General features: G+C 34.9%; 3 protein-coding genes across 16 annotated transcripts; all 3 read right to left on the bottom strand.

Annotated features, from left to right (window-relative positions):
- Positions 1 to 29,915: 29,915 nt before the first annotated feature.
- Positions 29,916 to 114,732, bottom strand: LOC123540990 (uncharacterized). 4 transcript variants are annotated; one of them, XM_053527245.1, is made up of 18 exons: positions 114,644 to 114,732; positions 97,188 to 97,265; positions 95,414 to 95,528; positions 93,368 to 93,552; positions 91,067 to 91,209; positions 87,422 to 87,482; positions 84,319 to 84,444; positions 77,684 to 77,792; positions 76,791 to 76,954; positions 65,432 to 65,569; positions 61,105 to 61,233; positions 50,700 to 50,882; positions 46,024 to 46,182; positions 45,438 to 45,611; positions 44,129 to 44,353; positions 40,384 to 40,518; positions 39,181 to 39,259; positions 29,916 to 38,375 (listed from the first exon to the last, which is right to left on the bottom strand). In XM_053527245.1, exons 2-18 carry the CDS (start codon positions 97,255 to 97,257, stop codon positions 38,174 to 38,176), a joined length of 2,397 nt encoding a protein of 798 aa, XP_053383220.1. In that variant the 5' UTR covers positions 97,258 to 97,265; positions 114,644 to 114,732; the 3' UTR covers positions 29,916 to 38,173. The 4 variants fall into 4 exon arrangements, with proteins under 4 accessions (XP_053383220.1, XP_053383221.1, XP_053383222.1 ...); XM_053527246.1 differs by lacking the exon at positions 114,644 to 114,732 and adding an exon at positions 114,262 to 114,459; XM_053527247.1 differs by lacking the exon at positions 114,644 to 114,732 and adding an exon at positions 105,097 to 105,230.
- A 24,938-nt stretch (positions 114,733 to 139,670) lies between these two features.
- Positions 139,671 to 146,262, bottom strand: LOC123540538 (uncharacterized). Of its 2 annotated transcripts, none has more exons than XM_045325630.2 (2): positions 146,142 to 146,262; positions 139,671 to 140,793 (listed from the first exon to the last, which is right to left on the bottom strand). In XM_045325630.2, the coding sequence occupies exon 2, from the start codon at positions 140,790 to 140,792 to the stop codon at positions 139,671 to 139,673; it is 1,122 nt and encodes a 373-aa protein (XP_045181565.2). In that variant the 5' UTR covers position 140,793; positions 146,142 to 146,262. The 2 variants fall into 2 exon arrangements, with proteins under 2 accessions (XP_045181565.2, XP_045181566.2); XM_045325631.2 differs by having other exon boundaries at positions 146,132 to 146,225.
- Positions 146,263 to 149,773: 3,511 nt separating this feature from the next.
- On the bottom strand, positions 149,774 to 252,812 carry LOC123540352 (uncharacterized). 10 transcript variants are annotated; one of them, XM_053527242.1, is made up of 41 exons: positions 252,346 to 252,812; positions 199,165 to 199,639; positions 198,131 to 198,160; positions 196,712 to 196,821; positions 192,657 to 192,724; positions 191,821 to 191,981; positions 186,877 to 188,916; positions 185,378 to 186,052; positions 184,145 to 184,429; positions 183,577 to 183,621; positions 182,323 to 182,565; positions 181,300 to 181,422; positions 180,630 to 180,860; positions 180,106 to 180,198; positions 179,251 to 179,271; positions 176,740 to 176,850; positions 176,254 to 176,361; positions 175,362 to 175,472; positions 172,918 to 173,040; positions 171,250 to 171,367; positions 168,863 to 168,964; positions 168,346 to 168,395; positions 167,847 to 168,015; positions 167,062 to 167,336; positions 166,643 to 166,785; positions 165,252 to 165,408; positions 164,005 to 164,109; positions 162,975 to 163,142; positions 161,961 to 162,114; positions 161,213 to 161,397; positions 160,529 to 160,657; positions 159,957 to 160,118; positions 159,457 to 159,599; positions 158,752 to 158,959; positions 158,288 to 158,398; positions 157,535 to 157,645; positions 157,059 to 157,214; positions 156,375 to 156,529; positions 154,222 to 154,432; positions 153,564 to 153,617; positions 149,774 to 152,719 (listed from the first exon to the last, which is right to left on the bottom strand). In XM_053527242.1, exons 1-41 carry the CDS (start codon positions 252,445 to 252,447, stop codon positions 152,604 to 152,606), a joined length of 8,337 nt encoding a protein of 2,778 aa, XP_053383217.1. In that variant the 5' UTR covers positions 252,448 to 252,812; the 3' UTR covers positions 149,774 to 152,603. The 10 variants fall into 10 exon arrangements, with proteins under 10 accessions (XP_053383217.1, XP_045181241.2, XP_053383216.1 ...); XM_045325306.2 differs by lacking the exons at positions 165,252 to 165,408; positions 252,346 to 252,812 and adding exons at positions 165,714 to 165,870; positions 234,090 to 234,478; XM_053527241.1 differs by lacking the exon at positions 252,346 to 252,812 and adding an exon at positions 234,090 to 234,478.
- Between the last annotated feature and the right edge of the window lie 16,779 nt (positions 252,813 to 269,591).

Below are 269,591 nucleotides of genomic sequence, written 5' to 3'. Positions count from 1 at the left end.
GCGGGACACGGGTCATCTAGGGCTGGATCGGGCCTGCCCCTCGCGCCCCCCCCCCCCCCCCCCCAAAAAAAAACCTCCCCTACGTTAACTCTCTAGAAAATGAAATGAATATTTGTGTTTACTCAGCCCAATATGACAATAGGTTGGGTGGGGTCAATAACGTTTGTTTACATTTGAAATTGACTGAATTATAACAGCTAAAAGTGTACTCATTTTTCTCAAAATGCCGAATATAGTGTCTTAAAGGTGTAGTCCAACTAATTTGACGCGGTCCTAGGAAATATTGTGATATTTTTTCATATGGACAATATCCCCCACTTGTCCGTCACAAAGGGTGTGTTCGATTCGGGTAGAGTCGAGTAGATTTTTCACACTACCGCCAATCGAACGCGAGTAGTTCAACGCTAGTGTCGAGGTCACAGATCAAGAACATGCTCTTCCCGCAATGGGGAGTGAAGTCGAGCAAATGTGCGTATTGACTAGATACAAAATGGCGGCATAGCAACGGAAAACGAAAGGTTAGCACCGGTTGTACCGATTGTAAATAAAGCTTAACATTTGCATCGAAGCTGATGTTGATAAATAATGCAAATTCGTCGAATTAATTTACATGCGTCCTTTTGATTAAAATCCTTTTGATTGATCATATTTAAGCTCAACTCGCCCTTACTCCAGCCTGATCGATTCGACAATAAACTGCGCGTGCGCAAGTGTAACACTAGTGTGCTCCCGCCTGACTGAATCGAACGCACTCAAATATTAAACAAGTCGAAAGATTTCCTGCGGCCAGAAGTTAAACAGACCAGAAATTGTTATTGATGTTTGTGTGACCACCGTCTAAAAAGTAATTTATGGGTGAAAAGCGAGCTTGTTTTTTTTTATCGTACCATTACGCTTTAATGTACATGATGTAGGAAATATTACTCCATTCTACCTGTTTCACGTAAGTAGATCTATGAACTATACATTTCCAAATAAGTATGAAATACACAGAATCGCAACAGGAGATAATCTATTTTTAATCTAATCTAAATTTATTTTTATAGCTCTTTGGTATTTCTTAATTCTGAAAGTCACTGTTTTGAGCAAAATAACTATATTTCCCTTTTATGTATAACATAGCTTTTATCTCAACTGGTCACATTCCTTGACTATTGAAACATTTTATTAGAGCTGTCACAAATGTGATTCATGCCTTCACCTGGACGTCGTTGACATATAAAGTAAAACAACACAGAACCAGGAAATTAAAGAGCATTTAAAAATCTCTTATGTACAACTAAGTATCAATATTGATCATTGCTGAAAGTTTGAATAAATCATATGAAATAATGAATGAGGAATTCAGATCACAAGCATTTCTCTATATATCATATAGCTCGCCAGCTATATTGCGAAAACGGCATTCCATAAATGCGATAAACCAATCACATATCGGTAAAAAAAATCACGTGATATCACCCATTCCGCATGTGCTACACTACTTGTTGTATTCCAATATACCTGCCGCAGGTAACAATCCGTGAACGTCGAGTTATTTTGACTAGTGACATGTGTTGGACATGCTGTTCCGTATGTTATTTATAGCACGCTATTTACATCCGATTAAAGGTAGAGTCTCGAAAAATATACTCATTTCACTTGGATTCAGATAGGAATATAATGGTGTTTACACTCTCGGTACAGTTCGTGTGTTTCCGAACAAAGGGGTTATCTCCACCTGAACAAGAATATGAGAATGCACTGAAATTAATTCATAACCCAGCTCCTTGCAATCACACAGTTATTAAGGAACCGCTTAAGTAATTTTCATCAAGAAGTATACACCATGGACGCTCCAAGAAGGCAAGATGAAAGTAACAACTAGTTAAGTATGATGTCAGATTACAGCATGTCCGTAAGCCAGATGTTATTTTCATCAGTAAGTATACACCATTGACGGTCCAAGAAGGCACGATGTACGGAACCACTAGTTAGTCAATATGATGAAGTAGTATATCAGACTACAGCATGTCCGAAAGCGAGACGAATGTATATGAAGCAAGCAAGATTACCAAATAAAGGCATGTACATGTAAGAATGCAAGATGGTTTTCAGAATGGCAAAATCAATCAGTCAACTTTTCAGACAGTGTGTGTGTGTGTGTGTGTGTGTGTGTGTGTGTGTCGGGTTTAACATCTTTTTCAACAATATTTCAGTCATATAAAGACGATGTCTACTTGTAGCAGTGAGCACATTGCCCAACTTTATAGTGCTGCCTCACTGGAATACTAAGTATCACGCCGTAGACACGTGGCATGATACCCCACCCAGTCACATTATACTGACACCGGGCTGACCAGTCCTAGCACTATCCCCTTAATGCTGAGCGCCAAGCGAGGAAGCTGGTAGTACCATTTTTTACGTCTGTGGTATGACGCGGCCGGGGATCGAACCCACGACCTCCCGCACTCGAAGCGGACGCTCTAACACTAGGCTACCGGGGCGATTAATTTTTCATACAGAAACATGCGTACGCAACAAGGTAATATGCAAATTTTGCCTCAATATTCTACCACTAGGCTACCGAGGCGGTTAACTTTTCAGACAGAGACATGCGTACGCAACTAGGCAATATGCAAATTTTGCCTCCATATTGTTCCATAATTTTGTACATGCCTTTATTATATTCAGTGTTTGAAATTAGTTGCAGTATATTTCAAATTTTTGGGGAAATTATTTTAGTAACATTAACTTGCAGTCGTTTATTAATCAGGTTAGTCATGTGTATAGCTTAAACACTATAACCTATACTAAATTTATAAATATATCTATAAACTAGCCATGATGGTTTGTTTTTATTTTCTTTCTTTATTGCTTCATAATTAATTAACAAACAAAAGAATATCCTTATTCATATTTTGTGTGCAATAAATCTGGAAAACTGTTTAATGGATTTACTAAATTATAAAAGCAGCACTTTTGATAAGCCATACTCTTAACAAATTACTTTGGCAGGTGTCCTTGAAAGCTTGGTTGATTGGTAAGAAGTCGGTTTCAGCCATGATAGTACGATAGTATGAAGTATACTAATGGACGAAAATAAGGATAACGTGTGATTTATTATTGATGCAGTATGTTATCACAGAATGATGTCAGAGTAAAATTACAAAGTATGTAAAATCTCTTCATATATACATTGTACATGTAGATAACTTGTTATCTGTAGAAAAAAATTCGCATTCCAAATGATTGGCCATTTGGCATTCCATTGGCCATTAAGATACAGACATTGCTAAGATAGTTTCAAATGATGGAAAAACAAAATGATCGGTGTTATAAAAATATAATACATTTCGGGGTGTAACAGTTTAAACAAAAATAAATAATATGACTAATAATAAAATCTGCAACAAATACAGATTAGACTTTTAATGAGTATTATGACTAGTTTATCTCGGGAAATAAGATACTAAGATATTTTACAACATGCGATGCCTCAAGTACCAATATGTGATTTAAAAGTTCCTTGTTCCGTTCAAGGGAAAACAATCATTTCCATTGACCTTAAATGATACTTAAGATTTAGTATAAACAATATACAAATAAGTTAATCATATATCGAGAACAATCCATTAAATTCGGATTTCTTCTTTCGAAAAATTCGTGATGATTAACTGGAAGTAACGGCTTTTAAACACAATGCATCTCAAGTGCTGGTGTCTCATCCCTATATCAAATGTCCGTATGGACTAATTGTCTTAAACAATGACAAATAGTACAACAAGTCAAATGGTTTATCGCGGCCAGAAATTTGTACAAACCGGACAGAAGTTGCGAAATTGTCATTTGTGCAGGAAAGAAGCGTTTACCATAATGTCCAGTACTGGACAGGTATAGTGACATACGTTTAAGATATCATGCTTTCTGTTTGTGCAGGTAAACTTGTGTTTGGTTAAATTTCAACAGAGCACAATTGTCTGAACAGTGTACAAACTCATTACTGTTTTTTTCAGGCAAGGGTGGAAAAAAAGTGGTAGACGATGAAAGCAGTAACATTTTTATTAAAAAAAAAATAAACAATGAGACAAACATTTCCAACATCTTTGGACGGTTCAAAAATCCCATGTTAAACATAAGATAAAGCCCGAAACGCGTGAAAATGTTCCGAATGTAAATCGGGTGAAGTAGGCGCTCTATGTATAGAGTTATGTTCAGGATCCTGTGACCTTGACCTTCAACAGAGTGACCCCAAAATCAATAGGGCAAGTTTGATTAAAGTTGATTACAAAATGTTGTTTCTATCGTGTTTACAAGCCAATAATAAGCAAATTTTGGACCTTTAAGGGGCCATAACTCTGCAACCTATGATGGGGTCTGGTCAGCGTTTCTGGCCGATTTTGAATATTACATTAACATCCTTTCGTTTTCTTATATAAATAATACCCAGTAACATTTGTAACAAGTTTGGTGCTTTTCCCACAAATGGCACGATTTTATTAAGTAAAGTCACCATATGGCTGCACTAAATGGATTGGAGAATATAATAAAAATGGTTCTCCTGCTTAACTTTTTTAAATAAAGAAATAAAACTAAAGCTGCTCACAGAGAGCAAATATGCCATAGTATTTTTATGTAAAAATTGGTCACAATATTGAAAATAGAAATCTCACAAAATCCTCTTGAATTACAACTACCGACACAAGTTTCGATATTAAACAAATCAAATAATATCATAAAAATTACACACCTTCTCTTTTCTAAATTTCACTTCTGTTCCTTTTATGCTTCTTTTAAATTATACTGATGACACAAGCTTGTTTACAAACCACACACACACACACACACACACACACACACACACACACCGAGTTTTAACCCACTTTCCTTTTTAGAATCGCACAATACTCAGCTTTCATGTTGAATATTTTGGCAAAAGTAACTATAGGATGTCCAAAAAGAAAGGTAACACTTTAACATTTTCATAACTTTGCTTAATCCTGGGCTATTTTTATCAAATTTATATCAATTTAAAGGTCTTAAATGGAAGTTTTTGCTGCTTGTTAAAATGACGCGCCAAAAATACAGACGTTTTGATGTCATGGTGTCATCCAAATATACATTATTTTCAAGATGGCGCGATTGACGTCAGATCAACGTTTTTTTATCGTCAAGTATTATTATGAAACAAAATATGTAACGTACGTTCAGCGAAGGTTTAAATACCATTTTAAGAATACAAATGTAAGCAGGAAACATGTCTAATAGGTCCTACATAAATCTGAGAGACATGGGTCAGTAGCGGATGCTCCAAAATGAGGACGGCCGAGTTCCAGTAAGAGCGACGAAAACGTGAGTTCGCTTCGGGGAATGCTCTTGAATAGCCCAGAAAAGTCGGTGAGACGTTCTTCCTCAGAAACCAGAATTCCTAAAACTTGTGTTCATGACATAATAAGGCAGGACCTTAAACGTTTTCCTTATAAAATCTATCTATCTATCTTCCGATTAGTCAAACCCCTGCTGGGGACCTAGACTTGACGCACGTCCACCGACAAGAAATTAGTAAGATAAGAAATAAACGATGATAAAAGATTGAAGGAAGGTTGGTTAAAAGCAGGTTTAAAAAACAGAGCAGGTATATTATAGAGAGATATGTTCAATCTCGCTTATGACCAGACTGAACTCTGGGCCAGACAAGGTGACAATGTCCGGCGGCAATGCATTCCAGTGAACAACGGTTCTAGAGAAAAATGAGAATTTATGATAATCTGTTTTGGTCCGGATATATTGGAATGTTAAGGAATGACATGAACGTGAAGATCTAGAGACATGGTAGTCTGGAAGAGGGATGGCAACCTGGTTGTTTAGGGTGTATGGAACATGCCAGGCGTCGATCAGTTCTGCGAAAGTCAAGGAGTCTCCACTGAAGGGAAGCTAACATGTCTGTAACACTTGACATTCGGCCATTTGACCCAGCGGGCAGCTCTGCACTGTACGGCCTCCAGTTGGTCTATGAGAGTTCCAGAGTATGGGGCCCAGACTGAGAAGCAGTACTCCATTTAAGGTCTTCCAAGTGTCCTGTATGCTGCTGACTTTAGCCCTTCTGTGTGCACTTTGATGTTTCGTCTTAAGAAACCTAGTGTTTGATTTGCTTTTTTTTTTTGATATTTTCTATGTGATTTTTTTGTCATGTTAGATCATTTGAAAGAGTGATGCCAAGATACTTTGCTTATGAAACTGTTTCGAGGGTTGTGTTGTGCATGACGTATTTTGTGGGGATTACTGTTTTTCCGTTTTGTGATTTGGATTACTTGGCATTTGGATGGATTGAATTTCATGTCCCATTTGGATTCCCATTGTTCCAGTTGGTGCAGGTCGTTTTGCATAAGGCTAGAATGAGAGGCTACTGTCAGAGAGAGATAGATAGCTGTGTCGTCGGCAAAGAGTCGGAAGAACGAACACGGTCAGGAAGATCGTTTATATAGATAAGAAATAGGAGAGGTCTTAGGACCGAACCCTGTGGAACTCCAGAGGAAACTGGGATTTTACTGGACTTGGACCAGTTTACAACTACGGACTGTGACCTGTTGTCTAGAAAACTTTTGATCCATTTCAGAGTTTGGCCCCTTATACCATAGAAATGCAGCTTATAGAGTAGTTTTTCATGGCTGACCATATCGAACGCCTTGGAGAAGTCAAGTAATATGAGGTCGACTTGGCTTCTCTGGTTCAAAGGCTGCAGGATATCATCTACAAACATAAGAAGCTGGGTTTGACATGACCTCTTTTCTCGGAAACCATGCTGCAAATCATAGAACATATTTGACTGAGTAAATGTTTTGCTATACTGGATGAGACAATGTGTTCCAGGGTTTTGCACAAGATACAGGTAAGAGAGATTGGGCGGTAATTGGCTGGATCAGACCTGGAACCTTTTTTAAAAACTGGAGCTATATTTGCCATTTTCCAAATATCTGGAATTGTAGAGGTGCAGTGACTTTCTGTATAATTGAGAGAAGATGGGGGCAATTTCTTTAGAGGTACTTTTCAGTACTATTGGCTATATTTGCTCTGGACCTGCAGCCTCAAGTTCAAGGTCTTTAAGGAGTTTTTCTACACCATTTGTAGAGATATCAATCTCAGGCATTGAATTATGGGGACTACACGGTGGCTGCGGAATCTCTTTACTGTATCTGCAAGATCCTGTACCTTCATTTCAGCCGGAGACTTAAGAGAGAGTGGAGATTTAGAGGTATAGACAGACTGAAATTATTCATTGAGTTCTGTGGCTTTGTCAGTGTCTGCAGTGTGTAATTTGTTGTGTTATTTTGAGTGAGTCAATACCAAAGGTGTCTTGTTTTGAATGCTTGAGGAGGGAATACAGCGTTTTGGTGTTAGGTTTTGTGAGTTCTTGTACTTCGTGATCGCCAGTGTTCACTTCCAGTACAGCATCGTGATCACTGATACCAGGTATCACACTACTTCTTCTAATAATGGAGGGGTTACTTGTTAAAAACAGGTCGAGAATATGGTTTTCACGAGTGGGTTCCTGGACTATTTGGGTCAGGTTGTTATTATAGAGAATCTTTATTAAATCTGTATAATATGACTGTAATTTACAATCGCTGGTTGGAGTAATGTTTGTCCAGTCCATTTTTGGCATGTTGAAATCACCACAACCCATACTGTTGATTTTGTGCATATAGCCTTGAGAAGGGACTTGCTGAAATTCTTCTAGATTATGTGGGTCATGTTCTTTTGGTTTGTAATAGCATCCTATAAGGAGTGGCTTGGTACCTTGTAATTCTACTTTTACCCAAAGGTTTTCGAATTCAGTATGGAGATGGCTTGCTTCCTGTGCTATAAGGCAGTTTTTGACCGCATTAAATACTCCTCCACCTACCTGCTTCTGCCTATCTCTTCTGAATGGGGTATAGTCCAGGTCGGGATTAAAGATTTCATTATTGTAGTGTTTTGGTTTGAGCCGGGATTCAGTACCGATAATAATATCAGGAATTGTTGACTTAACCAGGTTTTCATATTCTAATATTTTGTCAACAATGGATCTACAGTTTATGATCAATACTTTCAGTGAGCTGACCAATACCAAAATTCAGATTATGCAGAGTTTAAATATCACAGATCAGGTTCAAAAGCTTGATTTCTGTCGCTGGGCAGTTGTCGTTGCCGACAATTACGCTGACGCATTTCATGATTTTTGGTTTACCGACGAGTCGCATTTTCTTCTGTCTGGTCATGTATGCAAACAAAACATGAGATTCTGGGCAAATGTACAGCCTCATTGTTTTATAGACAGACCATTGCATAATGAGAAATTAACGGTTTGGTGTGCTATGTCGTCGCACGAAGTGCTCGGTCCATATGTGTTTAAGGACACTGTGAATTCACAACGGTACCTGTCGCTTTTGAAAAACTAGTTTGTTCTAGCGCTTCGAAAGCGAACGGAAAATATGCAAAATGTAGGATGGTGTGATGGCACATACATCTAATATTGTATTAGATTATCTTCGTGAATCCTTCGGCGATAAGATGATTTCCCGACGATACCCTGAAGTGAAGGATTGTGGACAATCTTGGTCCGCACACAGTCCTGATTTGAACTCGTGCGATTACTTTCTCTGGGGCAACCTGAAGTCGTCTGTTGACAGACCAAAACCCGTGGGCACGGATATGCTGTTAAAATAACATCAAACGGGAAGTGAAGATCAGTGAAGAAATGTGTAGAAATGTTATTAACAGTTTCATAGTGCCAGTTAAACAGGGAAAGCTGACGAAGGCCGTCATCTTGAGAACGTCATTAATTATTAAAATGACACATTTGACACAAAAGGTACTTTGTATTAAAAAATTGTAAAAATGATATTGTTTGACATATTTACTCCACTGTTTTACCGGAAAAAAGACAACAAAAAAACTTTTGTCTTCGTTTTATATGTGTGTGTATTTTGATGCAAATTCTCCAACATTAATTCAAAATTCTGAAAGTATGAAAGTGGTACCTTTCTTTTCGGACACCCTGCGTGTTATTTGATATCCATTGAATATTGTAATTCAGATGTATAAGGCGACGTAATAAAAGCAAAATTATTTTTGAATTAAGTTAGGTTCAAAGTCTGCACAAACACAGACATTTACAAACACAGCAAAGTGACACTCAATCCAGAGTTGAATGACTTGTTTTTGAATAGCAGGGTATAAAGGTGCATTTACACTGCTATGCTAATTTTGAGCTAACATTTGCAGCAATGTTGTAGTGACAGAGTTACCGCCTTTCCAGGCTTGATTCCCAGTCAAGACAGAAAATACTAAAGAGTACTTTAGGAGTACATGTTTGACCAGGATTGACTGTAAAAATGACTGAATCAGTGAAAAAAAAGAAAAGAAATAGAAGCTCTTTGGACTCAGTAACTTTAGCATAATCATGATCACTTTTTTCTTAAGTACATTGGCTCTATGTAACAGACTTCAATCCTGACTGGGAATCAAACCCGGAACCTCTCAAACCTAATGAATGATTTTAGTTTGGATCATGCAGTTTTTATTTATATTCGTAAACATTCGATTTGGGACATGGCAAATAACGAATACAATTCGGACAAAATTTGTATTCAACTAAAGCTAATATTCGAATGTATAGTTACAGCGTTAGTATTATTGCAGTTTCACCAAGGATTATATGGGGATTTTGCCCTGCTGCAGTGGTATGAAGCCCTGGCTACCTTTTCCTCTAGCAAATATAGTGTTCTAAACAAGAGGAATCTCAGACCTCACTACTTATATACTTCAGACTTTCCTCCCTCTGCTTCAGAAATTAATGAAATCCCTGGTATTATATCATGCCTATATGTGTTCCTTAGTCGTTTGATAGAACTGTATAAAACTGTGGCAGAGTACATCTCCACAGAATTTGAGGATGTTTTAAAGGACTGATTTGTGTGCAGTGATGTGACATTAATAAACCATAAAACCTAAAACCTAGGAAAGAATTAAAACACGTGAAAAAAGTGTATGAATAGCTGCCTTAAGGTGTTTTTGTTATTCCTGGTATTTATAAAATAATAACATTAATGTAGTAAAAACAATTAAAAATAAAATTTAAAGAAAGTGTATGTTTTCGTCTGTATGATAATTTTGCATATTACAGTTATACAACAAATACATGTTAAGTTATCATATCAAGTATTAAACAGCTATATGTGGCATATGTTAGTTATTATATAAGAAAAACTGAAAATGATAAGCAAAACATTAACAACAACAACAACAACAACAACAAAAAAACATGTCATTTATTATTCTGAAGACTGAATATAATTTCTCTTTTTGTAAAGTAACCATAAAAATATCATAGTCTTAGAGGCTTACATTTTAGTCAAATTTTCTTTTCCAACAAAGTACACCAGCGGTTGCAATTCCCAATACATATTTTTGGAAAAAAGAATAATAGGGTAGTCATACCAATTGTCTTAACTTGCCTAGCTTGTCCCAAAGCATACATGGACATGAAGAATGGTAGAACCAGCCCTTGGCGTAAAATCAATACAAGGAAAATCTGATTTCCCTATCATTTGCTATATCTTACATCCAAACTAAAGAGCTATCTTAAGAGCACACTTTCTATTGTTTGCAACAGAACAAATATATGAAGTCACACAAAGGTGTTGATTTATATTACAAACAGATGCTTCAATAAACCCAAAAATCTTCCCTTTCCTTTAGTTCTGAGATTTTTGCTTGAAATACAATGAAAGTGCATATTCCATATCTACAACAAAATTATTGTATCAAGTGTGCCCCAAAAAACACAAAATTTACTTCCTTTTTTCAGAGATGGCTCTGTCATGTGATAATACAAGTCTACTACCAGTAAATGAAACTTTTTTAAAAATCAGGAGTTAGTATACAAATACTGCAAACAGACAATACTTCTTATAATTGTAGAAGTACTTGTGACATTCCTTGGTAAATAATAAATATGCCGAGCACTGGAATATGCAGAGTACTAGAAATTTCACCATACTTTTGCATATACCATTGTAAGGGTAAGAAACAGCTCATGATAGAAAATGGACAAGTTAGTCAAAAAAGATTTCAACACCTCTTGACAACATTCAGCTTCTGTAAAATACCACTCCCCTGCTCAGATTGGCAAGTTAAATTCAGGACAGGATAAGTGGTCCTCTCTGTGTATACTCGACCGACTGGGTACACAGTGGGGTTAGTGTTTTTTACGTCATAAGTTACCCCAATTAAAACTGTGCTGAAGTACCCCACGAAAAACACAAAGTCTTTGTGTCGGTAGACACTTTAAAATTCAATCACACAAGGATAAAGATTAACAGCACGCTAGACTCTGATTCATTATTATCATTGATGAAGTTATTACAATAAAAACATGTACCGTAAAGAGAAAAGGTATTTTATCTAAGTTAATGTTATCATCACCACCGTTTATTTTACAGTATTTTGTCAAAGCATGGCTTCAACGTCCATAAAACAATTCAGAGTTTCCGCTGCTATTCACTAATTCCTTTTTTGGTGAAAAACAATTTCCACAGTTAAGAATTTTAAATTGGCGTAAAAAAATCATCCGATATAAATCTGTATAGCAGTCTGTTTTACTGCCGGATATCATACCAAACAATACTGTTACAATAGAAGTGTGTCGACTATCATCGATCAATAGACATTTGCGAATTAAGTCTACGTGGACTGTGAACACCTAAGACGATCGATTTTTCAAGGGGACCGTCTCAACATGATTATTTTAATTTATGTGTGGTAGGAAAACATTCCTATAATGATGGTAAGGTCTGGCTTAACCGCACAGGATAAGATTTGGATTTGTCTGTCCATCCGTCTGTTCGCCAGAGAAATGTTTTGTTATACATATCGCAAAAAGTATTTGATCTAGCGTCATAACACTTTCCTAAAATGTTCTTCAATATTATAAGTTGCGCATCTGCGACAAAGTTGAAAAGATGAGCTAGTCTGATCGCAATGTATCCGTACTCCATCGTCGTCGTCGTCCGACATGAAAAAAAACTAAACTGGGTCAGCTGGGATCAAAATGTAGGACAGGAGGTAAAACATAGTGAAAACTATAGAAAACGTAATATCTTGCGTCTCCATTCCTTTGTTGTTATTATACGCCCGAAGGGACGTATTTTGTTATACCCCAGGTGTTCATCTGCCCGTCTGTCTGTCTGTGTGTCCGTCTGTCCGTTAGCAATTTCGTGTCGGCTCCGCTCTGTAACTCGTGAACCCCTTGAAGGATTTCAAACAAACTTGATACAAATGTTCTCCACATCAAGACGACGTGCAGAGCGCCTGTATCAGGTGGCTCGCTTTAAGGTCATGGTCACACTAAGGGGTCAAGTTCATATGACTTTGTTTCGTGTCCGCTCTATAACTCTTGATCTGTTTAAAGGATTTTAAAGAAACATTGCACAAATGTCCACCACATCGAGACGACGTGCAGAGTGCATGTTTTGGATGGCTAGCTACAAGGTCAATGTCACTCTTAGGTGTCAAAGGTCATATAACTTTGTTTCGAGTGCGATGTGTAACTCTTGAACTGCTTGAAGGATTTTAAAGAACATCTGCACACATGTTCACCACACGACGTGTAGAGCGCATGGCTCGCTTCAAGGTCAAGGTCACATTTAGGGGTCAAAGGTCATATGATTATGTTTTGTGTTTATGTTGCTTTGCATTGCAGTGCTCCTGTTTTTATTTGGCAGATCCCTTTTTTATTCATTTACAATATATTTTTTTATTGAATTTCACCTTTTATGTTACTATAAATAGGTTATCTTGTAATTTTTTTTATCATTGGCCATAGGGAAAAACCGAGACTACTTTTCTGTGGTACAACATGGATGGTACCTGCAATGTTAAGGTGTATTTTGACATACCTGTACCTGGTAATGATTTTTAGTGGGAATTTTCGGGGAATTTCTTCCCTATGTTGTCCTTTTCCTTTGGGCTTCAACAGTAAAGTTCTTTAAATTTTGCTCCCATCCTCTGATATAACCCTTCGGGCGTATACTGCCCTGCTTGGCGGAGCACTTGTTATTTCTGTAACAGCCGCGTTAAAGACTTTGTATTCGTATAACTTTATTGTTTTAATTTGTAAGTAGTGGACAAAGAGATGGACAGAATTTTTGCTAGATAAATGAACGGAAGATAGGTAAAACCAAAATAAAAGATCTTCCCATTTATATGGCATAAACATGAATGAAATGAAATCCATTTCTTGTTGATAGTTTTCAGTTTATACAATCAATCTGATATGTTTTCTTCTACACATAAGCATGTCATAAATTCCAAGTTAATACTACCACTTTATACAAAAAGGCATCTGCAAAAATGAACAACAACAAGAGCACCGCAATGCAAAGCAAAATAAACACAAAACAAAGTCATGTGACCTTTGACCCCTAAGTGTGACCTTGACCTTGAAGCGAGCCATGCGTTCTGCACGTCGTCTCAATGTGGTGAACATTTGTTCCGAGTTTCTTTAAAATCCTTACAGCAGTTTAAAGTTACACATCGCACCTGAAACAAAGTTACATGACCTTTGACCCCTAAGTGTGACATTGACCTTGTAGCCAGTCATCCAAAACATGCACTCTGCATGTCCTCTCAATGTGGTGGACATTTGTGCAATGTTTCTTTAAAATCCTTCAAACAGATCAAGAGTTATAGAGCGGACACGAAACAAAGTTATATGAACTTGACCCCTAAGTGTGACCTTGACCTTAAAGCGAGCCATCTGATACAGGCGCTCTGCACGTCGTCTTGATGTGGAGAACATTTGTATCAAGTTTGTCTGAAATCCTTCAAAGGGTTCACGAGTTTCAGAGCGGAGTCGACAGGAAATTGCTAACGGACAGACGGACACACAGACAGACAGACGGGCAGATGAACACCTGGGGTATAACAAAATACGTCCCTTCGGGCGTATAAAAACAACAAAGGAATGGAGACGCAAGATATTACGTTTTCTACAGTTTTCGCAATGTTTTACCTCCTGACCTACATTTTGATCCCAGCTGACCCAGTTTAGATTTTTTTCATGTCGGACGACGACGACGATGGAGTACGGATACATTGCGATCAGACTACCTAATCTTTTCAACTTTGTCGCAAATGCGTAACTTATAATATTGAAGAACATTTCAGGAAAGTGTTATGACGCTAGATCAAATACTTTTTGCGATATGTATAACAAAACATTTCTCTGGCGAACAGACGGACGGACAGACAAATCCAAATCTTATCCTGTGCGGTTAAGCCGGACCTTACCATCATTATAGGAATGTTTTCCTACCACACATAAATTAAAATAATCATGTTGAGACGGTCCCCTTGAAAAATCGATCGTCTTAGGTGTTCACAATCCACGTAGACTTAATTCGCAAATGTGTAGTAGCGTGTCACCTCGGCTGACGCCAAAATGGGTACAGGGGTATTTATTTGTAGCACCACATCAAAGCAGACTGATTAAAATGTGGCTTAGTGATACTTCTTTCAAAGAAAAATAATCTTTATCATGACTAATTATCAATCTAATTTACAAGATTCTGGCCAATTAGATAATTCTGCGATGTACTTGGTCATTCTGTCATTCACTCTCAAAAGTTAATTTACAAAAAACAAAAATAATTGTCTTCGGTGCAAGAAACACCAATAATTTTAACTTTACACTCGGAACACAGCAAGTTAAATTTTTCGAATAAATACTTTATCTGGGTTTTTTTTACCCTTTTCAAGTAATGGTTCGTTCCTGAACCCAAAACATTAGTCCACAAGCAAACAAAGCTACTTCCTTTTTTTTCAAGGGGCAAATAATGCTGATCCCCCCGTCGACTCTTTTAAAACTTTTCGCCCATACATTTTACCAATACTACATAGGGATCGGAAAATTTTTGGGTTTTCAAAAATTTTGATTGCTTAAAAGATCAAATATTTCTTCGAAGATAACAAATGCACGCAAAATACCCCAAATTAATCCTTGGCAAAGGGTAAACCCAAATACTATAATGTTAAATCAAAAAATCTCTTTTTGGCTTAACGTTACTAGCAAAATACAAAATTGCTTCTAAATTTACAAATTTTGGGACCAGGCCATTTTGACATAAATGGAAAAGAAAAATCAAGAAATTTTTAATTCTTTAAAAACCCGATCTATTGTTATACTAAATATTTTCTGTTACAAAACACTGCATAAGCAAAAAAAAAAAAAAAAAAACAAACACTCATTGACCTTTTTTTAAACAAAATCCCACCCCCAATCAACAGCTAAAAAGGGAATGATAATTAATATTTTAAAGATAATTTAGAGTAAAAATTATTTCCGAATTCTTCAGAAGAACATTACCTACCCTTTTTCAAATTCCACATTAACACAGACTGCCGGTTTGAAACCGGGGTAAGGGCACACAGTTTTTTCTGGATCGAACATGTTCAAAAGCAATAGCGGGGCGGGGGCCGAGCGCACTATTTTGCTAAAATGTAGCCAAATTTTTTCTGAGCAACAACAAAAACCATTTTTTAGCGAATATTTAATCTATTCTAAAACGAACGTTGCTTTTCGAAATTACTTAACTCAAAATCATCGTACATTTTGTTAAAAACTGCAAAATAAAAGACAAAATAAACATTCTAAGTAATTAATTATCTGCTTTTACCCTTTGTTTATAATCCCCCACCATTTTTCTCCATATGAATGAATAAAATTTTCTGATATATAATTATTAAACCGCACTACAAATAAAACTTTGTCGCAAAAAATGGCGTGTAGCAGCTATTATTTGAAAAAACCCACGTTAAGGAGCGTTGGGATTTCCACCACAATTCGAATTGGCCCGGGGCAAAATCGTCATTAGGATAAAACCTTGAAGTAAGGGTGTTTTTTGTTTTAAATATTTTTTGATTAGTTTGTGATTAACAATTTAAGAATGGAAAATTTTGGAAACGGCAATACAATTTAAACTTTATGGCTCCCTTTTCATATAAAATGCTTGAAAAGCAAGTACCATATCACATTGACGTCCGTGAACGTCAAATGTCATATAGGCCCCACATTGAAAATAGTGAAAAAAATATCGGGAACAGTATTTTTGTCCAGCTCCCCAAATAATACTTTAAACTGATACAGAATCAATGGCCATTTTTGGGTCTACATTCCCCAACAATTTAAGGGCCCTTGGGGATATTGCTAATTTGGCTGAAATTTTATGTATTTTCGCGGGCTGAAATTTTTCTTTCAGGTGGGTTTTGGTTTAAAAATCAAACTTGTAGAATTTTCTATGTTTTTTATTTCTTCTTTAATAAGATGTAAACCGGATCTTTTTATTTCAGGGCTGCTTTGTAAATCGGAACCTCTGACTGGGCCCCACGCTCGGGAAATCCGAAGTACTAAAAAAACCGCCATCCTACCTTTGACTTGTGAATTTTTTTAAGTACTATTTTATCTTTTTTTTTGTGTTTTTTCAAGCCTCCCGATGTTTTATTTAAAAACCGAGCTGAAAATTTATACATAGACAATTTTTTTGAAAGGAAATTAAGGGGGGGTAACCGATTTTACCGGGAAGTAAAAACTATTTTTTTTGTAGTGTGGGGTTTTTTTAAAATTTCTGCGGGGAAAAACATTTCTTTTGTAGTTTATACAAATTTAAAGAAGAAGGGCTATTTTAAAAAAAGTATATCAACTTTTTTGGGAATTTTAAAAACATGCGTTTCACAAGGCCCCGGGAAATGGGTTTTTTGGTGAAATTCTTTCGAAGAATTTCCAGTGGGGGTAAATTTTAGTTCTAAAATTTCTATTGTGGGTTTTTCGGGTCAGGACATGACACAGAAAAAAGGTAGAGAGTGGATACATCTTGGGGGGGATTTTAAAGGTCCGGAGTGAGGAACATTTGCAGATTTTGTTTTTTAAATTTAAAAAAAATGGTTTCCGGAGATTACTGGGGGATTGCCGAAATTTGTTAAAAAAGGGAAGTTTGGCAACAAAAAAACAAAAACAACAAAACAACAAAAGTGCATTGTAAAATTTATTTAAAGCTATTTTATACTTACTGTAAAAGGGGAATATAAAAAGTATTGTAAACAGGGGGGGCCCTTTTTTTTCCTTTCGGACTTGAAAATACAGTTAGTCTTGGTAAGTAAGCTGTCTGCTTTTAATTCGTTCCTCAAATATGCAGGGGTGTGCCAATGCTAATACGACATTATGGGCCCTCATTAATAGTAGGGAATCTTTTTTTAATTCAAAAGATAGAGCAGTAAGAAAATGTTGTAAAAAGGGGGCCAAAAACCACAAAATTGTAGACATGTTTGGACAGTCAATTTGCAAAAACAAAGCATTTTTAAAATTGGTAAATTTTATTTGCATGATCATTTCTTTAAACAGGGGCCGACACCAGGGGGATCATGCCTTTGGGGCCTTAAGGGAGCGTTGTTTTCCAGCCACAATTCGAATTGGGGCCCGGGGCAAAAACGTCATTAGAGATAAAACCTTAAAAGGGAAGGTGTTTTGATGTTTAAAAAATTTGTTGATGTGATTTTTGATTAACAATTTAAGAAGTATTTGCAAAATTCTGGGAATACAATGTAAGCTTGATGCATCATTTTCATATAACTGCTTGAAATGCTATGTAACCCCTATCACATTAGCGCTCGGGGAACTGTCAAAGTCATATAGGCCTCCACATGAAAAAGGGAAAACAGTAATCGGGAAACAGTATTTTTTTTCCCTCCAATAATATTTAAACGAGTAAGAATGCAATGGCCATTTGGGTCTATCATTTCCCCCAAAATTTTTAAGGGCCGTTGAGATATTTCTAATTTTGGGGTGAAATTCAGTATTTCGCGGCTGAAAATTTCTTTTTGTGGGTTGTGGATTTAAAAATCTTCTTTTTTAGAATTTTCTATTTTTTATTTTTTCTTCAAGTAAGATTAAACCGGATCTTTTTAATTTTTAGGGCTGCATCTGTAAATATCGGAAGCCCTCGACTTGGGCCCCATCGCTCGGGAAATCCGAAGTACAAAAAAACCGCCACTCACCTAAGACTTTGTGAATTTTTTGTAAATACTATTTCAGCTTTCCCTTTTTTGTTGTTTTAACCCCGTATTTTTTTTAAAATCCAGCTGAATGGATTCATAACAAGAAGAGTTTTTTGAAAAGGGGAAAATTTAAGGGAGGGAACTCTGATTTTACCGGGGAAGTAAATCTTATTTTGTTTGTATGAAAGGGTTTTCTTTAAAAATTTCTAGCGGGGAAAAACTTTTTTTTGTAGTTTAATCAAATTTTTAAAGGGAAAAAGGCTATTTAAAGGGAATAATGTGCAAATTTTTTCATTTTGAATACATGGGTGTTTTCACAAGGGTCGGGAAATGGATTTGGGGGGATATTTCTTTCGAAATATTTCTCGAGGGAGGGATGATTTTAGTTCTTTAAAATTTTTTATTTGGCTTTATCGATGTCAGGGCATGACGAAGAAGAAAAATTAGAGAGTGGTACTCTTGGGGACTTTAAGGCCTGGGGTGAGGGAACATTGCAAATATTGTTTTTTAATTAAAGAAGATATGTTTCTCGGGGAGAAATGGGGAATTGCTCGAAATTTGTTAAAATATAAGTTGCAAATCAACAAAAACAAAAACAACAAAAACAACAACAAAAGTGCATTTTAAAATAATTATTTTAAAACTATTTTATACTTACTGATTAAGGGAATATAAAAAGATTTTTGGGGGGGAAACAGGGGGGGCTTTTCCTGACTTGCGGGCTTGAAGAAGTTTTTGTCTTGGTAAGTAAACTGTGCTGCTTTTAATTCGTTCCTCAAGTATTCAGCTTTCCAAACTAAACAGTCATTTAGGCCATATGAATAGTAGGTAATCCTTTTTTTTAAATTTAAAAGATAGACATGAAATATGTTGTAAAAAGGGGCCCAAAACCCAATATTGACTTTTTGGACAGTGCAATTTGCAAGAAAAAAAAAGCATTGTTTTAAAAATTGGTAAGATTTTATTTGTCATAGATCATTTTCTTAGAATCAGTCCAACAGTCCATGAGATGCATGCCTTGGCCTTTAAAGGGACATTGGTATTTCCAGCCACAGATTCGAATTTTGGGCCCGGGGCAAAAACGTCATTAGAGAAAAACCTGAAGTGAAGGCTGTTTTTTAAAGTTTTGAAATAAATTTTTTGAGTAGTTGTATTAACAAATTTAAAAAGGTATGTTTCAGAAAATTTTGAGTACAAAAGTAAGCTGATGGCATCATTTTCTATAACTGCTTAAATGCATTTGTACCCCAAACAGCATTGAGCGTCCTGAACTGTCAAATGCATATAGCCCACACATTAAAATAGTAAAACATAATCGAGACGGATTTTTTTCCAGCTCTGCAAGTAATACTTGAAACGATACAGAATGCAATGGGCCCTTTGGCTCTATCTTCCCCTAACATTTTTAAAGGGCCCGTTGGAGATATTCTAATTTTGGGGAAAAAAAATTTTATTTCGCGGGCTGAAATTATCTTTCAGGTGGCTTGGGATTTAAAAAACTATGCTTTTAAAAGTTTTCTATGTATTTTATTTCTTCTTCAAATAAGATGTAAACCGTACTTTTATTTTCAGGGCTCTCTCGTAAAATCGGAAGCCTCGACTTTGGCCCCCCTCGCTCGGAAGCCGAAGTACTAGAAAAAAACCCCCACTGCACCTTAAGACATTTTTTGAATTTTTGTAAGTACTATTTATGCTTTTTTGTGTTTTCAAGCCTCCATATTGTTATTTAAAAAAACCGGCTGAAAGGATTCATAACAAACAGAGTTTTTGATATGGTAAAGTTAAGGGGAGGTAAAATCGATTTTACCGGGTAATAAATCTTTTTTTTGTTTGTAGGTAGGTTTTCTTAAAATTTTTAGCGGAAACACATTTTTTTTGTTTTTCAAATTAAAGGGAAAAGGACTATTAAAGAAGTATAGTCAAATTTTTTCATTTTTAAATCATGGGGTTTCACAAGCTCGGAACTGGGGTTTTTTGGGGGATACTTTCGAAGAAATTTTTTTCGATGGCGGGAGATTTCATTCTTAGAAATTTCTATTGTGGCTTTATCGGTGCGGACAGAGACAGAAGAAAAGTGAAAGGGTGGGTACATCTTGGGTGCAATTTAAGGGCCGGATGAGGTAACATTTTCAGAAATTGTTTTTAATTAAAGAAGATATGGTTTTTTCGAATGTACTGGGGGATTGCCGAATTTGTTAAAAAAGGTAAGTTTGGGAACATCAAACAACAACAAAAACAAAAAAACAACAAAAGGCATTGTGAAATATTTATTTTAAGCTATTTTTATACTTTTTGTTGTAAGGTAATATGAAAAAGTACTTGTAAAAAAGGGGCTTTTCCTGAGCTTGCGACTTGAAGACAGTTAGTCTGGTAAGTAACTGTGCGCTTTTAATTCTGTTCCTCAAGTAGCAGGGCTGTGCAAATGCTAATACAGTACATTTATGGGGCCCTCATGTAAAAGTAGGGAAGTCTTTTTTTTAAAGTCAGAAAGATAGATCAGTAAGAAAAGGTGTAAAATGGGGGCCCAAAACCCCAATATTGTAGACATTGTTTGGACATGTTCAATTTTCAAAAACAAAGCATTGTTTAAAATATTGGAAATTTTAATTGTCATGAATTTTTCTAGAATCAGGGCCAACATCCATGGGGATGCATGCCTTGTCCTTAAAGGGAAAGATTTTTAGTTTCCAGCCACAGATTTGAATTGGGCCGGGTCAAAAACTTCATTAGAGATAAACCTTTAAGTGAAGGTTTTTATGTTTGAAAATTGTTATGTGAGTTTGGATTAACAATTTTAAAAATGGTATTTCAAAATTCGGCAGAACAATGTAACTTGAGGCATCATTTTCATATAACTGCTTTAAATGCAATGTCCACTATCACATTGACGCCGTAACTTCAAAAGCATATAGGCCCACACATTGAAAATATGAAAAATAATCGTAACAGTATTTTTGTCCAGCTCTCAAGTAATAATTAAACTGAGTACAGAATCAGTGGGCCCTTTGGGGTCTATCATTTCCCCTAACAATTTTAAAACCAGTTGAGATATTTCTAATTTGGGGTAAATGCTGTATTTTCGCGGGGTGAAATTAACTTTCATGGCTTTTGGATTTAAAAATCTAGCTTGTATGAAGTTTTTCTATGTATTTTTATTTCTTTTTCAAGTAAGGTAAACCGGGATCTTTTATTTTTAGGTCTGCATCTCGTAAATATCGGAACCGTCGACTTGGCCCATCGCCGGGAAATCCAAGTACAAAAAAAACCGCCATCGCTACCTTAAGAATTTGTGAATTTTTGTAAATATATTTTATCTTTCTTTTTTTTGTTCAACTCTCCGTATGTGTTATTTAAAAAACCGAGCTGAAGGGTTCATAACATAGACAGATTTGTTTGATATGGGGGGAAAGTTAAAAGGGGGGTAACTCGATTTTTTCCGGGGAAGAAAATTTTTTTTTGTTTGTATTAGGGTTTTTTTAAAATTTCTAGCGGGAACACATTTTTTTTGTAGTTATATCAAATTTTAAAGGGAAAAGGACTATTAAAGGGAAAATATGTGCAACTTTTTGGGATTTTTTTAAATACATGGGTGTTTCACAACTCGGAACTGGGGTTTTGGGTATATTTTTTTCGAAATATTTCTCAGTGCAGGAGATTTTGTTCTTTGAAATTTCATTGTGGCTTTATCGGGGTTTAGGACATACGAAAGAAGAAAAGTGAGAGAGTGGGTACATCTTGGGTGCATTTAAGGTCCGGAGTGAGAAATTTTTCAGATATTTTTGTTTTTAAATTAAGAGAAAATGGGTTTCCGGAGAAGTACGGGATTGCCGAATTTTGTTTTAAAAAAGGGAAATTTGGCAACACAACAACAACAACAACACAACAAAAAAACAAAAGTCATTTTGGAAAAATTTTTTTTAAGCTATTTTTTCTTACTGTATTTTTTTTGGGAAAATTAAAAAGACTTTAAACGGGGGGGCTTTTCCTGACTGCGGACTTTAAGTACAGTTATCTTGGGGAAGAAAAATGGCTGCTTTTAATTTGTTCCCAAGTTGCGGGGGTGTGCACAATGCAATACAGTACTTTTTGGGCCCCATGTAATGTAGGTAAATCTTTTTTTAATGTCAAAAAAGATGCATAAAAATTTTTGTAAAAGGGGCCAAAAACCAAATATTTTTGACAAGTTTGGACATGTGCAATTTGCAAGAAGAACAAAGCTTGTTTTAATATTGGGAAGATTTTATTTGTCAAGAAACATTTTCTAGAATCAGGGGCCAGACATCCATGGAGATGCATGCCTTGGGCCTTAAAGGGGCAGTTGGGATTTTCCAGCCACAGATTTTAATTGGCCAGGTCAAAACTTCATTAAGATAAAACCCCTTTAAGTGAAGGGGTTTTTAGTTTTTAAAAATTTTTTTAGTAGTTTGTGATTAAAAATTTAAAAATGTAGTTGCGAAAATTTTGGGAGATACGAAGAAGCTTGATGGCACATTTTCATATAACTGCGAAAAGCATATTACCACATCAATTTAGCGTTCGTGAACTGTCAAATGTCATTAGGCCTCACACAGTTGAAAAAAGTGAAAAAAGTAACGGGAACAGGATTTTTGTCCAGCCTGCAAGTAATACTTGAAACGAGACGAATCAAGTGCCATTTGGGTCATCATTCCCCCAACATTTAAGGGCCCGTTTAGAATTGCTAATTTGGGGTAAATGTCAGTTTTTTCGCGGGGTGAAATTTTCTTGGGGGCTTGTGGTTTAAAAAACATCTTTTTAAGAAAATTTTTCTATGTATTTTTTTTCTTCTTCAAGTAAAATGTAAAACCCTATCTTTTATTTTTTAGGCTGCAACTCGTAAGATATCGAAGCCGTCTGACTTGGGCCCCATCGCTCGGAATCCGAATACTAGAAAAAAACCGCCATTCTACCCTTTAAAAATATTTTTAATTTTTGAAGTTATTCAGCTTTCTTTTGTGTTGTTTCAAGCTCTCCATATTTTTTATTTAAAAATCCGAGCTGAATGGTTCATAAAATAGACAATGTTTTTTGATTGTAGAAGTTTAAGGGGGGGTAACCTGATTTTACCGGGGAATAAATCTTTTTTTGTTTGAGTGTAGGGTTTTCTTAAAAAATTTTTAGCGGGGGAAAACATTTCTTTTGTATTTATATCAAATTAAAGAAGAAGACTTTAAAGGAAATATATTGGGGAACTTTTTGCATTTTGTAAATATGGCTTTTCACAGGCTCGGAACTGGGTTTTTTGGTGATATTTTTTTTCGAAATATTTCTCGAGTGGCAGGGTTATTTCAGTTCTTGAAATTTCTATTGTGGCTTTATCGGTTCGGACAGAACAGAAGAAAATGTAGAAGTGGATAAATCTGGGGGCATTTAAAGGCCTGGAGTGAGGTAACATTGCAGATATTTTTTTTAATTAAGAGAAAATGGGTTTCTCGAGATGTACTGGGGGATTGCTCGAATTGTTTAAAAAAGGGAAGTTTTGGCAAAACAACAACACCAACAACAACAACAACAACAAAAAGGCATTTTGAAATATTTTTTTAACATTTTTTAAATACGTATGTAAAATATAAAAAGTACTTTTAAAACGGCGGCTTTTCCTGACTGCGACTTGAAGTACAGTTACTTGGGGGAATAAGCTGTGCTGCTTTTAATTCTGTTCCTCAAGTATGCAGGGCTGTGCACAATGCTAATACAGTACATTTATGGCCATCATGTAATAGTAGGTAAGTCTTTTTTTAATGTCAGAAAGATAGATGCAGTAAGAAATATGTGTGTAAAATGGGGCCAAATCCACAATATTGTAGACATTGTTTGGACATGTGCAATTTGCAAGAAGAACAAAGCATTGTTTAAATATTGGTAAGATTTTATTTGTCATAGATCATTTTCTTAGAATCAGGTGCCAGACAGTCCATGGAGATGCATGCCTTGGTCCTTAAGGTAGCAGTTGGTAGTTTCCAGCCACAGATTCGAATTGGCCAGGGTCAAAATCTGTCATTAGAGATAAAACCTTGAAGTGAAGGCTGTTTTGATGTTTGAAATATTTGTTGATGTGAGTTTGTGATTAACAAGTTTAAGAATGGTATGTTGCAGAAATTCTGGCAGATACGAATGTAAGCTTGATGGCATCATTTTCATATAACTGCTTGAAATGCATATGTACCACTATCAGCATTGAGCGTCTCGTGAACTGTCAAATGTCATATAGGCCTCACACAGTTGAAAATAGTGAAAAAAGTAATCGGTAGACAGGTATTTTTGTCCAGCTCTGCAAGTAATACTTGAAACTGAGTACAGAATGCAAGTGGCCATTTGGCTCTATCATTTCCCCTAACATTTTAAGGCCAGTTGGAGATATTGCTAATTTGGGCTGAAATGTCATGTATTTTCGCGGGCTGAAATTATCTTTCAGGTGGCTTGTGGATTTAAAAATCTATGCTTTGTATGAAGTTTACTATGTATTTTATTTCTTCTTCAAGTAAGATGTAAACCGGTATCTTTTTATTTTCAGGTCTGCATCTCGTAAGATATCGGAAGCCGTCTGACTTGGCCACATCGCTCGGAAGTCCGAAGTACTAGAAAAAACCGCCATCTGCTACCTAAGTGACTCACCTTTGACCACATTACCCAAACAGAACTGGAAACGTCCGCATGATATTCATGACGACCTTTTTCTTGTTGATTCGTTTGTTAATAACTACATTACTTGCTAGGATTCTTCCTAATTTTTGTCTACAATTTAAATTAATGTTTGTAAATTATAAATACAACTTGTAGTCTCTGTAATTTTTGAAATACTGATTTCTACTTGATGTATAAAATTTCTAATACATTCATGATTTCGCCCAACAAAATAGTATTTGCCTGTCGGAAGTTCATGTAAACATGTTATTATGTACTGGCATTATGTTTAATCCCCATATTGTAAAATTACTTGGCTGTAATAAAGATCATGTTCTGTTCTGTTCTGTTCCGTACAGAAAAATTCAATTAATTGTTGTCCAAAATGGGTCGTATATATAGATTTTCATTTATGCTTTGATTAGAAACAAACTTGCACAGAATGATTATATTGATGATCTTTAAGGATTGGATTGAAACTGGGTCATGTTGGGTCAAAAACTAAGTCCGGAGGTCAAATCAAAGGAAAAACTTGTTAACACTCTAGAGGCAAAATTTATGACACTATCTTCATGAAACTTGGAAAGAATGTTTATCTTGTTGATTTCGAAACTGGGTCATATGGAATCAAAAGCTAGGTCACCTGTTCACATCAAAGGGAAAGCTTGGGTGATGTCACTTTTTGAATTTCCGGTGAATAACAAAAAACCAAAGAATATTCAGTTCTTTACAAAAACCGTTATATTATGATTCAGCCAAATAGTTTCCTTTGTCTACCAGAACGGAACAATTCTTATATCTTAATATTGAGATTTGGTACCTTTATAACAGACAATAAACTAAAACAACGGACATTCATATGTGACGTCGGTGAGTTCAACAAAGCAATTTCAAGCACAAATATTAATGTAGAATGTAAAGTAAGTTACACACTACAATATCTGCCCAAGATGCTTTCAAAAACAATGCATTTGCAGAATAGAGAGATAAAAATAATTTTGACAGCTCGTGAAAACTAATGACAAATTTTGACAGGTGTATGATGAATCATGACCTAATTATTTTTTTTCTGTTATTTCTAACTTCAAGTTTGATTTTCATAAAATGGGTATTCTTTATTGTAGCTTACAACTCGTACATTAAAACAATAAAAGAATATATTGTTACCTCACTGTCGTTTTGTCTATCCATCTCTCATACGAATTCCTATTGTTTCAGTCATTTGTCAGTAATTAGAGCAACTCACAGTGTTGCAATCATACAAAACACATCCCTTATTTTCACATAGATTTTGAGGATTTATCTAATGAGCACATGAATTGGAAACACAATTTCAGTACTGACTGTGTATTGTAATAATGCTAAACTATCTCAGCCGTGATGTGTCCTTAACATTCTTGAGTCACATTTATGACCCTATCTGCATGAAACTTCAGAATGTTTATCTTGATGATTCCTGGGTTAAGTTTGAAACTGGGGTCAAATCCTAGGCCACCCGGTCAAATCAAAGGAAAAGCTTAGCTTGGTAACACTTGTTCATTCAATGTGCATTTAACACTTGTTCATTCAATGTGCATAAAACTTTGTCAGAATGTTTGTCTGTATGAAATATCATATGAACTTTTATACGAGTCATGTAGGGTAAAACAACTATTTCCCTTAAACAATACTTAGAAACCATTCTCAAGATCACAACATCTGACTGGCTTTTTCTAAGCATAGTTTTCAAATTGACCAATAGCATGGTTCCTTTCTTAGACTGGTATTAAATAAGAGCATTATATGAGGAAGTTGTAAACCAGTTCATGAGCATCAAATGTCATGGTGTAAGGAAAAACATGAAAATATTTATCAATTTTGTTAAAGACAATGAGACTGATACCTAGGTGTAGCAGACCAGTTAGGTATATTAGTGTACAGCTTAATGAGGCGGGGTCTATTCTCACTGTATTGTTTTATCTTGTGTTTGTTGTGTTATTTTCTGCTATGTTTTTAGGCTCAAATATGCAATATATAAGGTTAGGACAACTTTTCTACGCATCCCCTACGTCTACAGCAAGTGTTCTTTTGTTGCTGTTGCATTTTTTATACAGTGTTTGAATTTACTCTGCATCAGCTTCAAAAATGTTTTCATCATCATCACCCATGTCAAACATGACAAGGTCCATAATTTGGGTACCATTTCTCACCGCTGCATTTTCATGATTGAAAAATCATAAATATTGAGACACGTTCTTCACTTATAAATAGAATATCCATGCAGAAGGTTATTTTTGTCATAATTCATGCAGCCAGCATTGGTTTGTAGTAAATATTTGATAAAACTAATATGTTAAGATAAGATAGGATAAAATAAGATTTATTTAAAGTTGGCAAAATGATAAGCAAGTACAACATATGCTCATGTGAGCTTTTGAACCGACTACGGTTGATTCCAAAGGTCACTGTCAGTGAATTGAAAGGGGTGAACAATACACTAAGAAGTGAAAAAGGAAGTGTCTGTAAACTTTTTTTAAAGTACTCCTTGCTTGGATAGTATTTTTCAATTGAAAAGTTGAAGTTGACATAAAAATTGTGTTATGATGTACATGTATGTATTGCTGTCGCAGCATTTTCATGTCACATTGTCTTGAGCATTTGCTTACAAAATTCTGCAGACATTTCTTGTTAATCATAATAATTTCTATCACATTCATTACTTACATACATTGACCCACCGTACATGTATTGAGTATGTTAACATACCTGATTAAAGGGGCATGATGCTAGATTTATGTCGCTCTTTTGTTTTCATGTCCTGCTTTCTTTTTTTTTTAATTAATTTTGAAATGTTTGATATTCGCCTGGAAGCTTGCCCCTGTCTTATTTAGAAGCTGTTGTAAGATGTAAGAGAAAAATGGTATAGATTTATTTTGGAACTTGTCTACATAGTCAGTATAAATATGTCAGTACAAGTTTCAAATGTTCAAATCGCACAATATTTTTGTACCTAAACAGTGCTTACTGTATACTGTTAGAGAGTTCTTTGTTATATGAGTTTGTGTTTGTAAGATAAAACTTTATAAAATCAAAGAAGTGTTTGTTGTTTATGCCAGTGTATTATCCTTGTAGCTAACAACCACTCAACAACCACGCAAGAGGTCACATGTTCAGTCCGAGTTTAGAAATATTTGATGTCACTGACCATAAGTCTGTCCTGAAATATATAGGTGGTCTCTGACCTGAAATGAAACTAAGAAAATGTTGGTACTTTGCTTGAAATATTTTGTAGTGACTGACCTATATAAATATTTTATCTAAAAGGGTGATTGAAGAAATATCTGTTTCTTGTTCCGCTACCTACCAACAAAATCTGCACCATACTTTTTGCCACAAATACGTAAGCGTTTATTTTTAGGATGTGATGTTTTTGTTTTTTTATTGGGTTAAACATCATACAACTGTTACAAGCGATGGTCTTTCTCCAGATTTTGATAGTGGAGGAAGATGCTAGTCGCTCCAGAAAGTATTGTTTAGAGTGGACATCTGGGTAGAAGCTCCTACCTACAGCAAGCCAGCTGTATGTCTTCCGCATTAATTTTGCTATTAGTTGATAAATTTTTACCAATATTGATTTTATTTTCGAAGAAAAAAAGCAAAAAACTAGTGCTTGAAAATTAAAATTCCTTTTATTACATTATATGAATTAGGAGGTAGGTTACTAAAATCTTTTTAATCTAGGTTTAGATATCAGCAAATAATTATACTTGCTATAGATCAAATAGCAATTCTATGATGGTCTGTCAAAATCCCTAGTTGGTGAGGGGTGAATGATTTCATGAAATAACTGCATGACAAACACTTCACTACAGGTTGGGTTTTCTGTTAAGCAAGTAATTGGTAAAATCACCATGCTTGCTGTGGCATGTAATAACTTAAGTTTCCAAATCTTGCAACTGTTATTTAAACTTTCTGAGTTTTGTTTTGTATCTCGTATAAATTTGTTATAATGATATAAACTGACAAATTTAAAAGCAGACTTCAGCAACATTTAGGCCATGATTTGAAAGAATTATGTTCAGGACCATCACTCCTTGAACACAAATATTTGAAAAACAACTTCTAAAGCAGGAGGGCAATGAAAGGCTAAAGTCGCTTTACTGACTTTTGACCTAGCTCATGAAGATGCATCAAGCGGTTGATTTGTTAAATAAGCTTTTGCAATTTTAAGCTCTGGCGGTTCTTACACTAAACCAAACAAAAGTCTCAACAACAAGGCTGACAGCAGTCGATGTCAGGATGCAACAGACATACTACAGTGCACTTTTAACTACTCCTAACTTAACCTACCATAGAGGCCACATGTATCAAAACTTCACAAGATGGACTTTTTGTATGAATTTCAATTAGTCTTATGTAGCCACCTGCTTTAAGCTGTCAGACTGTGTCACTCCTTTGATTGGCTGCCTAACAGAGGTCTGACTAGTTTCAATGCACGATAATTGGTTATCCAGCTGGAATAGGTCCAGGAAAGCTAAAATGTTTTGTTGGATGGTTTGTGAGTTACATTGCAAACAATTCAGATCATACTGCAATTTTCCCAGCTTTTCATGATGGATGAAGACTGCACTGCCCCTCTAGGCACTGTTCCAAGGACGGCCACCTGGCACTGTTCCAAGGGCGGTCACCTGGCACTACCCCTCTAGGCACTGTTCCAAGGGCGGCCACCTTGAACTGCCCCTCTAGGCACTGTTCCAAGGGCGGCCACCTGGCACTGCCCCTCTAGGCACTGTTCCAAGGGCGGTCACCTGGAACTGCCCCTCTAGGCACTGTTCCAAGGGCGGTCACCTGGCACTGCCCCTCTAGGCACCGTTTCAAGGGCGGCCACCTGGCACTGTCCCTCTAGGCACTGTTCCAAAGGCGGTCACCTGGCACTGCCCCTCTAGGCACTGTTTCAAGGGTGGTCACCTGGGTAAAACCACCGACTTTCCATAAGCCAGCTGGATGGTTAAATCACATGAAGAATTCTATACTCCATGACAGACTTCAAACATACATCAATGAGGGGCCAGTGATTTGGCAGGATAAAATGTTAGAAGAAACTATTTTGTGGGAAAGAGCATGTAAACCTCCACAAGTATTTGTGCATCAGAAGATTTTATATCAACATCTTTGCATTCATATATATTTCTATAGACTTTAAGTGAACCAAAAACATAAAACTATTTTTTTTTGAAGCAATCTTTATTCAATCAAACTATATGGCATTCTCTACAGTTTAAAAAGGGACATTGTCATAATCAATAACAGAAACATCAACGTATCATCAGAGAGATGAAATTTACAATGTTTTTGAACCATTTCTTCCCAACATTAGTTCAAATATTTTAAAACAGTGTAACAATTAGATTCCTACATTTCTATGTGTTTTTCTCTAAGATTTCATTTGCATAGATGTAATAAGTAACAAAGGAAAAGTGTAATATGTTGAATTACTACCTTTCAGACTGTTTACAAAGATGACAAAGGGCAAACTGTGTAAAAATATAGTTCTCTATGTGAAATATTTCCCAGTCTATCTCTGAGCAAATCATCTGACTTACATACATCAAGAAGTGTTCACTTTTAATACTTCTTAACTGTTGAGGATAAAAAACCCTTTCAAATCATGACAATATTATATCAGTAATGTAAGGTCATTAAACAAAAAGAAATTAGACAAAAATAAGTATTAACTGTTTCTTTTTTCCAAATTAAAAAACAGCTACTGGAACTCATACACTGAAATTATCACATAATTTATGTGCCCTTTTTACCCACAGAAATGTTCATCTACAATAACTGGAGTGATCAGTTCAGAGATAGATAACAACAACTTTAGTATTAGAACATGCTCTAGCAAAAAAATAATTTCTTCAATAAAAGAAATAGCTCTATAATAAAAATACACCTCTTTAAGAAGCTTTCACTAACCAAGGATCATTAAATAGTTAAACTATGTGGACATTTTAGAAAAAAATATTATCCAATATAACAACCTTTCTAAGGTAAAGTTGGCGTCACAACATCTAGTAATACACAGCAACATCTTGGGGACAGTACAGCTTTCTAAACAAATATAGCAACACAGAAATGTTACAATACTCTATACAGTAATAGTGACTCTAGTCACCATATGATGGCAAAAAAATGACTAGGCAACAAAAATAGCAATTTATAATATGTCACACAAAGAACTTCGAACACTGATACCACTTAATAAAAATGTCAGAATTTGCGTATTTTCATATGTCATACAAGAAAAACTCTTCTTATCTATTCTGTAAAAAATCACAACTAGTACATTTTGACACCTCTAAAAACATGAAGAAAAACGAGACAAGGAATGGCACTTTTTGAAAAAAAATCAAACAAACTCTTTGTTAACATAATATATATGCTTGTAATACAGTAGTTCTATACTGGACAAACACAGGAGTAAATGTCAATATTACTAAAGTGTACCTTCTTTCCCCACCCAGAACATTATTCAAGTAGGACATTCTTGGAATTTTAATTTGTAAAATGTAAACAACACTTTAACATTTAGCTAAGTTATGACTAGTTCCTGTAACTAAATTCATTCACTGGTATTCTTGTTCAAATGCATTTCAGACATTTTTTCAACATTTTGCATTTAAACTTTATCAGACAAACTTTAATATGCAAGACTTGAAGAAAAAACAAGAGCTGTCGGAGGACAGCAACGCTCGGCTATTCAACAGCCTTGTCAATTGAATGAATACAAAAGTTGAAAAAGGGGCATAATTTTGTAAAATGCAAAGTAGAGGTATTGAACCTCTGTACTGCATGTCATATCATGACAGTGAACAAGTGTGTGAAGTTTCAATCCTTTCCAATTTGTGGATACTGAGATACCAGCTTACATACAAAAACTTAACAAAAAACTGCTAAGTCAAAGGGGCATAATTTTGTAAAAATGCCAAGTAGAGTTATGGGACCTTCACAGTGCATGTTAGATCATGACAGTGAACAAGTGTGTTAAGTTTCAATCCATTCCAATTAGTGGGTACTGAGATATCAGATTACATACAAAAATTTAACCAAAAACTGCTAAGTCGAAAAAGGGACATAATTTTGAAAAAAAAGAGAGTAGAGTTATGGGACTTGCTTAGTGCATGTCAGATCATGATAGTGAACAAGTATGTGAAGTTTCAATCCATTCCCATTAGTAAGTACTGAGATACCAGCTTACATACAAAACCTTAACCAAAAATTTCTAAGTCGAAAAAGGGGCATAATTTTGTAAAAAAGCAAAATAGAGTTATGGAACCTGTGCAATGTAGATCAGTTCATCACAGTGAATAAGTGTGTGAAGTTTCAATCCATTCCCAAAAGTGGTTACTGAGTTACCAGCTTACATACAAAACCTTAACCAAAAATTTCTAAGTCGAAAAAGGGGCATAATTTTGTAAAAAAGCAAAATAGAGTTATGGAACCTGTGCAATGTAAGTCAGTTTGTCACAGTGAATAAGTGTGTGAAGTTTCAATCCATTCCCACAAGTGGTTACTGAGATACCAGCTTACATACAAAACCTTAACCAAAATCGGGACGCGGACGCCGACACCGACGCGGACGCCGACGCATGGGCGAGTGCAATAGCTCACTATTCTATGAATAGTCGAGCTAAAAATCAATTTATCACTGTGTTATTAACACATTCAGTCTGAAAACCTTTACATAGAATATTCAATAAAAAGAGCATATTGAACAGATATTTAAAATGAAAGAAAAGGGAAGTATGAACAGTCAATTTACAACAAAAAATGTCTCTGATACAAAAATATGACGAGTCTGTATATTGAGATTTTGACCATGTCCCATTTTCACATTCCTATACATCAACTCCTGGAACAAAGACGCTTCTTCTTTTTCATACAAAATAAACACTGGTCAAAAATCAACCAGGTTAAATCACCTTTCGCAAGTGTACAATTTTAAAATAAATAAAATCTTTGAAATACACTGAGGGCATAACATTAACCTGGCAATAAATCGACAACCACATGTAACCATGGCAATATGTGTAACCATGGTGACACAACTACGACATACAAAATCTTGCATACATATACATGAGATGATTAAGCTAAAATATATTACAGCGTAAAACAAAAATTGCGTATATTAATGTTATGAGCATGATTAGTGCTATATAAGTTGCATCACTAGGATACCCTGATCTTTTTTTGTCTCTTTATAAGGTATGTGTGACACATCAAGGTAAAAGGGGCCATCTCTAAGACAGTCAATTTGTTGACTAAAGACATACGAACTTAATTACTGTAATCTTTGTCCAAAATTAGAAATTATAGGACAGTTTCCTTCATTTACTCCAAGAATAACCTTAAAAATAATGATGCAATAGTTTAAGACATATACTCTTCATAAAGACGAGAATGCAAATGAGCATATCTCACAGAAGAGTGTGATTTCTATCAAGTATACATAATAGTAATACCCTTTTATATTTTCATTTTTGAAAAATAAATGTAAAGCTGGCAAACTGGTGGTCCCTTTTATCAAGAGAAGTCACTCATTTATATAATCTGATGCAAACACATTTAATGTAGAGACATTTCAACTTACTGCTAACAGGGTAATATATTAACAGGCAATGCTTTATTTAGGATCCTACTGTCAAAAATAAATACTGATTATGCAATGAAAATTTTGCTCCATAAACCTGAGAAAGTACTTAAAAATTCAAATCTAATATGTCGGACAGTAGGACAGGCGAATGCACTCATATTCACTATACAAATGTTTTAGTAAAAAAAAAAAAAAATGCTAGACAGGCTAAACACAGAGAATCGCATAATTCTACAAAAAGAAAAACAGACAGCGTAAATATGGCAGAGAGCTCAAGGCAATGAGATATTCTAACACAGAAAAGTTATGCAATACAAACTATATATAAGGTATTAACAGCACATTGTAACATGATACAGCAGTATAAAATATTATTATCTCCTAAATTGAAGAGTAAATCATTATTCTCTCCTACAATGAAGAGTAACTGATAGGTATATAAATCTGATGCTTTTTTGTAACATTTTTAGCCTAAACAACTGCACAATGCTGAAAAAAGAAGACAAAAATGTTGTTTTATAGTGTAAGTTGGAAAAAATCTTCCAATTAAATGTTTACTGAATGAAACTATGGTATCCAGTATGCATTATAAATCTAGTATACTAGGATAATCTTCCTAGTTGCTTTGGAAAACCTCTGCTAAGTATATATGCAAGAAGAATCTGCATGATAGATAGATAGACTAGAGACTTTTCAGTCAGCTGTTCAAAATCTTCTTCAATATATGCATTTCTGTTTGCAGTAAAAATCTGAGGCCCTATTCAAGAACCTGTTTACCATATATACCTTACAATACTGTCAAAATGGTGGGGAATATAACACTGCAAAAATTAAACAGTACATGTATAAATGCATGAAAATAACAAATGTTGCATAACTTTAACAAGTTGAAATATTACATGAAAACATTAGTCAGTATAAAAGATATATTCAATTCTTAGTAAATATTCAAACTTTCACTTATTAGAAAACTATACATATATAATCACACTTAATTCCTACATTAAATCTATTACAATCACTACATACAAGATATCTGTACAAATGTGATCAGAATTCTGAAATATGATGGCATAATTTTACCACTTCTTGCATATTTTAAATACGAGTGTCCAGGCTCTCTGCACTTGCTGACTGACTCTATGTACTTTCCCAACCAATCTTACAGCTTGATAATTTATTCTGCATTAAATTCTTAAAACCTCTCTGTGCTCTCTCCCTTCAATTGTTAAAGCTACACATGACAACAATAACCAATCCATTCTTCCTTCAAATTTGTTAATTTCATGTTTGCTTATTTCATTCCATTCACTTTCTGAAAAATATGAAAAACAAGGGCAAACCTTAAGTCCCCATTCCCCTTCCCACTCCAAAAAAAACTTTGGGTAGCATAAAAAAGGAAACAAGAGGAACCAGAATGGCTTCCATAAACATTAACAAAGAGCCCTGTTTGATATGAAAGAAGTGGTATTTCAAATAATGCAAAGTTTCCTACATGAAACTATTGTCCTGCACCAAGAAAGTTTAACATATAGAAGCATACACCTTAAATATATATCTAGAGGTGATTAAGAGCAGCTAAATGTATATGACCATGATCCAACCATACAGAGGCTGAGGTTTCAAGTCTTGTATGTGTGCACCTATGTATATAAAATCCCTGAAACATAGCTTAGCCTGCTGAAAACTGTCCCAAAGAAATATTTAATGGAGTTATTTGCTACGTATAAGTCTACTCGTTTGTAAATTCACTTTTAGGGTTTACAAGTACATTTTGAATGTGTACGGCTAAACTGTATAAACTTAGGCGTTCTGAAAATTGACAAAAATAAAACAGAATGATTTCCCATATGTGTACACCCAGACAAGCAAGAAACCTCAACCTCTATTGTATAGCTTAATTACACTTGTAGCTTGGAATGCAAAAACTAAATCCTAGCCTAGAAAGAAGCTTATGAGAAAACCAAATTTTAGACGAAACTCAATACAGCGTAACCATCAGTACATAAAAATGTGATATCCAATAAGCACAACACATGGAAAATAACAAGATGAAAAATAATGAAAATACATTAACAATTTCCAATGATAAAGCAATGTTAATAAGAATAATTAGGAATGTTTACATCATTAAAATACACTGAGTTATCAAAATAAACATTTGGAATCTTGTCAGGATATGAAAAAAAAATAATATGATTATGTGTGTTAAAATTATTAATTGGCACACTGTCTCACACATAAATGATTTGCTATAAAAGTTAACGACACTAATTGGACCAGGAAATAACAAAATCTACGACTTGTCAGTTACCGAAAACTTTCAAGAAACATCAATCAAATGACTGACACATCATGTAGACAAAATCATAGTGCAGTGGATAACTAGCCTAAAACAATCACAAAATTATCTGCGTTTCATAAACACACAAACATACGATAAAAGTCGCTTTTTTTGGTTTCAAGTATTGGAGTGAAACTCGGAAAATTTGACAAAGTTGTGGATTATTTCCTACACTAGCCCAGTATTTCTTTTTTCTATCCCCCATTAACATTTTATTTTTTAAAATGGAAAGAAACAATCAAAATTTACACTGTAACAATAACTGTGCCTAATTGTGAAAATAAAAATTTCTATTTTAAAAACCAAAGATAATATTAAACTAAACATGAACTATCTAATAAAGAACTGATCATTATTCAACTTTTAGCCTGCTGGCAGCAAGTGATTTTGCCTTCGCGACAAGTGCAGACTATTTGCTATTCAGTCAGTAAAGTTTCAGTGAACACCCCTTTGAATAAAAATTGGTGCTGTCCAAATTGAATGATGGACAAAGTCTATTTTAGAAATTTAGCAGGGAAAAGGTTACAATTCAGGACAGGACGGAGACAATGAATGAGAAAAAATAGTTCTATAACACGCCACAACACTAGAGAAATGCATTCACAAACTTGCCAGGTCTGTTATTTACGTAGTGAAAAATATGATTGCACTATGTTGCTGTAAAAAGTACACTTTTTAAACAATACATTACATATTTTTTGTAAATAAAAATTATGTATATTACTGACATACAATAAACATAAGCATAAGCCCTAAGATTCTGTAGAGAATTTAATAATACTTTTTTTCTAACAATACTACTAAACTAAAAATATATTTCACTTAAACTGTAAATCTAACCAGAGAACATAATGTTTCCCAGTCATCCACCTGGGTAATTCCCAAGACATAAAACCTTGGTAATTTCCAAGACAATCACCTATGTAATTTCCCAGACAATCACCTAAATAATTTCCCAGACATTCACCTGGGAAATTCACAGAAACTCTTGAAAATTATTGAAACTGAACTAGAAGCTAAATACAACAAAAATAAAAATATTTCATGTGGACCAATTTTTTGCTAATATGGCATCTTTAACTGATTTTTTTTCACAAATATCTGCATGAAATGAATGAAACTTTCTGATGATCATGAATTACAACAACACAGGTTCCAAGGTTGGAAAAACTAGACAGAACCAATTCTAAACTAAAAAAATATTCCACTGCAGAAAGTATAATCTTTTTTCTATGGTCTGACCATGTGATCAATTTTTATATATCCAATATAGTTGGGTCACCTTCATCTCTCACACAAAAATTTAAGCAAGGTGGTTTGCAACAAATTTGAACAGAACAAAAATTTGAAGTGAAAACTTAAAAAACGGACAGACAAATCAAAATTAAACTCGCTGTTATCATCCCTGGCACAGGCTATTAAGTATAAACCTTACATCACATTTTTACTTCTTTGTGTTCAGATTGTGTTCTAACAGAATTTACCAAAAATGACTGACAACAGTTACACAGCCTTACAGGTACAGCTTATCACACAAATATAAACTATATGCCATTTGACTTGATGAACTGTTTGCTATGCTAAACAACATCATTTCTGGTCAAGAATTAAAGTGTACATGTCCATCTGAATAAGGAAGCTTGTTCACGAAAGTCTTAACAAATCTGGGTCCAAAATAATATATAAAAAAAAATTACTGCCATTTTCTGTCGTTTTTTCTTTTAAATAAAACTCACATCAAGACATGTTTTAAAATAAAACTTAGTTTGGCAAGACTCGAATAAAAATGTGTGTTTTTGTTTGTTTTTAAAATCAAAACAAGGCCCATTCTGTTTGGTCATCAAAAAGGAAACAAGCTACTACCCATATGCATGTGTTGATTATAAAGTGTACCGTTGGGCTGTTAACATCTGCTTTTGTTAAAAAAGAAGAAGTTTCCTTTCACCTCAAATACTTATCAGTCAAGAGCAGTAACACAACATAAAGAATGATAATGACAAAAAAAATTCAAACATTGCTATGACCATATTTAGTATCGTTTCTTACTAAACCAACCAAACAAAAACAAAACATGGAGCCAAATTACAGTATGTGTATCGAAGAAAGGAATATTATACTACGTAGCAATCCACATGATGTCAGCTGTATACAGCTGCTGGAATGGTTAACTCACGCTGCATCATTATCTAGCCAAATCTATTTCATCAGCTCCATGAAGATTTTTCACATTTTTTAGTTTTTCCTACTACTGAACGATTGCAAAATCTTCAACTGTAAAAATTCTACCATGTATTTTAAAAAGTACCTTCAAACTATATTTGTTTGTTTTGAATTAATAAACATCACAATACACATCTTATTTCCAAGCCTATTAGTACTATTTCAATGATATTATTTTTTTGTACACACTGTTAAAAATAGTAACGTATTAAAAAAGATAAAATGTAACTATAAGGCAGGTTTGATGATTTTATCACGCGATTTCACTATACAGTTGCTTCTTTCGTTGAATATTTACTTTTCTTGTCCCCATATAAACCGATAAAAGAACCATCCTCATTAAACTTGCTAACATCAAAGTCGCCGCCATATTCCTCTGTTGGGTCGTCATCCGATTCGTACGGTTTCACACTTTCCGACAACGATGCTTCATCAGCACGGGGCTTATCATCATCATAGTCATCATCACTGAAAAAAAAAAAAAAAAAATCCAGTCATATAGTTGTAAACACTTTTATCCTGAAGACCTTTTCACTAGTGACTAACAAGATTGTTTTAGCATGATTTAACAAACAAAATGGACCCACGTTCCTCACCTAAAGAGAAATTTGATATTTTGACCTTGCTTCTGACAAGAGTTTGGTGGATAATGAAATAAAAACTTTTTCTATTTTTAGCTCTGGCAGCTCTTACATGCCCAAGTAGTACAATTTGAACTACCTGAAGGAGGACTTTACAACAATGTTACAGACACAGTTTTATGAAGATCCATCATCTGCTTAGTGAACAATTTGTATCAGAATTTATGTTGAAAACTGACTGATGTTTCACTGTATTTTAAGTCAAATGGACACAACTCTTCAGCTATACAGGTGAAGGAAGATCCACAAGTGCCCTCCCCATCACTCTTTCTGGCATGGGCTAACACCAGGGAGGTACCCTGACAGGGCCGGCACCAATGAGATACCCTGACAGGGCCGGCACCTGGGAGGTACCCTGACAGGGCCGGCACCAGGGAGATACCTTGACAGGGCCAGCACCAGGGAGGTACCCTGACAGGGCCAGCACCAGGGAGATACCCTGACAGGGCAGGCACCTGGGCGGAACCATCAATGTTCTGTAAGTCAGAATGACAACTTCAGAACATCATAAAATTTTACATCATGACCAGAGTTCTAAGACCACAGCAGCGATGTACAAGTTAATAAAAATATATGTCTTTAACTGCATGGTGAAGAGCCCCCACAATGAAATATGAGACAATAAAACTTACATTCTGCCGACATCATGTAAGCCACTATCCTTTAACTCCTGTGCAGGATCATGTCCTGCTTGATGTTCCTTCTTGTCCACTGCAAATTAAATATTACAACATTTAAACCAGTGCCAATACAGAAGAAGCCCTATGTTTCTATAGCTAAGTATTTAAAGTTTCAGATATACAGCACTAATAAAGTAATAATAATGTTAAAACCAAAAAAGAATAGAACCTACAGGAAAGCTTAAAAGGTAAACTGCCAATAAAAACGACAAGGATTTTATATACTGATAAAAAGTCAAAAATATTTCTTAACAATAAAAATATCCGGGACTAGTTTTCATGGGTTTTTGTGGTCGAGTCAATTCATGAAATCTAGTCCCAACAAACATGAAAGTTTTAACAAGGGGATTTATAACATCAACAGATCTCCCTGAAATTACTGTGGCATAAGGGGATTGTGTAATGAAAATGTGGTCAGCAAGAGTTGCGGTTCTTTAACACTGCACCTCTATGAATATGAAGTCAATAGCTTATGTAGAATTCAGACGTTTTTTTTTTAAAAAACGGAGACAATTAAAAAATGGGACCACCTAGAATTATGGATTCTTTTCATTGCACTCCCTCTCACTGATCTCTATCAATACGTAAAGTATGAAGTCAATATCTTACATAGTACTGAGTTATATCCAGACAAGGTTATCAAAATAAAGGGGAGATATTCAAAAATGGGACCACATGAAGTTATGGTTCCTTGCCTCTACACTCCCTATCGATATGTACAGTATGAAGTCATTACCGTACATAGTATTCCAGTTAAGCCCCAGACAAGGTTTGACCTAATGACTTGGTATCTTCAATACTTTCTGAGTTATCCACCAGACAAGAAGTTACGGACAGACAGACAAGGTGGCGATTATCTGCTTCCCCTTTTGGTTTTTTGTTTTTGTTGGGTTCAATGTAACACAGGCACAATTTAGGTCATATGGCCACTTTCCAACTTTGATGGTGGAGGAAGACCCCATGTGCCCCTAAGAGCAGTATTTCATCACCTTGGGAGAAGCACAGAACTTCCAAAAGCCAGCTGGACGGCTTCTTCAAATGAATTCAATGCCCCAAGTGGGAGCATAAAAATGAAATCTCCATGGAAATGTCATTTTGACTAAATCCACAGAATTTTGCAGCAATCAATTTAATTTTACAGTAAACGAAACTTACATGGATAGGTTCCACCTCTATTCCTATACATATAGCACACAATGAGCGCCACAACAATGAACAAGATGAGTATGGCGAGGATAAGAGCTATAAACCAGAGATTTGTTGCTGCGGCTTCTACCACTGGTGCTCCAGCTACAATAAGAACAATACTTGTGAATATCAAGGCTGTAAACTATTAACAAGAGGGTCACGATGACCCTGAATCACTCATCTGAGTAATATGAGCAACATGTTTCAAATGGCAAACTGATGCTAAAATATTAGAAAGCAGGTCAAATTCATGGTCACTGAATGTCAGTTTTAAGATCAATATGCAAAACTGTACATGTCATCCAAATTTCAAGGCTGTATCTTAAAAAACAAGAAAGTAGGTCAATAGGTCAAGGTCAAAGTAAGGTGACCTGTAAACACTTGGATACATCAGGTAAATATAATTAAACAGTGTAGGAAATATGATCTGATTTTGAAGTATTTTTTCCTATATAACTAATATAACAAGTGACCCCCAGGGTGGGCCCTCTTTTTACCCCCAGGGGCATAATTTGAACAATTCTGTTAGAGGTCCACTAGGCAATGCTACATACCAAATATCAAAAGCCTAGGCCTTTCAGTTTCAGACAAGAAGATTTTTAAAGTTTTCTCCTATATAAGTCTATGTAAAACTTGGGACCCCTGGGGCGGGGCCTCTTTTCACCCCAGGGGCACAATCTAAACAATCTTCATATAGGACTACATGGCAATGCTACATACAAAATATCAAAGGCCTAGGTCTTGTAGTTTCAGACAAGAAGATCTTTAAAGTTTTTTCCTAGATATGTCTATGTAAAACTTGGGACCCCCAGGGCAGGGCCTCTTTTCATCCCAGGGGCACAATTGAACAATCTTCACAGAGGACAACTAGATGATGTCACATGCAAAATATCAAGGCTCTATGCCTTGCAGTTTTGGACTAGAAGATTTTTAAATTTTTCCTTTTGGTTGCCATGGCAACCAGAGTTCTGCATGGAATGAAATTCTTTGAAAAATTTTGAAAGGGGACCACCCAAGGATCATTCCTGTGAAGTTTGGTGTAATTCTGCCCAGTGGTTTTCAAGAAGATTTTTTAAGAAAATGTTGATGGACTCACGACGGACGACTGACACCGCACGACGGACATTGACCGGTCACAAAAGCTGACCATGAACCTTTGGTTCAGGTGACCTAAAAATGGTAAGTATCAAGATGAATATGATAGAATCTTTTATAGCATCCTAGTTTTCTTACACATGTAAATTTGTTTTAAAGGGCATGCCTCCAAATGATTAATATTTCATATATCCTAGCTGCCCCTTTAAAATCAATCTTGGTTCACCTAACCAAACTACAGAATACCTACATAACCAATTTGTGTAATCTTATTAATACCAGTTAAGTTTTGGAACAGTCCATGGAATACAGATTATCAGCTAACCATGAATGTATACAAAATGATAGACAGTCAAAGAAAAAAGAGGCACCATACGTTACACTAATTTGCTTTTACCTTCACTCTCGAAGCGAGTGGTGACCTAATGGACGTCTTGTCAGCCTCATTATCTCCTAGGTTCAAACACTGCTGCAGGGAAGATTATACATTCTCAAATACGCAACTAACTAGAGATGCTTTTGAGAAAAGCACATGTCTCCCACAACTGCCCCTATGAAAAATGTTAGTTTCTCTAGATTTTTTAGACGAGTGGATCCAATTAGATGGTCTGGATGAGTGGATCCAATCAGTAATTCAAGGGCCATAAATCAAAAGTGCCTGGGCGGATTTGGCTAGTTATCGAACTTGGGTAAGGTCTTATGGCCAAACACATTTTGTTCAAGTTTGGTGAAGATCGGATTAGAAATGTTCGACTTAGAGAGCGGACAAGAGTAAACAGACAAATTTTTTCGGTAATTCAAGGGTCGTAACTCTAAAATGCCTGGACCGATTTGGCTAGTTATCGAACTTGGCTGAGGTCTCATGGTCAAACACACTTTGTTCAAGTTTGAAGATCGGATGAGAAATGTTTGATTAAGAGTGCGGACATGAGTAAAAAGGCCAATTTTTTGAAAATTCAAGGGCCGTAACTCCAAAATGCCTGGACTGATTTGGCTAGTTATCGAACTTGGCCGAGTTCTCATGGTCAAACACATTTTGTTTAAGTTTGGTGAAGATTGGATGAGAAATATTCGAATTAGAGTGCGGACAAGAGTAAAAAGACCGATTTTTGGTAATTCAAGGGCCATAACTCCAAGATGCCTGGACCGATTTGGCTAGTTATCGAACTTGGCCGAGGTCTTATGGTCAAACACATTTTGTTCAAGTTTGGTGAAAATCGGATGAGAAATGTTCGACTTAGAGTGCGGACAAGCTTTGTGACAGACACACAGACAGACAGACAGACAGACACACACACACACAGACTGGAGTAAATCAATATGTCTCCCACACCACTGTGTGGTGGGAGACATAATAATGGCTTTCCTCATCCAGTGTGACATAATTCCAAACTATTACTATTATCATAACTTAATAAATGTAACAGTGAACAGCAAATATGTGCTTTATACGTATAACCAGAAGAACAAGAGCTGTCCATAAGACAGCCAAGCTCGACTATTCGAAATATTGTCACAGAAGCTGGAAATTATTACCCAAAATGTTAAATATCAAAAGAGTTTTAAGTTCAAAAGGGGACATATCAGAGTTATGGGACTTGATGCTATCAACTAGTTTTATAACCCCGAAGAAACATGTTAAGTTTCAATTCAATATCTGCATTAGTTTTGGGGATAGTAACTTGCATGTAAAACTTTAACCAGAATTTTGTAAGTCCAAAAGGGGGCATAATTTGCTCAAAATACATGTTAAGAGTTATGGAACTTGACCCAGTGAGGTAGGTAATTGATCTAGAAAAAGAATAAATAAGTTCCAAATCTATATGCCTTTTAGTAATAGCTGTATGTACTTGCACGCAAAACTTTAACCAGAATTTTCTAAGTCCAAAAGGGGGCATAATTTGGCCAAAATACATGCCAGAGTTATGGGACTTGACCCAGTGAGGTAGGTAATTGATCTAGAAAAAGAAAAAATAAGTTTCAAATCTATATGCCTTTTAGTAATAGCTGTATGTACTTGCACGCAAAACTTTAACCAGAATTTTCTAAGTCCAAAAGGGGGCATAATTTGGCCAAAATACATGCCAGAGTTATGGGACTTGACCCAGTGAGGTAGGTAATTGATCTAGAAAAAGAAAAAATAAGTTTCAAATCTATATGCCTTTTAGTAATAGCTGTATGTACTTGCACGCAAAACTTTAACCAGAATTTTCTAAGTCCAAAAGGGGGCATAATTTGGCCAAAATGAAGGTCAGAGTTATGGGACTTGGTGCTATCAACTAGTTTTATAACCCCGAAGACACATGTGAAGTTTCAATTCAATATCTGCATTAGTTTTGGAGATAGTAACTTGCATGTAAAACTTCAACCAGAATTTTCTAAGTCCAAAAGGGGGCATAATTTGCTCAAAATACATGTTAGAGTTATGGAACTTGACCCAGTGAGGTTGGTAATTGACCTAGAAAAAGAATAAATAAGTTTCAAAGCTATATGCCTTTAAATGATAGCTGTATGTACTTGCATGCAAAAACTTAACCAAGGTGTGACGCCGACGCCGACGCCAGGGTGAGTAGAATAGCTAGACTATTCTTCGAATAGTCGAGCTAAAAACACTTACTTGGTTTAACAATCTCTACACCATTAATGGTAAAGTTGACTTCAATTTGATCATAGTCGTGTTTAATGATAAGTGTATATACTCTGTCTTTAAGCGCATAGTAGACATTGTACATGGCCTGGTCGTCCTCCCTTACTTCTGGAAAATTGATCACCATACTTTTGCCATTTTGAGATATACGGAAGTAAGTCCCAAATGGTTCTTTTGGTGGTAGTGTTACTGCTCCTGTAACATAGATAAAGTCAATATGGTCCGTTAAGTTGATAGCTAAGATTCTTTAAACTTTAAATATATACAGTCAAACTTCAATCCCTCAAACTCCCAATAATTCATACACCACCCTTGGCTGAAACTCATTGTAAGGTCCAGGCAAAATTTCTATACAATGTATATTTTTCGATGGCTTGAACTCCATTTTGCTTGTCCTGTTGAATTCAAGCGAACATTAGTTCGACATCATCATTTAATCCAATACTACATGACATAAAACACACAGTTCAAGCTGTCTGAAAAGCAGTTAAAAACTGACAATTAACCCTGCCAGGTAACTGCATATATAGTACAGAATTATTCTCTCATAACAACATAGATACAAACAGTCCAAGTTGAAAATCTGTGTTTCTTTAATTTTAACCCTTATCATGCTGGACACGATTGATTCTGCTTTTGTGACCAGTGTAGACCTGCACTGTTCACTATTCAGCTAGTATCTTTTTGGTAAGTACCCCTTTTAATAGTTAATGGTACTGTCCAAATTGGAAGATTTATATTCATATATTTTTCATTACAGAAATTTAGCATGGTAAGGGCTCTACCTTTAGCTGGTAGGCTTCTACATATTGGCAGACCAAGAAAAACTCTATCCACAGTGGTAAGGGGTTTAAATCACTCAAAGTAAGCCAACTTGGCCATCAGCCACAAAGGCCCTTAGGAAAAAAAATCTGTACCTTTCAATTGTTGAACAGGTGCCTAGATTGAACTGATTGGCACTTTCACAAAAGTTAGATGAACAAAGGCTAGAATGTTGATCCCAAAACTTCAACAATGTCCATTCCATTATCTTATGACACGCCACCTCAATTACTCGAATATTTTGGCAAATTATACAGCACAGACAAGAGCTGACATCACCTCTAACCCCTTACACTGACCTTAACCTTTAAGATACTGACTTCTGTTCTGTTGCAAAACTAATTCTGCCCAATAAAAAAGATTGCTCAATGCATGTCAAAATTATGGTGTGAAAAATGCAGTGATGTTCGGAAACCCTGAAACCAACTATTTCTGCAGCACATTTAGCATTACTTACTTGTTGTAGTTTGACCAGTTTTCTGATCAACTGGCCCTTCCTCATACCACTGCCATATATACACCATCTGTTTCTGCCACTGTTTATCAGTGGTTGCCTCGGCATAGATATCCAGTACCATTCCTGGTGCAACATCGTACGTCGAATTTGGACCCCTCAGTAATACAATCTTGTCTACAAACAGAGTGAAGGCCATTAGCAGCAGTTGTAATAGCAACGTTATATATATGTGAAGTAAAATTTCTTCACCTAAAAAAACGACCCTGACAAAAAAACGTCCCCCATAAAAGACGCACTATAAAGCCTTCGAGAAGTGTTATGAAATATTTAAGTATTTTCTTACCACAGCAACCTTATTCTTAGATTCAGTAACAGAATAAAATTTCTGTTTTCTACAAGTAACTGCAAACTTCTCAACATGAATCAGATGTGGAGGACAAATTATTTCAGGCATAATGTCTTTTATCAATTGTCATGGAGAATATATACCCTCTAAGTGGATCAACTCGGAGCCCAGCAATCCACAGATATACGCTCTCCCTATTGAAAAACACTTTGAGAAACCTGGTCAAATATATAAATTTACCTATGATAGTGAGACAAGCATCTGCTATAGATGAACCATACTCATTTCTGACAAGACACTGAAGGCATGCAGAATCCTCAAGTTTTACATTTCTCAGCGTGAGCTGGGTTCTTTCAGAGTTGAGTTCGAATCGAGACCTCTGGATCATATCCCCGCCAGCTGCAACAAAAGAAGTACCTTTAATAACTCTTCCAAAAATTACTCTTATCAGTATTTAAGCTAGGCATAGGTAATTATCAACTGTAAAGGTTATGTGATGAAATTTGTATGTAACATAATTTGTATATTGAATTTTAAAAGCTTGACATATCATTTAGAAATCATACGAAATATGTTACATTAAATTACGTTCAATGCTTTTAGAGTCACTTTATTTAGTATTAAAATTATGAACTAGATGTGTGTCCATAGAACACAGGTGCCCCACACTCCTGCCACTGTAACATGGTTTAATGACTCAGGTTAAACAATTTTTAAGATGTTTGCAACACAAACTTTTAAGAACCTTATGTGTATTTTTCACTTAGTTGGCCATAACTCTGGCCTAGCTGAGTAAAATCCAAAAGAGAACACTTCATAGGCTATAAAACAATCCTCTCATGTTTTATGATTCTAGGTCAAGTACATTTTAACATACATGTTTCACAAACTTTTTTTTTTTGAGTAAGTCTGGACAATAAGTCTGGTCTTGTGTAGTGAAATAATGACTGTAGGTAAAATATTTTCGGAGCTACACACGACAAAACATTAAAATGAAAATTTTTTCCTAGGTCAGGGGCATAACTCCTAAAATACTGAATGAATCTGGACGCGAAACCCCAGGTGCACAACTGCACATGCTGACCAACATTCCTGTAAACTTTGGTGACTCTAGGTCAAATACTTTTGGAGCTACGCGCGACACAATATTAAAATGACCAATTTTTCACTAAGTCAGGGGCCATAACTCCTACACGACTGAATGAATCCGGACGCGAAACCCCAGGTGCACAACTACACATGCTGACCAACATTCCTGTAAAGTTTTGTGACTCTACATCAAATACTTTTGGAGCTAAGCGTGACACAACACTAAAATGACCAATTTTTACAAAGTCAGGGGCCGTAACTCCTATACGACTGAATGAATCCGGACGCAAAACCCATGTGCACAACTACACATGCTGACCAACATTCCTGTAAAGTTTTGTGATTCTACGTCAAATACTTTTGGAGCTAGGCGCGACACAACATTCTCGGACGGAAGGACGGACGGATAAGAGCAAATCTATATGCCCCCACCACTCATGGGGGGGCACAAAAATTATGGGGAAAACAGTGAAAACTATATGACAATTTATCTCACATGACTTACTTCTTACTTCATCAATCTTGACAGTGTCTAAAGATCGGCTATACAGTATGGGTCGATTATACAAAGTACAAATTACAAAACTGTACAGTCTAACCAGATGTGTGTCCATAGGAAACTGCTGCCCCTACTTCCTGACACTGTACATGGTTTTATGACTCTAGGTGAAATATTTTTAAGATATACATAACATAACCTTTTAAGCACTTTGTGTAATTTTTACTAAGACAAGGGCCATAACTCTGGTCTTGTTGAGTGAAATCCCAAACAGAACACTAGCTGTGCAACTTCACATGCTATATAATAATCCTCTAATATTTATGATTCTACCTCAAAATACATGCAACACAAACTAGTGTGCACTAAATGCATCTTTTTGACAATCATGGGCCATAACTCTGGTCTGGCTGTGTGAAATGTTTAACAAAACCCAAGGCGCACAACCTCACATGCTGAATAATTATTCCTGTAAAGTTTTCGTAATCCTAGGTCAAATACTTTTTGAGTTATGGTTATTATGCATAGCACTTCCTGCCACTACAATCTATCAAGTTGTATTGAATTCCATTTAGTGGTGTCAAAGTCATCATTTTAAATGTTTCAGGATGGATGGCAAGTGTAAATGATTGCAATATAGCCCCAAAAAACTCATTTTAAGAAGGCAAAATATCAGCAATCACAGTTTGAAAGCTGTATCTATCATAATACAGGCCAATCATTATTTGAGGAAAAGAGTGGCAAAATACACTGCCAAAACATAACTAACATGTCCAGCATTTATTTGTAAATATTGCATATAAAGCCAAAAAACAGTTGAGGCTTCAAGGTATCATAAAACAAGAGGGCCAAGATGGCCCTAGGTCGCTCACCTGAGTAACACACCGTAACAGTGTAAACATGTTTTACCTAGTGATTTCATGGAGACAAATATTCTGACCAATTTTCATCAAGATTGGACCAAAAATGTGGCCTCCTGAATGTAAACAAGCATTTTCTTTGATTTGACTGTGAGCTAATTTTTTATCCCACATGACTCAGATTCGAACTTATCCAAAATTTCATGAAAACAAACATTCCGACCAAGTTTCAGGATGATTGGAGCAAAACAGTGGCCTCTAGAGTGTATACAAGATTTTCCTTTGATTTGACCTAGTGACCTAGCTTTTGACCCTACATGACCCAGATTTGAAATCATCCAAGACTTAATGATAACAAACATTCTGACAAAGTTTTATGAGGATAGAAACAAAAACGTTCCCCCTAGAGTGTAAACAAGTTTATTATTTGATATCAAATCAAAGCATAAATGAAACCTCTGTATGGCTGATAGAAAATTTTTCCCCTTCTAGGGGCAGTAACTCTAAAACCCAGGACTGGATCTGCTGAATTCATCATGGAATCCAAGATCTGTTGATGTTAAAGATATTTTGCAAGTTTGTATCAAATCAAACTATAAATGAAGTCTATTTATGGCTCAAAATGCCAAAATAGCAATTCCATAACTCTAGAACCCATGATTGGATCTGGCCAGTTTTCAAAAGGAACCGAGATATTATGCCAATACAAGTTGTGAGCAAGTTTCATTCAAAATCAATTGCAAAATGTGGTCTCTATCGTGTTCACAAGCTAAAAACAGCAAATTTTGGCCCTTTAAGAGGCTATAACTCTAGAACCCATGATGGAATCTGACCAGTTTTCGAAAGGAACAAAGATATTATGCCAATACAAGTTGTGTGCAAGTTTCATTAAAATCAATTGTAAAATGTGATCTCTATCGTGTTCACAAGCCAAAAATAGCAGATGTTGGCCCTTTAAGGGGCTATAACTCTAGAACCCATGATGGAATCTGACCAGTTTTCGAAAGGAACAAAGATATTATGCCAATACAAGTTGTGTGCAAGTTTCATTAAAATCAATTGCAAAATGTGGTCTCTATCGTGTTCACAAGCCAAAAATAGCAAATTTTGGCCCTTTAAGAGGCTATAACTCTAGAACCCATGATGGAATCTGACCAGTTTTCGAAAGGAACAAAGATATTATGCCAATACAAGTTGTGTGCAAGTTTCATTAAAATCAATTGCAAAATGTGGTCTCTATCGTGTTCACAAGCCAAAAATAGCAAATTTTGGCCCTTTAAGGTCCATAACTCTAGAACCCATGATGGGATCTGGCCAGTTTTCGAAAGGAACCGAGATATTATGCCAATACAAGTTGTGTGCAACTTTCATTAAAATCAATTGCAAAATGTGGTTTCTATCGTGTTCACAAGCCAAAAATAGCAAATTTTGGCCCTTTAAGAGGCTATAACTCTAGAACCAATGATGGAATCTGACCAGTTTTCGAAAGGAACTGAGATATTATGCCAATACAAGTTGTGTGCAAGTTTCATTAAAATCAATTGCAAAATGTGGTCTCTATCGTGTTCACAAGCCAAAAATAGCAAATTTTGGCCCTTTAAGGGGCTATATCTCTAGAACCCATAATGGAATCTGACCAGTTTTCGAAAGGAACAAAGATATGCCAATACAAAATGTGTGCAAGTTTAATTAAAATCAATTGCAAAATGTGGTCTCTATCGTGTTCACAAGCCAAAAATAGCAAATTTTGGTCCTTTAAGGGGCCGTAACTCTAGAATCCATGATGTGATCTGGCCAGTTTTCGAAAGGAACAAAGATATTATGCAAATACAAGTTGTGTGCAAGTTTTATTAAAATCAATTGCAGAATGAGGTCTTTATCGTGTTCACAAGCCAAAAATAGCAAATTTTGGCCCTTTAAGGCGCCATAACTCTTAAACCCTTGATGGAATCTGGCCAGTTTTCAAAAGGAACAAAGATATTATGCCAATACAAGTTGTGTGCAAGTTTTATTAAAATCAATTGCAAAATGTGGTCTCTATCAAGTTCACAAGCCAAAAATAGCAAATTTTGGCCATTTAAGGGGCTATAACTCTAGAACCCATAATGGAATCTGACCAGTTTTTGAAAGGAACAAAGTTATTATGCTAATTCAAGTTGTGTGCAAGTTTAATTAAAATCAATTGCAAAATGAGGTCTTTATCGTGTTCACAAGCCAAAAATAGCAAATGTTGGCCCTTTAAGGCGCCATAACTCTTAAACCCTTGATGGAATCTGGCCAGTTTTCGAAAGGAACAAAGATATTATGCTAATACAAGTTGTGTGCAAGTTTCATTAAAATCAATTGCAAAATGTGGTCTCTCGTGTTCACAAACCAAAAACAGCAAATTTTGGCCCTTTAAGGGGCCAAAACTCTGAATAGCAAAATGGTGAGGTGATGATTATAATCTGTAACAAGAATGTACATACGGCAACCAATCTCGTCCGATTTATCAGGGCAATCATCTTCTCCATTACATTTCTTCTCAGCAGGAAAACAATATTTCTTGTCATTACACGCAAACCCTGGGAAGTCACATATAAGTTCGTTGCAGGGACTGGTTTTAGGTATACAGTTTCCATTACACCACGTCTGATCTTCTGAACAGGAGCCTGAAATATTTCAATTACTTTTAACGTTTTAAATAGTTCAAGATGTGTAGTACTATTTTTACACCTTTAAATATCGGGGGTATAGGAAACGGTTGTGCAATGGAAGCAACAAATTGGTGGAGATGAAGGTGTCCACCTACTGATATACTCTCTGCTGTACTGTAAGGGAAATATTTTGACTTAAATATGATCATCTATCAGCAATATTTTTCAGCAGTCGGTTATCAGCAACTCTCAAAGGCAGTTAACTTTAATTTTTGCTAAGTGTCTGAAAAGATCAAACATATTACTGAGTATCTATGGTCTGAAATTCTTATTTCTTTTTTCAATCTTATGAAAATTAATTACAGTCAAATCTACCTGTAAAGACAAATCTTTGGAAATGAAAATAAATTTTGTTGACATGTGGTCTCACAACAAATTAAGGTAAATTCACACTATTTTATGATTAAATGAGAATAAACAGTAGTGACCTTAATAAGACAATATAGTAATGGCCTTTATTTGGAGGTGGACTTCAGCATACGTTGGACTGTTTAGTGCATCTAAGGTTTAAAAAAACTTCATTTTTTGTGCAATGACTTTGAAATTATTCATGGAGCCCCCAATTCCACAACATCATAATAATGTGTTATGGCCCAAGCTCCTATACCCTTGAATATGTTGGACTGTCAGAGCTTATGACATACTGATGTACTGACAATACGGCCACAACAGTACACATCACTATAAAATTTTTGAATATCCAATGATATGCAAAACTAACCATGGTACTTAGCATTTCTACAAAGTTAGGTTGAAATCCCACCAGTAGTTTCAGAAGAGTACCATAGATACCCATGTATAATGTGCATCCTCATTTTTAGCCAAAAATCCTGGGAAAAACATTTTTTGATCAATTCTGGAGTAGACTGAAAATGAAAGTTGAGCAGACATTGACATCGGTAATAAATTTTACCTCCACAGCCAACAACAATCAGTCCTGCTTAACTATCAATTTTTGTTTTCTTGAAATTAAAACCGATAAAATAGCATTTTATTTGTGTGTTTTTTTATTTCAATGACACAAGCTTCTCAATTCGAACTGATAACTGAAGATGTGATTGTCTTTTGTTACGATCTGTTGAGAAACAAACCGCTGGTATTTATTGGCAATTTGTGTGATGCCTCGTGGCAGGTTAGATCTTGGTTAAAGATTATATTGATCTTTAATTAGTATCACAATAATATTTATGATTCTTCAAATTCTACTGAATTCGTATAAAGTCATTTTGTTTTAAAATCAAACCTTGTCTATTATGAAATGTAATAGCAAGCTTAGATTTTAGCCTAGACAGCACAAAGAGTAGTCTCCCTTTATTGGAATGGTAAAAGCCTAACAAACTTGCTTTGATGTTGGAAAATCATCTATACCTGTGTATAACACAAACATGATTCGGGGCTGTCCCTGTGATAAGAAAACTGAACATTATACACAAGTGTCTACAGTAATCTACAAATGTGGAGAACTAAACACATTACCTACTGTAACAAGCTGTCAATGAAAATCACAAGTGTTCAATTTGAAGCTAAAATTTTACCAAACATGCTTAAAAGGCTTAAATAAAGTAAGAAAGCGAATCTTAATATAATTTTCTTATCAGTTATTACAATATAGATCTGTTATTTTTGGCATAATGATAAGGAATGCTATTATTTATTTTCCTATAATAAAAGTGTTGATAACTATCACCTGTTTGGGGTCTTAAGCATGGGCACACAACCTTGTTATCGTTAATATTTGTGTTTAATTATCTGAATATCCATGCATACATAAAATCTTTACATATAAATCTCCTTCCATAATCTCATACCTATATCTCCCTTGATAATTTGAAAATGTCTTCGAGATAGCCGGAGATTTGAGATAAGCCAACTTGAGATATCAAGTTTCAAATGTATTTGCAAATAATGCAGCTCATGAATTCAAAATATTCTTCAATATTAATCTTCACCATGTCGTATAATACCAACACTCACATTTTGTGATTTCTTAACAATGCCAATGCAGCTGCTAACCAACGAATTGCTAAATAAAGCCTATGCAAAAATAAGACAGTACACAGCATGCAAGTATCAGATACAACAGGTCTATTATAACAGTATCTTGATTCACCTTGAAAGAATTTTGTCGGACCTGGATCCCAAGAGGTACTTACAGATCCAGCCTCGAAATATCCACGACAGCATCATTGCACATTAAGGAATCATTTTGAAGAACATCTTTTTATATACATACATGTATACCCATTTCTGGAGTTATATCAGTCAAAATTGACTATTATTTTAAGCAAATACTGAATACTCATTTCAATGGCAATTCTTTTGATGCATGGAACATAGAGACGTCATTTTCGACTGAATATTTTTCCGTATCTGATAGGAATTGAATACAGTACTTTGTATTCATCAGTGAAATACAGGCTATATTTGAGACTGAAAATTCGTAAGTATAGAATACAATAGGGTTATTATAGTAGTAGGTCAATCTGGGATGCTGTATTCAGCTCAGGTGGATTTTGCCAGATCAGATCTCACAAGGCGTGCAAGCGCAGTGTGATCCATCCTTACAAAATCCACGAGAGCCAAATACAAAATCCCAGATCCAGCTACTGTTGTAATGACTCTTTTATTATATACCTCCACATGTTTTTTATTTGTTGTTCTGTTATCGGACGAAATCTTAAATGTTTGTTGGTGTTAAAATAAAAATGAGTGAAGTTTTTGTGTGCGCTATTTATAGAAATGTGTCAGGTCATGCATATTATATGAAAGTAGTCCGTCAACATACAATACAAAAGGTACAATACAGAATTTTTGCTGCCTATTCAAAATTTATATAGGTACATAATAAAAATGTTTATGATATTGATATAGAGATAGTACCTAAGTTTTTTAAATCATAGGTATGAGGTTAAAAAGCTTTGAAATGAAGACAAATGTCCATATATTTCTTAAAAATAGATATTCTGGCAATATTTTAACCAGAAACGTAGAGTTATGAGCATTTAATATTTTTCATGTAAAAGAAAATTTTGTGATCATGGAAATGTAACTCTTCTTGAACCTGGAGCGCAGAAACATCAAAGGGACATAATATAGCGAATATTTTCTTCTTGGGTGCATTTGATTTAACATTCAGCTGTGACCTGGATTTCTAAATAATGATCCACGATACTGTGTGCTAAAAATATAGAACAACTGGAACAGTCCTTTAACAGCAAAAATAGCAGAATGAAAATTGTTAAGCTGTAACTGGGACTCGAACCAAGGACCTCTCACACCAGAGGCAGACACTATACCACTTCCCTATAACAGCAGTAGCTATAGCCAGGCAGTTTAAGTGCATCGATTACATTACGTAAACTGGAACAGTTTTGTGACAATAACACATAATCGGCCTACTCCAGATTATCGGCATATTCACTTTGTTACCTAACGGCAATTTTCGTGTAAAGAAAAATATAATCTAATGCTGTAAACGTTTTAATCGGTCAAAACTGCCCAAATTTCTCTGACGTGTTTTTTAGAGTATGAACTTAATAACTGGTAGTACCAGTGAAATATAACTTACACTGAATCTTATATGTGTCGCGCCATGAGATTTTTGGCCCAAATGCGGCGTTACGTCATTCGAGAAAAACCCGATTAAAGTTACGTCACAAAAATGTGTGGAGTTCAACACGTTTTCGTGTCAATTAATGCATTTTATCAATTAACACTATATTATTGGGACAATAAACGAATGAAGAGACAAACGTCATTTATCAAGCATATATTGTAACATTTCCGTGTTTTGCCATTCCGTATTATCAAATAACTGACAATTTATCGCCCTTTGTATCAACACGCCATTTGTAAACATGAAAGGTCGTGAGAAAGGAAACTTTTAAATCGTAATTTGACGATTAATTTAAAAGGGATAATGAATGGTATGGCGCGATTTACAGGTAAGTAGTAATATTTACACAATATGTAGTTTTAAAATATTAATTAAATTCATATCGACCGTTTTGTCCGTGTTTATCAAGGAACTATTTAAAATTGGATTTAACAACTGTGTTGCCATGGAAACGATTTTAGGGGAAAATAATTTGTGCTAATATGAAAGAAAGAAACAGAAAAAAATAAATTTAATAAACTGCATGCTGTGTTTGATATTTCGTTATGCATTTTCTTTTCATATTATTTTAAGAAGGAGTTTGCATTAAGATATTCTGCCTCTATTTTGATTCAGTTAGACGAAAATATGATGTCCGAAAAGCAGTAATTTCTCCATAACAATGGCTGATTTCTATTGTCAAATTGCAAATTTTTACTTTGAACATGACAATGTGTCAGATTAGCTGAAAACCCCATTTTCGACCAAAATCGCATTTGGGCCAAAAATCTCATGTCCTGACACATATATTTGCCTTTTTAGCAGCTGGCAGATGGTAAAGACAGTGGGCTTTGTCCAAATATAAGCAATTACTTTACCAGTTTCGAGAGGATATCAATTGATAGGAAATTACAGTTTCAAACTAAATACCTTTCTGCAACACAAGGAGTCATTGGCATTCACTGTCAATCAATATTATGACTGAGATCGACGATCATTCATTCATTCAAATAATTTATAGACAGAGTCCGTTGTTTACATTTTTAATCGCAACCGGTGCTCTTGTAAAAACCACTTTTTTTGAAAAATCGAAGAATGCGAAGAGCTATGGTACAGCCTCTAATTGATAACATAAATAACTGGTGTTTACTACTGAACTGTAAGCTAAGCGTTAGGACAATACATAATGCTAATAGAACAGAAATGGGACTCCGAACCTGGGCTATAGATACAGCAGGTACAGTTAGCAAACATGCTGAGCTGCAAAAATTATCAGATATTTTAGGCCTAAAAAATTTGTTTGTTTCCAATAACATGCTCAAAACAATTAGGGTAGGTAAGTCGGAATTTTTTTTGAGGGGGTGGGGGGGAGTGTTTTTTTTTTTTATTAAGTGAGACTTTTCGGAAAATACTTTTGTGTGTCAAAAAAACAAAACAAATAAGAGGGTAATGCCTTTTGAGCATCATTGACCATGTTTACAGCATATAAAAAGTGCAGTTTTGCAACTTTTTTTAAAAAGTTGAAAAAAATGTTCTCCAAGGCCATAAAAACATTTAGGGTCGGGCCAAAACTTGAGTGTAGGTTGGGATACCGGAAACAAACAACTTTTTTTATGCCTTACATATTCAAAATAGCATGTACAAATACATTTGTTAAATGTGCTCTTATAGAACATACCTGTTCCTGTTTGACCAAAGAAATGAACAAAACAAAATGTTGTGTATTCAAAGGCATGCTACCTCCACACTTAACAGTCTAATGTGTTTTATATCCAGATGGTATCTACATATATCAATCAATACCAGCCGACAGATGTGTCTGTCTACAAAGACGACCTTTTACCATTAATGATCAAAGTGTTTTAAAGTATTTTTAGAACATGTCATGACTGAATGCAAACTTAAATACAACTAGAGCTATCACTAAATGTGAGTTAAACCACCACCAAAAAACTTGTTTGAAAAAGGTTATAATAGATATAAATAATACACAATCATAGACTGTGAAACAAGAGCTGTCTGATGACAGCGTGCTCGACTATTCGAAGGATTGATTGAATAACGGGGTCAAAATATTAACATAGATATTCAGAAAAAGAAAAAAATAGATTAGACAATGTTCCAGTATTTGTGGATTCCGATAAGTCTTGCACTAAATGGCAATGTGTGAACCAATTTCAAAGTCCAAAAAGGGCCATAATTCAGCCAAAATAGTTGTCAGAGTTATGTACTCTTGCCTACAGATGGAAATCATAATAATAAACAAGTGTTCAAAGTTTAAAAGCTATATGTCAAATAGTTTTGACAAAACATAGACTTGTATGAAAACAGAACAGATTTCCAAGTCCAAAAAGGGCTGTTATTCAACCAAAATAGATGATAGAGTTATGTACTCTTTCCTACAGATATAGACTATTATACTGAATAAGTGATAAAAGTTTCAAAGCCATATGTCAAACACTTTACACAAAATATGAACTGGTATGAAAAACTTAACCAAGATTTCTAAGTAGAAAGGGGCCATAATTCAGCCAAAATCCTTGATGGAGTTATGTACATTTGCCTATAACTGGTCATGGTGATAGTAAACAAGCGTTGAAAGTTTCAAAGCTTTATCTCAAAAGACTTTGCCAAAATATGAACTGGTATGAAAAGCTTAACCAAGATTTCTAAGTCAAAAAGGGCAATAATTCAGCCAAAATTCTTGATGGAGTTATGTGCTCTTGCCTATAACTGGACATGGTGATGGTAAACAAGTGTTGAAAGTTTCAAAGCTTTATCTCAAAAGACTTTGTCAAAATATGAACTGGTACGAAAAACTTAACCAAGATTTCAAAGTCAAAAGGGGCCATAATTCAGCCAAAATCCTTGATGGAGTTATGTACTCTTGCCTATAACTAGACACGGTGATGCTTAACAAGTGTTGAAAGTTTCAAAGCTTTATCTCAAAAGACTTTGCCAAAATATGAACTGGTACGAAAAACTTAACCATGATTTCTAACTCAAAAGGGGCCATAATTCAGCCAAAATCCTTGATAGAGTTATGTGCTCTTGCCTATAACTGGCCATGGTGATGGTAAACAAGACTTAGTGTTGAAAGTTTCGAAGCTTCATCTCAAAAGACTTTGTCAAAAAGTGGACTGGTACGAAAAACTTAACCAAGGTGTGACACCCGACGCCGTGGTGAGTAGGATAGCTCTACTTATTCTTCGAATAGTCGAGCTAAAAAGTGCAGAATGCTTTTCATACAATAACAATTCATGAGAGTATGGTTCTACTGTTATTCCTCATACTTCATTATCATCTACCCCTGTGTAAAGTCACATTAAAGTCCCTTTAGTTGGGTCAAAGTTATAGCCTTGTAATTACTGAAAAGTACAAAATACACTGATTCTGGTGTCCCACTGGTTCAGGTAACTAGAAAACACCTGATTTTTTATGAAATCTAGTCAATCAAAACAGCTCAGCCTGTGCTCAGATGGGCAACAACAGCTGTCACAGGAGACAACTTGCTTGATTATTTCCATAATGAATAGTGAAATAGGACACATTCAAGGAAGTTTGAGTCAAATATATCTTAAGTAATGACAGAGACAGGGTGGAAGTGTATCAAAACAATAACTAAGTATAAAGAGGGTATAATTAATAGATTATTTCTGTAATAGAAATGTGTCACATCATGTGGCTAATAATATGGAACAACTGTTTTAAGTTGGAGACAAAACAATTAAGTAATAACTAAGATACACAATTTTATTCTGAAATTCTAAATAAAAAGGGGGCATAATTGATAAAAACAAGGAGCTGCGTTCAATAAACGCTTGATGCCCCCGGTGGCATCCTTGTCGATACAAAGCAACCCAAGTCCAAAACGAGGTCAAGGTCAAACTGAGGTCAGGTGATGATTGATGATGAGGAATGGTCACAGGTTACATCTGTATTAGTATCAATTCATTCCTGTAAGCGGTATTGATGCTAGACGAAACGGTCCCATTTGGTTAACCAAGAGATGGCCCATATAAAGCAACCTAAGATGAGGAATGGTCACAGGTTACATCTGCATTAGTATCAAGTCATTCTAGTAAGGGGTATTGATGCTAGACGAAACGGTCACATTTGGTTAACCTCGTACGGACGGACGGACGAATGGACAGACAGGACAATCACTATATGCCTCCCGCATCAGTAGATGCCGGGGGCATAAAAATTTGGTGACAGGGTTAAGGACCTTGTGTCATATGATGTAAGTAATGATATGGAACAACCACATTTCTAGTTTGAATCCAATCCATTCAGACACATCAGAGACATGGTGATAAAGCATCAAAATTAAACTGAAACTAGAAAATGCTTTTGTAAAAAAGCGCATGTCTCCCCTAATGCAAAGTCCTATAGGCAAGAAGTCAATAGGGGTCAGGAGCAAAAATCAAAGAGACACTGATGGTTGGCTGCAATAGGGATCATCTACTTGGCATGTCCAGTCATCCCACTAAATTTCAACACTCTTGGCCTAGTGGTTCTCAAGTCACTGTTCAGGCTCCTGTGACCTTGACCTTTGATCAAGTGACCTCAAAATAAATAGGGGTCATCTACTCTGCATGTCCAATCATCCTATTAAGTTTCAACATTGTAGGTCAAGTGGTTCTCAAGTTATTTCCAGAAAATGATTTTACATGAACAGGCCACTGTAACCTTGACCTTTAACAGACTGACCCCAACATCAATAGGGGTCATCTACTCTGCATGTTCAATCATCCTATGAAGTTTCAACATTCTGGGTCAAGTGGTTCTCAAGTTATTGATCAGAACTGGTTATCAATGTTCAGGCCCCTGTGACCTTGACCTTTAACGGAGTGGCCCCAAAAACAATAGGGGTCATTTACTTTGCATGAACAATCATCCTATGAAGTTTCAACATTCTGGGTCGAGAGGTTCTCAAGTTATTGATTGGAAATGGTTTTCCATGTTCAGGCCCCTGTGGCCTTGACCTTTAATGGAGTGACCCTGAAATCGTTAGGGGTCATCTACTCTGCATGACCAATCATCCTATGAAGTTTCATCATTCTGGGTCAAGTGGTTCTCAAGTTATTGACCGGAAATGGTTTTCAATGTTCGGGCCCCTGTGACCTTGACCTTTCACAGAGTGACCCCATAATCGTTAGGGGTCATCTACTCTGCATGACCAATCATCCTATTAAGTTTCAACATTCTGGGTCAAGAGATTCTCAAGTTATTGACCGGAAATGGTTTTCAATGTTCAGGCCCCTGTGACCTTGACCTTTAATTGAGTGACCCCAAAATCGATAGGGGTCATCAACTTTGTATGTACAATCATCCTATGAAGTTTCAACATTCTGGGTCAAGTGGTTCTCTAGTTATTGATCGGAAATGGTTTTCCATGTTCAGGCCCCTGTGACCTTGACCTTTGACGGAGTGACCCCAAAATCAATAGGGGTCATCTATTCTTCATGATCAATCATCCTATGAAGTTTCAACATTCTGGGTCAAGTGGTTCTCTAGTTATTGATCGGAAATGGTTTTCCATGTTCAGGTCCCTGTGACCTTGACCTTCGATGGAGTGACCCCAAAATCAATAGGGGTCATCTACTCTTCATGACCAATCATCCTATGAAGTTTCAACATTCTGGGTCAAGTGGTTCTCTAGTTATTGATCGGAAATGGTTTTCAATGTTCAGGCCCCTGTGACCTTGACCTTTGACGGAGTGACCCCAAAAACGATAGGGGTCGTCTACTCCAGCAGCCCTACAACCCTATGAAGTTTGAAGGTTCTAGGTCAAATGGTTCTCCAGTTATTGCTCGGAAATGAAGTGTGACGTACAGACGGACGGACGGACGGACAGACGGACGGACGGACAGGGCAAAAACAATATGTCTCCTGGGGGAGACATTATTCTGTGTAAAAGAGGTTCATAATTTAGAAAATATTTGTGCAAGAGTTATGGGCCTTGTGTCATATAACGACAATTACATGGAAGAGATTCAAATCCATTTTGTAACTAGAGCTGCTTTTGAGAAAAGCGCATGTCTCCCACAACTACCTAATCAACTCCAAAGTGCCTGGGCCGATTTGGCTAGTTATCGAACTTGGCCAAGGACTTACAATCAAACACATTTTGTTCAAGTTTGGTGAAGATCGGATGAGAAATGTTCCGACTTTGTGTGCGGACAAGATTTGTGACAGACAGACAGACAGACTGGAGTAAATCAATATGTCTCCCACACCACTGTGTGGTGGGAGACATAATAACAAAGTTATAGCAGAACTGTATCAAAATCAACCTGAAATTCGAGGTAACAAGGAGGCACAATTCAAGAAATACTGGTGCAAGTTATGGCCCTTGTGTCATATGATGTAGGTGAAGATGAGGAATAACAATTTTAAATTTAAAGCAAATTCATTAAGTAATAAAAGAGATATTGTGAAAGTGCATCAAAACATTTAACAAAAGTGTGGATGCAGATATGGACAAAAGTAGGATAGTTCTTCATACACTTTAATATGTAATTGTTCTAAAAATCATACACCTTACAAAGTATATGAAGGACTCAAGGTTTACCTACCAGGACAGAATTGCTCATCACTGTCATCTTGACAATCGGGTAAGCCATCACATACTTTTTTCTCATGAACACACTCAGAGAAACCACTGGGCTTCGGTTTTTTACATTCAAAATGGCGATCAGGGCAGCCTGAAATACCAAGTAAAAACAATTTTTCTTTCCTTTTCTGTATCAGTCTGTTTATAGACAAGTACAGCTTTCAGTGCTTAAAATCTTTTAATATGTCAACTGACAAATATCAGTATATCAAACAGACAAATATCAATCCTTCAACTCACAAATACCAATTTGTAAAACTGACAAATATCAATCCATCAACTAACAAATATAAACTGACAAATATCAATCTGTCAACTGACAAATATCAATATGTGAGCTGACAAATATAAATCTGTCAGCTGACAAATATCAATATGTCAAATCTGTAAAAGTAGCATTATATAATATACTTTACTTTGAAGCATATCAAACTTGTTTTCCATCCACTGACACAAAAGTAGGCAACACTTATTTTATATTCGTTACTTGGTATTTTGACTTATGCAACACATCAAAATAACGTTCTGACATACATGATGGTATAATTGGTGACATAAAAACTAAATGCCACCACTGCTCTATGCCTACTGCAGCAGAACACAATCGTCTTCAAACTTAAAAGAAACATTTTTTGCATTTATATTGTGGTACTATATTGTGGTACTCACATAAAACTAACAAGTACTGGGACTAATACTGAATTTGTTTTAGCAAAATAGGTATTTAGTACTCACAATTATCAAATTGTCCAGTACTTGTGTCGTACTTGAGAACATACAACCAGTACTCAACTCAACCCACAGCAGTGAGGGTAAAATGAATCTATCTGCCAATTTAATCACTTGGCCAGTGAGAATGGTGAGAAACATAACTATCAGTGGTACAACATTCAGGAACCAGACTGGGACTTACTTTTAAATCCTTTTGATCTACAATTGATACAGCATTCAGGAACCAGACTGGGACTTACCTTTGAGTGGTGCAGCAATCAGGAACCAGACTGAGGCTTACCTACGAATGGTGCAGCAATCAGGAACCAGACTGGGGCTTCCCTATAATTGATGCAGCATTCAGGAACCAGACTGGGGCTTACCTTTGAATGGTGCAGCAATCAGGAACCAGACTGGGGCTTACTTTTAAATCCTTTTGATCTATAATTGATACAGTATTCAGGAACCAGACTGGGACTTACCTTTGAGTGGTGCAGCAATCAGGAACCAGACTGGGGCTTACCTATGAATGGTGCAGCTATCAGGAACCAGAATGGGGCTTCCCTATAATTGATGCAGCATTCAGGAACCAGACTGGGGCTTACCTTTGAATGGTGCAGCAATCAGGAACCAGACTGGGGCTTCCCTTTGAATGGTGCAGCAATCAGGAACCAGACTGGGGCTTACCTACGAATGGTGCAGCAATCAGGAACCAGAATGGGGCTTCCCTATAATTGACCTTACGCCAGATAGCCTGTAGCCACGCCTACCAGTTTTCAGGGGGAACAATTCATGCTAGGCCCGACAAACAAAGGAATCAAATGGCAACGGCAGAAATATTTTGCCGGACATTCTAGTTGATTTCGGCGTACGCTACCTCAATTCACATGTATTTCTAAAGTGAAAAGACAAAACACAATCGTTAATAAGCGGATGTTCTGTAGTGAAACATAAATTCTACAAAAAACAAGGATACGTTGTTGTTAAAAGCCGGGAACTGCACCAAAGTATGAGGAAAACTAAACAAGGAAGGGGGCCGAGCGGAAAACACGTAAAAAAGACGGAAATCTCTGAAACCATTATAGCTGATTTTGTGGGGGGGTTTTTTAATTGTCCGTTTCTTTTTCATTATAGAAACGTCAAATTTCGATCTCCCGGAAATCTACATATGTAGGGTATGACTATATTAAGCAGACTAGAACATTGATTTTTATTAATTAAGGTTGAAATCAGACTGTGGATTCTGAATCCTATTTCAAAATAATTAGATAAATTAAATAAGGTAATTTACATGTAAAAATTGTCACTTGTGTCATTTAAGAAACGTCGGATTTCGAAATACCGGAACTCATTTAAGATGCTCATATCATTGTTCAACATTATTCAGATACATAGCATTTAATGTCTAATACTTAGACATGATGTGTTTTAAGTATAAGTAACGAAAGTTCCCTTATTAGAATTAAAACGTGTAAATGATAAAAAAATAAGATATAGTCCAAGGCGATGATATAGTCCATACTCATATTTCAAGACATATACCGGCGCATCGCAGCTTAAAACAATGTTTGAGCCTACCAAATTTCTTTATAAGTATACAGAATGAATGTATAATTTTTTGTTTAAGAACATATCTTCTTTATACGAAATATGCTATTTTTTCTGGAATTTTAGACGAAGTTAACGCTGTCTATTAAAATGAAATTTAGAACGAAAGCACACGCCGAGTGCTAAGTTAAAACTTTGAGCGCCTGGAAAATTGTTGATTAGACTCATTAAAAAAATCTTAGTCATAGTTTTTTATCATGTTTATTATTTGTTGTATTATCACCCAGGTATGACTTAACATACACCAGTGGGAGATTGATGTAAACCTTAAAAAATGCATAAATCCTGTTTCCGGTACATTAAGGCATAATATTTACACGTTACCATTCAATAATATAGAACATCAAATACTTGTGTTTTATCAGTACATACCAGTTACTCTGGTAACTGATGGAATATTTTTACTATTGAATAAAGAATACTAGGCACTTTTGTTAAATAAGAAAGTTAATTTTCATAGAATTTTACACTGATTTAAATGAAATAATTAAAACGTTATAACACAATGAGTGCTAAGTCGAATTGCTTTGCTTTTAAACACTCTTATAAGATTTTTAAGATCAACTATTCTTGAGGACGTCCACAGAGCCTGATACATCGTTGACAATATTCGAGGTCTGAGAGTGGATTTGGAAAAGGGAAGCGCTCTAATATTACACTCTCTTCCCTGTGTCTGATGTAAAGGTGTCGTAACGTCACCTTTTTACCATTTTGGACGATTTTTCGGTGGTATTTATATTCTTTGACTGGCGAGTCCGGCACTAAGTTTGACGGACAAAATGGCGGCTAACAACAAGGCTTATCAGTTCTGTTATCTGATTGGTCAGTTGGAACCTGTCAATCAACACTGGCGTAAGGTCAATTGATGCAGCGTTCAGGAACCAGACTGGGGCTTACTTTTGAATGGTGCAGCAATCAGGAACCAGATTTGGGCTTACCTTTGAATGGAACCAGACTGGGGCTTACCTACGAATGGTGCAGCAATCAGGAACCAGACTGGGGCTTACTTTTAAATCTTTTTGATCTACAATTGATACAGCATTCAGGAACCAGACTGGGACTTATCTTTGAGTGGTGCAGCAATCAGGAACCAGACTGAGGCTTACCTACGAATGGTGCAGCATTCAGGAACCAGACTGGGGCTTACCTTTGAATGGTGCAGCAATCAGGAACCAGACTGGGGCTTACCTTTGAGTGGTGCAGCATTCAGGAACCAGACTGGGGCTTACCTTTGAATGGTGCAGCAATCAGGAACCAGACTGGGGCTTACCTACGAATGGTGCAGCAATCAGGAACCAGACTGGGACTTCCCTATAATTGATACAGCATTCAGGAATCAGACTGGGACTTACCTATGAGTGGTACAGCATTCAGAAACCAGACTAGGACTTACCTATGAATGGTACAGCATTCAGGAATCAGACTAGGACTTACCTATGAATGGTACAGCATTCAGGAATCAGACTGGGACTTCCCTATAACTGATACTAGGGCTGTCATTGATTTGGTCTTTGTCATATTGACGATACCGATATATCGGAAGACAGATATCGACGATACATCGATTATTAAGTTAGAGTAAAAACTTATTTGTTCATGTACATGCTATATACTGGAATCAGACTGTTATTATTAGTTTAATTGCCTGCTTTTCATGTGTTGTATTTGTATTTATGTATTTCCCCATACAGGTAGTGCCGACTAGTTGGAAAAGACTGCTACAGTACAAGTTTAGACATGACCTTTATTGACAACTTCCGTTACTTAGGGCGCATTTTTGCAGGCAGAAAAGTTGTTTTAGAGGGTCTGAGTGTTTATCTGGAGAGCATTTTTTCTCTGTGTAAAATATTAATTTTTAAAAATGGGAATCGATAATCGATCGACCAAAAAATATTGTTGATACATCGATATCGTTTCTATCGATGACAGCCCTAACTGATACAGCATTCAGGAATCTGACTGGGGCTTACCTATGAGTGGTACAGCATTCAGGAACCAGACTGGGGGTTGAGTATATGAATTATGTGAAGTCGTGTTGCACTGCAATACAGCATCACTTCCTACTGGTACATCCTTTGAGAGTGGTTCAACAACAAATTTTGGTGGTGCTAAAATAAAATGAGTACATGTCTTGTGATTCCAGTTCTTTGGCAAAACTGGGTGTACTAAAAGCGCTTAATGGAATAATATGAGATAAATTTCTATATACAGGGTGGCTCAAAATATATGTCCACTTAACAAATGTTAATAACTTTGTCAAAAATGCTTCACTATTGACAAATTTGGTCTCAAATGAAAGGTAACGGAATGAATTTTCCTCATTACCAGAATGGCGTCGTGCGACGTCCAGCGTTCAACACTAACGTTTTTGCCAGGTATCCCGAAGGAATACCTGCTGGGAAATTTAGGAATCCCTGCTGAAAATTAGGAGTCCCTGATAACAAAATGTGGTAAGAACATGAAAAAACTACAAGAGATCACAGAGTGATCTTGGCGCCCACCAATGTGCCATTTTTGAGTGTTCCAAATTTCAAGACTTATTGACAAGCCCAAGGTCAAATTTCATTTCCGTACACAACACTGTGTATGTGGTTCAAATTCGAAAGCTGTAGCTTGAGAAATGTGAAAGTAGGTCACTAGATCAATTTCAAGGTCAAAGTTCTTTGTACACAAAACTATGCATGTGCATCAAGTTTGAAGGCTGTAGCTTGAGAAATTTGAAAGTAGGTCACTAGGTCAATCTTAAGGTCAAAGTTTAATTTGGTACACAAAACTATGCAAGTGGTGCAAATTTGAAGCCTGTACCTTCAAAAATGTGAAAGTAGGTCACTAGGTGAATGTCAAGGTCAAAGTTTGTTTCGGTACACGATCCTATGCATGTGGTCTAAATTTGAAGCCTGTATCTACAGAAATGTGAAAGTAGGTCACTAGGTCAATCTTAAGGTCAAAGTTCATTTCAGTACACAAAACTATGCATGTGGTCCAAATTTGAAGGCTGTAGCTTGAGAAATGTGAAAGTAGGTCACTAGGTCAAAATCAAGGTCAAGTTTTATTTCAGAATACAGAACTATGCATGAGGTCCAAATTTGAAGCTTGTACCTTCAAAAATGTGAAAGTAGGTCACTAGGTCAATGTAAAGGTCAAAGTTTGTTTCGGTACATAAAACCATGCATGTGGTCCAAATTTGAAGGCTGTAGCTTGAGAAATGTGAAAGTAGGTCACTTGGTCAAAATCAAGGTCAAATTTCATTTTGGAACACAAAACTATGCATGTGGTCCAAATTTGAAGCCTGTACCTTCAAAAATGTGAAAGTAGGTCACTAGGTCAATGTCAAGGTCAAAGTTTTTTCAATACACAAAACTATGCATGTGGTCAAAATTTGAAGGCTGTAGCTTGAGAAATGTGAAGTAGGTCACTAGGTCAAAATCTAGGTCAAATTTCATTTCCGAACACGAAACTATGCATGTGGTCTGAATTTGAAGCCTGTACCTACAAAAAATGTGAAAGTAGGTCACTTGGTCAATGTCAAGGTCAAAGTGTTTTCTGGTGCACAAAACTATGCATGTGGTCCAAATTCGAAGGCTGTATAGCTTGAGAAAATGTGAAAGTAGATTCACTAGGTCAAAATCAAGGTCAAATTCCATTTTGAAACCAAAATTATGCATGTGGTCTAAATTTGAAGACTGTACCTTCAAAAATGTGAAAGTAGGTCACCAGGTCAATGTCAAGGTCAAAGTTTTTTTCGGTACACAAAACTATGCAGGTGGTCCAAATTTGAAGGCTGTAGCTTGAGAAATGTGAAAGTAGGTCACTAGTTCAAAATCAATGTCAAATTTCATTTTGAAACACAGAACTATGCATATGGTCCAAATTTGACGCCTGTACCTTCAAAAATGTGAAAGTAGGTCACTAGGTCAAAATCAAGGTCAAAGCTTTTTCTGGTGCACAAAACTATGCATGTGGTCCAAATTTGAAGGCTGTAGCTACAGAAATGTGAAAGTAGGTCACTAGGTCAAAATTAAGGTCAACTCATGTCAAGGTTCATCTGCCACTCAAAAATATACATGTGGTCCAAGTTTGAATGTTGTAGTTATTGACAAGAAGATTTTAAAAGCTTTTCCCTATATAAGTCTATATGAAGCATGTGACCCCAGGGCGGGGCCATATTTGACCCTAGGGGGATAATTTGAACAAACTTGGTAGAGAACCACTAGATGATGCTACATTACATATATCAAAGCCCTAGGCTTTGTGGTTTGGACAAGAAGATTTTCAAAGTTTTTCCCTATATTAGTCTATGTAAACCATATGACCCCCTGGGCGGGGCCATATTTGACCCTAGGGGTATAATTTGAACAATCTTAGTCAAAGACCACTAGATGATGTCACATACAAAATATCAAAGCCCTAGGCCCTGTGGTTCTGGACAAGAGGTTTTTCAAAGTTTTCCCTATGTAAGTCTATATAAACCATGTGACCCCCAGGGCGGGGCCATATTTGACCCCAGAGAAATAATTTGAATCATCTTGGTAGAGGACCACTAGATGATGCTTCATACCAAATATCAAAGCCCTAGGCCCTGTGGTTTTGGACAAGAAGGTTTTCAAAGTTTTTCCCTATATAAATCTATGTAAATTATAGAAATAAACAAAGGGCCATAACTCACTCATAAATTGTTGAACCAGACTGATTTTCAGGGGGACACAACTAGGGTACCAATACATCATTCTGACAAAGTTTGGTCAAAATCCCCCCAGTAGTTTCTGAGGAGATGCGATAACGAGAAATTGTTAACGGACGGACGGACGGACGGACGGAATGACGGACGGACGGACCACGGACGCAGAGTGATTTTAATAGCCCACCATCTGATGATGGTGGGCTAAAAATCTAACAAACACAACTGTTTACAGTACTACATGTATTTTATTTCCACTTTATTTCCATTTTTCATCAATGACAACAATAGCTTGTATGACTTTTGCTGTAAAAGAATAATGTCATTTCTGTCCAAGTCCTCTTCCCCCTCATCTTCACTACCATCGCACTCCTCTGCCATTTGTTGTAGTTCGTCTAAATGTATGCCGCCTAGTTCATTCCCCCTTATAACCCCCTTATTTGTAATCATTTTTTTGACATAAAAAAAAAAATTCCGAATAGTCTCTCTTAAATAAAAAAAAAAAACAAAAAAAAAAATGTTTCCGACCTACCTACCCTAATTTTTTGAGCATGTTACCAGATACAAAGATTTTTTAGGTCTTATTAATGCAACTCCCAAAGACTTTATCTAAAACTAGTACATTGGTCATAACAGATTTTCTTAAACATTTCATATTTTAGTTGTTTTATTTTGCACATTGCCTAAAAGTGGGTGGGGTTAAGTGTTTGCATGCTTTTATTATCAGCAAATTCTTCTAAATAAGAGCTGCTTTGGCAACAGTGATCATATTTTTCGTAAATGCAGATGTTTTATTGGCTTTTTATTTTAGTTTGTACTAGAAAAATCTTGTAAGAAATGATAAAAATGTTCGAAAATGTTGGTCTAGAAAACGAGTGACAAATACGAAAAACAAAAGTAACAGTTAAAGTTCTTGAAAAGATAACTGTTTTAACTTTATTTTCTCATCATACCATGTATAATTTCTGCTTATTTAATTTGTTTTGCCCAAACAAAGCCTCGGGTTGATAATAAATTTGTTATAGACCGTAACGGCCGACTGGCTCATGTAATCGTATCGAGCACACAAAATAATGGTACAAACACAATAATCTAAGGCTGCATTGTTTATCAATTAACTTGTAAACATTCATCAATAAACACCTTTGATAATGACAAGGCATATTGTTCTAAATACAAACCGCGAGATAAGCATGTGTCATTTGGCGCGTGGCGTGACTGACATCTGTCGGTAGCTAATTAACATACGAAGCTCCGCCTACTGCCATATTTCCGCTTGTGCCGGCTAACAATATTGAAATTCACTGGGATTTTGATTGACAGGGGGCAGAACTATCGAACTTGGAACCCATCTAATTAAATTTCCGCGAGTCAAGCCGACGCACGTGCCGTAATTTATGCGGGTAAAATACGAGTTTTTCTCGATTTTCGCGGGTCAAAACCCGAGACCTTGGGTCAACTGAACGCCCTGGCAAAAAGACCGATGTTTGAGCGAACAAGACTGGGGAATTTCATTTTTTTAGAATCATATTTTATCTGAAAATCAAGAGTCCCGACGGAACACCGAAATTGTGAACTTTAGGATCCCTTGCGGATTTTTCGGTGTCCTCGGGATCCCGGGACACCGTTAGTGTCGAACGCTGACGTCACAGTAACGTCTTATGACATCATTAATCAGGGTTGTCAACAGGTTTTTGTTGAACAGGCTGAAATAGAAATTTAGGCTGCCAGCTAGGGGGGTACGGGGGCATGCTCCCCCGGAAAATTTTGAAATTCAACGCTTCATTTCCTGCAATCTAGGGCATTTTGAAAGCATTTAAGAACATCTTTTCCACTGCATTTTTAAATACAATATACCCTTATTTTCACATTTTTATGAGCTCACCTGGTTAATTTGGAGATAATTATAAGTGAGTTTACATGTTCATGAATGCATTTTTCAAGTCTTGAAATGCTAATATCTAACTTGTCACCACACTTCAACTCTTTGTTGTACTTCTTTGCAAAATCAAATAGTTATTGCACTCCTGTATATCTAAATTCAAAATTCTACTGAGACTTAAACCTGTACTCATATTTCTTTTGTGGGGAACAAGATTCCCCAGATCAATTTTTACAATTTGGCATGACAAAAAAATGTCACTGTTAGAACCATCATTGAAACAAAATGTACAGAGTCAGAAATAATACAAGTTTAGGCATAGAAAATTAACTGTTTGATTCTCATCCTCACCTATCCGTATCCAAAACCTTGATTTTTTATTGATCAAAATCCAGATATCCAAAATTGTATGTCCAGATACTTTCGTAGACATTGACCAAATCTCCACTTTAAAGGATGTGTTGGACAAATTATGATGGTGCAAAGACAGTTTAACAGCATTTGACAGTATCTGATAAAAAAAATTACCTTGACATTTCCTCTAATTAAAATGATTTAAGAGAAATATTTATCCAAAATCGGCCGGCTGATACTGCAACAATTACTGTACTTTGATTTCAAAAACTTACAGAAAAAGGTGAAAGCCAATATATTTTCTGATCTAAATTTGATTGTGATAAATAATTTTTTATAGAAATTTTCAAAAATATCTGTCTCAGTTGTCACACATTAAAATCAACACCTGGCTTTGTTATAAACAGCACTCCACAGGGGTAAATAGGTGTGAATTAGTTATAAGCGATGTTGGATTATTAAATATAAAGGAGCTTGTGCATAATTTCTTTGTTTTGTTTTCTGTTGTCTTTTCTTTTAAATCGGGACCGTCATTCATGATTTCAAAATTCTTGGAAATTATCGGGGATATCCCATCACTCTTTCTTCCGAAGTTTTTACTACAAAAGATAACTGATGAATATTTTTTCATGTATATCTCTAATATTAATTCAGTCCGTGAAACATGATTTTCATCGCTTTGAGGTTAGCTTGGATTTCGTCAGTTATGACGTACGTATATCATCATTTGTAAAGGCGGAGCTTAAATAGTTTTGCCGATAAAATACGTCATGCGTTCTACATCCAAAGCTGTCATTGGTTTATCGCATGTTTTAACTCGAGTCAAAGATCGACAGGCACTAGCAGTGTACGAAATACACCTCGGCAATTAAGATTCAATGAACATCGCCCGTGATGACACGCTGTGTATTAAAGGTGGATAATCAGATTTTGGCCATGTAACGGATTTGTTCGAAACTTTAGCATCTGATCATTTACACTCATTTATGTTCACTTAACACTTAATACAAATTAGATTTTCACTGGAGGTATTTTTAAAGTTTCATTTTCCTATCCTGGTTGCCCAACCAAGATAGTTATTTTATCGTAAGTATAAATTTGATAAACATACTTTGCCTAAGGAAATGTATAAATATTAGACATATTGTAATATATTTGTAAAATATTTGCATTAAAAATTATGTATTTAGATGGAATTCATAAGAAACGCAAGTTTGAAAAATTATTATTATCATTATTACCTCCCTTTGCCTATCTTGGTTGCGCAACCAAGATAGATTGGAAATAAATAATTTCAGAAGCTACACACAGCTTTTAAACTTGCATTTTGGTTCAGATTGTTCAATAGTTGATATGTCTATCAAATGCAAATGTAAAACTAGACATTGTATCGAAATAAAAAGAAATACCCAGCTTTTTATATACTTTCATATTAAAGGGGAGTAATTACAAAATTTTATAAAAATAATAAAATATAAATTTCAAATAGGAATCTAACTCTATGTAATCGGTCTTTTTGTTCCTTAAATAATTCTCTACCAGAATATACAAAAAGTAAAAAATGTCATTAAATGTTGTTTAAATGTGATGACCACCTTTAATTATGAACGGAAACGACCTCAGGTAATATCGATTTTAGACTGGATGGAGAGTTCTTTATACAAATTATATTTTCGTGACAGAATCGTGAAAAAAAAACTTTAAAAATACTATGGTCGGTGGGTTAAGGTTTTTAGGCCCGATTTTTTTTTTTTTTTTTTTTTTTTTTTTTTGTTGCGAATTTGAACCGGCCCAAATGCCATTTGAACCGTCCATTTCGGCCGGCGGCCAGTTCTTATTGACAACCCTGATTAATGATGTCATTCATATTTAGGCTTCCAAGATGGCAGACAGTACTGAAACTGTTAGGCTCTACTACGAAAATAGCAAATTTCCATCTATTGTGCGAAGAGAGTTTATTGAAATGCATCCTTTAATAAAGGCACCTTCCAATAAAAAAATCAATCAAGTGGTTCAAAAATTTGAGCAGCATGGAACAGTTTTAGATCGCAGGAAAGATAATACCGGGAGACCGAGAAGTGCCCGTTCTGAAGAAATGATTCAAGCAGTGTCTGAAGTTGTAGGAGAAACTCCCACAACATCTGTAAGAAAGGTACTGAGTGACATTACAAACAGATCTACAAGTAAATCTACAGTGCATCGAATTTTAAAATATTACTTTTAGCTAACAGCTTATCAAATTTCAATGATGCAGCACTTAAAAGACAATGACATTTCAGCAAGGATTGCATTTGCAGAGTGGATGCAGTCACATGAAGAATTAACAGGCAGTATTTGGTTTAGCGATGAATCACATTTTCATCTTGATGGCTATGTCAATAAGCAAAACATCAGGTTCTGGGCATCCATCAAACCTGACTTTCATGACGAGAAGCCACTGCATAGTCAGAAAGTTACCGTCTGGGCTGCCATGAGTGCACCCAGGACAATCAGGCCATTCTTTTACGGGGAGAACGGCGAGTGTAGTACCGTGACTGCTAAATGATACTTGAAAATTCTGCAGAATTCTGCAGAATAAGTTCATTCCAGTACTGATAAGAAAGGGAACAATGACTGAAAGTTGTTGGTATCAACAAGACGGGGCGATCCCCCCACACTGCAAATGATGGTTAGGCCAAAAAAAAAAATATGTATGTTTCCTGTGACATGCCAGAAAAAAATAGGGTAGGTAGGTCGATTTTTTTTTTTTTTAGATTACACATCTTTACAGTAGAGGAATTCCCTTGTCTTTGCTTTTGCCTATTGTCTTACCAATACATATAATTATGTCTTTACTAGATGGCAGATGCTATACGCTTTAAATACACTGCTTTTTATATACCCTTTGGCTTTTAGTCAAATTTTTAAATACATGCCGTCAGAATATTTCAACAGATGCACCTTTGGGTTTCCATTGGTTCAAGCCTAGCTTAAATTCATGATTTTTTATGTCAAGGCAGGGGTGTATTTTTTTTCCACACCACCTGCCCTGCAGGACTACTAACCACTAAAATCTGCTTGCCCTTAGTGAACAGTCACTTGCCCTTATAATTGACATGTTTAATATTGTCACTTTTATGAAAGGAGTATTATACAATAAGTAATTTTCAAATGTAACACTCAGTAGACAAATACTATTCTCTTGTACCCTACATTTCCTTTTTAAGGTGGCATATTTGTTCTTCTTAAATTTCCTTTTTACAGCAGACATTTTTATTTTTCTTTCCTGTCAGCAGTACCAGCCAGTTGCTCTCCAAAATAAATGCAGCGATAGTAATAATAATTAAAGTCTATCCCCTCCCGTATTTTCCTAACCTATTAGGACAGCATAAAATATTTAGTTATTTTCATTTTCTCAAGACTTATTTCCCGAAAATAATTATTTTGAAAAGTGTCCCCAAAATATGGACATAATTATCATCATCCACACACCCTTTGTGAAAGCGGGAAAAAAACAATTATCGGAAATTATTCAGTTTATAAGCTAAGTAACTGGCCTTGTTTTCATCATTAATTAACACCGGCCAAAGAGCTAACAGAGGTGTGTTGGTATCATGGCATCTGAAGAGAAGATCAAAGCGGTATAGTTGCCCGAGATTGTCATGGCATTACATCATGTTTCCGCGCCATGTGAAACATCACTGTTTGATCGACCGCCTCGCTTCTTTAAATTGTTGAGAAGAAAACAATAAAAAAGTTTCTTCTTTATTTTTTTTAAAAGCGAATGTACAACATCACGAATGACCTCTGTGACCTGTTTGCCCTCAAAGAATTTACATTATTGTTAGAGAAGAATATCTTACAAAGTGTCGTGTCAAAAATAATACTTGTACTAAAAGATTCATTTAAGGTAGTAGATGTGTAATAGAGTACCTCCTTTTTGAAGAGTATCCAATTCCTACCATAAACCCACATTTACTGCAATTCTCAGGGGGGCGTAGGTTCAAGCCCTACTGGGACCAAATTTTTTTTCCCCTTATTTTCGATTTTTTCTAGTAAGTTTTTACTTCTTTCAAGACTTATGATAGATTTATTGTACAAAAATGAAAAAAAAAACATTTGCTAAGCGATTTCTTGCTGTTCAAAGTGAATTTACTACTTAAACAGAAGGGGTAGAGTTACACATCTGTAAAAATATTGAGTTACATGTGGTAAAAGTTCTCTATTTTGCTTCCATTCTTTAGATTACATATTGTGGAAGAAATTTAGGTAGGATTTACATCTGTCCCAAGGTAATTTTTGAATGAAGTAAGCAAAATTCAAAACAGAAACAAGGATTCGACATTATTTTTTCAACGTTGAAATAAGAATTCTGTATCATTAAATCCGTTTACTTGAGGAACACTATATAAAATGATATCCACATTTTTATTTTGTGTTTAATAATTGTTTAACTATAGTTTGATGATTCTTTTATTAAAATTAATGGTAAAATGAGTTCTCTGCAAACATTTTATATAGCGTCCATCACTTTGAAATTTTTCTCTACTTGAGCTAGAGGAGATACCACAAGTTATACAAAATTTAGAAAAAACGGCATGGTAAAAGTTGTTTAAAATTTGCAATGCAGTGCAAAACACGGTCATCTTTAAGAATATACCATGCAAATGCCATTTTGTAAACATTGCTATTACACCTCTACTACCTTAAAACTTAATTAAAAACCACAACAACATCATACTGCGTTATTCTAAAGCCACATTTCTATTTACATTCACGAGGTCACGTAACCTATTCTGCCGCGCTAACAGAAATCTGTTTGCGAAAAATCGTTTTACTCCATGTATTTAAATTGCTGCCGCTTTTTCATTATTTAAGATTTTTTAATTCTGTTTTTTTATACTTTCTGTTCAAAAGTCTGAATTCTATGACCATATTATGTATCATTTATTTACTTTAAGAAAGAAATAAATAATTAAGATCGCGCTGTTTGAAATGTTACAAGTGATTACATGAAAATTCGGCCGTTTTTATATAGAATTTTGCCTACATTTTTGTCAATGTCTTATTAAAATTATTATAGAATTTAAACTGTATTACTTCTTAAGCAGTGTTGAAAATTTGAAGCGATTATATCAAAAAATGAATGCACCACGCGCGTTTTTTGTGTTCGTGTCGATAAACAAAAGTAACGGCGAGATTAGATATTACGATAGGTCGCACATGCTCGTGGAATGGAAAATTACCGGCATGACGTTTTGATATCCTTATGATTCGCGGGTTAATTCCAGTCAATCCAGGTATTTTTTCGTGATATAATTTCTGAATTTGGTAAAGTTACGACGTTAAAACCACTCGCCCGATCGGTCGAGTATACAGCGAAGTCCACTCGTCCAAAGAGCTATAAAAATAAATATTCTTTGACTCGTCCTGTCCAGAATTTAACTCGTCAATGTACGATGGAGGTGAATATAGAACTGTCAGATCCTTCACAAGAAACTGCCTGTCGGCGGGTGGACTTGTTCAAAAAGCCCGGTGAATGTACATCGATCCGATGTTCCTAAATGAGAGCATATAATTTTTTTCGTACCCGCAAATTTTCGTCCGAAAAAAAGTTTAGGGTCTGGGGCTAAAATTAGGGTCGGTCGGGTCACCGGAAACATACATATTTTTTTTTTACGCCTTAGAGCAAACATTTGGCACCCGCATGATTTCTTTGAAAACCAACAAAGTTTGGCCTCCGTATTCACCAGATCTCAGCCCCCTGGACTTTCATTTATGGGGGGATACTTGAAGGACAATGTTTATTATCCCAAACCAACATCCATTAGAGTTAAAAGCCACTATTAATTTATTTGAGTCACACTGACACAATTCAGGTCATATGGTCACTTTCTCAGCTTTTGAACATGGAGGAAGACCTGAAGTGCCCTCTAGGCACAGTTTTAGGCACTGGTGTCTCCGGACATGGGATTTCTGAAACCCTGTGTAAAAGTACAAGGGGTGTTCAATAAATACCCGTAAAAGTGCTGTCATTTCTTCATGCATCTTCAAAAATCAATGAAACTGTTACATAATGTAGATACAGGAATATTTATTTGATATATCAAAATCATATTTTCTGTGGACAATTATTAAGTAAATGCTAGTCCCCATGGCAAAGTCATGTGATGTCATCTGGCCCTATTTTATGTCTTTTTTTTATTGCATTAGCTAAAACATTACTTGCTATTTATACCTATTTTTCAAGCTATCAAATCTTAAGTCAGGTAAATATTAATGTGGAATGTAGTCATTTATTATACAAGTGACATAATTGAAATGTTTGGCAGGCATATTTTGTTGGTCATTGCTTGAAATCAGTGTTGAATGGATACATGATGTAACAACTCAACACCCAATCTTTTCAGGGAAAGTAAAAATACTATCTACTCACCAACAACTTTGAGAGATACAAAATTAGACTGTGTCTCCTTCCCGCCAAGTTCTGCTTTACAAATATACTGTCCATCATGACTCTGATCAACTTTATTCAATACTAGTTTGTGACCTTCGCCCACCAATTTTCCAAACCTATACCATTCAACTGTCATTCTCTCTCTATAAGAAAATGAAAGCCATTATTTCTATTATTTCAGGTAACTAGTATATTTCGACTTATGTACCACTTTATTTGAGACCCTGTAACATATTTATCAGTGTTAGATTATAACATTTGCATTTGTGTAGTTTATAACAAAATATTTCCAGACATTTTACACCCTTAATTTTGATTAGAGAAAATGTTAACTGTCCATGGTTCATACAGAACTCTCAAAACAAAATTCAAGTACTTTTCAAGGACTTTTTCCCCATTTTCAAGGACTACAAAATCGCATTTGTTGCATTTATTTCTTTTACTCATGACGAATTCTGTCAATTTTCTACAAAATAAACACCGTGACAATAACCCTGTTTGCTATTCAGTCAGTAAACTTTCAGTGAACACCCCTTCAAAAGATAGATGGTACTGCCCAAACTGAAAGACAAACCAGTCCATTTTAAGAAATTTAGCAGGGCTGAATACCATATGTTTATAGTCTGCACAATTTTCAAAATTGATAAAGAGTAAGAACTATCTCACTTGAAAAGTATGTTCTCTTCTGATCAAAGACACAGTCAATCGTTTTATTACACATATCAATTCAATCATTGAGGTCACATATTGAGACAATGTAACAATCACCATTTAGATGTTGAAACATGTTACTGTTGAGATTATTACAGATGGCAAACAGTACGCCAAACACTGTTGAAACCATTTACAGATAATTTTGAAAGGAAACCTACCTTGCACTGGAGAAGTATGTAAAAATGCACATGAGCTCTGCATCTTCACCCTCATACACCTGAACATTCTCTGAGTACATCAACTCTGGTGTTCGGTCAAGTTGATCTCCTGTAACACATTCCAAATCAAATCTTCTAACTTACTGTAAAACACACAATCGCTCAAGGTCTCGAAGAGATTGGCAGTAAATATAAGACTAGAATGTTGAAGCCAAAAGGGCAACAATGCTGAGCCCATTATTTGTTGACACACTGCCTGAATGACTCAACCATTCAAGTTACATTTCAATATCTTGACCCAAACTAAAGTTATTTAATAGAAATGATCATCCACACAAAAAAAAATAACTGCAAGTCCAAAAAAGAATCTTTACCAGGTAGAGATAGGGCAAAATACACCTATAAAATTTGATGTATCATCCACGTTGTACCACAGAAGAATGGTGTTGGTTTTTCCATATGGCCAATAATAAAAAGTTACAAAATTTATAGGAACAACAAAGCGAAGTAATTCTTAAACTAGAATGTGTCTGTAGGACACAGGGTGTGCCCCCCCCCCCACTTCCCCACACTGGTACATTTGTCACAAATAAGGGGAAATAGTTCAAATGTTTGCAGTCTTGATGGGATATAGCCTCAAAACAATTATGAAAAGGATTCATTATTCTATACAGTACCACTTAATTGCATATCAGTTAATCGCATATCCTGGATATTCGCATACGAACTTGAAGCACCGATTGATCCCTATATAATTACCTTTAAAGTTTTTCGCAAAATTGCATTGATTTTTTAATCCGTCCCGCTTAATTGCATAAAACATTTGGCTAAAAGTCCACTAATTTGGCCGCAAACAGCGATAAAAATGATCAAAAGATGCCGAAAATTTACTGTGAATTACTCTAGCCGATCAGCTGTTTCACGTCGCCTAGGTGACAATCGGTGCGTGACATTAAAAGTGGAGATCAAAGCTGTATAGTTTCCCCGAGATTTTCGTGGCATTACGTCATGTTTTCGCGTTTGATCGTACCGCCTCGGTTCTTAAGTGCTGAGAAGTAGATCTAGTGTTGTAACAATCAATAACAAACAAATTCTTTTTAATTTGTTAAAGCGAATGTGCAATATCCCATATAAACTGACAGGTAAACGTGTCAAACTATAATAGTGGATTTCTTACCCCTGTGACCTATTTGCCCTCAAGGAAATTACAAAATGGTTTGAAAAGAATATCTTATTATTAAGTGTCGTGTCAAAAAATATATGTACAAAGATTCAATCAAAAGTTATTAACAAGAGCTGTCTCCATAGGATGACACATGCCCCCGATGGCACTTTGAATGAATAGTTATGGCCGATGTTTGAGTTTAGGACCTTTGACCTACGGACCTGGGTCTTGCACGCGACACGTCGTCTTACTGTGGTACACATTCATGCCAAGTTATTTGAAAATCCATCCATGGATGACAAAGATATGGACCGGACACACCCATCAATGCACTATCCTTTAACGTCTAAGTGTGACCTTGACCTCTGAGCTACGGACCTGGGTCTTGCACGAGACACGTCGTCTTACTGTGGTACACATTCATGCCAAGTTATTTGAAAATCCATCCATGGATGACAAAGATATGGACCGGACACGCCCATCAATGCACTATCCTTTAACGTCTAAGGTCTTACTGTGGTACACATTCATACCAAGTTATTTGAAAATCCATCCATGGATGACAAAGATATGGACCGGACATGCCCATCAATGTACTATCCTTTAACGTCTTAGTGAGACCTTGACCTTTGAGCTACGGACCTGGGTCTTGCGCACTGCACGTCGTCTTACTGTGGTACACATTCATGCCAAGTTATTTGAAAATCCATCCATCGATGACAAAGATATGGACCGGACATGAAAATTGCGAACAGACTGACAGACCGACAGACGGTTCAAAAACTATATGCCTCCCTTCGGGGGCATAAAAATACGCAACAACATTATTGTTTTTGTTTTTTAACCGCATTTTCTATGTACATACACCAGGTCGTGTAACAGGAATCTGTGCAAAAATCGTTTTACTTCATATTTTTAAATTGCTGCTGCCTTTTCATTATTTAAGATTTTTCTATTCTGTTTTTAGTACTTTCTGGTCAAAAGTCTGAATTTTTTGCCCATAGTTTGTATCATCTATTTACTTTTAGAAAGTAATAAGTATTTAGGATCGCGCTGTTTGAAATTTTGCAAGTAATTTTATGAAAATTCGACCGTTTTTATTGAATTTTGCCAACATTTCTGTTAAAACCTTTTTTAAATCATTATAGAATTCAAACTATATTACTTCTCAATCGGTGTTGAAAATCTGAAGCGATAAAATAAAAAAATGAATGCGTCACGTGATGCGCATTTTTTGTATACGTGTCGATAAACAAAAGTAACGGCGTTGTAAGTTAGGCATTACGATAGGTCGCACGTGCTCGTGGAATGGAAAATTACTGGCATGGTGTTTTGATATCTGTACGATTCGCGGGTAAATTCCAGTCAGTGGTAAATAAAAAATATTGTCGTTTACAACTTTATTTGTTTAAAACATAGTTACACAGGTATGATTAATCACTCCATTAGTGACACATTTTCCAATTAATGTTGGGTACGCAAATAAGCGGACTCCACTGTACCATAAACTTTTTGAGCTATGAGCATCATAAACAAAAATCCACTATTTTGGCTATTTCAAGGGCCATAACTCTGTAATAAACACTAAAATTCTTAAGAAGAATGCCAAGTGTGCAAGGTCACATTATGATAAAGACTCAAGCAAGGTTTCATGAATTTACATTAAATACTTTCTGAGTGAGGCACATAATTAGGTGAAAATATGCATTTTTTTACTATTTCAGGGGCCATAACTCTGGAAAAAGGGGCAGACCCAGATGAAAAATAGTAGGTGCGCAAGTTCATATCATGATAAAGACTCATGCAAGGTTTCATCAATTTATATCAAATACTTTTTAAGCTAGGCATATCACAAGGTGCATATGTGCATTTTTGACCATTTCAGGAGCCATAACTCAAGAAATAGGGCACAGACCCAGATTAACAAGAGCACCGCCTTGCGGGTGCTGACGCTCATCTGATTTTTTTTGTATAATAGAAATATTGTCCTACGCATGATTTTCTAAGTCTAAAAAGGGCCATCATTCTTGCAAAAAGCAGGATAGAGTTATGTTTCTTGATGTACAGTATCCACTTATGATGGTGAAAAACTGTTGCAAGTTTTAAAGCAATAGCTTTGATAGTTTATGAGAAAAGTATACTTAAACATAATACTCAACCAAGAAAATGATTTTCTAAGTCCAAAAGGGGCAATAATTATTGCAAAAAGGCAGGATGGAGTTATGTTGCTTGCTGTACAGGGTCAGCTTATGATGGTGAACAAGTGTTGCAAGTTTCAAAGCAATAGCTTTCTTTGATGGTTTAAGAGAAAAAGTTCACCTAAACATAAAACTTAACCAAGAAATCTGATATTTTCTAAGTCCAAAAGGGGCCATAAATCTTGCAAAAAGCAGGATGGAGTTATGTTTCTTGATGTACAGGGTCAGCTAATGATGGTGAACAAGTGTTGCAAGTTTTAAAGCAAAAGCTTTGATAGTTTAGGATAAAAGCTGACCTAAACATAAAACTTAACCAAGAAAACTGATTTTCTAAGTCCATAAGAGGCAATAATTCTTGCAAAAAGCAAGATGGAGTTATGTTTCTTGATGTACATGGTCTGCTTATGATGGTAAACAAGTATTCCAAGTTTCAAAGCAATAGCTTTGATAGTTTAGGAGAAAAGTTGACCTAAACATAAAACTTAACCAAGAAATCTGATATTTTCTAAGTACAAAAGGGGCCATAAATCTTGCAAAAAGCAAGATGGAGTTATGTTTCTTGCTATACAGGGTCAGCTTATGATGGTGAACAAGTATTCCAAGTTTCAAAGCAATAGCTTTGATAGTTTAGGAGAAAAGCTGACCTAAACATAAAACTTAACCAGGCAACGCCGACGCCGACAACCGCTCAAGTGATGACAATAACTCATCATTTTTTTTCAAAAAATCAGATGAGCTAAAAATACGAGATGCGCAAGTTCATATCATGATTAAGACTCATGCAAGGTTTCATGAATCTATATCAAATACTTTTTGAGCTAGGCATGTCACAAGGTGAAAATGTGCATTTTTGGCCATTTCTGGGGCCATAACTCTTAAAAATAGGGAGCAGAGCCAGACGAAAAATAGGAGGTGCATAAGTTCATATCATGATAAAGACTCACGCAAGGTTTCATTAATTTACATCAAGCACTTTTTGAGCTAGGTGTGTCACAAGGTGAAAATGTGCATTTTTGACTATTTCAGGGGCCATAACTCTAGAAATACGGGGCGGACCCAGATGAAAAATAGGTGCGCAAGTTCATATCATGATTAAGACACATGCAAGGTTTCATGTATCTATATCAAATACTTTTTGAGCTAGGCGTGTCACAAGGTGAAAATGTGCATTTTTGACTATTTCAGGGTCCATAACTCTAAAATTAGGGGTTGGAGCCAGACAAAAAATAGAAGGTGCGCAAGTTCATATCATGATAAAGACTCATGCAAGGTTTCATCAATTTATATCAAATACTTTTTGAGCTAGGCGCGTCACGAACTTCGGACGGACGGACGGACTGACAAGAGCAAATCTATATGCCCCCACCACTAATGGGATATATGATATGTCAAAATACATGAAAACATTTGAAGTATCATCCATGTTGTACCACAGTAAAATGGTCTCACTTTTTCCCTACGGCCAATAATAAGTTATTTATATTAACAAGAAAGGGAAGTAATTCTATGAAAGAAAAAAGTAAGTCCATAAAAAGGGGATCTGGCAAATAAAAACAAGGCAGTCTGAAAGACAGCTAAATCCCCCGCCACTGCTATGGATAGTGAAAGGGTAAACCTTTGATTTTAGCTGTGACCTTGACCTTGAACTGACATGGCTGACTCATGAATTCTGCACAACGTCTTGATGAGGTGATCATTTGACCCAAGTTTCATGAAAATCTTTCAAGGGGTTTAGGAGATACAGAGCTGAAACCTTTGACCTTCAGTTGTGACCTTGACCTTGAGTTGACATGGCTGACTCATGAGTTCTTGATGAGGTGATCATTTGACCCAAGTTTGATGAAAATCCTTCAAGGGGTTTAGGAGATACAGAGTGGACACAAAATGGAAGGCTCAAACCTTCGACCCTTAGTTGTGACCTTGACCTTGAGCTGGCATGGTTGACTCATAATTTCTGCACATCGTTTTGATGAGGTAATCATTTTACCCAAGCTTTATAAAATTCCTTTAAGGGGTTTAGGAGATATAGAGCGGACACGAAATGGAAGGCTCAAACCTTTGACCCTAAGTTGTGACCTTGACCTTGAGCCGGCATGACTGACTCATGGGTTCTGCACATCGTCTAGATGAGGTGATCATTTGACCCAAGTTTGATAAAATTCCTTCAAGGGGTTTAAAAGATATAGAGCGGACACAAAATGGAAGGCTTAAACCTTTGACCTTGAGCTGTGACCTTGAACTTGAGCCGACAAGGCTGACCCATGGGCTCTGCACATCGTCTTGATGAGGTGATCATTTGACCCAAGTTTCATGAAAATCCTTCAAGGAGTTTAGAAGATATAGAGCGGACACAAAATGGAACGCTCAAAACCTTTGACCCTAAGTTGTGACCTTGACCTTGAGCCGGCATGGCTAACTCATGGGTTCTGCACATCGTCTTGATGAGGTGATCATTTGACCCAAGTTTTATAAAATTCCTTCAAGGGGTTTATGAGATATAGAGCGGACACAAAATGGCAGGCTCAAACCTTTGACCTGGAGTTGTGACCTTGACCTTGAACGGACAAGACTGACTCATGGGTTCTGCACATCGTCTTGATGAGGTGATCATTTGACCCAAGTTTCATGAAAATCCTTTAAGGGGTTTAGGAGATATGGACCGGACACGATTTTGTTATGGACGGAAGGACGGACGGACGGAAGGACGGACGGAGGCAGACCATTCCTATAATCCCTCCGCCACGGCGGGGGATAAACAAGAGCACCACAATGTGGAGCAATATACGCCCAAACGTATGACCTTTGCCCTAAGTGTGACCTTGACCTTGAAGCCAGCCATCAGATACATACACTCTGCAAGTTGTCTCAAGGTGGTGAATATTTGTGCCAAGTTTCTTTATAATCCTTCAAGCAGTTCAAGAGTTATAGAGCAGACACAAAACAAAGTCATATGACCTTTGCCCCTAAGTGTGACCTTGACCTTGAAGTGAGCCATCCAAAACATGCGCTCAGCATGTCTTCTTGATGTGGTGAACATTGTGTCAAGTTTCTTTGAAATCTTCAAGGGGTTCAAGAGTTACAGAGCGGACATGAAATTGCTAATGAACGGACCCACAGACAGACAGTGTGAATTTAATAGCCCATTTGGAGAAAAAGTGTGGACATACACTGGCCAGAGGATAAGTGGTAACAACAGCTTACTCCACCATTTTGAGCAAGTAGAGAGACAGCAAATAGATCAATTTTAATGGTGCATCAAAAGAAACACTTACCACGTTCTACTGTAAGACTGATAGTCTCTGTATTTCTGACTCTAATAAGCAGTATATCATTCCATGTAGAGCATGCGTAGATAAAGTTACTATCTGACATCTCAGTCCAAAGAAAGTGTAGAAAACCTGAAATACAAACAAGATTCATATATCTTAAAGTCCCATTAGGCTTTTATAACAAGAAAATATTTGGTAAAACCAATGGATGCTCCCCAAAATTTTCATATTAAAAGAACACATGTGGAATTGACTGAATGGGCACATACTGTTTAATTATGTTGAATAATCAAAATATGCCCCACCTCCTCTCACGAGTCAATCATCCTATGATTTTTTGCTGAATCCAAGGCAGTGGTTGCTGAAAAATACTCCTGAATATGACGGCACTATAGTTTTCTGATGTTGACTGTTTGTTATGTAATAGCGGGCAGTTAACCTAACCAGTGTTCCTGGATTCTGTACCAGTACAAACCTATTCTCCTCAAGTAACTGCCAACTTCCCCACATGTATGAATCAGAGGTGGAGGATGAATGATTTCAGACACAATGTCTTTTAATTTATCGTCATGGAGAAACATACTCCACACCTGGGAATCAAACTCACGACCCGGGAATCCATAAATCTGCACTCTACCTTCTGAGCAAAGCCGGCAGGCTTAATTTTTTTTTGAATAAATAAGAAACTCAGTAGAAATCATCCAACCCGAACATGAAACAAGAGGGTCATGATGACCCTGGATCGCTCACCTGAGTAATATGAGCTACATGCTTCAAATGTCAAACTGATGATTTTTAGAATTTTTTTGCAAGATTTTCCTATGTACTATCATTTAAACCCTGGGGCGGGGCAAAGTTTAACCTGGGGGTCATGATTTGAACAATGTTTGTAGAAGTCTACTAGACAATGTTACATATCAAATATCTAAGATCTAGGCCTTCTGGTTTATTTTTAGCAAATTTATGAAGATTTCCCTATGTACAGAACAAAGCGTGTAGAGGTCCACTAGGCAATGCTACATGTCAAATATCTAAGCTCTAGGCCTTCTGGTTTATTTTCAGAAAATTTTGAAGATTTTTCTATGTACAATCAAGTAACCCTATGGGGCGGGGTCAATTTGACCCTGGGGGTCATGATTTGAACAAATTTTATAGAAGTCTACTAGGCAATGCTACAAGTCAAATATCTAAGATCTAGGCCTTCTGGTTTATTTTATGAAAATTTTTGAAGATTTTCCTATGTAAAATCAAGTGACCCCTGGGGCAGGGTAAATTTTGACCCCGGGGGTCATGATTTGAATAAATTTTGTAGAGGTCCACTAGGCAATGCTACATGTCAAATATCTAAGCTCTAGGCCTTCTGGTTTATTCTTAGAAAATTTTTGAAGATTTTCCTATGTAATATCAAGTGACCCCTGGGGCGGGGCCAATATATCCTGGGGGTCATGATTTGAACAAATTTTGTAGAGGTCCACTAGGCAATGCTACATGTCAAATATCTAAGCTCTAGGCCTTCTGGTTTATTTTTTTAAAACATTTGAAGATTTTCCTATAGAAATCAATTTTGACCCCGGGGTCATAATTTGAACAACTTTAGTAGAGGTTCACTAGGCAATAGTGATGGGCAAATCGGTTAGATTTGCCAACCGATTAATGGACATAATCGGACAGGCCAACCGATTTGATTAATTGGATATAATCGGATAACCAGTTACTCTAGTTGCATATCTATAAGTTCACCTCACAATGTATGTTTTATGTTATTACTTAAGAAATGAACCTCACAGACATCAAATATCCTATTTCTTTTGTATCCCTTCGTAAATATGAGTAAGTTAACAGCATAAAAGTAAAATATTTGTGAAGATAGTAACCTTCAAATCAGGTACTGTCTTAATTTCACCAGAGACTTACCCAGTGCTATTATGTTATTAAATTAAAATTATTTAGAGGAGAAAAAGTATTAACGATCTATTAATTCTTAGTTAACGACTACAATGATTTCAATCCCACAAAATTAAAAATTGAAAATACTTTTGCAAATATGCTTGTGTAAGTCTTACGTTATGCTATGCATACTGCCATACTAATGTCAAGAGTTTAGGCTGATGGTTTTCCCGGCTTAATTTTGCAAAAGCCATATATCTTCCAAAATCTGGATGATCACAGATGACATCAATTTCTTCTGACACTTTGGAGGAAGCCATTTTTACGTAGAGTAGTTTCCCTTGGCGTAAATGCCCCAAAACACCGTAAATACCAGAAAGAAAAAGGTCAGAAAAAAAAAACTAAATTATCCGTTAGGGTGACAAGTAATCTTAAAATTGGTCAGGGAAAAGTGAAGTCGGCGATCGCGCTCATGAATGCAACGCCGACGATTATTCCATTGTCGCCGATTGTCGGCCCATCACTACTAGGCAATGCTATATGTCAAATATCTAAGCTCTAGGGCTTCTGGTTTTTGAGAAGATTTTCCTATGTAAAATCAAGTGACCCCTGGGGCTGGGTCAATTTTGATCCTGGGGGTCACGATTTGAACAAACTTGGTAGAGGTCCACTAGGCAATGCTTCACACCAAATATCTAAGCTCTAGGGCTTCTGGTTTTTGAGAAGAAGATTTTTAAAGTTTTTCCTTTCGGTTGCCATGGCAACCAGATTTCTGCATGGAATTCAATTCTTTGAATAATTTTGTAGAGCTTCACCCAAGGAACATTCCTGTGAAGTTTGGATGAAATTGGCCTAGCGGTTTATGAGGAGATGCCGTTTAAAGTAAAGTTTACGGACGGCGGACGTTGACGCTGAGTGAAAACAATAGCTCACCCTGAGCCTTTGGCTCAGGTGAACTAAAAAGCCAGTATGCCCATCTCCTATGATTGAAGCTTCCCATAAAGCAGCTTCAGTAGAGAAGATAGACACGTGTCCGGTGTCTTGCTGGATGTTATATCAGGCACGGGCAGGCATGTGAATGACATGAATCCTCTACAAGCCAGTCACATGGCAACCCACATAATGCTCAAACCAGCATCACTATGGGGCATTTGGTTCAAAAACAGCAAACACCAACTCAGCTGGAGAGATCTATTGCATGTAATTAAGCCTAACCTACCTTGCTGATCAATAATCAACCTCTCATTGTCCTCTATAGGGCCAGAAGTTAACTTGCCATCCTACAAAATATCAAAGAGAAAAGAGCTAGACAACAAATATAAAGGGAACTATACAATCTGCAGACACACACTAAGTTTTTTTTTATGAATTTTTTTGCCACAATCATTACTTCTGCACGTTAGTTTCATTTTTGTAACCCAGCACAGGCTTAATCACCTCTGTATATCATTCTGCAGTCAACATCATTTCCATGAGTGAATTTTGTTCAAATATCACAAACATAACATCATTTTTTGTATAAGAAACAAAAATCCTGAAGGGAGTTTGAATGAAAGACTTTGAAAAAAGATTTCAGTAACAGTGTCTTTTATACAATTGTTATGGAAAACATACGCATTGCCCAGTGATAAAACTCTAATGACACTGTGATACGTAGATGTGCTCTCCCTATCCAGCTAAGCACGCAGGTCTAATAATATTTGATATTATCATCCGGCCGGAACAGGAAGATAATATGCGTATCTCAATAGTGACCTTGACCTTTGATCCCCAGGCACGGGTCAGGTATGTGACATATTGTCTGAGCATGAACATTTCCTTGTTGTAGTAAGAAAATCCTTCAATGCATATAAAAGTTATGGAGTTGAAACTAACTTTTACTTGACCTAAACAGTGACCTTGACCTTTTCAACTGACAAGCATAGATCATGTGTTGACACACTGTCTCATTATGAGGAGCATTTGTGTGTAGCACTAATATAACCAATCAATGCATATAAAAGTTATAGAGCAGAAACAGGTTTAATTTGACCTTCAATAGTGACCTTGACCTGTACGCACAAGTTATATGCCTCTACATATTGCCTTCATTCACATACCAAATTTTATGAGCCTAGCTTGAATACTTATTGAGTTATTATAGGATCCAGATTTGCAGAAAGACAGACAAACGGATGGTGGGTATTTCTATAGTTCTCTCAGGTGTTCCACCAGAAGGGGACTAAAAAGGGGCATGATTTTGACAAAATAAAAGCTCAAGTTATGTAACTTGTCCTGGGAGGTTATCTCATGATGCCAAGACATGTGTGAAGTTTGAAAACATTTGGCCTAGCAGTTTCTGAGAATCTGCATACATGCAAAACTTTTACCTTTTGTGACATGGGCGCAGACAAAAAGGTGATTAAAGAAGCTCTACAATTTGAAAAATCTCAAATAGTCGAGCTAAAAATTATTCTTCCACTTTCAGGCATGACAGCCTTATCTTTTTTGATAGAAGTCAAGCTGCTAAATTCTTTCAGTAATATAAATTGTTGAGTGAAGGTTTTCATATAACCTCAAATTATGTTTAAACTTTTCTTCTACTTTACCCACAAACACAAAGCTTCAGTGGTGAATTTTAGGACCTTGGATTCAGATTAAACCCCAAATCCTGTAGTTTTCCTAAAAAATGCGATACTGTTCCACAGTAAAATTCTGGCAGTACGTAGCCTGAAATCAGGACAAGTCCTAAAACCTCCCATGTATGATTATATCTCCAGCATATTTGAAGCTGCTAACATGAAGTTTTCATTCAGTCTCAAAATATATAAAAGCTAGAACTGTATCCATAGAACATGGCTGCCCTAATATACTGAGGCCAAAATTAAAATTAGGTTGTTTGATGTCTCCCGACCGACCCGCACAAAAAACACTGCGCTCCGAATTTTTTTATTGGCCCACTGAGCAGAATACTTTTTTTTTGTAACTTCCGATCAGCTGCTGAACATTAACCCAAAGTGCATTCACGTAACACAGCAGCACTTTCAATTAACCCCCGAACGTCTATCACTTTCAATTAACCTCCGAATTTCTATCACTAGCCAATAATTACATCAGCCAGTGTGTTTGCATCACAATGTGTGAAAAATATTTTAGATGACTGATGATTGCTGCATTGACAAGCTTACAAAATTAGTTTCATGTTGCCGACGAGTGCAAAAATCGAATTTTCAAATCGCGATATACCATACTTACGTCAGACTGTTATAATATTTTTCTAGATGTAAAATGTTATTTTTGCTCATACATTTCAATAATTATGTTGCAAATAAGAACCAATCTTTTATAGGAAACGTCGTAAAAAGAAACAACTATTCACGTGCACATAGTCGTCTGCTGCAATATTGCTGTCCAGTCTAAAGAAAAAAAAAAAGGTATTAAACCACAAAAAAACTATATACAAAACTGTAAGAACCTCTTGTTTAACATCTTAGGATATTTTCAGTAAATTAAAATGAGATCGATTGTGCATACTTGCGAAAATAATTACGTTGTGGGTACATAATTATAATTTTGGCGGGAAAGAAGCACGTATTTGCGGAATGGCTACTAAAGTTCCTTTTTCAGGTCAATATAAATAAAGAGTATTTACAGCCGGAACTATTATTTCCTGTCCATTTCTGGTCCTGAGAAGGGTAACCTGTCTTATTCATTCAATACACCTCACCCGACTAAACTCGCAGGCGCTGCCACCGAAAACATTACGGATGCCGCCATCTTTATTCGATTTCGCTGCACAATTCATCAATTTATCGGATGTTGATATGAAAAATGCTCAGAAACTCACTTGAAAGAAATACAGACGGTAAACAAAAAATCCTGAACTCTGAGCGCTAAAAATGAATGAATTGCTGATGCACTCTGTATATTTCGGCGGGAAAACAATATAAGTTTGTTTCATGTCGTAAGTTTTCTGTTTATTAAATGTGTGCATATTTTCCTCGTAACATTATGCAAATAGATTTCAACATTTAGAGGCTTATCTAAATTACTTTTAGTTTCAGAAAAGTAGATTGTCTCAGCACACAGTATTTACGGAAGGAAATTTTTTAGATCGACGTACGGAGATTTGGGTGAATCCTTTTAAACTAAATTACCATGGATCTGTAGCCTCATCAGATATCACTCTCTCTCCCCCTATATTAAGTTTGTCTGTTAAAAACAAACATGAACAAAATTAAATTATCAAATTTTTTTTACTAAACCCTACGAAATGAAATACGTTTTACACAACCACACATCCTACTCAGACTGAGATCCACCTCTCCCACATAAAATGAAAACAACAATTTAGAATTTTAGTAATTGTTGTAGAAGAGCAGAGAGAAGTTTAATTGCATCATTTAAAATTTAGATTTTTTTCAAATATAATCGCAATTATTTGCCAAAAGTATCAACAAATCGGATATAAAATGACATAAGATATCTTTTCATATTTTATTCATTTATCTTCATGAGAAATATAAAATAATTAGTTATAAGTAGCACTGGAATAATAAAAAAAAAATTGCCTAACTACCTACCCAACTTCACAGAGTAGGCTCGGGAAACAAAGACTTTTTTAAATGTGGCCTGAGCCATTCTCTATGTAGCAAAAACTATCAAAGGGCCATAACTGCAGATAAAATGTTTACAGAAAAAATCTTTCCTTTATTGTCATCTGCACAACTAGCTTGTTCATCTGTGGAAGTCTAAGACAAATCAGGCTAATAGTGTAGGAGGAGTTGGACACACAAGATTTCGGGACATACGAACAGCAGCAATGCTATATGCCCCCACATAAATGTGTGGGGGCATAAAAAACATAAATGTAAAATATGTATACTTTGAAAGTTCCTTTTTCCCAAATGAAATTCCACTGTGGAACACTAAGAGGTACATCCTTGCATTCCATCTTAAAGTACTTTGATGCATGAGTCTTCACGTTCTTTGGTGTATCATCATCTCCGCCTTTAAATGCTAGGGCAACTGAAACAAATACCATTTTTTAAAATTATTATTGATTCACTATATCCTGTTATTAAATAATTCCTTATATAAATTTCCTATCTACAGTTTGTTCTATATGATTAATCTATACTCAACACATTTGTTGGGCTAAAATGAAAATTTGCGAAAAAAAAAAGCTGTTGGACAGCAATGCTCGACTATTCAACAGTCTTGTAAAGGTAATTCTGCACGTTTGAAAAACCGGAAGTGATGGCGTAACGTCATTTATCCGGAAAACGTAGAATAAAGCCTGGATTCGGCGTACGTAAATGAAAATCAATTTATGAATTAATCGAAACCTGTGGGTAAATTTGTTATAATGGCACTGTTGCTATATTTCTAAAGTCAAAATATGATATTAAAACATACGGCACGTTAAAAATATCAAAATAATTTCTTAAAATTAACTTGAAATGCCCGGTTCCCTTTAATCTTGGTAAAATATCTCAAAAGTAAGCACACGGACCTATATATTTTATTTCACCAAATTATAGGCCATGTGTTTATTTGCAATTGTGAGAAGTTTCATCAAAATCTACATTGTAGAAAAAAATCTATTCGCGAAAATGTTATGAAAGATATGATTTTCCCATAGACTCCCATTATGAAATATTGCGTGAGGTCCAATTTTTCAAACCAGCCTAGCAAAAAATCAAGCACACGACCCTATCTTTTTTATTTGCTGAATTGTCTAGGTATATGTTGAAGTTTTGAAAAAATGGAGTTTAATCAAATTCTACATTGTAGAAAAAAAAAGATCCAAACGTGCAGAACTACCTTAACTGAATAAGTAAAAATGCAAAGTAGTGTTATGAAATCTGTATACTACATGTCAGATCATCACAGTGAGCATGGGTGTGAAGTTTCAATCTATTCCCATTAATGGGTACTGAGCCTACATACGAAATCTTACCCAAAAACTAGAGCTGCTTTTGAGAAAAACGCATGTCTCCTGCAACTGCCTAATCATCTGAATAGAAGTATATGAGTCAGCCATGCACCAAGACCTCAACTGCCTTATCAGACTTTAAGTGCATTGATTATCAAAAGACCATAATTCCGAAGTGCCTGGGCCGATTTTGCTAGTTATCGAACTTGGCCGAGGACTTATTGGCAAAAACATTTTGTTCAAGTTTAGTGAAGAACGGATGAGAAATATCTGACTTAGAGAGTGGACAAGATTTGTGACAGACACACACAGACAAAAGTAAATCAATATGTCTCAATAAAATCAGAGATTGTCATCTATGCAAACAAGCAAACAATCACATGTAATTGCATAGATCATACACATGCCGTCTAGTACAAATGGGCAACGCTGATTGGCTATACGTGGCTATCAATGACAAGTAGGTAACTCCGCCAACTAATCTAGAATTTACAGAGAGTCGAACCTTGTGTATTCGCAGGTGTTTTTAAGCAACTAATTATGGAGTTGAAACTTGCATCCCACTGCAAAAACTTGTGTCCGAGGACTCCCTAGCTTCTCTAAACACTCCTATAACGGGACCAAATACGCGTACATGGATGCCAATTTCAGCGATTCCGAAAACCCTGCTATTCTTCGAACAGTTGAGCAATATTTATTTCTGATGTCATGTGAATATTTTTTCCTGACATGTATTAAAACATTTATTAATTTGCCTGCCAGTCATTAGTTAAACAAATGCTTTTGGAAAATTGAATTTATGATGAAATTTTTGCGAAATGAAATTTTTCCAACAATGTATATTAATGACTATTCGCAGTTGCAAATAAACACTGTGCATGAAATGGTCAAATAAAATATATAGGTCAGTGCAGTATTTTGGAGATATTTGCCTATAATTTATCAGGTCTGCAAATAACATGCAGATCTGAAGGCATTATTTGGATTTATTTCATATGCTAAAATGTTAACTTTTTCTTATATTTTTTTATCTTAAGAAAGAAAGTAATGCTGTCATTTTTATAAATATACACACAAGATGATATTTAATTCTAGGATGTTCTTCTTTCCATGCCTGGTCAAAGCTTTATTCTATGTTACCTGGATAAAGAGCATTAGGCCATGATTTCCAGTTTATCAAATGTGCAAAATCTGTAAAATAAAATAGTTTATATAACACAGGAAAAATATACCAATAACTCAACTTACTTGTTCCTAGAATTTGGATTATTGGTGTAAAAGTGGTGCCATAAGCATTTTCAGCAAAACATTGATAATCTCCCGAGTTTGCCAGTCCAAATAACGGACCCGTTCTAAGTGTTCCATTGCTCCCAAAAACAGTTGTTACCCCCGTTACATTCTCAACAGCTGTGCCATTGAAAGTCCATCTATACCTGAAACAATACAGCAATTATAACAGGTATACTGATTAATTATAGCACTGACAAATAATAAAATACAGTAAATGATCCATGATGTGATAACCAACAAAATTTCTCCTGACAAATTTTGTAGTCCTAGTCATGATTTCGGGACGTGATTAAATAATAACTGAACATTTCACTTTTAAGAATTGGAGCGTTTGTTTGACAATATACAATGGTCCTAAAAATTATTATATCATTATTATTATTATACCAGATTTATATAGCACCCTTTTCATGATCAATTTCACGTTCAAAGACGCTTTACATAGTTCAAATGCAGCCACACAGGGCGCATAATACATCCTCTACTAGTACAGACACAGAGCGATCTGACCAGAGGGACAGAGTGAGACAAAGCCCCCACGACAGACAGATCAGAAATCAGATACAGGCTTGTCCAGCTAACTTAGCCTAGCTCGTTGCGAATAGAGAGCCTGGTTCTTTAACGTGCCCAGTGTATAGCACTGATACACGCAAGGATTGCCTGGGTTCCTGACCAGTACACCTCTAGTTGGGTGGGAAACACTGAAAAGCGTTTCTGAAAATTCCCGAGTAGCTGCCGGGGATCAAACCCCCGACCTCAGGATTGGAAGGCAGTGCAAACCACTGAGCTATCCGTCCACCCAAAAAATTATACAGTGTATCCAGCTTCCTCAAAGAAAGAGGACAAAGTTGTAACACTGTCCCACTACGAAACCAGGGATCGTAAGTTCAAGACGCGTTCCTCAAACTACAATAACTAACACTGGAATAAGAATCCAGTGTACAGGACCTGGTGTTTTACACCTAGCATACTAAGGAATAAGGGAAGCTTCTGGAATAGGAGCGTCATCTGTACTTTGCACTATCAAAGTACTATTCTTCCACTTACACATGTCTAACTGTCTTCTGGGGGAGTCCCATACATGTGTAAGCTGTTGGCGACTATAAATCAGCTTACACAGAAGCTTCCCAGTGATTTTTTTCTCAAAATTGTGAACGGGTCCGGTACCAGAAAATTTTTGAAAATTAGCATTGTTTTTCTCAACATTGTGAATTTTTTCCTCTGTGATTTTTTTTTTTTTTACTTTGTGAATCAAAATGTTTAATGATTGAATATGAATATATGGGTGTAAAAAGATAAGTATCTAAAACTTATATTCATATATTTATTCCATAACAAATGAGGACACCATTTAAATGATTTGTACCCGATCTGTACCCAAATGCACAATGAATTAACGTTCAAGGGTCGATATTAATAGGGTGACAAACATAAATCTTGATTTCCTCACAAAAGTTGGTAACAAACTTCTTCAACTGTAACCGTGCTATAGAAGGAACAATCCGCCTTCCAGATTTTAGCCTTATCTCGCAAGTGGCATAAAATTACGCCCTCTTGGGTACCCCATTACATCATATTCTAATCTTAGTAACAGTTTCCTAATGCACATGCGTGGTACAATTACTACCAGTAGACATTGCAAACATGGCAGCCTACATGAAATAATGCTTTTTAAAAAAAAATTCTGCTATTTTAGAGGTTTTCACACCAATTGTGAATGGGTCCAGTGGACCCAATCTGAAAATTGTGAAAGACCGTTTGCAATGCTAAACGGGTCCGATATTCGGTACCACTTATATAAGGAAAAAAATCGCTTCTTCCTTAGGTTACTCTCGACTGTCACTCAAGAGGTCCGGGTTTAAACCTGGGGATTAATATTATCAGAATTTTTGTATAGCGACATACTTTAATACGGCAACCAAATAAATTTTTCTGGTCTTTGAAAAAAATATTTTTTTGGGACATAAAATCAATTTTGTATGATATATTATAAAATCTACTCACTTGGCTGGTGTTTTTGCTTGACAACTGAATGATTGAGGATCAGCGTTCCTCACATACACCTTGGAGTTTGGCCATTTGTTGCTCTGAGGAATGGAGATAGTTGGTAATTTCCCACCTGTAAGCAATCAAATCATTTTAAGCTACTTATCAAAAATTAACAGGAGCTAGGTTGGGCATGGCCATCCTGCAACCCTGCCCTTTCTAAGCATGTTTTAAGTAAAAGATGGCCACAAGAAGAAATATTTCATAATATAGTATTTTGGATAATTTTTGGATTCTATGTGTAATTACCAATCATCTTCCTTTTCAACGTAAAAGGGTAAATCATGATGAAGGGCATTTTGCCCAATGCTTATTCCATTTACTATTTGAAGCAACAAAATAAAGCACTTTGTGAATAATATTCTTTACAGTTTCTACTGAAAATAAATAAACAGAATACCTTCCTTTCAGAAGTCTCTCTGAAAGCCTTTGAATTCTTTGATTATATTAGCCTTTTCTGTCTTCTGTCCAAATTTTTTTAACAACAACCTGACTTGACTTTGCTCAGCAATATACATGTATGAGGACAAATGGTCTAACTAGATGTACGTTTACACGACATTGGTGCCCCCACTTCTATCACTGTATATGTTTTTGACTAAGTAAAGGGCCATAACTCTTATCTAGCTGTGTGAAATCCCAATTAAAACACGCGATGCACTACCTCACATGCTGAATAACGATCCTGTAAGGTTTGAGGACACTAGGCAAAATATTTTTTCAGACAAGGCCCTCAAGTGCCTCAGCAATTTTTCTATTAGACGTGCATTTTAAGAAGCTTTGAGGAAAATAATGGATCTTAATGCTGCTGTTTCGGGTCGGTTCAGTGATCACTGTGACGTCTACCACAAGAAACATTTGCAACAATATCATGGAAGTGGCTCAAACTTTCTTCATGCAGTTCCTTTAATGAGGCTATTTTATCAATAATGTTCTCTAAAATTCTAATAATGTTACTTTTCCACTGAAATTGAAAAGATGATTTGAGCCGTGCCATGAGAAAACCAACATAGTGGGTTTGCGACCTGCATGGATCCAGACCAGCCTGCGCATCCGCGCAGTCTGGTCAGGATCCATGCTGTTCGCTAATAGTTTCTCCAATTCCAATAGGCTTTAAAAGCGAACAGCATGGAGCCTGACCAGACTGCGCGGATGCGCAGGCTGGTCTGGATCCATGCTGGTCGCATACCCACTATGTTGGTTTTCTCATGGTACGGCTCATTTTCTTATCCCGGATTCACAACCAATTCAGTTACTGTTATTTTACCAAAAGTTTGATAAACATACTTTGCCTCGGGAATGATATACATTTAAGATCTATTGTATTATTTGATAAATATTTGGACAGTATACAGGACTTATTAGCAGTGAAGGTTTAACTTGGGAAAATTGTAGATACATCCCTTCACTTATCATGATTGGAAATAAATGAATCTGGAAGGCACATGTGGTTTTCAAACTTCAGTTTTGGTTCAGTTTGTTAAAATATCACTAAATCTATCAACTGCAAATCATGGCACATAACTCCACTGAAAATCAATGAACCAGAACATGTTGATGGTATGCATTACTATAGCTTGGCAAAGATCAATATGGTGAAGTTTAGTGTAGATCGGCAGTGCCATGTCAGAGGAGTTGTGGGAAAAATATTTGTGAAATACGGACAGACTGACATCATTAAATCATAATAAAACACCCACTGACTGGGATATATAATAAATGAAACACTTACGAGCATGAACTACCACTGCACAAGTCAAGCAGAAAACTGCTATCAGCTCTTTCATTTTCAATTTTACCATCAACAATTCTGAAAATACACACACACAAAAATTAACAGCTTTGATAAAATATAAATGCCAAGATACAATATTAAAATGTCTATTGTTATTACATAGCTCATAGATCATTCTGCAGGTAAAAAAACTCAAATCCTCTGCAACTTTTTCTAAGCTCTGATTACTGGCAACTGTAACATATGATACAGACATTATAAACTTCACTTGCAGGCAAAATAATAAGCACATTATACTAAGGCAGGGCTTTTTTTTTCACTGTAATTACTTACATGCAATAAACCTTTTAAAGCTAATTTCCATTACAAAGTTAATGCTGAGCAAAAATGACTTTTCCTGTGCACTGGCATTCAACAAATGGGTGGTTTTCAAAATAATGAAGCTTTTTCTTCTCTCTCACCTTACTTTAATTCAGTTCAGTTTTAGAATGTGTTTTGGAGCAAAATATATCCAAATCAATGTACTCAATAAATGTGTGCAATTTTATCTTGATGGCTCAAGCAGTTTTAAAGTTATATTAAATTATATAGCTAATTTTGTCCCCTGTGCACCCAAAAAAGTGTGACATTTTACATGAAGTATAGTTTTCAACTGAGGTTTACTTTTTAAAACCATGATTTATTGTTACAGCTTTGGCTTTTTAATGTAACTTAAACTCTGCACATTTAAATAAAATACTTCTTTTCATTACCTACATCTTATTGTTACCAATATTTCACATCTTGTGATGGCACCCTTTTCACGAAAAATAGTGAAAAAAATACTAAATTTAAATGTTGAACACTACAATTTCATAACCCTATTACTTTTCTAAAGTCTTAATGTTTTTCTAAGATCTTTATCCTTTCAGCTGTGAAGACACAGTATGATTTTTTTCTTTAATAAATCGACTTTCTCAGATACTTGATGAATGTCTATACACCTAAAAATGTCCCCTGTGCACCTTTTCAGTTGTTAAGTGTCAGATTTCTTTTATTCTTTAAATAAAATGGGATTTTACTTTATTTTCCTTGAAAGGGAGTTACAACAGATACAAAAGCAGCCTTCAACTTCACATATTACTGACTGTTAAACATTCACAAGGCCAAAAGTGATGTCCCCTGTGCACCCTTTTTTTTGACATATATCAATTATCATAGCAGTACTGTAACTTGTGGTGGCATTTCTATATTCTTAGCAGTGTGTATGCAAAATTTAGGCATTACTTGATAATTTAGCATTATATAAGAAACCCTGGACAATTAAAAATTCATTGTTTGCATTTTTTACCGAAGTTGCCAATTTTCAAGTTTAAAAGTGGAAATATCAATTTTATTGCTTCTTAAGCTCTTAAGTTTACCTAAATATGTAAATGTTCACTAGTAAATATTATGTAGTTAAAAGAATTTTACTTACCATAAACATATTCTATGAATAAATATTTTGATACAATTTGTCCCCTGTGCACCCTTTTTAGTAACATTATAAAGTATGTATGAATTTTACTATTCCATTTTATCATGCATGGTATTTTGTCATTTTTCTAATATGAATAAGCAGTTCATGTAAATTAAATGATTTCAATTTGTTAGTTATGTATAAAGTCACTTATTTTTCATTTAAAGCATTACATTTTGTTGAATTTTCATGTTTTTGAAGTGAAAATTTTCAATTTTGTAGTTATTTTGTGGAATAAACTATTTTTTGATAGTATTTGTCTAAAGTTTATTACCAGTAGTCTTTTTATGAATAGAAAACTAATAATGGGTGAATATTACTCTGATCTTCAGTATGTGTCCCCTGTGCATCTTTAAAATAACTCAATTTTGAGTAGACAATTCTAGAAATTAGAATTACTGGACATTCTTGAAATTTGGCATGTGGTTTATAAACATGCAACATGTCAGAAAAAAGTTGGTTTTATAATTATATGATAGTTATTTTGCATTCAGCAACAACTTTTCTAGGTAAAGTTTTATTTTCATGTCAAATTTGTGCAGAAAGGGTGATTTTAAAAACCAATGTCCACAAACATATGATTAAATAAGTTTCAAACCATACACATACACCCATTACTTATCATTTATGTTGAAAAAATTACTGTTATACATATTTCCTCGTCATAAAACCATGCAACATTTATCACCCACCTTACTGGAAATTCACTGAACTTTCGAATTAAAGGCTGAAATATTTTCTGATTGGCATTTCTCAACACTTCCCCAAAGATATTTCCTTCAAATTTGAAGTATTTGCTATAATAAAAAATAGGTGACCACCATAAGAAATAAGTTTGAATTTTTAACCCCTATGTCACACTTTTGCTTCATTATTTTGAAAACCACCCAAATGCATTCAATGATTCCATCTCCTGTGCTGTATAAGCATTGCAATTCTACAGACAGAATTTCTAACACCATAAATCATTATTTCCAATTACCACTTATACATGTGAATCAGCATATATACTCTCACAGGAAAACAAAACTTTCTGTAGAAATTATGAATTTCCGTATTTCCATACTAGGCCATTCTTACAATGGCTTAACTTCCATATTTGGAAGGATCCATCACTTGCATGACAGTTTCTAATCAACACTGACTCAGCAAGGAAACGAGTCTGTCCAACTTTGACTTCTTTAAAATGATGAATACATTCTATATAAACCAGGAAAGAAATATATCAGTGGATGTAAGGAAAGAACAATGATAAAGGAAGAGCTCCCAGTCATAAGTGTATATATGAAACCTGAACAATTGGAAAAATAAAAATTTAGCTGACTCAGCAAAAAAATATTGCAGCTGTTTTGTTTGTTTCTTGGTTTTCAGTTGAATGCAGTTTTTAAACAATATTTCAGTTTATGTAATCATGATTCAGACAACTATATTCTATGGTAAAGGGCTGATCTATACTGCGCAAAACTGACAACTTTCCCATTTGAATCAGAAGCGGAAGTCAAAGGACTGGTCTTTTACAAAATTTCATGAACAAAATATTCATCTGACGAAGTGATCAAACTCATGATCTCTAGACCGACAGTCATGCTTATCGAAACTGAGCTAAATGGGTAGGAAATTGAAGAAGTACAAACTACAGCATCTAGCTATAAGTTGTACAGAATGTTGAAGGTATCTTAAGAAAAATTTCTAGCATCCAAAATTAACAAGTGATGGTTAAGAGATAAAATTTCAAGGATTCAAATTTAAGGTTAAACTCTTTCTGTCTATCATTTGGTGATATTTCAAATATCTGCCTAATTGTTAAAACAACTCTTTCCACTTTGATTAAATAACAAGAGGTATTCCATTGTACATGGTACATATATAGCACTCGCCGGTAATCTGCTGAAGCAATATCTTTTATTGAAAACGCGTAAATATTGACATAACTGAAATGAGATCTCTGTGCTATTTTAGCACAAGAAAACCAAAATACCCAGAGTTTATATTTACCTGGTATGTATCAAAACAAGTGTATGGGTGTGGGACTGATAAAAAATCTTTATATTTTTTGTTTGGGTTAATTGCTTTTTTTCCACCTTTACTTTGTCCACCAAAACTACTTTGTATTATTAACTAGATGTATATACTAATAAGCTTTGATAATGTGGCAGTTGAGTCCAATAAGTCCAGGGGTGTTCAAAGATAATCCATCACAGATCTATTGTAAAGCAATTATTGGATTTACCTGTAATGGAAAATAAACAGTGTCGATTGTATTGAGATCAACTGACACATTATCAAGGTTTATTAGTATGATATCTAATTATTGATACTCAATTATTTTTCTATTGTTTTGCAATTAATCAACTGACTATTCCAAAATTTAAGACTTTATGAAACATGATAATAATTATTAAAACTTAAGTAGTTTATACTTCATATTTTTACATACAAAATACCAGAGCAAGTATAAAGTGTCATTTTTAAAGCTTTCGGACAATCTTTGATACTGTTCAACTCATGTAGACAATTTCAGTAAAGTGTATAAATTACATGTATTTTCCATTCTGGACATAAAGAGAATATCAACTTAAATTATATCTAATGTTAAGCAAAAAGTAAATTGTGTGTTTAAAGACATAATTTTGCATTAGATACTACAACATTCCCATGACAACTGAGTTGTGTTAAGGGACTAAAATGTCATTCATCACACTTTATCTACATTGTACATGCAAAAGCTAACAAACAGATGGTTTTTGAGGTCAATAAAGTGACAAAAACAGTAAAATAAAATAGACGGTATTGTAACACTATAGTATAAGTTATTACTATACATTGTAACCGTGCTTGAAGTCCATTATGCAAAAGCAATTTTCTGTTGTTTTTTTTTTCAAGAAAATACCTGTGTTTTGGGGTATTATCTTGATTTGTGTTAACATTTTTTTTATCAAAACTTACCTGAACCAAAATTATCACTTTAGACTTTTGTAAATAAAGGGACAGGTGGAAATGGCAAGTATAAGAATAAAAGGCAACCTATGTCAAAGAGCTGAATTTTATGAATCATACACTCACTATGCAAGTCATCGGGGCCATAGCATGCTGGACTACAGGGCTAGCAGTTTGGGTTTGATTCCCAGTAAGAACTGATGTCCTGACTAGTGTTAAGAACTGGGCCACAATACATAAGATTAATCTGCCTGTACAGAAGGTCTCTGGTAGTATTTTTGACATTAGCATTGTTTTGTTGCAGAGAATGGATGCTGGAGAAGTAAATAAGAAACATGCTGTTGGCTCAACAGAAAGCAAGCTGTTCAGCCCATTCCAGGTGGGGTCTTTCATGCATTACCCACTTTAAATAATCAGGGTTTTTCCCCTATAAACCTACTGCTGCTAAAAAGAAGCATTCACAAAGCAAAAATGTTGGGTTTTTAACCAAATAAATTTAAGAGACAAAATTCCTAAAACTTAATGATTGTTAACATTCATGTTTTTTGTTGATTAATAATAGTTTTGCTATTTTTTTATGTATTAATTTATTTATTTTGCTGGGTTTAACATATCGCCCACACAATTATAGGTCATATGGCGACCTTGTTTATGTATTAAGGTTAAGTAAACAACAGTTATACAGTTGAAAGATTATTAAAAATGCCATCCCACATTTGCAAATATAATAAAAAAATCATATCTTTCATACGTAGGTATATTATTTACATTTCAATTTTCTCCAGTTTACAGAACTTTAGAAGACATTTTTCCAATTCCATCAATGTAAGTGGCATTTCCAAAATGATGGGAAAAAAAGGCCTGAATAAGAAACCAAGCATTGTATTCAAGACAAAGTAATTGCAGAGTGATTGTGGGGAACAACTGGAGCAGAGATATTGTAAGTGATAGAAGAAGATAACACCTTGAAACAATAAAGAAACTGTCATCTATCAACAATGATAAAGTGGCCAATTCACATAAATACCTTAATTACTTATCTTTCAAGATAAGACTCGACTTATATCACCAAACCCACCTATACTATCTTATTGCTTTTGTCTAAACACAATTATATATATAGCTGTCAGTTTCTGGCTTACAAGAACAAAAGAATATCTTCCCAGTGGCACCACCAAAAAGAAACATCCATAAATTTTAGCTATATATCCCAAAATGTAAAAAGAACTGAGAGAGAGATAGAGAGAGAGAGAGAGAAAAAGTCATTTCCAGGAAAAAAGTTCTGTAATCATCACCACTATTAATTATTTGTCAATTGCATGGAGTATTCAGGCAGCATTAAAGCAAAATGTTCCTCTGGGAGATGTGATAGAAATCAAAGAATGCCTGCTGTATGAATGATTAATAACACCATGTGCTTTTATGTACATATTTGCTGATTGGATTCATAATGCTGATATATAATGAAATATTTCATTGTTACCCAGACCAGGGGTTTTTTTTACGACTGGGGGAAGAGGCCCCAGCCTGTCATTGGGGGAAGAAAATAGCCCGCGACGAGCAGTTTTGGGGGATTTTTTCACTCAGGGGGGAATTTACAATTATGCGTAATAAACACTTTAAACTATGTTTTTATTACATATTCTTGCAACTTTTAGCAACTATACACACTGTCACTTAGCAATAGATGGACTTGCACTAATGTTCACTTATCATTGTAACAAGGTGGGTGGGGAGAGTTGAAATGCTCAAATCATTGAATATTTAAAGGTCACATGCTTTTATTCACAAAAAAATGCTTTAAAATAAGAGTTGCTTTTGCAAGAGTCATCATATTATTATTAAATGCATACTTTTGTTGGCTTTTTATTTCAATTGTACTAGAAAATCTTGTAAGAAAGGATAAGAAAGTGCGAAAATCACGATCGCGAAAACGTGTGACAAATATGAAAAAAACGAAAGCAAACATGAAAAATTCTTGATAAAATTTCATCTTTTCACCAGAACTATTCCATACTTATAATATCTGATTACTTAAAACATTTATATTTTATTTTGCTCTAGCAAAATACCTCGGCAAAGATAATAAATTTGCGTAACGGCCGACCAGCTTATTTAATCGAATCAAGCACATAAAATAATTACTTTAAATTAACAACACATATTACACAATACAGCATAAGCTGTTACCGCTAATTAACAAGAGGTACAAACACGATAATCTGACGCTGCATTGTTCATCAATCATCTATATTACAATCTGATGATAACCACGTGTCACTCGGCGCGTGGCGTGATTGACATCTGTCAGTAGCTAATTAACATACGACGCTCCGCCTACTGTCATACTTACGCTGGTGTCGACAAACAGTATGAAGTTCACTGGGATTTTGATTGACAAGGGGCAGAGCTTTCGAACTCGTTACGCATCAAGGAGTATTACCGCGAGACAAGCAGACGCCCACGGCATATTATGTCCGGGTCAGATACGAGTTTTTATCGATTTTCGCTGGTCAAAACCGGAACCTCGGGTCCACTGAACGCTCTTCTAACATGTTTCTACTATTTCTAAAGGTTTTCACACCCATTGAAAATTGTGAAAGACCGTCTGCAAGTGTGAACGGGTCCGATATTCGGTCGGGAAAATCGCTGGGAGTAATCTCCATTGCTTTGTTTACGATTTTGGAGGGGGGGGGGATTTCGGACGTAGGGGAATTTCGACTGCGGTAGGGGAAATCCTTGGCTGTGGGGGAAATCCTCGGCTGGGGGACGAGGCCGATATTCGGCCTCTGCTATAGAATAAAAAAAACCCCTGGCTCCTGCTTAAATATTCTATTATTAAAAATTTAAAATATAACTCATAGCAGTCACACACCTATATAATTTATTTAACAGAATGAACAATGATAAATTAAATATGTAAATTTTAAAACATGTGAATATATAACAGTTGCATTAAAATCTATACTTAAACTATGTTAATAAAAAAAAATGTAATTAACAATACAGCAAAACAAGTCAGTTTAATTCATCTAATAATTACCTACTTTTCATCTTTACAAAGACCTTTATCAGAACATACTTGAATTTTTTCTGTGTGCATCAATGTCATCAAAATTGTGATTTTGCAACAGTGCTATTTTTCATGCAAGTCTCAGAGTGGCCAGCTTAGCTGGTCAATGAATGAATGGTCCATTTTATTGTAATGCTCATTAAAACCAAGTAAACCTTAATTTTTCTAGTGGAACCCTATGGATTGGCCAACATAATACAAATGGGCATCCTGTTTAACTCGATTTTTTTAAATAAAGAAATAAAACTAAAACTGCTAACAGACAGCAAATATGATTTAGTAGTCTTATAAAACAAAATAGTCCCCATATTAAACATAGAAATGTACTCACAAAATCCTCATAAATTGCAACTACCGTCACAACTTTGATATTAAATAATATCAAAAAAATTACACACCTTCTCTTTCCTAAAAATCACTTCTGTTCCTTTTGTGCTTCTTTTAAATTATCCTGATGACACAAGCTTGTTTACAAACCACACATTTCACACACACTGAGTTTTAACCCACTTTCCTTTTGAGAAACGCACGCTACTCAGCTTTCATGCTGAATTTTTTGGCAAAAGTAACTATGCAATTTGATATCCATTGAATAGTGCAATTCAGGTGTATAAGACAACGTAATAAAAGCAAAATATTTTCTGATTAAGTTAGGTTCAAAGTCTGCACAAACACAGACATTTACAAACACAGCACAGTGACACTAAATCCAGAGTTGAATGACTTGTTTTTGATAAGGGTGCATTAAATTTTATGCTGCCTTGCAATATGAGCTTACTTTTGTAGCAATGTCACTTTTTTTTTATGTGGTATTTTTCGCAGGTAAGATTTTATGGTCCAATTAATTAAATGAGAGTAATTTTTGGTCATTTTCAATCTAGATTTTAACTAAGTAGCATCGTAATACTGTCTCAAGAATTGTGTAATGTCGTCGTCTTCTTGGTAACAGTGGGGAATTTTTTTAACCCCCTCTAAAAACTGTTGCATTGAAGACTGAAACTCCTAAGAAAAAGTTTAGAAAACTTAATACTTAAAATTTTGGTTTGTTGTTCCATGAAATACACTAAACATTGATTTGATATTTATTATAATCATGCTTTGAAGTTATTTATTTATTAAACATTTATCATTATGTGTACCTATTTAGTTATTAACCTTTTAAAACATATCTTGGTTATGTACATGTAATATGAAATATATATGCGCTAAACGAGAACTACTCTTGCCGAAACTTCTTAAATTCCTCCACTTCTTCCTAAATTCTGTGGAGGGAGAAGTCAGTTCTCCCTAAAATTAGAACCTAGGATGATCCCTGTCAACGATCAAAATAAGCCAGAAGTGCACCTCTGAAGTATGTTGAACCTCTCATGGCTGAATGTATACATGTATGTAAATTAATATTCAGCTCCTCTGAACATTTTTTATATTAAATCTTTACTAATATAAATTCAGGGCAGGTGTACTGACTGCCAAATTTCACATTTTGCCTATTCCAAAAAGTTTTTTCCATGGTATTTCTCCCTGTTATTCAATGAATATTTATAGCTGACCTGTACTGAATGTTATTACAATGGTGTAGCAACTGTGCCCACAAGAGCAACAGTCGCAGTCTCAATTGTTTCAGCTAGCTGTAATACTAATAGTGGGGCCTCAGATTTGCCACTGTTGCTGACAATGGCAAGAGTTCATTTCTAGACACAGAGCTTACGATAATTGATATTGAATATGTGTGTTAATTCTAAATCACTATAAGATAAACGGCCATATTAAAATGGTACATCACTTTTAACAACTAAGACAGTATATTACAGTCTCGCAGTTTCATTAAGGGTTAGATGGGGATTTACCCCTGCTGAAGTGGTCTGAAGCCCTGGCTACTTTTCCTGCAGCAAATAATTATAGTGTTCTAAATGAGAGGGCTACCTGGCACAGCCTGTCTACTCTGGAACTTCAACCTTCGAACTGCTTCAAAAATTAATGAAATATATCATGCCTATAAGTGTTTCATAGTCTTTTGATAGAACTCTATAAAAGAGAGGCAGAGTACATCTCGACAGAATTTATGGAAGTTTTAAAGTACTGATTTGTGTGCACTAATGTGACATTAATAATTTATTTACTTATTTTGTTGGGTTTAACATCGCACCGACACAATTATAGGTCATATGGCAACTTTGCAGCTTTTATGGTGGAGGAAGACCCCAGGTGCCCCTCTGTGCATTATTTCATCACGAGCGGGCACCTGGGTAGAACCACCAACCTTCCGTAAGCCAGCTGGATGGCTACCTCACATGGAGAATTCAATGCCTCGAGTGAGGCTCAAACCCACATCGATGAGGGGCAAGTGATTTAAAGTCAGTGACCTTAACCAATCGGCCACAGAGGCCCTGTGACATTAATAAATCATTAAACCTAAAACCTAGGAAAGAAGCAGAACTCATCAACATTAATACTAATAATAGGTGAAAAATGTGTATGACTGGCTGCCTTGAAACCCATTAATTAAAAGTATTTTTGTTAGCTCTGATATTTATAAATCAAATAATATTAATATTGTAAAAACAATTAAAAGCAAAATTAAAGAAAGTGTATGTTTTAGTGTCAGCGTGTTAACTTTGCACATTACATTTATAATTTATATACATATAAAGTTACCATATCAGGTATTACAGATCTATTTGTGACATTATGTTAGTGAACACATGTTGTATATGAGAAAAAAACAGAAAATGAGGAGCAAAACATAAAGAAAAAAACATGCCATGATTTACGATTCTGAAGTCTAAGTATAATTTCTCTTTCTGTAAAGTAACGTCAAAAACTGCTACTCATAGTCTTACATTTTAGTCAAAATTTTCTATTCCAACAAAGTACACAAGCGGATGCAATTCCCAATATATATTTTTGAAAAATGAATAATAGGGTAGTCATATCAATTGTCTTAACTTGCCTAGCTTGTCCCAGAGCCTATATATGGACTAGCAGAATAGTAGAACCAGTACTCAGCATAAAATCAATACAAAGAAAATCTGATGATCCTATCATAAAATTTGCTATTTTACATCTGAACTAAACAGCTATCTTAAAACTCCCTATGTACTGTTTTCAAAAGAAGAAATATTTGAAGTCACACAAAGGATGGGCGTTTTTAATATTGTGCAATACGGATACATCCTGCTTAGAAGAGTATAGATGCTTGTTTATCACAAGTAAAACAACACTTCCAACTTTGAATATAGTGGAAAATGATTATGAATCTGTTGATTCTTCATAAACACATATTTCTGTTACTTCTTTTTTTAATATTAAAGACTAAATTCATCTAGGGTTGAACCGTGTCAAAACACTGTAAAAAGTGTGTGGTGAACATTCAACTGATTTGTATTACAAAAACAAAAAAAATCTCCCTTTTTCTTTAGTTCTGACCATTTTGCTTGAAACTGCTTATTCCATATCTACAACAAAATTAATGTATCAATTGTGCCCCCAAAAAACCCCACGAAATTTACTTTCCCTTTCAGAGATCACTCTGTCATGTGACGATACCAGTCTACTACCAGAAAATGAAACTTTTTTAAATAATCAGGAGTTAGTATTCAAATACTGCAAAGAGAAATAACTCTTATAATTGTAGGAAGTATTTGTGATGTTTCTTGACAAACATAAATATGCAAAGCACTGGAATATGCAGAGTACTAGAATTTTACCATATTTTAATATAATTATACCACTGTAAAGGCAAGAAACAGCTCTTAGTAGAAAATGGACAGGTTAGTCAAAATAAGATTTCAACTTCCTTTGAGACAACATTCAACTTCTTCCTGTGCCCCTTAGGGGTGTAAAATTCCACTCCCCCGCTCACATTGGCAAGTTAAATTCAGGATAGGATGAGTGGACCTTGCTGTATACTTGACCGCCTGGGTGGTTGTTTTTTACGTCAAAACTTACCCCAATTAAACTAAAACTGTGTTGAATTACCCTGCGAAAAACACTGTGTCTTTGTGTCAGTAGACACTTTAAAATTCAATCACACAAGGATAAAGACTAACAGTGCACTAGACTGTGATTCATTATTATCATCGATGAAGTTATTACAATAAAAACATGTACCATAAAGAGAAAAGGTATTTTATCTAAGTTAATGTTATCATCATCACCATTCATTTTCCAGTAGTCTGTCAAAGCATGGCTTCAACGTCCATACAAACTGACATCCGTAGTGGGTGGCCAAGACGAAGAAAAACGGTAGAAAAAAGAGAAATGTCTTCAAAAAAATATAAGCAAACCGAATATGATTAAACAACAAGAGGACCATGATGGTCCTGAATCGCTCACCTGTCCCCACATGACCCAGTTTTGAACTGAGTATGACGTCGTTTTATCTATTATTTGACACAGTGACCTAGTTTTTCAGCTCATGTGACCCAGTTTTGAACTTGACCTTGATATCATCAAGATAAAAATTCTGACCAATTTTCATAAAGATCCATTGAAAAATATGGCCTCTAGAGAGGTCACAAGGTTTTTCTATTATTTGACCTAATGACCTAGTCTTTGAAGGCACGTGACCCAGTTTCGAACTTGACCTAGATATCATCAAAGTGAACATTCTCACCAATTTTCATGAAGATCTCATGAAAAATATGGCCTCTAGAGAGGTCACAAGGTCTTTCTATTTTTAGACATACTGACCTAGTTTTTGACCGCATGTGACCCAGTTTCGAACTTGACCTAGATATCATCAAGATGAACATTCTGACCAATTTTCATGAAGATCCATTGAAAGATATGGCCTCTAGGGAGGTCAGAAGGATTTTTTATTTTTAGACCTACTGACCTAGTTTTGGACCGCAGTTGACCCAGTTTCGAACTTGACCTAGATATCATCAAGGTGAACATTCTCACCATTTTCATGAAGATCTCATGAAAAATATGGCCTCTGGAGAGGTCACAAGGTTATTCTATTTTTAGATATACCGACCTAGTTTTTGACCGCACGTGATCCAGTTTCGAACTTGACCTAGATATCATCAAGGTGAACATTCTGACCAATTTTCATGAAGATCCATTGAAAAGTATGGTCTCTAGACAGGTCACAAGGTTTCTCTATTTTTAGACCTACAGACCTAGTTTTGGATCGCACGTGAACCAGTTTCGCACTTGACCTAGATATCATCAAGATGAACATTCTGATCAATTTTCATAAAGATCTTATGAAAAATGTGACCTCTAGAGTGGTCACAAGCAAAAGTTTACGCACGGATGCACGCACGGATGACAGACGCCGCGCGATCACAAAAGCTCACCTTATCACTTTGTGAAAGGTGAGCTAAAAAGTAAACTAAGTATACAAGAAAATATTGTTTGTCTAAGAGTTGTATTCCAATTTGTAAACAGTTCATAATACTTCTTTCACAGTATTATCAATATTTTAAAGAAGTCGCATTAAGATAGTTAAATATGTGATTTTATTGAGGTGAGAGACTGTCCACCAAGGGCGAGTAGACATACCTGTCAAGTTTCCAAAATATGAAAGAGTGAGATTTGTGCGAGTCCCGAAGTGACAAGTGGGATGGGTGTAGAAGGGTTGAGGAATCCCCCCAGAAATATTTTTCTGAGACCATTAATATGAATTTGAGGTCCACCTTTTTTTTGCCTTGTTTTAACACGTTCTATATGGAAAATGCATGATTTTTTTGTTTAATTCTATTTCATGATACAAGAAAATTTAGTTTTCTAAACAAGAGCTGTCTCCATAGGATGACACATGCCCCCGATGGCACTTTGAATGAATACTTATGCAGTGTCCGACAAATTTATAATCTTACTGGTAGCCCAGCATTTTTTTGTAGTTGCCGAAAAATTTAAACCCCGAAAGTATAAAATTGCTCTATCCGAAACCGACTTACTGAGATGTGAGAATCAAAGGGGTCTGAAACAATGTTTGGTTAAAAATTTAAAAACATCAAAATAAACCTGTTTGTTTGTTTCCAGTTCCGCAGACACATTCCTGTCATATTAGTCTAGGTTTTTTTGGAAAAGGGCTCCTGGTCAATTTTAGAACTTTTTCACATGGTGAATTGTCAAAATTAATCATATTAGTTTAAAACTTTATTTTCAAGTTTTATGGTAAGCATTCAGATGCATTAACAAATCTTAAGTATCCCGAGGTGAAATTTAGAGAATTTTTTTTCCAAGTTGCTGGTTCTAGACAGACCTTGCAAAAAATAACTACTACTTTGTCCTGTTCAAACTTTTGTTTACACTCAGTAAGTTTCCACGCCAATAACAACTTCATTTTCCAAACAGTAGAGTGACTGTGTGCACTGAATGGGAAAAATCGGGTCGCCAAAATATGTAACATTTGATTTTAATGGTGTAAGAACTATCTGTCAACACGCTTTCGTTGCTTTATTCAATAAATGGTAATGTATTTATGTGTTCTGAGATGTTTTTACGTACAAAACATACAGTTTTCTGGCAGAATCATGTATTTAATTTTTGCCGAGGTGCAGACTGTAATGTCGCTAAAAACAGAAACGAGTTGGTTTTTCCAGTATTTTTTGGATTTCATTAGCGAACAAAACAATCAAAATTGGATATAAGTTGGGATTTATGGCCAGTTGTTGTTTATTGCAAGCTATAATCGAGGAAACAACCAGATGTTGATTTTGTAAAATATACAATGACTGGGCTACTAAAGCTTTAAATTTCTGGTTGCCCGGCGGGCTTACGTCGGGATTTTTTTGGTAGCCCGATGAAAATTTCTGGTAGCCCGCGGGCTCCAGGCAATGGATTTGTCGGACACTGTTATGGCCGATGTTAGAGTGTAGGACCTTTGACCTACGGATCTGGGTATTGCGCGCAACACGTCGTCTTACTGTGCCACACATTCATGCGTAGTTATTTTAAAATCCATGCATGAATGACAAAGATATGGACCGGACATGCCCATCATTGCACTATCATGAAATATGACCTTTAACGTCTAAGTGTGACCTTGACTTTTGAGCTACGGACCTGGGTCTTACGCGCGACACGTCGTCTTACTGTGGTACACATTCATGCCCAATAATTTTAAAATCCATGCATGAATGACAAAGATATGGACCGGACATGCCCATCAAAGCACTATCATGAAATATGACCTTTAACGTCTAAGTGTGACCTTGACCTTTGAGCTACAGAACTGGGTCTTGCGCGTGACACGTCGTGTTACTGTGCTACACATTAATGCGTAGTTACTTGAAAATCCATCCATGGATGACAAAGATATGGACCGGACACGCCCATCAATGCACTATCATGAAAAATGACCTTTAACGTCTAAGTGTGACCTTGACCTTTGAGCTACGGACCTGGGTCTTGCGCGCGACACGTCGTCTTACTGTGGTACACATTCATGCCAAGTTATTTGAAAATCCATCCATGGATGACAAAGACATGGACCGGACACGAAAATTGCGGACAGACCAACATACGGTTCAAAAACTATATGCCTCCCTTCGGGGGCATAAAAAAACAAATAAAATAAATAATGCAAATTTTATAACGGATTTTGTCAGTAAAACTGTTTAGAGTTTTTTATTACAGCCGTGATATAAAATGTTTCTAAGAACTTAAATGTTTAATACTCACTGATCTAAATATTCTACTTTCGATTTGAACCTGCACCGGAAAAACGGTTGTGCATACAACTTACTTCCTACATAGCTTGCAGAAAGCAAAAATAGGTCCACTGTCTGCTTTTCTAAGCCAAGGAAATTCCAGTTCCCACGCGTTGTTAAATTTTGACAAATAATTCTTTTATTCTGGCATCTTCAGTTTTTTAGTGTCGGTCAAGGTCAAGTGCGCAAATGGACCATTTGAAATGGTTCTAATACTTTTCCGACAACGCAACGTTCACGAATAGCATAAATAGTAACCAGTCAGTCAATATCGATGATCGTAGTCATACGGATATTAACGCATCAGTTTGATTGGTACAATCTCTTTCTGGAAGCTTCGGTAAAAGCAAAAATTGTCAGAACCAGTTTCGGCAGGTCTGTTAGTTTAGTTTATACTAATTTGTTTTAGCTCGATTGTGATGAAAGCTTCAAGCTTATTGAAACCACTCTCGAGTCCGCTTCCTGGAAAAACCAGTAGTGTACTTGTGTCAAATGAGAAGTCATGGTCGTGATCCCAGTGGGGCTCGAACCCACGACCCCTGGATTGAGCGGCCGACACCTTATCCACTAGACCACCGCTCTGCATGGCAGGTCTGTTACATAATCAGTACATTGAAAATGACACTGACATGTGTTTTCTGTTTACTGTTGTCTCATCCCGTCTTGAAATGATGATGCCAGATGGCAAATTAGAGAAAATATGTGGTCCACAATTTAAATTGGTCCGTTTTTTAGAAAGCGTGAGAAAATGCTCCAAATGCGTTAAGTCGTGATCAAACCTTGAATTCGTGAGAATCACGATTAACGCGTCAGACTTAACAAGTATGAGTAGATTTTACTGGCTACTAGTCCTGCAGGGCGAGTGGTGGGAAAATAGTATTATAGGCCACTTCCAACAGCCTTCAGCGATGTAGTTATGAGTGTCTGCCTATGGATCCAGAGGTCTGGGGATACAGCCCCTGTATGGACATTGGTATCTTTTTTTTCTCCACCAGGTTCAGAAGTGTTTGATGTACTCATGCAGTGGGCATGAAAGGTAATTCTGGAGAGGAGGGATATAAACTAGCTATTTTTATTAGGGGCCCAGACTGTAAAAAGTAAATGTTTAACATTAGGTATATGGGCATTTTTTCCAACAATTTTGGGGCCCAGCCCAAAATCTAGGGGCCATGGACTACTAGGCCCCTGCCAATTTATATCCCTGGAGAGCTCTGAAAAAAGTAAAGGGGGAGAAGTGTAGTTACAGTAGGTATATAGGCCACTTCCAACAGCCTTCCTATTACGTTAACCCTTCAACAACGTGGCCAGGTTCCGCCTACAGATCAAGGCGTCTTGGGTTCCAGCCCCTGTAGGGACCTTGGTATTTTTTCCACCTGACCTACTTCAATTATAAAGATGAAAACAGCTGTACTTTTATTAAAGTTTGCTCAAGTTTACAAATACAATCTGAAAAAAACCTACTGAAGATTACATATATTACACTGAATTGGTACATAAAATTTGTAACATTAATATCATCGGCTTTTATGGAATTCAGTTCAATTTAAGGATTACAAGATACAAGATACAAGAAACTTTATTTTACGTCGGATATGAAATTAATTGTTCTAAAAGTTCACGGTTCTACTGCAGTTATTTATATTATAAATCAAGTACATTGTATTCAAACGTTAAAAATGTAAATGACAGAAATACAAAACATCAAAATACTGTCCTGGATCCACAAGAACTAAAACCGAAACAAATTTAGATAATTTTAAAAACAGGATTGTCTAGACACCAATTTTATTCAATGTGATAAATTAACCCTACACCTAATGTGATAAATTTACACTACACCTAATGTGATAGATTTAACCTACACCTAACTAAGCCATAAAATTGTACACTTCTTACCTGACTGGAATACAAAATCCACACAACAAAATTATAAAATTTTTTAGTCAACAAAGAATCTGTAGCTTTTTAAACTATGATATCGATTTATTTTAACACTGTAATAAAGATACACATATAATGTTATACGGCGCCTATTATACAAACAAGTACAGCAAAAGGTAAGTCGACGCTTTATTTGATTATGGTCTATCCCGGAATGAATAATTTCCGACAGGTGAGTCACTCGGTACAGTTTAAATTTTTGACCGGTCGACGCGAAAACTTATGTCATGTTTGGCAAATTTTTTGAGTGTTACCCCAATTTTAAAAGGTATTAAACATACATAACCAAATCATTGCCAACTTCCGAATTACTGCATTTAATATTTGCACCACTTACCAGAGAATAAGCATTAAATTTCTATTGGAATGTGGCTGTCAATAGATAAAATACCCGGAGGTCAATTCGCCGCGCACCTGACATCCGGGCACTTGCAAGCTAAATTTAAAAACGCGAAAATTAGCGAAATAGAACATTAAACACGAAACGGAATTCGTAGTAATCCCATTAGGTGAACTATTCGCTTCAAAGTGTCAAAGTTTATTTGAAATTCAAAGCCCATTAGGGTATCTGACATACAAGACAATAAAAACAATAACACAGATACAAAAATGGCAATACATAGTATACTGCAATGTATCTAACATGTGGAGAATGAAAAAAAATGCATGATGAATGAGATAATACATACTACATACATTCTAACATTATGTTTGACAGCTTCATCAGCATGTCCTTACTATCACTATTCATTAGCATAGAAAACTTGATAGAATTTAGATGCTGAAAATAAAACTTGTCCAAATATTTTCTTCTCAAGTCAATTAAGTGTGTGTAGTTAAATAGATCTAATGGAATTCATCACCCAAAAGATTTGCTGACAGTGACTTAATTCTCTGGGAATATCAATAAAAGTGCCTTTTTCAATAGGTAACTTATGGTTAGTACATCTAAATTTAAGAAATACAATGGCAAGATCAGTAGGAAGAATTCTGAAGTAATTTTCAAATGAAAAAAAAAGAAGAAAAAAAGGGAAAAAATATCAAACAGAGAATGCCATGTTCCAAACAGGCAGCCTCCCTAAAACGAAACCCACAGCACGCAGTCTTGTTTATTATTATTATTATTATTATTATTATACCAGATTTATATTACATTTATTTATACATTCTATAGTTTAGATATTTACTAGAGTTTTCAACAACATTACTCCAAAGTTGAAAAAACTGACCCTTTAACCTATTGCTAACAATACTCTTAAACATACTAATAGCAGAAACACCTTGATTCAACCGATAATAAGACAAACCAAGACTATTAAAACTACATAGTCTACCCAATGAGGGACTTTGGTGAGTTTCAAATTGTCTCCCTTATTGGATTATGTCCAAGATAATAAAATTGTAAGTAGGTCCCATCATTTGGAATTCTCTGACTTTATCGCTGTGTTGCCTATGAGATATCTTAGTTCTAAGGTATGAGAAATCTTGCATTTTTGTTAAATTGAATGTCTGGAATGTTAAAATTAGACACTTGAGTGTTTACAGAAGATGTAGTTGAAGGCATTTTTAAATCGACAGTCATGATGTTCAATAACTTAGCTTCATTTACATCATATTGTTACAAATAACTTAGCGATAACAACAGAGTAATCCAAATGAAAGGCCCTACTTACGTTAATAGAGTATGAAATGGAGATAACTGACCAAAGTCTCCCATTTGGTTTAATGTTACGCAGTGTTGAAAGTAGATAATGATGTCATATACAACATAATACAGATTTTGCCTTCCTTAGAACTCACTAGTTTATCCCCGAAATAAAGAACTCGACCTTTAAGACTGGTAAAACTCCTAAATCACCATAAACCATACAAATTGGAGTACTCTGTTTCAGGTTCTAAAAATTAACAATATAAAACCTGAAAGGAAAAATGATACAACTGTGTACATTTAAGAAATGTATTAAAACATCAATTATTACCCCAAATCAAATTTGAGGTATTAGCACAACTTTCCCAAGGGATCAATCAGAGTTATTCCAGTAACTTACGTTAAAATCATCACAAAGACATAAAATGATATTTTAATATAGATTACATAATAAAAGTAATTGCAAACATACATACATGTACTCCTCAACCGCATCACAAATACATATCACACACTTATGACGCACATATAGAGCTATCAAGCACATATATGTAGAATGTACTAATGTAGCACATATATAGCAATCAAGCACAGATATCTAATACATATAAAGCACCAGATTGCAGCAAACATAAAGGACTAAAACTCAGATACGTATTACTGTTAAATCACTTAAATGAAGCAAACATATAAGCAATCAAAAACAAATAGGTGGTGCATATAAAGCAACAAACCATAAACTGATGCTAGCTTACACAGTAGCATCAATTTGAAAGCACGCACACTAAGAGGGGTCAGATCAAAACGTAAAAGTACATCCCTACCAACTTCAAGAGTTTAGCAGACTCTTAAATTTGTTGAAATTACTTTCTTCTCTAAAATGTCGTGAGTTCAGTAGCATATGAGCGGAAAGAGTTGACGCCATATCTTGAGGTTCTTACCTGTGGTTTATCGGCTGCTCCAGTGTATATAAAAGAATTAGTTATTCAATATTGATAAGATCATGTAGATAAGTTGATCCTCCTAAAGACGTCAAGAGATATGGCCCTCATTCATCTGAGTTTTAAGGAGGGCATTTTAGATTTAGAAACAATGTATTATCACTAGAAGTGCTGTAAATAAAACGAAATGCCCTTTCCTGAATCTTTTCAATCTTCTTGGTGTTGACCTCCCCACAAATGTGCCAAATAAGGGTGCAATAGTTAAAATTTTATAAAATGAATGAGTGATTAATGCTTAATTTCGCCAGTCCGCACAACTTTACAATTCTTTTTCAGACATTTAGCTGCATCGAAACCTCTTTAATATGTTTGAAACATATGCATCAAATTTAAGCTTAAAATCAATAGTTACACCTAAAAGTACCACATTATCTTCACACTGAATACTGATATTATCAAGATTAAAACTAAACTTTTCTTTTGTTTTGTTACCAATAGTAATGGCTTGCAATTTATCTAGGCTGGCTTTCATTTGATAATTTGTGAACCATTTAACAAAAGATATACTATCACTATCTGATACCAGACTTCTTACTACATTTGAAATATCATGGTCTGCATGCGACTGCATAATTATATAAGTTACTTTTTTTCAACAAAACAAAAAATATCATAAATGCATCTATTAAAAAGGTCGGGGACATGGTTTTAGAGAGAGACGTGTTCCTCAGCTGGTGTTCCTGCGGAATCCAGCTGATTGGGAGACATACGCAGATGTGTTCATACAACGGTGTACATTGAATCATCAATAATATTCAGAATGCATTCCATGGAATAGTGGCGTATGGTCCCAAGTTAAGATAATGGACTTGCCCTTAACCAGAAAACAATGGACAGAATTAAACAAAGTGGAATATAGAGTGTGTGTATGTGTGTGTGTGTTCGTGTTTAACGTCTTTCTCAACATTTTTTCAGTCATAAGAATATAGAGAGGGCATGTGATGTGGAATATAGAGAGGGCATGTAATGTTATGGATCCTGAATACCACAGAAACTGCCGAAAGACAAAATTAAAAAGCAGGTAGCATATCAATCGGTGATTAAACAATGCCCAAATCTATGAGAGCGGGAGTATTTGAATCATCAAATCCGAAATGTTCAAGCTGAAAAGCTAAACAGAAGCATTCGATAAGATAAATCATCTGAGACTACGTCACACTGTGCAAGAATACGGCGTCTTTCCTCATATCTCCTTCCTGATCGGCAGAAGCCAGACCTGGATTGAGATTGTTCTACAGAAGTCATTTGGTCACTTCCGGAGTCCCCAAAAGCTCTATTCTAGGACCCTCTGCTTTCTTGTTTATATTACTCAGCTTCCTTTCTCTTTCTCTAAATCCCAAGTTCAACTTTTTGCCAATGATACTGCAATCTACCGTACTATTCGCTCACTCTCGGACCCCCTTCCTGCAGCAAAGCCTTGACAAGATGCAGCTGGACACTGAATTCAACCTCTTGAATACCAACAGTTACATATCACTAAAATATTAAAGGTTCTAAAAATAAATACGTATCTTCATAACCAAATCTTAGAGTCTAGCAAATATCTTGGATTAGATCTTTCTTCAGATATAAACTACAATTATCATAGTTTAAGAATAAAACAAATAATCTAATGCCAGTAAATTCCTAGACTCATTAAGAACTTTACTAAAAACCACGTAAAAGTAAAAGAACTGGCATACACGGCCTTAGTTCGGCCCCAGCTGAAATATGCTTCTACCATCTGGAGCCTTTTACCAAGACAAACACTAACACAACTGAAAAGGTAAAAAAAATGCCATACGCTGGGTGAAGCGTGTTATTCCCCTCTTTCGAGTGTTACAGGCATGCAAGAAGATCTGATTTGCGGTCTATAAAATACCGGAGATAAGACTTCATACTCATTATGTTTTACAAAATCTACCACAATATTGTGGCAATCAGCCTTCCATCTTACATACAAACACCTATCAAACTAACGAGGCATATGCTTCCATTATCATCTCGACTTCCTCTGATTATCAAGGCACACAGTATCACCCTTTGGAATCAATCCCTAGTAACATCACTTCAAGCAAGCTGTGGCAAACATTAAATATAAGTCTTCGATGTTCGATGTTTTTCGGCGATGCCGTCTAAATTCGTTTTCGTTACCTATGCCACGTGACTTCAGTTTGCAAATCAAACTACTTGATAACGCATTATAGATAATTTATCAAAATGGAAGATTTATGCAACACTCTGCCTGATTGGATGAGAGTTTCAATTTCTTTCACTCTGTTGATTGTGCTACGCTGAGTGAAATGTAGACAAAGCGTTTATCCTAAACGACGCTGTTCACAGTTTTAAAGCTAACTTTTGTTCAGTATATTTAGCAAGAATATTGATATATCTCAAAATGATAAGTAAGTTTAATAAATATGATAAAAACCTGTTCAAATACCAACATATTTCAAATTAAAGAAAGAGCTGAATACGGTCTGCGTATCACATGAATAAGGTGTGATGAGAGTCTTTTATGTAGAGAAGTGCTTTTTAAAAGATTTTCCTTGTTACAATTGTCGTCTGTATATGAAAAGGTTTCTTGCTTTTGTGACTTATTCAGATTGCATATTAAAATGAGTACTTGTTTGCTTTGATATATTTGTTATAAATTATTTAACTGATTTATTATATAAGAATATTTTTCTTTAGTATAGTATGCAAATATTGAACACAGTTGAAATCTGTTTCATTATATATATGCTATATAATGACTGAATCTCATTACACTGAAATGAAGGTACGCTGCATACAGTTTATCTATGTGATATGACTACGGTCAAACTTTGCTTATGAAACAGAAATATTGAAATAATTACAATTGTATGTTTTGCTTAACCTTCACTTTTTTATAGGTGTGACGTCATTGTCCAAAGATTCATGAATAGCGAATATGCATTTGTTAAAGCGGGATCAGTTGGCCTATTTTAGAAATAAATAAAAATAATAAATAAAAATCCTTTAATTGATTTTTTCTCATGTATTCTAATCAAACTTGATTTGTAGCATCTTTATTAGGCCCGCAGCCAACTTTGTTCAGCTGGGACATTTGACCCCTTTTATGGGCTGCTAGAGCTAAAACTAGAAATGCCTTTATACAGCGTCTCATGAACAGCTTGATGGATCTTTGTCATACTTGGTCTGGAGCATCATTATAAGGTCCTCTTCCAAATTTATTTATATAGGAACTTGGGCCCTATTAGGGACCACTGTAGCTAAAAGTAGATATGCCTTTCTTCGCATTAACCACTAAAATGTAATCGATTTTTATCAAACTCGATATGTAACAATATCGTAAGGTCTCCTGCTATTTTGTTACAAATGGGGATAGGGACCAATTTAGCTAAAAATATAAACACGTTTAATGACCTCTTCTCATGAACCGCTTCATGAATCTTCATCAGACTACTGCTGTAATTATTCGTCTAAGGATAAACGAAACAAAATTGCAACCCTACGAAACCTTTGCGAAAAATTAAAAGAGAACCATTTAAACTGTTAAAGTGCGGTGTTTAGTTTTGCAATTTGAAAAATATTAGATGAAAGATGATTGTTAGATGAAAAATTCATAAACTTCTTTCCTTATTACAATTCGCCGACCATCATTTTTAAAGATATTTCTTGTTTCCTTTTACTTTTTACTCCGTTCTCATTTATAACCTTATATTTTAACAACTGACTAGAATACCTACATTCAAGTCTCACTATACCGGACAATATTCATTGCCAGATTCGTTCTGTTACTCTTTATGGTAACATGTCCTTTAGACTAGAATGTAAATTTTCCTTTTTCAGAGGAAAAGTATGTTGATTTGAACTAAAGCAAAAGCTTTTGGGTCCGTTCTCTCAATCGCAGATATTTCACTACGATCGAACTGTATAACAATAGTAAAAATCGACAATATTTAAATTGAAGAATTACGAACGTAGCAATTCTTTCCGAGTTAATCTCTCAAAATCACGGCCTGTAAACACTGGCTCCTACTCGTTTGACTTGAATAAAAGGTGTTAATGTTACTTCCAAAGTATGTGGCGCTAATTTCCGGAGCTTTAGTTCTAAATGTAAGCAAAGAAAGAGGGTGAGTCATATTACTCTTTCATTAATATGGCTTCATGTGTTACATATGCTATCAAATGTGCTCAACAAAATCAAACCTGAAGAGACATTATCACAACCAGCATAATGTATACATCAAATATCCATACTGATTTCAAGTTCTTAGATAAGCTGAAGCCGCCCTGCTCGTTCGTCTATTCAATTTCATACACTTCAATTTAGCAGCGTAATTACATTGTATTATTATGTTACTCTTACCGGAGTGGAGTGTCAAACATCTTTTTGATTATGTTGTTCTTTGGCTCACTATTTTCATGAATAAATTTAGTTAATAAATGTATGTTTCCATTGGAAATTGATGAAAACAAACATAGAAGAAAAATCCGAAGTTCCTGTGTTACTGCATTTTGTAGTCGCTGATCATGTAGCTCCTGCGTTACCGATCAGTTCGGTCATGAATCGCTTTATACAGGTCTTCCAAGAAGCCTAATCCTTTATTTATGACAAAAACATGTTACAGGAATGTGTCGGTGATATCATGGAAGCGGTTATGTAGTAATTTTGCCACAGAACGTACTAGAAATAATGCTTTTTCTGAGTCATGGCATTGTTTACATTCTATTTCCGTATGGTTTTCCAAAATAATTGAGAAAAAGTGTTCAGATATGCTGGAAAACGAATAGCAATGAGTATTCCACAATGTTCGGAGCACATCTTGCGCTTGATACCGTCCTTGACAAAATTTCTAAATAACAGAAAAATACAATTTTCTTACCCAAAATCACCAAAACCGCTCCATTTGATCCGAGATCATGCGTTACTGATCCGGTTTTCAAAGTTACGACTGGACGCTGAGATATTGCTTAAAGTTTGAATATAATGATATTTAAAGGCATACAAAGGTAAAATTGTGAACAAAAATAAAATCCTTTAAAATATGGTTGAAACGATATTTTCCATATTTCACTGACATGCTTAAATAAAATTAGACAGAATTTTTAGACCCCTCCCCCCAGTACTCATTTAATCACTGTCATAATTTAGAATATTAAACCATAATCAGTTAAACAAACTTTAACTATCATACATTTAGGATTTCTCAAAGCTTAAAGGTCCATTACTAAAACCCGAACGAGTATTATATGAAAACCAGAGTTTGTAGCTGAGACTTCCTATTTACTGAAAATATGGCCCACTGCATCGGTTCTGACCAAATAGTCATGAATATGTTCAAGAATAACTAACAAATAAACAAAAACTGTTGCCTATGTCAAACCGAAAGTATGCTTTCCGACTGCTTACGAACCCGTCGAGCATCTTCGGACTTTTGCGGAAGAACCCTCCGAAACGAGGCTATAATTTATAAATAGATGCAAAATATATCATATGCCCAAACGATAACGTGATTTTTACAAACTTAGCACATGGAATTCAACAATTTTGTAACTCACAAAAACTTCATGAAAATCATTCTTATAATACAGGTAATATACAGCTATACTACACGTTTTCATAAGGACAATTCAGGCCCTTCCCGAATAAAAGTGTTTTTACAACTTCGTCTGTAAACCTTTTCAGTTAATCTCTTCTCAGTATAATTTTAAGAATATAAATGAGTAACTATCTTACACTGCAGAAACAAAGTATGATTGAAATTTACCTAAATACACTTATTTAAGGACACATGGCTACATTAATTAATAAGATTTTAGACATTAAGCACATTGTCTTGGCCTAATATATATGTCACTGTCAATTTTAAATTTAAATTTTGTACATCTCATATTTTTCGTGCAAGTCGTGCATAATTACCATCATGAAAACAGTTATTTTGTTGCTCGTCTTAAATGGATATTCGTTTGAAACAATTTTAAAATCACGTGATCCCGAAGAATTTCCGACCGATTACGGAAAAGCGATAAACACGAAAGTAGGACAAAATGACCTCCCATGTCAGTCTAAGAAAATACAGAAACAATCATTTGTTTCTCTGTACATGTGTTGATTTCAAGGGAATATTGCACGGCTATCGTAATGTTTAGTACTATATTTCAAAATGTGTAGTCTTTTTTTAAGATTTATGTCTATTCATTTGTCTTTATTTTGCACCTTTAAACACGCCAATATTCCCATGAACTACCTTACATAATTGAGAATGAGCAAACACTTTGTGAAGAATTATTGCAAAGAAAACATATTAAAATTTTATCACCTTGTGGGTACGTTTTGATTTTATTATTTACGGTATATTTTAGTTTAGGAACGTGTTTGACTATAATTCCACGAAAGGTCCTTGTAAAGGATTTGACAATAATGGAAGATAAATATCGCTGGCGGTAAGATGATGACGAATAATTATTTTCCTATGCTTGTGAGCCATTAATGGCTAATGCCCGTTAATCATCTCCTTTGCTAAAGAAAGATTTTCGTTGTGCATGTAGGAGCCATAGATAATTATAACAGCAATGAAAACATTATCAATTTTAATGCAGGTCTTTTAAATCATTACGCGTAGGCACTGTGGAATGCCCAACTGTTTCCTCAAACAACATTGGATAACACTTAAAGTGAAACGTTGATCATGTGGGAAGAAAAGAACCTTTTACAGATATTGAAGAACTAGGGACATCCAACACTTCAAAGAATTTAAATGAAGCAAATAGGCTTGCAACCGCTATATCAGTCATAGCGTTTCCAGCGAGAGGAAACCTAACGAGAAGTAGAGATCAGGAAAATAAGGCTTCCAATTTAGAAACCAATTAACAAGACTTTCGAGGGCCTAGAGAGAAACTGGTCTATCTGTATATAGAAATAGAAGCAGATAGATCAGTTTCGCTCTAAGCCCTCGTTAGTGTATTCACCAAGGAAGACCACGCTACCATGTCATTAGTGGCCGGGAAACAACTCCCTTCTTGAACATTTTTTGCTAGTACATGCAATGTTGGAGAACTGAAATGGTTAAATATCTAAACCCTCATAAAGCACAAGGAACAGATTGCCTTAAGGGATTTACCCGGCGTTGATAACTTTTATTAGTCCCCTACTGGTTGAAAACCAGTTTCGGGGACTATAGGAATGCACTTTTCCGTCTGTCCGTCCGTCCGTCCGTCTGTCCGTCCGTCCGTCCGTCTGCAATTTCGTGTCCGGTCCATAAGTCTGTCATCCATGAAGGGATTTTAATATTACTTGGCACAAATGTTCCCCATGATGAGACGACGTGTCATGCGCAAAACCCGGACCCCTAGCTCAAAGGTCAAGGTCACAATTGGAGGTCAAAGGTCAACAGGGCTTTTTTCCTGTCCGGTCCACAACTCTCCCATCCTTGAAGGGATTTTAGTATTACTTGGCACAAATGTTCCCCATGATGAGATGATGTGTCGTGCGCAAATCCCGGACCCCTAGCTCAAAGGTCAAGGTCACAATTGGAGGTCAAAGGTCAACAGGGCTTTTTTTCCTGTCCGGTCCATAACTCTCCATCCATGAAGAGATTTTAATATTACTTGGCACAAATGTTCCCCATGAGGAGACGACGTGTCATGCGCAAAACCTGGACCCCTAGCTTAAAGGTCAAGGTCACAATTGGAGGTCAAAGGTCAACAAGGCTTTTTTCCTGTCCGGTCCATAACTCTCCCATCTATGAAGGGATTTTAATATTACTTGGCACAAATGTACCTCATAATAAGACGATGTGTCACGCACAACTTTCAAACCCCTAGCTCAAAGGTCAAGGTCACACTTAGCAGTCAAATGTTAACATAGCATGAACAGGGTCTGTTTCGTGTCCGGTCCATAACTCTGACATTCATTAAGGAATTTTAATATCACTTAGCACAAGTGTTCCCCATGATGAGACGACGTGTCATGCGCAAATCCCAGACACCTAGCTCAAAGGTCAAGGTCACAATTGGGGGTCAAAGGTCAATAAGGTTTTTTCCCTGTCCGATCCAGAACTCTGTCATCCATCAAGGGATTACAATATTACTTGGCATAAATGTTTCCCATGATGAGACGACGTGTCATGCGCAACACCCAGTACCCTAGCTTAAAGGTCAAGGTCACAATTTGAGATCAAAGGTCAAGAGGATTTTTTTCCTGTCCGGTCTATAACTTTGTCATGCAAAGCAGGATTTAGATATCAGTTGGCACAAATATTCCCCTGGATGAGACAACATGTCATGCGCAAGAACCAGGTCCCTAGGTCTAAGGTCAAGGTCATATTTAGAGGTCAACGGTCAAATTCAAGAATGACTTTGTACGGAACATTTCTTCTTCATGCATGGAGGGATTTTGATGTAACTTGGACCAAATGTTCACCACCATGAGGCACCCTTGTTTTTAGAATTACGTCCCTTTGTTTTACTATAAATAGATTTTATTGTAACTTTTTTATTACTGGCGGTAGAGAAAATCGAGACCACTTTTCTGTGGTACAGCATGCATGTTACATCCAATTTTTAGGTGTATTTTGACCTATCTCTACCTGGTAAAGAGTTTCTTGTGGACTTATATTATATAGATTTTTTTTTTTTTTTTTTTAAAGATTAATTTCCCTTTGTTGTTACTATAAATAACTTACATGATAACATTTTTATAATCAGCCAAAAAAATTCAATATGAAAACAACTATAGGTTTTTATATATATAAATTTTAATCCAAGTGTTTTGTTATATTTTATTTTTTTTATTTTGTTGGGATTAACGTCGCACCGACACAATTTTAGGTCATATGGCGACTTTCCAGCTTTAATGGTGGAGGAAGACCCCAGGTGCCCCTCCGTGCACTATTTCATCACGAGCGGGCACCTGGGTAGAACCACCGACCTTCCGTAAGCCAGCTGGATGGCTTCCTCACGTGAAGAATTCTACACCCCAAATGAGGTTTCGAACCCACATCGATGAGGGGCAAATGGTTTGAAGTCAACGACTCTAACCACTCGGCCACGGAGGCCCCCGTTTTGTTATAACATATTGTATATATAGTACAATATTGTTTATACATCATTGACAGATATCAGTTCATTATGTTATACTGCAGTAGAGAAAATTAGGTGCCTTCCAGTAGGGGACTTTGTATTGCATGGCAATACTTCATTCACTTGTTTACACTGTCTTACAACTTTGGCAAGAGTGAGGTTACGTTAAACCCAAGAAAATAAAATGAAACAAATCAGAGTCGTTATATTTTCTTGTCCTTTGGGATCATGGAGTCCATTCAATGGATGTGTAATAGAGTTCTGTCTAATCCAGTGCTAGGGGACGTGAGAGGTGTTGCACATTTCATTACCTCCCATGAATGAACTCAATCAAACCGAGTCTGCTATTATTCTTTTTTGGTTATATTCTATGCCTTTAACAGATTTTTATTATCCGCTGTTTAGAATATTTAAATAAAACTTTATATACATGTTAAAATCTCTACGTCACATCAATTTTCTGCCAGACTGCCAAAGTAACACGCAAGTTGTTACCCTTAGAAGTGTTAATTATATTGGGTACTATTAATATGGTTATTTCTGCTTCATAAATTGTGACATATTTGACCTAGAACTATGACACTTTAACTGAGTTTAGATCACCAAAATGTGCTAGTACACACACAATTTCGTCAGGATCTCTTCAGTAACTTCAGAGTTATTATTTAAAAATCCACAGATTTGTACATGATTAACTAACCAATTGGTAGAATTTCAATAAACTTCTTTCATTTTTTTTTTTTTTTCACGAACATTTGTTATCGACATGTGAAGCTGTGTACCCGCACCCGGTCGCCCCATCGCGCTGGTCACACACCCTCCACCTCCTCCACCCCACATCTTTTATTTTTCGTTTTTTCTTCCATGAAAATCTATCAACATGCAAAAGTCGTACCCCTCCCACCACCAACACACCTCGCTCTTTCACCCACACCACAACCCCGATCATGCACCCCAACAATTCTTTTTAATTTTTATTTTCCATAAATATGTATTATTCAAACATTTTTCCATTCCTTTTCTTAATTTTCAAAACCTTTTACGAATAGTTATCCAACAACTGAAGTTGCACTCCAACCCCCGTCACCACACACGTTCCAGATTTCTTACTTGATTTAGCTCTCATAAGGACATAAATTTGTTCTTTTAAGTTCAAATGTACATATTAACATCCTTTACTTTGTTTTGGATATATTTCTTTGCCATTCCTCACACCTATTCGGCGGAAGATGCCATTTCATTGAATTTGCGTGTTTGTTAGGTATGTACGTCCTCGGTGTCTGTATCCTTAATCCTATCACTGTATTTTTGTGTATATCTGTATACATGCATTCTTATACTGCTATTGTCTTGAGATTAGAAGAGGCTGCGTTTCTATGTCAATGATTAGAATGCAATACCAGATCATTTATTCAAATTATTAATGCTTTATGAAATCAATCTACTTAGTATCTCCTTTGTAGGACTATGAAACCCCTATAGAGATGCTATAAAATAAAAAGTGGAAATACGCAGTTCGCCCAAAACGACATAAGCGAAAATGTTGCAGGCTATTTGATTGAGCCTGTTCATGTACGGTAGTGAAAATGGATGCTACCGTCCGCGCCCTCTAGCCACGGGTTAAGCAGAACTCAGCATTTACATATGTTATAAATACCAACATACAATTAAGACACATCCGCAGATGTATTCATACGGCGGTGCACATGGAACCTTCAATGATGCAGAGAGTGCAATTCAATGAAAAGCAGCATACGGTCCCCAATATAAAATAATTGTTTTGACCGAAGCGAGAAAACAATGGGCAGAACTAAACAAACTGGAATTTAAAGAGAAGGTTATGGAGGTTATGGAGCCTGCATATCACAGGAATTTAAAAGCTGGCACCATATCCAAGGGTGATTAAACAATACCAAAAGCTTTTAAAGCGGGGACACTGGAACCATCCAAGCCGAAATGTTCAAGCTGAAAAATCAGCACACCAACACAACTTGTGTTGAACGATCTGAAGAGATCGAAATATAACAGCTCTGACGGAAGGTACGTTGGAGAGGTTTTACGGCCGCCCCACGGCACAAACAACGCTGCTGTGATAATAAAATAAAAAAGTGGAAAACTACAGGTCGCTCAACACGACATAAACGAAAATGTTGCAGGTATGTCCTACGTAGGAGATACTAAGTCCTACGAAAGAGATAACTCCTACGTAGTACTTAAAATATCTCCGATATGTATGTAGGAGATACTAATTCTAACTCCTAAGTCCTTCGTAGAAGATGCTAAATCCTTTGTAGGGGATACTAAGTCCAACGTAAGATAACTTTAAGATAAATATAAGTCTCTCTGCGGCTATGTCAAGCCGCAGAGTACATGTGGTAATAACAAATAATGCCAGTCATATTTCATTTTATAAACGATTTGATATATTTCTAATTACCCGATGAAAATAGGTTATTAATAAAACCCGGCCCGGCCCGACCCAAACCACGGAAATAGCCGATTCTGATTGTACGGAAACCACCGGAAACTTACGGACGGAAGGCTAATAAAATTACGAATGATATCGTGTCGATATCAACTTACATATTTAAAATTTAGTAAAAAAAAAAACAACACTGAACTTTATGATGCCCGCGAGGAACTTCTTTGATGAATGGGTTAAAACTGCGTGTTCTTTCTGGTTGCAAAAACGTCTTAATATAATTTGTAAACTTGTACACAGGAAGTCGTTATACATAGCGTTGTTTTGACGAGCCTTCTAATTAGTTCCCGATATTTTGTATCGTTATCATTATATACTATTTTATAATCACGTTTTGTCCAAAAAGTTGTTATATTTCGAAGAAAGGAATTCCTCTCAGCCTCAAAGTGTTTTTGTTTCACCTGTGCACTCCCAAAGCCTAAATAATTCTTTGTGTCCGGTAACATGCCTAAAAAAATAGGTAGTAAAAAGGCAGGATTTTTTATACTTTTTTGTTCAATGAGACTTTACGGAAATTATTTTTATGTAAAAAAAAATGAATACGAATAATTTCTAATATCACTGACAATTTTTAAAGAATAGAATGAGCAGTTTTTTAAAACTTTTTATTAAAAAGTTTTTAAAAAATCTCAAAAACCATAAAACATTTAGGGTCATGTAAAAAAATTAGGATAGGTCGGGATACCGATTACGCACGAAGAATGCAGTGTTGAATATTGAAAAGTTTTACACACGGTACCCCATATTTTTAAAATATTCCTGTATAAATATATAGAAACAAATACTGAGATAGGTTTGTTCACGCAGTATTCTGAGTATCTCTTAGTCGGCTGAATTGACGTACGATGAAAGTCACAAATTGAATATATTGTGGTACATTGCAGTTTGTGGCATAGCCTTTGCACTTTCGATAATCGATTTCATATTCGGCAGGTTGCTATAATGTTTTAACATATTTTTTTTTTAAGTTTGCAAGTAATCTCTAAATAAACTGACTTACTTAAGTTATATTCAAATTAGTTCAAAACTATATAGAGTAGAATCGAGATACAAATTTTACCTTTTTTCATTTTTGTACAGATGTCTCGTAAACCGGAGGTCGCGGGGTCGAATCCTGTCAGCGGATTTTGACCGTGACTCCAACAGTCCCTTCTTTCGGTGCGAGTACTGGTTACTTTCCAGGAAGCAGTCATCGAGTGTATTTCACATTAGTTGGTGAACCAAAACTCGACGCTAAAAAAGAAATCTTTTAAATGGGAACAAAATTACCATTTAACTGCACTCAATATACAGAACGATTCACACTGTTTCGTGAAAAAAGACCAAGTAAAAACTTGTTAAGGTTCGTTTGGATATTTATCAATGCTCTACACAATTAAACTTCAATGGTTAGACATATCTTGCAAAACTTTGCAATTTATTTAGGTTGATTTGATATATTATTGTATACAGATTGCCTTTTCAGTCAGTTTGCTAGTTCTCGGCATTTTTGATACATAACAACTGAAGAATCGTTTGAGCCCGCTAATCATAATTTAGAAATAAGTCTCGAAAAAGCAAAATAAAACTTTGAACGGATGTTGTTTCTTCAAATCTCACAAATTTCTTCATTAAGATTTTTTTTTTGTAAATTTATCAATATCACAATGTACTGCAGACGATTTACTCTAACACTGCTTACTTTACTATGGTTACGTGACCACACCGGAAGTGAACTGTACTTGGATCTATATTGAGCAGCTTTAATGCTGTCGCATTCTGAGACCTTGCGTTTTGTGAGTTTTTCATTGGTAGAACCAAACCTGTTGTAATTATGCAAATAAAACTGTTGCCCTTCTTTTGTATGTACCGAATAATTGTACGATTGTTTGCAGTTTTTTACGAAAGATCTGAGTGTAATTCTTCAGCTATAATTGGTTTGTTAAACTGCCCATGTGTGGCTAAATCCATAAAGCATCTCAGAAAAGTTTTAACCTTACAATTTTTTTTTCAACTTTACGGTAAAGAAAGTGTAATGAGCGAGATTTTCCAAAAACAAGTTGCATCCTTCATAACTTGTTTAAATAATAGTAAAAGTTGATCTTCACCCGATATTACATTGTATTGAAAAGGAAAAATTCGTACTCCTTACGCAAATCGCGTCGAGAAATCACATTTTAACTCAACCCTAAATATATATAGTTGTGACGTTTCTGTTTTACGGAGATTAATTTATTTTTGGGGTTTCCATTATATCCAAAAAGTAATTATGTTTCATTTGGTATAACAGGCCAATTGAAACCTATATGTTTTCAAATGAAATGACTAAGTAGTGTGTTCTTTTTTCACAAATACAATTATGATAAAAAAAAATTTGAATTGTAATATGAGCGAAAAATAAACAGGGATCTCCTTCTTCGTTTGCGCGGTATTGTCTTAAATTTTTCCTACCCTATTTTCACGCGCAGCTATTGCACACTCAATTTTTACATACAAATGCTTGTATCTAAGGGAAAAATAAGTTAATCACCACAAAAAAGTTTACAACAGCATAAATTTCATTTAATTATATTCTTATTTTGTTAGCCATTTTCGATTTCTTTCCGATCTTTATTGTTACGCGTGTATCCCTGAATACATGTTACACACAAAAGCGGCATAATGAAAAACATAATATTATAGTACTTCTTATTAAACATTTTACTGATCGTTCGCCACTTAGTATGTATCTTTTATTTTCTGAAAATGTTCCTGAAATGTTTTTGAATGAAATAAAATTATAAAATGATTATCAGGTTTTTCTGCTGTGGTGCTAGGAAAATTTTGATTGTGCATATCAAAGTCTCGACCAACTTAAAAGTCAGAGTTAGCCGGAAAGAATTATTTCCTGTTGTGGCCTTTTAGGATTTAAAGCCCATTTTCGTCAACATTTTATTATACATTTACATTTTAAATACTAAATTCTTTCTCTAAACGGTAACTTACAATTGTCGCATTGAAAAATATTAGTCACGGATAGAGTTATTTTGAGGGATCACTCTCTCAGGAATACATTATTTATTTTATTATACCGAAAAAATAATGATTTTTTTTTATCTTTAACATTAAAAAAGTTATTACTTACCAAATAATGAAGACAGAATTAAGGAGGCTTTACTAGTAAGCACTTAGAAATTGTCGCGACTTTGCTGTATAAAATCATTACTTTTTGATAGGTATCTATAGTCTTGAGGTTACATAACGCTGTATTTTGGGCATACTTCAACAAAATCAGCAGCAGTAACATTCGAAAAGCGGCGATAACTTCGGAACATATAATGAGAGCACTCATTTTCTTAGTAGTTAGTAGTTAGTTAATTTCCAGTCTGATGGTGATAGTTTCAGTTTGATATTTGATGAAAAATTGTTTTCAAAATGTTGCATGTAGAACAAATCATTCAAAAGCAGAAAAGAAAAATAGGCCGGGTTCACACATGTATGAACACAAGATAAAGTAATTTAATCCTATGTATAAATAAGCGCATCGTCTTTTAATCAGTACGAAAGTATCGATCTCTCATAGGGAGACATGAAAATGTAATATCACATGCGCAGAAAAACAAAATAGCGTTGTTGCGCATGTGATATGAAATTATTGTTTTTATCATTAAATCTATATTTATAGTCCTTTCCATTGTTCTAGATGTAGTCACATGTTCAACGATAAAAAAATCGTATTTTCTCGAAGGCAGAGCCAAACACACATATTGACCTCCAGCTGTGACGTCCACACGTTATTACGTTAAAACAATGCGACGTCGTATACAATTAACCACGAAAGATGGCCTAAGGCTGCAGACATTTGTATCTAATGTTTATACTTATGAGTAGGCTGGATTTGATAATAAAACAATTGTCGTTTTTATGTGTGGTCGATATGTGGATTTACCGACCTGTTAAAGCGATATCAAGTCGATAAATTCGCTCGAGGTTGATATTGCTTTTATCAGGCCGATAAATCCACATATGAGCCAAGCCATGAGAAAACCAACATTGTCTATTGCGATTAGTTTTTAGTTTATACAAATTGGTTTTAGCTCGATTATGATGAAAGCTTCAAGCTTATTGTAACCACTCTCGAGTCCGCTTCCTGGAAAAACCAGTACTGGTGTCATATGAGAAGTCATGGTCGTGACCCCAATGGGGCTCGAACCCACGAGCTCTGGATTGAGCGGCCAACACCTTATCCACTAGACCACCGCTCCCTATTGCGATTAGAGAAACCGTTAGCAAACAGCATGGATCCTGACCAGACTGGGCGGATGTTGGTTTTCTCATGGCGCGGCTCATATCGACCTCACCAAAAGGCAATTATTGTATAATATCACATGCGCAGAAATTGAAAATAACGATTTTGCGCACGAGATATAAAAACGCTTATGATATATTATTCAAGTTAAACTAATGGGAAAAGTGCATTGGACATTGTGTGGGGTATAATAATTTAACATCTGAATTGCACACATTTGTAATCCATGCTTTAAAATGTTCATTTTAAAAACAAAAAAGTTAACATTGTGTGAATAGTTGTATAAGCATATAGCAAAAGCATAGTTCATAGTCCGACCGGACCGGGGTTTTTTTAATTCTGTGTTAAAAAGATATGCTAGTATTATTTCAAATATAAAAGAAAGAGAAATCAAATTAAATAATCTGAAAACAAAATTAAATAACGTTAGCAGTAAATTGTTAAAACATGAAAGTTCATCGCTATCACTACCCTCCCATTTATCCGTATTAGATATTTACCGTTTTTTATTGTTTTGTTTTAAACAGACTGAGCGGACATGTTTCGGTGTGTGTGTGTGTATGTGTGTGTGTGTGTGTGTGTGTGGAGGGGAGGGGGGTCCGGGTTCGAAACTTTGCGACCGATCTTTCATATTTTGTACTCCAGTTCATTCATTTTTACAACTTACTGTAACTCCGGGTATCATCTCCATACAAAATCACCCGGTTTTGTTTAAAGCTAAATCATATGATTTATCATTTGAGCAACATTATATGATATTTTTTTTCAGTTTTCTTGTATTTCAGGAACAAAGACCTACTACATAGAGTTATACCTCTTCTGGAAATGTTTACTTTGATATTTTTTATGAAATTTTGTAATTGCCTTCCTTTAATATGAAAAAAAAAATGTAAAAAGTGGACTATGTTTTTAGATTTTGATATAATTTATTAGTTTATTTAGTTTTATATTCAAATTTGAATACTTCAACAACCTGAAACAAATGGCAAGTATGAAAACAGCGCCTAGCTTCGTAGTTCATCTATTTTCGATCTATCTTGGTTGCGCAACCGAGACAGGCAGAAGGAGTATAATAATAATTTCATAAACTTACATTTCTAGTTAATTTTCGCAAAATGTGTACTTATCAATGCAAATCTTTGACAACCTTAATATAGGAGTGTTTATATTCATATTTTCCCTAAGACAAGATATTTTCATTAAATCAATACTTAATATGCTAAAACGCTATCTTGGTCGGGCAACCAAATTTTATAAATACTTCCAGTGCACGGTATAGACCCCTTCGCCTTACTTCACAACCTAGTGTCACATCGTTAGGTGTGAAATAACAACGTACATTTAACTAGCCTGTCCAGTTCTGTTGAAAGTATCCTGCAAACTGCTATCTCGTGTCTGTCCGGTAAACAAAATGACACATCGACTGCCGAACGTATTACTTCTTTGACTGAGTGTGATTCAAATATCTTCTTATTTTAGGTCTTTGCTTATGTCAAGTGCAATACTTCATCAAACATACGTATCATCAATATTAAATACTTTGCTTCTACTTTTGTAATAATGAAATAAAATACAAATAATTACCTTGATAAAGATGACGGTATCACCATTCGTAATTATATTAGCCTTCCGTCCGTAAGTTTCCGGTGGTTTCCGTACAATCGGAATCGGCTTTTTCCGTGGTTTTAGTCGGGCCGGGCTGGGCCGGGTTTTATTAATAACCATGAAAATATTGTTATATACATAAGAATTGTTATTAGATTAGAATAGAAGTGATCATTGCCTTGGAATATATCGAAAAATGCTTAATGTGAACAAAGGCCAGGTCAAAAATCTTACCTGAGGTTACGGAAGTCAGACGAAATGGAAACGGTTAGCCATCCAACAAAAGTAAACGGTTATGATACACTTTATTATTTTCGTCTGATTAATGCTTTAAAAAATATACATATGTTATAAGTCAGTCATTTACAGATACAGTACAGCTAGCGCGGCACCTTCAAAAACCCTTCGACCCTCGCGCGTAAAAATTTTTTCGGGTGTTCAGTTGCGATGGCCGGACACCCGTCGGCCCTCGCGGTCATGAACACAGCGGTTCGCGGTGGACGGCCGCGAGGATTCGCAGTGTTCACGCGCGAGGGACCATCGCGAACAACGTTTTATTTTAACATTAATTTTTTAACAGTATATAGAAGCATTTAATTGTTAAATTTATCATCTATAATGTATTTATTATAAATACACAATGTATATCATTTATTCAATTTACTCGTCTACCTTTATCAGGCCTTGTTATCTACGCCCGATAATTTTAATGTTTTGATTTTAGTTTATTGCCATTGACGATTATATCTTTTTCAATAAATTATATCCAAATTGTAAACAATTGTGTGAAGGGATGTTTTACACACACATTGTATCAAATTGTGACACGTTGATTACATTCACAAGATTTTTTCATATAATTGTCTGAACACATGTCAAATTTTGACACGTTATCGGCGTATTTTAAATAGAAAGAGCTTGCACATAATCGTAAGTGTTAAAAACAAAATAAACAAAATAACATAGCCGATAGAAGTTTTTTTTCTGAGTGAATATAATTTTGTTTTCTGTTTTCTCAACTGTTAACTAAAATCTAGAGGCAGAAAGACCACCATATGCATGTAAGAAATAATTAATCCGCCGATCCGACGGTACCAAGTAAGATGTACTATCTCAAAAGCGAATCTCAGAGAACTTTAGAACTCCTATGTTTTGAACATGTTTTTATTTTTTAACTTATATTAGCTTCGGGATTTGAGCAATTGTTTCAGTATTATTACATACTGATTTTATTTATTTTGCAGGTACAGCCGTTGTCAAGAAACGTATACTTTTGTACTTTGTTATATTTATTTTCGTTCCAATCTAGTGTTTTTATACTAACAATACCTAACAGTTATATTGTTTAGCACTTAACGGTTTATCTTTGTTATGAATTTGGCATAAAATTAAAAGATTATAATAGAGGTAAGTTGCTAGGTTTCTTTTTCTAATGAAATTATTTGCATTAACGACTAAAAGTTATTTTACAATTAAAAAACGTTCTGTTTTGTAACGAATTTTTATTGCTTTTTATTGCCAGTAACAACGTTCTGTTTGGTTTGAAAACGTCTGCATAAAAGTGCACAACATTTCCAAGTGAATCTGAACAGAAACAGTGTACATAGGTTCTCTTTGAATGTTTTTACAACTAAAGGTCCAGTGCTTAAGGTTCAATGATCAATAATCATTACGGTACAAGTCGCACAAGCCGTTTTTTGCTTTAAAGTTTAGTGTCCCGAAACCGGAATTTTACTCATTTTTATCATAGAAACAACGGAATCGGTTGGCTGAAAATATCACATGACAAAGTGCTAAGTATATGCAATACATCCACTCTACACTTTTCTGGCATTTCTCAAAGTTTGATTTTTATGATATTTTCGCACTGGTATCAACGCAGATTTGTAGAATTTTCAAATTCATTGTCCCTTTTCCCCTACTTATATACGTATTAGCAGAGTGTAGGACAAAATCCCCTGCGGACAAAACCCCCTTCGCTCATTTTTGCATAGGCGGACAAAACCCACTTCATGTTTTTTACAAGGAGGACAAAACCCCCTTCACTGAATTTACAAGGAGGACAAAAACCCCTTCGCGCATTTTTACAAGGAGGACAAAACCCCCTTCATCATAAAATCAAAAGGGCAAACAATATTATAATAAAGCTATATCATTTTATTGATAGAAAGAGATTTCTTGAAAAATTATTATAAATAATGATTGAAAAACAAACAATTTAAACAAATTAAAAGGTCAGTTTATTTAAAAATATTTAACAGTTTTTCAGTCTGATTAGTTTTAAAGTTATTATAGAACAAACTGTAATATAATTGAATAAATGCATCAATCATTCATATTAATTATTATGCTCTTTAATTAAAATTATCTTCAATTATACATAATTTATGGAACTTATTGTTACACTATGATTTATTTTGCGGTGTCTTGTTGTTTACTGATTAACTGAATTAATAAAATATTATATCATTTGACCTTTTGATTCTAGGATGAAGGGGTTTTTGTCCTTCTTGTAAAAAACATGAAGGGGGTTTTGTCCTCCTTGTAAATTTCAGCAAAGGGGATTTTGTCCTCCTTATAAAAAACATGAAGGGTGTTTTGTCCGCCTATGCAAAAATGAGCAAAGGGGATTTTGTCCGCAGGGGATTTTGTCCGGATCCCGTATTAGCAAATAGTCATATGTAGATCTTGTTGTTTTCTTCATATCGGAACCCCGCCCCCACACCCTTTCATTAAAATTTTTACTCTTCTCTCAGATAAAATATATTGTCATCTGTTTTAAAAGTCCACTGTATTTCTCTTCCTTTTATATTTAACTGTAAATTGTCTCTTGGAAGACAAACATGCAGATGAGCAAACCCTATGTATTGTATTTTTGAAAGGCAATTTATCAAAATCACCTTCTCTGTGTGATCGCGCAGAATTTAATCAGGAATAGACTGTCGTACAACTATTTCGTATCTATCAGCTGTACAGTGTAGTTCAATGCGGAATAATTTACCACCTCTGACGTCTTTATCGTTACAGACTGGAAAAAATGGCATATTATATCACCACTTTTGAGGCAGCCGTTGACTTGATCACCAGCTTACAAGTACTCATGCCCAGTAAAAATAGTGCAACATACTTTGAATATATACCAGGTGCGCAGTAATTTACTACAAATAACTATCGACTGCATGCCTTTACTTCACATCGTTTTACTTTACAGTGGGTTTGAATGCATAACTATATTTATCACCAAAACCCAGTATCATGTATGGTTATGCCGCATCAAATTCTATATGTATTGGGTTTCTAACTATCAAAGCGCTGTTAGCGCCTGTGCAATTTCTAGATTGGATTCGTTTCATACACGTACTAACATAAATCACCTTCCATCAGTACTGTACTATCAGTACTTTGATTTTACTTTGGAAATAGATTTTAGTTTTGCATGCTTTGTTGGCAAATAAAACACGGTTTTTAGTTCAGATGAGTAGTAATCTAATCACGAAGGACGAAATTTATTCAATAATGCTTATAAAATAACTGAATTGCTTTTTCAGTCATAAAAAGGTTATGTACATATATTATATAAGTGTAGCTCAACAGCTTTATGTATCTTATTGTATTGTTTATCTATATACCAACCAATTTAAAAGTATAATGTACATTGAACTGAATTGTATTGCATTGAATTGTAGTTTGTTTTGCTCATTTGTTAGTTTATTGGGCTTTACGCAATTCTCAAATTAATTATATTTCATGGAGTATTAGCAAAAAACATTAAAAGACAACAATGAAACAGCTTTACGTATAAATTAATAATATTATATTTCTATTATTGCACATTTAGCCTAAATGTAATTTAAAGAAAATCGTTCATAAAATTAAGGTAAAGTTTGACAACAAGAACACATGTACTAAATAAATTTTGTATACTTTAAAAAAATTCACAATTTCGTCACACTGTCTAGATCTTTTTACTATAGACACAACTGCAATGTACTGTTGATCATCTAGTTCAGTTACAAAGGAACTCATCATACAAAATAGTGAAAGCACACTATTTTGTTATTCATATTTTGGTTTTATTACTGGATAAAATAGACATAACAGTAATCATTTAAGACAAAATGTTGGTATAAGAATCAATTAAAGAAGTGATGTTTTTTTTAAAAAAGCAGTCATCACACCAGCATTTATTATGAATGGAAAACGATACATGCATGTAAGGCATCCCTTACTTTTCTAAATTCATCATGCTGAATAGCCCTTTTCCATTTGGAACTTCACGTACATGTATCTTCAGATATCAATTTTCTTATTGTTTATCATAACTGATAATCTAATCATGATCATCTGATGTTTCATGGTTGATCATTTTTGCTAGAACTTTACAGATATGGAGCTTGGCTGCATTGTGTTCAGGTTGTATATCATGTGATACTATAAAGCATCTTAAAGCATTAGATAGTTTTCCCTCTTCTTCCATAATTTGCCCTACCAAGTTCAACGCGGTTTCTCTGTGACCCAAGTTTGGTTCCATATAAATCGCCCTCATGAGGTCTTTCAAAGCTTGTTTCTGCTCTATATGCTTTCCAAGACGGCCACAACTCTTATATTTAAGAAATAAAAGGTATGTTAGCGAGTCAATAATTGCCAAATCCAACCATCTGTTGTTTTCATGCCGCCGTAGTCGTTCAGCTGCGGTAGTTCTGTACATTTCATACTGTAATTCTTTAGGAATACACTGTAGTTCACAACGCAGGAACGTGACACAATATGCCGCAACATGTTTGAGACCTTCTTCATTAAGGCAATTAGCAGCTGTGTTAAAGCCGTCTCTTGCAGGATGACTGGGGAGGATGGTGCAACGGCATACTGGTTCTACAGCTTTTAGATCATAGCGTTTTTGAACGTCTTCTATAACTGAATATGTAGTTACCATATCACCTACAGAATAGAATGCAGATGCCTTCTTTAATCTACTCGAAGATACATCCGAGTCCAGACTTGCGTCAAACCACTGTAAAGCTTCTGAGGACACTGAGGAGGAAGATGAGATGCTGCAAGAAGCTATTAGTGATCCTAATGTAGAACTGAGTTGTAGTGCCAAAAACTTGCACGCTATTCGCTCCAGACTGCTACCTTTCCTATGAAATTTTACCAGTTTAAAAATGCACTGACGTATATAATGTAAGGCAGTTTTCATATTTTCAAATCTAACAGTAAATATGACGTATTGATGAAAGTCTTGAATAAACTTGCCAGTGTTACGTAGTAAGCTACCAGAAGCAACAGCTCTTTGCTTTTCAGATGATGGTATTATAAGATGATAGTATTCCGTGGATTTCGTTTCATCTTTCTTTCCAATCGTAGACCTAAGCTATCGTACGCAATGACTTTTAATGATAATCCAATGTCTACTTTTATACGATGCATATGTGTCAGGAACATCGTCCTGAATTCTGTAGTAATCCGTCCTTCCATTAAATTGTTCTCATGTATTATGAAATGCGGACAGTTACCAATAAGTACACAATATTGTAAGGCTGATAAACACAACGTTAAACAATAGAGCAATTTGGATTCCTGCCACAAATTTGAATAAGAATGTTTTATACAATGAAAAAGAACAGTTTTACACATATAACTTGTAATGATACCATCGCCTATAGGATTGATAAATGTTTTGTTGACCATCTTCATTAAGACATAACATCTTATCTGCGTTATATTCAAACTAAACATTAAACTCCTTTCCGCTTGAGACATAGATATTCTCCATTCATACTCTTCCATCGCACTATCTTTACTACCAACGCCGACGAGGAAACATCCACTTTTTTCTGCAAATGATTTCATTTCTTTTGTAGGCCATTTTCCTCTGCCCTTATCTGTTAACCATTCCCGAGCTGACAGTGGCCAGGTTTGACAATGGAAAGCATAAACATAGTCTTGGTCATCATAGCCATTTCGTCCTTTTACGCTAATTGCTGGTCCATGTAGTTCGTGTTTATAATCATCATTTGGCTGCCAGAGAAATGTTTTAGATGTTTTATGCTCCTGTAAATTTAAAGGCACATCACCTTGCATGCGGAGAAGAAGACAATACCCTGGCGGTGTAGACATATCGTCGATAATCAGATTATTGACCTCTCCAGGTTTACAGTCCTTCAAGTCAGTGACAGCTTTCCAGCTGTCCAGACAAATCAAGTTGTCGCTGTCTGAACGCAATCCATATGTTGTTGACGCTTCCGACTGACTACCGAAAATGTAATTAGTTTGCTGCACACCTCCCAATCTGTGACCTAAAGTTGTTACAGATTCCCTCAAAAGCGATTTCCGTCTTTCTTTAATAACCATATCCTCGTTCAAACCAATGTCATATAAGATTTCTGACATACATAGAGACATATATGTGTAGTAATCGGGATCGTGTGCCATTCTGAAATGTCAAAGTGACACTTAAGTAGTTGTACGGAGATGCGTTGATCATATTTGAAAACCCAAATTATGCAAAGCTTGTTCGCTTAGCTCAAAAAAGGAAAGCACAGGTACATTGTGTATGATAGTGGGGTCATGCGTTCATTACACGGTCGAGGCGTGTGTTCTCAGTAGCGGTTTGATGGAAGTAAGAGTGTTGTTTTATCATTCGTCTTCCACATGTGATTCAGGTGGAGAAGTTGGCAGTTACTTGCAGAGAAAAGATTAGTACTGGCACAAAATCCAGGAACACCGGTTAGGTTAACTACGGCCAGGACATAACTGAAATACCGTTGAAAACTAAAGACCCACTACAAGTGTGGGGAATTACGTGACTTACAAAGGCAGCTTACACGGAAAAAATGGTGGATGATTTCCCCGATTTCTCTAGGTATTTCTATTGATAAATATTTGTTTTAGATGTTTCTATATATCCTATCAAAGGCCCCTCACCTTCCGATTACCCTCGGTACCCGTACTATTTTTCCATTAACTTATATTTTTTGAAAACACTTGGGGAGTTTGAACACTTTTGCAGTTTTTGGAATGACGGTATCCACGGACCGACACAATTTTATTCGAAAAAATACGAATTACCGAAGTAAATGCCAGTACAATTACATGAAAAGTTAATTAAGTATCCACTCCATTATAAACATGTAACAAATCGGCAAAAACATTGTTACTAGCGCTGAGCACGTACACAGTATTCAAAGGCACTGTGCATGTACAGGAACAACGAATCAAAATACGATAGTTGTGTCGTCGAGGTTTATGCTTTTTAACGTGAATAAACATTTTTACAGAAAAAAGGTATATTAAACAGATGTGTAAATATTATTTCAAGAGTTTTTTTTGCTGAGATTGAAAACTTCATTTTATGAATGATTGTAGCACTTTATTGAATGAAATTCGTATAAATAAACGGTATGTTTCATAATTATTATTAATAATGTTACCTTTAGTATTTTAAGTAAGTACTTTCAGTTACGTCTAAAGGTAACAGTATAAGTGTCTATATATTTATACATGTAGGGAATTCGCTCGCAAATTTTACCTTATATTAAACTTACTGTAATAGAAGCAATTATATAGCTTTCCTTCATGCAAAGCACTATGAAAACCTGTTGTTTAGACAAATATTTCTAAAGTGAAACGAATTTACACAGGTTGTATCCCGTAAGGCCAGTGCTCTACAAAGAATCAATCAGGCGAACTCTAAGCAACTTTAGATTCACTGTTGTTATATTTTTATATTTTCTGGCCCCTTTGGATCATGGAGTTTATTCACTCTGTGTCTATATTATACAATGGCTAAAGCCGGTGCTAGAGGTTGTGAACGTTATTGCATATTAAATCCTCTTATGTACACACAGAGTTTGTGTTTCGTCGTTTGGCATGCACCAGAAGGATCTTAAGTATCTATATAAGACTCAAGACAAAATAAGTGACTTGCAAAAAATACACCAAGTAACGTGTCTAAAATAAATTTTTCACCTTCCAGATAATGATAAAACCACCACTGAAATAATCTCCAGTTCGATCTCCACTGTATAAATCACTTCAATTCAAGAGCTGAAAGATCAATTCGGTTAGCTCACTTTCCGAAGAAAAGAGAGATCAAAATTTAGAAGAATCCAATAATATTGAAGAATATCCAGATTTGGAACTTGAAAACTGTGAATACGTTAAAATGCAGTTATGTCTCACACAAACGTAGAAATTATTGCTGATTGAGGTACAGCTACAGTTAATGCTGGTAATGAATTGGAGGGTCTTAGTGATGTACATCATATTATACCGATGAGAACATAGCTGTAATGATACAGCTTGTCCCTAATATTTATACAATGTTGAAATTCTTTGACCGAGTGAATACAAATCGCTTTTCGTTAAATAATATTGCTTTTCTACTGTGGTCAGAAGTGGTTTGACTGTACGCCAATTATAAACATGAGGTACTCCAATGAAACTTAAATGTTCTGGAAACTTGGATGTTGATTCTTTGGTGGATGTCTTTTTAACATTTTATGAAAGGAAAGAAGACATTATGATGAAAGCCATGTAAGCGGTATTACTTTTATAGGATGACTGTGATTAATTTTGCGGTGCCAGGTCAGATTTCCGTAGGCCGTACAAAAAGAAAGAAAGTCTGGAGTTTATACCGACACAATTGATGCTAAATGGTACATTTTCCTTGTCAATGATTTAATAAAACATATGATATGTCGCGCATCAGTACATAGCTTTAGCTTTTTGCAAAGTCACCCCCTGACTTACACTTTGATTGTCCTTTGAAATTAGCATTGTAACGTCTCAATTTTAAAATATCAATGTTGACGTTTTTTCATCTAGTTTCACCGTACCAATGACAGATAAAATTTCTTGGAAATTACAAACTTTCAGGCTAATTCCGTGGATAGATAACAGCACAAAGTTTGAATGTATTTTCTTAACACTTCAGGGTTTATTGGCATAAAAGTCTGATTTACCCACTCTGTACTCTTTATTCTAAACACTGTCAAGAAATGTGTTTCTTTTTTATAACGTCCAGAATAAACTTAAGCGGACAAATAGCACGTCTGTTTTAATGTCATATATGCTTTATCGTTGATACCTATTTTTAGCTGAATTTATACACCGAAAGCTGCATTACGCAAAGCAATTTCAAAGGTTTTCACGATTTTTTAATAATTGAGGCTTACGTATATCGTATGGAAATACAAATACAAAAACAAATTTTGAAATACGAACACTTTATCATTTATTCGAATGTCATTCAATGAAGTGTACCAAAACATTAAAACATAAAATGAAGCTTTCAGTCTCAGCAAAAGAATCCCTTGAAGTAATGTTTACACATGTGTTTAATATAAACATGTTTATCCACCTTTAAAATCATAAACCTCGACACAACAATCGTATTATGGAATCGTTGTCCGTGTAGGTGTACGTGTTCATCGCTATTTCATAGATTTCGACATTCTATTTTCAGCAGTAATGATTTTGCCGATTTGTTACATGTTTATAATGGTGGGGATACCTTGTTTAATTTCATGTGATTGTACTGTCATTTAGTTCGGTAATTCGTAATTTTCGAACAAAATTGTGTCGGTCCGTGGATATTGTCAGTCCAAAACCTGCAAATGTATTCGAACTTCCCGAGTGTTCTCGACAAATATAAGTGAATGGAACAAAGTACGGGTACCGGAGGTAATCGGAAGATAAGGGGAATATGATAGGATTTATAAGATCATCTTAAACAAAAATTTATCAACAGAAATACCTAGATTTTCCCGAGAAATCGGAGAAATTATCCGCCATTTTCACGTGTAAGCTGACTTTGTTAGTCACTTGATTCCCCACACTGACTACACGAACTTCTTTTTCCTCAGATGACTCTTATACATATACACTATCGCTAAAACACAAGATTACTGGGGGAGGGGTGCGGTAAAAGCAATTACTGAGTTATTATGTTCGCATAACTTTAACTGCTACTTTGTTTCAAATTGTTTATTCAGGGAAAGTTTTTATCTTGTTTTGTTTTGAAGTTCTAAACATACCTCTGACACTGTGTAAACAAAATGCGGTCTGCATTTAACTACATATAACTAATATTGTATTTGGAATTAAAGATACCAGGAACTGTACTTCTATAAAAAGGTGAGTTACAATTTCACGTATTTCTTTTAGTTCATCTCGTTTGGTTTACAGTCACGCCATCATAAATTATGTAATATGGTAACTTTTCCAGCTTTTGATGGCTGAGGAAGACACCAGGTGTCTCTACAGCCATTGTCTTAGGTATGTGCAGTATAACATCGACCTTCATTGCAATAGTCGAACGAGCTGTCTCTTCTTAAAGCTCTTCTCATAACATTTCAGATATTACTTATAACATTGTAGGACATCCTACATATCAATGCAAATTATGTATATCAATGCAAATTATGTATAATAATATTATTGAAACACAACAGAATACACATCTTTTGAGGTGGGTCTTTAAATATATATCATTCAACATAAGTTAGAGTACAAATTGCTTTTTTAGTTATCAGCTTAAAGATATCTATCTATCACGCCTCAGTTATTAATACCACAAAAAAAGCATGGTAATTTCCTAATTTTCAGTTTATAAGCACTGTTTTCAAAGTTTGAGCCCTGCATGGAGATAAATGCTTATACACGTAAATATAAGTTAGAAAAAACTCGTTTTACTGCAATTAAACTGAAGTGATATGTATACTCTGTTTTGATAACTGACTTTTAATATCAAGTGCATTGCCAGTTACTGTTTTATTGAAAATAATGCAGACATATGAAATCATAACAAGTAAAAGCAATTTTGCAGAGACTCAAATTTCTGTACTGTATATGCCCATGTCAATCCATGTATATTTACCAGCATCATAAGAAATGCGTTTATAATCAGTAGAGGTACAATATGTGAGGTCTCCGTGGCCGGGTGATTAAGGTCGCTGACTTAGAATCACATGCCCCTCAACGATCTCACTTGGGGTGTAGAAATCTTCATTAGAGGAAGCAATCTATCATGCTTACGGAAGGTCGGTGGCTCTATCCAGGTGCTAACCCGTGTTGAAATAATGCTCGGAGGGGCTCCTGGGATCTTCCTCAACCATCAGAAGCTGAAAAAGTCACCATATGACCTAAATTGTGTCGGTGGGACTCTAGATCCAACAAAAACAAAAACAAAAAAAAAAGAGATACGGTTTGAATAGGTTATTTGAATAGGACACACTACAAAACAAGCGTGTTTTAGTGTTAATACTTGCTATACACAGAAGCATGAGAAAAATGAACATTTTAATTACATTTATAAATTGACATTGATATGTAGGATGTCCTAAAATGATATTAGTAATACCTGAAGTGTTATGAGAAGAGCTTTCAGAGAAGACATCGCGTTCGACTTTTGCTACGAAAAATGGGCCCGCGCATACTTAGAGGCACCTGGTGTCTTCCGACGCCATCAGAAGCTGGAAATGTCACCATATTACATAATGTATGATGACGTGACTTTAAACCAAACGAAATAAACTAAAATAAATACGTGAAATTTGTAATTCGCCTTTTTATAGAAGTACAGTACCTGGTACTTTTAATTCCAAACTTTTGATATTACTCTACCAATATAGTCAATAAATCGTTCACTTTGGAATCACCCGAATTATTTCACTATTATAATTCAGTAATTCTATGAAAAAAATGTTCTGAACGTAAATAACTTTCTATGACACAAAATTTCAATTTCGGAAATTTCAATTTCGACTAACCTAAACGTACCTTTGTGAATCCGATGCAATCCGTAAAATACAGCCTGGTCTCACCTTAAATGAGCTGCCTATATAAACTATCCATATTTATTCCTAATAGTATTGATCTCATACCGCCTACTTATATTTTGTATGACATGGCATTTGAATGGAACGAAGAACAATGAAAGTAATTGTTAAATGTATACTGACAATCCAATTCAGCTCAATATAGTTTGTACATTAAAGGTTAAACAAACTAAACATTAAACATATTTAGAGCAACCAAACACATTGAATACAATAGAAGGCAAGGATTGTTCAACATTACACATTTTTGCTAAGGAGCACAGATGGTTGTGAATATTTAGAAAAGGCTCCTTAATTAAATTGGTACAATATATAAATTTACCAAAGTTTTATTTTTATTATATTCGATTATTACAACTGATCATCCAGTTATTACAGTGTATTTACCAAAACTTTAATTTTTCAGGTACCTTTAGTCTTGTTCAATAGCACTAACTGAAGTTTGATCAAACATGCAGTAAAAAAAAATTGATATTATAAAATACCAGTTTATATTTTATAATAAATTCGATTTTTTACAAGATACCTTTACAGTTTAAAAACTTAGGTTTCGGACTTAATATTAATGTACGAAGTTGTCAACGCAGTGCAAAAGATTATTACAATTCTGCATTTAAACCCTTCGTGCAAATAAAATTAAGTCACCCTTTTAAGTCTTAGTGACCACTTTTTATGAACATTACATTACACTGTCAAATATAGGTTACAACACACTAAATAGCTGTTCTTCTTTATTTTGTATATATAAATTGACATATGTTTGTAACTTACATTTTCTTGAAGATATTGTCAATCAAAAGAAAAGTGGGGGTCATGTTTGATGCAAACAAATATTTTCAGTAAAATACACAATCTGCAAAATCAGCTAAAAATGAGACCCAAAATTGTAGTGGTGGTGTATGATCTAAGTTTCCATGTCAAATTCTGCCATATTGTCATTTCATTACGAAAATGCTACCTACATGTCAAGCATAGATCTGTCATGTAATTTCAGAAAAAAAATTGCAAAGAAAATAAGGGAAATAACTTTACAGAACCAAAAAACTGAGGACTGTTTGAATCCGCCATTATGCGATTACCATTTTTTACGCCTGCCTATATAGCAAATTCACTTTTCGGAAACTCGTGATTTTCTCACAATAAGAAATACACAAGTAGCACTACATGTGCTGAAAGTGTGATCGAATCTGATAACTGAGAATATTCCACTTTTACAAGCGTGTGTTAAATACGGACAATCTACTGCAAAAATTCACTGTCCACTGCCCTTCTCAGTACACTTACCAGGCAACGGCTTCGTTATGAGTTTTTCAATCCATAAACTGCTTAATTCTAGACATCTTAATTGTCTGGACGTGAATCTGAATTTTTCTTTGTAAGAATCTCCCCTTCTTAAATATTTTGTTTGATGATAATAATAGTGTTTTTTTTCTTCGTCATTCTTTTCTCGGTATTGGAGCTATTACGAGAACGCAGCCGTGCCCTCAACTGTGAGCCTTGTGAAGAGTACCTAGCACCTAGAGTCAATTTTACTGATATGCCACAGCAATTGCACATAAGGTTGTTTCGGTTCACCATCTGTATTCATATAATTACTGTGACGGCAACAGGTCACACAGAGATGTGGGCAGAGCTTGCACATATAGCGCCATGTACCTTCTTTAGTATGACTGTATATATTATGTATATTTGTCAATGATCATTGTGAAAAAATTTGTTTAAACTAAATATTTTCTGCGTGTCTAGCAATAGCGTCAATTCTGTAAAATAGAATAACGTTCAAATGACGTCAATACTTACTATAAATTTGCATTAAGATAATGTCATAACTCTTAGATGAGATCGATTTTTTTGGACAGGTTTGATCTTATTATTACTGAATATTAGTATGAGATACTTAAATTCAAAACACTGTACAAGAAAGTTAATCAATATTCCCTCAGTACCAAACTCTAATTACACGGACGAAACCATGCTAAATAGCGGAAGTGTGGCGAAACAACCAGATGTAAAAAACTATAATCGCGAGATCGCGGAGCGAAAAGACGCTAATAAGCGCCACCTTTTCGTCGGGTTTTCTGTTATCATCATATGTTTTTAAAACACTGACTTTAAAGGTCATGAATTCTGTCGTTTGTTTTCTGATGTACATAATGCGCCAGACACTACAAGTCCGAATAATGCAATCAGTACCACTTTTTACGCCCAAAACAAGGTTGTGAGAATGTAAAAAGGCTGAGTTATTTGTTGAAAATCTTGACATTTTAAAAAGTTCTGAAATCGAAATAAAGCTTGACCAAATGGTTGAAAATACAGAGTTGGACTCCGGCAAAATTTGAGACAAGAGAACATAAATGGAAAATGTTTTAATATTATACAAAGTCTTTATAATAATATAAAGTCAAGAGTAATAACCTCTGATGGATGTACTCCTTTTTTTTGATTGCCTTGTCGGTTTGCGTCAAGGGGAAATTGTCAACTTTTTTTATTTGTTTGTGTTGTTAAGAAATTTGATTTTGTCGGCGAGTAACTGTATAGCTTGTGTTAAAGTGTTATACCTTATCCGATACAAAAGTAACAATTCTTATACAAAGGGACGACAAGGATAAAATAAAGAAATATACAGTTATTCTCTTATTAACAGTACCATGATGGAAGATCACGAAAAGCGGCTGGAGGCATATTTACACGGATCTCTATCAAGTATGTTCAGATGACTCTGCTTAAATGCACTTAGGGGAACAATAGAAACTGCTTTCAAATTGATAAGATGCATTACTAACTAGAAGAAATTTTGTCGAGAAAAAAGTTCAAATGGTTCCATATAATCATCAGAACTAAAATAGAAACTCGTTTAAGCGTTTCTGATCATAAAGAGCTTAACGGTTGTTCAATATACTTGGTCAGAAGAAAGTCAAAAGTTGAAGGTAAAACGAGCGCCGCGCAGCCTTAACCTTATATCTTGCTATATGCTACCGTTAGTTTCGATGGCATATTTTGACTAGATATTGTTTTACTCTACATCAAATGACTACCATTTTAAAGCCATCAAGTTTATTTCAGTAAAGATTGCATCTAACCAATGGCTACTTTTATCATATGATTATGGCCACACTCGGAGCGCGATGAGGTGACATGCAATTGGAAACTAGCAAACATTTCAGTAGCGTAGAATATTGTCTGTAGAGTTGTTGCTAATATAGACCTGCGTCGGATGTTATTCAAAACCTTGACCCATATACCAATTTCGATACCTTCTTTCTCCTTACATTGCTGGCTGCATTAAAACCAAACTTTAGATAAGCTGTAATGTACGCACACGCACACTCACACTCACACGCACACACATACACACGGTGCAAGGGTGCGCAAAGGGTGAACAAACTCCAACCTAATCTGGATTAGATTGATTTGCATTTATCTGCGTGGCACAGTATGCTGGTATTTCTATACCTTTGGAAAGCTTGGCTTACACATACTTACCTAGTTATTTAAGTAGGATTGATTTATTTGCCTATTAGAGGTTTCTTTTTCACACGAAGCTTAATACGAAGACACAATTAAAAAAAACGCTTCAAAGTTTCTATTTTATTACATAAGCTACACGTACACGTAAATAGTTAGGAGCAAACTCAATTGAGTGATTCTTAATCTAAACAGTGGGTACATGACAACATAAAACGGTGGTGTAGAAACAAAATATCATTTTCATAAAATATACAGCTTACATAAAACACATTTATAACGTCGTAATTTCAGCTTAACCAATATATCGTGAAAAAATATCATTCAACTTTAACAACTGCATTCATTTTTTATGTAAATAAATTAATTGTTCTGATCATTTTCATCTTAAAAGCATTATTATATACACGCAAAAAATAGTGTCATACTGTCTGCTACTAACTGACCAATGAGAGAAAATTAAATCCGCATTGGTACGTTCAGCTGCAAATGTTAATTTTATTTAAACTAATGAAATACTGCGAATGATATAGTTTTTGTTTGTTTCACATCAATTAGCATAAAAAAGAGAACACACGAGTAAAATATAAAAATTGTCTCAATTCTCGGTTTTCATGTCAAAAACAAACACGTAAGTCAAACTTTTTTTACAAACTGAAGTCAAGATTAATATTTGCTTTAAAGAACTTTGGTGTACTAAGAATGTAATGCATGAAGAAATTGTATTTTCTTGTCCTTTACGCAAATATATTTATTCAGTTATCACTTACTCAAAGACGATGTACATATAAACGGGCTTGCCTCTTGAACAATATTAAACTTCCATTTTTATAAGACAGACAGTAATTAATTTAAGATAAAATGATAAACCAGCACAATTAAAGTGTTTCTGTCCCATATCAAATACACATAGTTTGAATAACGCTTTTGAAAGAGTTCTATACATTTCATTAACATAGAGTGGAGAATTGTCGTTAAAACCCTTTAATATGTCTTTCTACTGCAATTACTAACAAAAGAAACCCCCCCGCCTTCTTATAAATTTCGAAAACAAATGATATAAATCTTGAGGCGTGCAGGTTTTATGCATTGAAATAGAGGCTTGAATGTGCACAAAACACCATTGCACTGCTTCGCGTTCCAGCGGCATTCTCCTTACTTAAAAACAGGTAGACTTTAGATGTTTAGATTTCGACATCCGCCCATAAAAGCAACAACCGGAGAATATAGAGATCGCATACGAAGAATACGTAAACGAACGGACATACGAAGAATACGTAAACGAACGGACATACAAATAATACGTAAACGAACGGACATATGAATTATACGTAAACGAACGGACATACGAAGAATACGTAAATGAACGGACATTGCCGACTGTCATGACGGATCTACTACCTTAATTAAGTTAACATACAGAGCGTACAGAGTATTAACAAAGGCCTCACTGATACTGCCGACCTTGAAGCTTTTTATGTTGTGCGTGAACATTTTACCCTATAACTTAACTTTATTACCCGAAATACATACGTCAGCTACAATAGCAGACATATACTCAAAACATAACAAAAGCTGGTGAATGTGTAAAATAAATATTGAAACTGTCAGTGAAACAAGTAATCTTACAGTAATTCCAGCAACACAATAAACATATTTCATTTATTTTCAAGAGCAATGCTCTTTAAAAATAATATCAATATAAACATTGTCTGAATCAACTTTGATGGAGCAGTTACTGAGAATACATACGGAACATCATTATTTAATTGAAGACCTTTTAAAAATTTGTTTTACTACAACATGTTACATAATCTCACGGAAGAGCTACCACGTTCACTTCAGACTATATATTATGACAAACTAATGTATATAATGTTCAGAACAGATCCAACGGTTATAGAGTTGGACGTCTTTAAATGACCTCGACCTCCGAGCTTAGGGCCTTGTGTGTTGCCAGCAACACATCGCTCCTTTTCGCTCCGGATGTATTTCTAGTGACTCATCAGTTGTGACTGCTATTCTTTCTGTAGTATTTGAAAAGTTATCCATGCTTAGCAAAGTGGTAAGGACAAATGGACAACCGACATGCATAGAGCGAACTCTTATCCAAGAGGTAGGGCATATTTATTTTCTTTTTAGTCACACCAAAAGTCTTTCAATTATCTGGAAGCCAAAATATGTTATTTTAAGAAAAAGTGATTTCTTAGATGCCAAAGCGACTTGAATGACCAATTAATTTAAGATGGCTGGTATAGATTTTCAAATTTCCGTTTATTTACAAAGACTATTTAAATAAAAATACACTTGCTTTGGCAACTACGAAACGAATTTCTAATCATGTTTTGTTTCACGATCAGATAACTTTTGTGTTTGGGCCATAAAAAGTGCATAAAACACTTCTTTTGCTATTAGGACACTAATTTCATATAAGTTAATGCATATCTTATGCATCCCGTCATGTTTATATAACATCCATAATAAATTATTATTAATACAATTCTCGTTTATACAATAAATCTTTGCTACGTCATTTCTAAAGAAAATATGAAAACAATAATGCACCAATTTATAAAAATGTATATGTACAAAGGTTCTCATTACAATATGGCACTAACACCAACAAAAAGGACGAAAAATGCTTAAAAAAGTACTGCAATAATGTAGAAATAACACGTTAAATTAACAACAATATTAACAAAAATTTTATGTCAGATTTCGTGTCACCTTACTTTTCCTTTACGCTGACTATGGCTCGCAACCATCTTATTTATACTTCTACACAATCAGTATTCATCCCACAGCAACTTGTGGTAACTGAACATTATTTATCCCAAAGTGACTCGTTGTTAACTGAACATTGTTTATCTCATAGCCTGTGGCTAACTGAACATTTTCTATCCCACAGCAACCTGTTGCTTCCGGTGACATGCGGCGGCTAACAGTTAAATTCATCACTAGAATCAGGACAGTCCGAATCAGTATCACACCTGTAGGACGCTGGTATACATGTTCCATCATTGCACTCGAATTTTCCAACTCCGCATGCAGAACCTACAGAATTCAGCAAATCGTTTCGGTAATGTAAATAAATTATTTCATTATTTCATTCTACCGCATTTTCACCGTTAGATACATCTTTTGGAAAATCAAATGTGGAATTATGACTGATCAACGGTGCAAAAATAAATTTAGGACTTGAGGGGATATCGGTTTACAGGGAATGTTGTCAGCTGAATGTATGCACAGCGTGGACTTATGTAAATACCTTGAAGGGTGACAAGTTAAATTTAGATATCTCTTCTCATTCGTTTTAGAACGTTGCAATTCCAATTACAGAATGATGATAACATTCAGGTATCGGTTTTTATAGGGCGTAGTCTGCTTTCATATATAGTGGTCCAGTCTGGACCTTTTTTTGGTTACCGTAATACAGGGGTATCGGTTGACAGGAGTGTTAGTGTAATAAAGGAACGAATTCGAGACCGCTTAATTCGTTTAATTAGGAAGGGTATTCTGTTTCAGCTGTTTGAAAATGTTTCACAGTATATCTCTACACTACATGATCAATTTATCGGGGTACATATATTCCATGTTTGGCTCTGATTTCTTGTTCAATGATTTCGGAGATTCTAGTCCTGCTCTTTTTATTCACATTTTTGGAATTGTACCTTTTAATAACAGCCGAAATTATATGCGCAAATCAATATGTCATACACATAATTAATCTGAAGTGTGCGTGTGACAAAAAAAAACACCATCAAAATAAAAAGAAGCAATCGAATAAAATATTTTTCAAATAGAAATATGATACCAATAATTATTAAGGAAAAGATATATTTGCAGGTAACGTTGCCGTTTAAGCTTTCAACTAGAAAAAATATATTGTGTAACATACCTTGTGTTGTCAGTCTTGCTGTGGTGGTTGTGGAAGGTGGTGGAGTGGTTAACTCTGTGAAGTAAGGCACACACATCAATACATTCTAAATACTGAATACTAATAAATAATCTTATTTGTTCTGCTAAAAACTGAAATCTCCAAAGGCTTAATGCAAACAAAAGAAACCTTTTTAAATGTTCTTAACTTCCATTTTATAGAAAAAATCAATGTCAGTAGTTATATTTACATACACATTTTAGTTTAATATCAATTTAATAATATATGAAAATGTCTTTACTTATACTTGTTCTGACTGGATTTCCATGTAAAATCTGAAACTGCCTAGTGAAATGTGACATGTATATTTCAACATTGATCTTATGCATACTGGGCCCTTACGTATTCATTAACGTTTTAAGTCTGAAACTTACACTTAAGAACGTGCAAATATTCAAGCTGCAATAAATTTGTTTATGGTAATTTCAAAGTGATGAACGTTTTCAAAGACTTCTGTAACTGCAAAATATACATTCATACGAAGTTCCATTGCTATCTCAGCTAATTATAAACAGGACATTTCATATTTGACGTAAAACGTTGATGAATACGGACCCTGCAGCGGTATTTATATGTGCACACTGAACATAGGAAGATTTTACTGTCAAGTCCAACATACTTGCACAAGTATCAGAATTGAGTTTAACATCATCAATGGCCATATCCACACCATAGATCGTACTCTCGTTACGTATCACTGTAAACCACAATCTTAGTTTTGCGTAGTTTGGTAAATCAACACATACGTCTCTCCATTCGTCTTTCAGATCGGAAACCCTCGCTTGCCACACTACAGTATTCGTTTGTGTTTGCAGGTTTTCTATTGATAGCTGAAAAAGTCAAAGGCCTATAAAACAGAACAGATCTGAATCTCGCTTAGAAAACGGAACAAGGTCTCGTTCAACTACCGTGATAGTCAATTAGATCTTCTGTATCGACGAAAGAGTTTCACTTAAACATTTGGTAAGATGTGATCAACTGAGGCCTTTTTTGAATAACCCTCAATGAAGAGAGAAAATCGCAATTTTAAAAAGACACATTAGCAAAAATGTTCTTGTCGTAGTAAACAGAAATGTCAATAATCATTCCATTCATCAGTTACAGTATAGAATAACAGGTATTCTACTAAATTTAGCTAATTATCAAAACAATAGAAAGTACGTTCAATCAGAAAAAAACAACATATCAATCACACGCACGTACGCATGCATGCACGCCTAATCCTTATCAATCATTCAATGTTAACCATATACTGTTAGGTTCATCGTAGGCAAACACGCACCAAAACACCATTTTTGGAGTTATGGGCAATTTCAGTTAAAATTTTATTCAAAAGTCTTCCGTCCGTCCCGAAATCTGTATCCGAGAAACCCCTCCTACAGTTGCCAATGGACTGGCCAAAACTTTCTGAAATGTTATCACTATAGCGAACATTCGCATATTTTCAGGACATGAACGTATCATGCTCACTCAGGTTAGGAGGTATGACCTTTTGAAACTTGACAGGAGCTCGAATTATCTGATGGTGGGCAATGCGACGAAAGGTACTAACGTCTAGAAACATAACTCGTTCTGAGAAAGTTATTATTAATTATTCGCCCTTTTTGTGCTTTAATTTATATTTTTGTAACTTAGTAACTGCTGAAACTAAATATATAGATGGTACTAAAAGAAAATGCAGCGTGAAAGAAACCCAACTCTGCCTTGAATCTTTATCAGTTTATTTCTAACTTTTGCACGTTTTTATAATACATATAGATGAATGGAACTGGATAAACTGATATATATTTAAAATATTAATTGTATCCTTCTTTACTAATTACATCCTTGCCGTCATTTTTCTCAGTAATTTATCAAATTCTATAAACCAATTCTGAAACAAATTATGTGTCCTGGATTTATTCGGGAACCGTTCATCAGAGCTTGAATTCATAAACGTTTTAAGTCTGAAATTAAGACTAACACTTGAAGACTCTAAAAATTCAAATCACCGTAACTTCCTTTGTAATTATATCATACTGCTGAAACTTTACACAGATTTTTGTTGCCGCAGATACCATATTCATGCCAATTTTCAAGATTTACGTACGTAAGGCAAAAAACAAATTTAGCATTTTAACCCTTATCGTGTTGGACACGATTGATTCTGACTTTGTGAGCAGTGCAGATCATGATCAACCTGCACTATTCGCCATTCAGTCAGTATCTTTTTGGTATACACCCCTTTTAACAGTTAATGGTACTGTCCAAATTGAAAGATGGACAAGTTCATTATAGAAATGTAGCAGGGTGAGGGTTAAAGTCTAAGTCCAAGTTTCAGACTTCAAACATTTGATGATTACCGACAGCTTCTATTTCATCAGGCAGAAAATATTGAAGACTTACCTGTTATATACCAGGGAATGCGTGCTTTAAGTCTAGGGAATACATATGGTAGAAGAATAGCACATTGACCTAAACTGGTGATATGATGGCAATATTGAAGGTTTACCTGTAATATACCAGGGTGTGCGTGCTTTAAGTCCAGGGAATACATGTGGTAGAAAAATAGCACATTGACCTAAACTGGTGATGACAATACCTGGAAGTGCGTGCTTTAAGTCTAGGGTATACATAGGGTAGTAGAATAGTACATTGACCTAAACTGGTGATGACAATATTGAATACTTACCTGTAATATACCAGGGTGTGCGTTCTTGAAGTCCAGGGAGTACATATGGTAGAAGAATAGCACAGTGACCTAAACTGATGATGGCAATATTGAAGACTTACCTGTAATATACCAGGGAGTGCGTGCTTTAAGTCCAGGGAATACATATGGTAGTAGAAAAGCACACTTTGGCCTAAACTGGTGGAGAAAACTGGTGAAATAAACGTGGCGTTGTCCCCAGTGTTTCCATTATTTGCTTCCGTATACATATAATGCCCTACAAATATATAGTAAATGAATGACTTTTAGTGTGAAAGAAAATGTGCTAGAAAAAACTGTTATGAAGACATTTATCTCGTTCCATTTTTCAAGGCAGAAGAGTTGCCGAATGAAATAGTTGCGGACGATAAATCTGGACCATTTCGTCCTAAAACAAAAACCTAGAAGTAAACCATCAGATGTTTTGTCGCAGAACAGAGCCTTTCATCTATTTCTTAAACATGGTATACAGTGAATGTATTCCAACTGTTCTATCCACCTATATAAAAAGGATTTCCCTCTATTTCTCTTAAAGTATATGACAATAACACAGATTTATGACACAATAGGTGGAAATAGGAAGCAAGTCAATGAGCTTTTGATTTCTTCGTCAAAATAAATTTTGATTGTGTATTTGGAAATTCCTAGTTATAAAACTCTTTCAGTTGTACTACTCGTGTGATACAGGGCTGACGAATCCCCTCGCTTTAAATACAATATCTAATATCAATCTACAATTCTACAATAACATATATAACAAAATTTACCTGTTTGATTATGGTAAGTGTGATCTACCTCGGGACCCGTGAAATGGGTTTTAGTACCGCCCTGATTTCGCTCCCAACGAAATCTGGTATAGTGGAGGAAGTCATATCCACACATGTATGGATGCTCGAACGTACAACTTACAGACATAAGCGACTCTGTCAAAAGAAAGATCAGTCTCTGAGAATTGTATCTAAAACTTCTGTTTCGTAAACTAAGTCAAATCAAGTAATTTTTGTTCCCATGTCGGATATACACTCAAGTCAGCACAGACCTTAGTTTAATTGCTAGTCGAGTTCTTCACGAATTCAATATATGACGAGAGATACACGTTTTTGTCCCTGCAGGCTTTAACATATATTTCTTATTTCATACATTTGTTATAATCGAACTGTCAGCTCTGTTTCGGTTCCTGGTTCAGTCTAAGTTGATTTCAAGTAGCAATTGTTTGTACTGAAATGCCCGACAATATACTTACGACACACATCGCCCTCATCACTGGAGTCTAGACATTGTGCTTCCCGGTCACACTTGTAAATTTCCGGTATACAACGCCCACTTGTACAACGGTACTCGTCTGATCTGCACACTGGAACAAACACGTCAAATTGTTGAAGCTCATAGTTCAAGTTTAAAACATCTGTATAAGATATCATGATTTTGATATCATGCTGGTTTAAGCAAAGGCTCTAAATTGACCGCAGTCAAAACTAGTGTCCAACTGAACATCATTATGCATTTTATATTTAAAAAATTCTTACTGACTAAACTTCGCAATATCATGAACGAATACACATGAAAAAAGATGTCCAAATTAGAGGATAAAACTTTACTACATACATGTCTTATCTACATTGTGTTACATGTGAGTGTTCATGCTCTATAAACAGTACAAAGGGGTCTATGATCAGTTAAAATTCCGTGTAGTTTAATTGCACATTGCATTTAAAAAGAAGACCTAAGTCCCCCTGTCATTGTGATTCATTGACCACATGTGTACATGTAGCGCAGTTGTTCTATTTTCGGACGGTATACATATCCTAAATATGTTTTAGGTTTTAAAAAACGTTATACTGAATACCTATAAATATATCATGCAAATGCTCTAAAGTACTGAAAATGATGACTGGAAATTTAATTGTTCATATTAAATACGGCAGGAAATCTATTAGTAGACACAACTAGGACGCATTGAAAATAGCCACTTCTTGTATCAAATGAGTCAAGTTACCACATTGTTCCTCGTCCGATTCATCTAAACAATCAACTTTTCTATCACATAAGGCGGAATCTGGTATGCATCTGTCAGATGATTTACACTTGGTGTAGTTGTCTGGACACACTGAAATCAAAAGAATTACTAATTAATTGTATGAATATAATTATTCGAAAACAGTAGTGTCCGAAAACAGTAGTTGAAATTCATCTTACTGTAAAAGCTAAATTATAGGAATTTTTATTACGTAAGTGTTTAAAAATGCGTTGTCTTCCTATAGGAATAACAGATCAAAATATTGGACCAGCGTTCGCCAAATTTGGCTTTAGACGCCATTTTCTTCTGCCTTAAGTATAACTAAAGTTCGCATAGGGAAAAAATCAACAGAAAACTGAAAACAATATGGCGAGACATAGATAAAACAACTATTTTAAAATTCGTCCATATTAAATGAATGTTTAAACAGATAACAATTATACCGTATTCTGGGCAGACCCCTGGTTTCACGACTATATCATCCAGTGCAATGTAGGAGCGAACAAAACCAGCGGATTTCTGAGTTCCCTCTACATCATACGTGATATTAACAATGTTAGCGGTAGGCAGATCTATTTGAAACAGTGTCCACTTATCTTCAAACGTTGATTGTGCCATATACGTTTTCAATGTACAGCCCTGACACGTAACCTATTGTAAAATTTGCGAAATGTAATTAGGCAATGTAATGTACACAGTAACACAAACGAACGCATTAATAACAAAGAAGTATACATGAAGAAGGAACACAGTAGGGCACCGCCTTGGAACGGTCTGTGGCAAAAACACCACCAACCTTCGTAAACCATTTCTGATGAATAACCTTTTCCTTATAGGTGTTTCTTCAAACCCTGCATGGTGTATAAAATTCTTTATGTAAAGAAACCATTCAACTCTCTACTTTTACCAATTTGAAAGTGTACACCCATGCCTGAAATGTCATGCCCGGAACAACATTTGTGGTCTTCCTGAACAATTTTACTACGAAATGTGTTGGCGTGACTAAACAGAGTAAAACATGCAAACATATTTGGTAATGATTAGGATTTTTATGTTTCAATAATTCATTGAAAACTATGTAATAAATTCATAAAATATCGAGGTGGATATCACAAACAACAGATGAAGACACCATTCTGTATACTCACATGAATATTGAAATTAACGTTCGACTTCATTTGGTAATAGAAGGAGAAACAATAAGTTTTTGACCGTAGATAAAACAACTGCCACATGTATATATGGTTGGAACTGGTCTGTAAATTGTTTGCATTGATGTAAAACAAGAATCCTGAAAGAAGTAAATTATTAAAATGAAAATTTAAATTTAATATTTAATACCATCTACACGAACAATTAGTTTAAACTATAGTGACAAATAAACTACAAATAAACTACATTTAACTTCTTAATGAAACATAAACAATGAGTGTAAGTGACATAACAATATATTAATTTACCGGGTATATCAAAAACGTTAATGTTATATAACGAATGAAATAAACTTCACAATCACTTAGTCAAAACTGGTTATGTAAGTTTAGTGGCATATTTCCAAATGTATGTAACACAAATATCAATATGTATAAAACAACGATTTTTAAAATTTTGTTGAAAAAAAAATCAACTGAGAAATTGTATTTTATACCATCTACAGTCATTGAAGAGTGGTCAACGAATGCCCTGTTGCCCAGTTCATCTCTTACAAAAGAAGCGTTGACCAGCCACCAATCGGAAGCGTCACCCACCTCCTGATACAGCGCACACAAGTTACCATTCTCAAACGTGCACGTGTAGGAGTGTGTTTCCTCTGTAAAGTTTGACAAAACATTCAACACTGCAATATCGTCATTTTAAGAGGTTCCCTAATTTCTCCAAAATAAAACAAAAGTCAGAAACGAGAGAAACACTTCGCACATTTACATGTACTTAGACAATTATTTATCATGACGTACCGATTGGGTTATAAGTCTGATATCCCTCCAACAGTACCCTAAAACAAGCTGACGTAATTGCTGACTAACTTTATCAGAACAAATGTTGTCAACTTTTTTTAAAGACCACCCTTTAAATAGACAAGATAAGTGATCTCCATCCAAAGATTAATATTCACTGCAAATGTTTCAATATGAAAAGTAATTTTGAGTTTTTTTAGTGCCACTTAATTGTTCTCTGTTCACAGGTGGCCAATAGCACAAGTTTGACTGTAATTAAACTCACGTGTGCTGCAAGTGTTTTCATCAACTTCACCATCACAGTCTATGGCAAGGTTACAATGCTGTTGCTTAGCAATACATTTGTGATTATATTCTCTGCGACCTTTACATCTGTACTCGTCATCATTGCACACTGAAATTTTAATATTTTATTTTCATCAGACAAGGTACACGTATTATGATTGGATATACTTGTAAAGATGTATGCTTTTTATCGAGATAAAGCCTCAGACTGCCTACAGCGATTCCTCCCCCAGCGCTACATTATTCGCTGCGAAGTCGCAAATACCGCGTGACCATGAGAATCAAATGGCAGCTGTATTTTCATTTTTGATTTTACCATCCAGTTAAGCCTTAAGACTAGAAAAATACTCAGAACAATTCAATAGCTAAAATCTAATATAAAATAATGAATAGAAATTTGAACATGTAACACCATTAAAATATCTTTGTTCACCACCGTTAGTATAGCAATAGCGTTAGTTTACACTTATTTCTTTTTGAAGTTTATTCGAATCACTGTCGAATCCACTTCCTCGAAAAACGAGTACTTGTGTTATATCTAGTAGGGCTCGATAATATGGCCTTCAGGTTGAGCTGCTGAAATCTTAGCCACTAAACTACCATTTACTCTTTGAAAAGTCTTCAGTCGATTTTGCTTCGAAATATGAACATATTACACACTTACGAACTTCACTGCACATGCCCGGTATCATAACAATGTCATCGATTGCTGCCGAAAGGAGATCCGCTGTCCGGAACATTAGTTTGAAATCTCCCAAAGTCACATCAAAGTATCCGGTTTTCCATTCATCCAGACTGTTTGATCTTATGCCATACGTCCGTGGTATTTTTACAGAGTAATTACCACTTCTATTCATTAAAGTACAAAGTTTAGATCAAATTGCATATCGGCATTTTATTTGCAATACATACAAGACATAATTTGAGACATGGAATACATACTTGTAAATTGTATGCACAATGCAAAACAATAGTACCAATTATACAAGAACTAATTGTCCCACAATGTTTCTGTAACGCAAAAGCGTATAGTGAATGCCCATTTTAAAAATACATATTTTGACTGTTGACCTTTTAGAACTATACTGGGCAAATACATTTTTTCAATAAAGATTTTCTTACCACTAAGTATTAAGGACAACATAATAAGCAGTGATATCGTGATTCAACATTTTTGTTGAAGACAAGATAAAATTCTAAACCATATCCCAACATAAAACTTATAGTTTTCTAACATGATTTTAATACTTTACACACTTTAAGAAAGAATTGTCATCAATAACATATTTAAAATTCAGTATAATCGAACAATGTTATCATAAATATATTCAATGAAGCTCTTTTATCTCTTTTATCATGTCCTGGATGTAAAACGTATGAGGTAAGAAAAAGATAACGAATAGATTTTATACCTGTGATATTCGTGCAAATAAACAAAAAGCCCCAATTTGATCGAACCTCTCTGGTAGTATGAGAATCTTATACATGTCTGTCCCGTAGTGTTAAATCTTGGTGACCATAGCTCCGCCTCACGAACATTTTTCTGTTTTCCATAGAAGAAATTCCCTAAAAGAAATAAAATCCTGTAAGTTTTCGCGAGGCCTGCGCATGCGCATAATAATGGGCAACTACTGCATTTATAGGCTGATAACTACTAAATCAAATGCAGACTAATGATGTCACATGTCGTTTAAATATAAACATTTATAATATTTCTCCCCTTCCTTGTACCTTTTCTCAATAGCATCGTGTTTTCTTTAACTCTAATACGTCAAATGCATTTTATATCTCTAAAAATGAAAATGAGCACAATAAGAGATTTGTAAAAGTTAAAAATAAAACCCTTCTTCATTTTTTCTATAGTTGCGATAAAGTTCTTATATAAGATTATGAGTCTCTGAAAATCCTGATTCTCTAGAAAATGTCGAAATATTGTTATTAGGTAATTGAATTTTATACAAAATAAAGAAAAAAGCTGATTTTAGTGATGTTCAACCTTTGAGACATTGTATATTGCAAATATGTTCAAAATATCAACAATGGACCTGGAGGATGTCAAATGTATCAATACCCAATGTCTTTGCAGAGCAATAAGAGAAACACCATTTAGGACCAGATTAAACCGGCTATAAGACAGGTAAGTAGCTAGACAGTTCATTCACAGTGAGATTCATGTAGACTTCTGACTGTTCTGTCAAACACAATTGGGAAGCACAGACATTATCCATAAATACATGCACTTTTCAAAACAACGATCCTAAATATTCTGACCCCCGTCTCCAAAATATTTGGATATAACCTTTTGTTTTTGAATTGTGTACATGTTTGGCAGTCTATCACAATACAGCATATTGGCTGAGCGTTTGATTGTGTATATGTGTGGCCATCTATCTTCATGTAAAACAGCATGCTAAAGCAACTTGTACCTGGAAATCTGCCAATTGTATGGTCGTATTGAGGAGCGTTTGATTGTGTATACGTTTGACCATCAATCTCAATGCTAGCGGCAAATTTGTTGTCATATCCTAACTTCCATCCAGTGAATTCATATCCACAGAGAAACTTATCTTCGAAGTCACATGTCACCGTCCTATCTGCAACGCGTATGAAGAAAGAGACGTAATGTAGGAAACTATGGCAGTTGTAATATACATTCACTATGTAATACTTTCATCTAAAACGACATTTACGAACTCCATTCCCTACCACTTAAATATTAGAATATATAGGGGGTGTTTGTTTATTTTGAATGAATATGGAATATATCTCACTGAGAAGTGAGAACATTTCAAATATTTTCAAAATGTGAAAATTTTCTTAAGATATATTCCATATTCACGAAAAACAAACAAATTTTCTTTTATTTTATGCTTAATTACGTTGAGATGTGCATTTTTCAAGAAATTTTAATCTCAGCGCTGGAAACAGTCGCGCGTAAACATGCATGACGTCAGATGTTTTGCAACGTTAGAAAGACGCACACAACATAAAGTTCCATTTTATTTTATTTTTTTTTTTGTTGCATAACGTTAGGAAATTCTCATCAAGTAAAATAATTTGAATCGAGAAATATACTATAAAGAACAAAGTACGACTACAATTTTCATCCTGTTTTAAGCAAATAATTTAAAATTTATACACAATGTACAAGTAGATCGGCATTTACAGTGAATGATACAGTGAGGGGGCGGAGCTATATCTCTCACAGTGTGAAAATATAGATTTCATATTTTCACAGTGTGAGTGATGAGATATAAAAATATTTAACTGATAGAATACAGTATTTCATTAGTAATTACTTTAATTGAAGAGATGAAACTTTTTTCTGTTTTTACGACTTTCCAATTATTCATCTTAGATATACAGTGTCGTCTTCTTACAACATACATTGTTAGAAGAAATCAACTCTTAAACCCATATATAACAGTCAATAACAGCCAATGTATTAATACTTACTGCACGGTCTGACTTCGTCCGAGTTGTCTCCACAGTGGTCATGCCTGTCACACAACTGGTCCGTGTAATACAGACATTTCCCATTATCACAACGAAATTTGCACTCTATATGAAAAATGACACGATGTTTTCATGTTACTTAAAATGTTTATTTTCTTTATCAAATAAATCTGTCCTTGTAAACGGGATATGAGGTAAAGATAGTAAATATCACAAAGTTTAATATCAAGAATATTTAATTTTTTGTAAAATTTAATATGGAAAAGAAATAGCCTAATGCCTGATGCTCCAACAAGATGGATACTAAAACAAAATACGAAATGGTTCAGAAGCGAATACATGTTGAAAAATTAAATGTTATCATAATTCTCGACCCAAATTTCATGTTTTTAGATTATCTGTGATTTCGTTTATGAATGTTTCACAAGCTTGATATTCTGAAAAGCAAATCTGAGCTTAGCAACAAGTATCACTTAAGAAGCATTGTGTCCCGACAACAAAATACATCTGATTTCTGTATCAGCCAGCACTTAAGCAAAGCAAATCCATGCAGCGGGTATGTTTATGGATACTATCTTCTGATTCAAATGATGCAACAAGGTACTGATACTTCTATTGCAATTAGCATGTTACCTTTTAAGTTTACAGAAGTTAGGCAATCTCCCATAATGAAAAAGAAACTGAGAATCAGATAACTTGTTAAATTTCTCTCTTCTCGAAAGAGGATAGTCGTGAAAATATCTTCTAAATGAAATATCAGGAAAGCTTATCATGTCTCCCTCTTCCAGATGCCGAAGTATAATGAAACACATGACTGTCTGACTATCCCTAATTCATTTTAACTTTCTCTTTCAACGACGTTGATTGGCATTGCGAAACATTGGATCATTTTTATACTTTAAACGTAAATCAACTTGAAAATAAAAACCCTTTTCGGTCTTAGTTTTTACATACAATGTAGATATGAACGGAGTTTCCGCCCGATATGATTTGCTCGGGATGCTTTTACTTCTGGATAAAAAAGGGTCAAACAAAATTATTGCTCGATTACCATACACATGCCTCTTAACTATATAGTTCAATTTGTTTCATCAACCAATATTAGTCAACGCGTAACAAAAGTAAACTATAAAAATAGCAAATGTGACATGCAATACCAAAATTAAAATCACATGCACTCTTCCCAGTTAAAATGACTTCTGTATCTAAATATTCGTTGGTTGTTAGAATTTAAATCTTAAACATACCAGTTTTCTCATGTATCCATGGCAATAAATGTGTTACATTTGTGTAAATATTAGGCCTTTCTGTCATATTGCAGAAATTTGCTACATAACTGGACACTCCAAATATCCTCCATGTGTTTTGCTGGTCCAAACAAAGTAATGGCCCACCACTATCACCCTATAAAATTGCGGAATTATAATTCAAAACTATAGAAACATAGGTATAAAAACAATCATGCAGTATGGGTTTTTTTGTCATTGGTGTATGTTTAATTTTGTGTTAATAAACCACCGACCATCTATGCTCCGCCCTACAATACAAACACCAACATCACATCCATCACATCCGTGCCATCATGCAATCTACCTCATGCATGGTCTGATAATGTTTTCTAATAGAACAGAAAATAGCATCTACTGTTCACAAAATCTACAACGCATCATGCATCTCATACATGTGCACGCAACAACAACCCAGTGTACCTATTTTATCGTTGAGCCAACCTCTGAACATAGAGATATTGGTGAAAACATTGGGTCTTTCCGTCATGTTACAATAGTTTCCAACGTAACTGTTGATTCCACGTAGCTTCCAGGTTTTGTCTTTATCAAGACATAATAAAGGTCCGCCACTGTCTTTCTACAAAACCATGATTATTCATGAACCATCATTACTTATAAATAGATAATTCATTGTTTTTTTACCAGGCGATGATATGAATTGATATACTATTGTACATAACTTCTTTACAGCTCACAAGCTGAAAATGAAGCCTCAAAGAACCAGCAAAATGTAAGAACCCATCTGAATCAAATAATTATTCAATGCATCACTGTTGTCTAATAAATGTTTGTTTTGGAAAATGAGACAGAGTTACGGTTCTTCCCCTTAAATGCACTCTGTCCGCGCATGCATCCACCACAGACATTGTGGTCAGAACCACGGTCTTGCTATCAAATATCTTTTATCACTTTAAAACGAAACTGAGCATAGGTGGAGATCATAGACCATCTTCTGGTACAATTTCATACCGTATGAAAATGCACTTTTACCATCGATCCTCCTCATATTACAAATTAGGAAACAGTGCAATTGTCACTTGGAACGCTTCTTGATCTATATCACGCATGCCACGGGTACCAAAAAGAGTACATTAAGAGTTTCGTTCGTTGTAAACAGTAGTAGAATAGTAATTATCCGCTTCAATCGAATCCCAGGACAGGTGTCATTGAATGGAAAGGTTAACATCGATAACTTTACTCGCCACTTATGCTCAGATCGATTTAAAATTCTAAAACATTTTGGAGGAGAAGTAGGGAAGGGCCTGTCTAAAGTATATACATTTACTCTTATCCGTATTGTATCTAAGCTGTTAACTGGTCTTCTTGTAACACATAATAAATATACTAACTTTGCAGATGGACCGCACACCAGAGTAGTATCCAGCACAAAGAAATGTATCATAGACTTCTCCATTCCATGCTATAGAACTGTTGCATTTCTTCGTGTCCCAAAGTGTCATCTTCAGCTTCTGCAACACTTCCGCGTAATCACCTGATCAATAAACACTTGGATAAAAGGTCTAGATAATATAGCTGGAAAGACACGTATGAAGACTGTTCAGTTTACCTTTAAATTAAAATTTGTATTTTGCGCCTCGATCATTTAGTTTTAACGAAACAAAATAAAACCATAACAATGAAATACGGGACTCTTTAGTGTCGTCAAAACAAGTTATTTTAGTTTTTTATCTCTTGCTGGACGTGTTTTTTAATCTGTTTTTTTTCGTGAAAAATCTTAAGTTGCAGACACAGTGACATACGTTCTTACCGTCCCATTTAGTCTTGCCCCAACCCACTGTGAAACATGTTGAAAAGAGTGGCAAAGGATCGTCAGGCTCAGGGAGGCAAATCGGCTGAATATAGTTTGTGAATGTCACAGGTCCCTCCAACTGAAGTAAAGCGATGTCATTCTTTTTAAAATACACATGTTCCGAGTGCGACTCAATGGCTTCTACTTTGATGACATGCTGTGTTGTTTCGCTTGCGGCCCTGTTGGTTGCCCCCAGCTTTACAGTCATAAGGCTGAAATCTCGATTGAATTTTCTGAAATAATCAAAGACAATGTTATCAAAATATCTGTAGCTGTGCAGATAATTCAAAAGCAGGGTGAGTGGTTGTTTTGCCACTGACCGTTTCCAGGCAGAACCATGTGTGTGTGTCTTTGTATTCCTGAAATTCTATTATGGCATTCATTTGTGTTTATATGTTTATGCAAACATGTGCTCAGTCAGTGTATATATTTACACGTATGCTCATCTGGATTGTCACTGCATTCCTTGAATGTTTTTCCCTATTGGGCTTCAGTCCGTGTTAATTTCGTCGTTGTTTTTGCGACTTTGTACAGTCATTATGCAATTTGTGGAGAATATGCAGCGACCGTTTCACGTTTGGTCATGTAATGGCCTACGGTTTTAAAAACGTGCAATCAAGACGGTCTGAAATCTGAGACATCAGAATACCGCTTCTAAAACCTGCCGGGTCAGCTGTAGCCTAGGACTAGTTTTACAACATTGTCGCGGATTCAAAACAATAAGTTATATGTTCGTTACTTACTCAACACAGTGAGCTGCTGTTAGAACAAAGGTGTCACTGATAAGAGTTCCACCACAGAAATATTGCCCTCCAAAGTACAGTGCCACATGCCAAGGCCACTCTCCTGGGTCCGCATCCTCTCCTCCAACAACCGTAGGCGTCATAGATTCTACTTTTCTCTTACCACAGCCTTCAATAAGAGAACACTCTTAATAACATTTATAAACTACTTTAGCACCTAAAATAAAAATCCTGATGCGTTTGTAGCAAAAGTGTTGCAACGTATAATGTAGAACAGTTAAATTCAGTATTTTAACCAGAATGTCTAGGCTATAACAAGCTCAATTGTCTTCAGATATCATATTCAAACGAGTAATTTGGCTTTTTTGTGCATGATTGTTCCAATGCAGAAATATTATTATCGTATTTTATTTATTTTTCAAAACAGAACATCTGCTCGATCAATACTCTATCATATCGGTCTAAAAATATATATTAACATAAAACTAAAGAATCATACCTCTCGGTTGACAATTTATTCTCACGGCTTTGCTTCCTGGGCAATCGTACCTTCAGTAAAACATTTAAAACAAAAAATAAAACACAGTCGTCTTTGTAAAACACTTGACGAACTAAGTTCTTATGTAAGATTTAAAGAAACGAAAGATATCTACGGACTTAATGTATCGGCAATCATTGTTAAGAAAAGAGCTTTAAGGAAATGCGAATTTCATTGAAATTTTATAAGTTAAAATCTTCCAAAGGTTGTATCGTTTTTGTTATGGTTTTCATCTTATTTAATATGCTTACAGTTGGCCAATGCCTTTCCTAAAACCTATTGTTTTATATACTCAATTAATATAATAAAGAGATACAGACCTCTAAATATTTAAATGTTATACGTCGTCTTTAAATCATATAATAATGATGCATTGTGATCACTTTTATATGATTTATACTTATAAACTTGTATTAAAATATCTAATATTGAAACAAAAAAAAAAATAAAATGGAAATACAACAATCTGTTTTCATACGTTATATCCCAAGGCCCTAATACAGACGGCAATTTTCCCATTCCAGAAATGTTTGCAAATGCATGTAAATTGTAGGTAATATCAGTCTTGTTGATATATGGTCTGAAATAAAAAAATGTTTTATAAGTTAATACTTGTGTATTTTGTAAGACTTTCTTCAACCTTTAACAACATCTATAATAAGATCCCTTGGAAGCATAGAATGCAACCAAGCAAAATAATAGCAGACTCGGTTTGACTGAGTCTGTCCATGAGAAGGAACGAAAAGAACAACACCCTCACGCCCCTAACACTAGCTTAAGTGGAATTATAAATACTGAATAACGATAAGTTTTATCCAGAGATAGTTAAACATCTGCAACTAGAAAAAGACCCAACATCTTTAAAAACAGAAAGTACACTTGACAGAAAAAAGTGAATGAAGTATTGCCATGCAATACAAAGTCCCCTACTGGAAGGCACCTAATTTTCTCTACTGCAGTATAACATCATGAACTGATATCTGTCAATGATGTATAAACAATATTGTACTATTATATACAATATGTTATAACAACACACCTGGATTAAAATGTGCATATATAAAAACCAACAGTTGTTTTCATATTGAAATGTTTTTGCCGATTATAAAAAAGTTATCATATAAGTTATTTATAGTACCAACAAAGGGAAATTAATCTTAAAAAAAAAAATCTATATAATATAAGTCCACAAGAAACTCTTTACCAAGTAGAGATAGGTCAAAATACACCTAAAAAATGGATGTAACATGCATGTTGTACCACAGAAAAGTGGTCTCGATTTTTCTCTACGGCCAATAATAAAAAAGTTACAATAAAATCTATTTATAGTAATAACAAAGGGGCGTAATTCTAAAAACAAGGGTGCCTCATGGTGGTGAACATTTGGTCCAAGTTACATCAAAATCCCTCAATGCATGAAGAAGAAATGCTCCGGACAAAGTCATTCTTGAATTTGACCTTTGACCTCCAAATACGACATTGACCTTAGACCTAGGGACCTGGTTTTTACGCATGACAATCCGTCTTATGTTGGTGAACATTTGTGCCAAGTTACATCAAAATCCCTCCATGCATGAAGAAGAAATGCTCCAGACAAAGTCATTCTTGTGTCTGACCTTTGGTCTCTAAGTGTGACCTTGACATTAGACCCTGGGCTTGGGTTTTGCGCATAACATGTTGTCTCATCCAGGGGAATATTTGTGCCAACTGATATCTAAATCCTGTTTTGCATGACAAAGTTTTAGACTGGACAGGAAAAATATCCTACTGACCTTTGATCTCAAAGTGTGACCTTGACCTTTAAGCTAGGGTACTGGGTGTTGCGCATGACATGTCATCTCATCATGGGGAACAATTATGCCAAGTGATATTGTAATCCCTTGATGGATGACAGAGTTCTGCATCGGACAGGAAAAAAAAAATATTGACCTTTGACCTCCAATTGTGACCTTGCCCTTTGAGCTAAGGGTCCGGGATTTGCGCACGACACGTCGTCTCATCATGGGGAACATTTGTGCCAAGTAATATTAAAATCCCTTAATGAATGTCAGAGTTATGGACCGGACACGAAATTGCGGACGGACGGACGGACGGACGGACGGACGGACAGACGGACGGACGGACGGAATGACGGAAAAGCGCATTCCTATAGTCCCCGAAACTGGTTTTCAACCAGTAGGGGACTAATAATTTCAAAGAACTGATTGGAGGGCTTCAAAGGCAACTGTTAAAGAAAAATCTGTTGTTTGTTGCAAAGCTTGCTTTGGCTTTGGAATTCTTTGATATAAGAAAGCTATCAAACTCGCTTGCTAAATATCCGATAGTCTGAGCCATCCTCGGAGGGCACCAGGTGTCCGGCAGTGCTCGGAGGGCACCAGGGGTATTCTTCTATCATAAAGAAAATCACCAATAGGTCTGTGTGACTAAACACAACCAGCACAGTAGGAAAATGTATTTTACTGTAGGTGTGATTTGTAATAATTCTTAATCATAGATTCTTCAGTTTCTGTTATGCAGGGCCACGCCGATTTCTCCTTAACCCTTAGCCTGCTGGCGGCAGATGATTCTGCCTTTGCGACCAGTGCAGACCAAGATCAGCCTGCACATCCGTGCAGTCTGATCATGGTCTGCACTGTTCGCTATTCAGTCAGTAAATTTTCAGTGAAAACCCCTTTGAGTAATAAGTGGTACTGTCCAAATTGAAAGATGGACCAGTCCATTATAGAAATATAGCAGGGTAAAGGTTAAGTAATGTCCTTTGTTATATACAATATCCTGCTTCGTTTGTATTCTTATCTTGCATAGCTATATGGACGTATTTCACTTGAATACATTTATCATAATTATTGTACAATTGACATTTACCCTTCTCCTAGAAGCTCACTGCAGGTATAATCCCCGAAAGCATCGTGCCAGGTTGCAGCACACACCGGAAGATGATATTTAAGATAGTTGATTTCCAGAATACCCTTCTCGTGGTTTACTAAAATATATAAAACGAAACAATTCAGCTGACCTCATGTCGTTGGTAATATGTTAAGCAAATACTCTTGCAAGCTTTTGGAAATTTTAATGCACGACATAATAAATTTACGGTTGCGAGCCTATAAATGTTTATTTCTGAAACCCTCTGTCTTGTCAAAAGTACAAACATGATACAACGACCGATAATCAGTTTTCCAGTACTTGTGAAAAAAAAACACACGAAAAATATCCGAAAGAAAACGCTACGGTCTAAGAATAAAGCCTCTCAAAACGAAACCATATGGCATATATGTATATACGTATGTGTATATGATAATCAGTTACACAAAAAGAAAACTGCTCTTTTACACATATGCCTACAAAATGGTTTGAAAACCGACAAAATAAATATTATATAGCACTGACAAAGCGCAGTTACACAAAGATTATAAAATAAGCTTCAGGTTGCTCTGCAACACAAAACACAACATATACAGCATAGTTAACAGTAAAATTAGCTGAATAGTTTTCGTGCAATACAAATATAATTTACTTGTTTTAAGAAATCCGATTGGTCGGAAGAGATCATGGGTAGAAAATGTATACTTGTATGATCTCTACAGCTGGCTGATAACGCTTGTAAACATTTATTGATGTTGTCACAGCCAAAATATAACTAAACTTTATATATAAACTGAACTAGGAGATGTTCTATTGGGAGCATAAATAAATGACACTACCAAAATAACGGTCAAAACAGAATTCTGACGTTAAGATTTTTATGGAACAGTCAACAGTATTTTGTTAAATTCGCAATAACGTCCTTGCCTCTGGAAAAATAAAATTCGTGTGATAGATCTTTTGAAATACAGAGGTTATAGTCTTGACCAGAAATTCTGAAAAATGCTGTTTTCAAAATATTCCAAATAGTAAAACTGCGAACTCAAACTTCGCAATTAATTCATTTTGCCAGTGATTTTAAAGACGTTATTCATGAATAGAACTGAGAAAAATAGAGTTTTATCCTATAACATTACCAGTATTAATCGTTGTTGATCGCGTATCACGGCAGTTTACATGGGAAGTTACCAAGAAAAATGCTATACGAAACATCAACAGTGGTGTGAAATGTGCAGAAGCACGCAAAAACACTATTAAACTGGAATATCACACCCTTGGCTGTGAGACATACGTCGAGCCATTTCTTCCAGTTCTGGGGCATAATTTGACATATAGAATGAAAAATGTGTGTCTTTGTCATTGACCAAAGTTCGGATTGACAAGCTTCAGGTCAGATTCAGTGAAAAAGAGGATCGCCAAAAACTCATTTAACATTTATTTATTTAATAACATAAAACATGGCATATTTTATGAAATGCAATTGACCAGCTCATACTATAATTGTGCAAAGAAAAAATAATGAAACAAAATACTCGTGCAGGTTATCTGATTTTGCACTGATAGCGCGAACAGAAATAAAACAAATCTTACCACACTGGAAACTGCGCTATACAGTTTAAGCTTGCTTCTACTCCATGCAGCAAGAAATAATACAATAAATGACATTACACTTACTACAGTCCCACTCATCATAACCTTCGGGACAGTCCTGTACCCCGTCACACCTCTTTGACAGGTCAATGCACGTTTGGCCTCTGTCAGCGCAGGTAAACTGGTTATAACCGCATACATCTGTAATAAAACGACATTCGTGAACAATCTGGCATACACAAACATCGAATATATAAATGTTTTAACTAATTTTTCGAATTTTCAAATATAAAAACTCACTGCTAAAGTTAGAATTCTTAATGAAATATCTATCAGGAAACGAGTGCTTTCCTGCTGAAAGTCCCTGGTAGATAAAAATGCGGCACAAAGAATCGGTACGTAAACATAGACTAAAGTAATGGTTGTCCGCCGAGTACGGCTCAAATTCAATAAAAAATACTAAATAGTATAAATAAATACATAAACTATGGCCACTCACAATCGTCAGTAGCATCTCAAACACGCGATATTGGCGTTTCAAATTTTTCCACGGTCTTTCAATTGAATGCTACGCCATTGAACAGAATTCATAAGGTATTTTTAAACACAATTTCTGATTGGCCAATAGCGACACACCTCCGACAGAACCGCAACGTTTCGCACAAAATTACTCGGATATTACCGTATCGGTTTCAATGGCGGATAATACAATTGAAAGACCGACGGAAAAATAAAAAAGTAAATATCGCGTGTAGCAGATGCTACTGACCGTGGTGAGTGGCCATAATTCACATATTTAGTAATACTTGTTATTAATGGCAAATGAATTTGACCCTTGCTCTTTTAGTCCGTGATTTCGTACCGTTTCGTTGTGCCACATTTCTATCTACCTGGAACTTGCAGCAGAAAGGTACTCGTTTTCTGATAGATATTTTATGAACGGGGGTGCTAGAGACTTGGGGTCGGTCTCATTTTGTAGCTAAATGTACACGGGAAATAGTGATAGGTAGTTTGTTCAATTGTCTAGAGAATTTATTTCACAACGGCCCGGGAAGTGAACCCATTGCTCGCAGGCTCGATTCTCGAGATTCTGGCCTTCAGTAGGCATATGTATCTTTTGAAGGGGGATCATATTTCACTACATAATTTTCATTTTGAACTCATTAAGGATGAAACCAAGGTCATATGTTTTGTCCCAGGTCCGATACTGGTGCCTGTGGGTCCGGATGTTAACATCTATATTCTAAATTTAGATATAGAAAAAGAAAAACAACCAATTGTTCACAAAGTCAGCAATGACAATACAAACAAATAATGGAACGTAGATGAACTCTAAACTAGAGCGACCAGTAGTAAAATCACTGCTTTGGATTTTACACCAGTGTTTGTATACAAACCCTCAATATCAGTCTCCATCATGTTCGAAAGCTACCGGACTATGTAAATATAAGATATCCCCATCACACGACTTTATGACTTTAACGTGAAAAATAAGGTATCTTGTGGTATTGTGCCACAATCGAGTTGATGGCGACATATCCTTAGGACGGCCAGCGCATATTTCTGCAATCTAGCCAGGCATCAACACAGAAAATTACGTCACTCGACCTTCAGCTATTTCCGGAAGTAAAGAAAACGAAAGTAGAAATGCTAAACTTGAAAACGAAAGCCATATTTTGATTCGTAGATAGTCAGTGGTCACGCGCAGAGGTCACCCCGTCTAAATGTATAAGCATGGGCTTATTTTTTGCTATTGGGGAGTCATTTTTCAGCACTTTGTAACGAATTGAAATTACCTGGGCTTTAGTATGGCATGTATGCTTTTCATGTACGAAAAGATATTTGAGCTCGGGATAAACACAAATCTCACAGGGGTGACCAAGGGTACATTGATAATTTTGGAACTTCATCAAATCGCTCAAAAGGTCATTTTCGATGTTGTCTGAGAGTGTCAGTATATGCCTCGGATGTAAGATATAACCGTATTTGAGAGCTGCAGACCTAGACATTTCAGAAATATTTTCAAAATAAATTTCGTGTAATAAATGTTGTTCTACGGAAGCGTGAAAGGGCCATTAGACGCTAATACTTTTTAATACGTTAAGGCTGCGGATAGGATATCGCTGACGTTTAAATGTACTTTGTAGTCGTTGTCGCAATATTACATAATGTTGCTATTTAGAAAACTGATTGAATATATATGCAAAATTAATTTTTATACAGTCTTTAAAGAGCAAACGAGCGCGTTCTTTGATCCATCACCTAAATAAACACTATCTCAGTTGACAATTTTAGCACAAACTGTAAAGAGCACCTAAAATACCATTATTGTACATTGTATAGAACTATTTCACTCCTTGGCTAAGGAGAAAACGATATTGGCAGATCGCAAAAGACCTTTTATGATTTAGAAGAACTTCCTGCACTACTTTATTATCTTTTGTAATGTAAAAGATAATCTCTCTCTATACATAAAAACATAGCTAACATAAATTTGGAACCTTGTTGGAACAGATACGTACCACAATTGTACTCATCCCAGCCGTCCTTACATTCGGCCCTTCCGTCACAGACCCACTCCGACATGATACATTCCCCACTAGGACATTTTACAGCACCGTGTGTGCAGCCATCTATTGACAAACGAAAAAATGCAAATTGGCTGACAAATAAATTAAATGGTACACACTGAATCATTTGATAAAGACATTTTACAGCACCATGTGTGCAGTCATCTATCAACAAACAGACTTGAAATAAATATTGAATACTCTATCAATTGGCGAATAGAATAAAATAATATATTCCATTCTCCACCAGGACATTATGCTGCACCATACGTGCAGCCATCTTTTGACAAATAATAAAAACGCAAGATAAGGATAAATGCTTTTTCATCTTTGATAATCTAGCACATTTTTTGTTGTTTCGGAAAAAAAACTGTTCCGTTTTTTTTCTTCTTGTTCAAAAGGCCGTATAGTGATTAAAACAAACAGACTGCTTCGAGTTTTGTTATGTTCGAGTTATCACCTTGTTTTAAAAATATTTTATTTACATATTTGTATATTTTATCAACATATTTTCATATTTCATTCTTAGTTTTTTTGGATAACATATCATATTACACGTAGGAAATAGTTGGACTCTCTAGTTTATTTTCAAAACGTCTCCGTTAACTCTCATTCCCGTGAAAATTCTATGAAACATTTTTGCATTCCATTTGCAATGTGTTTCGTTTTGCTGGCATACTGCACATAAATGCTAGATAACTATCACGGGGATTGCCTTGGGGGACACATGCGGAATTCGTCCGTGATTAAAGCTGGAAAGACATAATATCAGTTAAATTATGTAGGAGTTACATCCGTGCCCACTTCCAGTCCAAACCAAAGAAATATTTTAATTTATATGTACCACATTTTTTCTCATCACTGTTGTCAGGGCACTGTGCTTCCCCGTCACATCGGTGGTAAGATTTGATACACATTCCCATATCACACTGATATTCATACTCACTACATACTGAAAGGAAATGCGATCCAGTTATAACAAGGCGTGGAACCTAGAACACCCAATGCAGAAAAATCAATGCTAGAATAAGTTAATTAAAATAAGATATAAAAATTATATCGATTACAAATTCCAGATATACTAAACCTCATGACGACCATGATGTTATCATCACGGACAATATAAGTCGCTGTATTTCCCCGTCGCGTCGATAAATTTTACTATCCAAAATAAAGACTTCATGTAGGTATAGGAAACAATAAAGAACAAAGAATGTCCCAAATATATAGGACATGTAAAATACAGGAATAGGCTGACTCTCTCTTATTACAAATGCAATTACACCAAACAGCCATACGTAGAGAACAGTTTTTAAATTTTGCTATTTACCACAATTCATTTCATCTGTCCAGTCCCCACAGTCATCTACACCATTACAGACTCTGTCTTCACTTATACATTTTGTCACCTTTCCACATGAAAACTCATTTTTTGCGCATTCTGTTAAAAATTAAGTATTTAATGTAATATTCAATTTTAGGGCGAGTGATCAAAATACGTTACCGATATGCAGAAAGTCGTTTTGCACAGTACATAAACGCTAAAAGACAATAATATGTAATTCAAACCAATGTAGTCTAAAAAAAACTAAGATTTTGCAGTGAATAATGAAAATTATCTTTAGATTTTAATTTGATAAATTGATCATAAGCAGATTTTAGAAATGAAATGTAACAAAATCCTTGTCATGCCTATCGATACAGGTTTAATTCGTCTTTGTTTTGTTTTTACTTTTCTAAGTTCAGTTTGTACGTTCGGTTTTATTTTTCAAACTGAGCTAGCTTCGCTGTAATTATAAATTGATTAAATTATCATTAATTATTTATGAATTATTCAAGCCATTTTCTGGCTGAAGAAAAAACGAGGACAATGGTCCAATAGGAACAGGCATGTTTCGAGATCGAAGCCTCCCCAAAGACGAATCATTGCTGAAATACATGTATGGATGTGTATTTTTACATAAACATACTTAGACAAAATAAAACAATAAGACAAATGAGGCTAACTTTTCGTACAGTTGCCCAATAGTCGATTAAGATCTTATTAAGATACCGAATCAGAAAAAGCTGAGGCTAACGGACATTACCTTGATACAATATCTTATTCCAAAGACAAGAAGGAAATTTGCACGTATTTAGTATAAAGCCTGTAAAAAAGTAAATAAACTGTTGGGAATTACAACCATATACATTTGTTACATGAATCTTCGTTCAGATTAAAATATTTTTAAACATCCTTCCTATCGTTTTTTTTTACAGGTAATCCATTACTCCATGCACACTACGACCTGCTTTCAAAAAAGAGTTTGTTTAGACATTGACGTGCATGGAAGGTAAAGTAAGCGAAAGATATCTGTTTTCAAACAAAAACTTTATCGTTACACCAACCCGTTGAGATAGATCAGAACAATGACAAAACAAACAAAGAGATGCAGTGGGGAACTACCCCGGAACAGTACATGGCAAAACAATATTGGAAAGTTTAAACCGGTTAATGGTAGCACAACGATACAGGCAGTGTTCACCTTTAACGATACAGGGCAGTGAAAATAGAAGTTACTAGTGTCCCCGTCAGGTGAATCCCCAATATATGCTATGGTAACAAATGGCACGATAAGACGATAAGTAAAATATAACAAAGTTATTCAAAAATTCTAACGAACGAACCTTACACGAATTTGCTCAATTTCAAGAAAGCAGAGCAATGGAACAGGTCAGAAGTCAATTAAGGAAGCAACTCCATCACAGTGGTCTTTAAAGGCCGCTTTTGATAAAATAATGATATATTTGTTCGCGATTATTTGTGTAAAAAGCTCAACAACGAGCATTTTTGGCTGTGAGTTTTCCAACTGTGCGAAGTTCTCCTGTTGCTGGCAAAATGGCTTTTAAAAGATAATTGTAACATATTTCAGTCTAATAAATTTCTTCTTTTATAACAAACTATTTTGTGATAAGCTCGCCTTTTCTGATCTCTGAAAACATCCCATACCCATTTTCGAGAGAATTCCCCTACTGGAGAATTTGCGAAATTTCTAAAATAGAAAAAGTGGGAACTTCACAGGTCGCTCAACACGACAAAAACGAAAATGTTGCAGGCTCGGTTTGATTGAGCCTGTTCATGGACGGTAGTGAAAATGCAAGCTACCGTCCACGCCCTCTAGCCCGGGTTGAGCAGAACTCAACATTTACACATGCTAAAAGTACAAAAAGCAATTTAGAGACATCCGCAGATGTATTCAAACGGAGGTGCAATGGAACCTTCAAAGGTACTTGTTGAGGCGTGTAATTCTATGAAAAGCGGCGTTTGGTCCCCAGATAAAGTAATGGGTTTGCCCCAAACGAGAAAACAATGGGCAGAACTAAACAAACTGGAATTTAGAAAGGGGATCTGAGGAAACCATATTTAAAACATCATTCTTCTTAGTATCAGAGGATCTAAGTTTAACGAAAACAAAATGCAAGGCAACTGGTAAACAACATACACAAGACAATTCATGCATTCCATGCCATTACGATTATTGTTCTATTTGAGTGTTTATCGAAGTCAGTAAAGTAGGATATAATATATATTCTCATTTTCCTATGCAGCATATTTCCAGGGTTATTTGAAACAATTCTGAAACTGAAGTTAAATATCATGTTAGAATAAGTATCGGTCTTATAAACAAATTGCATGTACTATTAAGTGCTAGACAGAAAGGCCGAGGTGTATGTTGCTAAAACATGCACAAGTCTTACAGAATGACATACTACTTTACAGGAACATGCCAAAGGTGAAACTGAAACGCACAAAGTCATATATTTATATCAACTATACACTGAAATATGCTTTTGCACTTACTTCCCCGAATAGTTTTTGGTTCTGGAACAAAAATAACGGAAAATACGTTTGACATGTATTTACTTGCAACACTTAGAAGTAACTACTATACCTTGTTTTGTTAGACAGACAGTCACATAGAGCAAATGTCGTAAGAGGCATCAGGAAAATGAACTTACCAAATCAATAATTTACCACGATAAGCATGTATGGAAATAACAAAGACATGATCTATGCTTCACTATCCGAACGAATCATAGCCATTGAGTGGATTCTTTTGTCGTTCATGTATAGAAGACGTATGTCATATTGAATGCATGTGTAATAGATGAAGAAAGATGGCATTTCAATTACCTATCAATTACCTATCAATTACTAGATGTCACTAAATACTATAAAATGTATTCACTGATTTGAGCTGATTTCCTACGGCATGGATTTATGTAATTCTATTTGCAATAATTAATGCATTAACACGCCATAACGTCGAATGAGACACTAGCGCATTCCTGTTGTATTATTTTGTACTTTGTGAGGTCATATTTCGTTGCTAGAGGACATGTTAATTTCACAACGGTACCAGTTACACCAAATAGCACATAGAGGTTACAAATGTGTAGATCCAATTTAGTGTTGATAGAACACCCCTCGTAGACCTTTTAATATGATGAAAGACTCATGGGATTTGCGGAATCAAACAGAAATTTCTGGAAATAATTTGGTGTTTGACTGCCGTCTCTACAAATCTCTGCGCGAGTACTGAAGAAAGTCGTTGAGAGCGTTTAACATACATGTATGTTGTAAGATTTTTTTTTCTATATTCGAAGTTAAATAAGTAAGGTGCATTAATTGAAACAAATTGATTGTTACACTCACCTGCTGTTGGCTGAGGCGGAGATACACAATCTAGATCTTCGTACGCACCACATTGGAAAAATAGGGAAATTTCCTCACACGCCTCACTCACAGCTGAAAAAGGGGAAATGTTGTAGTATAGTTTTAGAAGTTCTTTATAACTCCTTTTATTAATGCAAGTACAAGTATATGACAGACAGTTTATCAAATTCTTTGACCCTGCCAGTGACAAGCGAACAAGAAGTTATCGTAGGTTCAGTCAACACTGTTTTATGACTTTTTTTATCAAATAATATAAAACTATAAGAATATTCTTCGGAAGCATATTACCAACAATGAAAAGCATGACTGACTCGGTTTTATTAATATGTAGGTTCAGTTTGTATGCCTTATATGTGTTCATGCTTTAAATTATACAGATATGCAAATTTTGGCAAATAAAATATGCTTGAAGAACTCTTTCTGACCAACGACTCTTCGAACAGTTATGTACCTAATCTTGTCCTGTAAACAAATCAGATTATTGTGTAGCATTATATTCATACCTTGGCATGTTCTTCGACAAGGTTTTATGTTTACACCAGCCACACATTTTGGAAACTGAATGCTGCAGACAAAATACAAGGCGTCCTCGTGACAACCTAATGTGGGCAACAAATAATTCTCGAACGTTTCAATTGCATTTTCCTGATCGGGTTCAGAAAAGAAGTTAGGAAACGCTGTTTGATTGAACCCGAGTCGCCTGCAAGCTTTCGGTATTGTTGGCTCGCATGTTCCTGTGGGAAAAAATATAACGGGTTGCATTTTAATAAACATATAATTTCTCAGTTTTTAGTAATTTAAAGTTTATTCTGTTAATATATTACCACGCTCATTAAGTGCAAAGCTTGAAACTATATTTCAAACGGAAAATATTTCATTTTAATGCTCTACCTATTCAAGTTTGCAATACTTTACTCCCTTTTCTAAAGTAGGAGAGAATAGTGAAAATTCCATGTGAGTGGTAGATGTTTAATTTGTTCATTATAGCTATATTTATGTACTAACTACATGCGGCTTTTGTTCCCTATGCTTTGTTTAATGCTTCCATTGATTGCAAGAGAGCATTTATAAAACTGATATATCAAATCACATACAGTACATTTTGCACTGACACTAAGTGGTGACACAAAGCATTGACCTTCAGAAATTTGCATTAACATGAATGTTACTAACGTTGTTGCATGGTCGTAGTGGTAGGAGCTTCGGTAGTTGTCGGCAACGCCACACAGTCTGTGTCCGAAAAATGCTTACACGGAAATGGACTGGAAAAGTAGTTCCCACACGAGTTTTCGGAGGCTGGAAACATCAAAAGCTATTTATAGCTAATTTAAAATATATTCTAAAATATATTTATAAATATATAAACATTATTGTAAGGGTGTAATTAAAATTAATTCACAAAACGATAGCAAACATTAACATTCTAGATTTATAATAGAAACACACAAAGATTTTCTTAAGTAAGCCCTCACTCATGCACAAAAAATAAATGAGTTATTATACAAGGCATTTTTTTTATTTTACAAAGCGTGATTATTTCATGTCACGTGAACATATTATTGCTTTTGTTTAAATATATTTGTTTTCAAGAGTTTGCAATATAATTTCACAAACGCTATCAACAGAATATGTGTACAAGTTTGTCAAATAATATCACCACTGATTGTTTACACAGACACATTACTTCTGTATATTTGCTGTTAATTTTACTTCGCAAACTTACACAGGAAGTAAGTTTACTACCGCACATACATGCGTTTATATGCTCATATCTAATTTAGTATGCAAATTTGCATATTTGTAAATAATTTTAAAAGTGGATGGCTCTTTACATACCCTTTTCATAGTGGCAGTGCAACTATTTTTTAATCCTTTGAAAAAAGATACATATGCATACTGCCTTCACATAACAACATTACAAACGCCTAAATATCACATTTATTATCATATTGGTAGTGAAATACAAAGTACATTTAACTGTACATTTATCTGTAATTCAAAATATTATAGAACATACGTGTTATATAGTGTTCATATATCACATATGTTGTTAAGTGTCTGTATCACATACTTTTTAGTATTCATATATCATTTTTCTTATTGGGTTTTTGTATTAAATATCTGTTATTTAGTGTTTTATACCATATCTGTTATTTAGTGCTTGCGTAACATATCTGTCATTTGGTGTTTGCATACCTTCGCACAGGCTCTTGCATGGAATAGCGAATATGCCCGTATTTGGATCGCATTTAGGGAAATACAGTGAGCACATGTAATGAATTGCCGTCTCCTGGCAAATCTGATTGATTACAGGCTCTACAGAAATGTTAAACGCTTCCTCTGCTTCAATGCCCGACTCATGGTTGAAGAAATTTGGAAATATCGTCTGCGTGAATCCGCGGCTACTGCACGTTGCAAAATCTACTGGTAAACACAGATCTGAAACAGGACAAGACATGTACTAAAATCAATGGAAAAAGTGCCTGGAATTCCTACGCTAAACAACATCAAGTTTGATCCATTAAAGTCCGTTTGTGATAACATAAAATAGCTGTAATTATTAAATAATTTTAGTATATCGCACAATAGTTTTTGTTAAACAATCGACAAAATTACATGTGAAAGTACTGCAGCCAATCTTGAAAACAATTTATGTAAAGCCACCTATTGCAAATGGAACTAAACAATACACCTATATAATATTTGTAACTACAATTCTCATTTATGTCTTCATCATCTCACCGATATTGTCCGAAATTTCTGAAATATGTCAGAAGTTTATTAAATCGTGACGGACTTAAGCAGGCGTGTTTAAAAATCTTAAACTGAAGCTTTATAACGGAAGTGGAAGTCACAGAAAGTATGTTTGATAGACTGTGATCTAGGGTTAAACGTTTGTCAAAACTGCGCCAAAGTTTTAAATTACATAATGTCATCTACGTGAGCTTTTGAAAAATAAAAATCAAATTATCCATTTTTAAAAGGACACACTTTTAACGTTGTCACGACTTTTGCGTCCATTCGATGTCGGTTAGAGACGATCGAGTATCTACATATCCAAATAAAATTATTCGAATACGAGCTTTAGAAGCGGTAGTCATGCGTTCTGTAGCACGGAAAAATATCCACCACGATATTCTCATTTATGTACATTATACATATGTAAATAAGGCAAGTCTTATAGGAGCAAATTCTTCCGAATTTGTACCTGTACCCTTTTTAATAGTATAAAGATAATCATCAAAACATTGCTATTAACATGTATTTGAAAACTGGTACATGTTTTCAAACATGTTGAATTTTCCGTTTTTTAGACATTTCAAAAATTTGTTACAAAACTGCCTCATTTAAAAAAAGCTCAAGATAATTTCAATTTTAGGGTAATGATCAGGTCTAGTTCAACTTTGTAGTATCTTATTTTTTAATGTATAAAAACGGCAGTTTACTTACCTGGTTGCGGTGTGGTAGATGTAGTTGTGGTGGGCGTTGTAGGGGCTGTCGTCAATAGAGAACAATATAAGGTTCAATTAAAAGGCGTAACGGGTTAATAATTATATTTTCATATTCACAGTACAATTCGTGCATTATGACGGCCATTTCTCACTCCAAGCAAACCTAAGATCAAAAAATATATTCTAGATAAAAGAAAACCATGTTAATTGTTAAGCCATACCAAAGTGGATCTTTGTTTTGCGTTCTCGGGTGGGTAGGGTTTCTGCTGTCTGAATTTAAAAGAAAATCAAGCAAAAAGTTTAAAAAAACATGTATTTAGAGGGCTTGTCTTCAAGTCTGACTGTATTTTGTGGTAATATGAATTAATACCCAAATTCAAAGTAATTACTACCTTAGTTTCAATGCATGTAAATGTTATCAATTAGAAAAAGCTTACACAATGATGAGGACCCTAAACAGATCAAAATTTGGTATGGCTTTTTACGCTTTATCATGAATAAATATAATTTATCAAGAATCAGATTGAAGGACTATCTTCTATTAAATCATGAAAAAATGGAAGTACCTGGGTTTACTGTTAATGTGACTACGTCCTGATCTATTTGTCCTGCCTTATCAGAAACGGTGAGACGAAACACAAATGTTCCCTCTACAAGGTCCGATACGCTTAGCACTTTGGAGTCCGCACCCACCATGACAATACTGACAGAAGCCGGGGAAAGTTTCTCCCACTGGTACGATGTTATACCGTGATCATCTGTGCTTGCGGATCCGTCAAGTACAGCAGTTCGCTTTGGTAGAGTGATGGTTATATCTGAACCGGCATCAGCGGCTGGTGGCCGATCCGGCTCTAAAATGTCAGCCGAACGTATAGAGATTATCACAAGTTATATAGCTTCTCCCTACTGTTGTTATAAACATATACTTGAAAACGCATGGTTCTATTTAACATTTAAGGTACAGCTTTTTTTTTTATTCACTATTTCAATGACCGCTAAGTTTAACAACATGCCATCTGCTTAGAAACAACACACAAAGTGAACTATTAAGAAACAATCGGACGACTGTACCACTAAAAGGATTACTACTTTCATGCCCAGATCAAACAACATAATTCACAGTCATACCTAACCAAATAAACTGTCTATTAAAAATCTATTAAACACAAACAATGCAATACAACATTTCCTGAAACAAAATCACTATCACCATCTAATGCATATCATGGTACATGCGTGTGTCTTAGCAAGTGTCGCACTACTTATTTTCATGTATTTGCGGCAGGCAGATGCGATGTGTAAATCATGAAGTTATGATCTTGTGCATATTTATATTGATTTGTTTCATTTTACTAACTGAAATCTTAACTAACATTAATTAGGCTAAAATTAACTTAAAATAATTTTTCACCTTCATGATTCATGTATTTATGAAAATATAATTACCCGGGCTGTGCACTGCACCACTTATAAAATAGAACTAATTCTGAAACAATCAATTATTCGAAATTCCGAGATCCGACGTTACTTTCAGAATCTTATATGATCTGACATCCAATGAACAAAAACAATTATGAATACAACTGATAAAACATATCTTTTTGCCAGTATCAAACGCCGCAGGAAGTACTTTTCACGTGTGTCCACATTATAAAACAATTTTAAAAAGCATTAAAGTGGTGTTATTTGTTATTATTTGCACATAATGTTAAAAGTAATATATTTAAACCATAATCATTTCAGATAGAAAAAGGTGCTAGAATTAATTTTTAGTCAGTCAATTTCATATCAAAGGTTACCTGTGGTCGTTGTTGTTTTACTAGTAGTAGAAGTAGTACTTGAACTTGTTGTTGACGACGAAGAAGAAGATGACGTCGTAGATGAAGTTTGCGTCGTAGTCGTCGTCGATGTTGTGGTTGTAGATGGCGTCGTTGATGTTGTGGTTGTAGATGGCGTCGTTGATGTTGTGGTTGTAGAGGTCGTCGTTGATGTTGTGGTTGTAGATGGCGTCGTTGTTGAAGTTGGCGTCGTGGTCGTCGTCGATGTTGTGGTTGTAGATAGCGTCGTTGATGTTGTGGTTGTAGAGGGCGTCGTTGATGTTGTGGTTGTAGAGGGCGTCGTTGTTGAAGTTGGCGTCGTGGTCGTCGTCGATGTTGTGGTTGTAGATGGCGTCGTTTTTGAAGTTGGCGTCGTGGTCGTTGTTGATGTTGTTGTGGTAGATGGCGTCGTTGTTGTTGTCGTTGTTTTTGATGGAACTGTTGTCGTGGATTTTGTTGTTGATGATGATGATGATGACGATGTACTGGCTGATGGAGTCGTCGAAGTTGATGTTGTAGCTGATAATGACGATGCTGGTGTCGTTGAAGTCGTTGATGAAGTTGCCGATGATGATGATGAGGTCGTCGTTGTCGCCACTGCTCTTGTTGATGTTGTTGGTGGTGACGTTGACGATGATGTTATGGCTGAGGTTTCATCTTTACAGCAAAATACAACATACATGCATTAATTTAGAGTATATCTTAACCCGAAGCTTTGTAAAAATTGTGCAAGTGCAATACTCATTTTGACTGAAGCATAGACTAATTCAGATCAAGTGCTATATTTACAGAACCAATTCTGTTACAAGAGATTTCCTTCCAAGAAGATTTTAAGCAATTCAAAAGTAGTACTTGAACATATATCATCTGGACCTTGTAAAACTTTGAATAGTACTTTATACCATTTATATATCTGAAGAGATACCGTGGAATACATTTTTAGTCCGGGAGGGTCAACACGATTAGTTCAAATTAACATATATAAGTAAGACTCCTCTAAAAGAAAAAGAAACACAGCGAATTTAGTGAAAGTGTATTTAAAAGTGTTTAGAAGCCGTTAAAACGGTATTACTGAACTACTTTCTTTTATTCATTAATATTCTCAGGTCTGAAATTTGAAGAATTTGATGGTAAAGTTTTGGGGAAAAAATGTTAGCAATATTGAAGAGCAGAAGCGCTCACACTTTTTCTTATCTCTTCTTTGTTATATAATGAAACTTTCATTTTTGACAAGTTAAAATATTCTTGAGGAAATATGTCTTCATTTTTTTGCAACACAGATACAGACGGGCGGACAGAAAAAATAAACGATATTGTTTGCAATATTCTGTTTCAATCGTGCACATTCACTTTCTTTGTATCAGCAACGTAAAATGAAAATACCAAGTCCTTTAACCCACAACCACCTTATCTAAAATTTCTAACTTGCAAAATACAAATGTTTATCTTATACCATAATTTTCAAATATAGAAATATTGACCTGTTAAGTATGCCTGTGACGTCGATGGTACTGCGGAAGAAGAGGCTATTGCTAATGTTGATAGGGAAGATGTTGAATTTGGTGCTTCTCTTGTTTCTGAGGCAGATAACGTATTTGATGCAGAAGGGAATACAAAAGCTGAGACAAAAGAAGTTGATAGTGTTGACGCCGAAGGAGATATAACATTAGAGGTTACACCCGACTGGCCGGAGGTTACAGAAAGTGGATCTACAGACACCGAAGTAAACATTACAGTAGAGGTTACACTCCCTGGTGGATCGGGCATCAATCGATATATCACAGTGTCTGTTACACTCGGTAATTCTGAACAAGCTAAATGCGGTGTTACAGTATCACTTACACATAATAATTCTGAAGACGACGTCGCGAACGATATGAAAGTGCCATTTACACTCGGTAATTCCTGATGTTTAACATTGGATGTTACATAAGGTATCACACTGTCATCTAATTCATGTAATTTTGTAGACACCGAAGAAGATACAACATTGTCAGTAACATTCGGTAATCCTGATGACGCTGAATATGATTTCAGACTTGGTGATTCCCCAATCGGAGAATGATATTTATCACTGATGGTTGTACTCGGTATAACAGTGTCGGTTGCGCTCGGTAATTCCGTCCAGACCGATGACGATATAATAGCTTTGATTGCACTTGGTAATTCCACAGGCAGTAAATTATATAGCTGAGATGGAATTACACTCAGCTGCCCTGCAGATGCAGTTTGTGATGAACCACTGGATGTAACAATCAAGTGTTCTGCAGAAGTCACATGAGGTATCAGATCAGCGGTTACAATTGGTGTAGCCATCGCTACGTAACGCGATGTAACAGTTGCTGTTACAACTAGTTGTTCTGTAGATGCCGAAGAATATTTAACAAAGGGAGTAACATTCGGTGATTCTGAAGATGCTGAAGTATATGCAGCGGCACATGTGACTGTCAGCGAAGCTGACAAAGGATATAAAATGGTAGATGTTACAGTCAGTGGTTCTGCAGACGCCAAAGGAAATACTATAGTGAGAGTTACAGTCAGAATTTCTGTCGATATCGAAGGAGATATAACAGTAGAGATGACTGTTGGTGAAGACACAGAAGGAGATAGAGCAATGACAGGTATTATCGAAGATTCCATAGACGAAGAAGGAGAAATAGCTGTTAAGGTATTGTGCAGTGATGTTGAATTTTCCAAAGGAGTCCTAACAACAGCAGACGAAATCGTTGAATGTGCAGGAACCAAATACGTTTTATCAATGGAGATTTTAAACAACGGTTCTGCAGGCGCCGAATGTGATATGGCAGCGTTTGTTACAGTAAGTGATTCTAACGATACCAAAGAAGATGTAATAGTGGAGACACTAAATGGTAAATCAGAGGTGATACTTGGCAGTTTTTCAGATGGAAATATAAAAGCAGAGGGTTTAGATTGTAATGCTGCGGATACCGACGAAGCAGGTATTACAGTGTATTGTTCAGTTAGTGCCTTTGTATACCTCGAATGAAAGAATACTGTCGAGCTTAAATTCGGTAGTTTTGTCGACATCGAAGGAGACATGACACTTGAAGTAACACTTTCTGTAGATGTCAAAGGAAATGTGACAGCAGAGGTAAAACTCGGTTGTATTGAAGACTCCACACAAGATGTAAGACTGTATCTTACATTTGGTAGTTTTGCAGACTCCAAAGTATATATAACAGTAGAACTCAGTAGTTCTATTGCCGTCGAAGCAGATAAAACAGTAGGAGTTACAATCTCTTTGATTGCTGCCGTCAACGGTGATTTAACTTTATAACTTACATCCGGTTGTTCTGTAGACGTCGGATGAGTAATTACCATAGAGGTAATGAGTAGTGGTGCTGAGGCTGAAGGAGATATAACAGTAGAGCCTCTGCTTGTAGGTGCTGCAAATGTCAAAGAAGTTGAAGTTACAATCGGTGCTGCTGCAGATGCCAACGGAGAAGTAGCAGTTGCGATTATCCTCGGTGGTACCACAGATGACATGGATGGCACAACATCTGAAAATGTTGTTTGTGCTGGTATGAACTAAGACCAGATGATTTCAAGTTTTCTCTCAGACTCCATGCATGTACAAAACTACAGCTACTTCTGAAGATAAGTTGGGTTAGTTATGGCTTTAAAAAAATAAAACGAAAACGTGCAAGCACTGCGTCTGATTACATATAGCAAAGCAAAGCGAATATATGTGAACTACATAGCCACATGATTAAAATCTTTCATGTGTACATTCAGTAGTAAGGGGATACCGTATGTGTTTTCAAACATTAATGTTTAAATAAAACGTACATGAAAATACAGGGGGCTATACCCTTTCTTTTTTTTAACAGTCAACCCATGTTTGTTGGTGCTTGTTTTTCAGGCTGTTATATATATAGCTGCTTTTCCCATAGTTTTATTATTGCATTACCTTTTTCTTTTCAGATGAATTGTAAACAACAATTCTTTCAAGAATGTAGCAATTTCATGAACTGAGAAACATTTAAAGAGACTTATCTAATGTTCTTTTATGTGAAAACTGCTACTTGTCATATAAATTTAAGAAATAGAAAATACGAGCTCGGTGTAAAACGGGTTATCTTGTTACAGCAACTGCATAAGAAAAACAAGTTATTACGATAAGTAAATTCAACACCGAAGCTTAATGTTAGTGCGTTCGAATATTTTGTGAATTGAACTTTTACCTGACGTAGTTGATGGTGGTATAGTTGAAGTCACTAAAGGGAAAACTAGAAATGAAAAGCAAATATATGAATTCCACAATTCTAACATGGACAAAATCATAAATACAATAATAGTGTTATCATAATGACAAAATCCGAACTTCAGCCTGAATGTGTTATGCTGGAAAGGATATACGGGAGTCATTGAACGCAACAATAGCATCAGCCTCGTTATGTGCAACACCCTCACAGAAAAATATTCTTGTATAACAATGACTGAAGATCATGATTTAAATCATTATTCAATGTAGTAATAAATATAGATATAAGCGTTAGTTCAACATTTCATAAGGGTGTTGCTGTAAAATTAGAGAGGTCGCAATTTCTGATTGTCAAACGCTGTTCCCGTTTCGATGCTGATTCGAATCCTGGCTCTAGTTGCAAACATGTTAACTACAGCTTGCACAATGTTAAAAGTCTTATCACATCTTGCGTAAAATGTAAATTGTTTTTGATATGAGGAAAGCCGCCGTAAAACTAACATTTTAACGGTGATTAAATGCTTGATCATACTGCAACTCATCAAGGGCAGTTTGTAATGTACCATTATCATTATCAGTCTGTGCATATCATAACCCACAGGGTTTCATATATGGACTTATTCTGTTTTATGTATGGACTTACACTGCATTATATATGGACTTACTCTGTTTCATATACTGACTTATTCTACTTTATATGGACTTACTTTGCATTACATACGGACTTATTCTGTTTTTATATTGGCTTATTCTGTTTTACGTACTGACATACTCTGTCATATATGGACTTACTTTGCATTATATATGGACGTATTCTGTTTTATATACTGGATTACTCTGTTTTATATATGGACTTATTTTGCTTTACATATGGACTTACTCTGTTTTATACACTGACTTACTCTGTTTTATATATGGACTTACTTTGCATTATATATGGATTTATTGTATTTTATTTATAGACTTAATGTGTTTCATATGGACTTACTCTATTTGATGAAATTATACTGACATACTCTTTTTTATATGGTTTTACTTTGCATCATATGTGGACTTACTCTGTTTTATTTACGGACGTTCTCTGTTTTGTATGGACCTACTTTGCATTATATATGGACTAACTCTGTTTTATATACTGACTTACTCTGTTTTAGATATGGACTTACTCTGTTTTATATATGCACTTATTTTGTTTTTTACATACGGACTTACTCTGTTAACATATGGACTTACTCTGTTTTACATATGGGTGCTTGAATTACGAATACAAACAATAACTCAAAGTAAAGAAAGAATCCACTTCAAAACAATACATCATGCATGGGATGCAATGCCATGCAAACATTGGTCAGTCTATTAAGAAATAATAGTTATTCATGCTTAAACAATACAGATATGCAAGTTTATAGTTTAGCTAAAACTTCAGCACATGTCGAATAAAAGAATCAATCATTTGTCACCAATTGCTCATTTTAATGTGTTATACGAAAATATAATTATGTGACGCACAACAACGAACATCAGTAACATCAACAAATAACATAGGTCAAATCATATAGTCGCTTTTTTTCTTTGAAGTTGTTCATAATATTAATACATAATATAGATAGTAATGCAAAGTAATGCACTGGAGGTTATTATCACTATTGGTTTGTGCCTCCATGAGACTGGTTTGGGCCTTAATGTGACTGCTTGTAGCCTCTATGTGATTGGTTATAGCTTCCATGTAATTGGTTCGATCCTCCTTGTGATTGGTTCGGGCCTCCCTGTGACTGGTTCGAGCCTTTCTGTTAAGTTATTTGCAACTTTCAAATGTGAGTTGGCTATCAAGATGGCTGGAGGAAGGCCGATTGATCAACAGATGATGCTAATACCAGAATGGCATACATGGTCTTCCTCTACTACTAAACAGGAGACTTAATACAACCACTTAACAACTGAGAAATCGAATCAGTTTAAGCTATAAAACCGCTAGCCTCCAGATATTTGCCATGTTCGTTACAGATGAATGGTGAAAAAAATGGTGAATTTTGATAGTGTATCATACATACAATATAAAGATACAATTATATTATGAAATCAAACGTTATTTTTCAAACATTTTAATTTACCTCAAAGGCGTTTGTTAAAGTTTGTAAGAATTTTCCATCTAGGAGGCAAGCAGTTTAGATATAGAAATATTTCTTAAAGTAATACTTACCATGTATTTCTATAGTTTTAGAATCAATGGGAAGGTTTGTTTGTGGAGCGGTCCGTACAAGGTGCTCTTCTACCAGCTCAGCAAACTCTGGCGCTGTCCGACCAGTCTTCTTAAAGCCATAATTATGTAACATTTTAAAATTTACTTTTATACTTCCGGGACTGAAAAAAAAGAAGAGATTTTATATTTAATTCAAAGAGAAGTGGTGTATTAAATATCAATTTTTATTCATACAACATCTGTATTCTAGTTGGCATAGCACTTTTCATCAACACTACCCTGCATATAAATTACATATTCACCCTGCACACAGAAGTGACATTGGTTCAAAACAACAATGGACTATCTGAATTATTAGATACCACAAACGATCGTCAGTTTAATTATCCAAGTATTTAAAGCAGGTCTCCTTAGTTAATAAGCTCAAAAAAACAACTGTCTGAGTGTTGCACTGTTTATTCATACTCTAATGAATAAACCTACTTGCGTAGTTGTCAATCGTTTATAATCTTTCTAGCGTACACATATTAAGGTCGATACTTTGTTAACACTTAATCATTAACTTATAAGTTAATAAGTACAAAAAGTGTATCGTATAAATACCTTCTACTCGCCAGTTGTCACAGGTGCACAAATTATCCATTTTACTTAGTTCAATAAACTTTCTCATAATGCAAGTTTCTAAAATTATATCTGGTAATTTGAAATAAATGTCAAGGCATTTGGTCATTTTTTTTCAAACTCTGTAAATGAACAGTAACATCTCCAAGTCTTGTTTCTATTTGACATTTCATTTGAAACAATTTACACAGCCAGCAGACAAAGTGAATTCTTACCTGAATCCCGTCACGTATGTACGTATGTACGAATCAGAATAAGAACTGTTTTTCATAACTTTATCCATCTGCAATTAAAAATATGTGCTTGTTCATTATTTGAACATATTCGAGTAAAATCAATAATACATAACATATGTAAGTCCCCAATAAAAAGTTGATATTGAAAGGAAAATATAAAAGGAACAAAATCGGCAAGAAAGGTCATATTGAAAGAAACCGCAGCCGCCAAAACAACACTTCATATGATAAGATGGGTATGTGTATACGCGTACACAGCGATTGAGCACATGTGAACTGACTTCCCAAGACTTCTTTTTTTATGCATTTTTGAAAAGTATTAAAATATTTGCAAAAACAGTAAATTAGAAAAACTGCTATACAACGGGAAGGGGAATGTAAAGCTTTACAACAGAAACAAGCACATCTGTGAAAGATGAGTGATTGTCCAAATAAACGGAAACGACATACACTTTGAGCATTCTTGGTAAAACAAGCACATCTGTGAAAGATGAGTGATTGTCCAAATAAACGGAAACGACATACACTTTGAGCATTCTTGGTAAAACAAGCGCATCTGTGAAAGATGAGTGATTGTCCAAATAAACGGAAACGACATACACTTTGAGCATACTTGGTAAAACAAGCGCATCTGTGAAAGATGAGTGATTGTCCAAATAAACGGAAACGACATACACTTTGAGCATACTTGGTAAAACAAGCGCATCTGTGAAAGATGAGTGATTGTCCAAATAAACGGAAACGACATACACTTTGAGCATACTTGGTAAAACAAGCGCATCTGTGAAAGATGAGTGATTGTCCAAATAAACGGAAACGACATACACTTTGAGCATACTTGGTAAAACAAGCACATCTGTGAAAGATGAGTGATTGTCCAAATAAACGGAAACGACATACACTTTGAGCATTCTTGGTAAAACCTCGTCTTTTGAAAACATTGAATATCTTTACTACTGAAATTTTATATATTATAAGAAGCGTATACGAAAATAATAACTCGGATTGGTTACTTGTTACATTTGAAAATGTGTGTAAGTACAGACATACAAACTATTCGACACACTGTATTTACAAACTGGAGAGGAAAACAAACATCAGATGACTAGATTTGATAAACAACTATTAGTGTGGATACTCATACATAGATAAATTAATAAATGAATCGGAATATGAATGAGGAAGTGTATCATTAAATTTAAACAAGCACCACTTAAAGCGCTAATTTATCATTATGCATTCTGCACTTAATATCCTAGTAAGTTATAAATAAATACATGTACAAAATATCTATAGTAACAACAATAGGATAATTATAGATAAGTTAATCTATAAAATAACTGGTTATGTGTAATGCGTAAATACGTGTTGGTATTATTTTTGTAAAAAGTACTACTATCCAGTGGACCACAACTTCTCAAAAAATTCTTCACTTTTAAAGAGCGTCCGGAATAGATGTAACTAGTTGTTTGTTTTAATAGCAAGGCCATTTTTTATTGGTTTTGTCTTCTGGTGTTATTGAAAAGTAAACAATTTTTTGACGGGAATGCTATCTATTGTGCCCTTCTGCATTCATATCACGTAACAAGTATAACACAAGATACACTAGATATGAAGTATGAGGTATTAACAATCAGCTGTGATACACCACGTAACAATTACCAAGACGTCAAAAAGTTCACTCTATCATTATCTAGTATAATTGTCGTGTCGAGTTGCAGATGAAAAGGAGAACGTGTATTTTATAAAAGTCTATGTGCACAATTACAGAGAATAGATGGAAAGATAATGCTCAGTAAATATGAATATCGCACACATCGTGGTCTTATTGCACACCTCGGTATAAAATATTATCGCATGAAGGTAAGGTTTAGCTGCACAATTCATGATGAATTAGTATGACGTTCCTTAACCTTCATTTCAGCTCTTTCTTCTGTTTCTTAATTCTAATTTTTAATTGATGTACGTTTCCAGACTCTCGTAAAATAAATACTGAGCACGCTCTTGTAAACAGATCTTGTTGAAATGATACGGTTTTTATGTGTCACATTTTTGTTGATACAGTCATATATTTACTATATTAAAATTATAACTTTATTTCTTGTAATATGTATCTTGGGCACCATTTTTACTGGGAGTGCAGTGTATAACTTTTACATTTTCACTTATCGAATGTGAACTAATTTATCAGTTTTGAGTCTGTATCAAGATTTACGGAATAAAGTCCAAGCCTGTTTAAAAGAAGCGGGGAAAAATACAAATCCAATGCATCTATAACTAAGTTAAGTAGCGGTTTCAACAAAACGTGATTTAGTATAAAGTAGAAAAGTGAGTAATGGGCAACTGTTTTCATTTTTTCTTCATTAAGATGTTTCTAAACTTAGTCATTTATTATCAAGTACAGAAAAAAAAAAACAATTAAAACAAAATAAATACTATATAAGTGCAATTTTGTACGTTTGTATATATTACAAAGTGGATGAATAAAAGCAATCAAGGGAAGTAATAGCAGACTCGGTTTGACTGAGTCTGTTAATGATAGATTATTAAATAAATAACACCCCTACGCTCTGCTAGCACCGGCTTAAGTACAGAAACATTGAATGGAGTCCTTAGTTTAAAATGACCAGAATATAACAACATTAATTACAGATTCTCCTCTATTTGCATCTACATCTATTCTTCTAATGATTATTTCATTGCTTTAACTGCAGAAACGCAGAACTCTGAGATATATTCCATTCCATTTTAAATCATTAGAAGTTCGTATTTATGGCAATAATATATAACATTTCTTGAAAGTTCCGTATCAAGTTATTATCTGACATCTGATTTTTGCTGAAATATGTCTTAAAAATGCATTAAAAATAAGAACGAGGCTCTAAACCGCAGGTTCTAAAAACACGTTATTTATTTTAAAAAGCACAATTTAGATTGTATCGTATCAAAACTAAATAAAAGAGTAAAGATCTTACTATACTTTGACAATCTTGCTGTCTTTAAGCGGCGGCCCTTTTTGCGCATAGAAAATGCAGATGGCTTGCCCTAAACGCGTTTCCTTTATACAGGTCACTGACCATTCCAAGGCGATACCCCTATTTTCAACTACTCTTTTTGTACGTTTCGTATTATATGTTATGCATTTTGTCTTGTTTGTTGGTAGTGTTACTTCTCCCCCACCCTACTTTACGCCCCAACCTTTCCCTTTACTGGCTGGAGTTCAAAGAGATTTATCTATGAGCGGTGCCCTACTGGGTTGTTTTGTCCCACTTGCTTGTCTTTTCTTTGTCTATGAGTATGTGTATGTGTATATGTAAGAGTGTGTGTTGATCTTGAGTGCATCCATTTTACCCTGTGGTGGTTTACGGCCTAGCGATACTGTGTTTTTACAACGTGGTTTTTTCCTGTCGAATGTTCATCCTTGCTTATTTTTTACTTGCCCCTACACCCCTCCCATGTCTCAGCCCCATACCTATTATTTCTATTTTTGCATCTTGTATATGATTATTTACTTGTTGTTTGATTTTTGAAGCAAACCGTCTGCTCTACCTTTCCACTACACTTTCTATTTGCGGGTCTACTTTGCGATGCATGAATGTAGCCATGTCTGCTGTGTTTCTTGCTTCAGGGAAAACTACCCTTACCTTTAGATTTTAATAGATATGGTTTTGAAACAAACAGAAATAAGAGACGTAAATAAGGCTGTGATAATAGAGAGAAAGAAACTACCCTTCATAAAACAAAAAATTATACATTTATGTACTTGATAACACTTGCATGTTTTTATTCCTAAAATGTTTCCCTAAGCTAGACTGCTCTTATACATTTTATTGCTTTGGGCGAATACTGACAAGTTTCTATTTCGCTGATGTTACAGTTAAACAATAATTTACTACTTGCTTTTGTCTGCGACAGAGTTAGATCGGTTTCAAATGCTGCTCTTTCTTTGCCTTATGAAACAAATTTCGGAGGATGTTCATCAGTACAACATCGAAATTGAGTTAGGCAACACTGTTACATGAAATAAAACTTACCTCTAAAATAAAATTAGTAGCAGTAGATATATACAGTGATGAGTTTGGATTGGTCAGCTCATCTGTCCACGTCTCTTTGAGATCAAGCGAGCCCTCTAGGTATAATATTTCTGAAACAAAATCATTTTATTTTCATATTAAAGGAGTGTACTAAACAAAATAATTTTGTTTATTCATATGACATGATGTGTGTGAAAATAATGTTGCATATGATTACGCAACTGACATTACAATATCTCGTACCTCTGTAACTAAATAGATAAATGCAAAATGCAACACGTATATTGTTGCAATAAAACATTTTCACACACTGTCAACAAAATTTACTACCGATTCATGAGACTTAACATTTTTACCACTATGTTACATAATGTGAATACGTTTGTATAACAACTTTCGTGTTGTTAGCTTCTATTTAACAAAGAACGGTGTCAGCGATTTTAGCTGATGATGAACGTAAAACTTCTTAAACTTAAAACAAGACAAAATCTTGCAGTTTCGGTTTCACTGAATTGAATGTACTGAATATTGCTTTAGATAAGCCAAGACTTATGCTTGAAATGTTTCAGTTTCTTATACGATAATACACTGAACATCTATATCTGCCCTTCAAGTCAAACTATATTTGAGCCGTGCCATGAGAAAACCAACATAGTGGGTTTGCGACCAGCATGGATCCAGACCAGCCTGCGCATCCGCGCAGTCTGGTCAGGATCCATGCTGTTCGCTTTTAAAGCCTATTGGAATTGGAGAAACTGTTAGCGAACAGCATGGATCCTGGCCAGACTGCGCGGATGCGCAGGCTGGTCTGGATCCATGCTGGTCGCAAACCCACTATGTTGGTTTTCCTATGGCACGGCTCATTTTTGTTTCAACAACGAAGGTCTGTCAAAATTTGAACGCAATTTCTTATAAATATATCCTTCGAAACAAAGTATTATTAATGTTTTAACATTTTTCTTGTTTTCTCGGTTATAACATCCATTTATATTGTAAACTACCAGTAACAGTTACATACATTAAATAGCTGATAGATACATACAGGGGACAAGGGACATCGTTCTTTGCAATCACAGATATTACAATTATATCTAAATTTCTGTTATCTCTGTAAACGAAAATTTGATAAAAATAAATTTGTAAGATAGATTTTCATTATTTCTGAAAGAAAGAGAAATACATTTACTTTGAAAACTAATGGCACTACCCCTTTATGGAATAGGCAGGTTCTCTGAAGTCAGTTCAGGAAAAAAATCCCAGAAAACAAAGATATTTTTGAGCATGGTGCTATGGTTAAATCGTATTTTTTTTTTTGCTCGATCCAAACAACTTATAATATCTGAAAAGCAACAACGAGGACAGGAAATACGTGATTTTTTTTTCTGAAAATAGATCTTACTGAAATAACAAGTACCCTACCTGGACGGACTGTCGTCAAAACTTCTTTTTCTGTAAAAAAACAACAATACACAATTAAAATGATATGCGGAAAGTAATAACCAATAACCATTATAAACAAAGAAATATTAGGAATATTTATATTGTAATCGTTGTATTTCGAGTATATTCAATCTTTATTGTTCCTCGATGACAGTATATAAGAAAACATGGATACATGAGAGTAATTTGCATTGCATCAAATGAAATGTGCTTTTTTGATCCAGTGTTCAATGGTTTCTCAGCAGACCTGGGGAAATAAAAACCAGAGGAGGTAATTGCATGACTTGGACAAGCGAAAACTGGTTTGTTAAAGTTATATCAACAGAACAAAGGAGACTCGCACGACCAATGGTATAAAATAAAACCTAAACTTATGATATCGAGGGTGACAGAGAAAAAAAGTCTATTTCTATACGCATGTGCTCTTAGACCAGTTTGCTTTCGTCCCAAGATCTGTTGCTGAAGTAATATCACAAATAACGTCTTTTTTAATTTTTGACACAGCGAAAATATTCATCGGGACATTTAGTTAACCATGTATAGGTATTGGAGTTCCATATATGGCCGGAACGTTAATCAGAGAAAATTCTTACAAATAAATAAAAGTATAACGTGACTCCTTATGCTATATATAAATGGGCGGTCTATAGTTTGTACTATTTAACAGTCTATAGTTCAACACTAAATTTTGATTGGCTTATGTTAAAACTTAAAAATATGAAAAATTATTTCTAATGTCATTGTATAAACACTTAATAAGTGAATTTACATTCACTAGTTTACCTGGGGCAAAAAGTTTTGACTACTGAATGGTAAAGACATGCAACAAATGTATATCATCCTGGCACCAGTCATGCAAAATATTAAAACGGGGAAAGCAGATAAAACATTTAGATGCTTAATTTCAAGTTGTCACGTATTTATCTGGTCGAAAAGCCGATGGCAGAAACAGGATTCCGTAAAATAACGTTTTTGTGTAGTCTGACAAGTAACTAATATTAATATTAACTCACCTCCGACATCAAAGACTTTATAAACTAATATCACAGCAACGCCAACGGCTATTAATGCAAGCACCAATATCGTAATAAACACTATAAAACAAATCTTTCTTTTGTTTGATTGTTTTGGCGTATTGTTAACGCTCGGTTCTGTATCATTCCACTTATACTTGTCCTCTGGAAAACTATCCCTGACACCGGGCAAGGTGCCCGCTGTTGATGCTGGTTTAGAACCCGTTGATCTTTTTGACAACGTGTCATTGTTTACTTTACCGTCCGAAATAGCAAACACTTCCACAACATCATTCGTTGAATATCCCTCAAGAAATTTGAAATGTCCGTCAATACCCGGATCACTGCTGTCTGACACAAGTCTTGGTCTTGGCGAAGAAGGCTCATAGCTGTTGTTGTCGTAACCATTTTGTTGAAATGAAAACGAAGATGCTGAACTGGGTGATGTGGGTGGGGTAATCGATACCTTCCCTTTCTGGAATAAGAAAAGAATTGTTATGATGTTTTAAATGTTAAAACATATATTTCAAAATGAAACACGCCTTATTTCATTAAAACTGTTTCAAAGTTATGTCAAGATTACGTCAGGATTGACAGAAAGGATGCATTAACTCAGCTCAGTCCCCTTGTTTGGCACTAAGCATTAAAAAGAAAACTGGCTCCGCTTCTTTCATGGGTGCCGAGAGTGAGTAATAAGTTGTAAGAACTGGTTTCACAATCGATCTTAAGTTAGAATTGTTCGCAAACCAAAGTCATACATAGTCTTGGACTACATTTTCAACCAATGTCCATAAAACAACTTTGAGCTTGCGTTTTCTTGAACTAAACAAAATTTTGAATTATTAATGCGCTTTCAAAAAAAAAGCTACATACAATGAATATTGAACTAAATTGTTTAATTTCGTTCAACACGATTCCAGGCAAAAGAACCGTAGACAAATTTGTCTATTTAATATTTAGCTATAACACAAATTCTCCAAGATAGTTACCTATCAATTATACCACCGGGTGTATTAACTTTTTATTGTTTATTTTTTTAATAATAATATATAATAATAATAATAATAATGTAAACAAAACTTTAGAATTTCATCCCACAAACACTTGCGTGTTTTAAAAAAGAAGCAAACATAAACATCTGTGGAGTGCACATATTTGATATGCACGGCATCTTTTGCATTGCTTGTAAAGGGAGACAGCACGAAAGTGCACGTAAACTGATTTCATTTGTAGTGCTGGACAATGCAAGGGATAAATTAAAACAAACACAATAATATATATTCAAAGCACAGATCGCAAAAACTGAAAATGTTAGTGAGATATCTCAAGATTTTAGAAGAGATTTCGCGTTTGTTATGATATACAGTTATAGAGATAATATCGTGGAATATGATATCAGGTACGCATAATAAGGCATTGTATAACCTATTAAATTTATAAAGTACCTACTGGGTACTGTAACGTTACACTACACTTTATCCTTAGACTTCTGATGATTTATTTATTACATGTCAGATTTTCATATTACAAATTTGGGTAGATTAGATTCTTACTTAACGGCGTGGATATTTCAATTCATTGTGCGTCTCTCTTTTGTTAATTTTTACGACTCATTTATCTATATCATATGCTTCGCAAAAATCATAAAAGTGGTAAATGCGCCGTTGGGTTTCGAAAACAGTATTTAAGAACAAATCATTACGCCGAAATCATTTGAACGCAAGAACGCATACAAAAATATTATGTTCTTTGATGACCTCAGTTTAAAGTTTACGTGTGCATTGTTAAGGTTTAGTTCACTTGCGACAGTTTACGGTGTGTTCAATACAGGTCATCGATCTCTTCCCAGACTGCAAAGCTGAACTTTCCATACAACAAACTATATTACTACGCAAAGATCCGATGATGTGATGTAATTATTGCTGGCAACTTCTTAACCTTGGCAGTATTCTTAACCCTTTAATGTTAATCTTATCCCATTTATTAAACAAACAGGAAAATGCGATGTGTTTTCATCAACTGCGCCTGGTTATATTCTTAGTTGGTATGATATTGTGCATTTTGTAACTAATAGAAAATGTTTACGAACTTCCATAATTATATTATTGCTTATAAACTGGCATGTAAAGAGTGTTAATAGACTACCTGTGGGAACCGAAAATCTGTTATCTTAGCGGCTATGACATTTCCAATTTGTGTATTTATTAATCAGCTGTGTGTCTGTGAAACCACCCATCTTTTCTGTAAGTATGCCAGTCAAGTACAGTCATATTGCTTGGAAATTGTTTTAACAGAAGTCAGCTGTATTTCGGTTCTTTTGCAATAGACTGCTCTGAACAGATTCTAGGTGGAGTGAAAACATTGTGCGTTTCGGTCTGTGCGCCCAGACACATTTTTTTTGTAGGTAAGTACGAGTACCCCAAATATAATCGAAATATCCTACAGGTTGGTGCAAGAACGCAAGCGCAAAATGAAAACAACTGAATATAAATTTGCTATTCGGGGCGAATGCTTGAAAAACGTGTGTTTTTCCTTCTTTTACAAAGTGTATATAAAACGGATTTTAGCGTATGATTACTTCGTATTTAACCTGAACGATGTTTTTGAATGTTTTAAATAACCTTTTTCTCTCTCAAATCCGCCTTATTTCATCGCCCGCCCGTGATGAAATAATACCTGGAGGCGAACCAAGGGTGTTCCTCTGACCATAACTCTAAACCAAACAAAATGCCATAGATTCTATTTTCACCAATGAATAATATACAATGTGCAAACATCTTGACTTCATATTGTTTCAGTGATATAGCAGTTCATGCCTTGTTTTTACACCTTCCATTGATTAAACAGTTAACAAAAGTACTATGATCTTTAATTTTTGATACTAATTTTTTTACATTAGGATTTCGAATATTAATTATATTCATTAGCACTGGATAATAAATGGATATCCCATTGCAGAAAGTAAAATAAACACACCAACTAGCATACATATTCCATCAATAATGATAGTAAAGCCTCAAAGAGTCCCCATCCACCCTCTCGCTGGTTACATCATACACTTAAGATTATATACTGCTAGCTTTAGGAAACCAAGCGTATTCATGAAAAAGTTTATAGAATATTGTGATTTATTTGTTTGGCATTGAATTCAGATTAAAGTATGCAAGTACACAGACATAACTGACAAATAGAAATGATTAACACTGTATAAGTTTACAATTATATGCAGTTATTCATACCCATACGGAAGTACTGCAGACAATTCAGAAATCTCTCTCCTTTGCATTTCTTCAGTATAAATTTGATATGTATACAAAAGCCAAAACGTATCAAATATTTATTAACGATCACAACATCTGCGTTTAAGAGTCAATGTATCTGTATCTTCTAGGCGTGATAGGTTTGCACATTTCATTACCTTTCATGCACAGACAGTCAAACCGTGTGTGCTATGTTCCCAATGACCTTGCATATTTGACTGCCTATTACAACAGTTATATTCCAGTACTTGGATTCAGTATTGTTACATTTTTTGGTTCTTTTGGATCAATGAGTCCATTCAATGCTTTTGATAAAAAAGTTCCGATTACGCAGGTAAGCGCAGGGATGTTGGGCATATCCGTAGCTCTCACCAACAAACAAAGTCAAATATGGTCTGCTGATGTTAAACAATCTAGACTCAAGATGCCAAAGTTATTCGCTGTTTCAACACAAAGAAAAATTAGGGTTGGCAACGATTTACGTCTTATTGACCACAAGGTGCGAATTCTTATTATAAATAATATTAACAATGATATGGTGCAATATATACAATTCTAATTCTAGCTTTCAAGCAGAGAATTATCAAAGACCCAAACCTTTACATTTTGAACAAATTTTGCTTGAAATAACGAATGTTAAATTTGGTCTTGGTACTAATAAAATCGGTAAGAAGATCCTTTGAAAGAATAGAATGCAAACAAGCAAAGCAACAGCAGACTCGGTTTGATGGAGTTGGTTCACTAGAAGTAATGTAAAATGCAATACCCCTCACGCTCCCTAGTACCGGTGTAAGCGGAATTCTATAATCTAGATATTGAATGGACTCCATGATCTCAAAGGACTCAAAGCAACAGTGAACGTTTTCGTTTTCATACATTATATGACTGTAACGTACAAAAAACTATCTGATGATACTACAAGCAGGTGTAATTTATTTATGTAGTTATGGGAAACATAATAACAGATATAGTAGAGATATGTCTAGAAGACGATTTACGTTAGCAGCAAATGATAAACATCTATTCCACTTTAATTTTGTAGATTTTAAAATATAGAATAACATAAACTCCTTTTGGGGGGTTAAAGTAATATCAATTTATTATTTTGTGATATTAAAGCTGACAATTCAGCGGAGTATTAACTTAGCTAACAGCGATAGGGTCAAGGTAACACTGCACGATAGAGTACTAGCAGCGATAGGGTCAAGGTAACACTGCACGATAGGGTACTACTTTGGTACTATTTTGGTACAACGACTGACAAAATAAGGTAGTGTGTTTAATATCATTTTCTTTACATAAAAAGAGTCCACTAGCAAAGGCAATTTTCGAATACACACACAAAAAGACAACAAAAAAAAACAACAACAACAACAAATAAAATAATAATAATAATAATAATAATAATAATAATAATAATTAATAAATAAATCCAAAAAATATATAAATATGAATATAATGTATCTAATTACGTGTCAGCTTTTTTTCAAATGTAACTTTTAAGTTCGATCGCTCGGTATCAAAACATTTGTCCTATGCTTAAAAGAGTCCCAAAGTTGCAGATTTTGTGAAATTCTATCTCATCTTTAGATAAATGCATTACATCTCAAACAGATTACATATTTGTAACGACACAGATACATGTCTTACACATTCATTGTCCTGAATATGATATTTGATACAGGTACACAGCGTGGAACGTGATATTTTATACAGCCTCTTGATATGATATTTTTATCTGTATTTTATTACATTGATAATACTTTCTTTTCATTGCACTTGTCTCTCTTAATATGAATTTTCATGGCTTATATACTTATACAAAATCACTTAGATGGGATCATTTACGAATTTCTGTAATTATCTCATTATTTATGAATCATCTCTTTTTCATGATACAGCAATAACATTAATAGACTGCCCGTGAACACCGGACGTCTGTTGTCTTCTTTACGACAAAACGGATGCGTTCGTGTATTAGTCATTAGTGAGCTGGTCTCTTAGAAACACCTACACTTTCTTTGGGGTGTCTCAGCAACAAAAGCCATTTATATCAGCACTTTTCAGTTTGTTTATAAAGCCTGCTATGTTCTATGAGGTACAAGCAGAAAACGTTATGCTTATATTGTGAGTAGAAGGCAAATGGCCCAATGAATGTATACTCATACCCAATATAGGATGAAAATATCCTGCAGTTAACTAGGATATTTATTCATATAGCTTGTGTATTGGTATGCAGACACACAATAAAAGCAACATAATGCAAACATGCTAGCTAAGCTGCCATTTCGAAAAGCTTGTATGTACAAATGTATTTTCCTTCTTTACAAATGCGTTGCTTTATTAAAACGGTACAAGAGCTAGTTGTGCTTTCTTATGTTAGATGATTTTCTGGGAGTTTGTTTACAGCGCCTTACTTTCATGCTGCTTTTAACATTATGGCCATTCATAACTTCTTGTAAATATTGTATGAACTCTTTCTAAAATTACCTATATGTACATATAGAATGTTTAGTTTTGGCAACAGTCGGTGATGATACTTTGAGGCCATGTGTAAATTTAGCACATTAGGTCATATTATACACATTTATGTACCGCCAGTATGACGTCATTACGTACAAATAACAAGGATAAATTACTGTAGTTTACAGTATTTTAATTTGTGATTACATTTGATGTTTTCCAACATACAGAAGTACAACAGAAACTTCAATACTATTTAAAACCTCCTGACGCTATTTACTGTTGAACAATTACGGATTGATTTCCTTGTACTTTGCTACTGTGAGTGAACAGTTTTAGGGATAGATGATAAATATAGTCCCCTACCAATACCCCCGCCAACGTGCCCCTTTGATTTTGTAGTAATTAGTCAAAGATATAGAATAACACAACACAACACAACACAACACAAACTCTTTGAAGGGATAAAGTATTTTCAGCGTAAGGTATAAGTTGTACTTCATCATCTGATAATATTTTTGTACACAAAATATGTCACTTAAAAACAGTATAATGTGCTTTTGATAATGGAAGTGTACGAGAGAATCACAAATTTGTTGACTTTTTAGCAAACAAAAAATGGTAGGTTTTAATGAAAAGTTGTCAGTAATATTTCTTTTTCAAATATTACCTAATAGTCCGGACGCTTGGTTTTTAGAAATGTATCCAGAGTCAAAATTGAATTGTTAAGTTGCCACATGTCAGTATTTTAATTTTATCATAATAAACTTTAGATTTCCGTTATTCGTTGCTTGCTTATATCTCAATATGCCGGATCAAGGTTTCATTGTAATTTCGTTAAGATATGACTTTAAGTTTAACGAACCTGCATACCAGTGATGATGAATGCATTTCAATGCATTTCAATAAAAGGATAGCGTAACACTTCAGACTTTTGATTTCGTGCTGTTTACCGGATTGAAGTGAACTTAAAAGAAATTGAGAGTATTCACTAAAACACTCTACCCGAACAGAGGCGCCAAGTGATAGGTCGGGATATATAATGGCATACTGTATAGTCATAATCGAGCGGAAAAGACATTTAAATACTTTATTAGAGACTGCATGCATGTTGTGATACAATTATAGAAAATATAAGAAAAACTGAAATGAAATAAATTGATACTGCACACCAGGTAGCGCATCCAGGAACAGATGTATTTAGTACATGCGACTTTTGTGAACTTCAATTTTAATTAAGGGTAGCGTTAACGTTCGTTCGTCTGTATCACTAATACCCATTCAACTGTAATTCCATTTTTACATGACATTTAAGTTCATTTATGTATTTTATCATTATCTAATTCATTCTTTGCATATCCGTCGTTCTTTTTATAATTTCGTAACTCATATATTTATATCAAATGAGAAGTCTTTTAAAATAGTATTCGATCATAGAAAAATATCAAGTCTATACCATCAGCTCAGATAAAGCATTCAACTACAATACACTTGCGACGAAAAGAAACTTTCTGTAGAAGTGTAACTACAAGACAATTCTGCTACAAAATATCACACGAGGTTTCAAGAACATATTATGCCTCAAGGTGAAATTCAGACTTTAACCTGATTTTTGCAACATTAAACATTTTGGCACACACATTGTCTATAGCGTATTAATATAACAATTATTCCGAAAAAAGGGTATTGTGAAAATTTTCCTGGTCTTTTAAAACGACAATTTCAAGGGTAGATTAAATTCAAGTTTTCTCGTACATGGCGTTTAGGGTCCTTCCAATATTTTTTGTAAATTTTGTTTAACTTTTATGAACGACTGTCGGTAACTTTTCTGAAAATTAAAAAAAAAGAATCATTATTTTTATCACTTTTGCACCCTACCCCTATCACATTCTAACAAAATGTATTAAAAAACATTTGCAGACACAATCTGGTGGTTCCAAAACAAAGGATCTTGTTGTTTTGTTGTGGTTAGAGCCACATTGACATAGTTAGGTCATATGGCGATTTTTCCGCTTTTTATTGTGGACGAAGACCCGCGGTGTCTCTCAATGCTTTTATTCAGGAACGGGCGGGCACCTGGTAATCGGCCTATCGTAAGCCAATTGGATGTCGTCCTTACACGGAGAATGTCTTTCCCTAAGCAAGGGTTCGATCGCATCGGTAAGTACAAGTGATTAAAGGTCGGAGACCTTAATCACTTGGCCACGGAGACTCCAGGAACTATAAAGGGATATTACATATTTGTCTGAATTACCACACCTATGTGAAACTATTCCCTCATATGAAAATTTGAATGAACATGATTACCAGTTCTACTATATGCAAAGAAAGAAACACTTTCACTTTAGAGTTTGCCTGTATACTCTGGAAGATATATAAAGCACAGTATTTCAAACGTACGACAGAGTATGTATGAGTATGACATAACGTTCAGACAAAACAAAAACAAAAAAACGTAGAAACACCAAATCATTGTCGTTTGTCATAAATCCATATAATAAATCTAAGTTTACATACGGTTATGCATGGTTTCTTCAAGCATTAAAGCAACTCGCTCACATTTTGATCAATCACCAAAAATGTAGTTTTGTCTTTGAATTATGAAATTATTTTACCCAAGATATATTTTTGCTAGGCACTGACTGTTGATAATTTTCTAGGTTCTAAAACAAGAACAAGGGATATATTGACTAACATTCATAGTGAAGTAAATTGTGGAGAACGTGTTTTAGCCGCAACACCAAATTTATGTTTGATAATTTATATGTTTGTGTGCGCAAACAATTACATTCTACTCAGAATCGGTGCACATTTCTACATCTCAGAGAAACCACAGCAGTCTATTCAAACAAACTCTTTCAATTCAATTATCTGTTCGTAACTTAATTAATTCGTACTTAACTGTAATATAGCCCAGAAAGTGTAAGTGTTTGCACTATAGAGAGAACAAAGACATACAGTTAACTAATAAACGCGCGAATTAGTCCTGTCATGACTAAGATAGCAGGCGGTAGGAACTTACAGGTATTCTATTAACTCTCTCTGTGCTCGCCGTGAAAGAGGACATTATAATTATAGAAATTCGCAAGGCAAAAATCTAAACGTGCAAGTCAATTTTGCGAAATACGAAAATACTTTGACACATTTGGTCGGAACAAATCTACGTCTTAATCTTGTTAAATTCTCCTGATGATACACTTGTCTACATTTATTAACACAACATATTTCGGCTTTATTGTTTAGTAAAGAGAAAGTAAGAATGCCAATGTTCAAGAAATTGATTGCAGCATATCTGGGTAGTAACAGTAATGTTTTGGACAAACAGTGAGTTGGACTGATTGGCGGTCATAGGCCTGTCACATATCGCAGTGTAGTCATCTCCTTAAACAAATGCAATGATGAACTTCAACTGAGCTTATCAAAAGAGTAAGTATTTTCAATGATTTTTATTATGTTCTAATTTGAACATTATAGCCCTGACGCTATTTTGGAAACATAACAGTCGATTTCTAAAGCATGATTAAATAATGTAAAACAAAAAGCTCATTTACTTGAATGCTTATAAAATTATGCTCTGGACACAAACTATGACAGACAGAGTTGACTTTGCTGTGACCTTGACCTTTGACCTTACAGGCCTGGTTTATCCACTCTGCACATCGTCTCATTGGCATTTATCTTTATGCCGAGATTGAAATCAATACTTTGAATGGTTATTAGTTATACTAAATATATGAAATATGCATGAAAATTCTGACCTTTAAGTTCCATTAGTGACCTTTTACTTTGACCTACCGACCTGGTTCATGTATTCAGCACGTTGTATCATCAAGTTACCTTGAATAGTTATAATGTTATGCTCCGGACATGAAATTTGAGCTTAGTTAGTTAGTGCCCTTGACCTTTGACCTATCGATCTGGTTTATGTATTCTACATATCATCACATCGCCAACTACCAATATGAGAAGTGTAAAGTCAATACATTGAATGTTATTGAGTTATTCTCCGGACACGAGATTTGACGGACAGACGGATGGACGGACGCACGCTTTATCACATAATACGTCCGTTTTTTGTCAATATAGGCTTAAAAAAAATAAATTAATAAAAATGTGAGAAATGGTGGCTTTTCTTTGTTTGTGGTAATGATAAACATATTTAAAACTTGCTATACAAATGTTCAAACATCAATAAATCGACTGGTGGTATTTCATGCGATGTCAAGCATAGCATGCAATATATCCTGCTTTTTAATTTTGTCGAATTAAGTTTCAAATGTAGAATTTTATAAATTCCTTAACGTTATTTGACGCACACATTTTATGAAACTTAAGCTAAGCATGGCAAAATTTTAGTTTTTAACAGCATACGAAGCGAAACGCTAAGATTATTTTGCATAAAAAAGCTACAATGAAATAAATTCAGCCGTACTGTGCTTGATTATTTGCTGTGCATTATTCATATTGCTATGTTTTGTTTAAAGAATATATTTAAGAAATAATTAATAGCAAAAGAGTGTTTTAACATTATTTATGCACGAAGGGCGGTTATAAGTCGGGCGTAATAATTTCACGAGGGCGTAGCCCGAGTGAAATTATTTGTACGACGTATTACCGCCCAAGTGCATAAATAGTGTTAAAATACGGTTTTGGTATACATTATTTCTATTCTAATATGCCCTTAATCTAAAACAGTAGATAACATTTAGTAGCACTCTTTCTTGGTCGCAACAAAAACATTGACGTCACCGCACGTTAACGTGGCGTCATTTAAGAAATAATTTATAGCAAAAGAGTGTTTTAACACTATTTATGCACGATGGGCGGTTATACGTCGGGCGTAGTAATTTCACGAGGGCGCAGCCCGTGTGAAATTATTTGTACGACGTATTACACCCCCACCCACCCCGAGTGCATAAATAGTGTTAAAACACGGGTTTTGGTAAAGATTATTTCGATTCTAAAACAGTAGATAAAATATAGTAGCGCTCTTTTTTTGGTCGCAACAAAAACATTGACGTCACCGCACGTTAACGTGACGTCATTCTAGCGTAAGAGTGTTTTTAAATTAACAGAGAAAAGCATATCAGAATTTAGCGTAAGAGTGTTTTAACAGAGAAAAGCATATTAGAATTACATTTATAGTATGACCAGATGAAATGTTTAGATAAACGTGCATTGTTTAGATATTTGATCATGGTACTTCGAAGCTGATTTTATAACTTTTTTTATGTTTTTTTTCTTTTCCGCAGGCCAACATTTTGTTTTGTCTCTATAATTGGTAGCTCTATCCATTTATTTTTATCTGATCCAGGTTTTGTAAGCCATGGCTCTCGGTCATAATAACCTTAACCATATATTACACAGCGATTTATACGTTTTAGAAAAATGAGCCGTGCCATGGGAAAACCAACATAGTGGGTATGCGACCAGCATGGATCCAGACCAGCCTGCGCATCCGCGCAGTCTGGTCAGGATCCATGCTGTTCGCTAATAGTTTCTCCAATTCCAATAGGCTTTAAAAGCGAACAGCATGGAGCCTGACCAGACTGCGCGGATGCGCAGGCTGGTCTGGATCCATGCTGGTCGCATACCCACTATGTTGGTTTTCTCATGGCACGGCTCATTTAATGGTGATTTTATACTAAACAATTTAAATACATGCATTTAATATTCGGATATATGCAGTATGAAAGGGAAGTTAAAGAAATAGAGAGTATTCTTTTCAAAAACCAGTTTTTGATGATTTATTACACCGTGACGATTAAAATAACAAGACATTGGCATCTCATTACTGCGCTCGTTAAAATTATACTTTATATCAACATCTCTTTGAATCCACTGTACAATGCAATGCATTTTTTGTAATTCAATTGTCTTCATAGTCTTTTTGTGTAGAGGCTGCTAGTTCGTTTTAATACATTTTGTACAAGGGTAGCGAAAATCGATAAGTTGTTTAGCGCGATATCTCAAGATTTTATAAGAGATATATATTTGTTATGATTTAGTAATAGATAACGGCGTGAAATATGATATTTGGTAAACATAAAACAGTTTTATAGAACACATTAAATTTATGCGCAATACTGTCTGGATGCGTAGTATGACATATTTTCCAAAAGAAATACTTTATTTAAAGATTTGTGTTGATTTAGTATTACATGTTTATTTCCTCTAAACGACCATCTTAAAGATAGATTGAATTTAAGTTTATACGTATACTCACCTATATGACTGATACCCGTGTGTCGTTTCATATTTTACATAACTATAAATATTTGAATTCACGTTTTCTAATTATAATTTCATGCCTATCTTTTATAACTATTCATGACTCATATATCTGGTATTATGTGCTTCTAAAAAGGTTAAAGTAAATGCACCATAAAGTTTCCAAAATAAAAGTTGAGCTGTGAGATCAAGATCATTGAAATTGTAAAAGCTTTTGATATTTAAAGTTCAGTTAAAGTAAACTTCTGCCGCAAATGTTCAGGTTTGGTACATTTACGACATGCGACTGAGTAATGCTCAAAACAGGTCATTATGAAGAGTAATGCTCAAAACAGGTCAATGAACTTTTATCTTTCAATCAAGCTAAACACTTAATAAAACAAGCGATAAACTATTCATAACAAATTTCACTGATTTCACGATGTATTGGAAGCATTTTTCTTGGTATTGTTATTGTTAGTTTCCCTTCAACATTACTTAAATACCTGTAATATTATCAAATAAATAATGAAACCAAACGTAAACTGACGACTTTGATACATTTTATCACCACTTATAGAAATTTTAGAAGTCTTCTTTCTGTTTAAGGTATACTTTGTTGCCTACTTTAATATCTTTCGTTGGATTTAGAGTCACATTGACAAACAATTTAGTTATATGGCGACTTTTCCAGACTTGGTGGTTGAAGAAGATCCTAGGTGCCCCTATAAGCATTGTGTCATGTTTGTGCGGGTACTTGAATAGAATTACCAACCTTCCATAAGCCTGTTGACTTGTTATATAAATCAGACTTGATCCCAATTACATCAGTATTTAACAATCACTTGATCCCAATTACATCAGTATTTAACAATCAATTACAAATCATTCTTCTTTCACAGCACAAACTGTGACGGTGGTAAAATGGTTGCTTGCTGTCTTACTATTACAATTTCGTGCTTGTATTAATCAGCAGAACGCGTCTGCCCTTTTTTTTTGGATGGAAACACCTACACATGTCCCTAGTAAAGTACAAATTACTTTGCAGTATTACAACTGAATTCAGCTAAAATCCTGAATTACGTAGACTAATAGATGTGGTAATAATACACATAATATTTCTTGTGAGATACGTTAATAAGAATGCATAAATGTTGGGTAAAAAATGCAACAACATACACGGGCTCTGGATTATGGATAGAATTCTGTAACGATTTGCACAGAAAAAAATGTGAATGCAACAATACAATGCAAAGGTGATTTGTGTACAAATCGCAACATTTTGCATATGTTCGGGTAACGTATTGCAACAACATATATATATATATCTGGGATAACGTATTGCTACAGTATGCATTTATTCGGGATAATATATTGTAACAGTTGGTATATATCCAGGGTACTACAGTGCAGCAATATGCAAACACTCAGAGTAACCTATTGCAACAGTATGCATAGTTCTTGGTCAAGAATACAACCGTGGCAAATAATGCAGCAATATGCACTTATTCAGGGAAACATATCGTTACAATATGCGGAAAGACTTGGCAAAGAATGCAACAATATGAAATATTTATGGTAAATAATGCAAAAATATACAATGATTTTAGGTAGAGTCCAGACTGTGTATACTCGGATCTATTTGTCAAGACACAGAATTTGTAAAGAATAATTGAAATTGGATGAAAATATCACTTGTATCTAAAGCTTACGTAACTTACGTAACGATGCACATATATAACCAAGCATAGAATTATCTATAGACTAAAAAACCTAAATAGCGGATTGCAGATAACTGATAAATTGCATTTAGTTTTTCCTTCCTTTAGATTGTATTTCTTTATTAATTTCATCCCAAACTGCTTATCAATCAACGCATTCTTGCACCTATTGTTATTGTTATTACTTACATTAACAATTGAATATGCATATTTATTAAATGTATGTGCAGTCATGCAAAAATATTGTATTTGCAAATCAATATGCAAGGCAGTTAGGCAGCAAATACACAACGACCGAGCAATAAAATTCGCTGACTATACATCACTTGACCCCCGCGACTGTAAGTTCGAAATCTCACTTTTGGTGTAGAAATCTTTCATGTAAGGATACCATCCAGCTAGTGTACGGAAGGTCAATGGTTCCACCCAGGTGCACGTCCGAGATTACATAAGGTCCAGTGGAGAACCTTTTGCCTTCCATCACATTAAAAAGTTGAACTCGCTTTATATCTATAATTGCGCTGGTGTGACGTTAAACCAAACAAAAACTATTAATGAGGTAAATCACGTACATAGTTTTAAGGTTGAAACTGTTTCTTAAACAATATAAATTGAAATGCTTGTATGTAAAAATATTTAGTCTAAACAAACTTAATAAACTAGTTTTGATATCCACATGTATAGTTTATTTTGTTCTTGATTCTAAATGCCTGGAGCAACCAAATTATTAATGTGTTAACTGTAAACACATCTAATTTATTTATTTGATGATTAACCAGAATTTAAGTATGCAAATGCTACAATATTACTGACAAGTGGTAATATTTTAATTACAAATTACGATTGTTTACACTGTTATTATCAAGATTAAAGTGCACACGATGGACAGTTTAAACTGACCTATCAATGTCAGAATCCAAGCAAGTCATCCATCTTGACTAAAGGACATTCCCTGACAGAAAGTGATTCAAGAATTACAGATATTGATGTAAATGCTACTTGATTTTATTTTGCATTATAATGACATTACACAATTTTAGTGTCCAAATGTGAATAACGCTTCTTACCTGTTTCTTCAAAGTTTAACACACGAGTTTCAATGATTTATACACTACATGCAAAAGCATGATGCTTAGCAAAGATGCCTAAAATTACAATTTTACAAACATTTTTAAAAATAAAGCATAGAATTTTATAACAATAAAAGTTGATTAAAAATTAGTATTTTCAAGAAAATATCTATTTATAACTACATAAGAACATTTTACAAACTCAAAACTAAAATCGATGTAGCTGAATGTATTTCAATAATTATGTGGCGTTGTAATATCATGCTTATTTAAAAATATCAAAGATGACTGCGGGGCTGTTGTTACGGTTACCAAATTATTTGGTCAATTTTATAAACTATTCGATTACTTCAAATAATGTCGTTTCAATGATATCTATTTTTATTACTTTTTTACTGAAATGAATCTGAGAAAATTATTACACGATAAAGAGAAAACACCTTAACTTGTAGTATATCATCACCTTAAAGCGGATTTTTCGTGTTGCTCTCAAACATTTCATTATCAAACACATAACTAAATAAATCGGTGTTGGTAAATAAACCCTCACAAGATCAGGCATACTTTCATCTCGGTTAGGTCATACATTATCAATACCGATAATGTCAATTTGTTTATTGATTTTCAAAAATTTTCTATGAACTTGAAACGACCTTATAAGTTTAAACTATAAAACACATCTCATTTCATATTTTTCTAACCTTAATATTTGGCTGAGCGATACATTTCTTAACATTAACGGCTCACTCTTAGGCAAAACTGTTAAGCGGTATAGTAGATTTATTGTAGTTCTGGTGTAATTGTATTCGTATTAATAGCTCATTACACAAATTTAACAGTTTTGTGATTAAAAGGAATGTATCTAAATCATAATATAAAATTGTTGTAACTATTTATAACATTCTTATCGTATTTCAGTTTGTATTCTGTACTCTTTTACAGATCTGATTCAAATATCAAAGAAGCATAACAACTGTTCCATTTTTGAAGGTTTCTCGTTTGCCTTTAGGCATTAGCAACATATCTTGTTTTGCATCTGTGGAGGGTCTTCATTTATGGCGATTTTAAAACGTGAAAATGTGTGTGTTAGGATAGATAATGACTAGTTAGGTGAAATTGACATGTCTTGGAGATTTATCAAGTATTTCGCTAGCTTGTTGAAGAGACATTGTATATATATCAAATGACAAGACAACTGCAACCTGCTATTTACATAATGAAATTTAATACATTACTAAATACTTAATGTATTCGCTCCTATAAATGATTGTATTCACGCCTGAAATTAATATGATATGTGTATACATTAATGTATTCTTACCTTTGAGGAGTACTCCATTTCATCAAGAGAGAGCATTATGATTTCACTTTAAACACTTTAAATCAACCAATGCATTTATCACTTATGCACAATAAAACATGTGACATTAATGTGTTTATCCTTCTATGAAATAACACATACTTTTAAATTTTAAAATTCCTTAAAATATGAAATTTCACACGTTGTTGACACTTGTGCGACATAAATGCAAAAATTTAATAAAGGTTTTGTTACTTTTTACAAATTAAAAAACAAACTAGGTATTACTGTCAGCTGTTTAATGTATTACTACACAGGTAGATCAGTGTGGCGTGACCGTATTTACAAATGTTTTAGTTAAACTATTTTACTATTTTACCATATATAGATGTACTGACTAACGTCTTAGGGATGGTTAATATTTATGCAAATCGATAGTATCTTTGTAAAAGCGGATTATTTTTTATTAGACTGGCCCTTCAAATATTTAAAATATTTCCAATATCAAGTTACTCAAAAATCATCTCCTGTTTTGGTAAATAAAGATAAACCCTTTAAAAGACTGATAATAAGAACATAAATTTCTTATAACCGAACTCGTAATTTCAAATTATCATTATAACCTCAAGTTTATGCGTCAACCAATATATTTGATTCCGATAATAGAATTAAGATAGTTTCAAAAAGGTAAAAAAATGCTGACCGCTATGTGTCAATAGTGACGCAACAATTTAAAACGGATACGAAACATGCTTTAATATGAGAAATATTTGCAACATATGGACATGAAATAGTATGAATTACACCAATCAGATACGTTCTAAGTCATACTTAAACTCAATGATATATGGGAGATTGATAAACAGTGTGTAATTAAATGCATACCGAATCTCTCAAAATCACGATTTTTTGCGATGATTTGCAATGTAAATGACACTTGACAAACTTATGTGAAACAGAGAAGATGTAGTTATAACTACTACTCTCTTTATTCGTCATTAGATTGTCCTTTACCCTGCACCTTCGTCATTAATTAGTTGGCTCAATTCCTTTTGATCCTACATTTTCATGTATATTAACTGAGCTGTTTTAGAAGTTTGTCAGTTTATCATAGTTGGAAAATCCTAATTTCAGAAAGTAAACATTTTCATATGTAACTAAACTTTCTTTGCCAATTAACTACTTGTATTTGATTTTTCTTTGTTTACTTTGCTATTGCTTATGTGTGTGTGTTTTGCAGGACAACCTGCTTTTCTACCTCGGTAGCCTAGTGGTAGAGCGTCCGCTTCGAGTGCGGGAGGCCGTGGGTTCGATCCCCGGCCGCGTCATACCAAAGACGTAAAAAATGGTACTAGCTTGGCGCTCAGCATTAAGAGGATAGTGCTAGGACTGGTCAGCCCGTTATCAGTATAAAGTGACTGGGTGGGGTATCATGCCACGTGTCTACGGCGTGATATTCTAGTGAGGCAGCACAATAAAGTTGGGCATTGTGCTCACTGCTAGAAGTAGACACCGTCGTTTATATGACTGAAAAATTGTTGAAAAAGACGTTAAACCCGAACAAACACACACACACATTAAGAATATTATTGATTAATTATTAATAAACTGCAATATCATAAAAAATGTCAAATTTTCTTGGTATATGTTTATATTTGGCAGAAATTGCAACACAGAACTGTTTATTTTTCTCTTATTTTCTCTTTTTTTGCAAGTAATTGATGGTCTCCGTTTGTTTAATCAAAGATATGCGTATACGGATTCTTTGTAAATAAAACCCATATAAAAGTGTTTAATTCCGCTTGTCCTTCAAGCACGGCTGACAAAATTATACAATGCGTCGGTTTACAACTGAAACTGAATAATTTGATTAAAAGCCTATTTTATACAATGACATATTCAATGGCGTTGTACATAATAACAATATTAATAATGACAATAATAATAATAACAATAATGACAGCCTTATTTTAACAAACAGTCATGACCGCACCCCTCCCCTTGAGGTCATTTTACCCCTATTGAGAATACCAGTGCTTAAAGCATCACATGGTACGCCCAGACGGGCTGCATATAGAGGTTCAAACCCCCGGTAAATAGTGCCATCATATACTATCTAAAAATACATACTACACACTACCCTATCCATAAAGCCAGCACCAACAAGTGCGTTTAATTAAACAAACCTTCGAAATATGAATGTTGAAATGTAAAACCTTTTACACGAATTTAAAAATTATCACCTGCTGTTTTCGCCTAATAAACAGTTATCAAAAAATCTAAAACAATGCCACGAAATCTCTGAAATACAGTGTCTTAAGATTTTTTTTAATATGTCAAGTGATTTACTTTTGCGTATTTCTGACGGCAGTTCATTCCAAAGTTTTGGACCAGTAGTACAGAAACTTCTATCATTGAGTGTTTTGCACTTATTGTATAAAACAACATAACGACATTCAGAATTTTCTGACGATCTCAAATCTTTTCTACTAGGAATATACTCTGTAAGCAATTCTGTTAAATACATAGGTGCTCTGCCAGTGTCACAGCTATACATGAATGAAAGTATCTTGAACTCAATTCTTGCTTTCACCGGCAACCAATGTAAGTAATACAATGCTTGTTTAGAACTGTCAAATTTCCTTCTGTTAAGGACAAGTTTTACGCACATGTTTTGAATACGTTGCATCTTACGCACCTCAAAGTAAGCTACCCCATACAGTATGACATTGCAATAATCCAGCTGTGAGATAACTAGAGACAAAACTAAAACTTCAGTGCCTGCTTTTGTTAAATATTTTCGGATGTTCTTAATTCGTAGGTAATTCAACATGGCTGTACGACATTTGCGATTTACGTGATCTTTAAAGTTCAATGTTTTGTCCAGAAATGCACCGAGATATCTAATTGTGATTACAGACGTGTAAGTGGTAACATACCAAACTCACCTTCGTTTAATTTGTAAAAGTACTAGCAAAAGCCAAAATACCGCAACATTTGAGGGGATACCCATCCATGTCATCTGTGCGAAAACAACAATGTCTTTTTTCAATAGTATACGAGTTCGTTAAGAAAAAAAAAAGCAATTTATCTTTCAACAGAACAACAACATTAAAAAAAACTTTTTGCACCCGTTGTCTGATTTCATTCACATCGTCTTGTCTATACGTAATGTCAACTGAACGTTTTAATGTTTAGCTATTCATCGAAATAGTGTTGCTATTTCTTAAGAGTATTGCAATTTCTGCTGTTAATTCTGAATACTTTCATGATAAAAGTTATTGAACGCTCTTTTTAAAAAGCTTTGATGTGCGTTTTTGCAGGATGCATTTCCCTGAAATACACATACATACTTTATGGAAGAGTCATACTGTTAGGCTTTTTGATTTAAGACCTGTTGTGCAACAACACAATACAATATAATATTATACAATAAAGTTTCTTCCATATGATCACATGTGTGGAACAAAATTGTAGGAATTACTCCTCTGTTTGTTGAAATACCATGTGCTTCACTGCAAACATTTTAGCAGCAGTGATCTAGTTAATATAACTAATAATTTTGTGGTTTGCCTCATTCGCCTGATTAAAATCTTATACCATGTATTACCTGCTCTTGTATTTTAATATCTACAAACTTTACGTGCATTGTTAGTATATCCTTTAATATGAATCATTTCAAAATAACGTATCTGCTTTGTGTTAGGTTTATATTTCAGGAGATTAGTCTTTGGCAGGTAGTAATGCAAAACATATGATTCATAATATCTTAACAAATCTGCATCTGAAATGAAGTGCGTATCAGGTCACCATAGCATTTGTACAACATTAACATTTGATACATAGCCACGAATGAAAATATTCAGAAGTCTCTTAAACTGAGACCTCCTCACACGAGAAAGGCGTGTAAAAATGCCTCATCTGCTCTCTTCTTATATACTTTTACTTTGAAAAATATTAACGGCCAGTATAGAGCAAGTTAAAGCAAAGCTCAGACAGAAATTACTATGATATATCCGAAATAACTAATAGCTAAAGAAAGCCTGACAATCAAATTTTCTCAAATGAAACAAAAATCAAAGAAGCAATGGAGATCTGACAGCGGAGGAGATACATCCTACTCCAGTCATGTTACATGGCAAATACTTAAAATTCAATGCAGGCTGTCAAACATGCTTTATTATGATGAGTAATTCGGTTCAAAAATAATATGCTTCCGTGGTGTGGTTGAAAAACATCTAACGCATATAGACCCGGATCTATCCATTAGGTTGTATGCTTTAATCGCCAGAATGCATTCTGTACGGTGTTTATTGTATGAAACAAGAAGGAGTTGAATCAGCGACCTTAAACCTCAAGGTAAATAATTGCTCCATAGAAAAGAACCGATGCTTTACGAATAACCTAAAGCTTGGAAACAATCTACATTTGTATTTAGTCGCGAGCAAGTTGTTTTATGAGATGTTAAACCATTCGCTTAATTAAAATCTTAAACAGTGGGAGTGATGTAAGCTATTGTGATTTGTACTCCTTTATTTTTGCATCTACAAATTTTACGTGCATTGTTCCTTTATCCCAACAAATCAACTAGAACAAACGATAGCTGCTTTGTGTTAACTTGAAGCGTTTTTTGAGGAGACCCATTTTCTGGCAGGTAGTAATGTAAGAACATGATATACAATATCTTATCCAGTTTTCAAACCGGATCTCAGCCTACGCATTCTGAAGACCATACCTGGTGCTCTTAATATTTACAATAATTTTGATAATTCACCGACTTTGATAATTCACTGGTTTTTATGTGTACATCGGTTATAAAAAGAAAAAAATTACAACGGGTATTAAAGATGTGGTCAAAGATATGGTACTGATGCAGTTGTTTGTTTGAGGGCGGTATATAGTATGTAACTGAAATAATCCTAACAAAAATTTTAATTACTGACATAGTTCTAACAAAGCTGACAAAAAGCAGATTGTAGGACTATTTGTGTAGCAATGCTGAACATTGTTGCTTTGATGTGTCTTTTTGCTTTTAGTTACTTTGCTTCGCCTATTCAGTCGTGTACTATATTAAGAGAATTTACTGGTTTTCTCATTTGTCTGTAAAACTTAAATTACTACACCTGTTTATTTATACCTACAAAAGCATGTGCATCATTTTGTATATCCTATTAATTCACTCAGCAAAAAGCATATGTTCATTTGTCAAGCGTTCATTTGAAGTTTAGTCAGAGGCAGGTAGCTGAATTTAGAAACCATTATAACATAAAACATAATTTATAACGTATACGTATAGTAGTCGCAACTTGACCGCGATGGTTGACCTTAGGCTGATTATTCATTTAGATTATTTCATTGTAGCAAATAAGGGGTGCTAAGGGAAGCCGTGTATTGTTCAGAGTATGGAATTAGTTTGTGTACAGTGCACTATCAAAGTATATATACTTAAATTTGATCAGTTAAAAGTTTCCAGTACACTAATTTATGTTTACATTAATTTATATTTCCATTTTCTCGTGCTGCTCATGTTTTTACACCACTGAAGTAAATCTATGTATAGGATAGACAACGAGTGCCGTTGTCTACGGGATATATACAACGAGCAAAGCGAGTTGTATATATCCCGTAGACAACGGCACGAGTTGTCTATCCGACTTAGACCACGTGACATAAAAACTGCAATTATTGAAAACTCTCCCACGCGTTCTATAGAAATTAGGATTAACGTGTTTTTATAAGAGTAATATCATCTTGTACCGTTAGCGCTTAATTGTCAGTAGGGCATATGAAAGAATGCAGGTTATTTGTATAAATTCAGTTTTATTCAAATACTCGATTTACTAAGATTTAACGTTCATTAACACTTTGAGTCATTTGCAATCACAAAATTAATGCTAAACAGTTAAATATGGATTTCTCAAAAATACTCAAAATTGGACTGCATGCTGAACAATTAGTTTTTGTGAGGAGTTTGCATGTTGGCGAAACACGATGACAGATACGTTGATTCGTTGATTCAAGAAGATAGCCAGGTTATTTATTTATTTATTTAGTTAGTTAGTTCTTTTTTTATTTGTTTACTTTGTTTATCAGGATATAGTTAGTGCGTAGATGCTCGTAGGACTACGAATACCTTTTACTATATCGCGCCCTTCTTGTAAGAATGATGTAGTTGTTTTAATTTCTAACTGGGCCAAGTTGTTCGAAACATTAACGGACTGTAATTTAGTTTAGTTTAGTTTATACTAATTTGTTTTAGCTCGATTTTGATGAAAGCTTTAACTGTTTAAGCTTATTGTAACCACTCTCGAGTCCGTTTCCTATGAAAACTAGTACTGGGTCATATGAAAAGTCATGGTCGAGACCCCAATGATGCTCGAACCCACGATCACTTCATTAAGCTGTTAAACTAGCCGCCTGTAAAATTTCTATTTATGATACTAGTCTTGGTGGGCGGGAAACACTAGTATGATGTTTTAATTTTACTGTAAAGATGGTTTAGTGTTTATAATCCTTAACAAGTGCATTTGATTTTCTAAGTTTTCTAAACTGTCGAAATCTACTGATAAAGTCAACCGGCCGTTAACTCAATCGCCTGTTAAAGTTTCGAACAACTGGATCCAGTTGATTGCAAATGTAAGGATCGTGCTGACATGTCTTTTTTTATAACAAGTGAACATAAAAAGTTACAACTGTTGGAAACGTTTCAGTGAATGTGTAAATTACGTTCTACACTACAAATATGTAGTTTATTGTAATTCATTTTTATTAATATCTTATAACATGGGGTCATTTTTACAATATTAATATTTAGACGTTGTCAACTGAATTTACCTCCAAGTCAGTCTTATTTTTTATCCCATTGATAACTGGTGAGAATATTGCAAGGTCATTTAACTCCGGCGTTAGCCTGTATTGTTAGATGGTAAACTGACAGGAAATTCACGCATTTTTTGCCCAAGTTTACCCCGATATATATACAACGCTACTGTTGTATATGAAATATAGACGGGTACAAGTCTGCTTTGCGATTGGCTATTTACGGATTATCGTGGTCTAAATCACGATAAATGTACGTAAAATTTGAATGTATCAATGCAAAAAGATGAAGCGTACACACCTTTTCAATAATAGGTTGTGCCTCATTATGTATTATAATACAAATGTCAACCATCGGGGTCAAGTTGCGTCTACTATACACGATTTGTGTAATGAATCCCTCACTTTCCTTTACGTAATAGAAGTTTTATGGATCTGAAATAACTTTAATAATATTTGCTTGATTATATTTATTTGACATAAACCATCAAAGGCTTATCTATGAATGTAAATCAAAGTATTTACTAGATAATCAATATAACTTGTGAGGTCAGTCAACAACTATGTGTGCGGCATATTTACTCTTCTGAGGAGTAACAGTTCTCTATATTGTCAGATTCTTTAACCTTTACCCTGCTAAATTTCTGAAATGGACTGGTCTATCATTAAATTTTGGCAATACCACTTATTATTCAAAGGGGTGTTCACTGAAAATTTACTGACTGAATAGCAACAGTGCAGACCATGATTAGCCTGCACAGATGTGCAGGTTGATCTTGGTCTACACTGGACACAAAGGCACAACCAATTGCCGCCAGCAGGCTAAAGGTTAAGCTAGTATACAAATTTATGTTGCAGTTTTTTGTATCAAATACAAAACTATGTTGCAGTTTATACTATGGTTCAGTGTAAAATACTTAAAGATGTTGGTGTATTGACATTTTTCTAAAGAATTTGCCAGTTCAAATGCATGTTATTGTCTACAATTACATAAATGTCTTTATTTTATGTTTTTCGGTGGTTTATCGAAATATAACGGTGAATTATATCATGATAAACTCACTGGCCACTCAGTGAAAATTATCAAATCTGATACCCGGATTAATGTCAAAAAGTTTACCGAGCGTACTGAAAGCCGGAAACAATATGACGATGACGTCTTTAAAATGACGTCATCTTTGCGGTGCTTCCTGATAAAATTTCCCGCAAATTTCGACATTTTATTGAAATAAACACAACAAAAGTAGAGTTTTAGACATAAAATAAACAGAAAAATTGTTGGTATCGATGTAATATCACGGTAATTTCACTCGTGAACACCAAAAGTTGTTATTTTCACTCGTGGCTGCGCCACTCGTGAAAATATCACTTCTGGTGCCCACTCGGTGAAATTATAACGTGATATTACACCGAAACCAACAATTATCCTCTATATCTCATCTGGTAAATAATTAATGATTTTATTGAAAGTGTATGATTTAAGCGGAAAGTTGAAGGACTCGTAAGAGGTGTCACAACATGTTTAGAAAAGAATTACATACGTTAAGTATTGACTCAAAGATATACAAGGCACATTTCTATAGGACAGTCAATAAATTTATTTTGCTAGAATATTTTGTCACAAGATAAAAACTTAAAAAATAAGAAATCCTCAACAAATGTCTTTAACGTGGCTAGATGTAAAAGCTAACCGAAATTCATCACATGGTATGATGTTTGAAAATGATATAAATGAAAAAGGCTTTACGGAAATTATTGTAATGAACTTATAAAATGGCGAACTGCATACTGTATGGAATTTCCTTATGATTCAACAGGAAGATTAGTAATTCTAACACTTTATATGATTAAACACCAAGTATGCACATCAATAATAAATCTGATATAAAAGTTATCTTCCAATTCACGTAGGATATTTTCCTGAAAAAAAAATATTGCATGCAGTGAAGATTAATTTTTGTCTCCATTTTCTTAAAAGGACTGGATTCCAGCTTTTGGCTAAAATGATCGAAGTTTGGTCATGCTATGAACATTAGAACATGAGGTTTTGTTTCTATATTAATCAAGAAAAGAAACATGTCTGAAACAGGATTCGAAACCGGGTTGCTTTGGCAATTAAAACTATCCTACCATCTTGACCAATTAACCGCGGAGGAATTCGTACTTAATAACCGATTATATAATTAAGGCAGTTTACTTTCAGTGCCCTGTGACAAACCTTTTCAATCCGGAATGAAAAAGATAAAGACGTGTTTCAACGACATATAATCTGTCAGTAACTAATTTTCAAAGTATTCTTACAGCAATGATTTCCTGATATCTTAATATATCTTTTTTGTTGAGGTCAGTCCCTTTAAATGTTTTAACAATGTGATATTGTGAGCATGAACATTTTTCAGAACAAGAATAAATGAGCCGCGCCATGGGAAAACCAACATAGTGGCTTTGCGACCAGCATGGATCCAGACCAGCCTGCGCATTCGCGCAGTCTGGTCAGGATCCATGCTGTTCGCTAATAGTTTCTCCAATTCCAATAGGCTTTAAAAGCGAACAGCATGGATCCTGACCAGACTGCGCGGATGCGCAGGCTGGTCTGGATCCATGCTGGTCGCAAAGCCACTATGTTGGTTTTCTCAAGGCGCGGCTCAAATGTGAATCTTGACGTTGTAACTGAATGGTATTTTAGAAGGCAATGTATATAAAATAATAGGTTTTCATACAAAAAGGTTCATTTCTCATATAATCATATTAGATTTATTGTATTAGCACTTGCGACATTTGTAACGTGGCTTATAGAATGATTAGAGTACATTACATTTTACAAAATCTAATGACAGTTTGTGTTAAAAAACAAAAACAAAAAACAACACAACAAGTACGAAAGTTAAGAGAATGCAAACGCCAATGCAGCACTGCACATGTAAATAAGGGCATTCAAAAATTTATACATGTACTCTTGTTCACATTAACTCAAACGCCATGCAGTAATGGTAACGACATGAAGCAGATCGCCTTGAAAAGGTCAGTTGCAAAACATCAGTTGAGAGTTTAAACTAGTTTACTGGCGCAAAATCATCATGTTTGACAATTTTGATAAATAATTGCCCGAAATGGTTATGCCCAAGGTGTTTTTACGAATCTCAATAGAATTGGTGTTGTGAAATACATTGTCGCAGAAGAGTCTTCAGATAACGTTTGAATTTAATCACTAGTTTCGAGTAACAGTGATAACATTTAGCAAACTATTTACGATTCTGCGTAGTTTATGGTAACTGTTTGTCAGTTTTGTGGGATAGCTGGTTGCATAAGTTGCGCTTACATATATACAGGGCCATTTTCAATGAAAAGAAAAAAAACAAAACAAAAAGAAACAAAAAACACAGTCATTGTTTGAAGACCTATGTTTTGCCAGCATACGCGGTCTCCATCATCTTGCCGCGACAATACTGAAACGGAAGGAACCCAAAACACCTCTAATTTTCATTAATCCTCCACGAATTACACCCAATGTAAGTTTTCAGGAAAACTAAATCACCCTCAGCAGATATTTGTGGCTATAATTTTTTACGGAGCCAGAAAAAAAGTGGAAGAACAATGTCACCACACTAATCAATAACGTCCACAAACTATGTTAAGGGGGAGAAATATAGCACAGGGGAATATACAACAGTCCAATCTGAACAATGCTGTCATGTCAAGAAACAATTCTGTTAACAACAAATGTGATAGATGCCATTAAAAATTTATTAGAACTTTTTCATCACCTCTGATGAACAGTAAAACCGACTTTGCTTTTATTTTGCTCATCTGCCTTCTATGCAGTCTTTAAGTGACATGTGGCGACCGTATAATATTTCTCCGTACTTTACCCAGAGTTGTTAAGATTTCTGGCCCGGAGACATAATGAAATTGCACCCCTTGGCACCGACATTTCGTGTTTGATGTCATTATTGTACACTACTTGTAAAGGCAATCAGTTAAAGATGTATCTCTAGACAGTGTTTTAGATGAACCGTTAGGAACGTCAATATCAATATGAGTTATGATATTATTATAGCAATGATCGAAGATACCATGTGAGGAAATAAAATCTTTATGCTGCTGGAAAATGTTTGTTTTGCACGCCAAGTTTATTCCGTCTGCAGATATGAACCAAGTGAGGTCTGTTAAAAAAATCAAGGCGTATTGATTAGTTCTGACGGTTCATGTATTATGACAATCCCAAGAAAGCAATGAAGAAACTGGACAACACATCGATTGGCAAATGTTCAAACTGTTTGAATGTGAAAAAATATGTTATTTGATAGATGAAAAGGTACAGTACATGGTACTGAAAGCGATAGGGTATCGATTCATGTCTGACTCTTTTGCAGTCAAGTTACATCACAATATTTTGCCTCACATCGATACCTCACAACTACACAAGCAATTTCCAGCAAACAAGTCACCTTCTATGGTGGTTTAATACATTCATGTCTTGTGTCATTTCATTATTGTATAATACTTTTACAAGTGCATTAGTAAATACTCTATCTATTGGCGAATGCCAATGATAATAAGAATAAGAATAATGCTGTTATTCCGGAACAGGGCGAAGTATCAACAAACAGAAAAAAAGGTAAATCCCGTTTATCGGCGTGGAATGGCTTACATTTGCATGACGTACGATGTTCCTACGGTGCAGCTGTTTCTACGTATTATACTTTTTATGTTTTAATTTCGCTTTTTGTATACAGAAACTGAAGTTTTTGCCTGATATTCTTTTGAACAGAAAAAATACAAGATATAATGTAAGAATTTATATTGACATATTTTAAAATCTGTCTAGTGTTTCTTTCGGGTAACTTTTGTTAAGCATCTGCAGGCGTAAACACGCTCTTTTGAGATAATCATTCGCCGGATTAAATTCTTTATTTTAAAAGTAGATTGATATAAGCTGTTTCGATAAGTGATCCGTGAATGTGATACAAAAAACAATGCACATTACTTGTATATCACTGCTGTTATAAGCGTTCACATTAAGAAGATGATTAGATGGAAGGAACAAACGCCAAAATCTTTCAAAAGGTTATTGGTCAGTTCCACAAGTAAAAGATATGGCAATAATAGACGATGTAAAACTAGCCAAAATGTCGAAACGCAACATATATCGAAGATGTGATGGACATAGTATACCGGCTGACAAAGTCTTGCGCAAATTCATAGCAGCAAAAATCAAAGACATTTCTAAAAATCATATAGTAATTTCATTTCAAGGTGATTAACGTACACGTATTACTACTGAACGTAAACTTAAGATTGAAAATTGTACATTTAAAACTTAGGATTTGTTCAATATTTTTAATTAAGTACACTATGAATGATGTATAAGACTGAATACAAATAAATTTATATTAATGTACAGAAGTGCTATAACGTCCAGTGGGTAATTTTTGTTACCGGAAATTACCATCTCTCACGCTCGATTTGTCCAGTATAGTGTTTTCTAATATACTTAGAGACCGTACCATAGCTCTTCGCATCTTCGATTTTTCAAAAAAAGTGTTTTTACACGAGCACCGGTTACGATTAAAATGTAAACAACGGACTCTGTCTACAAATTATTTGAATGAATGAATAATCGTCGATCTTAGTCATAATACTGATTGACAGTGAATGCTTATGACTCCACGTGTTGCAGAAAGGTATTTAGTTTGTAACTGTAATTTCCTATCAGTTTATATCTTCTCGAAACTGGTAAAGTAATTGCTTATATTTGGACAAAGCCCACTGTCTTTGCCATTCGCCAGCTGCTAAAAAGGCAAATATATAAGATTCAGTGTAAGTTATATTTCACTGGTACTACCAGTTAGTAAGTTCATACTCTAAAAAAACATCAGAGAAATTTGGGCAGTTTTGACCGATTAAAACGTTTGCAGCATTAGATTATATTTTTTCTTTACACGAAAATTGCCGTTAGGTAACAAAGCGAATACACCGATAATCCGGAGTAGGCCGATTATGTGTTATTGTCACAAAACTGTTCCAGTTCACGTAATGTAATGGGTGCACTTAAACTGCCTAGCTATAGCTACTGCTGTTATAGGGAAGTGGTAGAGTGTCTGCCTTAGGTGTGAGAGGTCCTGGGTTCGAGTCCCAGTTAGAGCTTAAAAATTTTCATTCTGCTACATCATCTTTTTGCTGTTAAAGGACTGTTCCAGTTGTTCTATATTTTAGCACACAGTATCATAGATCATTATTTAGAAATCCAGATCACAGTTGAATGTTAAATCAAATGCACCCAAGTAGAAAATATTCGCTATATTATGTCCCTTTGATGTTTCTGTTCCCCAGATCCTAGAAGAGTTAAATTTCCTTGATCACAAACTTTTCTTTTACATGAAAATATTAAATACTCATAACTCTACGCTTCTGGTTTAAATGTTGTTAATTTATCTATTTTTGAGAAATATATGTACATTTGTTTTCATTTCAAAGCTTATTAACTTCATACCTATGATTTGAAAAACTTAGGTACTATCTCTAATATACTGAAATTTATTTGCGAAAAAGGCCCACATTGTGTAGTGTACGAGATCTTTAATTAAAACACCACACTTTCGATTAGTCCAAAACTTTCAATGTTCCTGCGTTCTATGTTGCTTTTTTTTTGCTTGAAAATCGCTATTGGGATACACCTACTTTCCTACATGAAAACTTATAAACAGCCGGAAGCTTTGGTGCAAGTACTGTAGACTCTACTCAAAGTCATGATAGTTTGCCAAAATTTTACCCACTGCCCATAACAGATTGACCTGAGTCTTATACTGACAGAACACTTTTTAACACTCAATATTTATGTGTGGGAAGCAACAGGTAAATGTTGGTCTGTATCTGCTGCCTTAAACTAATATTTTATTAGATAATTTGATGGGTTTCATCCTTCATTTGATTAAAATCCGATATCTCGGTATAGGTGTAAGATTTGCTGATTAGTGCTCCTAAATTTTTATACCTATATATTTGTTGTGATTTACACTTACATTAAATTTATCATAGATTTATAGATTTATTAATCACGTGGAAAGAACATTAAGTTAACTTAATACACTCATTATATTAGATTTTTGTTGGGTTTAACATCACATCGACACAGTAATATGCCATATGGCGACTTTTCAGCTATTTGATGGTGGAGGAAGACCCAGTGTGCCCCTCCATGCATTATTTCATCACAGGCGGGCCCCTGGGTAGAGCCACCGAGTAAGCCATATATTAGAAGATTAATCCTTGACAGGTAACAATGTAAAGCATACATATGACCAGGTCTGCATATGAAATAAAGTGCATTATTTATAACATGACAAGTCACTGCATCTTTTGTATAACAATAACAGTTACTATATAGTCGTGAATAGCAATGATCAGACCGCTTTTAAACTGTGACATCACTCGCTAAATTCGTGCAAAAACTTGTTCTCTTCTATTCGTTTTTAAATTTCTTGATGTAAAGCAATCAATAAAACATCGTGCGTCTAAAATATCTTAAGTTTTTTCTTGCTTTAAAATTGCTATTAAGCTAACAAGGGAAATTCATCTGAAGTTTGATACAGCTGTCCATAATCGTTTTCTTATTTTTTCCAATGAACAGAACAAAATTTAAGAAATAATAAAGAACAAACATTAGTGTACTAGGAAATGTATCTTAGATAACTTTTGCTCCAGATCTGTAACCGTGAGCTAGTTTTTATTAGATCACTGGATAGATGATGTAAATCTGAAATAAAGGGATTGTTGAAAGATATTATGATTAGCTATCCTATATTTTCATATTTACATAATTTATAGGCATTGTTTATATTTCCCGATTAATCATTGAAAAACAAAACAGGATAGCTGTTTCGTATTCAGTTAACATGATACTGTTTCACATTAGTCACTGGAAGATTACAATAGTTACTGGAAGGGCGTTTACATTAGTCAATGGAAGGGAGTAACGTTAAAGATATGATACTTAACATCTCACCAAGGTCACAAAGCATATCTCGACCTAGAAATTTAAATACAATCATAGCTGCAGTCTTCAAAGCAATATTGTTGAGGCATTTCGAAACGTGTTAAAGTCAGATACAGTTGTTGCCTTTCGTTTATTGTTTCATCAGTGGGATGGTGGTCTAGTGGCGTCGGCCACTCAATTCTAAGAGGAGGAGGGTTCGGGACCCACTAATGCCTTCTAAAATTACACAAGTACGTTTTTTTCCAGAAAGCTACCTCGAAAAAGTAAATGAAAAAGTCAAGCAACCATTACAATAATTAATATATACAAGTATAAACTAAATTTATTAATGCATTTAATTCGGACGCTCGAACAAAATGCGGTGGATTGAAGCGTAGCAGAGTAGAGCAATGTCGACACCTAAAATTTCCACATCTCCCGCTCCAAAATAGCTTTGTAATTTGTTTTGTCGAAAATTTTGACCAAAATTATGTTGTAAACAGCGATTTTCAAATGGTAATATTTTGCCTTTTTAGTTATAACATCGTACGCTCGATTCGTCCAAAATAGCTTTATTGAAAGTATTTTCATCTTTTCATATTTGTGTTGCCATTTTTCATCATTACTTCTAGAAGTTATAATTTTTAATTCCTTTGTCCATTTTTGGTACTTTGTTTTTGCTTGATGATTGTTATTTAGATACATCTTTTACAATGTAGATTGTAACATTCTGTCAGTCGTTGTAGACGCAATTCAAAATACCGGTAAGTTGTGGCGGAAACGTAACACCACACTAAACAATTACGTCTACATACTACTTATGTAAAGGTGGAGAAGTAACACAGGGGAATATACAACGGTCCTATTTGGACAATCCCCTCATATTATTATACAAAACTGTAAACAATAAATGCGAAAGGTGCCATTAAATTTATGAGAACTTTTTCACCACCTCTTATGAACAGTGAAACGGTGTCTGCTATCATTTCCCTGCCATGTGGCGGCCGTTAAGTGGACTCTTATTTGTTTAAAGTTTTGACACTGGGACGTAACAAAATCCCCACGCTCCTTCATCACCGGCTCCATCGGAACTCTATTATAAAGGTAAATGGAGCTCAGATCCTAAAGGTCCAGAAATAAGAAAATGCCTACGGCAATATCTTTTAGAAATTTATCAAATTTATCATATGCAATATTAAATATATCTCAATATATCGAACAGTTTTGCAAATCAGTTCAATCACCGTAACGAACAGGCAAGCAATGACCAGCAATATCATAAACTTTCTTCATTCAGATAAAGGTAAAGTTTCTTGTTTAACGTGGGTAATTGACGAATGTCCCCACCTGGAATGGATGGACAAACTTATTTCCACGGCAGATGTCATTATTTACCTCCCAAGCATCCAGTCTAGGCAGATATTGCTGAAAACAGTACCTATTTAAGTAAATCTCAATACACTTAACACTAGTCGGGATATCAACCATGACTGGGAATCAAACCCGGACCGCTGGCGTTTTAGTCTAACATGCTAACCACTGTGCCAGTCACTACTATTGAATTATTTAATGCAAACATTTCGGGTTTGATGGCATTTATATACATTACTTATAAAATCAATACGTTAATGTTATATTTGTAGACAATGTTTTAGACGCACGCTAATAATAAAATGATAAATGATGTTATTATAGCAAAGATCGAAGCTATCACTTAGGAATAAAAAACCTTTATGTTGTTGGAACATGTTTGATTTGCATGCCGTGAGCCAAGTGGTCTTTGTTAGGAGAAATCACGATGTTGAAATTACAATGCACATCCCGTTTTAGAAAATCCTACGTTAAGCACTAAACACAACTTACGCAATCGAAAACACATAACACAGTCAAAATATTATAAGGGTTCCTAATAAATTGGAAGATCGTGTAAGAAAGATAGATCTATTGGAAGCATGAAAAGCAGCCAAGCAGAATAAAAGCAGACTTGGTATTAGCTGAGTATGTTCATGAGAGGTAATGAAATGCGCAACATTTTCTATCATAGTACCATGGAGTAGACTCCATAATCGCAAAGGACGAGTAAATATAACATATCTGAGAGCAGGTGCAGGACACATTAAACAGCTCACATACGGTACATGAAAAAAAACAAGGATAAATATGAAACAGGGAAAGCCACATTCCAAAAACGCACAACTCACAACACGCGGATGTAAACGTGACCAACAAACACACTCACAAAGTAAACACGCAAAGACGAAACGAACAAAGAAAGTTACACAGACACAGAATGCTGGTGAGATAGTTAAAACACGTAGAAAAAGATCCTTCTTTTTTGTAGCATAGAACGCAGCACAACCAATCAAATTAATAACAGACTCGTGGTGAGCAAGTTCTTGTTCAAAGCTTTTTTTAACGATTTAATTGTAATTTTAAATGCTAACAACATTTCCAGATAGCAAACACTTTTGCAACCCAGTAATACCGCTCTATCATTTTTACGAATGTTCTGCGTGATATCGTTATTTATAAAGGGTTTGCTCCATTCCATTAGTAATGCTTATTTTACTTGCAATATTTTAGGCGAACGCCAAAAATGATATTATGGTTTGTTTACAGCAAAGATCGAAGATGCCACAAGAGGAAAATTAAAACCTTTATGTGGCGGGAATAGGGTTTTATTTGCATACTGTTTGAATTCTGCTTGAGAATGTGAGCGTTTTGAGAATTCTCGACGTTTTTAGACATAAACTGGAAAGTTTGTACTCGTGCACCAAACAAAGGGAAGTGGAATCAAATGGAATGATTGAACACATGGAATTCAACCAGAGACACGCACATCAGTGTAAGTTAATGTAATAAAGACAACAATATCACATATATATAATAGTTGCAGATAGAAAAGTGTTACTTTAAAAGACATTTATTTCCAGACAGTTACAGTGCCTCTGGAATGCAGCTATTTGTTTGCAAACCAGTTATATCACAAAATGGTAATCAGAAGGACACGACATAAATGCAAAAGCTACGACCCTAAAACATGTTGATAATATAAGCGCCGAGAGCCTTTTTACTTATTTTGCGGAATGTTCTTCACCTTTTTAGACATAAACCTTTATAATATAATCAACATCGTGTGTGAGGGCAATACACGCAGTTTCGTATGTTCAGACAAAGGGATGTCCGCATTGCGCATATCTAAAACATTTTCCACAGTATTTAACGCAAATGTCAGATCTTATACTAGAGTATACATACATACACAATTAAAAACGCCTCATGTAAGCATTTGGAAAATTTGGTCCAGGAATGCATTTATTTATTAAATACGCATAGTAAATAAAGGTAATAACGTTGCTTTTTTATTCTAAACGACGCATGACTACCACTTACAAAGCTCATATTCGGATTAGCTTTATTCGGATACTGTCATTGTTGGAAAAGAATGTCGAATATCCGTTTAAGTCGATAAAACGCTAAAAGATAAATAGATTGACCAGTTTCCTGAGTTTATTATTACTTTTCAAAACGCCAACGTTGGTGAAGTTGGCGTAATTCGAAACATCAAACTTAGAGCCCTTGGGTAGCAGACTTTTCACTATAATTTCGGTATTTCTTCAAATCCGAAATGCGTTTGATATTGTCGCTTTAAAGTGTTTTAATATAAGATTTTGAAACGATTTTGTGTGACGAGAATAAAAGTCAACAATGATTCTAATGAATGCAACTATGATTTAATAAAAGTCGGGTATTTTGTTTTCAAAATAAGTTTTGTTCTTGAGTTTATTGCCGACATTTACAAGTTATAACATTTAATTTTTGTTAAATGCATGCAAAGTATTTTGTATGACGTGAATTACAGCATGAGCTATATGTGTGCAGCAGCTGACAACCACTTGAAGTGACCCTACTGCACCAGGATTCATTAGATATCAATATATTATTTTAACACATGTTGTAAGAATGATATAACTATCATATATTGACTGGGCTTTTTGAGGTAAATGAGTATAGTTTGAGGTGTTGCTTAATGTAGAGCTTATATTAGACACACCACACTGACCAATCACTGCCATTTATTAAACAATTAGTTTACTTTCGTTTTACCTTTTTGTATGAATTATGTCCATTCCTGCGGTCAATCGTTTGGTCAATCAATCTGGACAATGAATTGTAGCCAGTGTACTCGCTGTTGCAACTATTCACGCTATTCACTGCGAGAACTGTTTCATGTTCAGACATTATTTAAGCCATATCGCGAAAGCCGATGTTTCACTCCCATTAAGATTCCAGTACCAGCTCCTTACAGCGACAAATCTATATCCTTTAATCCAGTGTCATAGTTTCATTTCAATGCTATATCCAGATATCTCACTATTTCATCTAAAATTATTCATTCCAATTCACTTATATATAAAGGTATATCGCATCAATTAGAATTAAAAAGAATTAGCACGCTTATACAACTTACATGTACTTTGTAATTGAAAACACATTTAACTAAATTATCAGTGACATGACATGATAATGAGGGGAATCCGGACTATATCCTGACCACTTAACCTCATAAGAACGCAAACAGCTACATCAAAAGGGCTTTACTAAATACGGTAGGGCACACTTATATGTGGGTGTCAGTGCATCAAGTCAGTTAAATTATTTTTAAAAGTAACTGCTGCTTTTCATCTTTATTTTGTTAGTATTAAACAATATGTATAGTATATTAATTTCTGCTTAACGAATGAAAAATGTTATTTCTGTTGCGGTTAGAATCTATTATTTGGCCATTTTCTATCTCTTCACGATAGAGGAAGACCCAGGGTGCCACAACAAGCATTATTGCAGACAAAGGCGGACAACTGAAGTAGAACAAACAGCCTTCCGTAAGCCAGATGAATGTTTTCCTTACACGAAAGAATTCGACAGAGTTTAAATCAGCGGCCTTAATTAAATGACTCAGTTGAATATATTTTACAAATTCTTTTAAATTTGACTGAGCGAACTCTTTAGTAAACGAAAGGATGCGCTTGATGTATGGTTAAACTTTAGACATGATTCCTCAGTAACGATGCTGATTCAATCGACCTGTTATATCTAATACAAGGTAGTCATTATGTACCATAAAGTATTGGTAATGCAGGAAAAACAATACGTTATTTATTCAAGTGCCTTTGATTTGTGTCAAATATATATTTACGTCCTTCCGAATGTTTAAGAGGTACACTTTCTATATTGTCGCCTTTAATAGCGTAATGTAGCTATGTCTGAATTGGGACAAAATATCGATTTATTATTAGTCGAATATCCAGTGTCGAATTTGACTACATATTTACAGCAACTTTAGAAAAGTTTACCCGATTTTGTTTTTTTATGACAGAGACATGTATAGGCCGATATAAATATCGGTATATGCCATGTCTATACAAAACAGGATTTTCCCAACCAAAGTGACAGCTAGCAAGGCTTTTTATCAATGCTTTCAAAAGGGTTGGGTTTACAAGCAAACATATAAGATCATTTTTTTCTAACCTATCACGTTTAGAATAGATCGTGATGGTAAGATCTGGGTATTTCCTGACATGTATATAGTTTATGAAGACGTAGTATCACAAGTACCACGTGACATCACCTTCATGCACAAAATATTCCTAGGGAGTCACAGGAGCATCTATCGATAATTTCCTCCTACGTATCGGACTTTGTTTATTTTTTGCAAACAACAAGTGTTAGTGTAATCATAACTCCGTCTGTATATTGATACGTCAATTAAACATAGTAACGAACCATAAATAGTTGCGGTGTAAAACACTTATCATTTTTTGCTTTTATGATGTTTGTAAATAGTTTCAACAATATTTGAGGGAATTTTCCCTTGTAAGATGAACAACAGTTATTATGTATGGTATAACTGGGAAATTTCTTCCGTCTTATGTGTGCAATGTTATCTCTGGTGTACTTAACAACACAATATTTTTTGCGTGGCTGATAACAGTCGTACAAGTGTCGCCATTTTTACCACACACTGTTACGAAAATATTCTTGAATACCTAGCTTTATTTGCTTTTTTCATTTATCCGTTAGCCTAGTACCACTACTTATTAATTTGTTTTGTGACTATTCTCGTTATTTTTATGGTTTCTCAGCACTGTGTTTAGTGTTTTATACAAAATAGTTAATCTCAGTTGAAGGGCCTTTTACAAAAGTTCATTAGGCGGTTAAAACAACTGTCTATATTGTTTTGAACAGTAAAAACTATTTTAATTGTACACGAGGCTTACAGACAAAATTAAGAATTGTTACGTTTCGATCGTAGGTCCATATCGATCTCCACTACCTTAGGTAAATGGTTTTGACAGCTCCGAAATAACAGTAAAATAGTCACATATAACTTTACTATGGATATACGTTGGGATATCTCGTCTTACTTTGAAGGCACATTACTAAGGCCGTAACAGATCACTAATATTTACGTTTGAACTCGACCTAAAAACATGCAGCATGCTGTAGAAACTGATTTTTATTGCGGAAAACACATTTTCTATAAGTACATTTTAACGTAACTCCTAACTTTATTCTATGTTTTACTGATAAATGACGTTACGCCATCACTTCTGGTGTTTCAAACGCGGAGAATAAACTTTGAATGAAAAATAAACTTTCATCCATTTATTTCCTGTTAAACAATATACCGAAATTCATCGTGGCCAATTCTTGAACTGTTCAAGCAACAAACAAAATAAATAAAAACTCGGTTAGAGTGAACCTGTTTCGAAGAGGTCATGTACAAAATCTTGGCATCAGCTTTTTACAGAAACATCGAATGGACTTAATGTATTCCCAAAGGACTAGAACAGATAAATATTCTCCGTGTAAGTGAAGGGAGACGTTTACGGCCACCAGCTGTCACTTAAAGACTGCTATTGTAACACAACACATAATAAATCCTTATTTGCCTGTTGTATATCCATCCTTGCTTTTTCCAACACCCCACCCTTTTATATATCCCTTACTCATTTTTGTATTTTGCATATAAGCAAAATGTACTAGTTGTTAGAATTTTTAATCAACCCGTCTGCTATATTTTCCGCTACAGTTTCTTTTTGTTGCGCGCCTAATCTGTGATTCGGGTGTTTTGCGCTTCCGTATACCGTTTATTTGTTGAGTATTTATACTATTGCCCTGTTAGGTTTAAAGCAAAAATGCTCAAACTTCTCCAATCAACCATTCGCTTCATATCAAGCACAGCACAATCGCGTATTAATAAACGTTCGAAGCACACATTTTTAGCGTTGTATTAAAATTATTTCCTACTTGCTGGGCTTTTTTCTCTCCAGAAATTCACTGGGAAAGAAAACAGATGTCGTTGTTTTGGAAACAGTAAATACTATTTTCCCTTTGGATCATCTATCCACCAGTTTTGTCCATTACCTTGGGAAAATGGTATTACTACTCACCAAACTGTACATTGTTTGTAAGATTATAAGAAAACTATTTCAGAATTGTAAACGAAACCAATTTGTCAAGAGAAAATATTCCCACGGGTTAGAAAGCATGAGCGACAAAATCTTTGGAAAATTGTACATTTAAAATAACGTTGCATGATGTTGAAGTAGCAAGCACTTACGCCCAGTACAAATATAATATGTGTAATGTAAATGAAAAGTGAGAAACAAAGCACTCATTGATTTATAAAAACAAAATAATATGTTCATTATGTAGACTAGAAAACCAGTCTAACATTCTGTTTACATGTTTTTCAAATCTTGCTTGCGTAATACTTGCTCGGGTAACTACAGAAGGCTTTGTGACTATACATGCATCTTGCTACAAACAAGACGCCACTTAACGATAGAGCGTGAACTTTCTAGTATGAATGCAAACGAAACTGGTGTCCTTACGTGCTGGATTAATCCTGTGAACTAATTCATAAATCTAACAAGTGGAGCCTCGCTGAAAGAACAGGACCATACATGCTTTTATACTATGATATAAGGCCTTGAATCTTGTCTTTCATAAGGAAAACTAGTTATGCAAGTATAAAGTTTAATTGCAATGGTATCACATCCATGGAAGTAGTATTCTCAATAATGTTGAGGGGGTCTAGGTGCAGTAATGTCTCCAACATTCTCCCACGAAGACAAGCATATCACGCACAACATCACTTCATTATGATCACATGTATGTTAATTTGGAACCCCTTTAAAATTGTAGAAGTATTTGCTACTACGGAGAAACCGACCGGTCCACCGTAAAATGACTCTTATAAACTTTGTTTTCGGGCCGGGGGGGGGGGGGTGTTGGGGGGGGAGAGGCGGTGGGGTATAATACAATCCCTGTTTAGGCTAGAAAATGGGTTTATAGATTTGTTAACATACTATACAAGTATTGCTTTCGTAATACTTGGAAATCCTTTAGAAAGGGTTCTGATAAGCAGTTGTTATGAATATGCATCACACCATAATGAAGAAGACAAGAAAAGAAGGTTTACTATTATATGTCCAACTATACTATCTATGCGAACGGAACTGATGTTCAAGCTGAATCCACTGCATTTAAACTCGCATGACTAACATTGATGAAAGATTGTACAAGTTCAAACAAACTTTGCAAAATAAAACAAATTTATAAAATATGTCTGGCTAAAACACTGAAGCGAATATACTAACGATACACGGGTGCGATACCTAACTCTGTCTTTTTCTTATGCTCTATACATTTATACTTTGTGCTTAAAATTCTACTCTTATTACTTGAACCATCTAGCTAGGTGAAGTATCCTAAAAGTAGAACAGAAAGTCGCTCATTTGTTTAATTCCTAACTAAACGTTTACTGTTCTTTCATATGCACTAACTGTTGGTTGTTAGTGATTTGTTCTTGTTAGTGATTTGTTCATATTTAGTTTATATATGTAAGATTTTACACTGTGTGAAAGAGTAAACAAACTGTCCACGCATGCCTATCTGAAATATTTTATGTTCTGTAACTAAGATCTAGAGTTTTACAGCTATAGATATAAAAGGGTAGTAGTACTTTACAAGTCACTTAGACAGACTTGTACCTCTGGCATCACTTTCATCTCGGTCACCGTCCACGAAAATATAAGTCTATATCAATGTTGAACGTTCGCTCGGTGGATGCCATCAAAGAAAACAATTGAAAAACAAAAAAGAAAACTGTCAAAGCCGAGTATTTAACTATCAGCATGCAGGGTAACAATTTCAAATTTAACAATTCCAAAGCATTTATTTCGAATTTCCACAATTTCGGATTTTTTTTTGTACACTACATATCGATGATATACGAGTGGACTCTCATTTACCAGACGATCATATTATTCAGCCGCTTTGCAAGATATAAAAGCTTGTTCAAGATTCTTAAATTAAAATGTGTTATTAATTATCGATCTATGTATTACGTATAGGGTTGGGGTGGGAGGTCCAGGTGGGACAACGTAACGTAATTATTCTAATATCTACTTACACCCCTCGTTTACAAAAATACCGTCTAATTTTATGAGTTCATTGGTACTTTAAAAACTTGAAATACTTACTGTTATGTTGCAAAAAACGATTTTGGGTCGAGTTGAGAAAGTGTAGATATACCTGAGAAATAGATACTTATTGTTACACAGGTGGTCTTTGATGAGTTCCCACAAAACCACTTGTTATTTGGAACGATAACTCAGCATGGATAATTAGAATAACAGAGACTGGAAACTCTCAGACGCTTTACAGACAAGGATCCTTGAAGAAAACAGGCTAACACACACTGAGTTATTGATGTAATGTACGCAAACACAAGGTAAGGGTGGCAGAAACAGATACGTGCTAGCGCACTGAGACAGCCTGTGGGACGACATGTTTCTGCAAGATACTCTTTTTTGAAGTAGGGTTTTTCAGAACATCATGTTTTACAGATTATGATAATTGAGCCGTGCCATGGGAAAACCAACATAGTGGGTGTGCGACCAGCATGGATCCAGACCAGCCTGCGCATCCGCGCAGTCTGGTCAGGATCCATGCTGTTCGCTTTTAAAGCCTATTGGAATTGGAGAAACTGTTAGCGTACAGCATGGATCCTGACCAGACTGCGCGGATGCGCAGGCTGGTCTGGATCCATGCTGGTCGCACACCCACTATGTTGGTTTTCCCATGGCACGGCTCATTTCTATTTTTTTCTTCATTAAAATGAAGGTTTAGAAGTATCGAATTTTGTTATCGTTATCAATTCCAGTATGTGATGTCTTTTATAATACACAATACAGCCGTGCTTATGGTAGTTGATATATAATTACAGTTAATTATTTAAGGTAATGCACGGTTTTCAAGTCATGCTGTTTGTTTACTTCTTTAATGATCATTCCTTGTGATAATAAAATGTCTCGAAGGAGTGAGAATGACATTAGTTATTTTCAAACTCATTTTTGTTGCAAACGCAAGATTCCATTATAACGTACGTGAGGTATTCTTACTATTTCTATACAAAATCTCTCGGTGGTTTTCATGATAAGAAAGGGTTTTAATGCAGAGCGACGCAATGTGTCTTTTTTTAAATAAAATATAAACAATCGGTACACAAAAGTATTGCAATCGTCCGCGAAAGACCGAAAATATTAACTCTTTGGGATATTTACGAGGGCTCTTCAAAAATAACGTAGACTTTTTCTCTAGCTCTTATATACTTAAATGAAACAAAACAAGAAATATATCATTATGATTTGTAATCTTTCTACTAACTGCACTGCAAATTTGACATGATTATGACTACGCATTCAGGAGTTACGCCACCTCGAAAACAGTCACTTACACGAACCCGGCGCACGGCGATCATATTTCAACAACGTTAACGACGTCTTGCCTTCATTGTGATGCTTTCATTAAGTTTGTATTTATTCATATTTGTAAATTTATTTTATAAATTCACATGAGCAATACTTTAGTCATAACAAGTTGTTTTGCTATAATACTAAAAATGTATGAAAACTTATGACATTTACTCAACGTGAGTACTTGGTCTTTATCTACGGCGACATACATTGGCGTTAACGTCCATTCGCAGTTTGTCCGTTTTCTTCCTCCGTCTCCGCTGTTTTTAAGCAATTCTGGACAATTTGAACATCGTTTGTACCACCTGAAGATAACGACACAGATGACTGAACTGCTTCATTAAATTATAATTTTCAGTTGCTGTTCGCCATAACTAAGCAACTGTCTTATTATGTATGCGAGTCGATGACGACATTACATGCGTTATAAACAGTAATACTCACTTAGTTTAAAAGTTGTTTTCTTCCATCTCCTACGTCGGAATGGCGCAATACTCTAGGTACATGTCACCCAGACGCGTTGTTGCTGTTTGGCATATTTTGGGGCAAACAAGTATACTATTTGTGCGAACATTGGCGATCGAATTCAAATCACGACAGATAAAAAAGTAACTGCGCCGGTTATGCGTAGCTATGGTAATAAAAACGTTCGACGCGTTTCGCCTATCAGCAAAAATGTTACAAAACATGTATGACTAAATTGCAGAAAGATTCCGAATTACAACGATATATTTCACATTATTATTTACACAATATGCAACATCTGACAGCAAAAGTCTACGTTATTTTTGAACAGTCCTCGTAGATCTATATGATATCATTCCTTTCTAAAAGAAATTTTGCAACAATATATACATATCTTAATTTAATGGCTTTGTTATGTTATTTATATTTTAGCCGCAAATATTATTAAACATTTTCAACTGAAATTGTGATAATATTCAAGAGTTTGCATGCATAAAATGATTAAAATGGATGACTGAGTTGATTTATTCGTACCGCCCCAACACCAGTCGTATTGGTATTTTTCTTTCTTTGACGTAACAATAACGCTTTCCATATTTCAGTGACTTCCGTATAAGGCAAACATTTAATACGGCTACAGGTGGTGAAGTTAACACGTGATAATAAATAGAAACAGTTTTTGCTATGGTTTTGGTTTTTATGCAGCTATGTTTTTGTACGGAATGTCCATTATTTAAGCTCTGTTCATAAATTAGTATGCTATAATGTGGTATAATGATTTTTTGAGCACCTCTTAATAGGTAAGTATTAGCATTGCAGTCTGTTGTAGTGGAGTTTATATCCATCAGGGTCGCAACTAGTTGTTGAGTTAATAACAATTATAAATTATAAGATTATGAATATGTTAAGAAATATTTTATTAAGATAACATCGGTTACCAAAATTGGGTAACGACAAAAAATAGATTTAGTATGTTGGGAAAATCAGAATTGTCAGAATCCTGAATCATTTTGTGTCGGCATATGCAGCGATTGTGTCGGTATATGCAGCGATTACAAGATCAGTATTTACAGGAATTGGGCAGAAGAATGTAATAATAATGCTAAGCTGATTTCTTGTAGGCATTTGTAGGCATTTAAAAAATTAAATATGAAAGCTATCTTGATATATTCGATATTTAAAAATATAGATATGCCTTAGTACGATGATACAGCAAGGTCGTTAGTTTTGTATACACAAAGACAGGAAGTGTTGCTCTCATTGCAAACATTTTTTAAAAATGAATTTCATTTTATGTTGGTATGTCCTTTGACAAAATACTTACCAAACAAGTCTGCGAAAATCCAAATGTTCATAACTCAATTTCTTGTTGTCCTCAAAAAACATTTGCTATTTCTCATATAGTTAAAAAACAACTAAAAGTACATTTCTTAAATTAAGAAAACAGTTAGATCGATCTATCAATATCAACATATCAAAATTTCAATAGTACATTGTATTAGACTACGCAAAATATAAATTTATTTGTTTTACTACCCAGACCCTTTTTTAAAAAGTCACAAAAATACACTTTAGAAAATGAATATATACAATTTTTAGAAATAAGGAAGTGTAGATTTTATTTTTTTTACTAGGAAATATTTAAATTTCACAAACAAATTGAAAACATTTTCACAATAGAGCATAACAACGCTATTGTTTTGTTTTTGTTGTCATTTTCTTCCCTCAACGTTTTTCGCTAGTTTGTAAATTCTAGATGTTTTAGGGTATGTTTGTGACTTTTCAAAGATGGGCTGAGTTCGTAAAGTGATCGAATTCATATGATCGCATAATTCGATCTTTTTTTTTTTAAATTGTGAAAACTTACCAACAACATAATTTTAAAGTTACGTTTGTCGGAGATAGAGACAGTTTAAATTGTGTTTAGTATGTTTTACATATGTCATGACTGTTATATATTTTGTGTCAGTTGTAAATAAGGAAGCATTCTTTTGATTATGGCCAAGATATTTGTCGTGCCTTGACGGCATAGTAAAACATATACAGATATATATATATATTTATTCAGTTAATGTCTTATCTTTATTTCATTTCGGCAAGACACATGGACAGGAATGTATAATATAAAAAGTTAGAATACATAAACCTATTCCCTCGAAAACAAATGCTTTTCGTACTGAAATGAATGATATAACTAGTCAACGTTTACTCGAACATCTCTTATAATATTTGTAGATTGTAATTGTTTTATGTTCGTACATTTATACATGCATATTATTATTGTATGGGCCGGAAGCCTAAGTCACAATAAAGATTTTGATTTGATTCTATAGATTTTCATTTTTGACATAGAGTTATGTAAATCCATATTTTCTCATCAGATATGATATGGAAGACTGTTGCGTATTGTAATATGTACAACTAGTAGTGATTCTAATCTAAATAAGACAAAAGCTGATAATCCTGATTGATGGACGAGTCTATAAATTGAACTCTGAACCGTCAAAAGCAAAATATACAAACTGGATTGAACAAGTCGCTTGATTTTGAGTATTTATCAGTTGATCAGTTGATAGATAGTGCTAATACAATGTACAACTTAGTGGTGAAAGTTGATTCAGGGGATGAGGGACTGAAGGGCAGGACAGGTTGTCTAGCTGGACTATGACCATGCATTGTAAAAGAAATTTCGACAATACAATTTTTATGTACTATTAAAATGCATTATCAAAGACAAGATTTCTATGATATTTGTATCGTTATATTTTCTGGTTTTCTGGGATCGTGGGATCTATTCAATATACCTGCTTGATAAAAACCGGCTTAAACTTGTGCTAGAGGCATGATGGGTGAGGTATATTGCATGACATGCCATGAACAGGCTTATGATAGTGTGCACATCTGCGTGTTGTGAGTTTCGTTTTGGGGAGGCTGCGTTTTTGTAACATGGCATTCCCTGTTTGATATTTATCCTTGTTCTGTTATCAAACGCTGCATACAATGTGCACTATGCATATAATAGTTTCGTAGGTTTCTCTTGTTTACGGCAATGACAAATAACAACAAATATTTGCAGGTAAGTTTAGATACGTCTTGATACTAGAGTACAGAGAAATATTTGAAAACAAATTATGATTACTTTCAAATTATGTAATAACAAAATAATTAACATTAGTTTATTTTCTTTTGGTTGATGCCAAATACGACCCATTTGCTTTTTTACATTATCCAGCTAGACAACCTAGTGGATCGCCTTCACTTCTTTTTTCGCCTCTAGATTTGTCAAAATATTTCATGCGTAGGTAGTTGTAAGTAAATAGTAAACATAACGTGACGCAGAGACTTCATAGCAATATTTACGCATTTCATCCTAAAAACAAATCCAATTCCTAAAATCTCATACAATAGTTCATATACGCAACGTCATATAAAAATTACGTGCAATTACAATAAAGTTATCCATTGAAAACGTGCGTTGTGAAACAAGTATTTTCAGAGCACCATTGGTAGACAATTTGCCACGCAAGAGATTTATTACTTTAAGTGTATTCGACATTGTATTGGGCATTGAAAAGAAAGATAAATAAAAGGAAAAGGTTGCGGTCTGGATATACTATTGGCAAATTTCCATTTTTGTTCAGTTTTGCAATGTTTGTAATAGGCGGCAGGATATATTGGTAATTGTATAACATGCAGGTTTAAATCCACGGGTTATGCAAAAGTGCTCTCTTTTTGGTAAAAATTCAACCACTCTTAAGTGTGTATCAAATTCATTACGTACAATGGTTTCATTAGATGGAAACAACAATATGTGGAGGCAATACAAAATAAACATATGTTACTTTAATTGAAACAAAGTAAACTGGCTGATTTGGCTCTTATTTGGATAATTTCATCTCTGGGTACATTTTGTCTTGTTTACTTCTCAGTAGCACTATTAATGCCCTGACCGTTATCACTTTGTTAAGCAATCTCAAATAGGGGACACATTGAATTTCATACGTATTTACTTAGTTATTCCTTTCTCACTTTACACTTTTAATTTTGTTCATAAGAATCCTTTAGTTTGATGACATTTTATACATTGTTTTGAAACATTCTGTAAATAGAACTAGCAAGAAAATACACCTAGCCTAAAATGTACTAGACGGGATGTTAGGGCTCACATTGCATCTTGTTTTATCAGCATCAGTGTCATTTTCATAACTGATGTTGCACTGGACCGTGTTGTCAATAAGAAGGTAAGCCAATTCATAAAACCCACTTATATGGATCCAACGTTTAAATTACGCTTATTTACAAATATACATGTCAGTTCAGTTTTTTACAAATTTTGTTATAGACAGCAGGGTATATTTGTAATTGCATAATTTCACGCGTCATGCAGAAGTGCTCTCTTTTTTGATAAAAACAACCACTCTTTAGAGTTTATCAAATTTGTGTAGGTACAATGAGTTCATTAGATGGAATCAACAATAATAAGACATACCACAAAATAAACTGTTTTTGAATTGAAAAAGAGAATCAGTTCTGTTTAAGGGTAATTTTAGGTTTTCTTTGGATAATTTCATCTCTATGTACATTTTTTCTTGTTTGTTATTTATCAGTTCTAATTAATGCTCTATTGTAATTGTTTTGTTTAGCATTTTGAAGTGAAGGCTGCATTCAATGTTATATATATTTACTTAATTATTCTTATCTCATTTAATACTTTTAAACAATGTATATGTTATTTTGAAACACTCTCTAATAAACCTAACAAAAAATACATCTAGCCTAAAATGTACTAGAAGGAATGTTAGGTTTCATATTATGACTTGTTTTATCAGCATCAGTGTTATTTTCGTAGTTGAAGATGCATTGGACCGTGTTGTCAATAAGACAATTCATACGACTCCTCTTACCTATACCTGGAGACGTCCGCACACTTCAAACAGCCAACTACACAACTGCGATTTATTACGTAGATACGACTGGAAGGTTAGCAAGAAAACATTGCAATATACAGAAAAAATGTAACGATTAATTATACTATAGATTCATTCGTTTGTAAATTTTAGACATTTGTGCGTATTTCTGTGACTTTGTAGATTTGGCTTAGGTTATAAAATACATAAATTGATATAGCAGCATTACTTTCTAAATTTGCGAATTGTTTTTATAAATATACTTGTAGTTAATGCCAAACCTATCGAGGTGTGTTTGTATATATTTATAGCACGAAAAAGGTTTAGAGTAAACCGAAAATGTACCAAGGTTAAACCATATGACGCTCACAGATTTTCAATTTCGTTGTCTGCTCTATAAAACTGAAATGCTCTTGTATCATAATGCTATTTTAATATAAAATACGAGGCTAATTTGAGATATTCAAAAGCACGTCCATATTTTTAGAATATTACGAGATTTGAAGTGGCTTGTTAAATGTAGAGAAACCACAATTTCTAGATGATTTTCATAAACAAGAACGCAAGTACTATAGAGTACAATTGTTTCCTGAACGCCTGATGGGAAAACCATCAAAACCATCAAGAGGTTCCGTAATTGAAGTACCTGTCAAAGTTAATTGAGCAGAGTAATTGAACACCGCTTACATCTTGGAACATATTTAAGTGATAATGGGTTCATATTGGCGTTAATTCATGAAGAGCTACTTTCATAGCCAAAGATTGTGACGTTGCAATTACTTGGCAGGTTACGTCATTTGGAAGCAGTTGCCAGATTTATTAACAGAGTTGCTTTATTTTTTGTTATTCCATGCTGTGTCCCTGTGCTTGCTGCAGTTGTGTTTATTCGTTTAGGGTATTTTTGCGTTCTATCTGGTTCTTTTTTCCAAAGATATGTTCTATATGTACCAAGTTTCGTTGCGTAATATCACGGTTACCATTTTGTTTACCGGTTCTAATGTAATCTAGATGCAACTGGAAGATTACGGAAAACATTTGTGTCAGACGGAAAATATCTAGGCTTACTGGAACAAACCTTGCGACATATCACATAAGCATTCATATCATTTTGACTGTATATTGATGATTTAATGTTTTAGATATTTTTATTTCGATATCACTTTGTTTTCACATGTTCGTGTGTGAGCAGCAAAAGTGCCTAGATAAAAAACTGGTTTTCTCCTGGATACTTTACTGATAGAAACATAGACATAATCACTTGATATTAAAAGCTACTGGGCAAGAATCTTTCATCCGACCCGGGATATGCCGGTCACGTGAGTGGCAAGAAAACACTTTTTATCGAGTTTTGATTAAATGAACGTTTTTGCGTACACCTGCCAGGGGAGCTGCAAGTGAAAAATACCAAATTCATATCATGTGTTATGATATTCTATTGTAACCTATTCCAAATAAGTTGGCAATTTTTTTTCCATATATATCACGAAAATAACGGTTTTCCGCTTAGACTTTTTGCAAAACAGGTGTAAATAGGCGCATGCTGGATAAATCCAGGCAGTGCCGTGAGTCAAACGAATGCCTAGCCGGTTGCCAGAGGCGAAACGGCGTATGTCGCAATTATGGTATAAATTGTCCAACTTCAAATAATATTTTAAGTGTTTTTGGTCACCTTATCGATAAGAATATTGTATAGCATCATCACGATTTATATTTATTTAATGTAGTATTTGTAACTTTCACTGTTTCCAGCAATGGGATTTTCAGTTTAATAATTTTCTAATTTTCTCTATCATCTTTACAGAACTATACTCTATCATTGGAGAAAAGAGTATTGATGATAAATAATCAGTGATTCTTTCCAAAAAGCACAAATAAAGATATTGTCTAAAAAAGCATAAATAAATTTGTAAAAGAAATGTCTGTTAGAGATGAAAGAAGTATTTAATGTTTTTTTCCAATAACTTTGTGACGTCATAATTTTGCGAATCACGTTCACTTATATTGCGATAAAACAGATGTAATTTGGTTAAAACCATAGAAAAGACATGAAATAAAAAGAAAAATTGTTTGTTTACATGTAATATCGAAATATCTTTCGCTGATGAACACCAGATTTTAAATTTTCAATCGTGGGTGCTCCACTGGTAAAATAGAAAAAGTGGAAACTCCACAGGTAGCTCAACACAACAAAAACGAAAATGTTGCAGGCTCGGTTTGATTGAGCCTGTTCATGGACGGTAGTGGAAATGCATGCTACCGTCCACGCCCACTTATATTCGGTAAAATATTATTCGATCTTACACTTAACAAACATTGCCTATGTATCCGTTTCGCATGTTAACACTGGTACAGTGGCTTAGTTAAGATACCATAATTACTTTCCTCCATTTTTAAGAACATGTATTGATAGGTGTAGTCATGAGATTTTGGAAGACAGTGTGAAAAGGACTCGGAACAGGTTGAATAAGGTAGGTTGTTTAACTCTGTTTGTCAAAGAAAGCTCCAACAGAATTTTAAAAGTTACAAAATTTTCAAATGTTTCTCAGATGTTTGTGTGAAGTGATTTCTCTTTAACTTGTGCCTCAAAATAATCAATAACTTAAGCGTACGTCTTCAGTTGTAAAAAACAAGCAAACTTGAATAGCTATTTTAAATAATATATCAATTTTGAACTCATAAAAACTCATTGAGGTGATTTCAAATCAGTATTAACCACTACAATAATTTATGCGTGTCTTTATGTTGATGTTGTTTTTCAAAACTTGTTAACAACGTTGCATTATTAACACATATCTTATATCATCACTTCTTTAAAATTTAATTCCAGTCTAGTTTGTAGGGTGGAAAATGGTTCGGGAATGTATCAATCGGGAATACTTTATCTCTGTGGTGGCAAGTTCGTCTAGAGACATTTTATCTGAAATATGTTCAGCTTGTCCTTTGTGGCCGGGTGGTTGTTGTTTTTGGTGTCTGAAAAAGTTTCCTCAAAACAAACAAACAAACAAAAGCAGTGCGACTGCCTGGTCCGTATCCATTACACTTTTAAAACACATTTTCGAGTACGAAGGGTGGGGATAATCATAGCCAGGATTCCATCAGGATATGGATCAATGATGTAAGCTGCTCGTCTGCTATGGCGTTTGTACGTACCGAAATGGGAAACTCAAACAATTTACTGAGCGCTCACAATGTATACATATGTACATGAAACTAGCAATTTGCATGCTATTCTTAGATGTTTGTATTCGGGTAGATAACCTGGTTGCACTGCTTTAGCATAGAATCACATCTGCCACGGAGATTGCCTTTATAATATTCAAATTGCATAGGTAAACTCTCGACAATACCCTTCCTGTAATTCTTCGCCGTGGCACGGCAGCATATCAAAGTTGTAAATTTCTATATTTATCACCGGCATGTAGTATATTATTGTATGCACCCGATTTTAAAACTTCTACCTCAGTTTAGATATCGGTGGTCATTATATAGCAATAACTGTTTTGCATGCAGACTGTTTGCATATGTGACAACTCATAAAGTAAATACAAGGTAACGAGCGGAGCGAGCCGATTTATACAGAAAACATAGAAATGGCATAAAAATTTAGTGAATGGAATTAAATTTGCAAACTTTGCCAAACTTTGCGTTCGCACCAGTCACCCCTTGGCTATGCCCCCTTAATATTATACGCTACAAAGATATTAATATAAATACCACATCAGACCAAAACTGCGATAAGGCAAGCACCACTTCTTTAATGTGTAAAAGCTATATCCATCGAACTGATATTTGATCAACATTCATTCTGTATACATTTCTTTTGATGTGCAAAATCTATTCGGGTGAGTTTCTTTTTTTTTCATACCAACACAATAAATGTCATATGATAATCTTCCAGCAGAAGACAGAAGGTGCCCCTTGAATATTATTGCAGGCGTAGACGGGCTCCTGGGTACAAAAACCGAGCTTTCACAAGCCCACCGGATGACTTTCACAAGACGATACCAGCAATGCTCGACCACATGGTGACGAGGGTAAAGATAGCGTAATGACATAATGAATTGTGTTTCGAAATGTGACAGTTTAACATTTTAAGGTAACTAAATAGTTTTCATTACAGTCTAAACAGGTTTTCTACGGAAAATCCATTTCCAAGTTTTTAGCCAAGAATCATCTGAACTATTTTTCAGTCAACCAAAATGCTGTTTATACAGTATTATTAAGGGTGATGAATTATTTATTTTGACCATCAAAACAATTTCAAAGAATATATCCAAACAAAACACTATCAATTTGATAGTGACACCAATATGGACTGATATTGATATTCCCTCTTATATTAGTGCATTAGCGAAAACATTTAAATGAAAGTAAATGACTCCCTGACATTTTTCTACTATACATAATCAAACTGGAGCAAATGTCACTAGAATAACATTGATATGTTGCATTGTACATTTATTATTTTTTCTTGTATTATCATGTATTATGTTATTATGGAAAACTGATATGATATTACAGTTTTGCATTATCTTTTATCGCGTGCTGATTTTTACGGAAAAATGATGCCCCACGTTAACTCCTCATTACATCTTTTAACTCTTCAATTCTTGAAATGTTGCATTTATTCTTATTCAACACTGTTTGCACTAGATTGTAAATTACTACCTAAATAAAATAGATATATAATGTGGCTATTTAGTATTTGTAGGTCTAATATAGATGCTCCGATACAAGAAGATAAAATGATGATATGACAGTAACGAGATAATTTAAGTTACGGGAAAAACATGCATATGTGCGCGTGTTTGTATGCAAAGTATGCATTGGCCATAGTCATATAACTTGAATAACATTTTTCTTTGCAATTTGTCATTACTAAGCAGTCTGTATTTCTGCTTTTGCGACCAGTGCAGGCCAAGATCAGTCCTTTGCAGGCTGATATGGTCCGACATGTTCGCTAGTCGGTCAGTTAACTTTGAATGAACATACCTTTGTATAATAAATGGTACTGTCCAAATTGAATGAGAGATCCGTCCTTTTTCAAAATTATCGGGGTAAAGGTTAAAATATACACAAACACAACGGGGGACAAAACAATCAAACAAAGAAACACAGTAGGGTACTGCCCTGGAACGGCTGAAGACAAAACACACTACTGGGGAGTCAAATCATGTTAATGGCGACCACGAACCCACTTCATTACCTCTAACATGCTTTAAAGTTATAGAAAAGAGTAATAAAATTTATCCCCGTCGGATGAATCCCTAACACACGCAATGGTAACAAAAGATACGATATGTATAAGACAAAAATACTCGTTTATTATACAAAAACTTCATTGCCAGACCAATCAATAACTGTGGCGTACAAAATATTATAAATTTGAATGTTCTCATTTATTAACCAATGTCAGAAACAACAAGAATATAAACAAAAACGCCGAGATTTAGCAAAGATGAACAATTCGATCCGCCATATAATAAAACCTACTAAAGACTAAACACGCTGAGACCGGGGAAGAATCTGTTCGATTTCGTGTTGTTTTATTTCTATTAAATAATGTATCTAAGCATTTGGGCTGGTTCGGAATTTTATTGCTAATTTGACACACCCATACAATTGTGTAATTTTTGTTTTTATCTTTTTTTTTTTGTAAATTGTATTTAACAAAAGGGACAATAAATGCTTTGAATAAACTATTTGACATAGATTCTACTGTTCATACTTTGATATTAAGATATAATCATTCGACTCTTGCAAATATGACCTCGTATTTTTCTTATAGCACATTTTAAATGATTCGTGTTTGATTTTACTGATATGTTTTCTACATGTAAGTATTGTTTCAGATTAAATCGTGTTAACATTAATGTACACATGAACGTGCGAAATTATAGATAGATTCCAAAAACGCATGACACGTGTGTTTTACCTTTGTCTATGGGTATTTTGTTTAAAATAAACATGTTATTACAGAGCACTGGAATAACTTGTAGCCCAATCCATTTGTTTTGCTACTCACTATGCACGTGTCACGTATTATTTAGAGGTAAAATGCAATACGCTATTGTTAAATTTAATTAAAGATGTTATTCATAAGCTTCATTATTGTTTGTTGTATGATTTCAAAATAATTAGAAATAAATAAAGGGAATATATTACCTTGTCGCGTGTTTCTGTTCGTCGGTGTCTAACGGTGCAAGGACTCTTACATCGCTGTAAATCGTGCCTGGACACCAGTAACCAATGTTGGAATAAGTCCATTGTCTCAAAACTGGTTCACATACAAACAAACAATTTATTTCACATAATATCAAGGAACGATCATTCGAATAACCTAGTTTTGAACTTTTTGTTAATTACTTAAGTCGGATATAAATTAACTTCCATCCTGCATCACTTTAAAGTTGGCATTAGTTTTGTATCTTCGTAGCAAATAAATTGTTCATCTATTTCATTTATTCCCTTTTCACCATAGCTCCATCGCAAATAACGTGAAATATAGAGTATATATAGACACCATTTATTAACCAAAGTAGACTACATTCAAATAAACGAACTTATCAGGATAATAAAAATGCATTAACATCAATGAATAATTTTTGTTTAAGGATACTCCCCACACTCTTTATGTTAAATAATGATACAGCGATATTATTGGTTTTAGAAGTAGAGCACGCCGGATATAACAAACCACCAATTCCCTGTGTTTGTGGTTTATTTCTGTTGAAGAACTTGAAGGAAAAAATCCGCTGGAACCAAGAAAATCCATTAATTACTAACATTACTTGAACTCTTCTCAACAAGCGATCGCAAGCAGTTCTTTATTAGAGAAATATATCTTTTTATTTCAAGCCTTTTGGTTGTTTATTGGAATATAGCGATGGATTACTTCTTGATGATAAATTCACTGATTATAACTATGAGATTATCAACCAATTTCGACTTACTCGAATTTAAAATATCAAATGCTGAGATAACTAATAAAAGATATAGCTAAAATGTGTGCGGCAGTTATATGTGTTGTCCCTTTATTGTCTATACTAAACAATGATAAAAATGCTTTTAACTAAGAAATGTTAATATGTTAATATACTCAGCTATATTCAATGTTTATATACTATTTTAGTTTTATGTGTGATGTCAGTCCGTTATGTCATGCATTTTGGGTTACCTATAAGAATCAAAATCAATCACAAATTCAGTTTCTTTAGCAATGCGATTTTTAAATGCATGAAACAATAATAATTGTGTTTAATGAGAAACCTTATTTCTTCTCCGAAATCTCTTTACACTAGGTGCACGTTGCTTAAATTATCTTTCTTCGACTGAACACCAGATGCAGTACTTCCGCGTGTGGCGTAGCTGCTGTTCATGTGTGAAATAACTTAAAACAAACAAATATTTGTAATGATTTTAGCAAAATTTAACATAATTTACCTGTGCAGTATAATAACATTGGAAATAATAAACAGTTCTATAACATTTATGAACTTTCATTGCATTATAGAATGTACGTGTGTATATTTCTATATTCTTGTAAGTAATTATTTTCATCTATCTGTCTTCATTAAAGTGTAGTTGGTAAGAACTAATTTATAAAGTTTACTCTTCCGTTTTTTAAAGTGTAGTCCGGCCTATCATTTTTACATCTGGTATGTTGAATGACATACAGTTATCAACTTAGACTTTTAGTGGTTCGATCTCTTCTACTACAATGTTGTAGACAAGTGTTGCTCCAAACCAGTTAAACCATATTTGATAATTTAGCTCCGATAATTTGTAGATATACCTATAATCCACTTCTGTTTTTTATTAATTCATTGAAATACACAAACTATTTCTTACCTGCACACTGTTGTTAATTAGAAAATTAATGTATAAATTATGTAGCAACACTTCAGTTGAGTTTATGATTTTTGTTTAATAGAAAGTAGCCCCGATTTATACATTTTTTTATATCTATCGTATCTGGACTCATATTGGATGAATGCGACACGCAAGAACAGTAAGTCAACAGTGTTCACTATCAAGACGAAAACAGTAAACCAACCGTGTCTGTTAGCAACACGAACCAACGATAACAGTAAATTAACAGTGTTACTACCAAGATGAACTGACTGAGAACAGTAAATCAACAGTCTCCATTACTAACCTACAGTGTTACTATCAAGGCGAGCCGACGAGAAAATTAATTCAACAGTACAACTACCACTACGGTCATTTTACTGATCAGATTGAACTTTTTTTTTTCATTTCATAATTTTCACTGTTACGGAACTACATTTTAACGCGAAAGAATATGAATTACTACTCTTTCCAGCATATGCATCAGTAAAGATGTAGAAGAATGTAAAGCTTTGACTGAATCAGAAATACTGGCAACAGATTCAGCTGTATTGAATGTGGTAATATGGAAATAATAAAACCAGTAGATATCTTATTGATGCATCATCATTAAGTATGACCACATTTTATCAACAGAAATCAATGGTATAAGTACAAGTACCTTAATTGGTGAAATTTTGACGGTGCGCCGGATTCGCTTAATATGTAACCTTATTGTTCAATTAGTCAATGATTTTGTCATTTTACCGTAATACAGGAAATAATGATCACATTAAAATGATAGTAAAACTACATACTTGGAAACATCAGAAATTATTAAACGGACTAAAGAACAATTTGCAAGTGAGTTAACTCATACAGAATCTAACAAAAAGTCCATATATAACTACTTCTTTTTATTGTATCAACCAACCTCTGTTGTAAGACAGAATTCGAATAATAAGATAGCATGTTATTACAAAGTGTGAGTTATCACATTGATATACCGGCAAGTATGATGTGGCCCTATACCTTTCAATTATTGACGCCGTCAGTATAAGCTTATGATGACCTAATAAAAGCCTATAAATTGACATAAACGTTTGCTTAACCAAATGTTGACAAATTTTCAACGTGGTTCCGGCGCTCCCAAAAACAACATTTTTGTTACGCACATATCTTTAGTGACCATACAGTCCAGTAGAATTACAGAAAATAAAGACTGAACCTTGCAGTGCGGTAAACACAAGGTTTTATTGTAGTTTTCTGTCATCTAGGTTATATTGATCAGAAACATTTTTTAATGAAAAACTCTGAAAATGTACGCCAGCTATATTTTTACTCAAAATTAAGATAACTACAAATCTAATGTGAATTCAAGTTCGAATGCTTGAAACTTGATACACTTTTCCCAAGCACAACTCAGTTACCCCTTCTTTTAGTTAATATATTTGTATCCTTTGCAAATTCCAAGTGAGAATGTCACTCTATTTACAAAATTAATCCCTCCGATATGAATATTTGAATAGTAAAATCCAATCATGTTTCAACAATAAAAATTATCAAATTAATCTTTAAATCTTATACACACAAATCAAAGTTGCAACGAAATAACCTCCTCACTGGTTAACCACATGCGATGGTTTTAAATAATACCTTTACACGAAATGTGTGAATAATTTGACCATTAAACCTAAGTAGGCTTTTCGGAAGTGGTTCGATTTTGCGAAGTGCAGACATGATACAAAGTGAACATTATGAAGTCTGATCATTGTTCACTGGATAGAAGTAAAGATTCAATTTTTTAGTAAACATCCCTTCAAATGATAAATGGTACTGCCCAAATTGGAAGATGGACCAGTCCATTATAGAAATTTAGCATGGTAAGGGTTAAAAGAGCTAAGTAGAAGACTGATTTCTAATTAAAGACTGGGTTTCAGATTTATGAAAGATTTTGGAGTAATGATACTAAAGTATTAACAATGAAGATGATTTATGTGCTTTTTCACTGGAAGAGAAGTCAAGATTCATTCTTTTATTTTTCATATAATAATTGTCCTCTATGACCATGTGTCTTGTATTCGTAATCATTGAATTTAGTTCTCATTTTTTTTGTATTGCATGTATACTGAGAAATTCAAATAAAACTTCCCCAGTGGAGGTTTTGCCACTGACGATTCAAAAGCGGTGCCACACTGTTTCTTTATATGTTTGTTTGGTAAATTTTGTCTATTCGTTTTACTTTGTCATTACGTTTTTGTGTATACATCTTTACTCCTATCCGATCTTTTTTCTAAACTCTTTTCAAAGAACACTGTATATAGAAGAACGCCAATATAATGTTTCTTTGCGTGCATTTTAGCATTAAGTTCGCTCATCTTTAAAAAATAGTAAATGAGGGGTTCAACAAACAAGAACACTATCTAAACTGTTTACGATAAGCATGTACTATCAAAAAACTTCAAACAGGCATTACTCTGATTAAAGTAACTGAATCAATAGTATTATTGTTTTCGTAGATTCTCTAATCATGATCGATTGAAAGAAATTCTCTTAAAACGAATGAGGACTACAAAACACAAGAAATCATGAAAGGACCTCAATAATGTTTTCCTAAGATAAACATTAAAGGACTAGATATCTTATGAAAATGGCTGGATCAAAATTAATTTTCTTGACGTGGAATTTCACATCAAAGAGGATCATAAAAATATAAATTGACGAAATGTTTGAAATAGTCAAAGAAGAGGAAATCGACAGAAAGAGTTAATATTCCTTGCCCTTTCTTTACTCAGAGAATAACAAAGAATCAACGCCATAACACAGGAAAAACAATGATTCTTTACGCGCATATTTGTGTTGGTTGCTCATCTGAACCAGTCAGAAAACAATCATCTCAGAAGTAAGTAGTTCGACACACAATAATTCATACATCCCATACACATGTATGTACCAGATGAATCTAACAAAGGTCCATAAAGAAAAATATAATGTATAGCAAAACGTTCAAAATGCGGACGGAGGTCTAATCATGTTGTAATTCTTCATTTTTGGTTGTAATAACGACGGGAAATAATTCCACGTGTTCCTAATTTATTTTATTTTCATGTCATAAAAGGAAGAAATAAAGCATGCCTTTCTGGTATGAATAGAATGCTATGTGAAGAAAACAAGAGAAACACTTATTAATTTGCAGCTTATATCCATTTGACAACATTCGCTTTTGCGTCAAAGTTTCCTTAATAAACAGGCATTTTAATATACCCCGGGATAGTATAACAATTTCTATTCAAAAGCGTACCGGTACAGAGTGTATTTGTAATATTTAATTTTGAGAGATATTCCAGAATTTTCTACGTATAGAATTATAATATAATAAAAATACAAACTTCAAGTAGGCATTATGTATTTTAGATATATGTGTAGCTAACTGCATCAAAGTACGCAGTCTGAAAAATATTTCAGATATCATTTTCTGAAAAAGAAGTATTTGAGAAAAATGATCCTGGGTAAAATATCTGGAAAAATGGTGACAACTCCGCTAAAACTTTAGTGTAGGCTTAACCATAAACCGGTTTAAGCTTCTTTTATTTGTTTGCTTTGTCCTTGTGTGTTTGCTTTGCGTTTGTGTGTGTGTGTGTGCGTGTGTGTGCGTGTGCGTGTGCGTGTGCGTGTGTTGATCATGTGTGCGTTTGGGGAGGCTGCGTTTTTAGAACGTGGCTTTCCCTGTTTGATATTCTTCCTTGTTTTTAGGTGACTATGTACATAGTATCTCATTCAAACCATGCACTTTTTACCTCTATCAAATCATGCATAATTAGTAGCAATTACTGTAAAGATCATCGCTTTGAAAAGAAAAATATGTAAAGATCAAATAATTTAATGCTCTGGGAGAAAGTGTGACATTTCTGTGGTGAAATTTGTCAAAAACGATTTTTTTTAATGTTAAAACCCACAGAATTTCACAAGGTAAAATATGATTAGATAGCTATTGCTGGAAAGAGAATGATCTCTGCTACCCATGTATATGCGTCAAAATCAAAGAAAACAATTTTAGGGATGTTAGATGCATGACTGTGTTATCCTGTATAGCAGGTAACATAGAAAGCTTACTTTTCCATTACATTGATATAACATAGATAGGATTAGGATTGTCAAACGTTGTTTACTCAACAATTTCACTCCATAAAATGATTGCTTCCCTTGTGTAAAGAGGGCCTAAGGTAAGTCTCTAAAAAGTGTATATAATTATGCAGGAAAATGACAGTTCTGGCATTATGTTTAGTGTACTGCTCTTACAAGCTCAATGTCTCATTTTGAAAGGCTTCCACTACCGTCCATGGGTAGGCTCAATTAAACCGAGCCTGCAACATTTCCGTTTTTGTCGTGTTGAGCGACCTGTGGAGTTTCCACTTTTTCTATTTTAATGTAGTTGGAAAAGGCATGTAGCAAGCAAAGTCCAAATACTGAATGCAATTTCACCGAAGAAAATTGACACCTAAAAGTGGGAAGGCAATAAATTGGACTTATTCTTTTATATTGTAAATTCTGGTAAGTTAGTGTTTGGACACCTGTGACCATCCTAGCGTTAGATTGCAAGCAAGAAGTCGTGGTCCCTAAATAAGGTCAAAATCCACTATTTTCTACGGGCATATGTATATATGTTGTGTGAAGCTTTTCTGTATATGGTAAAGTTAGTACATCCAAGCGTTAATTGCAAGCAAAAGCTCCGGACCCTGAAATCGGGTAAAAATCCGCTAATTTTATACGTACGTGTGTGTATAACTATGTAGAAAGATGTTATGGTTTGGTACTATGTTTAAGCAGTTAAATGTCACATTTTCAAAAGGCTTAGTGGCGTTAGAAAGTGCATCTGACCAGCTTCAATGTAATAATTTTATTTGCATTTTTACCAAGGCATAGAGAGCCATGTTTCAGTTAAAAGATACAAATAGGCATGAAAATTTCACAAAAGAAAATTTACAACTGAAAGATGAAGGACTGTTGGATGGGTATGTAGGACCATCAAATGTAAGAACGATCACAAATATGAAAATGGTTACAAATGTGAAAAAAATTAATCGTGTTACATATGTAAAAACATTCCACAAACGTGAAACTTAGTTGTTCTAGATGTAAAAATGACGCTGTTCACTTCATAAAAAAGCGTCGCAAATGTAAAAAACATTATTTTGGCCACAAATGTCACAAAATACATCTTGCATAAAATAATCAGTAACATCCATGTACTGCACGGTTGATACTTTCCGTCTTCTAGCTTGTAAACAGCTTGCTTGTCTTTCCTTTATAAAGACTGAACCTAATTTGTTTTATAAAGATAGAAAGATATTCAATAAAGTTGAAGTCATTCAAATAACCAAAAATGAATTTTACAAATTGAAATTTATGAAAGATTTGTTTATATCAATTACAGAAGTTTAAATATTTACTAGTAATTTAAAGCTGTTACCACAAAGAATGACAACCGTTGCATGAGGCAAGTACTTACAGTTATCTATTAGTTTACTTCCCTTGCCAGGCGCGTACCTGGGCATACGCCATTACGTCTGTGCTTACAATTCAAATTCGACACTAACTGTCAGCGCAGATGACACAGTGGGTACTGCACAGGAACAGCCAGTACGACACGTATATTTTCCGTCTTTTTTAAATTATACATTGTTTCATTCAAACCTGGCCATACTGACAGTGTTTCATTTCTGTATATCATATTTATCTTCTTTGCAGTTTACAGTTCACAAGATCAGTGGCATCTAGATTATTGTAACCTATAACGTAAAAGATAACCAACCTTGAGTAACAGACATATCAATTGCTGTCGATCATATAATGTGGATCGTTTTAAATATCGTATATTTTAATTGAATTTGTAATGACACATGATCTTGATTACACATGTGTATCTTGTGCATCCGCTAGCTTGAAGTTTTCTATACATGTAGAAGAAATTTCGCATAGATATATCTCACAAGAACCAAAGATTCTGTCTGCCTAAGTGACAAACTCCACAGGTCATTCAACACGACAAAAACGAAAATGTTGCAGGCTCGGTTTGAATGAGCCTGTTCATGGACGGTAGTGGAAATGCATGCAAGAAACAAGCGAAAACTGAACGTAAAGCAAGTGTTTTAATGCCATTGAAAAATAATTATGGCGGTAAACCCTGATATGTTAAAGGTTTAGTATAAAAACATCAATTGCAATTTTTACAAGAACGTGTTTATGTCTCAAAAGAACTGGTGTATAATGTTGGGAGGAAGAACCCGGATGCCTCCTTCGGACAAAACCTTAGGCATGAAGTGATACCTGGATAAAGCCATAAATTGTTCACAAAACCAACCTGATGGCTTCCTCACAATGAAAAATAGACATCTAGTGCGGGGTTTCGAACATACAAAGTAACAAGCGGATACAAGCTACAGGCCGGATGCGCGGATGCGCAGGCTGGTCTGGATCCATGCTGGTCGCATTATATTGATTTTCTCATGGCGCGGCTCATATTGTTTATGTAAACATAAAATTAACAAGCTTATCTGTATTAACAGTACTATATGCACTAGGTTTAAAATAAGACGTAATGCATGTACAGCTAAACACAGTAAAATGTATACTTAACTGGCATTTAATCTCAGCATACCGATACATGTATACAAATTGGATGTTTTAGATTTAGAGCACCACTTCAGGTGAAGCATTTTGCCACATACCCCTATAGTTGCGATACTCTTGTCAAACATGAGATTCTACTGAGTGTTAAAAATGAGATTCTATTGTGCATGCAAGTTTCTACGGCAACAATAAGCGCTCATTTTCTACAAACAAACCTACATATCACCATGTTCATTGAACCTCGGTATACTAATTTGGGCATGTCGGAATCTGTTTGCATAAAAACGGACCACCCGCCTGACTGCTATTCAAGTTTCAAATGAAATGCAATAAAACAGAGCAGTGGTTTAAGATTGATAGTCATCCGTTGTAAGAAAAATGTTACACTAAATATAATATTGTTAACGTGATATCGGAAATTTATTAATGATTGCAATTGAATCTATATCCAGATCTGGATACCGAAATACCGTTTAGCAAATCACGCAGTCTGAATTTGCGTTTGTCAAAATTAGATGTTGTTTAATTTGACTAGAAAAATCTTAAGTTTCGCGTGAGAAAACTTGAAACATATGCAATGTGTGGGTAGATACATTTATCAAAAACCTGTCAAAATGCGGATGCAGAAGCAATGCATTAAATTAAACACTGATGAAGATTTCAAATACGATTACAGCAAAAACTAGTATACCTTTAATGTGTGAAGTAACGTTCCGTTCATTGCCTATGTAATTTTGACGTTGTGGAGGATATTAAATAAATAAATAAATAATGACAGCTTTGCCCACGGTTCGAATATGCGATCTGTTTACATTTGTTCAGTTAGGATTAGCTAGTTTAGAAGCAATTACCCAAACTGCCGTAGTGTTAGGTCCCTTTGGCGATACACAATTTTCCTACGCGGGTCTTGGCAGTTGCACAATTAAAGACATCATAGAATGACACAGTCCTTTAGTGACACAAATATCTTGAAACATAACCATACGTCTACTGTTACTATTGATGTCTAATGTACAAAAACAGGGAGAATATTGTGTAGAGCAATTCACAGAACTCTAATTCTTCAACGTTCTAAGTCAATGCCGATCTAGAGCGATCGAGCTATTGAAGCACACAATTTAGGGTCAAGTTATGGACCATTAAGTAGGACTCTAATTAAAAAAAACAGTTTAAAATCATCCAGGTACGCTCCTGCTTGCAATTACACAATCGAGCGGAAACAACGGAACAACAAAGGCAATTGTGTTTGATTTACCCTCAAAGAACTGCTTCAGATGTTTTTGTCAGCTTATTTATGGTAAAAAAACACCTTTTAATAAGCCCATGATAAAACGAAATATCACTTTCTATTTTATAGTTAAGATAAAAATGTTTTGTTTGTATCAAAATGTCACATTTTTATGACCAGGTATTGAAAGAACTGATGGGTAGCGTTAGTAAGGTTGCATTTATATTGATTCATATCCTTTAGATTGAAACCGAATCATTCGAACGGGAAAGTGATATGCAAAACTTGGTTTTGCTCCAATCACTCGTTATAGGTGTTATGTAGACAGACAAATGAACGGACGGACAGACAGACGTCGAAGGCCAAAAGTAAGTATTAAATATTCTAAATATTCCCCAAGATGATAATGATGCTGATAATGGGGATGATGATAAAACACGACGTCATTGCAACGCTAAAAGCGTGGACAGAATCTGTGAAAATGCGATTCTCTTGTTTACCCCCTTTTTGGAAAAAACATATGTCCCATTTTCAAATGTGAAGAACATGATTTTATTCTTCACATGTATGTAAAAAAATGATTTTGATAAAGTAAGGTCTGACAGAAAGCCGTACCTTGTATATGCTATCAAATTGTCACGGGGGAGATAATAACAGTCTAAATGTGGATAATTGATGAAGTTGATATCGTCCCTCTTGTCACATATAAATGTTCCTAAGTTGTTAAAAATGCGTGTCGGAAATAGTATGCTTCTTATTCCCAGATATTAGTTCTGCAAAAATGCACAAAATCACTGACTAAATGCCATTAATCAAGTGAATTTCTCCAGTACACACTGACAACAATATCTCAAATTAATGAATTTGTTGTGGTATGTTTTCGTACATGCAGGTATAAAATTTTACTTGCAGGTATAGTTTTATTACTGCTATTTGTATCATATACTTTTGATCCGATATAAAAGTGTTAACCTGCATATAGCATCACTGTCAAATTTATTTTATGTGTATAATAAGCTGTACACGCTTTAAACATAAATTGCACCAGTAAAATGATAAATAATTTGTCGTTTGTCTAATCTTGTATATGTATATACTGTCTATATGGTTACTTATATATACTTTTGTAATTCTAATGTTGTAATATTAGAATGTGCTATTTGTGCAGAAAATTGAATGTTAACAACCTTCTCCGTTTAAATAATTGTCTCGCCATTTTCATGCTTGTAAACCTCATGGGCCAGTTGGCCTAAAGGAAAATTTGAAATAAACTTATCAAACTTATTTTAGAGACATCAAATTTCTTATGAAAGAATACCGCAGCGGCAAGAAAAGTGTATGTGCCGTTTTAGTCGGAGCTGTAAATGTGCTTACACATGTCCTTCGTCATTACACAATTGCTTTGAAATGTTTAGTGAGAAGAAAATTAAAAGGCAATCAATCAATCAGGTTTTTCTGAGAGGCAATTAGTAGAATCTATTTACATAGGACCTTTATTGCTGTATTTTTTGTTTTATTTTAGCTGGTACTCTTTCTGTCTGATGTTTTAATTTAAAGATAACGTCATATGTTTCAGATTTACGTCGTAGCATACGCTGCAAAATATATACCTATGGAATCATACAAAAATGAGGTCTAGCTGCACGTCTGATGTCAGCGATAAGAGAAACAGTGCTAACAGTGCAGTCCTGCCCTATGAGTATCACTTCTTAAAACTACAGAAACAAATATTTTATTAGCAGATCAGTATGATAGATAATTGGGTAAATATATTTCAATTTGGTTTTGTAGGAGAGGTTTACTTTCTCCAGTAAACCATCAATACGCGGCATAAACATGACGTTTTGTGCTCTATCCTAGGCACCTTTTAATATAGTTATATAGACATATGAACAAATAAGTACAACAGCTATAATAGCATTGCCTAGGCATCTTCATTTTAATATCAACAATACAGATACTCGGTAATTTTGTTTTCTCCCATAAAAAGTTTTTGTTTTTATCAATACAGAAACCCCACCGTTTTGTGGTGTCAGAGACTAGAATTTTTAACATTAAAAACTCGTTTTTACCAAAATTATTTTTCTTGTTCCGTCAGTAGTTGTAATGTTCTAAAACACTAACGTTTAATTTTCTGTCCGGCAGTGTAAAAGACAAAAGAACTTATAGCAGTTTAGTTTCGTAACGGTAATCCCTTCAGAGTAATGTCAAATCATCTTTTATGGCGTAAAACAAACAAAGACGTCTTTTCAATTGGTTTGACAACATTGTTTTCTATTGTGCGAAATAAAGATCGTGTGGAAAGCTACGGCCGAAGTGTAACGTCGTAGTGTGCATGTAAGTAAAAGTTTAATAATTCTAGAAGACATATAGAGTTTTGTTATATTTTCTATGAAGATGCGCATTATTATGTGTAATTGTGTACGTATGTGCCTTTATCGAAGTATATTTTTATTACATGTTTTCAGTGAATTATTGAAATATTAGAGTAAAATGTATATGGTATTTTACAGATATAGTTTTCACTGGTAAGAAACTATGAAATGGGTGCATTTAGTCAAAACATGAAATAAAAGGAAAATGTGTCTGTTAAACATGTAAGTTCAAAATAACTTACACTCGTGAACACTATATCTTACATTTTCATGAGTGGCCTTGTCACTACCTTGTGTCCACTAGTGAAGGATATTTCCTCTATACGGCACTGTGAAATTATCAAATATACAAACAATTATACATTAATATAAAATTCGTATTGTGGAAATATGTTAAAACATGGTTCTGCTATACACTATTTCGATTCTAATATGTCTTTTATTTAAATCATTAGATGAAGCAATGAAACACTATTTCATGGCGCATGTATGGCGCCAAATGAGCCGCGCCATGAGAAAACCAACATAGTGGCTTTGCGACCAGCATGGATCCAGATAAGCCTGCGCATCCACGCAGTCTGGTCAGAATCCATGCTGTTCGCTAACGGTTTCTCTTATTGCAATAGGCTTTGAAAGCGAACAGCATGGATCCTGACCAGACTGCGCGGATGCGCAGGCTGGTCTAGATCCATGCTGGTCGCAAAGCCACTATTTTGGTTTTCTCATGGTGCGGCTCAAATGTGTTTTAACAGTTCGTTCCATGGAATAACTTAGGAGTACGTAAATGTCAAATGAGTTTTTTTTCGCGTCTAATAACCTAATCAGTATGTGTCCGATTCTGAAACGTCTTTGATAATAATAGTAGGTGCACGGAATTTTCTTATAAGAATAATCATTTGCAGATGGCCGCCTTAAAACTTGTTTCATAATTAGAACTAAATGTTGATGGAGTCTAACATTAAGAACGCTTTATCACATCTGTAGATTGTGTTACACTCGCATGCACATTATCAAAGTTGTTAACATAAAGAATTCTTTAAAGGAACTACACATTTTACATTAGAACATACCTTTGTCTTTGTTTGCGATTATTTTGCCAAGTTCACGGTCAAGAGTATGCATGAGTTTCTGGTGAAGACAAAAACATGACATTGAAAAGCATCATCGAAACTTAATTCTGACATAACAAGAACAAGTTTGGTATCCGCGTTGGAGATAAATTTGTTCTTTTTGTTTCGATTTCTTCCACGAAATACTGGCGTTTTCCTAGGGAAAATGTATATATTTAAAATGAAACTAGGTGATAACTATATCCTTGAGAAATATTTATTTAAAGAAGATTAGTAATTGATTAATCACGGGTTGATGATCGTAGCTACGTGATAACGCCCGCATGAATAACACATAATCACTTGAGACTTATAGACCCTACGGGCACCCGTATGGCATCATTCACTCGGTTAATGATTTGTTTTAACTTGATAAAAAATGACAAAAGACTAGGATATCTAGCAGTGGTTCCGAATAATACCTAACAAGAGCTGTCTCCATAGGATGACACATGCCCCCGATGGCACTTTGAATGAATAGTTATGGCCGATGTTAGAGTTTAGGACAAATGAATCTTCAAGATTAAGGTCATTCAGGGGTCAAGGTCATAAAATTATCTGTCAGTTTGAAAGACTTATCAAAAATGGGTATTTTGTTAGTGTGACCTTGACCTTACTTGAGTTAGTATAAGTTTGTCATTTATGAATGGATTTTGAAATAACTAGACCTGGGTCTTGCGCGCGACACGTCATCTTACTGTGCCACACATTTATGCGTAGTTTCTTGAAAATCCATCCATGGATGACAAAGATATGGACCGGACTCGCCCATCAATGCACTATCATGAAAAATAACCTTTAACGTCTAAGTGTGACCTTGACCTTTGAGCTACGGACCTGGGTCTTGCGCGCGACACGTCGTCTTACTGGGGTACACATTCATACCAAGTTATTTGAAAATCCATCCATGGATGACAAAGATATGGACCGGACACGCCCACCAATGCACTATCATGAAAAATGACCTTTAACGTCTAAGTGTGACCTTGCCCTTTGAGCTTGATTTTTTGTTTGTTTTGTAAACGATTCAGTACAATGGTGAAATAAAAAGCAAGTTCAACAATCCAACATGCAAAACCGCTTTAAAATAAAGCAACATCCTCACACCCGCACTCTGTATAGCAGTGTATTTATGTATATGCAAAGATACGTTGACATACTTATGCACGGACAACGAAGTCAAAACAAACAAATTAATAACCAGTTATTTTTCCGTGTACGCAGTGATAACTATATATTAGCATATTCACCTAGGCCTATATTCGCCATGCCATTAGGCGAAACTTAAGTAATATTCTCCATCGCAATATGCAAACAACCATTAGCAGGTCTTCGATGTCGTCGAAACTCGTTCTTGATGGTGGAACTTGTCGGCAAATTCTATCTTCACCATGACAAAGCAACAACCCATACGTCTGTCGTTACCAAGAACATACATACTAGCTGGTTAGCTGGTCTAGATATTAAAACTATACTACATCCCTTGTACTCTCCAGACCTAGCATCATGTGATTTTGGCTTTTTCCCACCATCAAGAACGACGTCGAAGACCTGCCAATGGTTGTTCGGGAATGTATAAGGAGAATACCAACAGAAAACTTCAACAGCTGCTTTAAAACTTGGATTCACAGACACGAGAAGTGTATGAAGTACTCTGGGGAATATTTTGAGAAAAGTTGACATGTGTATTGTGTCCGACATTACGACATAGACTTTTTGCAACTATTTATACATCACGTTTACTTAACGTTGCTATGGTAATAATAATTAGCGTGTTAATTTTTAATTTTGTAAATTTGCTTCTGCATGGAATTTACTTATTTAAGAATAATCATTTGCAGATGGCCGCCTTAAAATTTGTTTCATAATTAGAACTACATGCTGATGGCATCTAATATTAAGATCGCTTTATCACATCTATAGAGTATGTTACGCTCACATGCACATAATCAAAGTTGTTAACATAGATAATTCTTTAAAGAAACTACACATTTTACATTAGAACATACCTTTGTCTTCATGTGCCATTATTTTGCCAAGTTCACGTTCAAGAAGTGCTGCGGCAAGAGAGGCTGCTTCAGTTTACTGACCACCACTGCTAAGCACATACATAACAAAGTACTGTTGAAATAAAAAGAAAACATTTTGACAACACTTACCCGTTAATACGCTATAATGAGTGTGAGTGTATTAGATTACACGTCAATGTTTACAAAATGCACAATGTTCTAATATATCGTTGTAGCGTCAGTTCCTGTGTTATGATCGATGCAAAGTATCGATATTAAAGAGCATCCGTCTATGAAATATGGAAAATACTCTAAAGACAAGTTATGATCAAAACAAGTATATATAGAGAATATTAGGTTACTGTCTTATAAATTAAAATTTATTAAATGAGTTGAAGAAAATATAAAAGTCGAGGCTCTAGCCAAGACTTTATTTTTTCATAGACGAACATAATAAATTTTAATTTATAGGACAGTAACCTAATCTTCTATTTATCCTACCGTCTGATTATTTTTAATTAAAATTCAAAATTTGCCACCAACTAGATCTGAGTCTTCCTTGCATAGAAATTTAATAATTAACACGCCCTCCAAATTACACAAATAGGTCTATACAATCCCAAATATTATAAAATAAAAGCTGAAAAACAAAGGCTAACCTTGTTTTGTTTTGTATCCGACCTTTCTGTTCTGCTGAACATGAATAAATAATTTTAATTTGCTGCCAAGTGAAGTTTTATCCGAAGTTCAGTTGCAAGTCGGATACCCATTCTATACCTGCTGTCTACATTTTGTCTTCTGGGGACACTTCATAGCACTTTAGCTAAAATAAGTCCCCTTGAACTTCATCGTATAAGCTGCTCTCCGCCTCCGGTCTAATCTGTTCATTAATAAACTTGGGAAATATCGTATCGTTTAGAGATCCAGTATTTATCCAGGCTTCATCTGAACGAAATTACAGTGTCACTGTTGACTATTGCCTCTGGTAAGTTATTCCATACTGTTATAGTGCGAAGTCCAAAGGAGTTTAACCGTATTGACTTTTTGGCTTTTGGTTTGTAGAGTTTCAAATTTTGACCCCTTGTACCGCTATTTCCAGCAGAACAGAAGAAAGTGTTCATGTTTACATTAATTTATCGGTCTTGTGTATTATTTTAAACACCTGGGTCATGTCAAATCTTCTTCTACGATAGTAAAATGAAATGAGATTCAATAAAAAAAGCCTTTAATCTCTCATAATAAGAAAGATTTCTATTTTCAGGACTAGTGCTGTTGCTCGTCTTTGTAAATTTTCAACTAGCTATTTACATTTTTTTTTGTAACTGATTAATACACTAGGTTACCATAATCAATATGGGAGCGAACCAATGCCTTATATACAATGTCAAAAACAATGATTTATCCATGTACGTAAATTACCCTTTCATAAGACCAAGTATTTTATTTCCTTTATTAACTAATATGTTTATATGTTGTTCAAAGTCAAGTTTACTAGTAAACAAAACTCCCAAGTCCTTCTCAGAATCATCTCTCGTCAGTTTATGCTCTGCTCCTGTTGCAGCAGGCATAATGTAGTCAGTTCATTTTTTTTTTCATTTCCATATGAAACAATTTTACATTTTTGAACATTGAATTTTAATAACCAGTCGTTACTCCAGTAACATAAATTTGCAATATCATCTTGCAGGTCTAACTGATCTTGCCTTGACATTATGTTACGATATAATTTACAGTCGTCTGCAAACATCTTACATGCAGATCCAACTACATTTGGCAGATCACAAAGATAATAAATAAAATAGGCCCTAATATAGATCCTTGAGGACTGCCAGATACTTCTGGGTTCCAAGCAGATTTATATCCATTTAACACTACTCGTTGTCTTCGGACACTCAAGAAACTTTTCAGCCAGTTCAAAATGATACCAGTAATCGACGATGGGGAACACTATCAAATGCTTTTCAGAAGTCCAAGTATATTGTGTCGACCCGAGTATCATTATATACGGCCTCCGTCCAATCTTCAAGTACAGCTAAGTTCTCACCAAGCAAACGTTAGACGTGACTTATACACACGCCATAACGCCGCTTGACAGAAAAAATAGACAAACTGATTCCTCGATGATTTTATTCAATAACGTTCCATTCCAGAGGCAAATTATATATTCCTTGATTTAAGAACAGAAAGCTAAAATCCTGAACAAACGCTATACATGAGTCATTTTCCGTTT

This window comes from Mercenaria mercenaria, chromosome 16 (genome assembly GCF_021730395.1).
Source record: "Mercenaria mercenaria strain notata chromosome 16, MADL_Memer_1, whole genome shotgun sequence".
In the NCBI taxonomy this organism is placed as follows: Eukaryota; Metazoa; Mollusca; class Bivalvia; order Venerida; family Veneridae; genus Mercenaria; species Mercenaria mercenaria.
Note: the sequence above shows the minus strand (reverse complement) of the source record. Positions and strands in the feature narration are given on the sequence as shown.

Coding starts and splice junctions, on each gene's coding strand:
- LOC123540990 (XM_053527245.1), bottom strand. CDS start 97,257: ATGGTAAAATTGAAAATGAAAGAGCTGATAGCAGTTTTCTGCTTGACT. Junction 44,354..45,437: donor AACTGGTCAAACTACAACAA/GTAAGTAATGCT, acceptor TCTATGTTACAG/GAGCAGTAACACTACCACCA. Junction 38,376..39,180: donor TTACATGATGTCGGCAGAAT/GTAAGTTTTATT, acceptor TTTTTTTTTCAG/TGATGATGACTATGATGATG.
- LOC123540352 (XM_045325306.2), bottom strand. CDS start 234,224: ATGTCTGAACATGAAACAGTTCTCGCAGTGAATAGCGTGAATAGTTGC. Junction 183,622..184,144: donor CACATTAACAGTAAACCCAG/GTACTTCCATTT, acceptor TATTGACGACAG/CCCCTACAACGCCCACCACA. Junction 171,368..172,917: donor TGAGTGGGACTGTAGTAAGT/GTAATGTCATTT, acceptor TATATATTTTAG/TAAACCACGAGAAGGGTATT.
- LOC123540538 (XM_045325630.2), bottom strand. CDS start 140,792: ATGGCACACGATCCCGATTACTACACATATATGTCTCTATGTATGTCA.